The sequence below is a fragment of the Balaenoptera musculus genome, chromosome 8, assembly GCF_009873245.2.
Source record: "Balaenoptera musculus isolate JJ_BM4_2016_0621 chromosome 8, mBalMus1.pri.v3, whole genome shotgun sequence".
NCBI lineage: Eukaryota > Metazoa > Chordata > Mammalia > Artiodactyla > Balaenopteridae > Balaenoptera > Balaenoptera musculus.
The window spans coordinates 62,367,944-62,633,551 of NC_045792.1; the positions used below are offsets into that span (position 1 = coordinate 62,367,944).

Genomic DNA, 265,608 nt, shown 5'->3' on the forward strand with positions numbered 1-265,608 from the left:
TACTGAGCCTGCGCGTCTGGAGCCTGTGCGCAGCGACAGTGAGAGGCCCGCGCACTGCGATGAAGGGTGGCCCCCGCTCGCCACAACTAGAGAAGACCTCGCACAGAAACGAAGACCCAACACAGCCAAAAATAAATAAAATTAATTTAAAAAAAATAGTTATGGTGGCTTGTCAGTGCTGCAAAGTAATATTTTCTCTTATTCTAGAACTTCATGACCTTTTAAAATTACACCCACCCCCATAGGCAAGTAAATTCAAGATGTTTTGGAATGCCACATTGTGTGGCTCTAGAAACTAATTTTGTGTGTCGCCCCTAGGAAGAATATAGGTTAAATGTATGTTTCATTTCTGGCTCTGTTTTGCAGTCCAGTTTTTGTGTTACTTTCATTTCCACTTAAAGTTGGTTTAAAAAAAAAATACCCTACTTATGTATCCTTATAAATCAGACCTTTGGGGTACAAGGTGAGTTATAAGTCTATTTGCAAAATGAAGGGTATTATTTTTAACAAAATTTAAACTGATCTGTGATATAATTAGAATAATTTTCTTGGGGTCCTAATTCCACATACCATCCAATGTGAACCACAGTTGCTTTCCAAGAGCATTCCAAAATATTGCCTTTAAAAAGCCCATACTTCTCATTTCAACATTGTGTTTACCAGAGCATGGTAATTTACTGAAAAGAGCATTTAGAAAGATGTAATGGCGCAATCTGCCCTGCTGTAAAAGTTACCAGACTGATTACTGGAGAAAACCCCAGGGCCTTTCTTAACTCCAAAATGGAGGAGGGCTGACAGTTCATAGGCACTGGGACTTCTGGTAGAGGAGACAGCATTGCGCTGCCCCTGAGCAATTTCCCAGAAAGGCACTGTCTAAGCACCGTTATTTTCGGTAGTGGCGACACCATCCTCGGGGGGCTGGGGCGCATTTTGTAAAGGTACGGGAGCATTTTTGGTCACAATTATGGAAGGGAAGCAACCAGATATGCTTGATGTTCTGCAATGTATGGGTTGATTCTAAACCAGGGGTCCGCGGTCTGTTAGGAACTGGGCCGTACAGCAGGAGGGGTCTGTTAGGAACTGGGCCGTACAGCAGGAGGGGAGCAGTGGGCAAGTGAGTGAAGCTGCCTCTGCTGCTCCCCATCACTCACGTTACTGCCCGGACAACCCCCCAGCCCCACCCCTTGCCTGGAAAAACTGTCTTCCGTGACACCGGTCCCTGGTGCCAAAAAGGCTGGCGACCGCTGCTCTAAACAGCAAAGGAAAACCTAGCTTACAACCTACCTTCATTTTACACACAATCAAAATCAAAAAGATGTGTTATTGGTTTTTTGTGTTTGTTTTTGGTTTTTTTTGTAGTTTTCATAATACTTCTCAGTTTTCCAGGATTCCAACTATTGTTTAAATCAGGGGAAGCTCAAAATGTGTTTTGTTTAGAATATTGCCCAAAATTGTTCATTTCAGAAAACTCTCTTACCAAGTGGTTAACACCCACTTAGTAGAATCTGAGTTGCTAATTCAACACACCTTTTCTGCATGTGTAGCTGTTGCATTCACAGTAATTGTGTACAGGTGTAAGCATCTGACTTAATTATATCTTCTAATACAGTTGTGCCCAAGCATTCACATATTTAAGTACATGTTATTTTATGACAAAATACTTTTCCTTTTATTTCTCCCCTTTTATATCATGGTTAAGACTATATTACAGTTAAGATGTGTTTAGGTACGTTACATTATCTATGAATTTCATTTCAGGATAGTAAAAGGGGGAGTTAACAGTATTTGCTATAGAGGAAGAGTGTTGCATCTGCTAGGATTGAGAACCATCAGTTTAGGTGTCCAGAGATCACGTGAAAGCAGAACTTGGAAAGAAGCCCTAAATACTTTTTGTCAACCCCAAACCAGGCCCCCTGGACACACCCTCCTCTACCTTCCAGATGAGACTTCTGTGCCTCGCCCATAGCAGTCACTGTATGGGCCCTTGCAGCCCATTCCAAGCCATTGTGTGCCAGTATCAGTTTTCTAGATTGGGATGAGAGCTGTGGCCATGGGAGGAGGTGGGAACCCCTAGGGTTAAAATGCAGTGTATTTTAAAGCTACATAAAAGTTATAGATTTTTAAAAGTAATAATTTACACCTATATATCTTGTGATCTGATCACATGTCTGAGGATTCTGTGGAGCCACATTAAAAAAGAGAGGGAGGGCTTCCCTGGTGGCGCAGTGGTTGAGAATCTGCCTGCCAATGCAGGGGACACGGGTTCGAGCACTGGTCTGGGAAGATCCCACATGCCGCGGAGCAACTGGGCCCGTGAGCCACAACTACTGAGCCTGCGCGTCTGGAGCCTGTGCTCCGCAACGAGAGGCCGCGACAGTGAGAGGCCCGCACACCGCGATGAAGAGTGGCCCCCGCTCGCCGCAACTAGAGAAAGCCCTCGCACAGAAACGAAGACCCAACACAGCCAAAAATAAATAAATTAATTAATTAATTTAAAAAAAAAAAAGAGAGGGAGAGGAAAGGAGAAAGAAATAGCACCTTTTGTAAACTATTATTTTATTAAGGAATCCACTTCTATGACTCATGAAGCCCAGGCTGAGTTAACAGTGACAAGTTCTGGAGGTAACGATACCCTACTCTGGACTTTCCAGTTATAACCACTGTCTTCTCTCTCTACCTCAGCTGAAAACCCAGACTACTCATGAGGCCTCAATCCCTGCCCTCCTATTCCTGGAAGATGCCAAACCCAACTATGTAAGAGGCTTTCTCAGAGGAGAAGACGAATTTGTCTTCCCAGAAGACAAACCCTCTACTTTGCTTTATGAGACAGACAGCAACCCCAAACCACAGACAGGTTGGGACCTGTGCAGGGCTCAGTGGAGATGGGGAAAAGAAGGAAAGGGGATTCAGGAAGGGATCATCTCCTGTTTAACAAGCAGGCTAGGGTAGAAGGACAGGAAAACTTCACTCTATGATTCAAATCCACCAAACTCAAAGCCAATACCAATGAAGAGACTTCCAGCTTAATGCCTCATCCTGTGAATTTTCAAGGTCTCAGCTCTGTGAAGGCCTTGGGTGAGTGGAAAGCCTAAGCCACCCATATTCCCCACCTTGCTTCTCTCCTTGCTTTTCCAAGGAATATAGCAGAATTTTCTATATGCACACCTACACTTGCAATGGTAAAAAAACTTCACAGAGTGACATGGAAGAGCCATAGACAATGGGCCAGGGCTATAAGCAAGCCCTGGATTGGCTTTAGCTGGGCTTGACTCCACCAGTGTTAGGATACCCAATGATGTCTTAAGGGCTTCATACTGAATAGGAAAATGTCATGATTCACCTAATAGTGGAGCCAAGGGGCAATGAACATTCTCTCCATCACTGGAAACACATAGAATCTGAACAGTTAGCTGTTGGAGAGGGAAGCTGAGCTAGAGCAATGATTAGGTATCTTCTAAGAGCAGTCATACAGCTCAGGCCAGAGAACTCAATTTCAGGGGAGGTCAGTGACCCACACTAAAGCTAAACTCTTAATTAAATCAAGTACTCAGTTTCCTGCATGAAGGTGTTTCATCCCTGATTGGCCTGCCTCAGCCCATCCCCCTGGAGAGAGAACTCTAGATAATAAAGCCAAGAAACACATGGGGCTCTGGGCCCAAACAACTATACACTGTTTATTGAGAACACCCGTAGATGATGGGAAGGAGGGATGCCCTGTACCGCATCATGGCCACCACTGAGTGGGAGCCGGGCCCAGAGAACACTAGCAGAGCTGGGGGGTGGGCTTCCCATGACTCACTGACCATCACAAAGGTGGGAGGAATAGGAGAAGGCCAGGCCCAAGAGCCTGGTACCATGCTGCAAATGGGGGTTGATTGGCCTTTGCCTTTCAAAAACAGAGGATTAGGGGAGGGGGACTACTAGAAAAAAATAGAAACTCTAAGATTTAAAAAAAATAGTCCTGTACATAACAAGACAGCATCTGCTCTCCAGGGCCCGAGACTGGCAGCAGGGGCCTTAGGCAGGCAGGCCAGGAGCCTCCAGGGGAAGATCAGTGGTTCGGCTGAGACAGTCAGCTGCACATAATTGGCCAGTCACCAGCACCCAGCAAAACTTCATCCATGCTCGGGCAGGGCAGGAAAGCACCCGGCCTCTTGGGAATATACAAATATTTACCGGATTCTCTTTGCTTGTTACAAAAACAGATAAGAAAGCTTACAGCAGATTATTTACAAACAGTATCCTGGGATATTGTGAAGGCAGAGGTGGGCTGGCTTGGAGGGTGGGGGTCTGTGGGGGCAGAGCAGCCATAGCAGCCCAGAGGGTCCAAGGCTGGGCCCCTCCCCAGGCTCCAGGCTCTGCAAGGCACTGGACTCTGTTACTGGGAAAGGGGCTTAATTCTTCTTGTGGAGGAACTTCATTTTGTTGCCTGTGGGCCAGAGGAGGGCAAGAGTGAGAACATTTCAGTATCATCTCTTCCAACAGCCCTGACCCTCTCAGTGGGAGAGAAGGATTAGAAAGACTGGATTACAGCTAGATATGATCCAGGATGGTGAAAACACTCTAGAGCTCTAATTAGAGCACTGGTATTAATCATGTATGGCTTTGGGCAAGCCATTTAACTTCTTCAGTCTCAATTTTCCTTTTAAAGTGAGACATGCTATGATTCTGTGATTTAGTTGGCTGAGCTCTTTGAAGGGCACTCTGGCACTGCCACTTTTGTAGTAGACCCCTTATAGCCTCGAGGAGAGCTCACTGGTCCTAATGGCCCTTGTGCTCACTCAGGAAGAAATGCACCCAGAAAGACCTGACCTAGGTGAGGCTTTATGAGATCTCTTCCTGTTCTGTCTACAGCCCCGATATAAATACCCACTGGCATTGGTTTAGAGTAGTTTGGGGTACAGATTCCCCCAGTCCCTCCCTTCTTGCTGAATATGTCTCATTAGTGACAAAGCTACTTACCCAAACCGCGGAGAAACTTGTTCATTCCACTCTGCTCAGTGTCTGGCAGTTCCTCTAAATACTGCTCCACTCGCTGCTCAAAGAGGCCTGGGGAAGAGAAGAAACAGGAACAGGGAAGAGAACAGTCATAGGAGGGAGGGAAGGGGAGGCCTCCTGGAGGGGGACCAAAGGGCACAGATCCCAAAAAGGGGGAAACCAAAGATCTGCAATTATAACTTATAAAAGCATCCTACCAGAATTCAGACTGGCTCATCAAAACTATTATTAATGACATCTCACTGTGTTCACTGCTGATGGCAAGAGCCCCTTGCCTCCCAGTGCACGTTCCTGAGCCGCATTATGGCGAGGATGCCACTCCTCGTATCAGAGCTGCCCCCAAGTGGACACCTTCTCCAGCTCCTTTTAGACCACTCTACCATGTTGTTTCAAAAGGTCTGTTACACTAAATGGACAGTATTAGTGGGCAGAAGAAATAATAACCCTGAGGTTAGAAAGGTCTTGATGAGATGAAAAAGCCCTAGAGTGAGCAGAGCTAATGAAATAACAGAGATAAGATAACCTTTGTGCTCTGAGGGCAGACTGTCACCAACCTAAGACAGAGCTAGCTCAGTTCTCTTCAAGGGCTTTCTCAACCCTGGATTCTCAGGACTCCCTAAACTGCACAGTCTGGTCTTTTTCTCTGAGTAAGGAAGGACCTGTGAATGCGGGGATAGGTAGGGATAAGCCCCACTCTTGCCACGTGGCTCCAGCCTGTGCCCAGCCTTGTGAATGCACGTACTGGGGCAGGAGGAGAAAGTGCCCTTGGCAGTCTCTCTCAGAAGAAAAGGGATGTTAGGAGGCCTGCCCTGGCTAATAACTCAAGAGCTTCCTGATGGGAGCTCACCAGTGCCTGGCTACTCAGCCCTGCGGGTAGCAGAAACGTTGGAGGACGCCTGACATCCCCCCAGAACCCCCCACCCCAGGCTCTTCTGGCCTTACCCTTTGCCCGACACTTTCTTAGCTCCCTGTCTTGGATGAAGCCAGCAAACATCTGAGACTCCATAAAAACTTCAAGAAAACGGCGGATGCTTTTGGAGGCCACAGACTTGCGGAAGGCCTCTCGCTGAAAGGCCCTCTCCCCCTTCTCACTCTGGGTCAGGAAGAGGGAGTAGTGCCCAACAGTCTCCACAAAGAACCGGATAAACACCTCTGACACCAGCCCATTGAGGGTATTACATTCTGGAAGAGAAGAGAAAATCTTTGAGGTTCAGGTCAAGAGCCTGCATCCCCAGCCTCCAGCTGGTGGTGTCTCCCTCTCCTCGACGGAACTCCAGCCAGAACCACTTCTCTGTTCTTGAAACCTTAGCTCTTGTGCTCCCAGGCTTGTAACTAGCTCCTGAGCCAGGAGGTCGGAAACTGTGCTCTGAACACGGAAGCTGGGGAATACTTGCTGGATGAATGAGAATGGAGATTAGAGACCAGAGCGCCACTCCCCACACACCCTCACGCTCGGTGGTTTCCCTGGCTTCACAGGAAGAGGAAGTTCCCTCCATCTCCTGCAGCGGCTCAAGGCAGGGCCTGAGAGGGAGGAATAACTAGTGTCCTGTCAGCGAGAAGAGTCTTTGCGGTTGCCAACTGTCTTTAGGGTTTTTCTCCCCAAACTTCCTGAGGTAGAGAATTAGAGGCAAGAGGTAGCTCTGTAGCCTGGGCCACCCTAGAAGCAGCCCCGATGTTGTCTAAGTTTCTGAACTCCCTCTGATAAAATACTACACTACTTCTCTCCCCTCAGACCCAGTCAAGCCACAACTCCTAGAACCACACTAGTGGGGCTAGAGAATTCTAGGCTAAAGTGAGACCAAGGTCCTATACCTGAGCTTCACTAGCCAGAAGGGTCTGGTGCATAGAATCAGGGTCCAAGCCCCATGAGGCCCAGGCCCAGAGCAGAGGGAGTCTGGGACCAGAACTGATTCTGCCTGGGGCAAGCCTCACTCACCATCATCGGAGTCGCTGTCAGAGTCCTGGGAAATCAGTTCATTCTTCCTCTCTAGAGCCTGCTCCAGAGCCGCCTGTAACTTCCTAGGTAACAACGTGTCCTCGTCATCCATCTGCAGGAGAAGGAAACCGCACAGTGACACTGACTGAGCACTTAACTTTGTGCCAGCCCTGTTTGAAGAGCTTGAATATATCATCTCATTTCATTCTCCCAAGAACCCTGATACTATTATCAACCTCATTTTAAGATGAGAAGCTGAGGCTCAGAGAGAGGTTAAGAAACTTGTCCAAGGTCACAAAGATAAAAAGCGGTGGAGCGGGTGGCATTCACTGCCCAGGACCAACAGGGGCTCCTACCCCAGCACCACGATGAAGTCTCCCCAGTTCCTCCATCTTCGGCTCCAGGGGGGGGAAGCATGGTTGGCTGGGGGAGGGGAGACTGTGGCCCAGCCTGTGTCTCAGGCGTGAGGCGAGGCTGTTGTGCCTGTCTCTGTATTCTGGTTCAGTGTCTGCATCGTGACGCTTCGTACCCAGGAGTCGTAGCTCTGTCAGTGGTGTGTAACAGACTACATTCCCAAAGGCTACGGCATTGGGTTGTGTTCCTTTATAGAGAGCCAGGAGGATTTCCACCACTAACAGAGGCTTTTTGAAGTTGACAATGATTGCAAACCTTTACATTCCGCTGCATTCTGTGTGTCATGTATAATCCTCCAGCAACATTTCAAGGCAGGTGTTATCACCATGCGTGTTTTAGAGATGAGAATACTGGTTCAGAGAAGTTCAGAGGCCTGTTCAAGATCATGTGTCTCAAAGGGGGCAGAGGGCAGAGGTCAAGCCTTTGGATCCAGGCCATGTTCTTCACACACCCACACTGCCTTCCAGAAGCTGATGATGCCGACCAGAACAGCAGATCCTGCTGAGGTCAAGACTTCTCAGACCAGCTTCTTTCTACCCTTGTCTGTCCTGTGAATGTGGAACCCAGAGGGCTCAACAATCAGGCTGTGAAGGTGGAGTCGTGTGTGTGACAGTGCTGGGTGCTCTGCATCAAACAAGCACCCACCCTGGGTCAGGCCATGCTCTGCAGCGTCCCACTCTTACCTGTCGGATGAATCGGTCAGACCCCAGATTCACCATCAGTGCCTGAGAAAGAGTCACGAGGGACAGTGATTCAGGATATGAATCCCTGCAGTGCCCTTCCCAGGCCTCCAGCCCTCCTGGATTCCCAGGGTCAGATAACAGGAATAACTCCAGCCAGGGAAAGACCTCCCAAGGAGAAAGGATAAGAGCTGGGTACACAAAGGAGAAGATCCCAGCAGCCTCCGTGCCACCCCCATCCCTCCTGGGGGTTTCTGTTCCTTCTGTCCCTTCCTTCCTCCACACCAACCCCCCCACCTCCCCACCGCTGGCTCCCCAGGTGGCCCACCTCCTCCACAGGCAGCTCCTTCAGTTTGGGGAGGGAGCTGGAGAGCAGACCAACCAGGAAGGGGGTGGGACAGCAGACGATGTCAATCATGGAGGCCGGGAGGACAGGAATGAAGGTGTGCTGCCAGGAGAAGGGGTAGAGCAAGGCCACCACCGCATGGGAGCAGCTGGATAGGGTACTGGCAGACAGACAGACAGACAGACAAAGCACTGAGCCCAGGCCCAGCACCTTCGGGGAAGGGGCGTTACAGCCTGCTGGGCCAGGCTCAGGACATCCTTTCATGTTAAAACTCCCAGTGCCACAAAAATGCTAAGGAGCCTTGGGCCTGGGTCTGACCTTGCAGACTGGTAAAGTTCCCACATTCCCACTGCTCAGGACCTCAGGGACAATGGCGCTACCCTCTTTGGTGGCTCTACCTAGGAACAGTCATAAAGGTACATAGCAACACTTGAACACACATACACACCCCCAAGAGCCACCCAAATGCACAGGTGGGCCTGACCTAGTGTGGGAGTATCAGCTCAGGCCAGGGAGTACAAAGGTAACCTGAGCAAGGGTTGATCACAAATTCATAGTAAGAGCTGGAAGGTCATCTTATCAGGTCCACATGTTACAGCTGGGGCCATTGATACCCAGGGTCAGTCTGGTCATAAGTGGCACACCTGGGACACAACCAGTTTTCCTGTCTCCCAGCCCAGTGTTACTTCTACCATTCTTCCTCTCTATCCGTTCCTCCCTCTCCTAATTGGAAAAAGCGGTCTGACTGAGGACCACTGACTGAGGTGAGGCTGGCACCATTCTTAACCACTCCCATCTGTCCTCTCATGCTCCAAAAAATAGCCAGAGGTCTCAGTGGGGTCACCCTTCTCTTGGCCTAGAGGGGGGCTCCAGGCCTCCAGCACCACAGGGCTGGTTGGCCAAGCAGAACGACCAACGGGAGACTGGAAGGACAATCTCCCCGACGCTAAGCAGAAGGCACAGAAGTGAGTGCTGAGGGAGAGTGTGGGTCACCGGTCAACACAGGAGACACACCTGGCTTTAACCATCCACCCGTCAGGAGAGGGGTCAAAGGCACTCCCCTAAGGGCCACATTACATATGAGGAGACAGAGGCCCAGAGTCAAGTTCATTCTCAAGCCTGCCTTTCCCACCCTGTCTCTCCGCACCTGTTGGTCCCACATGTTAGCTATGAAAGCCCTGGGCTCCACTTGATCAGCTCCAGCAGGGACTCTCACCCTTTCATGACTAATGCCCACCAGTCAGAGAACATGGTTCCAACCCATGACAGAAACAACCCCTCTTTTCCAGAAGGACCTCGGTGGACATTCGCAAGCGTTTTGGCAGCCAGTGCCTTGCTTGGCTGTCCTACCACCCCATGGATGACTAAAATACCGCTGGGCCTTGAGGCAGAGACACAGGTATGCTGGCCCTGAGAGCCCTTCCCCTAGGGACAGCAGCTCCCCATACCCCAAGGAGAGCCATCTGAAAAAGATCTGGAAAGGGGCTGTCCAGGGTCAAAGGAAACACAGCTCCACAATGCCTTCCAGTGGGCCTGGGGCTCGGGAGGCAGAAGGCTTGTACAACCCTTAGGGCTGATCACTGCAGAGCCTGTGTATGTGTGCGTGGACGCGCGTGCACCTACACACACACACACACACCCTCCCACTTACACAGACATCAGAACTAGGCCAGAGGGACCAAGGACTTGTAGAAAACCTAAAATGTGAGCAACGGAACAAGAGGTGGCTGGGCTTACTGAGCCTTGACCCCAGTCCAGGCCTGTGTGCCCTCACTGGGCTGCCTATTCTGCCCCTCTTCAGTCAGAGGCAGACCCCACGCAGGGAAGACATCTTTTCTAAGACCCAAGATTGGCAGGACTTGAGTGCTGAGCCAGGCCAGATCAGGGCCCTGGGGTATTTTCCTCCCCAAATGGTCCAGGAGTGTGTTCAGAGGCAGCTGAAGCCACGGGAAACAATCACTGTATTCACAGCCCTGTTGGAGCCAGGCTGAGGGCCATGGGGGTGGCCAAGAGGAGGCTCTGTCCTGGGTAAGGGAGTGGAACCTTCAAGAAAAGAAACCTCGGGGTCCAGGCTCTGCTAGGGGCATCAAGGTCTGACCAGACCAGAGCCTCACAGCTGGGTAGCGGGGGCTTTGCTGGCAGACAGTGAACACGGATGGCAGAAAGGCACAGACGGGGCCCCAGGAAGCTGCCATACCTGGCTAGTTCCGGTTGCCGGCTCGGTCCCTTCACAAGGCCTGACAGGCCCATGACGTACATAGAACTGTGGTGTACAGAAGCACTGAGGCTGTGACGGGAAGTGGGAGACAATCTTCTTTTCTAAACCTGGCTCTCTCTGGAAAAGCCAGAAGCTCTGGGTTTTCCTCCTCTTTACTTCTCCTGGGCTGAGGGTGGCCCTGAGTTCCTGCGCCAATGCCCTATGAGGGCATTTGGGAGTCCATTTCCTCATGACCCTCTCACGCACACAAAAGAAAGACCCCAGGGATCCTGGGCTTATTGGGGGACAAACCAGGAAGAGGATTCTTCTTTTCTGCCTCTCATATCAGCGCCTAGCGTATGTTATGGCACATAGCAGATAGCTTAATAAACGTCTAAATGACTAAATTAATTCCACCACTCTAAAGAAACTACTGCCCCCCGTGATGGGTTCTTTGACGAAAAATCATACAATGTGTTGCCGAGATCTCATCCTCTCCCTGCCTGTCCCATCCCCTACATATACCCTTTGCTATGGTCTGAATGTTTGTGTCCCCTCAAATTCTTTGTTGAAATCCTAACCCCCAAATATGATGATATTAGGACATAGGGCCTTTGGGAGGTGCTTAGGTCATGAGAGTGGAGACCTCATGAATGGGATCAGTGTTCTTATAAAAAAAGAACCCCCCTTCCGCCATGTGAGGACACAGTGAGACGCCGACAGCTATGAACTAGGAAGAGGGCCCTGACCAGAACGTGACCATGCTGACACCGTGATCTTGGACTTCCAGCCTCCAGAACTGTGAGAGATAAATTTCTGTTGTTTATAAGCTACCCAGTCTGTGGTATTTTGTTATAGCAGCCTGAATGGACTAAGACGCTCTTTTAAAGAGGAAAAAAACCCTTGGCTGCCTAGAAGAGCTCGGCCTCTTCCAGAACACCTCATGTCCAGTGACATTTCTGCTGCCCCCTCCCATGGCCACAACCATCTGGAACTCCTCTGCCTCTAAAATCATAAATGCCAACATTTCAGACTAAGACTTGAGATCTAGTCAGCTCTTTTCTTATTCTTCTTAATCCAGCTCCCCTGCCTCAATGACACCTCCAGTCCCTGGGCTTCTTTCTCCCTTTCCTAGTTTGGCCAACCTTCCTACAACCACTCTCCTCCCCAGCACTCTCAAGACCCTCACCTGGTCCTTCTCTGCAAATCCCCACATGCCTGGCCCTGGGTCACTCCATTCAGTTGCCTTCTCCAGGTGACACCCTCACTGGCCCCCTCACTGGATGGCTCAGCACTCCTCATACTATCCCTAGTCAGTGCCCTTGCCCCTTCCTCACTGTGGCTCTTCCTAAAGTTCATCGCTCTCTTAAAATACAGCATCCCACAGAGGTGGCCTTGCCTCCGCCTCCAGAGGAAGTGTGGCCCTCAGCTAGAAATCTTACTTTCTTACCTTTCTCCATGTAGATAGATTTGTACCTCTACAATCTTGGCCGTTGCAAAAGCAGCAGCGTTTGTCTTTTTCCCTCCAGCCAAGTCCTCCATTGGGTTCTCAACCCTGCCATCTTGTGTGCTCGCAAGCCCTGCTCCCTCAGTCATCCTCTCTGCCCGGGTTTGCTAACCTTTCCTCTGCATTTGATCTTTCTCTCACCACACACAGACGCACACATACACATACACACACACTCCATGCACTAATACGACAGTGGCTGGCATATACTAGGGCTCGTAAATCACATTGGATCAATAGTGGATGTGCCTTCCCCCCTTCTTCACCTCACCTGCTGGGCCCTACCTGAGCTTATCTGCTACAAAAATGACGCGGCGCTCCAGCAGCAGTGAGGCGAAGATTCGGATAAGCTGGCGCACACTGAGGCAGGTAAAAAGGCACTCGAAGTCCACATGCTCCAGCCGGGAATCCATGGGCCGCCGCAGCTCTAACACCTGCAGGAGAGCAGTGGGGCAAGTGGGTCAAGGCAGATCAGGTGGGTGCCACTCCTGGGTCCTACACAAAGCGACCGGAAGCTGGCTCCCCTTCCCACCTGCTTTCCCAAGGCCTCTAATCCACCCCACTGTGTAGTAAGACCCAGTCTCCTCCTCCACTCAGACCACAGCTCTGCTCCCACAGTACTCAGACGCCCAGCCTGTGGGCAACAGGGCTAACTGAATATGGGGGAGGCTCCGGAAGGAAGGAGCTGGGGAGCCATATGCCAGGCTCTCAGCAAAGGGGGGAGGAGAGCTGACTGCTCTTACAGATGAGGGCGGGAGGGAGCCACACAACTTCATCTGCACTGCCCTCCCTGCCCTCCTGCCCGTCTCCCCAGGGAAAGGCCTTGGCTCCGCCCTGCCCAGCCCCACAGCTGATCGCTGCCCCTCCGCGCGACTCTGCTCACCCACCTCTGGACAGACAGTGCTAGTGTCCTTGTTGCCATGCCCCCTCCCTTTCCTGCTAGGAAGAGTTTCCTTCCAGAGGCTCTGTCCTGGCCTCTATCTCTACTGGCTTGTCTAATCCCTGTGCCAGGGACAAGGGAAACACAGGGCAACGGCTGGCTATTCCACAACCTTGCCAGGAAGCAGGCCTCTCTTTATCAGGGCCAGACCTAGCAATCTTCCCTCCGGAGAGGTTGCAAGGCCACTCCTAAGGTCGGTGCTGTGGCGCAGAGACCACTTCCCTGGGGGCAGTCATGAGGGTGGAGGGTGGCAACTGACCCTAGCAATGAGAGCAGGAGGAACTGCTGACGCTCAGGCCAGGCCAAAGCAGCTCTCACCAGGGCCTGCCTAGTCTTCCCCTTGGTTCCTCAGCATATGTGGGCAGCACAGATGTGTAGATCTCCTGAGAACCAGGAGGGAAAATGAACGCCCTCTTTTAGCCCTATGGTATCAGAGCTCTCCTCAAGGGGCTTTACCCTGCCTTATCTCATTTGTTCCTCAGAGTCTAAACAAGTGAAGTTCTACCTCCTAGCTCAGCAGTCATCCCTCTGGGCCCAAGGGAAGCAGCAAAATGGGCACAAGTTGCCCTAAGGATGTGTCTCTTTTATAGGGATCTGTTTACACTCTGTCTCTCCCACCAGATGGTGAAGCCCCAGAAGGCCCAGTGACTGGCAGGATGTGGGGTACACCCAAAGTGCTCAGTGAATGTGCGCTGAAGGGATCCCTTACCACAATCACGCCAGAGGCCTCTGCGCCCCTCCTGCCCTTGCCCCACGCGGAAGAAGTCACAGTGAAGCTCCCCCAAGCCTCCCTCCTGAGAGCCTGCATGCAGCCAGCGCCCCACTCCTACTACCCCGAGGGTCCGGGCTCCTCCAGGGAGTGAGAGTTCACACAGGAAGCTCACAGGACCTGGGCCTCTCTTCATCCACCTGCCCTCAAGGAGATCATAGCCCAGTAAGGCTGAATGAGCCTAAACGATCACAGCCCACCAGCTTGGTGTCAGGACAGGGGAAAGGTGTAATTAACATCTGCACAGGGCGCTGAGAGGGCTTAGAGGTCAGGGCAGCAGCTCAGAGCACAAGACGCTTAACTTGGTTGTCCAAGGAGAGAAGAAGGGAAGTGTCTACTAGGCAAAAGGAAGCAGGGTTCAGGGACAGTAAGCAAGTCAAGTCAGAGCGTTGAGATGAGGCTGCTGAGCGGGCTGGGCCCCATCCTGAAGGACTGACTCCCCGGCATGCTACTGGGCTCTCAGGGTAGGGTCGGTGGTCCTGCCCCCAGGTCATGCAAGAAGTAGAAAGTCCCTCCAAAAGAGCGTGGGAGAAAAGATGCTACAAGAAAGGCCTTAAATGGCATTCGCCACTCCCAGCAAACCCAATGTTTCTTTAGTCAGACCCTCTCCACTCCCTGCAGCAACTAAGTTATTTCTTCTTCCCTCTCCTCAAACCCAACATCCACCTCTCACTCTCAGAGGATGACCTTCTTTTCCATTTTGAGAAAACTGAAGCCATCAGATGAGAATCCAGAATCTACAAGCCATGGCCCTTCCTTGCCATTACACAAGGAAGTACCCTTCTCTCCTAAAAAGCCAGTCTCTCCCTGGATCCCACCGCCCTGCCTTCTCACTGACAGTCTGACTGTCCCCTCCCTCTGCTGCTGCTTTAACCTCTTCCTCTGATGGGCCACTGCCACCAGCACCCAGACAACCACCTTCAACTGACTCTCCCCTGGCTCCACATTACCGTTCAACCACTGCCCCTTCCCCATTTCTCCCCACAGCCAAGCCTCTTAAAAGCTGTCTCTACAGGCTATTCCCCCTTCTCAACCCCATTCACTTCTCAAGTCTCTCTACTCAAGCTTCTCAGCCCCCTGACCCCCCACGTTTCTGAAACTCAAGGAATCCCGCCACGCCTCATCCTGACCTCGCCTGATCACTCCTTCCTTTCTGAGAGGCCCCCTTCCTTGGCTTCCTGGCACTCCTCCTGTCTTGGTTTTCAGGGCTGCTGCTCCTCTGCTGCAGGCCCTCTAAATGCTGGAGGCCCTTGGGACTATCTTCTCTTCCCTGTCTACACTGTTTGCTACTAAACGTCTTCTCTGGGGTGTCTCACAGGCATCGTAGACGTAACGTGTACAAAATCAAACTCTTCCCCCTCACAAGCCTCCCCCTCCTTCAGGTGCTCCATCCGCTGACCTGCTGCTCAAGCCAGAAAACTGGGAATTCGCCTTCAAGTCTCCCTAACACTATCCCCTACTTCCAATCAAACACAATGTGTTATTGACCCTAATTCTAAAGCACATCTCAAATCCATCTATTCTCTCCATCTTTTCCTCCACACCTTAATCCAAACTCCGATCATCTCTTGCCTGTACTACCGCAACATATCCAAGCTGGTCTCCCTGTTTTCACTCCAGTCCATAATCTACATAGCAGCCAGAGGGAGCTTTGAACGTCATATCTCGGATCTTATAACCCTGCTTTAGAGACATTCCAAAACCCTGAACTTGGCCTACAGGTACATTGTGATTTGGCCCTGCTGTCTATCCCTCCTGCTCACTCCCCTTTTCAACCATCCTGGCCTTTTTTTCCGTTCCTTGGCAAGCATCCACGCTTTCCCAACTTTTGCCTTTGCATGCTGTCCCTCTACCTGGAATAATCCTCTCCCGCCCATACCCTTCTCTTTCAGTCTCCCTCCTCCCACTTCATCTGGTTGACTCTACTCACCTTGGGTCCCCAGTAAAATGTCACTTCCTCAGAGGAGGCCTTTCCTGGCCCCTAATCTAAAGCACATCCCCTGTTACACACTCTCACTCTGTGCTCTCACTTGGCACCTAACACTTTTAGGAGTTATCTGTTTCTACGTACAAGTATTTATTTAATGTCAGTCTCTCCCACTAGACTATGAACTCCACAAGGGCCGAGCTGTGCCCCTCTTTAACTATATGACTCTGCCTCAAGATCTGCAGGAACCCTGACTGTAAGAGAGCACATATTCTGTAAACATTTGATGAATGAATAAAAGGTGGCCTGCAGTTTAGTCCGAACAGGTCAGGGAAGGCCCCTAGAAGCTGCAGAGAGTTGAGCAACAATTACAGTTCTGTCATTCACTTCTTTTAGCCCCTGTTGGTGAGGTATACAAATGTGTTGAGCAAGGAAGGGGCCGTGCTCTGCACCCCCAGAGACTGAGCCTTGGCTCAGCAGGTCCCACTCCAGCCCCAGTCCATGGTCTGAGAGAAGAGGCAGCAGAAATCCCTACCTCATTGCCAGCCCCCGGCAGGAATGTCTTCACTTTGATGGTCTTCCCTGGGGCAGGGAAGGGTGATTCCATGAGACTTCTCATGAAGGGATAGACCAGAGCGGCGGAGATCCCACGCCGGCGCTCCACCTCATCTAGGACCTGTGCCCACCGCCAGCAGCCCAAAGAGGAAGGGTGTCAGGGCGCCACCCTCCCCTACCTCCTGGGCAGAGAAGAGGGCAGCCCGGCATCTGACCAGCCCGGGCCGAAAGCTGGGAGATGGCGGACTATCTCGCCAGGAGCTTCACACCCTACCCTTCCCGTCTCCCTGGCCACTCGGTGTCAGCTCTGCTCCCTAACTAGTCCTTGCCTCAGACTCCAAGATCTGAGTAGCTGGGCAAAGGAAATACCACTTGAGGTCGGGTTCCTGGGCACTTGGCTTCCCGCAGGGTCTCTGTCCCCAAGGACTCAGCTCCGCCCATGGGCCAGGGTGAGCTGTGACATTAGCAGACACTGCCGGTGCAGGAGCTGGTAGACGGGGAGGGAGTCAGAGAGCTCCCTTGCACTTGCCCTTGCATTCTCGCCTTCTCTCACCCTCTCACACACACAGGTGGTTTTCTCATCTAAGCCGCATGCAGATACTCCTATGGGAGCTGTCAGCTTGGGGAAGGGGGAGGGAAGTAAGCCAGAGCCCTCTTACCTTGGAAAACAAGCCGAAGCAGCCAAGGCGGCTGATGACACAGTATACCTCTGGCAACCGAGGCCCTTTCCCACTTGGCTGGGCCAGGACAAGGAGGAGAGAGACACAGACACAGAGAATGCATGATTACTATATCTGACTCCTTTTCCTCGGGAACTGAGGACTAAGCACCTCTCTTCTAGTGAAGACTCCGGGCCTCTTCTAAACCTCTACTCAACCAGGCCCCCAAGGAAAAGGCTGCCACTCTTTGGGGGCAGGCTTCAGCCTCTGCTGGGCCTTCCAGCCCAAGGTGCCAGACTCCTGCCAAGCTCTACACAGGCTCCACCCTTCTCCCCCAGGAGGACACTGATGGGGGCTGGCAAAGGACGAAGAGGTTTGGCAGAGGCTATAGGGTGATGTGTGGATTTATATCCCTAAATCCCCAGGCCCCCAGTGGTAAGGGAGGGACTTGTGTACATCCTTAGGAGCAAGCCAGGCGGTCTTCTGCCTCCCAGAGGGGATTCTGCAAAACATTCCTTTTCTCAGTTGCTCTTTTCTCCCTTCCTTGATCCATCCCCATTCTAGGAAAGCAAACTGACACCAGATAAGAGAAGCAAACTACTATTTATTGAATATTTGCCATATCTGAGTCCTGGGCTTGGAACTTTCCAAGAACTTGTTAGATAGGCATTGTTATCTCCCTTTTATTGATGAGGAAACTGAGTTCAAAATTATTAAGCCATTGTCCAAGGTCATGTATTTAGAAGTCATGGAACCAGGAGTCTGTTTCTGCCTCTGATTTGCTGTATTACCTCTAAAGTATGCTGCCTTCTGACAGAAAGGAAGGGAAAGAAACACAAAGAGACTGGACAGAGGCATGTACAGAGTAGAGGAGAACAAAGTAAAAGGGGGATTTAAAAGGTAGGCAGCTGAAGGAGATGTGCACTGAGAGCTCCCCAGGCCTGGAGCCCCCAAATGCAGGCTGGAGTGAGTCCACAGGAGTTGACTTCTCCAGCCAGGGGCTGGCAGGGCTCTGTGGCTGCCTCTGGCTCAGAGGCCTGGAGTGCCCAGCAAGGCCGAGCGGGGAGGGAGCAGAGCAGCAGGTGCTGGCCCCTCATGCAGGCTGCTAAGCAAATGCAGATGGGCTATTTCAGTCTCCAAACCTGCTGGCCACACGTCACAGATCTAAAGAGAAGGCAGAATCTGTTTTTGTCCATATTAGGCCTGAAACTCACTCCTCTCTTCTTCCCTCTCCCCCGCCTCCCCTAAAGCCCCAAGTGATTAAAACAAGTATGTGGGATTTGGGTTAGAATCATTGTGTCCAATCTGTAGGAATGCCGAGCCAGTGCCAGCCCCCTTGGCAGGGACCCAGCCCAGGCCCTCTCTGAGCAGCCAGGACAAACATGCTCTTCCCTGGGGGCAGCAGGCCCGCGGCAAAGGAGCAGCTCTGCTCCATCTCTGCTCCTGCAAAGGCAGCCTTTGGCACGCTACCCTCCCCAGGCCCAGGTGAACCTGCCCGGCTCCCCACCTGGCATCTGTACTGCTCTACCTTCCCTTAGCCCCACTCACCAGGCATTCTATCTCCAAGTACTCCTTCTCCCCAGACTACCCTTTGGGGTGATCCAGGACTACCAGATTTGGTGTTAAAGGACTTGGAGTCAACCTGGCTCTGGCCCTGATTGGCTGTATGACCCTGGGCAAGTCATTCCACCTCTGAGTCTCGGTTTCTTAATCTAAAGAACATATATAATAATACTGGGTTGGCCAAAAAGTTGGTTCGGGTTTTTCCATACGATGCTATGGAAAAACCCGAACCAACTTTTTGGCCAACCCAATACCTCATAGGCTATTATGAGTAATAAAGAAAATGACATACTTAAAGCATCTAGCCTGGAACATAAACAGATCCCAAATCACAGTTCATTCTCTTTGCCCTGCCTTCTACATTGAAAGTCCTACCTCCTCTACTGGACTATCTAAAGTTCCTTAAAGATAGGAGCCATGTCTAACTCATCTTTATGTGCCTTTAGCATATGCTGCCTAACCCTCAGCAGGTGTATGCTACATGTTTCTGAATGAATGAATGAACAGCCCAGAATCCTTCACCTGGAGTCCCTGCTATACATCACCTTTGCCAAAGATCCCCCTCATCTGCCCCTTCTCCCACTAAAGCCTGGGAACCCTGAGACTCTGTCAACAACCCAAGCCAACAATACCCCTGGTGAGCCCCAGGGGAGTGTGTGACAGGACTCTCTTTATCTTTACCTCAATCTATTTCCCAGGACTAATGAGAAGAGGGATGGTGTAGTGCTTCCCTCTCTACAACATGGCTTATATTTTCAAAACCCTCCCTTTCCCTTGAGTTCAAGGCATCTCTCCCAGAATCCCATAGAAGGTACTGCTCTGTCCCTGCTCAGCCTCCAGCCCTACCAGACCATGGACAGGATGCACATCAGGTTGGCCAGGTATGGGGGCGAGGAAGGTTTGTCCTCCACCCCAATCTGATGCACACACACATACTGCTGGGTTGATGTGATCCTGCAGTCAGGATCAGCAATCTGAGCCTGTAAGCCCGAAGTAAATGAACAAAAAGAAAAAGTATAGAAGAGCTAAAAACATATGACAGCCCAGTAGAAAGTGATCCAATCTCTTCCCTTATTGTAGATTATCTTAGATCCTGGGGCCCAATCAGAGGGGCCACTTTAAGTCCTGCCATCCCAGGGAGTGCTTCGTGGTGTGTGTGTGTGTGTGTGTGGCCTGCAGAACATAGAACAACTTAAGTTTCTACAAGCTCAAGTTAAAGAAGAGCATACACACATACAAACACTGTGGCCCAGTCCCTGAGGACCGAATGGCCCTACTTACTAGTAAGCGCCTGCAGTAGCCAAAGCGTCTGCTGCCATCTTCCCCAGTCAGCATGAAAGAGAACGTCTCACTGGAACACGGAGAAGTCTGGCATCAGGGAAATATCAGAGGACCCAGGAAACAGCCCCCAAGAAGAGGGACCGCCCAGGGAGGGGGTGAAGGACCAGGCTGCCGTAGGAGAGGAGGCTGGGACTAGGGTGGGCCAGACTCAGCTGCCCACTGTCATGGGGGTAAAGGAGGCTATGCCAGGCCAGGCCTCACCTGCTGTACTCTGACACAGGAAGCCAGTCTTTGGCATCAGGGAAGCAAAACTGGGGAATGGCCTTGAGCCTCTCCTCTGCCTCCCGCATCTGCTTGGTGGGTCGGTCCAGCTGCAAGGAAGAGGAATGTGGGGAGAGACAGATAAGAGAAGACGTGGAACTTGGGGCCGGTGGGGGGTAGCTGACAAATATCTCCTCCCCCGAGAGTCCTAGGTGGTGTTTGCCCAACTGGCATGCTTCTCAGCAACCGTACCCTGACCCCACTCCCATTTCTCACAGAGAGGTCCGGGTGTGGGCTGAGTCATCATTTATTCATTCAATATATGCCAAACTAGCACTTTCTACGTGGCACCTGGCATGTGCTGGGCTACCAATAGAAAACCAAGTGGACAAGGTCCCCGTCCCTGTGCATTCTGGTCAGCAGAGTGAGATAATCAACAACAAAATTTCAGAGGGTGCCACAAAGGAAATAAACAGGGCGATATGACAGAGATAAGTGGGTGGGTGGGGCTACTTTAGAGTATCTAGAAAGATCTCCTATTTGAGCGGAGAATGAAGAATGAGAAAGAGCCAACAGCCAAGTGAAGAGCTAGGGAAAGAAGGTTCCCCGCAGAGGCAATGGCAGAGAGAAAGGGCCCGAGTGTTACAGGAAGAGAAAGGAGGCCGGGTAGGCTGGCTGGGGCGAGCAGGGAAGGAGTGGCAGGAGCTCCGGTAGGTGGGGGAAATGGGGAGTGAGTGCTAATGGGTACAGAGTTTCTTTTGGGGGTGATGAAAATGTTCTAAAATTGATCACATAACTGTGACTATACTAAAAGTTATTGAATCGTACGTTTTAAACAGGTGAATTATATAGTATGTGAATTGTATCTCAATGAAGCGGTTAAAAAAGAGAAAGGAAAAGTAATAAGGTAGGAGAAGTAGCTGGGGGCCCTTCCTCAGGACCCTTGAAGTCCTGTAAACAACGTGGATCTCATTCTAGGCACGCTGGGGGGCGTTCTCTCCGCCCTCATCCTCCGAATACTCACTGGCCCAAACCCACCCCCTCTCCTCCCTCCTGGCTACAGGCAGCCATGCTCAGGACTAGCGCAGTGAGGTGAGTTGCTAAGGCAGGAACAGGATCTCTCTTCTTCCCCAGATGGGCCAGGCAGAAAGGAGGAGGCAGAGGAGGGGGCAGGGAAGGAGGGAGGGGGCCTCACCTTGGGAAACTGGTAGGAGACCTCAGGGAGGTAAGTGTTTCGGGATGGCTTCCTCTTGAGGGACACCACCACGAAGTACTCAAACAGCTCCCGCTCCTGCCACTCGAGCAGCTCCAGCTCCAGGGTCCGGTAGCTGGGTGCGCGCTTCAGCATGGACTGGATGTGGACCAGGCGCTGCGTGTGGGCTGGGGGCAGGTCACACGTCAGGGACAAGGCCCCCACGTTAGCCCCCTCCACCCCATGCTCAGGGCTCCATCCCCGTGGGTCACCTCTAAGTGCAGGAGCCTAGTCTGACGGCCTGGCCCAACGAGGTCCAGGGGAGAAGTGGCAGGAGCAAGGTGTGTAGCCTGTCTGCCCTGACACAGTCAGGGCCTCCTGGAGCCTCTGGAGGCTGAGCTGGGGCCAACAGACTGCCTGAGCCAGGCAAATCCAGGGATGCATCAACGGCACCCAGCCACCCCTGCCCCTGTGCCAGCAGGACTAGAAGATATGAACATCCACGAAGCCTTCATCCTAGGGCCCCTAACAGTCCTTGGGCTTGGACCCTTTTTCCCTGTCCCCAGGCCCAAAGTCCACTTGCCCACTTGCCTGGGGGACCAGCAGAGGAGGGAAGGAGCAAGCTAGCTCCCACATACTTTAATCATCCAGAAAGGTCTAGGCAGGGCTTCCCAGTAGAGAAAGAACAGAGATTTGCCCAAGGCCCTGTGGAACATGAAGGTCCCAGAACCTTTCCAGGGAGGTGGCAGTTCTCCTTTCTAGGGAGAGGGAAGATGAGTGGCCTCAGAGCCTCCAGAGTACCAGTTTCCTCAGACTTTGGCACATTTCTTCCAACCAGAAGAGGTACTTGTAACCTACTGAACCCACCTCTGACCCTCCAGATTCACATCACTTACCAGGCAAACCTAGCACCCAATTTTCATGGACAACGGCTTGGGAAAGTAAGGCAGGGTCACCAGCCTTAAATTTGGGAAAAGGGAGATGGTTGCATTTAACCTCTCAGGGCTGAGCTCCATGACTGTAGGAATGGACTCCCCTAGAGCTCCTTGCTCTGTTGGCCTCGTATCCTGCCTGCCATCGCCTCTCCAAATGGGGCCACTCTGGGATATTGGAACTGTATGTGCAGAGAAGGGAAGGCTGATTCCCCACAGCCAGGGCAGGAGAGGGTTCCATGCTCTTGGGGAGCCATGCCTCACCTTTGAACCTGTCGTCGGAGTCGCTCTCACTCTCACTATTCTCATCTGGAAAAGTTAAGAGCAGAGTGCATGCTTGCTGAGCCATTGCCCCACAGCAAATGTTTTCTGTGCCCCCCCCCACCCAACTCTTCTCATGAGGGATGTTCCTCGTCCGGGCTCCAAAGGGCCCCTGGCCAGGTGCTGCGTGGCCTGGGGCCAGGGTCCCTCAGAGCTCAAACTGCAGGTGCTAATCTATATACAAACCCCTATCCATCCAGTCCTGATTCGGGGCAAGCTGAGGGCCGAAGTTGGAGGCTGAGCCAGCAGAGAGGCCTATCAGCCTGGAACACAAGGGTCTTGCCTCCAGGAGGCCAAGATTTGAAATGGGAAACAGACCACAGTGCTCAGTAAGTCTGGCCTTTCCTTTTGCCAGATGCAGATTCCCACACCCACTTTCCTATTCAGGGCCTCACAGCCCAAAGTCTGCACTAACCCTTCCCAAGGCTTTCTTCCCTCTTTGGCCCTCCCCTCCTATATGGCCACTTTTTCGCAGGGCTCTACCCTCCTAGGAGACAGGAGGATCCCACGATTGCCCCATGGAAGGGTAAACTGAGGCTACTCCATGCCTCTCCCCACTTCTAATGCCCAAGGGCCCCAGAAACCTGAGCCAGCTCGGGCATCCAGGCCTACCTCTCAGTGATGATGTCTCAATGCTGGACATGGACAGCTTTTTTAACCTCTTCTTTCCCCGCTTGGCATTGTAGATGGAGTTAATTCTTTGGACAAGCTGGGTGAGAAAAGCAGGGAGGGTGAGGCAACCCTAACACCAACTGCCCCTGCTCCTCAGAAGGCTGATTTACAGAGGCCGTCCGTTCCCTTACTGGTACAAGCCTTCTGCCCTCCCTGCACTGGGCCCAGTACTGGTCTCCCTGCTGCACTGGGCCCAGTACTGGTCTCCCTGCTGCACTGGCCCCAAGGGCAGACTGGTGGCTCCCCATCTCCTTGTCCCCTTAGTGGTCTCCTGCCCCTAAGACAAGGACTTTACACTTAGCTCCCCAGAGGAAGGAACTGTGATCAAACTAGACAGGATGGGAGCTCCTGGGTCTCAAGAGTCCCTGAACCAAGTGAGACAAAGAGCTGCTCAGAGGCAATAACAGGAACAAGGACTGAGCCTTTCCCCTCTGGGCTACAACCTGGGGCCCTGGCAGGAAGGAGCTAAATTCCCAATATACCCAAGCATTGTTTGTAGGCTAAAAATACCACTTGGCTAAATCCTGCTGCTTTGGGCTGGGGATTTGGGCCTGGCTGCCTATGTGTGCAAATCATTGCTGAACACTCTCAATTCTGAGAGTTATAGAAAGGAAGACCCATGTTTGAATCCTAGGTCCTTCAAAGCCTGGAGATGTTTCTGTGTACACAGAGACTTCGCGCACCCCACACTCACTAATGGGGAGCTTCTTAAGGACTGTTTCCATCCTCCCAGTGGCGTGGAGCACTCCCTGGGGGCCAGGCTAGCCTGTTTTCCCCTAACATCTGCACAGCATTAATCACTTAGTGCATCTTCATTGATAAGAGAAGGAAATTAGCCAGATGAAAAAGAAAGGCCAGTGCCTGGACCTGAAATTGATTTCAGGAGAATTGAGGAAGCAGGCCCAGATTAGGGAGGGAGGGAGGGAGGGAGGGAGGGGGAGAGAGAGAAGAGCCACCGCCTGCCTGCCCACCTGCCCAGCCCCAGCCAGCTCCAGCTGGGGAGGCTACCTTGGGAATGCGGCGGGCCCGGCGGCTGGACAGCAGTTCACTCGTGGTGCTGAGGCTGTCCTCATTGAGGCTGGAGGGTGAAGATGGCAGGCTCAACTGAGCCAGCAGCAGCATGTCGTCATGGCTGTGCCTCTTGGGTAATCGTGGCAGCCGGTGGCTCTTCCTTTCTGACCAGTTCCCACTGCGTAGGGACTGGCTGCCGGGTTTCAGGGAGAGCTGGCATGGGAGAGGGGACATGGGAGAAGGACTCAGCACAGATGCCTTGGCCGGCACCTGTCTGCTGGGACCTGGACAGAGCAGCCACAGGCTGGCATCCCAGACTCCTCCAAATCCCACCTGGAGTTTCCATCTACCAGGGTTTCCTCTTTTAAGAGCTCAGCTGCTGAGCAGCAGGTCAGGGCTAGATTAGATACTTGCTTCCACAAAGGAAGCTTAACTACTTCTTCCAGAAAAAAGAAAGCAGAGACCAAGAAAACTGGGCTGTCATCTGAGTGGAAAAAGAAGGCCAAGCGAGAATTCTGCGGGCCCCTCCTGAGCTCTGGGACAAGGCTTAGACTCTGCTCATTACTGGGTGTGGTCGACGGAGCCAGTCTTCCCCACTCAGCCCCTGAGTTAGTCCTAAAAGGCTTCTCTAGCAGAGGCCAGAATCTACATGTCAAGTGAGCATGCCAGCCCTGCCCACTTCTTCCAGGGAGAATACAGGGCTCTGACCACCAAAGCCTGGCAAGGCAGGCCTCGGAGCCAGTGGCTCCCTCACCTACATGGTCCTGGGCTGCTCCCATCCCTGCCCGGATCTACTTTCTGCCTCCCTCTGGCTAGACTGACACCCTTCAGCACAGGGCACCTTACTCTCGGCGGATCCTGCTCACTACCAAAAAGGCAGCACCCCTGCAAACTTGGCATGCCTTCCACCTGCCGTCTGAATCTGGCATTGCCTCTCATCACTCTTCAGCAAGTCCTCCTCCCCCCCCCATCCCCCAATTTCCCCTTCCCACCCAATCAGTCTGGAAATACAAATTCAATGGAAGCTTATTTGAACAGAGCATATTAGAAAGGTAAATCTTTTATAAAAAGTCACATCATTCCAAAGCCAGAAGAAATAATTTTTATATTCTCTAGCCAGTGTTATAAAATATCTAGGAGAGCGGCTTCCCTGGTGGCACAGTGGTTAAGAATCCACCTGCCAATGTAGGGGACACGGGTTCGAGCCCTGGTCCGGGAAGATCCCACATGCCGCGGAGCAACTAAGCCCATGTGCCACAACTACTGAGCCTGCGTGCCACAACTACTGAGCCCACGTGCCACAACTACTGAAGCCCACGCGCCTAGAGCCCGTGCCCCGCAGCAAGAGAAGCCACCGCGATGAGAAGCCTGTGCACTGCAACGGAGAATAGCCCCCACTCGCCGCAACTAGAGAAAGTCCACGCGCAGCAACGAAGAACCAACGCAGCCAAAAATAAATAAATAAATAAATATATAAATAAAATTTATTTTAAAAAAAAAAGATCTAGGAGAGTTAGAGTTGCTTGGGTAGGTCCAAGATAGGATCTCCATCCTCCTGCCTCCTGCCCACCATGGACAAGGCCAGAATGAGCTACAGTCTAAGAGCTTCCTTCGACTCTTCACCTTTCTTCTCATTCTGCCTCTATCAGTCCATTCCTTGGAGATTCATCCATTCAACCATTTACTCAGTGGGAGTGGTTCCAGGTCCTGGAGACACCTGTCTAGTTCTCCAAATCAGGTTCTTAGGCCTACGCCTGTCCCCTAAGTGCCAGTGCTGAGGTCAGTTCTGCCAGAGCTGCAGAATACCAAGACTCCAACCTGGGCCCTGTCTTCCCGTTTCCAGGAAGGGGAGGAGAAATAATGATTAGACAGGAGACTACAGGGGCTCCTGCCTTAGTTTTGCAGCTCAGAGCTCAAGCAGTGAAGGGAAGAAGGTGGGACAGGGTGCCCCTAAGAGCACATCTCGATTGTCCACAAGCATATCGACACGGCAGAAGTCCCTGAGTGCAGAGCTCTTCCCTGACGTCATCTTCGCCTAGCACTAGTGAGGCAAAAAGCCTGAGCGGAAGCTGGCCCACGCCTCGTGCTGACCCTACAGACCCAAGTCAGGGCTGCTGTTACCTGAGTGGGTGGGTTGTTGTACTTCCTGTCCTGAGGACTCCACATCCTGTGCAAAGAGTCCAAGGAGTTCTCAGACAGTTGCTGGGATTTTCGTCCTGCTCTTCGGCTCTTTAAGTCCACATCCTCATATGGATTCTCCTTGGGCAGATCTCCTGCAGAGGAGGAAAAGTTAGAGAAGGAGGCGAAGGGAAGAAGGAAACACACACACACACACACACACACCCACACACACACACACACACACACACACACATAAACAAGCAGAATTCCTGTGAGCCAAAGAGAGTGGCTTCTGCCTGGCCCTTCAGCTCATGAGTCATGCAGCTGCCCGTCTGCAGTGGGGAGGCTACAAACAGATCCTGGCTCCGAGTCCAGAAGCTGAACCCCCCACCTCCAGTTCAGCTCAGCCTTGCCTGGCCTCTGCTTTGTAAATTCAGGGATTGCACAAGACTGGCTCAGCCACCCATGCCTGTGCCCAGCCAGAGGACAAAGCCAACACCAGGCGTCTCTCCTTGGCTCCAGTCCCTTTGCTGCGAAAGCCCCAGAGATATACAGTTCAAGGTAGGAAAGGCTTTCAGAGGTCACACGGCTGTCCCTTCACCCGCTGCTCCCTGAGGACCACTTCTGGAGATGGGCATGGAGGGAACTCTGCGAATGCTAGGGAGCCGGGCTTCACCAGGCCTCCCTCCTGCCTGTACACTGTGCCACAGCTCTTTCAGGACAGGGCTTTTGTCTGGTCCACTGAAGTAGTGAGCCCTCAGTATTATTTGTTCAATGAACCGCTCTGACTACAGCGTCACTCCGCTTCCTCCACCACAGACCTCAGCAAAAAGACAATGGTCATCAATCCCCTTTTGGAATAAACTCTCCTGCTATGACACATGGGAGATGTGAAAGGCCTGAAAGGAGTTTGGGCTGGAGGGGTGGGGTTGGTGGGGAGTTCTTGTTTCTCTTCTCAGGACTCAATTCTAAAATCCCTGGCAGTAGGCACTGTATTGGCACTATGAGAAAATCACAGAAAGTCCAAAGTATAGTCCCTGCCCTTGAAGAGCAACCCCTTCCCACAAGCCATGCCCTCCTGCCTCTTTCCTGCCAACACACACCTGGACTTTTCTAAAATACAATACTATCATGAGCAGGGTCAGTCCTGGAACCACAGTCGTGCAGCAGAATCACAGTGGTGACAAGGTCCACGGGGACAGTGAGTAAATACTGCCCTCTACTGCCCTTCGTCTTGTCTTTCCTTAGCCTCCCCTCGGTATCAAGGCCACTGTTTGGGACGCAGGTACCAGTGGCCAGAACGCGGCTTTGCTGGAGGTGGCACACAGGAAGCTGCTAGCAGGGCTCACTCCAGCTTCTCCGATCAGCAGCGGGATTGAGCTTGGGTGATCACTGAGCCCCAGGGATGCCTGCCCATGCCTCCCACCATAGAGGAGTTCAGATGTCACTTCTCAGGGAGCAGACAGAAGAAAGAGCCATAGACTAGCCACAAAGGCCACTGGGTGTGTAAGCTTTCCCAGGATAGGACACAGCAGAAAAACCAAATCCCTACATGCTTCTTCCAGATTTTTCCATTTCCAAAACCAAGATCTCCCCCAGTTGTGGTATCTACTTATTACTATCATGGAAAACCACCATGAACTTAGGAAATGCCTTTACAGAGGTGTAGGGGGGAGGGATGGGGGGGGCTGTGAAGGGGGGATTTCGGTCACAGCTAATTAGACTGCCATGGGAGCAATACAAATCTCTGTAAACTTATGAGTCAAAGATGGGTCAAGGAAGGATTTGGGACTGAATTAAGTGATTCCCAACACCAGCAGAGTCCCCAGCAATTGAACAGACGTTTTCCTGTAACACAGTCATGCTATGAAAATGACTTGTCTCCATTCCAGAGCCCTGACTAAGCAGAGCTGGCCCAGCAACCCTGCCTCCAGAAGCCAAATATGAAACCTGGCATCCCCTGCATGTTTTCTCCAGCCTACCCCACTGTGGGCACTTAGGGAGGAATCAGGATAGACTCTGTAAGTCTTGGTCCCTCTCCAACATATATCCTACAGCAGTGAGGTTGGGGGACCAAGGACTGGAGAAAGCCAGGACATAGTCTTCCTGATCCTGTGAAACAGGACAGAGCAGAAGGGGTCAGGAAGAACAGCTATTCCAGGCTCATCAAATCCAAACTGCTTTGGGCTGGATGACCAGCCAGAGTCCTTATCATCATCCCCCAACCTATAGGACGACTCTGTCTCAACTCCTTTAGAAGAGTTGCTCCAAACTACTGACACTTGGGGCTGGATAATTCTTGTGGTGGTGGACTATCCTGTGCATCTGTAGGACGTTTAGTAACAACCCTGGCCTCAACCCACTAGACAGGTGACAGTAGCATCCCCAGTTGTAACAACCAAAAAAAAGTCTCCAGACACTGTCAAATGTCCCCTGAGCAGATGGGTGGATAAATGGATGATGGGTGGATGGGTGGACAGATGGATGATGGAAGGAAGGAAGGAAGGAAGGAAAAGGGAAGGAAGGAAGGAAAAGGAAAGGAAGGGAGGAAGAAAGGAAAGGTGGATGAGTGGATGGGTGGATGAAACTGTACCCCCATCCCCACCCACGCCATTAAGAACCACTGCTTTAGATAGATGTTTCTAAACTTCCTAATAGCTTCTGAGTGCCATGACGTGAGTCCCAAGGCAAACCCTCTTTTCCTCCCTCCTTCACTCTTTCTCCTCTCTCCCTTCTTTCTTTCCCCAGAATCAAAGCTGTGAACATTAATATAAAATCCAAAGCTCCGGACTTCCCTGGTGGCGCAGTGGTTAGGAGTCTACCTGCCAATGCAGGGGACACGGGTTCGATCCCTGGTCCGGGAAGATTCCACACGCCACGGAGCAACTAAGCCCGTGCGCCACAACTACCGAGCCTGCGCTCTAGAGCCCGCGCGCCACAACTACTGAAGCCCTCACGCCTAGAACCTGTGCTCCGCAACAAGAGAAGCCACCACGATGAGAAGCCCGCGCACTGCAATGAAGAGTAGCCCCCGCTCGTCGCAACTAGAGAAAGCCCGTGCGCAGCAGCGAACACCCAACACAGCCAAAAAATAAATAAGAATTTTTTTAAAAAAGTTAAAAAAAAAAAAAAATCCAAAGCTCCAAGAAATAGATGCAGGAGACTGAGGCCCAGGGAAGTAACAGATGCACATCAGTGATAACCTGGGAACTGAAAACAGTTGGGAACACCAGGCTCTCAAGCCCAGTGTTGCCTCTGGAAACTAAATTTCAGGAAAGCCTTAAATGCCTGCTCCTCCCGACTGCCCAGCCCTAACGTCAGCCTCTTTCTTCTCCAGCAAGGTTAACATCCTCTCTGATATAACCAGGCCACTAATCATTTCTCCAGGAAATGACGGCTGGCCCTGGCCCAAGCCCTGCCTCCCAGCCTTAGCTTGGGCCCTTCACAGCCCCCGTTCACCTATTACTCTCAGCTTCCTGGACTGTTCTGACTACCCTTCTGGAGCTGCCTCACGGAGACACTCCCAGCCATCTGTCCAGGTGGTAAGGGTGCCCAGGGGATGGGGATGTGCAGAGACCAAGCAGTCCCCGAGGCCTAGAGCCACTAAATGGAATCTGCTGAGAGCAAATCGATCCCAAAACAATGGCTCAGAGCTGGGAGAGGAGGAGGGCTGGAGAGCCGGGCTCGGAACCTTCTCTGGAGGAGCAGAGACACAGTGAAGCAGAAGAAGCTGGAGCCGAGGGGAGAAACCTGGGGAAGCTTTGGCAGGGACATGGATGGGAGACCGGAAGCCTGGCAGACCTCAAGACTTTCACCTGCATTCTTGCCCACGCAGCTTCCTCGAGGGCGCTCCACGCTGCCCTTGGAGAGAGAGAAGAGGTAGGCCCTCCTCCCCCGAGGCCTGGCCTGAGCAGCTCCATCTCATCAAGCCCAGCTGTGGAAGCCAGAGGTCTCAACCTTTCCCAGCTTTGCTGATGAGACAAGGGACAGGGGCATCGCCAAGAATTTCTGCTTTGCACTCTTTTAAAGGCGCTGGTCAGAGCCCAGACTTATCATATGGATCCTCTTGAAGGGAGAACCCAGTCCCACCTAGCCCTGCCCCCACTCCTCCCCACGTCTCCTTTGGTCACTAACCACAGGTGCCAAGCACCCCACCCCCCAACAAATGCACAACTGGAAGAACCAGTTAGAGAAGGGGTGTGTGTCTGTGCACAAGCACTGAGAATTTCCCCGAACGGAATCTTTAGCTTCCCAGACCACACCCATGGCTAGGGCCATGGGTCTGCAGCTTCCCTCCCCAGCCCTCTCCTGCTTCCAACCAGCTGTTTCTCCTGGTTCTCAGCCTCTTCCCCTCCCTCGCACAGTGGAGACAGGGCCAGATTAGGGGCCCAACTCCCCCGACAATACATAGCACATCAGATGGGGAGCTCTAAGGGGCCAGTTGTTACCACCCTCCGAGGTTGGACAACATTTACCAACTGCCCGGGCACCGTTCCCTGGACTGCACCTCTGGGCGGCAGCCTCTATGCTGTTAGATGTCTCTGTCTCCCAGCCTTGGGACAAATGAGAGAAGAAGGCAGAAAGAGCAGAGGCTCAAAAAGCTTTGCAGTAAGGCTGACTGGCTCCGTCCCCAGCTCCCACCCCGCTCAAGTTCCTGGAAACTCTCCCTCAGCCCCAGCTAGCTGATGGGAGTGGGAATCTCTGCAGGAATGCAGCCCAGGCTCCTTGGTCAGGCGCCGAGGCCACTCCACATAACTCTCTAATAAGCTGCTTCCTTGGGTGCATTTTTAACTGTCAGGCTCAGAACGCAAACGATTATAAGGCTTTGTAGGATAGCAGCATCTTCCAGAGGCAGATGTCAAATTGGACAGGCGAGAATTAACCAGCCCCACAAAGCAACATGGCAGTAACTTTATTTCTGAACCACTCTATTGCAAATTAGCAAGATAACCTCAGCCTGCTTTGGAGTATCTCACCCCAGTTCCCAAGGTGTCGTGCCTGGCATGGGAAGGAGGCTAGCACACTCCCCAGGGCCCCTCGTTCAGGTCCAGGGCTCACGGAGAAGACGTGTTAGTGTCTGGGCCAACTGGCCCTCAGCCTCTTACAGACCAGGAACTCCAGACCAATGGGCTGGTCCCCGAGACAAAGACTCAGCACGGGAGCTCTGGCCCGCGCCCACCTCCTGCCACAGCCCGATTATCACACCCCCAGAACAAAGCTCCGTCTGGCCCTGGGCAAGGGAGGCAGCACAAGAAAGAGCTGGATAGTCCCAACCCGAGCACCTCAGCCTCGCAGAGCACAAGCTGGGCCAAGAAGACAGAGAAGGCTCCCAGGAAGTCAGGCACTGGTCAACCGGAGGCAAAAGTGAAAGTGACATTCAGAGTTCAGCAACAAGGGCCCCCCACCAGAGCCTCTACGGGGGTGGGTCCAAATTCTTGGGCCTGTCGCCAGGGAAGGAGAAAGGGTAAGTCAACCAGAATCTGAGAGAAAGAGAGATATTCTCCCTTGTATTTCCCTCTAGCCTCCCTGGTCAGGTCTAGAAGTTCAGACGGGGCTGCTAGGGGGACACTGAAGAAGAAAAACGTGCCCAGGGCACTGAACAACCGGAGACGCTGAAGCCCGCCCTACCCTCACACCACAAGGGCAACGCAAAACACCCAGGTGCCCTCCCTCCTCCCTCCTCCCCATCCCTCTCCCCCCACTCTCTACACAACGCTCCAAAGACCCAGAAGCTAGCTGAGCAGCTAAGGAACATGCCCCAGCCCCAACCCCAACCTCACCTCGTACCAGCCCTCACCCCTAGCTTCCGGCTCGTCCAGCTAAGAAGCAACCAGGCTGCTCCTCTATTTTCTTGCCTCCTCGAGCAACATCTCAAAGTGGCCGGAAGTCCCCTCCACTGAGTGAGGAGGCTGAGGCTCAGATACGCTAGCCTCCCCCCTTCCTCTTCTAACCTGACCTCAGGACGCCCAGAGAACGGTTCCGTTGCCCAGAACGGTGCCTCCAAAATTCTCACCACCCGCCGTGCCCCACACACACCACACACCGTCCCCAAACAACCCCGAACAGAGCCCTGCAGTTATGGAACTCTGGACAGGGAGAAAAGGTTGAAGCAGCCCTTTCTCTGTTCCAGCTCAGCTGATGCAAGAACATTCCCCCGCATGAGATCCCTGGGCAGCACAGAAAGGCTGCAAAGCCTCCTCCGAGAAGAGCGAGCAGTGAGGCCCCAGCGTCGGCAGCGCCTGGATCCTGAGCGGGGGCAGCTGAACACTGGAGTCTGCCCTGTCCCCTGCAGCAGCCACACCGGGTGCTCCCAAGGGCCCTGGGCAGCAACGACACGTGACAGTTCCTCTCAGACTGGAGGAAATAGACCTGTGCCCTGCTCAGGGTTGGGAGGCAGATGGGGCTGTGCCCCTGATCCCCACAGCTCTGGACCTCAGCTCTGGGCGACCGTGCATACAAAGCTTTTTCCCAGTAGTAAAGGAAGAGGCCTCCCTCCCCAAACCCGTTTGCTGTTCTGGGGAATCTCGTTCCCACAGTCCTTCTGATATGACCGAATTTCGGACGGCTACATACTGTACACTCCCATCCTGGGAAAACAGTGCCTGTGTGGACCTGAGCACTGATGCTGGCTTCCCAGAAATCCTGGCCCAGCAAGTCGTACGGAGAAAACTGGGAAACTGATGGCTCCAATCAAATCAGGGAATAGAGGACCCTCTCTTCCGAAGATTCCACAGTCTTATCTGGAGGGTTCTCCACTAGGGCCACTCCTCTCTGTATCATGCTCACTAAGACTATGTTCTTCAGCCCCCAACCCCGGCCTAAGGCAGAGATAAGAAAGAGACAGAGATGAGGGCAGGAGCGGTCAAGGGCAAGGGCACTTGACCTTCCTTTCTCTTCAGAGACCTATGCTGAGACACACGCTTTACTTGAACAAAACTGAAGCCCCCACTGAAGAGAACGAGGCCAGAATTAAAATAAAGGCCAAAAATAAACCCAACCCAGCCTAGACAACGGGCTTTTTGCTGTTGCTCAAACACAAGTTTGGCAACACAACATTCTCCCAGTTGTTGGAGGGCCATTCTCCACGGTGTCCTACATTTCTGACCTTCTGAGCAAGAGGAATTAACGGTTCCAGACTATCTTTTCAAAGATGTTTATAGAGCAAACAGCCTTGGAAGACAGTGTCTCCCTCCAGGGCAGAGGCAGATTTGTTTGCTGACCAGAATAAAAAGGATAAGGTCTCCTTATGGGGCAAAGGTTTGCTAGCAGCCCCTTGAAAAGCTTGGGGTTTCCTAAGCTTGAGGTTCCTCAGCTGGGATGCAGACCCACCACGTGAGCAGCCTCTACCTGGGCCTCCTCCCCACTGCTGCATGGGACTGGCGAGCAAGGGGAACCCATGTGAACATCAAGCTCACGTGGCCTGCTGTGCCATGAGTAACAAAGTCCTTTGTCTGTGATCCAAGTGTCTGTGTCTTCTGCCAGCATCTGTGAACTGGGGCAGGCTAGACTTGTTAGCTTGCAAGCAGAGTGAAATCTCAGATACTTTCACAGTTCTGACACCACTTACTTTAAGGGAAGAGTAGGTGAGATACATATTAAGGACCAGGCATTGTGCTAGGTGCTTTGATATATATTTTATCTCATTTAATCCTAACAATAATCCTGTGAAATGTTATTACTATTGTTATTGTTGTTGTTACCATCAAAATATCATCATCACCATTTCATAAGAGAAAAGGTTCCAAAAAAGTTAAGTGATTTGCCTAAGGATACACAGCTAAGAAAGGGCACCTGTTGGACTCCAAAGCCTTGCGAAAATAAAAGGAAGGGATGATGTGGTTTCCCCCTTCTTGTGGTCCCAGAAGCCCTTTGGGTTCCGATTCATTCAAGGCCAGGCTTTAATCTCTTAGCTGCTCAGTCTTTTAAGCTGCTTTCTCTGATGCCCGTTTCCTGGAGAAGTTCCAGAAGCTGGGCCAGGTCTGCCCACAGCGAATGAAGTGGAACCTGGAAGTGCCCCTCCTGCAGCCATTCTTCTGCAGCACCACAGACAAGCCAGCCCGCCACTCTACCCCTGCTTACCCACAATATCTTCATAGGCATTCTCTTCTAAAGTGCTTTTGGATCCAAACTTGGGTTGGCTCTCAGTACCATTCTCAGTGGGAGAAGAGGGGTACAGGGACTGGAGACTGGATGCATCCTCAAACTCAAAGGATTTTCTGCGGATAACAAAGAGTTTGAGTCATTCCGGCGGAACCCGACTCCTGCTGCCCTGGTGGGGAATGGCCAAGGGCAATAGCAAAGACCGGAGGTCCTCCTCACAAAACCAGCTACTGAGCAAAGCATCAAGATGGATCCAAACTTGCCATCCAAATGAAGAGACAGATGGTCTGAAAGGCCCCAGCCCCGGTGCCTGCAAATAATACCAATAACAACTACCACAGCTGAAAGGGATGTTACGTGTCAGATGCTGTGTCATATGCTCTACACATGTTAGCCCACTAATCTTCACAATGCTGCTACTAGGTATCGTGCCACTTTAACACTGATTAGCTGGAGGCTCAGGGAGATGAACAGATAGAGGTAAGACTCGCCCAGGATGTCTGACTCCACGGTCTGAGCTTTCGACTTGGGCCTCCAAGCCCCGGAGAACATCATTTTTGAGAAGTATCTACCGTTACCAGAGGAATTGAGTGCCTCACCTGCTCTTAGAGTCTCACATCATGCCTGTATCCGAGCAAGGTCTCCGGCACTGAGTAGGCAGTAAGGGCTCAACATTGGATGGGTGATGCTCAGGGCTGTTTGGGGGTTGGGGAAGCAGCTGGTGGTGGATGGTTTGTTGAAACAAGAAGGCGCTGAACCCTCAAAACAAATCACACCACTTCTGAGGTAGAACTAGGAGGGGGCAGTTGCAGCCAGCAGCTACTTCCATGACCCTGCTTCCCTTCAGCTCGTCACCTGCTCCTTTCCATCCCCCAAATAACCTTCCCTTCTACTGCAGAATTTCAAAACCACAGCTGGTTAGCTTCTCAGACACCCTGAGCCCACAGTACCCTCTACTCCTCCCCTTCATCAGGGAGGTTCTTCCCTTCAACATCTAAGGCTTGGTCCCAGCTGCACGCTCTCCCTCTCCAAGGCAGGTCCCTCCCAGGGAGGGAGAGAAGGAAGTGCACTGACTGAATCCATCCTCTCACCCATTAACACCTCCCTCATCTTTGGGAACCATTAGACCTTTCAGCTGATGCAGTCTTTTCTCTCTTGTTTAATGAACAACACCCCAAGGGCCCTGGGGTGCAAGTCAAGGACTAAAAGTGTCCTAAAGGCCACATCTTGTTCTCAGCTTGCCTGGCTACCGTGCAGCCCTCGACACAGACAAACACCTCACATTGGCCCTCTCCTCCCTCCCCTCTGTGACACGGTCCCTCCTAGTTTTCAACTGCGTCTCAAGCTCCTGTGAGGGATCCCCTTGTCTGCTTGCCTCTTCAATGCCACGGTCTCAGAGTCCTGTCTTCAGGACTCTCTTTCTCACTCTGCACTTTCTGGGGCCCCAATATTGACGACCATCACCATATCTACCATTTCTACCACGATGACTCCCAGATCTCTCTGTCACTGGCCCAGACTTCTCAACCAGCTAAATACCCAATGGCTGAGCACAGTGGTTCCTGAATGTTGGCCCGCAGACCACTGCTGGTCTGAGAGCAAGCTTTCACTGATGTATACAGTGGAGTCAACATCTTATGCAGGCGGTTCTCAAATCAGCAAAGGACACAAGTCACGTTCAGCCAAATTATCCTCGAAAATCCCTCAGGAAGGTTCCATGTCGAGGACCAACACACTGTCTTTTATTATAACTGATATAGTCAGTTAAAAACAGATTTCTTTTTCTTTGGTTGAATAGCAGAAATATATGGCTTGTATTTTTTTCTTAAATAAAGAAGTATATTAAATACAAGAATCGTACCTGGCACAACAGATACAAACTTACTATTTCATGCTCCTCAGGGGAATACGCTCACTGTGTGGAAAGGCAAATAAAACAGCCTGTGCTTTTTGAACTGTTTTTCTTTTTTCTTTTTTTTTCTTTCCAAGAGCACAGATTTAAATTTGCTGTTAATTCTTACTGGAAGTGACTCCACCATATATGGTATATGTGTGTGTATGTATTATAAATGTAATGTGTGTGTATGTGTAGAACCTTCAGGTTGATGTAACCTCCTCCCATCCCCTTTTTTCACCTAGCTAAATGCTTCTTGCTCTTCTAAATTTAGCTCAGCAACTCCCTCTCTGAAGAGGCTTCCCCCACTCCCCACTCAGATGCCTCTTCCTCTGGGTTTCTGCAGCATCCCAACCCAGAGGTGGATCAGGGCACGCAGCACAGCATCTATGATTTATTTATACATCTACCTCCTGCACCAGATCACCAACTCCTTGAATGGAAGAGCCACATCTTATGTGCCCCTGTGTCCCCTTGACCAGCACTAAGCCTTGGTGCACAGCAGGCTCTAGACAGATATTTCTAGAAACAGATGACTAAAGACAAAGCAAACACTCTTGGCAGGCTTGACGTAAAGAGTCCGTGAGCATGCTGAGGTGGGCCAAAACATGGGATTACCTTTAGCCAAGGGCTCTTCTGCCTCATGAGTCTGAACCTTTGTGATGTCTTCCTCTCTGCACATGGCAGGAAAGTTTCTATATGAGATGGGATATGCTGGATGGAAGCCTGAACTATGGGGTCAGATTGAAGAATCTCCAGAAGCCAAACAAACCTGAATGCCCACCTGACTCTGGGTTAGAAGAGAAAGGCAATGAGGGGTAGGAGGACAGGCCTTCCAAAGAAAGCTGGCTCCCAGCCTACTCCAATTCAGAGAACAAGATGCCTGTCATCTTGCACCAACTCCAGCTGCTCCAGCTCCCAAGTCACTAAAATTGTGGAGATGGCCCGGGTACTCCAGTGTCAGGAATACTGAGACTGACCAGGAAACCAATGTGACCAGGTCCTTCTTGGACATGGCCAAGAAGCAGATCAAATGTTCTTTCTCTCCTTTTTCCATCAGTCTCCCCTTTCAGGATCCAAAGATCCCCTCTTCATATAAGCCCAGGGTTCCTGTATGGCCACGCAGCCCTCAGGAAAGAGGAAATCATGTTAAATGTGTCAACACTTCTGTGTTAATGGTAACATGCAATATTTAGATAATGCTTCAGTCAAAGAAATAAATCTCTAGCTGGCATTTCAGGTAGTTATGAGGCTAAGATCTTACTAGTCCTCAAGGAACTGCCAATTCTATCTAAAAGTAAGGTGGCCCTACCCTTCCCACAGAGGAAGTTCCAACAGGGCTCTACCCCAAAGGCCAAACCCAGCCAGCATGTTCAGTACACAGCATTTGGAAGAAGCGCTTTCACCCTCCCACTCACGTTGAAGTATACTTACCCCGCAAGAGCAGAAGAACAGTCAATCTTTCTCACCTAGCTCATGCTTCACCTAACATTATTTGGTGCTCCAGAATTTATAAAGCACTACTGACTGTGACCCACAACTAGAGTCTGCTTCTGCATCCTCTACTGACAAGAAAGCCGCCGGGCCCAGCTCTATGTCACCGGAGGGGCATTCGTTACCTGCTCTGGGACTTGCGGTGACCGCGCATGTCCTTCTTGGGTCTCCGGGTGACTGGTGGGGCTGGGGTGGAGGGCAGGGGGGGCGGAGCAGCAGGTGTGGGTGAAGGAGGTAGACCATTGCTTGGCTTACTCTTGGGGTTCTTGTCAGCCTCATATTCAAAGGTGCGCTTGGGTTTGGGGACAGGGTTCACAGCGGGATCAGGGGAGCTCTTCGATGGCAGCAGCTGGGAGGCCAGGCTATTTCCAGGGGTCCCCGGCTTAGTGGAGCCACTACCTTCCCTCTCCGGGGGTGAGCCCGCCTCCCCCCCAACGCCAGCCACTCCTCCTGCCCGGCTGCCAGCGCTCACACTCGCGCTCCCTGTCGGTTCCTCCAAGGTGCCCAAGATCTCAGTCTTCCTTCTCCCTCGGTCTACACTGTAGCAGCTGCTGGGGAGCTGGGGAAGCCCCCCACCCGGCTGCTCCTTCAGGGCCTGTTCAATTTTCTGGATCCGACTCAGCACCGCTGAGCTCTCCTTCCTGCTGCCGTGCCCCCTGAGGAAGGCACTGGGCTCACTCCGGCCTGGCCGTTTCTCCAGACGATAGAAAGAGTCCCGGACAGGGAGTGCCTCTCCCTCCTCCTCGGTCTCAGGGTAGGAACACTCAGAGAAGGTCCTGCTCATCCTCCGGAGGCCCTTGAAGTCGAAGGTCTTTTCTGAGCTGCAGGGGGACGGCACTACACTGGGACAGCCCACACTGGGGCAGCCCTCACTGGCCACCCACTCGCCCCCAGAGCCCTCCCGCTTCTCTCCACAACCGCTCATCCTGGGCGAAGCCTCTCGGCGACCCTCCCATGCTGAAATCTTCTCCCGGATGCCCAGGCTGTGGGCACGGGGGCCAGTGCGGTTCAGAAAGATGCTCCGTGGGCCCGCTGCTGACCCCAGGGACGGAGTGCTCTGGGCGAGGGGGAGGCAAGCAGCTACTCCCTCTACATCCTGGGCTGCCCCCTGGACATTCTCCTTCTGGTCCTCTCTCTTGCACGCTGAAGGGCTTCTGTCCAAATAACCGAAGCTGGTGGCCTTGAGGGGACAGACGGGTGGTGAAGTGTCTGGGGAGGGGGCTTGAGGATTTTGGGGTGAAGGATCACGGGGATGCCAGTCCTTGAGGAGCAGCCGGGAACTGCAGCGGCTTGGGTACCTGCAGGCTGACGTTTCACTGTCACTGAGAGGGTAGATGGGACTCCTCGGTGGGGAGAGAACTGGAGGTGGAGAGACTGACTGAGACCTAAGAGGGGAAAAAAAAAATAAAAAAGAAGAAGAGAAAATGGCAGTGAGTGGCCTGACAACACTGTTTCATTCTTAAAGAGCTCAGCATCCCTTTCCTATAGGACTCGCAAGCTCAAAGTACTGTATGCAAGTAACGGACCTTCCAAGGCTGTCCTCAAGGAAAGAAACAGCTCCTTATCCACAGCAGGCTAAACTCAATGGTCCTCTCTGCCCAATTCATCCCTAGAGACCCTGAGTACTGTCTGCAACAGAAGCCAGTTCTATGACAGGCCAGGGCATCCCCAAAGTCCACATCTGTCAATCAGAGAACAGTAAGATCAGTGGTGTGCTGCTAAATGTTTAACAATCAGCTCCTTGGGCGAGAAAGCATAGATATGTAGCATCTGCCAACTTCCACAGTATAAATATTCCTACTATGGCTGATTTCAAACTACCAATGTGACCTCATTGGATGTGGACTTGGGAAGAAACACTAATGATCAACTCTCATGAACTGTTACAAAGCATCTCCAGCATGCCACTTCCCAAAGTGGCCCCAAATATGCACTCAAGCCCTTTGATCTATCTCCTTGACAAGCCCCATCTCCCCCGAGGCTTCTGCTACTAGACGCAAGATACCGCACCTCAGCTTGGGTCTTGATCAGAACTCAGATTCCTGAAGGTCTCAAAAGGATCAGGAGGGCCCTTCAAGAAAGAATCCTTTCCACGCTCTCAATGAGGCTAATGGGGAGGGGAGACCAACTCCTTCGCAGCTCTAGCCTCTAGCAGTGGCATCGTATCAAACAAGCATCAGCCATTCCCCAGCTCCAAATCAACACCTCGGTCTTAGCAACTATCGGGAACAGTTCTAAATAAATGTTTTTACCTATATTTACTCATTGAATCTTCACAAAAACTCTGTCTTATTATTATACTTTATTATTATCTTCATTTTGCAAATGAAAAACACTGAGGCATACAAAGATCAAATATCTCATTCAAGGTCTCTAGCTAGTACGTGGTGAAGCCAGGACTACACTATACTGCTGCTCTAAAGAGGAAGCAGTGGCCTCTGCCATCTTTGTGAACTGCCCGGCCCCCCAGACATAGGTCAGCAGAAATCCCTGCAGCACTGAGCACAGCCCTGTCTCCAATGTAGCGTTTGTAAGTATCAGGGAACCTCTTAGTCTTCCCTACTAGACCACGATTTCTTCCAGGTGGAGGGACACATACTCAGTGTCTAGAAGGTGCTCAGTAAATGATGAACAAATAAAGACAAGAAAAGGTAAAGGTGAGCTTACCGAAGAGACCCATGGGCATACTTCCTCTTCAGCACACTTTTCTAGTTGTCTACTAGGGTCCTCACTGTCAACTTTCAGAATTTTTCCCAAACCATTTTAGTTCAAAGACAGCAGGGCTTTGCCAACACTGCATGCTACCAAGGCCTACCTGACCCTAATGCTGTGGCCCTCAAAGCCAGGCGGTCCAGCCTCACAGGCTCCAGAGCGCCACGCCATCTGCGGAACGCAGCCAGCTGCCCCTGAGCCAGGCTGCAGTCACTGCTCCATCACACACAGAAAACTGCAGCTCGGGTGAGTCAGGGATTGGCCAGCAATTCCCTGTTGGGTCATAGCCTCTGGCTGCCCCCGATCAACAGGAAACCTCAACATGCTTAAGTTGTTTTTAAAAGGGCAAGTCAAACAAGAGCCCTCCTACGTGTACATGGGCACAGATGAGAGAAATTCGGTGCCCAGCCAAGCCGATGACCAAAGACACTCAGCTCAGCGAGGAGGTGTGAAAAGAGTAAGCCTCGGTACTCCCTAGGGTAGGCAGTGGTAGGGCAACGAGCCAAGCTTGAGCCTGGGGAGAGCCCAACCTACTCACGATAGAGAAAGGCCCAGGCCCCTCACTTTTTTCACAGAACCATGGATGCAAAAGGTCATCAGTCCAGCCCTGGAAGCCAACAAGTGTCCGGGCTACACAAAGGACTCTATGTTTCAGTTATTCTCCGTTGGAGGCGGGAGAAGATGCCTTTTATAGAGGATGACCTTATCATGTGTTTATTCATTTAATAAATACTTAGTGAGCACCTACTATGTGCCAGGCCCTGTTCTACATGCTAGATACAAGAATAAACAAGAGACAAAAATTCATGTCCTCATGAAGCTTGAATTCTAGTCGGTGATGGCCAGTACCTAATGAGACGCAGAATCTTTTAGGAAGCCTTTTCAAACTACATATGCCTCATTTCTCCAGACATTTTGATAAATGCTCCCCTAGCCACGTATCTCTTTAACCCTCAAGGTGAGAATTCACCGGTCCATGAAGCCACCTATGGGAGGGTGGAGGGGTGGGGGGTGGCTCCCATAGGGGGACAGAAAAATGGTGAGAACCTCTGGTCTGTTTGATTCCAGCATGCTTCTGATGATTTCAGAAAGGATGATTCTGTAACTTCCCTCAGTAGTTCAAACATGGAGAAATTCCCACAAGTTAAGAAATTCTCTCCATGCCTAGTCTGCTTTAACTGAGGTTTAGTTTTTCTCCTCTGGTGAAGGATAAAACAGAGAAGAGATGGGTCCTTTCCTTTAAAGGTCCTGGTCTTCGGATCTTTGCTGATCTGGGGCCCAGAGCTGCAAGTGCTTCTCGCCCAGCCACCCCACACAGGCCAGGCCCAATGTGCTCCAGCAACTCAGGGTGAAAAGGGGGCCTGCCTATGCTGACCTGGAGCCCGGGCATACCCCGGTTCATCACAGAGAAGGCAATGTTCACTCACTCTACGATCATAGATAAGGCCCTGCCCTCATGGGGCTCCGGACGCTCACCTGAGGGTAGAGGTCACTGCATCTCTCTACATGTTTCTGATTCTACCTGTTATCAGGAACATGATCATGGGCAAAGCCACACACTCTCTCTGAGCTGCCAGTTTCAATTCCTCAGAATTGTTCTAACTGTATCACAGGGTTGTCGTAACGGGCACATGTGACTATGGATATGAAATGATGTCATACATTGTAACTCATTATTACTGTTAATTATTAGTAATAAGTTTTTCACCAGGTTATCTAGGCCAGTTGTTCTCAGTAGAGGGTAAGAACATCACAGTTGCAGGGTTTAAGTTCCACCACAGCCACTAACAAGTTACATAACTTTGAGCAAATAACTTTCTCTAAGCCTCAGTTTCCTTATCTGTAAAATGGAGGTTAAAAGGACACATATCTCAGAGGATTGTTGTAAGGAATAGAGACAATACACATCAAGTGTTGAGCTCAGTGGCTCACATTAGTACTCAATCTTAGCTTAATAATTACTAATATTAACAAGGAGCTGCCTAATCAGAATAATCACTTGGCAAACTTTTTAAAACAGTTTACCTCTGTCCTTGGATTCTAAACATTTGGGGTGTGAGGGGAAAGGAGTAAATTAAATATGGCCATAAATTCTTTGCAGCTCATGCTATCAAAAGGTTGAGTCTATTCTTCTGCCCCTTGAATCTAGGCTGACCTTGTGATTTGCTTTGACGAATAGAATATGGTGGAAAATAAGTTGTCTCAGTTCCAAACTTGAGGCCTCAAGAAGCCTTGCAGTTTCCGCTTCACGCGCTTGGAACGCTGCCCTGAGACTGTCACGTAAGAAAGCCAGTCTAGTGTTTCAGAGGAGGAGAGGCCGTGCGCAGCATCACTGAGGTCCCTCAGCCGACAGCCAGCCGCCACATGGGCCTGACACATGGTGAGGTCATCTTGGACCCAACTGAACCAGCTACATGAGCGAGCCCAGGGGAAGCCAGTAGAGGAACTTCCCAGTGAACGCACAGAAACACGAGAAATCATAGGTTGTTCTAGCCCACTAAGTCTTAGGGTGGTTTGCTACAATGCAATAGTAAAATGATGTGGTGGGAAAGGCACTGTGTGTAATTGGCCCTCCCCACCCCAGTGCAGGACCAGGGCCCTGGGCCTTCCATCCCCGTGCCTCTCTCTTCCTCCACTTCCCTACAGACCAGCTGCCAAGGTCTGAATGTTTGGACTGCATCCCTCTCCCCCTCTCTCTCTTGCCCTCCTCGAGGCTCTGGCACTCTTTTGGGAGTCTCCCCTGAACACTCCCTAGAAATGAAGCTAGTCCTGCAATCCCAAGAGTCAGCTTCCATCAGTGCTTGCTCCCAGGTTGAGGGAGGGCTCAGGAGAATCTGTTACCTAGAGAACAGGGAGGCTTAAGGAGGAACACACTGGGGGCTAGCAGTCAGGATGCATGTGTCCTTGTGACAGTGAGTTTACACAACAGGTGGCACCTCCTTGGCATGGATGGGAGAGGGTGCTCACTCTTGGGCTTCAGTTTCACTCTCTAGTTGTTTCCCAGTTCCTCAAACTGAGGTCGGAAGTGAAAGCAATTCTCCCCCTGTTGGACAAGGAAAGACTATGGCCAAGAGAATGACAGTGCTGGGACCCAGGCTGCCTTAGGAAGCCAAGCGCCTGAGCAAAGCCTTCTTTTGGGTCTGGTCTCCCATTCTGCCACTGACCGTCTCCAGCTTCACTTCTTCAGGGCTCTTGAACAGCTCCTTGCCACCCTTCCCTGAACCCTGAACAAGGGAACAAAGGAAGCCACCTACTCCCCAGGCCACAGTGTGGTAACTGTACCAGGCTTGAGACACACACCTTGGTTCTTCATCCATTCAACCAGTATGTACTGAGCACCAACTATATACCAGGTACTATTTTAGGCATTAAGGATTGGCAGAGACTAAAAACAGACAGTCTCTCTCTACAGGTTACACTCTTTTTTTTTTTTTTTTTAATTTATTTATTTATTTATTTAATTTTGGGGGCTGTGTTGGGTCTTCGTTTCTATGCTAGGGCTTTCTCTAGTTGTGGCAAGCGGGGGCCACTCTTCATCGCGGTGCGCTGGCTTCTCACCGCCGCGGCCTCTCCTGCTGCGGGGCACAGGCTCCAGACACGCAGGCTCAGTAGTTGTGGCTCACGGGCCCAGCCGCTCCGCGGCATGTGGGATCCTCCTAGACCAGGGCTCGAACCCGTGTCCCCTGCATTGGCAGGCAGATTCTCAACCACTGCGCCACCAGGGAAGCCCTTTTTTTTTTTTAATTTATTATTATTTATTTATTTATTTATTTATTTATTTATTTATTTATTGGCTGCGTTGGGTCTTCGTTGCTGCACGCAGGCTTTCTCTAGTTGTGGAAAGCGGGGGCTACTCTTCGTTGCGGTGCGTGGGCTTCTCATTGCGGTGGCTTCTCTTGTTGCGGAGCACGGGCTCTAGGTGCGCGGGCTTCAGTAGTTGTGGCACGCGGGCTCAGTAGTTGCTGCGCGTGGGCTCTAGAGCGCAGGCTCAGTAGTTGTGGCGCATGGGCTTAGTTGCTCCATGGCATGTGGGATCTTCCCGGGCCAGGGATCGAACCCATGTCCCCTGCATTGGCAGGTGGATTCTTAACCGCTGTGCCACCAGGGGAAGTCCCTCTACAGGTTACGTTCTGGTAGAGGGAGACAGTATGGCTTTAGTTGTCTCGAGTGAACAGACAATAAACAAATCAACCCTGTGAGACGGTTGTGGGGCCAGTGAAGAAGAATAAAGCAGGGTAAAGGGGTAGAGCTTAACAGTGAAGCAGATCAGGGGAGACCCCTCTGCCAGGGAACATGTGAACAGAACCTTGAGGAAGTAAGCAATGTGTATATCCAGGGGGGTGGTGGTGGTGGGGAATGTTCCAGGCAAGAGGAGCAGTAGGGCAGAGGCTTGAGGCAACTGCAAACTTACTGTACTCTGGGGGCAACAAAGGGGCCAGTGTGGCCAGCGTGGAGTAAGAAGAGAAGGAGTGGGCTGGAGATCAGTCAGAGGCACCAGAGAATCCCATGGACCAACGATGAGGCTTGGGCTTTTACTCTGAGAGAGAAAGGAAGCTCTTGAAGGGATACGAGCAGAAGAATGACATGCTCTGACTCCATATGAGAGAATGAAGTGTAGGGATGCAGGGGTGGCCACAGGGAGATTACTTAAAGGCTACTGTAACAATCCAGGCAAGAGGTTACAACCGCTTGGATTAGAACGGCAGATCTATCAACATCTATCTTGAAGGCTGTGCCAATCAGAGTTGCTGACGGAGTGGATGAGAGGTATGAGAGACAAAGGGAAGTCAAGGATGAATCACAGTTTCTGGCCTGAGCACCTGGTAGAAAGGAGTCAGGGTTACACCTTTCCATTTCGGATTCATCAGTAGTATATAGATATTATGTAAAACTATATGGCTAGATGAACCATCAAGGGAGTCAGCATATCTAGAGAAGTCCAAGGGTTGAACCCTGGGGCACTCCTGCATTTCCAGCTCACGTAGAGGAGGAACAACTAGCAAAGGAAACTGACTGGGAAGAGCACATAGTGAGGAAGGAAGGAAACCACGAGGAGTGATATTCTGAGACCTTCGAGAAATAGGGAGTGATCAGCTGAGCCAAATCTGCTAACAACGGAGCAAGGGAAAGACTGCGGAGTGATCCCTAGATTTAGGTAGTCACTGTGACCTTGAGAAGAGAGGTTCTGGTGGCAAGGCAGGGAGGGAAGCCTGACTGGAAGGAATTCAAGAAATGGAAGAGAGAAAGTGGAGATAAAGAGCTCGGACAGCTCTTTCAAAGGGTTTCCCTAAAGGGGGAACAAGGCAACGAGGTGGTAGTTAGAGGGGAATGTGGGGTACAGAGCGTTTTATTGGTGGGTTTGAGATCAGTTATTACAGCATGCTTAAATGATGACTGGAATAATCCAGTAGAGAGGGGAAAAGCTGTTAATGCAGGACAAGAGTATAAGTGCAGGCAGTGAGCAAAGTGAGCAGGCAATGAAGGGCTGGGGACTCAATGCCCATCTACAAGGGGCGTCTTAGACTGAAGAACCCCATTTGCTCTCATTCCCATGTACCCAGGCTGAGTGTTTTCTCACACGATCTCATTCCTATGCTGCTTTATGCTTCCTTCACCGTGGCTTTGACTCCTGCATATATTTCCAATTCATTCCACAGAGGGAAGAAAAGATCCAGAAATGTTCTTTCTTCCTGTCCTTCAAGCATCTGGATCCAGCTTCCTCTCCAACCTCAATGATCTACTCAATGCCTAAGTCCTATCAATTCTACGTCCTTCACATCTCTCAGATCTGTCCCTCCTGTGCCATTCCCACTGCTACTGCTGCTGCCTTGATTCAGATCTTATCTACCGGGACCATTCAAACAAGCTCTCAACTTCTCTCTCTGCTTTCGGTCTTAACCCAGTTCCAAGTCCAGCCTCTCTTCTCCTGACATCTTTCAAAAATACAAAACTCATCATGCTTCAAACTCCCCACTATATACAGAATGAAATGCAAATTCATTGGCATGGATCACAAGGCCTCCATGATCTGGTCCCTATTTTTCCTTTATCATTTCATACTGTCTTTTCCTCCAAACAAATCTGCATCCCACTCTTAGTCACATCAAACTCCTTGCTTTTCACAACTTTAGGCCTCCACGCATTCAATATTTCCTTTGCCTGCAGTGCTGCCTTGTGTCCACTTACATGTCTCTGTAACTCCTCTATGGAATCTCTCTTCACCCTACCCCCCTCACCCAGGTGGAGATGTCTGATTTTTGATGCCTCCACTGTGCCTGGAAAAATGTCTATTATGGTACTTGTAACACTTTACTGGACTATATTTTTCCTCACCTGCCTCCCTTACTAGACTATGAGTGAAGCTACTTGAAGGTGGTGACAGGGTCTTGTTAATCTTGGTATCCCCTGCTCTTTGTACTGCATCTAGAATTTAGTAGGAATTAATGTATTTGTGCTGAGTGACTAAATGAATGAATACAAAAATAAATGATTAAAACCTAGGTCTCCTTATTACTCCTCAGGGCATTGCTTACAGACTTCGTTGCCTCTCTCTTTGTGCCATATGACCTGAAGAACAACACAGAAAGGTACGCAAAGCACTTAGTGCAGCCCAGCATGGCTGTCAGTCCCTAAAGCCCTCTCCCATAAGGCAAAAATCGTACCCTAGACCAAGAGTCTAGAGACCTGGGTTCTGCTCTGGTCCTGGTTCCATCACTTCCTGGATGGGTTCATGAGCAAAGTCACCTGAATTCTCTGAGTTCCCCCTGCCTTGGAAACATGGAGTCTTAACCACTGGACCGCCAGGGAAGTTCCCTCAGGTTCTTTATCTACAGAACAGGAGGAAAACACTTGCTCTGAGTATCCTCACATACTAGCTGTGTGACTAAAATGATGTAAATTTTAAAAGTGTTTGAACACCATTAAAAGTTCCATGAAGACAGAAGAAATATAAAAGAAAAGTAAATACACAGCAGCTAAGACACTTAATATGCTGCTCTTATCACCTCTTTATTGCCCTTTATTCTAAAATCTCAGAGCTTGCCCCTGGGGAGGCAGACACTGTGAAACTGGGCCCTCGTGCCACCACCTTGCCAGCAGGCAGCCAGCTCTGCTCCTCAGCAAAGGCGTGGATGCCAACGCTGCAGCACATGACTGGCCAAATCCAACATTTACAGGAGAGGGAGTAAGATAAACAGATAGAAGGAGAAAGAGAGAAAGGGGGCGGGGGAGAATGCAAAGGAAATTTAACAGAGGAGCATAAGCACGCACACACACGCACACATGCATACATGCACACATGCACACACACACACACACACACACAAACGTATAAGACAAGTGAGCAGGACAGAAAGGGCATGAACTAAGGTAGAATGAGAAACAAACTTAAAGAGAGGGCAACGTGTGTGTGCGCATGCACGTGCACATGTACAGACAGAAAGTGAGAGTTAAAGTGCAAAATACGTGCCCTTCCCTCCAGTACTGTTTCACAAGAATACAACCCAACCCTTGGGTTAGTGACCTGGGCCATCCTCCAGTAACACAGCAGGAAGCATTCATGCCAAGGGACACCCCATATATTGTCAAGGTCGCCTAGGGAGGGACTTTTTGGGAGGGAAGGCTGTCTTTAGTCCTTGATGACAAGACAGTTCTGAGCTCAGCATGCTCTGGCCACGGAGCTCCTGAAGTGTCAGTATCAGGAAGCAAACCAAATTGGGGCCAGTTGGAGAAGGCTCCTGGGAGTCCAGGAAAGAGCCCCAGAGGCACCAAGATGGGCTGTGGGCTCCATGAAGTGAGCCTGTCCACAGATTAAAGTTACACAGGGCCCAGCTTCCAACATGCCTAGTCCCTACTGAGTAGGCGTCTAACCTGCTTCCAAATGGAACTGCCTGGGAGTTGGCCATCCACCCTCCCAGGGCTGCTCAGCTAAAGCGGGTCCTGGTGGCTCAGCGGGCAGCAGCATCCCCCCATCACTATGTGACCGCCCCAACTCTGGAGATGGCATGCTCACTGCACTCCCCCAAGGCCATATTCTGAGGCACCCAGAAGGAGAAAAGGGAGCAAGTCTGCCTGAGTCCTATCAGCAAGTCCAGAAGTTTGTTCCCCAGGCCAGAGCAGGGGCTCAGTTCAGTAACAGACATCCCACTCTGGGACAAAAGTCAAAAAGTCAAAAAGAGGGTAACACTCACAACTTGATCGTCTTGCTCCCAAATGGCTGGAAGCCCTCAGTAGGGTCCAGGACAGCCTCATCCTCCAAGTGGGGCTACATCTGGACCACTACCTACAGAGACTCAAAGTCAATCACAGCTTGTCAGGGTAAGTAGAACAGTAGCTAGGGTCAGAGCAGAAACGGAGTCACCTTGTCACCTCCACAAAGCACATCTACCTGCCTGTCATCTAGCTGATTTCTAGGGAAGCACAAGGAGAACTGGTGAGCTCCTCTCTGGGAAGGAACCCCAAGTCCTCTAGGAAGTAATGGCAATGAACATAAAGAGAGCATTTATAAGACAGACGCCTTCTCTGAGACAGGTAAAAAAATGATGCCTTATGGGAACGTCCCCAATGCCCTAGTCTGGCAAAAATGGAACTGCTGTATAAAGCAGAACCAGGCACTATGCAAAGCCAAGAGGGAGAGAAAGGTAGTTGCAGGAAACCGTGCTAAAGACATTTGTGATGGTTTCAAAACATGGTCCCCAAATTCTTTGACATGCCTGCTGTCAACATGACCGCTTCTCTTGAACCTGGGCTCTGTGATTGCTTGACCAATAGAATATGGTAGAACTGAATCTGTGCTACTTTTCAGGCCCAGGCCTCAGGAAACCAACAGCTTCTACTTCCTGTCTCTCAGGCTGTGAGAGAGCCCAGGCCATGTGGAGAGGGCAGGTGTTCTGATGGACAGTCTCAGCTGGGGTCCCAGCAATAGCCAGCATCAACTCCCAGACATGTGAGGTAAGACGCCTCCAGGAAACACCAGCCCCTGGCCACTGAGTCACCCTAAGCCTTGAAGTCTTTCCAGCTGAGGTCCCAGATATCATGAGCAGGGAGCAGCCATCCCTGCAGTCTCTGTCTGAAATCCTAAACTACAGAGTCTGTGAGCATAATCAAATGGTTGTTTTACACTATAAAATTTGGGGTAGTTTTGTAGCAGGAGATACCTGACACAGATTTGGGTACCTAGAAGTGGAGTGCTATTGACACAGAATCCTAAAACATTGACCGTGGGACTGGGTGATGGCTGTTGGGCGTGCTTAAGGCAAAAATAAGGAAAACGTTAGAAGCTAGGGGAAAGGGGACCCTCACAATGTTGAAAAGTTTGGCAACTCTGTCACCTGTGGTAACATGGAAAATAGGAAGTATATCTAATATATTAGATGAACTAGCCAAAGACATTTCCAGGCAGAGTGCCGAAGGTGCCCTCTGACTCCTTCTCGCTGTCTCTAGTGAAAGGAAAAGGAGATGAGCCAAACAGGGAACTGTTTTCAAACAAAATTTAAAGGAAACATAAATGAGAAAGGGCTTTCTGAGTTAGAAAATAAAACTTGTTTCAGTCTCTGTCTCTCTAGACAAGAAAAAATTCTCAAATTAATAAATGGCTTCCAGATTGTGGTGACGGTTCCATTCAGTGGGTGTATGTATGTGTGTATGTGAACTCATCAAACTGAAAACTTTATTCTTTTGGTTTTTTGTTTTGTTTTAACATCTTTATTGGAGTATAACTGCTTTACAATGGTGTGTTAGTTTCAAACTGAAAACTTTAAATTGCGTTTATGGTACTTTAATTATCCCTCAATAAATCTTTTTAAAAAAATCTAGAGTGGGACTGAAAGATCCTTTGCCAAGACCTAAAAAAGACTTAAAGTGTTGCCTCACAGAATCTTACACACAGACAGACAAAAGGCCTTCTAAGGATCTTAAGGGTGAGCCCTGAAGAGCCTCTGTAAATAATAAGGCCTCTAAGACTCTTAACAACCATCGTCCCATAGCAATCTCACAGGGAAAAATCCACTTATCCACCTTCTGAAGTACCACAAGTGCCATTTGGAGGCTCTAAACCTAGGGTTCTAAGAGTGAATACAGAGAGGGGAGGGGAATCCTTCCTAGCTGAGTGGTCAAGAAAAGGACTGGGAGGAAAGTAACATCTGCATCCAGACTGGCAGAAATGTAAGGTTCGCATTAGAGAGCAGTGCAAGATTAAGGTAGAAAGAAAAACCAGGGCTTTTTATGAAAGCCTTAAAAAGCAGACCAAGTTTGACTGTATCATAGATGACAGTAGTTTTTGAGCAGGGAAATCCCAGTCATGTTTACAGGGAGGTGAATATAGAGGTACAATAAAATAACAGAAGGAACAGAAGAGCTAGGCTTGCGTTCTTCCCCCCGTTAGCTTTGTATCCTTGGGGAGTACCTCCTCTTCTCTGTGTCTGTTAGCCAAACTGTCAAACAAGTGGGTGAGACCGAATGAGCTCTAAGGTTCCTCTTCAGCTCTGCCTTTCTCAGAGTCTATGGACTGAATGGAAAGGGAATCCAAAGTTAACAAGACCTATCATGGAAGATACTGTAAGGACTCAAATAGTTCAAGTAGCCTGTGCTCTAAGAGGCTGATCTCCCAGCCATCTAGACAACTGGTCAACAAACAGTTAGTCTTCTAGGTACCAGGCACTGTTTCCAGGCTCAGAGGAGACAGAAAGCAGTCAAAGTCCTTCACCCCAAGAAGTTTACACTTTTACAGGCACCCAAGTTTCCCACATATACATCCAGAGGTAAAGTTTCCAAAACACAATACAGACAGCCTATATTTTCAAGTCACAATGATCCAGATGCTGGAGTTTCACAGTGAAGAAGCTGTTGAGGAAATAAGCAGGCATGACAAGTCTTCTGAGAACAGCCCCTGCTGCCTGCCAAGTCTCACAGTACAAGTGAAATCTCCTGAGAGCAACAAGTGGCAAAGTTTACCCCACCTAGATGGCCGAACTAGCTCTCAACATAACACTTTCTTAGCAACCATTAGCATGACCATTTCTTTTTTTTTTTGGCTGCATTGGGTTTTTCGTTGCTGCATGCGGGCTTTCTCTAGTTGCGGCGAGCAGGGGCTACTCTTGGTTGAGGTGCGCGGGCTTCTCATTGCGGTGGCTTCTCTTGTAGCGGAGCACGGGCTCTAGGTGCGCAGGCTTCAGTAGTTGTGGCATGCGGGTTTCAGTAGTTGTGGCACACGGGCTTAGGTGCTCTGCGGCATGTGGGATCTTCCCAGATCAGGGCTCGAACCTGTGTCCCCTGCGTTGGCAGGCGGATTCCTAACCACTGCGCCACCAGGGAAGCCCAGCATGACCATTTCTTAGCAAGCAAGTCACTAAACTGCTTCTAGTCCCACCCAGGTCATCAACACCAACATCATAAAGCCTGATCTCTGGAATTCAGAGGAGCTTTGAGAATCTCACCTCCCACCCCCAGAAATGGATGCAGCCAAATCTAACGAGCTGGAGTGGGAACAGCCTGTCGGGAGGTGAAGCAGCTAAGGGTGAAGCAACATGCCCCTTTGGCCTCACTAACAGAGAGAAAGGGAAGCCTGCTCCAGGAGACCAAAACATAGCAAAGAACAAAACTTTGGTGGTAAAACGAAAGGTTCAGATTTCCTCCTCCTGCATATCCTGCCAAGTCAAGAATGGTCTATAAAGGAAAAGGAAGAGAATAAAGTAGCAAAACACTCCTAAGAAGCTAATAATGGAATGGAATCTAGGATCTTTACCCCAAACTAGCTTAGTGGTGGCACCAGGTGAAGTCTTATTCAAATTAAGGATATGGCCTTGCAAATACGTATCTTGGCATTTCCACAGGGTCCCATTTGCCTGTCCCCACCAGTTTTCCATGCCCCAAAGTACCCCTGCCCCCAAAGCTAGATACAAATGCCTCTCAGTATCATCGGGTTCCTCTGCCTCCGTCTGGATGATGCGGACAGAGGTCCCCAAAGCAGTCAGGGTTCAAAGGCCCAGCTTTCCAAGGCCCTAGCACCCCTGCACTCCCCAACCAAAGTTCCGGTCACACCTGGGAGTCTTTTCTCACTGGAACTCCTGGGCTGGCAATGATTAAAGGTCCCCAGGTCACAGGCAAATGTCTACTGGAAGGTCAGACTAAGAAATCTGGGTGCCAAGGTCACCAATCCAAACTGTAAAAGCCTTGAAAAAAGAGAGTGGATCATCCCTCTTTTTTCCCCAGTGTCCACCAAAGAGCCCAGCACCTAGGAGGAGAGCCCTCAGAGTTCACTGACAACTTCCTAAGAACAGTCCCAGATTTGGCTGGGGGTGAAAGCAGCCAGAGAAACCACCAGATGATAATTTTGAAATAATAACAACTACAGTGCAGCAGTAGCCTCTGAGAGAAGGCTGTAGCTAGACACAGAGGCCTGTGACTCCATGCCAAAAGCCCAGGAAAGGAGGGAGGGAGGGAGGGAAGCAGAAAGGTGGCAGGAAGGAAGGGAAGTGAAGACTTAGAAGGGAAAAATGCCTTTTTTTAGGCACATCAGAGGCTCAGATATTTACAAATACCATCCGTCGTGTTATGATGGCAAGCAGGCTGGGAAGCTAAAGGAAGAGCAATTTCTAAAAATGTTTAAAACATGTAGGTATATACTCCAAATAGAAACTAGGGTGCCTGTCAGCAGTTCTGATTCTGCTTTGTGACTTTATGTAAACACTGCATCTCCCATCCCAGTCCCCACAAAGTGGAAATTAGAAAAAAAAAGAATACTTTAAGGAGTTGAGGGCTTCTGTGTACAGTAATTTCTAATTCAGGTTCTAAATATACTATTTCTTTTAATTTAAGAATAAAATGGTAAAATCACACACAATGCTTATTTCACCCATACAGTCTCATATAAAAAAGTTGGGAACCTTAATTCCCAGTCTCTATCTGCCAACTCAGAGTCAGACTGCAGAGTAAGAAATGCCACCAGACTGGGGGGGAACCCAGCAAAGTGGTTCCCGAGAAGTAGATAATGGGAGACAAAGACTCTGAGATCTAGACCTGTCTCTGCCTTGGCCACCGACATGCCCTGGGAGAGGTCAGTTTTTCTATCTGCTTTACCCAAGAGGTTGTTGGTTCCTGCCATCCTCAGCCTCACCCAGTTCAGGGAAGCAAGTATGCAAGCAACTCTAGTCTAGGTTAGACGGGGTGTGTGCACAGGGGGTGTTCTTACTGGTCTTGCTGCCACAGAGTAGATATTCAATTTGTTTGTGTAAGCCCCAAGCTCTTATGTACCTAACAAGTCAGAATCTATCAATTTCTGTTCGGTTGGCACAGTCAATCCAGACCATTTCCACTGGGACCAAACCCTGCACGTATGGTGTACAGAATTCCTCTTGCCTCATTCACGCCAGTCACTCCCCAGGGGCCACATCCTATGCCCCATTCTACCAACCATACCTGGATATTAGCTCTGAACGAACCAAACATCTACCACTACCTCTGGCCAGACCTGAGTGTGTGCCACACTCCACTGGACTCAGCCTGGTAATGCACAGCCCAGACCTCCAGGAAGGAACTAGCCCGACCCCAGTCTAAGATGAGCATCCATCTCATCTATCCATTCTAGTGGCTGAGGTTCCAAAGGCCAAATTTGCCCAACTAAAATTCAGCAGAAGGGGCTATGAAAGGTACGTGGCTTTAATAAAAGAGGTTCTTCTAGGACAGCAGCATCCAGCCTTGGCCAAGACCCGAGAAGCCCTGGTGAGAGTTGTACAGCTATCTGCCAGCTCTGGAAGCTTCTACCCCATCACCGGGAGGAAGCTAACATTTACCGAGTGGCTTTTTGCCAGGCACTATGCTAAGCACTGACATATATTATCTCATTTAATCCTCACAGAAACTCTGTGAGATAAGTACTATTATTATTTTACAGATGAGTAACCAAAATGTTAGAGGGCATAAGAAAATGCCCTGAGATCTCACTATTTGGTAAGTAGTTAAAGTTTGGCTCAGATTATGCACCTCTACGACGGTCCAAATCATGATGATAATCATTTACATTTGGCAGGAATCCTATCCAGGACACAGGTCATTAGGTGTCCTTTGATGCTACCCTCCAGGGAGCCCCATTCCCTCAGCAGTGCTCCCCGACTCACCTGCTCAGAGTCCCTCGAGGGGCCTTAGTGCCTCCAGCTCCGTGGGTGATACTGGAATTCTTGTTGGCAGTCATGGTCATTTCTGCTCTCTGCAAACACAGAGCCCTGCAAAGAAGACAAGACCCATAAGCCAAGTTTCCATGGGCAGCGAAAAGCACCTCAAACATTTCCAGATGACCTCCAAAACTGCCAACAGGGTTTCTGTGGTGGTTAGCAGGAACCACTTTCCCACATATATTTAATTTCATGTGTTACAGATTAAGAGCCTCAAGGGATCCCTGATCTGGGTTGGGGAAGAGTCTGTGAGCTAACAGATAACTTATCACTTCACAGAAAATGATTTTAAAAACTCCATTTCCATCCTGCTTCTTCTCATTTCTTAAGTTAGAGTCTCCCAAACTTCTGGCATGCCATACAGTCTTTATGAATTTTACCATATTTGCATACCTCCTGAACAATCATTTACTCAATGTTTTTCTTTAATCAACTTGAAACTGACTTACTTTTCTTAAAATATTTAACCTTGTTCTAAACAATTAATCATTGATAAATATTTACTGAGTGAGTACCCATGTCCTAGGCACTGCCATCCAGCAAAGAATGAAACAAAGTCTCTGCTCTCATGGAGCTTACATCCTAGCGGAGAGAAACAGACGATAAGCAGGCACAAGTCATGTGTGTGATACATAAGTGTACATTTGTGTATAATATGTATAGTGATAAGTGGTAGGAAGAAAGCATGAAGCAAGGTAGAGGGAGAGTGAAGAAGATTTGTTTTTAAAATAGGATGTTCAGGGAAGAACATCCTGATAAAGTGACAGAAACCACAGTTATGAGTTATCATATTTTTAACACCCATTAAAATAAAATTAATATACTTTAAGGTATTTAAGTATTTACAAAGTAAAAAATGTCTGTACATGTACCATATACAGTTAGCTAATATAGTAACATTATTTTATGCTAAAATAATAAAAGGAAGAAAAATATTAAAACTTAAGGGTACATCCAGACTGGAAATTGTCTCCTATTTGCAGATGGTATGATCCTCCATGTAGAAAATCATAACAATTCCACTAAAACACTCTTAAACTAACGTATAAAGTCAAGCAAGTTTGCAGGATACAAAGTAATATTTAAAAAATCAGTTTTCTTTCTATACACTAGCAATGAACAATCTGAAAATGAAATTTTTTAAAATTCCATTAATAATAGCAGCAAAAAGAATAAAATACTTAGGAATAAACTTAACAAAAGAAGTGCAAGACTTATGCACTGCAAGCTACAAAACATCACTGAAAGAAATTAAAGAAGACATAAATAAATAGAAAGGCATCCCATGTTCATGATCAGAAAACTCCAAGTTGTTAAGATGGCAATATTCCCCGAATTGATCTACAGACTGAACAGAATACTCATCAACTGCAGAAATTGACAAGCTGATCCTAAAATTTTGTGGTAGTGCAAGGGACCCAGAGCAGTCAAAACCATCTTGAAAAAGAAGAATAAAGTTGGAGGACTCGCACTCACCAATTTCAAAGCATACTACAAAGCCATGGTAATCAAGACAGTGTGCACAGACGTAAGAACAGAAATAGAAATCAACAGAATAGAATTGAGAGTTGAGAAATAAACCCATACATTTATGGTCAACTGATTTTCAACAAGGATGCTAAGACAATTCAAGAGGGAAAGAAGAGTCTTTTTAACAATATTCAGACAACTGGGCATTCATATACAAAAGAATAAAGTAGGACCCTTACCCTTATACTATACAAAAGAAAGTAAAAATGGATTATAGACCTAAATTTAAGAGTTAAAATGACAAAAGCGAAGCCTGGAATAATACAACATAGAGGTAAATCTTTGTAACACTGGATTAGGCAATAGTTTCTTAGATATGACACAAGTAACAAAAGAAAAAAGATATAAACTGTATTATACTAAATAAAAAACTTTTGTGCTGTAAAAAATACCACAAGAAAGTAAAAAGACTCCCATAGAATGGGAGAATTATTTGCAAATCATATATGTCTGCTAAGCAACTTGTATCTAGAATATATAAAGAACTCTTCCAACTCAATAATAAAAAGACACATAATCCAATTAAAAAGTAGACAAACAGAAACTAACACACCATTGTAAAGCAATTATACTCCAATAAAGATGTTAAAAAAAAAAAGTAGACAAAGAATTTAAACAGACATTTCTCCAAAGATATAAAATTGGCTAAGAATCACATGAAACAATGTTCAACATCACTAGTCATTAGGGAAATACAAGTCAAAACCACAGTGAGGTATTACTTCACACCACCAGGATGACTGTAATCAAAAAGATAAAAACAAGTGCTAGTGAGACTCTGGAGAAATGAAAACCTTCATTCACTGCTGGTGGAAATGTAAAATTGTGCAGCCACTTTGGAAAATAGTTTGGCAGTTCCTCATAAAGGGATACATAGAGTTACCATAAGACCCAGCATGATTCACCCCTGGGTATACAGCCAAGAGAAATGAAAACATGTCCACACAAATACTCATACCAATGTTCATAATAGCCAAAAAGTGGAAACAACCCAAATGCCCAAATGTCCATCAGTGGACGAATGCATTAACAAAGTGTGGTATATCCATAAAATGGAATATTATTCAGACATAAAAAGGACACATTCCACAACATGGATGAACTCTCATGCCATTTTTATGAAATGTACAGAATAGGCAAATCTGCAGAGACAGAAAATAAATTAATGGTTGCTTAGGGTTGAGTTGAGTGTAGGAGAATGGGGAGTGACTGCAATGAGTATGGGGTTTCTTCTGGGGGAGTGAAAAAAAAGTTCTGAAATTAGATAAACAGTGGTGATGGTTGCATAACTGTGAATACATTTAAAAGATGAACTGTACACATAACATAAGTGAGTTTTATGGTATGTGAATTATATCTCAATTTAGATGTTAAAAAAAACTTTAAAAAAATTTTAAGTGCCTTGGAGAATGGATGTGAGAGACAACAATAATTCACATTATTTCTAATGTGAATGTGCACTCTGTTCTGGGCCAACACAACCTTCACAACGCTGAACAGTTCAGGAACAATAGTTCTCTCACTCTGATCGGCATTCTCATCACATTGACCAAAATGAAGTATGTTTGGATGTGAAAGTTAAACATATTTATTTATGGCCACTAATGACCTTAATCCTGGAGGCCATCTTACTTATTATCTTGGTGCAAATAAGTGATTGGTTTCGATGATAAAAAATAAGCCAGACCCTAATTCTTGATATCATTTATAATTCTTTCCTAATTTCAACATGAAATGCACTCTCTCTAACTTCCTTACCTTTATGCGATCTCTCAAGGTTGTCGTTTTGGTGATGGTAGTGGTGAGTGAAGTGGGAGCTGGAAGGGAGGAAGCAGCCCGCAGGTACTAGCAATGGTGATAGCAATGAAACATCCCCCACGATGCTTTTAGAGAAAGAAAACAAACCCTGAGCCTCATTTTTATCCTTCATGAAAAGCCTTCCCGGGCTTCCCTGGTGGCGCAGTGGTTGAGAATCCGTCTGCCAATGCAGGGGACACGGGTTCGAGCCCTGGTCCAGGAAGATCCCACATGCCACGGAGCAACTAAGCCCGTGCACCACAACTACTGAGCCTGCGCTCTAGAGCCCGCGAGCCACAACTACTGAGCCAGCATGCTGCAACTACTGAAGCCCACGCGCCTACAGCCTGTGCTCCACAACAAGAGAAGTCACCGCAGTGAGAAGCCCACGCATCACAATGAGGAGTAGCCCCAACTCGCCACACGCAGAGAAAAGACCCAATGCAGCCAAAAATAAAATAAATTAAAAAAAAACAAAAACAAAAACAAAGAAAAGCCTTCCCTACGTATTGAGGAAAAAATCTTTACAAACTTAAGTATATAGCATAATGTTAGTATGAGGAGAAGGAAGAAGGGGAGTCAATCCCACCACCAGAGCAGCTGTGCACACCGGCTCTGGTGAGATATTCTTTACCTGCACCAGCCAAGGGCCAAGTTAAGTGCTTGGTGTATGGCTGTGTGTGTTAAACAGAAAGAAGGGAAAGGAGAGGCAGCCTCTGGAAGCTTTCCCAGGCCAGTTATCAGGGTCCTCAGGGAGCACAGTGCTACAAGGAATCAACTTGCTAAGCATCAGCTTTCAACTGTGCCCATGGTAACAACGGTCACAATAATCATCAGAACCCATCATAACAACACTGGACATGCTCTACCAGCTCCAGGGCAGGCCCTCAGGGAAAGGACAGAAGATTTGTGGAAAGACCAGAAACTGAAATATATTAAAAGAACATGATGAAAAATATATTCTTTCCTTCCCTGAATTTCTGATCTAAAATGCTCTGAAATGCAATCATATACTTGAATATGAGAACACAGAGCCAACTCAGTCAGAAGGAAAAATGTAGATAGCTGTGATATTTGCTTGGGCCAAGAAGAAAAATCCTGTGAAGATGCAACCAAGAGAGGAGTGGGTCAAAACTACCAGGGTCAAAACTACCAGGTCCACGGCATTGACCCTCGGTCACACTTCTGCAAGAACACAGCTGCTATTCTCAGCCGCGGCCCAGGAGTTGAGGCATCTTGGGCAGGCACTGCTGAGAACCCCAGGAGAGCCTACTAAGTCAGAGATGCTTACTCATCGTGCTCCCTCCCACCTGCTCTCTCTAGCCAGGTCTACCAGGTTCAGGGAATAATCCAGCGGCCTGAGGAACTAAGGACCAGGCTAACCCATAACACCTGAAGCACAGACTTGAGCACTCTGCGTGGCAGGCTTCCTGGGGGACACTGCTTCTCCCAAGGCCCTAAGAGCCACCTGCAGGCTCCCATCTGTGCTTTCAGCCTGATTCCTTGGCTACTCTGGCTGCAAAGAGAGAGACACTCCCAAGCAAAAGAAACACCCACTGGGAATAGAGCAGAGAAGCCAAGGGGATGAGAGGTGTTTTGCTAGCACCCAGGCCCATCAACGGCAAAAACTACGTGTTTGGAAAATGAAATTGTTCAATTAGCATCTACCACCGATCACGAATTGCTCAAAACCCCAGCTCTGACAAATTACAGACAACTATCTGAAGAGTTACAACCCAGAGAAACGAACATAATAAGGTACCACTAGAACTCCTCTACAAACCCTGCATCGAGACAGAGACCACAGTCCCAGGTTCTCGAGGTGCAGAGGGAAGAACACCCAACCTGGAGTCAGCCCAACCCTGCCTCTAGCAACTGCTGGCCAAGGGTCATGGTACACGTGAGTTTTGAGGACTCAACGTTCTCGCTATAAGAGCAATAATAATAACATGACCTACCTCACGTGATTGTTATTTTGGCACACTGAAGCTTAATAAATCATTTTTCTTCCAAATCATGCTTCTCTACGTATTTGGAAGGCACTCTCTCCATTCCCAAGCTAGATTCATTTTTCAGACTCCCCGGCACTGCCATCCAATCCATTTACTCTACGCTAGGCACTGTGCAAGGTACTAAGATATGAAAATGGACAGATACAGTCCCTGCCCTGGAAAAGCTAACTGTAAAGGGAGAAAAGTGAAGGAAAAAGTGGACTCCACGAAGGCCTTACAGAGAGGTGACATTTGAAAGTAAGCCTTCGCCTATTTGTTACCCATGGTAAGAGGACTTAAGAAGAAAAAAAAAAAAAGCAAAGGCACATTTATTATCAAAGGTGCTGCTAGATTCTTTATAAAATTATAATAGCTAAAGTTATAAGCATTTTAAAGGATTAAATCATTTAATCCTTGTGACAACCCTACGAAGTGGGTACTATCATTATTTACATGTTACCAAGGAAACCAAGGTACAGAGCAGTTAAATCGCTTGTCCCAAGTCACACAGCTAGAAAGTGGCAAGGCAGGAATTTGAGCCCAGGTGGCCTGCACCAGCACCGCCGTGGCTCTGAGTCAGCACTCTGCATGGCCTCCAATCATCTTCCATTTCAGCTCTCACCATCCCATGACGTAGTGATAATACAGGCCCAATTTTCCAATCAGGAAATTGAGATTCAGAGAGATTAAATGATTGGCCCAAGATCACTCACCTAGTGAAGGAATAGGGCAGAACTGTGGACTCAGCTCTGACTCCACTGTCCACTTACTTTTCTTAACATTGATAGGGGTGCTTGTTAAAAATGCAGAGTCCCAGGTCCCACCTCCCCCTCTTGAACGGAGCCTAGGAATTTGTATGTTCAGTAAGCACTTCAGGCTAGTCTTACACGCCTGTAAGTGTGAAAACTTGAGTCCCACAACGTGCTGAGGACTTGTAAAGGTATGAAGGGTCACTACTGACCATCCTCCCAAGAGTCTGCCCAGCTGTGGGCAAATACAAGATGGACACTCGGTCCCCTTCCTCTTCCCACGCCCCCAGCTTCTTCCACCTGCACAGAACCACCGACCCTCAACAAAGGAGCAGGCACGTCACAGGATCCAGTGGAAGCATTATCAATGTCTGCTCTAAACAGTTCCCTCAGTCTTTGCTGTACTCTGAGTTCTTGTATCTCAAAACAGCTTTTCCCGCCACCCACCCCTGGTAGCTAACGACCGCTTTCCTCACTTTCCCCTCACTTCCAAACTCCTGGGAAAAAAGAGTTTACACCCGAAGACATTAACTGGTGGTTTGCAAGAGCAAAAATATGTTCCATTGGGTTTTCCCTTTATTTTTTTAAAAAAGTTGAATTAGTTATCAAACGTTTTAAAAATTGGGTGAGTATAAATGAAATGCAAATAAAAATTCAGTTTCTGGCTTCTCTTGAAAAATTAGAAAACCTGCCATCACCGTCTGCATTTCTATATGGCAGCAGTTGGCAGTCCAGTTAGATGTAGCAAGCGCTCCCCAATTTACCACTGTCCCTCCCCACCCAACGCCTACAGGTGGCCAGCTTTGCTCAGCTCTGTGACCTGACTCTCCCAGTCAGCAGGAGAGTGCTGCATCCCACGTCCCAGCAGGGAAGGGGTAGGGGGCACTGCACTGGGAGCAGCTGCACAAAGCCTCCTGGAGGGCTGGGCTTGAGCAGTGCAGGGAGGAGCCTACTCTGGCCGCTTGAAACCCTCCATCTATTCCCCTCACTGCCACTGGAGGAAAGACCCTCTGGAAGGCTCCCTGCTGTCACTCAGGCCAGCCTGCATCTTGCAGTTATCTCTCTAGCTCCCTTAGTGCTCCCTTTCCCTACAATCCAGTCTCATCACCCAATCCACAGATGCTCTGCCCAAGGTCTGAGAAGGGATCCCTCAGAGGTCAGTCTCTGAAGGGAGCTCCTTCTGAGGGGTGCCCAGCCTCTAAGAATGAACCTTCCTATCCCAGAGCAAAAAACTGTTTCCCCTCGTTAAGTGACATTTCTAAATGTCTGTGTGGTACTTTTCCGCAGGCCTAATTTCGGACATGACAGTATGCCTCGCCCCTGAGAAGGAGACATTTGAGCCCTGAGAGCGCTGAAGAACAGATGCAAGTGTTTGGAGGGAAGCCTCCCGTTCTGCTGGGGTTAAGGTCGCCACTGAGAGGAAACACAAACACTGCCCAGCACCCTGCTTGCCTAGTCTAGGTAAGAAGTCAGGACGCCCCCACAAAGGAAACCTCTAAAGCACATGAGAATTTCTGCCGACTCCGACATTCCACTAATCTCTTAAGCAATCTCTGGTGTGGAAGTAATAGCTTAGGAAGCAGCCCAGAGGGAAGGAGAAGGTGAGAAAGGGAACGGAGCTCTGTGTGTGCCCCGAGAACCTGGCTTCAGCCCAGTCCGGCTCTGCACAGCTGTGGTCTGACTGCCCTGGAGTCAACCTGCTACTCACCCTGCCCAGGGAACACCTACCTGACCGCCCTCACCCCCTCACTGACTCCCTCCTACTGCCCTTGGTCATCTAGGCCCTGCGGCAGGCCGAGCAGAAAAGGATCAGACTGGCAGCTCCCCCAGAGGAGGGCCTACATCTCTCATTTCTTCCTCCAAGAGTCTCGGCAACCAGCACTGGCACCGCAAGTTTCAGGGAGGGTCATCATTAGAGAGAGTTCCTTTTAAGTACCCAAACCAGAGTTCTCGAAAGCGGGAGCATTTGATTCTCCCTTTCTCTCCTGCAGGTGTCCTTGGACTGGGCCGAGGCGGGAGGCGCCTCATTTACCTTTCATAGCTCTGCCTGGACTGACAGCTCAGGCTCTGCTGTAGCGGCTCACCTGCACAGCCTTCCTAGGAAATTCAGCCATCCCACAGGTCCCCTGACATCCTGGCCCCCTCTGTCCCCATGCAGCTGAGAAAGCTGTAGGGCAGTGCTAGCTAGTTCTTCTCCATGTTTTGAACAATCCTCAGTACTTGGCAGAGAGCTCTGCACATAAAAGACAGGCAAATAAATGTTAACTGATTTGCTAACTGATGGCAAAAGAGGGCCCCCAAGGAGTCAAAGGCCAGGAAGAGAAAGGGCCCTAGAAATTCTAGCACTGGCCATATCTTTTAAGGTGCACTCCTTCGCTCCCCAAAGTCATGGCTGCAGTAAAACCAATGAAACGGAGGTTTCCAGCTGTAGCTGCCACCCAGTTGGACTGTCACCAGCAGGCCTTTTCCTCCCAGCCCTCAGCCAACCCTGTCTACCTCAGGAGTTTCAGTCTCCTCACAAGTGCCCCTCTTATCTTCCAGGGCCCTCCTGCAGTAACAGTTCTCATCCAACACACCCATGAGCAAAGGCTGCTCCTGGGAAACCTGCCTTCACCTCGGTCACGCTGGCTTTCTCCTCCCCCACCCCTCTTTTCCCCCCTTCCTTTCCTGACTCATTTCTCACTGGTTATCTGCCCACAACCTTGTCTTTGGCTCTGTTGTGCCTAAAATCAAGGGGTTACAAGGGAAAGGGGAGAAAATGGGCTCAGAGGCTGGGTGGGTGGGTATCAAAAACTGTAGAAAGGGAGCCAGGAAGGTTTTTCTCAAGTCTGTCCCCTAATTCCCTCCAAAGTGCCAGACCCCTTTTCTCCGTCGGCACTTCTACATACCTGGTACCTTGGATCTTTTCCATTCCAGCCCCAAGCTCTGGGGCTCTAGGTCCAGAAAGCCCTTTGAGCAAAAATGTTGAGGGGATTATGAGCCTGGTCAAGTGGAGAGGAACCAAGATTTGTTTTGCTGGGAGATCAGAAGAATTGCTGGGTGTTTTTACAGGTCCCTATGAGGCTGAAATCTGCCTCAACCAGTCACAAAAAAGATGATTTTTGTTGTTGTTGTTGTTAACAACCAGAAAAAAATTAAGCTCTCTTTCCATCTCCTGACTGTCCACTTATCACTCCCACATCCTCTTTCCCAACTCTCCTCCCCAAAGAGGCCTTTAAGTTTGGGTTTTCAACCTCAACCATTTTCAATCCCTTTTCCTGCCAGATGGTCCTTCTCCAGTTCAGTACAGATTCTGTGGAGGTTTGAAGTTGGGTTTAAATGTTTCCTGAAAGCCCAAAATGGGGTGAGGGCTTGTTAGGCAATTCCAGGCCAAAGGAAATCTGGTTGCTTCCAAGACAGTTTTAAAAACCTAGACATGGCTCTTTCTGCCAGTCTGGAAACTCAGCCTCTCAGCAAGCGGCTTAACCCAGCTCTGCCAGGACGATGGGGCCCACTCTGTCCATAGAACGGAGGCCTGCCCCACAAAAAGCCCTGCCCGCTTTCACCCTTGGCAAGAAGAACCCGGTGGGTCCTGTAAACATGATGATGATTCCAAGGCCACAGACCTATCTCACACCAGTGCCTTCCGTCTGCCAGTCACAGCAGACTAATTGCCATTTCCTGCACATGCCAGGAATGTTCATGCCTCCAAGCTTTTATTCAACCAATTCCTTCCATCATGAAGTCCTCCACCACCATTCTTTCTTAAATATCCAGTTCAAATGTTGACTTCTTTCTGAAGCCTTTCCTGACCCTAAATCTTGACCTCATTCTCACCCTTCCCATGCTCCCCAGCCTAGCTGAACTCAACCTGACTGATGGCAAGATGCCTGCCCTGATCCAGAAAAACACACCACCCACAAGCCAACTTTCTCAGAAGAGGACTAGGAAATAGTAAGGGCTAAAGGGACTGGGCAAGTCTCAATACCTCCGTTTCCCTATCTGTAGTATAGGAAGAATATTCTACCTCTATAATGAGAACTTGAAGACCAATGAGAAGCCATGTATAAAAAACAGAGGATACTCAGAACCAAGAGGGAACATACTTGAAGTCTCTGGCTTTCCCCCAACTCTCAGCCTCAGGACCTCTTCTCTTGTCCTCACTCTCTTAGCTCTTACTCTGTTTCCTATTTCACTGAGAAAATAGAAACAATCAGAACAGACCCTCAATAAGCTACCACCATCACATTTACCCACCACCAGCAACAGGGCAGATCTTGTCACTACTCTGCTCAAAACCCTAACATGGATCCCAATCACTAAAAGTAAGAGCCAAAATCTTCACAATGACCTACAAGGTCTTCATCATTTAGGTCTCTATGATATCTCTGACCTCATTTCAACTACTCTTTCCCTTTACGTTTTCCCCACCAGCCACACTATCTCCTTATTATTTCCTCAAATACACCAGGCACATTCCAACTCTGGGCCTCCACACCTGCTGTCCCCTGTCACTAGAACATACCCCCCCAAGAGAGCCTGCTCCCTCATCTCCCAGGTCTTTGGTCAGACATCATCTTCTTAGTGAGGCCTTCCCTGGATCACACTAAAATTTAGTGTTAAGAAATTACTATTAGGGACTTCCCTGGTGGCGCAGTGGTTAAGAATCCGCCTTCCAACGCGGGGGATGCAGGTTCGATCCCTGGTCAGGGAACTAAGATCCCACATGCCGCGGGGCAGCTAAGCCCATGCGCCACAACTACTGAGCTTGCGCTCCTCAACTAGAGAGACCACGTACTGCAAAACTACAGAGCCCACGCACTCTGGAACCCGCGTGCCACAACTAGAGGGAGAAAACCCACGTGCCACAACTAGAGAGAAGCCTGCACACCACAACAAAAGAGCCCGCATGCCTCAACGAAGACCCCGCGTGCCACAACTGAGACCCAACGCAGTCAAAAATAAATTAAATAAATAAATGAATAATAAATAAATCTTTAAAAAAAGAAAAAAGAAATTTTTTTTTAATGAAAAAACATTTGCCACCATCTCAGAGTGGCTCTACCTGGACAGAGTGAGCAGGCTGGGGCTCCACTGTCCAGGCCCATCTTCCAAGCCCACCAGCCTTCCCAGTTCAGAGTCTGACCTACCCTCAGCAAGCAGACCCACTCAGAAAATTGAAAAGTGGGCCACGTCCTATGAACACCCAAAAGATTCAGGGCAGGGGTGGCTTCAGCCCCAGAACAACTGAAGTCGCTCTCTGCAAAGATTACAATGATTTTCCTATTATAAAATGCAAAGATCCTTTCTCCGGGGCTTAATGAATTAGAGGACCTTCCTTTCCTCCTGTCTACTGTTTGGGACACTACTGATCAGCCCTCTCTGAAGCACTGTAATGTAGTTAACTCTCAATCTGGAGTACACTCTCTGGGGGTAGCATTTTACCATCTGCCTGGAGGATCCTTGTGCTCATCAAAAGAGGGCACAGGTTAAGAAAGGTTGGGGGAATACTGTCAGAGAAGGAGAGAGAGACAGGTGTGGCACTAAGACTTTTATTTGTTTACTTACTTGAAGCCTCTGAGGGCATCTTCCCAGCCAGGCCCCCATGCTACTGTGCTATACTCTCTGGTCCTTGCCCTTGAGCAGCTCCCCATCCTGCCTGAGACAGACAAATAAAGAAAAGATTCTGGCACACTGTAACAAGAGCTGTGAAAGATGTATGAACACAGAGCTCTGAGAGCAAGGAGAAAAGACACCTAATCAGGTGGACAGGATGGATGTAGGGGAGGGCTTCTGGAGGAGACAAGAAGTGACACTGGGCTGAGTCTTGCAGGACTTGTGGAAGATACAGAAGGCATTAGAAGAACACTGCTGCAAGCAGAAGAAAAACCATGAACAAAAGCCAAGGAGATCTTAGAGCAAGAACAGGACACAAAAAGCAATAACCATAATGGAAAACATTGATAAAGCAGACTACACTAAGTAAGAACTCTGTTCATTAAAAAATGCCACTTAGGCAGTGAAAAAAGACAGTGAAAAACAGGTTACAGAACTCAGCAGATTAGGAACATTAGATACACAGAGGAAACTTATCAAGAAGTAGAGCAACTGCAGATCTTGGCCAGATCATTAGGGCTGAATTTCCCTTTGGATAAAAGTCTCAGTTTTGGAAGGGAGTAGAAGAAAGTGCACATATACAGCCAGGCTCTGCTGGTTCTAAGTATGCATTTATCTCATTTAATCTAGCTGCCATTATCTCTATTTTATGGATGAAGAAACTGAGGCTTGGACTTCCCTGGTGGCACAATGGTTAAGAATCCACCTGCCAATGCAGGGGACACAGGTTTGAGCCCTGGTCCGGGAAGATCCCACATGCCGCGGAGCAACTAAGCCCGTGCACGACAACTACTGAGCCTGCGCTCTGGAGCCCACTAGCCATAACTACTGAGCCCGCGTGCCACAACTACTGAAGCCCACGCACCTAAAGCCCGTACTCCGCAACAAGAGAAGCCACCGCAGTGAGAAGCCTGATCACCGCAACAAAGAGTAGCCCCCGCTCGCCGCAACTAGAGAAAAGCCCGCGCGCAACAACGAAGACCCAGTGCGGCCAAAAATTAATTAATTGATTTTAAAAAAAAGAAGGAAACTGAGGCTCAGGCTAAGTAATTTGCTCAGGGTTTCATAGCAAGTGGCAGACCCCAGAGTCTAGAGAGGTTGGCACTGAGCTCTCTAATTGACACCAGAGCACATAAGTCCTCTGGTCTCTGTCATATCTTGTGACAGGAAGCCATCCTCCAACCCAAGTGCACCCCTGCAGCCCAGCTCTGTCTGTAAAGAGTTAGAAACGGATATTGGCAGTAGTCTCATGCCTGGCCCCCAAATGCTTGGTGTTAAAATCCCATTTTTCTTTAAGCCATCTAGTTCAGAGGGCCCTGAATCAATTAAAAATAAACGTAAGAGATGTTCCTCTCTTGCTGTTCTTCAAGCCTTTTCTCCTTATCATTCTTCCCCACCTAGGGGACCCTGGTCAAAGAAAGGCCTTCCCCTAACAATGCAGTCCAGCTGGAGCTGAGACTGAAGATAAGGGGCATCTGTCTGTCCATCTATCCAACTTCTTTAAGGGTTATGATGGGGACAGAATTTGCCTTTTTCCTCCTTTAAATAAAGCAAGTGTTACTTGGCTTCTGTGGTTCTCAAACTGTGTGCTGAGGTGCCCTAGAGCACCGCAGTGAACTCACAGGCATGCCGCAAGATATATATTTCTTTAATTAATTTATTTTTTTATTGGGGTATAGTTGTTTTACAAGTTGTGTTAGAAGATATTTTAAATTTTTGAGGGAAACAAGAGCAATATCCAACATTTGTTTGGACACCCCGTGAGTCCACAGTTTTAACATTAGATTGCACTACATTCTTTTCGATGATGTCATTTCTTTGTGAAGCTGGGTTTTCAGCAGCTGCTGTGATTAAAAAGCAATAACCGTGTGAAAAGCAATGTGGAACAGGAAATGGGGATGGCAGTATTCAATCTGATTCCAAGATGTGAGATGTTGTGCAGTGCCCAGTACATCCCATAAGTTAGTAACTGCGGTTATTTAAGAATGAAATAAATAATGTTTGTAATTGAAATTGATGTACAATATTATGTTAGTTTCAGGTGTACTACATAGTGATTTGATATTTGCATACATTATGAAATGATCACCATGATAAGTCTAGCAACCACCCGTCCCTATACAAAGTTATTACAATATTATTGACCATATTCCTTATGCTGAATATTACATCCTCGTGACTTATTTAGTATATGACTAGAGGTTTATACCTCTTAATCCCCTTCACCTATTTCAACCATTCCCCCAACCTTCCTCTAAAAATATTTTTCCTTTCAATTTATATACATATATTTTTCAAATGGCTACTCAGTTATCAGGATATAAGCACTTACTAAATTGTTTACACCTAAACACTTAATAAATAAAAATAAGGTATTTCTTTTGGCCTCTGGGCACTGTGAAAAATTACTAAAACATGAAAGGCCCACGAACTGAGAAAGTTTGGGAACCTCTGGTAGCAGGTGTTTTTTTAAGTCTCTGTGTCAAGGAGTCAAGGAGGAGCTCCCAGGGCGGGCCCAACCCTGCCCCAGAAGCAGGCAGGCAGCTAGCACTCAGGCCTATGGACGGCACACTCAGGTTTTCACTGCAGCTGACAGAAGAGCTGCCCCTCTGCCTGAAGAGAAGAGGCTGCACACTAGCTCCCTGTCAGCCCAGAGGCTGTGCACATCTGCCTCAGCTGTACCCCAGGCTCCCGGGCTCCCCTCTGAACTCCCTCCCTGAAAAGCTCTATTCAGCATGGACCTCATGAATAAAACCCAAGCCAGCCCAGAAGCCAGCAGGGGACTTCCACACACACTCAGACTTGGGCAAAGTCCACAAACCAAACCATTAATCCACTGAGGGAGGGAGGGATGGGAATCTGGGAGAGGGCTTCCACTGACAGCCCATCCACTAAAAGGCCAACTGGGTTTTTTGGGTGAAGATTTACATGAAAATAACGCCATTGTTCCCCAGGGGTTTCTGGCCTGATATACTCCCTCCCTCCATTCTTCCCTGAAGTCATAATCCTCTGTTGGTGACATCACAGCTGTTGATACAATAGCCAACTGTTGTGATGTCACAAGACTCAACTTTTGTCATTTTCAGTGGGGAGTGGAGTTAGAGAATGTGACAAAGGGCTGGAATTGAATAAGGTTATAGAACTGGAATTTGCTTTTTCATGCTAATTTCCCTGGTAACGAAGGGCAGTGACTCAGAGAATGAAAGGCAAGCAAGCCACTGGCAGCAAGGCTGTGTGTAGATTCATCTACACCAAGGGGAGAGGGATGGGGTAACGGGGGCTAGGGCAGAAAGGAGACAAAAGTTTTCAATTCCAGGATTAGCCAAATATGAAGATGTTCTCAGTCTGGCCAAGTTCAGGACTTTCTCTTTCCATTATCCATCATCTGAGCCCAGGGTAAGCAGAGAAAAGCTGAACTGCAGGAAAGGCTCCAGGCTGGAACGTTCCCTGGAAATTAATGTTTGGGATACTGCATTGGGTTCTGGACTCTACACTGTCCAAGGGATAGGCTGTGTTTGGACTGCATCCTGAGGACAGTGACCAGCATGGAGAGGGCACTCAGAGGCATGTCACATGAGAAATGACTAAAGGAACTGAGAGTGTTTACCCTGGAGAAGAGAAGGCTGTGGATGGGGGAGGCTGATAATTGCCTTGAGAATTCTGAAAGGCTCTCATGTGAAGAAGAGACTACATATGCTATTTACGGTCCCCCAAAGAGACCTCAGACAATGAGAAGATCCAGAATGGCCAATATGAGAGAGAACTTTTTATTCTTAAATTCCAGTTAGAGACTATAAGTTTTTTTTAATTCCTAACTTCTTACTTACAGACAAGGCTCTTTGAGGACAAGGACTGTCTTGGTCACTTTAGTGTATACCCCAGAATTTAGAATAAGTGGCACATAGTAAGAGCTTATTAATATTTGTGAAATAAATGAACAAATGAAGCAAGGACAATGGTCTGCTGAAGTTGGTGCTTACTCATTCAATAAGTAGTTTTGAATCCCTACCACATGCCACTCACTCAGTTAAGATGCTGGGGATACGAGGGTGAAAGAAGCAGATAAGGTTAGTCTTCCCCCTCCCCCTGCTTTGTAGATTAGCACAGATGGCATGTAAGGTCCCTTCCAATACTGAGACTCCTTGATTTTTAGAGATGACTAAAATATTTTAAACTGAGAGGAAAGAGGACCCCAAAGGCCATAGATAAACCCTACCTACCACCGCTGCTATTATTCACAAGCCTGGAAATCTAGACCAAGCTAAGGTTGCCTTCTCGGCTGGGGAGGGGCCTGATGCTGAGACAGCCCTGTGCTGGGCCAGACCAGACCAACCAGGCTGGGTATTTTATGAAAGCCTCCCAAGCACCCTAGACAAGGCAGAGTAGGCTCTCATGTGAACCTGGGCTCCCTCAGCCCAGCAATAAGTAAGTATGGTCCAGTTAGGTAATATGAGGTATTTCAGATACCCTCACTTCTCTAGGGAACTTAAAATTTCCCCATCAGCCTCAGGGCAATTATCCTGCTAGGGGCCATCTGAATGACAACATAGTCGCTACAGAACAATTTTCAAGGAGATAATTCCAAGATTTTCTAGGCTGTGCTAGGCATACAGGCTTGGTTCCAACTTCTGAGGGCATGAGAGTACAACTAAAGGTAATGAAACAGATGATTTAACAATAACGATAGACAATATACCAGAGACACAATACACACAGACATTATCCTCTTCAGGGTAGTCCTTAGAGGCCTGAATGTTTATTCCAATACATTCTCAAAACATTCTTGAAATTCCTGTTTGGAAATTGCCCTCAGAGACTTTGGAACATTATCTGAATTTTCTCTGAAGGAAAATCTGCATCCTTCAAGGGTGCTAACTCATTCAGAGCCATGTGGCAAAAAGGGTGCAAACAAGAGAAAAGCATCTTGGGTCAGAATAAGCAGTATCTGTCAAGTATACTGTGGAGCATACTGTATACTGATATCAAAGGGGATGCATACTGACACTGTCCCAAATCTCTACTTTAAAGAGTACAGCTGTATGAGTTCACAGAGCTCTCTGAGTATCTAATAAACCCCAAGAACAACCACAGAAAATTTCTAAGAACATAAACTTCTGTCTACCCTTTAAGGATGTTCACAAGCTCCCAAAGTTCCTCCACAGATTCATTGTAAGAATCCTTGTCCTAACCCATTTTACCTGCCCCATAAGTGCACAGGTAATTCTGAATGGAGGCCTACAGAGCTCAGCAGGTATGCCAACGTTGGGCACTGAGAGAGTGGCAACAAGGCACCCTGCTTCCGTGAGTCCTTGCACCATTGTTTCAAACCTGGATGTCAGCAATTTACAAACTACTACACATCACAGGCCTTCAGGAGTGTTAGGAATAGTTAAATCCAAAAATATCAGACTTACAAATGCCAAAGATCCTGAGACTCAAATGTGACATTTTCTAACGTGGTTTGTAAACTGGCGCTGAAGACAATTCCCAAAGAGGAATCAAATCTACCTATGGTAACCACAGGTGTTTAGCCGTGTAAGTGCACATATGAAGAGCAAGCTATGGTCACAGCACGTATTTTCTCCCCCTTCTCTAAGTCCCCAGTCTCCCTGTGTGAAGCACAGGGAAGATGTCTCCTGCCTTCTTCTGAGCCAGCCAGCATGCCCAACCAAGCAGCTCCCGACATACTAAAAGCCACCCAAGTCACATCTGGCTCATGCCATTGCTCTCTGTAATGAGGTATGACATGTATCTAAAGCTCTTGTATATTTTCACATTTGTAGCCTACAATTAGGCATTTTTGAGGGATGTAGCTAACTACAGTTCTGTTCAGTGACCTATAATTATTCACACAGGCATCATGGCCAACCCAGGCAACTATCAGGCTGAAGGAAGGCACTCTGAGCTCAGACCTCATGGAAGAGGCTGCTCAGCTCTAAGGAGCCCCAGAGAACACTGGTTAGTGACGGGCCTCAGGGGGGCACATTGCTCTTCCTTGGCTATACACAGAGACACTGCCCTCTCTGTCCCCTGCACCAGTCTTCCTCATCCACCACCTGGCTCAGCACAGCTCAACCCCAAGCCCAAGGGATGGCACCTTGGTGGGCCCAGTGCCCACAGAAATGGACCGCTTTGCCGGACACAGTCTCCGTTACCAAGGCAATAGCAATTTAAAGCAATTTCTCAAACTCCCTACAAATCTCTCACCTGAGGAAAAACGGGTCACACCCACCAGGCCACAGAATCCTGCAGTCCACTGCTGTGCAGCTGGGCTGTGGCAGCTGACATGGGCCACCTCTCTGAGCCAAACTCCCTGCCACCAGTTGCAGTGGCCTCACTGCTCCCAAGAGCCCAAAAGAATAATTCTCCCCCTTGCAAATGCCCACCACCATTCTTCCCCACTGCTTCCCTGGCTAGAGGGAAGGCCTGGTTAGCCCTCAAGATCTGTCTCTAGTGATATTTCATATATATATTTAGCTCCATTAAGAACTGGTTTCTTGATTCTTTAATGGAAGCTCAAATCCCGATTCTAAATATAACCAAAGATACTGCCACTAGCCAGCCCAGTGCGCTGTGAAGTACGACTATGGCCCACACTCAGAGCGGCATGCACATTAAGTATGAGCCCAATAGCTCAACCACAATTCCTATGCAAGTTACCCTCTTCCCCAACGCTGGCTCCAAGTCCTTTAGCGTGCTTTATACTTTTCAAAAATACTTTCACATGCCACCTCATTTGAGTCTGCCAAACAAACCCCAGAGGTTAAATGCAATAGGTATTTTCTCTCCTTTTTACAAAGAAGACAGGCTCAGGGAGGCTGTCTTGCCCCAAGGTCACTCAGCTAGTAAGTGCAGAACCAGGTCTAGAACTACTTTATAGCTGTGCGACCTCAGTTCTTCATATGTCAACAATTAATAGCGGCAAACTCATAGGGCTTACTGTAAGAATGAAAGGGCTGAAATACGAAAGGTGCTTGGAATGGTGTCTGGTCCACCGTGAGGACTACGTTATTACTGTTGCTGTAGTTGTTATTATTAAGAGTACTATTACCACCACCACCCAGAACCCCCAGTTCAAAATCTAAAGCTCTTTCCTCTCCCTCCTTCTGAAACTTTGCAAGGATTACTCAGGAGGCAGTTTCATCTAACCTTGAGTGAGTCCAGACCCAGTCCCTGCAATATGCCTATGGAATCTGGAACTCACTGGGCCCTCTATCTTACCACTCCACAAACTTCTCCACGCTTTTGGGTGCATACGCATACACACATATACCACCTTTCTGCAAATCTGACTCTCTAGTCTCCTGGCCTCTGATGTCACTTATGCTATGTTAGCCACCATTCTGTGGCTCACCCTGCCTGCAGTACCCAACTCTTCATTCATTTGGTTCCTCCCTTCAATAATCAATAACGAGCACCCGACTCTCTCCCAAGCACTGAGGGGAATATACCTTGCCCTCCAAATACACCAAATGAAAAGTACAGGAAGAGTGGGGTGCACAAGGGGAGTGACAGCACAGAGGTGCCAGAAAATAACTCTGTCTGAGGGCAGCACAATAGATTTCAGAACAGCAATGCTTGAAATGAGTTTTAGAGAGTGACTAGAGTTTTCCGGGCAAAGGGAGAGAAGGACATTCAGAGCTAAGAGAACAGCATTTACACAGAGTTACAAGGCGGAATCATACAGAATTGATCATCTCACACTGCCACCATGGAGGGGCTGTATGTGTGTGCACTCGTGTGTGTGTGTGTGTGTGTGTGTGTTTGAGAGGGAGACAGAGAGAGAGAGGGAAACAGAAAAAGACACAGAAACAGAGACAGAGAGAGACAGAAAAAGCGAAGAGAGAAAAATTAGATGTAGGTGGGTGAGCCCATACTGCCTGGAGGTGGCAGGCAGCCGGGACAACAAACGTCACGTCTGCTTTCCATAGTCTCAGTGGCAATCTCGACTCCCTGGTACGCTTACAGTGCACCAATTTTAAATGCAAAATCCTTTAACAACTGTTTTCTCTCTCCTTCTGTCTTCCCCTCCTTCTAAAGATCTGTTTATCCCAATTCTCATTTCTGCCCCGCTCTGAGCCCTGAGTTTTAGTGCCAGTGCTTTTACACAAATCCAGCTTCACGTCCTGAGTGAAATATAATTTCATAGGAATGTAATTCTGGAATGATCTCATTGAAAAAGCACACCCAGCAAAGGCCATGAGCAAACTTCAGGCCAGCCCATTCACACCCAGAGCCAAGGAGATTGCAGACCCCTTTCCCTTAAATGGACAATGTGCCTGGGGCCCAAGCAAAGCACACCAGCTGCCCACGGATATTATTCTGCCCACAGCCAGCCTGCCTGCTGGCAGACCAAGGCCTGGGCCCACAGCAGTGACCACCACAAACCATTCTGCACCGTACAAGGACAGACTCAGGAGAGCATCCAAGCAAACGGGCCTTACCGCACAGACGTTCCCCGTGCCCCTTGGGAGGGCTCTGGCTCCAGGCCAGGAGACACCAGCTAAAACTATTAAGACCCCCACCCCCCATCACATCCATGCCAGGCAGAAGAAGGTCCAGAAGCCAAGCTGGTAAGGATCCTCACCACAGCTACCTGTCTTCCCTACCTCTCTGAAACTCAGCCTCTATACAACTCTATGGAGAGAGTCAAGAAAGTAGGGTATTTGACTCTGGAACCAGATGGCAAAGCCAGGTCTAGCCCAGTCCAGCGGGCTGAGACAGGGTAGAACTGGGGAAGAAATAATATACTCTGATGGACTTTCAAAAACTCTAGCTGAAAAATCACTAAGTTGGAATCTTCGGAAAAAATGTCCTTACTCCAAATCTGTACCTCACCCCCAATGAATCCTCATAAAATGGACCAGAAGAAGAGGAAAAAAATGAATGGCTTGCAGGGTCTACAGGAACTCTATGTACTATTTTTACAACTTTTCTGTAAATCTATAACTCTTCTAATATAGAAAGTTGACTAAAATTAATGGTTTGTCATGGTTTCCTCTGTAAGGAACAATGGGAAAAGAGTAGTGTCGGGTATAAATTCCAACTCTACCTCTACTAGCTATGAAGCTGTGGATGAGCTTCCTAGGCTTCAGTTTCCTTAACGATGAGGTGGAGACGACAGTGTCCTTGTGCAGATTAAATAAGATCTTGCCCACAAAGGCCTTACCGCTGCCAAAAATGCTTTCTTCCTGGGCAGTAGCAGCTCCGCAGTTCAGTCAGCCTTCACCTTGGGTTCTCGGCGACTGCAGTAGGAGGCCTACCTCCACTCCGCGGCCCTGTGGTCTTTATGATTTACAGCCTCTTCCACACATGGCATCACACTTTAAGCCCACAGTAATCACCCAAAGGGCTGAAAGCCGCCTTACAGCGAGTTCCAACTAGTGAAAGCTCCCCTTTGTTGACAGAAACATGTTCTCCTTCCCGCTTTCCCTTCCTCCAGTAGGATCCAATGTCACTGCCAGGAGCTGAACTACTTTCCTGTGGTTCACAGGGGTCAACCAGAAGGAAAGGCAGACGGTGACAGAGCTGGGCTCCCAGTTCAATCAGCCATCCATGGCAGAGGGTGGGCAGGGGAAGAAGTATGCTCTCCAAGTTGCCGCAAAAGACTGCACCCCTCAGCAGCACCACCACCCCCAACACCTCCCACACCCTCCCTGCCCCGTGCTCCCCACCAGGCCCCACATGAAGCTGGGTTGATAAACTACAAATCCGCCAAGTTAATGGGCACAGCAAGTTCCCCAAAGCCAAGAGATAAGCCCCCAGGTCAGGCGTGAAGTTGCGCCCAAGCCCCGGAGCCAGGCTCTCAAGCCTCAGCCACCCTGACTCTTGGCTCCATGATGTGCTGTCCATTTTCCCCCAGCAAGACTGAGGTGAGTGGACAGGGGCCCCATCCTGGTCTCATAAGTGGATGGGCTGGAGGCCAAGGAAAGAATCAGGTGAAGAAAGGTATGGCTCTGATGTCACATTATCTCTTTGAAAATCACTCACAAGGATATCAGGTCCTTAAAAACTCTCCTAAAACAAAGGAGAAGGCTAATCTCACCCTGAAATTTTAGTGTCCAAATAAGGGAGCAGTCAGTGCTAGAACTGTTAGCTTGTTCCAACTTCGAAAAGCCCTGTGAGAGAAGCAGTTCCCAAGCTTGAGATTCCACTGACAGGTTGTAACCCCTCGAAGCACTAATGGGTACATTCTAGTGGCTAATTTCTCTGACCTTCCAGATGGCTGTACTGGGGACACACCCCAGCTGAGGCCCAAGGACATTAGTTCCTGGCAAGGAGTATGCAAAAGCTCAGCAGCCCAGCCGAGCCAGATAACAGCCCCAGCTCCAGCGGCTTCAAGGACACGTTTTGGGAAGCAGAGCTCAGGAAGAAGATGTCCTTGGAGCTATTTCTTATTTAACCAAATAAGAGCCAAATATAGCCAAATATGAAGAAGCTAACTATGTCATCTTCCATGCAATTTTTCTCCAGCTAATCACCTCATATCAAGCTTACTACAATGGTCTCTGATTACATGAAGAACACTTTATCGAGTGCCAGCCCATCGAGGCAGTAAATAAATGTGAAGTGTTACTATTATCATTACTAGTTCTCCTTTCTTCTTCCATCTCTAGTCCTCCTGCTCATAAATGACAGACTAAGTATCCTAGAATCTCAATATCATCATGTCATTCCTCTGGGCTCCTTAACTGCCAAGTCCAGATTCTTCCGGTTCCTCCAGAACCTTGTCAAATGCTACCAACCAATCTGGCTTCCCTCTTCTTCCTTCCTCCTCCTTCCACCATCCCTCATCTTACCACCACCATTCCCCTACCATCCTCCATTCCCCTTCACACAAAGCCACACAGACTTGCATAGACACACACACACACACACATACACACACACACACACACACACACACACACAAATGCACTGAACTTCTCTGTCCAGGCAGGATGCCTCCTTGCTCCATACATATCCATTTCTGCACCCATCTTTTTATGTGCAAACCATTTCCAGCCTGGAGTACCCCCTTTCCTCCCTGCTATCCAAATCCTATTCATGCTCCATGGCCCAGTCTAAGGTCCCTCTTAAACTTAAGTTGGGAAACCATTAGATCCACAAACAATGACCAAGCACTTCCTCTGTGCCAGGCACTAGGCCACTCACTAAGGACACAGTAAGGAAAACAACACAGTCCTCCATGCTCCTAACTGGTGGGAAGGGCTTCAACAAGAACCTCCCTGGGGGCTTCCCTGGTGGCGCAGCGGTTGAGAATCTGCCTGCCAATGCAGGGAACATGGGTTCGTGCCCTGGTCTGGGAAGATCCCACATGCCGCGGAGCAACTAAGCCCGGGTGCCACAACTACTGAGCCTGCGCTCTAGAGCCCACAAGCCACAACTACTGAGCCCTCGTGCCACAACTACTGAAGCCTGTGCCCCTAGAGCCCGTGCTCTGCAACAAGAGAAGCCACCGCAATGAGAAGCCCGCGCACCGCAATGAAGAGTAGCCCCCACTCGCGCAACTAGAGAAAGCCCGCGCGCAGCAACAAAGACCCAACGCAGCCAAAAATAAATAAATAAATAAATTAAAAAAAAAAAAAAAAAGAACCTCCCTGCTCATCTGAACTGTGCAAGTAGGAGAGTCAACAACCAGACCTCAGAGGCAGCTTGTTGTGACACTTGTGGGGGCAAAGGTGGAGGCGGGAGATGAAGCCCCAGTTGGGTGAGGTCATCTTGCCTCTCCTTCAGCCTTTCTACGAAGCTACCTAGGCTTGGTGGTTTAGAATGTATTCTATTACAAGAATCATCGTTCTCTCTGACCACCTTGTCTCCTGCCCTGCTTTGGAGTTTATCAGCTTCAGAGGTTGGCTGGGTCCAATTCCATTCAATAATAACCCTAGTCAACTACCCCTCCTAAGGACCAGATACACAGCTTCACATTCCCACCCTAAGCCCGGGAAAAGAAAGAAAACAACCAACCCTTTCCTCAGGAGTTCCCAGACTTTGTGTCACCGTGACTGCATAGCTACTGGAGGCCACATGGGAGGCAACTCCCTTAGGCCTCTCCAGGGTGGTAGACAATTCTCAGACCCTAATAATAACTTCACTTCTCTCTCTCCTATTCAAGGAGGGTTACCGGGTTAGGAGTCAGATTGCTATTATTACAGGAATAATCCTGCATACCTTCTAAATTGTAAAAATAGATAACCTATTCACATGTACCTCGGTCCTTTAACTCCTGTAGTAACAGATGTAATAACTCTACATGTCATAACTCTACCATATCAACGCAGTTGCTCTTTCTCCCTGAATCAGAAACAGAAGAGGCCCTCCAGAAGTAATCTTAGATACCTTTTAGACTCAGGGAGGAAGGAGGAGAGAACACCTAACCCATCCCAATTTACATTTCCAGCAATGGAGACTCACAGCCTTCCTCATCACAGCCTATCTAAACCTCAAGTCTCTGAATAAGCTCATGTCACGTGAGACTCAACTGTTACTTCTTATTACAGTTAACGATTCAGCCTCCTGCTAGTAAAGATCACCCTTCCTAGCAAGGCTGAATTGGTCTCAGGAACCATTCTAAGGAATGGAAGCTCACAGCGTTCAGGAGCTCACCCAAAACGCCAGTCATGTGTTTAGGTGTGCAGACCTCAAGGGCCTCCGATAGGTCAGGGCTGCCAGAAAGGCCACAGCTGCTGCTGATCAATGTACACCACATGTGAGCAATACAAGAGATCAGTGAGGAAAGCTTTACAGAAAAGGCAGGACAGAAGGAAGAAGCTGCCGTCAGCCCTCAGATCACTAGCACCTAGCTCAGAGGAGTGTATGCCTGAGCAAAGCTATGCACCCAACCGTAACAAGCACCTAGTCTTTGAAACCCGTGGCGTCCAGACAGTATCATCTCGTACTTGACCCTGCAGCCTGCCCCCACTCAGCTACCCTGAGGGCGGTCCATTGCCAAAGGCTGAAGGGAGGGCCCAGGGCACACTAAGCATCTTCAGAGACTTAGTTACACATTTTCAGTCCCCTTCCATCTCAGCCCCTCCCCCTGCCCCTGCCAACTCAAATTTTCAGTCTCCACACATGTGTGTCTATGTGTCTGCGTTTTATTTACACTACCCATGTCTGTTGTTAGCAACAGAAACAAAGTACTTTAAGGCAGAAAAGGCAAGCTGGCCAACTGGCCTGCTGCTCCCTGTCCTGCTTCCAGCTCAGGGAAGAGGCTGTAAGGGATCCTTCGAGCTCCAAGTGACCATGGGGGCCGACAGCTCCCATGTACTAGGGGAGCGGGCATGGAGCCAGGTCACCCCAAGTCAAACACAGCTGTTTGGGGCCCCAACCACTGGCCCTCCCCCTTCTTCCCTGGAGGCCACACTCTGAACACCTCGTTCTCTCACCTGCCTAGATGCTGACTACTGGTGGAAGGCAGAGCTTCAAAAGCCAGAACTCAGGAAACCCACTCTCCTCCCTTATACACTAGGAGACTGTAAAGATGAACAGGCATTGCCTCCCCAGACCCAGACTCTATAGAGAAGCAGCCCAAGGCTAAGTTTTACCTTCATGTCCTTTCCCATCTTCAGTTTTTCTGCTACTGATAATCTTCCAAGTTCTAGTATCAGGCTCCTCAATAAAATCAACAGTAACTACTGATCACTGCTTTGTTTTTAGCACTGCACTCAAGGAGCTCACGGGCTAACTCAGGGAAACAAGACACAATAGGAAATAATTCAAATGTGAGATACAGACTAAAAGTGCTCTAAAGTACAGTGGGTGGGAGTGGAGGGGCTCAGGACAGGATTTCTGTGGGAGAGGAAACATGAGACAAGTTTTAAAGGACAAACAGTAGTCAGACAGAATGACACAAAAGGCTGTTGTAAGATTTAGAGTTAGACTCAAGGTCCCAAGGCAGGAAGAATGGCAGCCCTGGGAGGTAAGAAGGAAAGAGAGTGGCCTGATGACAAAAATAAAACCCTTCCCTCAGGGTCACCATGCTCTGCAGTCCCTCTGCTCCTGCCTCTGCCAAGAGCACGCTCAGTGCTTCCTTTTGCTGCACTACTGTGAAACCCTCTCCCCTAGAGTACACAGAGCGCAGCCAGCCCAGCTCCCTAACCCTGAGAACACCCCGAGGGAACTCCTGGTACCCAAGGCTCCTGCTCCCACAGCAGGACAAGCTGCATGCTCCCACAGCTGCAAAGCGGGTCAGGAGTTGGGTCTATTTTTCTGCTGGGTCAGGTCAAGCTAAGTCCGATTTTTCACTCACCACAGCAGGAGAAGGCGTATGAAATTTAAATACAGTCTCTAGTTAGCCAGGGCAACAGTCTCTCCTCCTTCCATTCACACTTACCATCATATGTATATTCAACTAATACATATTGAACACCAACCACGTGTAAACTTATGTGCTTAGTGCTGGTTGGGACACCGAAATACAAAAGGCATGGGTCCATCCTCAAAGAGCTTACATTCCAGTAAGGTGGATACAAAAGACACATAAATATAACAAATGCCAGGAAGACTATTTTAAGTGCCATTAGGGAGATAAAAGGCTGTGGATTTGGTTAGAGGGGGATTATTTCCAACTGAAGAAGCAGGAAGGGTTCATAGAGAGGACTGCCCTTGCACTGGTCCTGGAAGATCAAATGGCAAAAGAATAGGGGGGAAATCCTGGGCAGATGGAACTATATAAGCAAAGTCTTAGAGGCAGGAAAGTAGAAAACACACGAAGGACAGTAAGACGTTCAGTCTGATGGGAGTTTAACTGGAAGTAGACCAGAGGGAAGGAGAGCTGGAAAGACAGAGAAATGTCGGATCTTAGAGGCCTTTGAGAAACAAATTAAGGATCTATCTTTTCTCTGGGAAATCAAGGAAATTTTCTGAGAAAGGAATAATGGGTCAGGAGATGTGCTTCTGAAAGATGAAGCCATACTCAGAAATCTAGGGGCTACAGCAGAAAAGTCTGTTTTTGTAGTCTACCAGGACTGAAGATTATAGTTAGGATAAGAGAGGGAGGGAACTCAGGTAATCAAGTATATGCCTGGAATTCTTGTCTTTGAGGTTCAGGTGGATAGGACAATAACTGGGCAGTCCTGAGGGCAGGGCAAGGCTGGAGAACCAGCGGTCCAGAGGGAGCCATGAAAGAGTCAGGGAGTGTAATCATTCAGGGGCTTCGGGAGGGAACAGAATTTCAGAGTTTAGCATCCTGAAAGTGGAATAGCTCCAAGTGATGAGGGCAAAGCTATGAGTACCTTAAGTGGAATGAGGGTAAAGTCTTTAGAGTTGAAAAGATTGAGGGACCTTGAGGCCAGAGCACTGAAGGATTCTCGGCATGAAGTCCCAAGTCCTATTGGGCCAGACAGGAGACCTGTGAAGAAGGCTGTAAGCAACTAACATGGAAGGCAAGGGGGAGTCAGCATCAAGAATGAGGAAAGGAGATATATGTGAAGGGAGAGACTGACTTCAAATAGGAAAGGTTGCCAGGCAGGGCGGGAAGCAAGGTCAGGGAGTAGAGAGTGAAAGTCAGGGGAGGAGAGGAAGCTGCATCATTAGAGAGGGTCCCAAGGGAAGTGAGATCTTCAGGGAAAAGCCAGGTTTCAGGTAGGAATGCTCAAGGAGAAGGTAGAAAACAAGAGGCAATACCACTTTTTGTCTATCAGATTAGGCAATCAAATGATAAAACTAATCCCAGAGTGAGGCAGGGTGTGGTGAATGGAGCACTCTCCGACACTGGTGGAGGTACTGGAAACCAGCACAACTTTTCTAGAGGACAATTTAGGAATACATAAGCTCTGAAAAATACACGCTCACAATGATACCCTACACAAAGTTAAAAGACAAGCCACAGCCAGGAAGAAAATACTGCAAAGCACACAACTGACAAATGATTAAATATAAGAACATGTTAAGAACTTAGAAAATCAATAGGAAAAAGACAAATAACCCAACTGAAAAATAGGTAGAAGATATGAACAGACAATTCAAAGAAAAGGAAACCCAAATAATCAATAAAATATGAAACAATGCTCAATCTCTCTGAAATCAGGAAAACACAAATTAAAGCAATGAGATGCTATTTCATATTCATCAGATGGGGAAATACTGAGAGGTGTAGAATCTTCAAGTGTTAGCAAAAATTTAGGGAAGTGAAAACTTGTATACATTGCTCAAAATACTTACAATCACTATCAACAGCAATCTGGTATGACCTAACAAAGCTGAAGAATCACATACCCACTCCAGGTGGCTGGTGTACATAAACTCTTGTGCATTCCTTGTATAAGGATGCTCACCCCAGCATTGTTTGTAACACACAAAAAGTGGAAACACTTTAATCATCTCTCACTATCATACAATGGTACATCATATACCAATTAAACTGAATGATTTTATACATGCATACTTTTCAAAAATGACACTGAGTGAAACAAACCAAGCTGCAAAAGGCTGCATGCAGGAATGGTGTCATGTGTATAAAATTTTAAAACACACAACAATACATTACTTATGGACACATATATATAAAGGATAAGATATGCATGGGGATGATATGCATATCAATTTCTGAAAGGAAAGGACAGGGGAAAGCTTAGTCATATCCGTCATATTAAAATTTTTTTAAAATAAGAGATCTGAAGCAAATATGGTAAATGTTAATATTTATTAAATCTGGGTGATGGGTACACAGGTTTTTATTATATCGATTTTTTTCTTTTGCTTAAAATTTAAAAGATATTATTAAATAATTTATGTATATTATATACCATTTGATACAGCAATTCCATTTCTAGAAATTTATCCTGAAGTTATACTCATAAAATTAGGGGGACATATTTAGATATTTACTACCACATAGCTTTTAATAGCAAAATAATAGAAATAACCCAAAGTCCACTGTCAGGAGATTAATTAAATAAGTATTGATTCATCCATACAATGGAATTCTCTATGCAGCATTAAACATTACAAAGTAGCTCTATATATGTCCCTGGAAGATACCCATGTAAGAATATTAGTCAGAGAAGGAAGTTACAAAACAATGCTATGTTTGTATTTTAAAAAAGCATATCTAGGGGACTTCCCTGGTGGTCCAGTGGTAAAGAATCCGCCTTCCAATGAAGGGGACGCGGGTTCGATCCCTGGTCGGGGACTAAGCTCCCACATGCCATGCAGGGCAACTAAGTCTGCACACCACAACTACTGAGCCACAAACTACAGAGCCCACGTGCCACAACTAGAGAGAAAATCCACACACCACAACTAGAGAGAAAACCTGCATGCCACAACTAGAGAGAAGCCCGCACGCCACAAGGAAGAGCCCGCGCCACAGTAAAAGATCCTGCATGCCGCAACTAAGACCCAACACAGCCAAAAAAAAAATAAAGAAAAAAAAAAAGAGCATATCTAGAACATGTAAGAAAAAAAGATCCAAAAGGATATATACCAAAAAATTAACAGTAATTATGCTAGCTCTGGTAAAAGGATGACACGTGATTTTTACTGTCTTCTTAATATTTTTTGTTATGGACAAATATTCTGCAATGAGCATGCACTTCTTTTATTATTTTAAAAAATCAATAAAGTTAGTTAATTTTGCACAAAGGAATAGAAAAAGGAAAAGGAAATAGGAGGAGCTGGTCTGCCAGTAGGAGGGGGGGTTTACCTGGAATAATGCAAGAGGTTAGCAGAAAAAGAGGGAGACATTGCAGACAGAAGTGTAACAAAAGCTCTACAAAAATGAAAGGGTTGGGAGAGCAGGGCTCAGACATTTTCACCCAGGGTAAGAATCTTCAGTAACAAGAGGAAGAAAGCAAGAGGTAGGAGGTCAGCTGGGGATAACTCTTTGTAACTGAAGGGCAGAGAATGTGGGTCAGAGAGAACTACACAGTTCCCAAATTTCACACAAAATGTTAATAATAATTCATTCTCCATTTCACAGATTCTGAATCTGCCGTGGAGACCAGCTTCTTTTGGTGTAGCTTGAGTGATGGAAAGAAGACTCTTGGCTAAGCTTCCTGGGTATAACGTCTGTCATAAGAACAGATTCCAGAAGAGTGGACTTTTCAGCCCAAACTATCTTTCCTTTATTCAACTCACCCCACACCCACACCCCTCATGCACCCTTGGAAGCTTTAAGGAAATGCCAGTCATGATTGAATTATCTGTGATGAGGAGGGTGACTGAGGCAACAGAAGCAATGGCCTCACAGTGACCTTGGTCTAGTCTGCACAACCAGCAATTCTGTTTCTCTAGAATTAGTGAGAAAGGCAAAGGAGACTCAAGGAACGGAATGAGAAAAATGGGCTAGTGAGCAAGGTGGTAATCACAAGCCAGTCTTGCATTTAGGCAAATGTGAAACATCTAAAACCTAAAACCAATCAAGAAAGTATTGGCTGTACAGCATCTATGAACCGACATAGATGTTCTCTTGGCAAGTATATCTTCTTTCTGGGTACAGTACCCCCTATCACATAAGCCCCCAGAGGGTCAAGTAGTTGTTAAGAAAGCACAGGAAGGTACAACATCTGAGACTCCAAGAGTATCCACTGAAATGAAGCCACTCTGTGCTTTCACTAACTGTGGGTTTCATCCAAGGAGCCAGCTGCCTGCATTTCCACAGCAGCCAAGCTTTACTCTCAGGCCCCAAATCCTTAATTTGCGCTATGCCAGTGAAAAAACATCATCAGCTTTTCTTTACATTAAAAACTGACTGTGTAAAACTACAATGAGCTACCACCTCACACCGGTCAGAATGGCCATCACTTAAAAGTCTACAAATTACAAATGCTGGAAAGGGTGCAGAGAAAAGGGAATCCTCCTACACTGTTGGTGGGAATGTAAGTTAGTGCAGCCACTATGGAGAACACTATGGAGGTTCCTTAAAAAACTAAAAATAGAGTTGCCATATGATCCAGCAATCCTACTCCTGGGCATATGGCCAGAGAAAACTATAATTCAAAAAGATACATGCACCCCAATGTTCACAACAGCAGTATTTACAATAGACAAGACACAGAAGCAACCTAAATGTCCATCGACAGATGAATGGATAAAGAAGATGTGGTATATATACAACGGAATATTATTCAGCCATAAAAAAAGAATGAAATAATGCCATCTGCAGCAACATGGATGGATCTAGAAATTATCATGCTAAGTGAAGTCAGTCAGAGAAAGACATACCGTGTGATATCACTTATATGTAGAATCTAAAATATGACACAAATCAATATATTTACAAAACAGAAACAGACTCACAGATATAGAGAACAGGCTTGTGGTTGCCAAGGGGGACGGGAGGTTGGGGAGGGAAGGATTAGGAGTTTGGGATTAGCAGAGACAAACTATTATACATAGGATGGATAAACAACAAGGTTCTACTGTATAGTACAGAGAACTGTATTCAATATCCTATAATAAATCATAATGGAAAAGAATATGAAAAAGACTATATAATATACATATAACTGAATCACTCTGCTGTACACCAGAAACTAACACAACGCTGTAAATCAACTATACTTCAATAAAAAAATTAATAAAATAAAAAATTGACTGTAATCATAGCAGTTTTTCCTGTTTTCCAGGATCACTGCTGCAAAGAGGAAAAGGTACAAGAGTATAAAAGAACACACAGGCGTAGGACTTCCCTGGTGGCACAGTGGTTAAGAACCCGCCTGCCAATGCAGGGGACTCGGGTTCGAACCCTGGTCCAGGAAGATCCCACATGTCATGGAACAACTAAGCCCATGCGCCACAACTACTGAGCCCACATGCCACAACTATTGAAGCCCGGGCACCCTAGAGCCTTAGAGCCTGTGCTCTGTAGCAAGAGAAGCCACCGCAATGAGAAGCCCGTGCACCACAACTAGAGAAAGCCCACGCGCAGCAACGAACATCGGTGCAGCCAAAAATAAATTAATTAATTAATTAAAAAAGAAAAAAAAAAGAACACACAGGCAAATTCTTCTGTGGCTCAATTTCTCCTCTTTCTACCTCTGACCAACAAGGATGACACAGAGCTAGGGTTACTTCCTGCATGTTGAAGGCAGTCACCTGTCTGCCCTGTTGTTTTTCATCTTCTGGAAAAGTCACCCACTCCCACCTAGAATCTCTCCTTTGTCACTATAATCCCATGATTTGTTGTGATGTGAGCTTCATTCAGCAATTGCCCAGGACTGGTGTTATCTAGAAGTGATGACAGTTGTTTCCAGATCAGAAACAGTCACAGAGATAAAGCAAAGGACAATCCCTGCCTAGCATTTATGACCCAAGAGATGGAGAAGAGAAGGGAGGAAGGTAATGGGCTTGTTCACCTGATCTCTCAACACTGAGTCAGCCTCCCATTTGTAATGGGAGGAAAAGCCCGATACCTGGTATTTCAGAGGGAATTAAACGTTTGGTCAGTTCCCTTCTACTCCAAGGCTATTGCAAAGATTAAACAAAATAATGTTTTAATACAGGCAAGATTACAAGTTGCGTGGCTCTGTCATGTAGGAAGTCAACCCTTCCATCTGTTTTCCAAAGTAAATGGATCTGCTTTCATTTGGAAATAAGTAAAGAATATAGAACTCAGGGCCTTGAATTGATTGCTGTCCAACTCTTGAAAATCCCAACTTTAAAAAGTGATATTTAAAGACCATCTACTGGGGTGTGATGAATATCCATGCCCCTGGGTATGTTAAGCTCCATTTTTCTATCAGATCACTGGAAAGCTACATAGATACACCATTAGCTCAGCTCCTTATAGGGTGGTTTTCACCGAGTTGCAATTTCATGTAACACATTTGTGTTTTACCAGCAGTCACTATATGAGAACTATTGGAAATTGAAATCACATAAGCATTTGTTGTAAAAATGGTAAAGAAATATCCTGTGGTTGTAAAAATAAGAAAAAAACAAAAACATAACTCTCAATTTAAAAAATGGTAAGGATTACCATCTCCAACAACGATATCCATATAAAAAATTTCACTAACATATAAGACTTTGTCCACCTTGAGAAAATAGTTCGTTTCCTCTTTCTTAATGGTAAGGTGTCAGAAGGTCAGTTTCTCAGACTGCCAAAGGACTCAAAGTCGAAGGCCATTCATAGCAACAATCTTAATTAACAAGATTAGGACACTTGTATGCTCTTCTTTTCTTTGATGTTGATGATCTGTTTCCATGTTATAGAAATCTCCCTTTATCAGTCACCCACTGTGTGCCAAGCACTGTCCCCATGTGTTAACTGTGTTAATTAATTTAACGCTCCAAAACAATCCTAGGAGGTAAATGTTATCAATTCTATTTTACCAAATAAGAAAACTAATGCCCAAGGTCATACAGCTGGTAAAAGGAAAAGCCAGAATTCAAACTAGGTCTGACTAAAGTTCCTGTTCCTTCCACTATCCCATGGAAAGTACAGTCAGGTGCTGTTTTTATTATGCCCTCTGTAGCCAGCCACCTCAATTCCTCTTGTGAAAGAATATAAAACCAATGAAAGAGAGTATGTGAAAATATTTTATATACTGTAAGTTACTATTCAAATGTAAATAACTATCATTATCCTCCAGGAGAAGATGCAGAAAGCAGGGCTGACGTCTCTGCTTACACGCACACACACGTGCACACCAGCAGTCGGCAGGAAATGAGCTCCAAGTACAGCCCAACAGGAAAACATTTCTCTCAACATTAAAACTCATTAAACCATAAATGCGTGTGGTCCAGACACTCCCTTAAACATAGGTGTTTGGCAAGATAGTGAGAAATCATCCCACTTCTAGCCTCCCCTGGGCACAGACTCCACTTGCTTTGGAATCAAGAAGATGCTGGTATTAAGTCAGCTAGGCTTTCTTTTCTCCCAATTCCCCTTAATCTCCTCTTCTTCCGTGATGACCTTCCTAAAAGCACTATTTCAAGAGGTACTATCTTTGGGAGGAGGAATCATTGTTTCGAGTTTTCATTTCTGACTCACCCACAAGTCCACGACTTTAGCTCAAAGTTCTTCAAAACTCTGAAACCCAGGATACGCTTCTTTCCTATAATTGATGGCCACACCCCAGGGGAGATATATATATGCCTTCCCTGGTATTTCAGAGACAAGGTTCAGAATAGCCAAAGTCAGAAAAGGGGACACTCCACCTCTAGTCCTCAGGCATGAATGGCTTTTTAGAAGTTTAAGAGGCTAGTGGTCACCAGCAGCAAGAAAATGCCAGGAGTTCTCTGGACCAATGCTTCATCCAGGGACAGGCACCCACTCTACCTGCCCCCACCCAAAGTCTATAAACAAAATGTAAAGAATGCAACACAAATCTTCACAGAGACTGGCTAACAAAATAACACTCAATCAAATGGCACCAGGGGCTACTACACAAAGGGATCCCTTAGGGATAAAACAGTGAGCAGGGACTCACTAGGCCATCTCCCTAATACCAGCGCTACTTAGATGATCAAGTATGTCTCCTCTGGAGGCGTCCTGCTTCAACCCCCCCCCCCCCACATATCACAACTCTTTCCCTGTTCATTTTTAATCCCCTACCCCATTAGTTTTCTCCCACCCCAACCAGTGGACAGTAATGTCTACTAGAGTACATAGGCTTAAAAGCTGCTTAAAATGAAGTTTTGCAATATCATATAATATCGCTTATATGTGGAATCTAGGAAAATGGTACAGATGAACTTATTTGCAAAGCAGAAATAGAGTCACAGATGTAGAGAACAAACTTATGGTTACCGAGGGGGGGAAGTGGGGGGTGGGATGAATTGGGAGATTGGGATCGACATATATACAGTACTATGTATAAAATAGGTAACTAATGAGAACCTGCTGTATAGCACAGGGAACTCTACTCAGTGATCTGTGGTGACCTAAATGGGAAGGCAATCTAAGAAAGAGTGGATATATGTATACATATAACTGATTCACTTTGCTGTACAGTAGAAACTAACACAACATTGTAAAGCAACTATACTCCAATAAAAATTAATAAAATAAAATTTACCACAATTGGAAAAAAAAAATGTTTTGCTTCTTCTTCCACCTTGCCTTCTGCCACCAGTGACTGTGCTTCCAATCTATTCCATAGTGCTGCTCCTCTGCCGTAAAGCAACTACCCCCCATCTTCCAACTCTTCACAGATGTATGCACCATCTCCTACCCTAACATATACCAGCTCTCCCTGACGGCCCTTTCTTCACCCTGGCAACTTCAATACCTATGTGAATGGACCCACTCAAAACCCCTGTCTCACAACTGACTCCCTGACTTCAATTTTACTTTTGTCACCCATGCCTATGGACAAATCTTGGACCTTGTCATTGCCTGAGACAACACATCCCAATCTTGTCCTCCAAAATCCTACTCCCTGACCACAGTTTCCCTTCCTGCCTATCTCCTGATCTTTTTACTATCCAACAGCTGCTCTTTGACCTTGGTCAGGTCATTCATCCCTTGAGCCCTCCTTCTCTTTCCTAGCTTATATCAGCCCACCTTTCTGTCCTTCCAGGCAAGAATCCATGATCCATCACACCCTCAAATCCCTGGCCCCGGTCTCCTTTCACTGTACAGTCATCCCTTGGGACGAGAGGGACCCATCATAGATACCAAAATCCACGGATGCTCAAGTCTCTTACATGCCGTAGTACTTGCATATAACCTATGCATACCCTCTCATGTACTTTAAATCATCTCTAGATTACTTATACCTAGTACTATGTAAGTGATATGTAAATAGTTGTAAATACAATGTGAATGTTATGTAAACAGTTGTCTGTTTACATAGCAAATGTGTGGGGCAAATTCAAGTTTTTCTTTTTGAAACTTTCTGGAAGTTTTTTCCCTAATATTTTCCATCTGTGGTTGGTTGAATCCGTGGAGGCAGAACCCATGGATACAAAGGACCAAATGAAAGCCTAACTCTGGATCAATTCAATCATCAGTAATCTCTGTTCTTTCTTGAGGGCCACTAAAAATTGCTGGTCAGAAATCAGTATGTAGGGACTTCCCTGGTGGCGCAGTGGTTAAGAATCCGCCTGCCAATGCAGGGGACACGGGTTCGAGCCCTGGTCTGGGAAGATCTCACATGCCGTGGAGCAACTAAGCCCGTGCACCACAACTACTGAGCCTGCACTCTAGAGCCCACGAGCCACAACTACTGAGCCCGTGTGCCACAACTACTGAAGCCTGCGCACTTAGAGCCCGTGCCCCGCAACAAGAGAAGCCACCACAATGAGAAGCCCATGCACCGCAACAAAGAGTAGCCCTCGCTCGCCGCAGCTAGAGAGAGCCTGCGTGCAGCAACAAAGACCCAACACAGCCAAAAATAAATAATAAAAAAAAAATTTTTTTAAAAAATCAATATGTCTAAACATGTCTGAAAGGTCTTTTACAGGTACATTCTGAAGTGTTTATGGATGAAATGGTATGATGCCTGGAATTCACTTGCAAAAATCCACAGGAGAAAAAGGAGGGGTAGTGGACAAGGACAGAGAAAAAAGAAGCTAGTCCAAGTGTTGATGACAGTTGAAGCTGGATGATGGATATATGGGGATTCATCTTCTGTTTTCTCTACTTTTGTGTATGTTTGACATTTTCCATAATAAAAAGTTCAAAAAATAAATAACCGCTAAAGTTGAAGATTGATGGGGAGTAGTACCAAAGGTCACCCACAGATTATCTGCTAGTTATAAAATAAAAGCTATAATTTCACAATGAAGAAATTTGGCTTCCCCTACCTTAAGTAGTGACCAAATTTAGCATCAATAATAGTGAGGAAACCAGACGTTACGTGCCTCTGATCTGCTGCACCATTTATGGTTTTTTCCCCAAAAATGCTTAACCTAAATCTAATCAAGCCTCTATATCTAATTTGCAGTTTACAGAAAATACAGGGGAAAGAGGAAGAACTTAAATAACACCCCAAAGAAACAATCAGACAAATCCATAAAGTGGCAAGAAAATTTGTTAAAAAACTTAAGGAAAAGGAATGCCTAAAACTGAACTCATCATTTCCCACTCCACCTCTAATAAAACTCATTCTCTCCTGTACTTTTTCCACAATGTTACCCACGTTTCTCCAAGTCATCCCTGACTTTTCATTCTCCTTCTTACTCTAGTCCAATCTGTCACCAAGCTGCAAATGCTACCTTCTTAATGTCTTATATTCACCTCCTCCATTCCCCTGTCACTCTCTGACCCAGACTTTATTACTGATTGCTGGACTTACTGCAATAATCTCCTAAAAACCATCTCCTTGTTCCCAGTTTTACTTTCTTCAAATCTACTCTCTGCAATTCAGCCAAAGTGATCTTACTAGCAGATTTAACCATATTGCTCCAGGGCTCAAATTCTTTTAGCGGCTCCACTGCCCACAATAGTGCTTCCCAAAATGTGGTAAGGAATTGAATGGCAGGAACTCAACATCATATTACACAGAATTAAATGGCATGAAAGCACAAGGTGCTGGAGTCATTCACTTTGTAAATCTTTCAAACCTTCTCACTAGATTAAGAAGAAAGTCTCCACTTGCTGAGGGAGAGGGAGGGGAAAGGGGAGGGGGAGGGGGAAGGGAGAGGGAGAAGGGGAGGGAGGGAGAGGAGACATTCATAGGCAGCAGTATCTGGCAAAATTTTTTCAACATTTTTTGCTTTCCTTGTATTTACTTTAAAACTTATCTTCTGTGTATAGCAAGTTATATTGATTTTCTACTTTAAGAAAGTGAGATAATGTTTCCTTTTAAAATAAATTTAAGTTTGAAAGTTAGCTGACTTAAATGTGTAAATAATAGTTCAGAGAGGCCATGATAATATTGTGAAGATGGTAGGCAATGAATTAAGTCTGGGGAAAACTGCCCTACAGTTTTAAAATTTAAATTAATCTGTGTGATTGTGGTGATTTCAAAACAAGCTTACAAATTGTTTCATATTTCTCTCCTTGAACTGGAAGGGCCTCTGTAAGTGCCTCAAGGAACAGAATGTGGCCTATGTGAAGGTGCTTGCCTTCCCAGGCTAGGTTAGATGGGGCCAGCAACCTCTGCCAGTCTCTAGGGGCGCCGGCTTCCCACTCCTGAGCCACCATGCTGGAGGGGCCACAGGGAGCAATAATGGGAAGGGGGGTAGTAGGAGCCAGAGAGCTGAGGGGCCCCAGCTGCTTGAGTTTCCCCTGCTCAGGCACCACACATGGGAGTGACTGAGTCTTCTGATGAGTCCAGCCCAGCCACCTTCTGAAAAAAAGTACGTGAGAAGAGCCCAAGCAAGACCCGCAAAACCATGAGAGATGCTAATAAAATTATTGCTTAAACATGCACAATGTTTTGGGGTGACTTGGTACGCAGAACAATGGTAGATCCTGCCTTACAAGAGCTATTCCCTGACACCTGTCTCTACAGTCTCATCTTAATGCTGCTCTCTCTGTCCTACTATGCACAGAAAAAATGACCAATTAGTAGTTATGTGCACGTAACTTTGCACACACTGCTTCACTCTTCTCTGTCTCTGCATATGCTAATCCCTCTACCTGGAATGCCCCTCCTTGCCTTGTCCATTTAAAAAACAACTATTCATAGTGGCCAAAAGGTACAAACTAAAAAAAAAAAAAAAAATCCATTCATACTTCAAAATCTGAACCGGCACTATTCCCTCTGTGCAACTTTGCCCTTATCTTTCTCACTGTCTTCCCACCAGTGACTGAATTAATCCTTTCCTCCCCATGCCACTTGGATAGTGGCATAATTCTCACAGTAGTGTACTGACCTTGTATATGTCTCGTCCAGTAAACAACTATTTAGTTCCTTAGGGGTAGGGATTGTATGTCTGTATACAGCTGGTCCTCCAGGGCCTAATGAGTGTTTTGCTGATCTGAAGTAGTTTCTCCTTCTGCTTCCGTATTTGTCTACTTCCACTAAAAACACTTCCATCTAAGCTTCTGGCTGACAAGAGCAGAGATGACGCCAGGTCAATGCTGTTCTCTCCTTGGTCTCTCACACCCTAACTTCCGGTTCCAGGATTTTACTTACTCTGACCTTGAATAAGGCTTTCTTTTCTGGGTTCACGGCCCTTAGAAGCAGCAAGCCTAGGCTGCTAAAAGCTGACTTTTAAAACACAATTAGGGGGGACCTATTAGTTGAGTACCTGGGACATAAGTGGGTCCTCAATAAACATTATTCCTCTTCCTTCTCTCATTTCAAAAATCTTTCTTAATCTGTCTTCTAGCAGCCAAGTTTCTTTATACTTTTTCCAGCAGCTCCCCTCCCATAGTCACACCCTCCCTGGGTCTTAAAATCCCTTCAGACTTCGGCCCCTGAATCTCCTCAGCACCAAACTGCACTTATTTAACAGGCAATTGCCACCCTGCTCCCACCTCAGCTAGGCTGAGCTCATCACACCAGGTATAATTTAAGAGAGAGGCTTTTATGTCACACCATCTAGGTCTAGTGTGTCAAATTCAATCGCATATAGGATTCACTGTCAAATTTTCAGAAGGGGAGTGATGCAATTATTCCAAAACATTATGAAAAGGAATCTGGTTGTGTTGCGTAAGAATAATAGAAGACAAACAAACAAAAAAACAGGACTGGGAATCAGAAGACCTGGGTACAATTTCTTGATCTGAATCTCTCATTAAAGGCTTTTTGTTTTTTTTTTGTAAACTGAATCAGAAATGTTCCTCTATAAATGTTGCAGAAAATGTTTTCAATGGTTATGGTACATAATAAATAAGAAATACAAGAATTTGAATATAGGTAGCCTCACTCAAAACACTAAAGTGAACAGAAATTTACAAATATAATAGGAAAAAAGGTTATTTTAGGTTTTTTATCAATAAAAGTTAATTCCTACTTCACCCACCCTACTACAAACTTAATTACAGTCTAAATGTAAAAACTGGAACCATAAAAACACTAGAAAAAAATTAATGAATGATTTTTATAATTCTAATGAGTGAAGAAAATTTTTCAAAGCATGACACAAAATTCAACTCAAAAGTCATGAAGGGGGGAAAAAAAGCCATGAAGGAAAATATCATACATTGACCTACATAAAAATTTAAAACATGTGAAAGGCAAATAATTAGCACAAAGTCAAAAATTAAAATAAAACAAACTGAGAGGGAAAATACCAGCAATACATATGGCAAAGAGTTCTAATGTAATATGTATGTAAAAGCTCTTACAAATCCACAAGAAAAAATAATGACCAAATACAAAACTGAACAAAGTATTTGAACAGAAAATTCACATAAGAATAAGCACAATTGCCAGTGAGCATAAAAGGTATTCAATTTCACTAATAATTAAAGAAATCCTAAATAAAGCAACAATAAGAAAGCCTTTTTCACCTATCAGATTGGCAAAGATTGAAACACTCTGTAACACTCATGTTGGCAAAGGTGTGGTGGAAACAGGCATCATAATATACTTTTTTTTTTCGTTTTAATTTATTTTTGGCTGCACTGGGTCTTTGTTGCTGTGTGCGGGCTTGCGGTGGCTTCTCTTGTGTGGAGCACAGGCTCTAGGCCCGCGGGCTTCAGTAGTTGTAGCACACGGGCTCAACAGTTGTGGCTCGCAGGCTCTAGAGCGCAGGCTCAGTAGTCGTGGCGCACGGGCTTAGTTGCCCCGCGGCATCTGGGATCTTCCCAGACCAGGGCTCAAACCTGTGTCCCCTGCATTGGCAGCCGGATTCTTAACCACTGCACCACCAGGGAAGCCCCATAACATACTTTTGATGAGAACTAAATTGATGCTACTTCTTTGGAAAGAAGTTTGACAATATTTACTAACATTTTAAACGAGCATAAGCTTTAATCAGCAAATCTTCCCTTCTAGGAATTTTGCCTAAAGTAATACAAGTACTAGAACGCTTGGGCAAAGACAGCTATATACCACTGTTTATTGCAGCACTGTTTATAATAGGAAAAACTGGAAATAACTCAAATGTCCATCAATAGAGGTTTGGTTAAATAAATTATGATACATCCACCTGAAGAAACAGAGTGCTGCTGTTAAAACTAATGTACTGACATGGAAAAATAGCCTAGGTAAATTATCAAGAGAAGAAATTTCAACCATTTTTTTACTGTGTTAAAATATATATAATATAAAATTTGACATTTTAAGCATTTTTAAGTTTAAAATTCAGTGGCATTAATTACATTCACAATGTTGTGCGACCATCACCACTATTTCCAAAACTCTTTCACTCTCCCAAACAGAAACACTGTAACCACTAAGCAAGAGCTCCCAATTCTCCCCTATCCCCAGGCTCCTGGTAACTTCTAATCTACTTTCTGTCTCTATCAATTTGCCTATTATAGACATTTCATGTAAGCAGAATCATACAATATTTGTCCTATTATGTCTGATTTATTTCACTTAGCACAATGTTTTAAAGGTTCATCCCTGTTGTAGCATGTATCAGAATTTCATCCCTTTTATGGCTGACTAATATTCCACGGTACGTATACACCACATTTTTGTTCATTCATTTGTGGATGAACACTTGGGTTGTTTCCACCTGTGGGACAGTGAATAATGCTGCTGTGAACACTGGCATAAAGTACCTGAGTTCCTGTTTTCACTTCTGTTGGGTTTACACCTGGGAGTGGAATTGCTGAGTCATACGGCAAGTTTTAGCTTTTTGAGGAACCAAAAGAATTCAGTCCCTCGACAACTGCACCATTTACATTCCCACCAGCAATGTATAAGGGCTCTAAATTCCTCCACACTGTCGCCAATGCTTTTTTTTCCGTTTCTTTTCTTTTATTAGAGTATAATCATTTTTTGTAAAAATAAAGTCAATGTATATAGAAATGTAAGAAAAAAATCCATTGTTACACAACTGTTAACAATGATTATATTTCTGGGGCATGGGTTTACAGGATAGGCTCCTATTCAGACTTACATATTTTTCTATTTTGTAAAAGTTTTTAGGACAAATGTATTGCTTTTGTTACCAAAAAAAAAGGAAAACAATCTTAAACAAAAATTAGCCTGAGACAGTTTCATGCGTGCTTGCTAACCTGAAACTGTAGCACCTCACAGTTCTTGTGTTGTGCATACAGCAATGCCCTGAATCAGTAGCAGTGAAAAGGTGTGAGTCCAGTCCTAGCTCTGCCACCCTGGGCGCTCAGTTTTCTCACCGCTATGCTCTAATGCACCTAGGACCGGATCAGAGTTCCCAATCAGTTTGCCAAGGATGGGTTACAGCTGTGCAGACTCCATCAACGCCTGGGGTAGCACCAGAGCTCAGGGTTACCAGCAGCCTCCTCCTTCTATCCCAGTGCGCCTTACAAAAATCATCATTTTCTGTGGGTGCAGGGATATGAAAAAGGTTGGGCAGAGGTAAATCAGGTAACCTTTAATATCCCTTCCCACACTGAAACAGAATTCTGGACTAACGACGGGAGCTAAGAAAAGAAGAGCCCTGGGACAAATCTAAGAGTCACTGACCACGAAGGAGAGATGAAGATCCTCCTTCAAGGGGAGAAGCAAGCACAGGGAATCAAGAAATGAGAACTCCACGGAAGAGAAGGCAGCTTGTATTTACTAAGTCTAATGTCTCACCTGAAGTCACAGGTCCTTGAGGAGATAGCCAGGGGCAGTGCCTGGAGCCATGCTGCTCTGGGGGAAGCATCCCGAAGTTACCTGCTTGGGCAGCAGACAAGCAAAAAACCTGACCTCTGTGGGAAGAGGCACTGAGGCCTGGCTAAGTGAAAGCCAAGTGAAATCCTCCTGTCCAGGTGTTCTCAGCCTATCAGTTGCCAACTGTGGACTTTGCCCTTGAAATTCAACTCCTGGGCTAAAGAGATAATCTCCCAGGCATGTCCTGTGTAAACTTGGCTAATCAACAGAACAAACTCAACGCTGAGCCTCCCTGCAGTACCCGAAACAGTCCTGCCAACCAGGTGGCTGTGCTGAAGGGCAGGGGAGAGCTTATCCTGCCATTAAGGTCACTTATCCGAAAAGAATCATGTGCCCAGGACAGGCATTTTCCAAAAATCAGTCAACAGCTGTTTAGAGACAAGCACACAGCTGAAAACCTCACGCAGAGGTGACAGGGATATTGTGAGAAGAGTCCTAGGGACAGAGGGCACGAACCTTGACCAGGCTTTGTTGATGTTATGGGGTTAGTGACCCAAGAGGTTCTAAAGTGTAGACATGAAATTCTAAGTGAATGAAGAAGGCACACCAGTTAACATCTGGCCCTCTCACCCTCACTTGAATCTCAGCTGCTAAGCCTGTTAAGCAGTGGTTCCTAACCTCCAGCAGCAGCAGCAGCAACTTAGAAACCTGTTGAAAATGCAAATTCTCAGGCCCCACTTCAGACCTACTGAACTAGAAACAAGATCTCCAGGTGAGTTGGGGGCAGCTCACGTCTGAACACCACTGCTCTAAGGCCCTAGAGGGCTCTGTCATCTGGAGCACAGACCCTCCCTCCCCACCATCCAGACTTCCCTTACAGTCTGCTTTAAATGAATTTTGGGGAACTGGAATATTACCTCTCTAGTTACACCCAGTAAGACAGACAAGTTTCTTCCCACTCCAGTTCTGTCTTCCACATGGTCTCATAGGTTTCTTTTCTACCAACTAAATCCAGTTGTGTTCCTTTCCTCCTTTCAGAAGAACAACGATTCCCCAATTCCTGGAGGGTTCGAACACTTCAAGTTCTGACCTCCACCAATCTTTTCGGCCTCCCGCTAGCTCATCTGTGTGTCGCTGCTCACGGTAGGTGCGGGCTCAGTGAAGAGGTGCTGGAGATAAAAGCATTCTCTCAAGGAGTCTTTCCTAACCACAGAGCTCTTCCTTCAGAAGCAAAGTAGTTACTAACACAGACAGGGATAGGGGAAAGAGGAAAGCAGAATCCCATTACTTAAAAAAGAAATTCCTCTGTGTGTCAGGAATCCATGTTAAATCTGAAATTCAATCTCACCCTGCTCTGCCCTTCACAAACTATTCCATCTAGCCGGTAAACCAGGCTGAACACAGATCTCATGAACACCAAGGACTGAAAGTTTATAAACACCCTATACATTTTCATTTCAGAATCCTCACCCTTGATTTATAGAGTCCAAACAGGATCAGTCCCTTGAAAAAGAAGTATCTACCAATAGAAACTAGTCAATGTTCAATTCCCAGCAAGTGAAAGTTATGGCCTAACAAATTTCTTTCCTCAAACACTGCCAACAAACTTGAAGACTCTAAAAGAGACCTGTGAACTAGAAAATCAGAGTTTACTTACAAATGCTATTTTACTGACAAATTACTTAAATTTTCCAAAACCAAATTCCATCTTCTTACTACAAAATAGGGGGGGATCATAATAGGACATCTAATGAGCTACTTGTGGAGTATTGATCAGAAAGATCACTCTTCCTACCCAGGTAAAGAGAGGTGATTCAGGCTGTTTCCAAGTCTTGTCACACACCCCACCCTCCCCAGGTTTTGATATGCACTGGTAGTCTCAATATTTAACCTGGTACTCCTTTCAGAAAAAGATGGAAAAAAACCCAAAAAAAAACCTCACTCAACCCCACAAACATCCAAAATCTATCTTAGCTTCCAATGGACAGAAAGGAGAACATGACAGTAAGCAACACTTAACAATTCAGGAAAAAAATGCTCATTAACTATTTTGGATAACTAAGAGGAGGTGGCATCAATCAGAGTGGGGATATAGAAAGAGCACATCCTTTGGAAACATACAGACTTAGATTTGGATTTTAAGCAAGTTAGCCAGTCTGAGTTCCTCAGCTGTAGACAGCAGAATATCAACAAATTCGTTCATGGATTGTTGTAAGGATTTGCTAAAATGATGCAAGTGAAAACACCTAGTAAAACACAATGTCTAGAATAGAGTAAGCATTCATTCTACTAATGATATACCACAAATCTAAAATCTACAGAAATTTTTAAAACACATATTGCTTGATCCCAAGAATTATGCAGAATTGAATTATATTTATTCAGCTTCCTTTAGCTAATCATTTATGTGTCTATCCCCACTCCAGATCCCTTCTATTTCCCCATATTTTGACACCTTATCCCTAGTTGTGCCACACCTAGAATATAGACCCCTCATACTGGTTTTCCAAACTCCTTACCATGGCCAAAAGGCTCTACCTGAACTAGCCTCTACCATCTTATACCCCCCTACATCTACCTGCTCCCTATATTCTAACAATGACGACTTTCTGTTCTCTCAACATGCCAAGCTCTTTCCTACCTCAGGGGCTTTGCCTTGCTGTTCCCTCTTCCAGGAATGTACTTTCCCCAAATCTTCATATTCACAGCTTCTTCTCATCCTTGAACTTGCAGCTCAAATGTCATCTTCTCAGAGAGGTCTCCTCTAACTTCTCTTTTGAAAATAGCTATCAAGTTCCTGTTTCTCGGGCTTCCCTGGTGCCACAGTGGTTAAGAATCCACCTACCAACGCAGGGGACATGGGTTCGAACCCTGGTCCGGGAAGATTCCACATGCCGCGGAGCAACTAAGCCCGTGCACCACAACTACTGAGCCTGCGCTCTAGAGCCTGTGAGTCACAACTACTGAACCCGCATGCCACAACTACTGGAGCCCGTGCTCCGCAACAAGAGAAGCCACTGCAAGGAGAAGCCCGCACACCGCAACGAAGAGCAGCCCCTGCTCGCCGCAACTAGAGAAAGCCTGCGTGCAGCAACAAAGACCCAATGCAGCCAAAAATAAATACACAAAATAAATAAATAAATAAATAATTTTTTTTAAAGTTCCTGTTTCTCTCTCTTTTACATCACCATTATTTCCTTCATAGCTCATATCACTATCTTTATCTCATTTATTGATTTGTTTGCTTTTTTACTTACCGCCCCCCCATGACACAAGGACTTTGCTGTGTTAGTTACCTCTACATCCCCAGCATAGAGAACTGTGCCTAGAACAGGATGGATACTCAATAAAGATGTGCTGAATGAATGAATAAATAAAAAGTTTCTAAACAAGAGAGGCAGAGTTGGACACCCTCCCTGCCCCCCAGTGGGATCTCAAGGAAAGAATGTAAATTAAGAGAAAGGGCTGGGGAGAAATAAACCCTTAGGGAACACAAATGGATAAAGTCATCCCAACTCCCCCACTGACAGTAACTGCTATCAGGGGCCAGGACAATGTCATAAGTGTTGCAATCTCCACAGCTTTCTTTTTCTCCCCAATAACTGTTCTTATTGTGGTAAAACACACGTAACTCCATGGTTTTCTCCTTTAGTTTCTACAGCTTCCCAGGGCTCAACTTCTTCCAGCAAAGCTATGGAGACATGTGACCTTGGGTATTTTTCAGATGAAAAGGAGTCTGGATACTATTGCTTTTGAAACCCACCTGGGTTTACCAAACAGATGTGGGTTTTGAGATTTAAAAAAAAAAAAAAAAAAGCTTTTCTACTTCCATTTAATGAGATTTAAATACAACAAAATTTTCCAGTTGTTCCTCATTGTTTTCTTTTTAATTTGACCCCTGCCACTTCCCTTTGGGCACTTACTCAGCGTTAAGAAAACCCACCGCCCTTCTTACCACCAGCATCCTCACAGCTGGCCCTCCCAGCACAGTTGAGCAGTAACCCAATCCTGAGCAGCAGTGATGACTCACAACCCAGAGAGACCGGGTCCCACAGAGGACAGCGCTGCCCACTCCATTTCAAAAACAGCAATTTGTCTGGCATTTCCATTTATGTTGGAACCCAAAGGGGTGAGTAAATCTGGGGGTTAGAGGGGGGCAAAGAAAATAAACTTCGGTGCTCTCTTTCCTTTCTAGATTCCTAAGCCTCAGTTCCCTGAGTTAGTGAAGTCACAGACTGCAAACCAAGGTCACTGACATTGCCAGGTTCAACTCAGCTATCCCAGGTATTTTCCTTTCACATTCAAATACCACACTTCTTTATAGGTGCCAGGGTCAGTCAGGTTCTTTAATTTCCTTTCCCTATTTGCATCCATTTGCCAAGTGACAAAGTATAGGTACACATGGGTCTGACCTTCTTATTCTTAGATCCCTACAAATGAGTACAAGGCCCCACGTGTGGTTTCTACACACTGTGGTCTTCACTTCTTTTAATCACTCCTTCAGAACACACGATAGGTCAAAAATTGCTAATAAACTAAATGAGGGAGGGGAGTCTGGCATAACTCTGTGCCAAGAAAACTTACCTCCAGTAAGGAGTGTGAGGCATAGTGTTGGTAGCTGAAAGTACCATCAAGGCTGAGCGTCTCCTGATTGTACAGGGAGCTACTGTAGAGACTGAGCTCCCGCCTCTGGGAGCCTACAGAAGCAAAACTGTGGAAGAAATAAAATGTTTGACCCTAATCCACAGAGTTTGGTCTTCTAAAGCAAAAGGAACCTTAAATCATAAACAGGCTCACTCAAAGGGAAAATCTGTGAAGCACCTACTCCCAGGAACTCCCCATTCTGCCCTAGGCCAGCCTGGGTTCAGCAGGCCCATAAATTGGCACTGTTGATATGACCTTCCCAGACTCTAGCTCAACAAGAGATAACAACAAAGCTGAGAGCTTTGGTAGCACTCAAAGGAGATTTGAGGGACTTAAAACATGCTGCTAAATATGGCAGCAGAAGTTCCTGTTTCTTGCAGTTGAACAAGGAAATCTCTTTATAATTACACTTGTAGATAAGATGCACCAAGCTACTCGGTACTACTCTTTCTTGTGAGGAACAGGTTAGCACCTCCTCGTCCCAATCCACCGCTCCTCCTCGGAGACTGGTCTCAGTGTTCACTGTCGGGGGCAGGTCTCACCTGGGGCTGGGGAAGCAACATGTCTCCTGGAAGATAAAGTGCCAGGAGCTTCTTACACAGCTCACTGTCTTAGCCACAACCATTTGCCTGGGGATAGTCACCACTCTTCATTCCCTAGCTCTCTCTGCCCCTGAATTTACACTCTCCCTCAGCCCACTTCCCTTCTTGCTCTTTTGCCCAGGGCTCTGCCACAGAACATGCATTACTCATCAGAGAGGGTCCTTTCAACCTAGATGCTCCTTTGTTCAGCCAGATTCCCCCTCTGGTTTACATAATTCTTTACAAAAGCAAGGTACAAGAGCTATGACCTCTGTACTGACAGGGGACACTTACTACTGCCCTGCCGATACTAGATATCTGTCCAAGACATGGAGGAAGGGGGTAGCGCCTCACATTTCTCAGCAGAACAAACTGGACAGACAGACTAGCCCCTCAGAAACAAACTCTACTTGGCTTACAAGGGAATAATAAATATAACTATAATGGCTCACATTGCATGAAGTGCTAGATATGAGGTGCTATTCTCAGCACTTGACATTTAGGCCTCACCACGACCCTATGAAATAGTACTATTACCACCTCCATTCTATAGAAGAGGGACTGGGGCATGGAAGGCTAAGTACCTTACCCAAGGCGACAGAGCTGGGACGTGGCAGAGCCAGAATGTGAACCCCGACAGCCCGACCAGGCTCTAGACATCACTCTTTCATTGGACGGCTCTTCCCTTAACACACAGGTTTGTCTCTGAGCACAACAGGCTCACTCCAGACTCTAAGGAGAGAGGGTCTGTCAAAAAACACTGCCAGTTTTCTCCACTGAGAGAAGGAAACAGTGTTGGCCGTATTTATTCACAGAGCTGGTCTAAGTCTTTACAGCAGAACAAATGAGTACTCCAAACATGTGTTGACCAAAATTTTTCCAGAGGCACTAAGTGAAACCACCACCTCCTTTCTTACTGACCTGGGAGACCTTCTAGCTTACTAAGGGCTAGAGCCTCTTTGCAAGTTGTTGCAACCAAGCCCTATGCAGCTGAGAACAAGTTCCCAGTCTCCAAGTTATACGAACCAAGGCAAAATGCTTCCTAGAATCCAGCTGATGGGGTTAAAAAAAAAAGTTACCCAAATACGTTTTTAAGCATAAACTATAAGTATGTTGGTCAGTTTGAGGAAATAAAATGTATCAAATATTTTACTTAGCTTCATAGGACTTTAGGGAAATCTAGTTGGAAAGATAAGATAATGCATATCAAGAGTCAAGTCAGAATGTCAACGAAAACACTCAATCCGAACCTTCCACTTCCTGGAAGAGGAAACTGAAGCCTAGAGAAGCCAAGTTACTTCCCCAAGGTCACCCAGCAAGTCATAGCTAGAGCCAGGACTAAAGCTCAGATCTGCTTACTACCTGGCCAGGGCTCTTTCTACTCCTGTATGCGGGCAAAGAAGTTCATAGGAGGGAGAGATCTCTAACAGCAGCAGCAGCTAGCATTTATTGAGAGCATATGTGTGCCAGAAACTAAGCTAAGTGCTTTATGTAAATTATCTCATCTAACCCCTGCAACAGATCTTTAAGATGGGTAATATTACTCCCAATTTACAGATAAAGACACTAAGGTTTACAAAGGTTAACTCCAGAGGTCCACAGATAGTAAGAGGAAGCTCCAGACTATGAACCTCCAGAGCTGGTTGCAAAACCTATGTTCTAAGCTGGGTCTTGAAGGATACAGGATAGAATTCATGGAAGCAGAGGTGAGGAGTGCTAGGGTAGCCAGTGTCCAGAGCACTGAGAGCAGCTTGGGAAGGGCCTCCAATGCTGCGTTAAGGAGGACCTCAAGGTCCTACCTGGGCCAGCCTGTAGGAAAGGGGCAAGCAAGAAGCAGTTCTAGACTCCCATGACTGTGAAGGGTAAGCATCCTACAAGAGGGTAAAGCTGAGCCTATGAAGCTGGGTTGAGAAGGACCACGTCAGAAACTCTCCTGGGTTCTTGAAAGATGAATAAAGTACAAAGTATACACTCCTTCTAAAAGAAGAATATGATTTGACTTTCCTAGCATAGTAACCCCAACCTGATTAAGAGATGCCAGCCTTACTCTCTTCCAAGAGCTGCTCTAAGTTGATAATAATAATGGAAAGCACTGAACATTTACTGTGTGCCAGGCACTGGGCTGAGAGCTTTATGTGTATCATTTCATTCAATCCTCACCACAACTGTAACAAGCTAAGAGTTATTATTATATCCATTTTACAGATGCCTCACAGAAAACTGGGGCTCAGAGAGATTAGATAAATTACCCAAGGTCACACAGCTAGTAAACAGTAATGTCAGATTCTAAACCTATGTTTATATGACCCCTGAGTTCCAGCCCTTAATCACTTCACTACACTGCATGTAAGATACTCTCATTATGTGCAAATAGTTCCATCAGAGCTGCTCTAAGGCAGCACCATACACTCACTGAATATCTAATAGTCACTGAGAGTTGAACAAACACATTACAGGTTGACTCACTTAAAAGCAATCTATAAAACTCAGTTGTCAGAACTCCGTAAGGGAGCCTGTGTTCCAAGACATGAATGAACATACCAAAATCAGTTCCTCAAACAAAGCTAAAGAGTTCTAGAAACTAGCTGACTTTATAGTTTTCCTTCCAATTTTCCCATTTCCCTTTTTCCATTCCCCACCCCTGCACACACACCCCATGGTCTGACGCTCTCAGAGAAGCCTAGGACGCCGTCCTCCTATTTCCAGTCCTTTAGTCGGCTCTCTCCCATTACTCAAACAGTGCTTCAAATCAGAGTCTAAGAGTTGGACCCTCTTCCTTTTTCCCAGTCTAAAGCATGAGATGGCCATTAACCCTACCATCAAAACCTAAAACTTCAGTAGGTCTGTGTTTCTTCTCAGTCACACGGACAGAGGCTCACACTGGGGAGGAAATAACTATACTACAACAAGTAATACTATATATATATATATATATATGGGATAAATCCCACACTTGATACTTTTTTAGATCTTCCCCAGCTCTTGGCCCAGACCCTCTGTATTCACTGACTAAATGGGTAAACAGACCAAGAGAACATATGGGCACCAGAGATGTCTCTGAGCCCAAAGAGCAAATGAACAGGGGTGCTGACCCCAGTGCCAGCCGCCCCCACCCACTCCTGCCCTCCCAGTGCTTGTTAGGACCTACACGACACTGTCTCCTTGAGCCCCTGGGGGTGGGCCGGCATTCTGCTATATCACGAAGGCCTCCTAGGTCAGCCCAGGTACACCCTCTATCACCCTTCCTGTCCCTGAGAACTACCCTCTCCTCAATCTCCTTCCCAGGGCCTCTCTCCTGTTCCTTCTAGTAATCTTTCTACTGCTTCAGATCTTGTCTCCCATAACCCTATGTTTATCTCATTTTTCCCAGGTTCAAATAGTCCTTCATCCACTGTGACGCTTCCTATTAGCCAATCTCCAGCTCACATACAAATCCCTTCAGTGACAAGTCACACAGAAAAAGAGTCTGGATCTTTGAGAAACAGGTGGTTTCATGACAAACTCTTAGGAACAGGTCAGCTTTGGTTAAGAAGGCTTCATATCCTGATTGCATATAATTCACCCTTTATAGAGACAGTGCAATCGAAGATTCAGGCAGTTTTCAGAGAAGAGTACCGTGATCATTTCAACAGCCCCTCAACAGCAGTATACCTGAGCCAAAAAAAAATGAGAAGGGATCTTTGGAGAAATCCTTCAATAAGGTAGTCTAGACTCATTCAGCATCCTCCTCTCCCCTCAACACACACATACACACACGCAGGCCAGTTTTCTAGGGCCCATGGCTAGAAACAGAGACCCTGGATTTTTCCTATCAGACAGTATCACGTGGCATGTTCCCCTCAGATGGATGCACCCAGCATTTCACCTCACCCACCTCCTGGGACAGGTGCACAGAGCACCTCCTCCCCAGCATAAAAGAGATGCACAGTCTCCCTCCCCACCCCCAGAAGAAGCCACTCACTCATGCAAGTTTTCCCACAGAAAGAGAAATCTCTGCAGACCATGCCAGGTGGTCTTTTTTTTTTTTCTTTCATGCCCTCCTGGCCCCTTCTCCACTTTCGCATGGTTCCTGCGAGGCCCCCTCCCCGCAGCCTGCTCTCCCTGCTTTCTGGAGGGACAGAAGGAAGACAAGCCAAAGCCCTGCAGGGCTGCTGCCCGGCCTCCCCCCGGCTCCACACACGTTCCCTTTGCTTGGCTGCCTCAGCAAACTCTCTTGGGCCCAACATGAGAAATCAGGAGTCTCCAGGGCAGTGACAGATAATAGCTAAGAGAAGCAACAGGATGACATGCTCTCAGCCTCTCAGTCCTGCCAGCCTGCAGGGAGGTGCTTTGGACGGCCCAGGACTCGGACCCTCTACCTCCCTCAGGTTCCTATCTCCCTGAAGTAGTCCTTAGAATCGGGTTAGGTGGGGACAGGGCGCAGCCTCTCTTAGTCCCGGGCCAGCAGTGTGGCCGTGATATCTGGAGTTGGGGTGCCCGTCCAAATGGTACGCCCAAGCCCTGCATTCCAGGGACAGGGGCAGAGCCAGCAGAACTGAGGACGGCCTTGGCCTGTCCTCCAAAGTATTTCAGAATTTCAACTTCCCTGGGTGACTGATTATTCTAATTTTACAGAGAGAAGGAGCCCAGGGGGAGAAAGTGCAGTAAGAGGAGTAAAGGAAGGGGGAGAGAGGGAGTAAGAACAGGAATGTTACTTTTTCACCCTTAAGGAACATGGAGGGATCCGATTTGTGACTCAGCTCTGGGAAACTGGGCTGACAAGGAGTGGGGAACAGCTGCAGCCCCAAGCTAAGCTGTGGACAGCTTCCCCTCAGGCTGGAGAGGATGCTGTGACAAGATTCACCTGGAAAAAAGGCTCCGTTATTAAAAAAAAAAAAAAAAAATCTGTCTGTTCAGGGGCTTCTTCCAAGGCACTACTCCAGGGCCTGGCTGGCAGGTGTGCCCTTGCCCTACAACAAAAGCTGCGGCTGCAGATGGGGTGCCAGCCCCTCCCTGTGTTCCCACGTAGTATGCCAGGAGCCTCCCGGGGTCTCTGAGGACAGAGCTGGGCCGCCCTTGCCCAGAGGCTCCACTCCCCTGCTATTCTGTTCTTTGCACAGTCCCAGGGCATATCGAGTATCTCTGCCCTTGGAATTCCCACTTCCTTGTTTCTTTCTTATTTCCCTCTAAGCTGTAGCCACAGGTTCCTAAAAGAGCTGCCCAGCCCCCAAGGACCTTTCAGAGCAATAACGCTTCCTGCCAGTTAGAACCCTGCCTTTCAAACCCAAAATGTAGGAGAAAGGCCTCCCCGCTCACTCGAAACAGTTTCCCCAGCAGAACCTAACAGGATGAGGGAACCAGCCCTGGCAACCAGTAGCCTCTCTTCCAGCTTCTAAAATCTATGACTCCGTAAGCGCCAGGCAGCTGTGGGGAAAAGCAAAGGGTCTCTTGGAATCCCTCTCCTCTATACTAAAACATGTGAGTCAGGTGACCCAAGGAAAGCTTCATCTCTGAAGGATCATTTATGGCTCAAAGTCTACAGTGAACATCACTAAACTTCCCAACCCAAAGAAAGCACTATTTGTTTCTTTTCACATCTTGAAGAAGTTTTAAAAGGATTTTCTCATTTTTATTTATAAATGCAAAAGAGAAGAAGGGACTTTATAAATGGGAAAACCAGAACAGAGAGCAAAGTGACTTTCCAGAAGAGAAAGGGACCATCCTTCAAGTGTCAATTCATAACATCTTACATTATATAGGACTTGACTTGTTTAAAACTACTTTCATGGAAATTATTTCATTTGCTCCCCCCAACAGTCCTATGAAGGAGCTATTATCATTATCTGCATCTCACAGCCAATAAATCTGAAGGTCGTAGAGGTTGAGGGCCTTGCCCGTGGCTACCTTTATGGTAAGTAGCAGAACCTGGCCATGGTTCAAGTCTCCTAAACCCAAATCCATTATTCATTCTGCTGCACCAAAAGAAAGATCACCTGCTAGCCCTCTTCACACGTGCAGGGGCCATAAAATTGGAGGAGCTGCCCAAACACAACCACACGAGTAGAGGAGAACTGAGATCCTGGATGTGAGCTGCCCACCGAAGGGCCCACTGACTCAGAGAGGCCTCCTCCTCACATCCCCCAACCTGAGTCCCAGCCAACAGCGCCATGCCACATCCCCCTAGTTAACCGAGGTGTCAACCAAGCAGAGGAGCCCTGGAGTGCAGTGAAAGGAGGCATCACTTTAGAAGCGGCCCGCCTGAGGTCCAGGGCCATGGAGTTCACCCTTATGGAGCCTCGGGCCACAACAGTGATGCACACATGTCCACATTCAGGGAGCCCGCTTGGGGACATGGCCAGTGCTTTCATTGGCAAGCTGACCCGAAGTTAATCAGAAGGCCCCCCTCATTGTTTGCCAGAGTACAAAAGACATTCTGTTCAGAAAGTTCAAGAAGAAAAACCAAAGAGCCAGGACGGCAGCTGTTCCCTCATCCCACAGAGAAACCAAAGGCATCCACCAAGTTTCCTGAGGCCCAGTAGTAAGTTTAAGATATAACATGGCTGAAGCGGAAGCACATCCTGACGGTTCTCCACGGCAGGGAGTGTCCACTGCGTTAACCCTCCTGATAAGATCACTGACAGCCTTAGCTACCTCATCACCTATGAAAGTGCCTTTCTGGAACAGTCTCTTCTCCTAGGCCACAATGAGTTCACCACACACTAGTCCTCTAGGTCAGAACAAGTTTCACCAAAACATAGGACAAACAGTGTAGAAGGGGCGTGCGGCATGGACACTGCATGCCCTGAGATTTGGTTAAAATATTAACCAAGGAATCCATTCAGCACAACCACAGCACTTCATGTCTCCTCAGGTAACCTAGGTCTTAGCAGCAGCTCACTCTGAGATATCTGGATAAGAAACCTCTTTGCAGGTCCCTCAGCCCCCAGACACCACCTGCCTCCACCCCATGTATTTTCTTAGGAAAGCCTGTGATGGACTTTATTAATGAAGGAGGACAGCTTGCTTCTTACCAAGCTACCTGGGGGCCAGAGAGAGAGACCGACCCCGGTTCAGATATCCCTAGGACAGTCCCTCTGTCCTAATAACTACTCCAGAGAGACTTGGAGCTCACCACAGGCTCCCAGTTGAGTTAATTAGCTTTTTTTTTTTTTTTTTCATTAGGTCAGACATAGCAGCACCAAGAGACAAAACAGACAGTGTTCACTAGAACAAACCAAGCCACTCAAAAGACACCGGAGTTTCCATGTAAGAACTACAAACACAATGCTGGAGTGACGATAACTCATTTTTTCTACATAAAAGACTCTTCCTGTAAAATATCCTGAGCCTTTGTGCTAAATAAAAGTAAGATGATGATTCCTATAGTGAAGTCTAAACACCTCAGGTTCAGTAAGAGTGAGATCAGCTAGATCTGCAAAGTCAAGAAAATTGGCTGTTTCCCTCCTCCTTAAGCTAATAGAATCCAACTGTTGGAGCATGACATCATTCCTGAGCCCCAAACCCCGAGCACAGAGTACAGACACTTGCCTGCCTCCCAGAAAACAGCCCAAGACTGGCCAGGAAAGAAGGAAAAACAATCCAAGCCCGGAGCTGACCTTACCTGAAAGTCCCGGTGCTTTCCTGCCCACTCCATTCTCAGCGGTTTGGCTCACACCACAGTCTGTTAGGGAGCCCAGGGCCCCCAAATCCACTCGCTCCGGCTCGGATACCTGCTGCGAGCTTCCCACGGCTCCTTCCTCTGACCTTTCGTGGCGCTCCTTCCAGCCAAATGAGCGGAGCACGGCTGGCCGGCCAGGCCAGTCGTCATGGAGACCCTGTTCTCGCCAGCGCTCGCTCCCGATCTCTCCCTCCCTCCCTCCCTTTCTCTCTCTCCCTCCCTTTCTCTCCCCCAACCCCTCCCTTGCTGTCTCCCTCTCTCTCCCTCAGTTCTGGGAGGCTTTCACGAAACAGCACTGTCTTTTGATCAGCTTGGTCTCTGCACGCATTCCACTCCTCCTACCTCCCTTCCAGTCAGACAAGGGCTCTGGGCTGCTCCTGGGAACTCGCTTCAACAGCTCAGAGGGGAGAAGGGAGAAGACAGTGAGTGGACTTGTTCTGCTCACCACCAGTGTCTCATTTTTTTACAACTTGGAAGAGTCCTGGCCAGGGGGGGAGGGAGCTAGCTGGAACACTTGGAGGGGAAGCAAGCCCTTCCTCTGGGTCCTGGAGTGAGGGTAGGAGGACCCAGATGCACTGCCTTGACTTGTTTGTGCGCTTGGGATTTTCCCCAGCAGCAGCTGAGGCGGAAATGCATTCACCTCCCTGGAGCTCGCCTGGACTGGCCTCTCTGCTTACCTTGCTGCCTGCCCAGGTCGTGGCGATGGCTTTAACCAGTGCAGGGACTCATGGTACTAGTGCTGGTGCCAAAGCAGTCTCTCATCTTCCTGCAGTGGAGAGGAAAGACACTAGGTCAGATCCAGTAAGTGTCCTGGGCAAGTCAGAGTCACAGCCCAAGCAACAAATGTGATACAAATACAGCCTAAAGCCCAGGCTTTCTGTGAGCTGTCGTCACGGCCAGAAATAATATCAGTGCTGTTAAAGAGCTAGCACAGTGCCTGGGACACAGCAGGCCCTCTAAGTGTAATCCCCCGGTGCAGATTTCTGCTTTGTAATATATTTTTTAAAATATTTATTTATTTGGCTGTGCCGGCTATTAGCTGTGGCATGTGGGATCTAGTTCCCTGACCAGGGATCAAACCCGGGCCCCCTAAATTGGAAGCACGGAGTCATCCACTGGACCACCAGGGAAGTCCCCTGCTTTGTAATATTCTTTTACATGCACTATTTTGTTCGATCCCCAAAACCTTTTGAAGTATACTGGATAGATATCATTATCACCATTTTATAGATGGGAAAACTAAGGCTCAGAGGGATCAAATATTTAGTCCACAGTTACAAAGCCAGTTTGGCAGTCGAAGAACTAACAGTAGAGACTAGTCCGCTGCCCCTAGTCTGGTACTTTCCTCTAAAGTACACTGCCATCTGATCTTACAAACTAACAGCTTTTTTGACAGCCAGTTATGAGATACAAGGCTGGGTTCCCTGGGGAAGATAGAGACTCCTTCTGAGTCGTGATCAGATAGGCCCTACTATCGTCTTTTAGCCTGAAGGCTCTACAATAGCCTCTATGAGATGTGAAACATACTGGTGCACAGATTAGAGAAAAAAAGTCCTGCCCTATAGCTATAAATTCCCTTACACTTCTCCAAAGTACTCTTACAAATCTTGGCTCATCTGTTCAACCCAAGAGACCCAGAGTTAGGATTGGTATTATCATACTAATTTAACAGATTTTTAAAAAAATCTAAAAGAGAGGTCAAATAACTTGGCCCAGGTCACAGAACCAGAAGATAACAGATCTAGAAATAGTACCCAAGCCTTTCAACTCTCTTCCGTATATTAAGCAGAGTAGTTCCAAGAGCACCAGACAGAGCAGGGGTCAGAATATCAGGCAGTGCCAGGCTCCACAACAGCCATGTGCCCTTGGGCAAATCACCTAGCCTCCCAGTTTCCACCTATAAAACCTACCCCCTGGGCAAGTGACAGGGCTGGTACAAGCATGAGAAGATGTGTGTGAAAGCATTCTCCTTCAATCGGGCACTGAGCTAAGAGCTTCATCTCAGCTGTTCTTCACCACCGACAAACAAAAACCTGGGGCAGTCAGTATGCCCCCAAGAGGACACTGAGGCTCAAGGAAGACATTTTTCAGTGTTGCTTCCTAAAACAGTGCTAGAGAGATCCTGATGGAATCTTTAATACTGAGATCCCTTGCAGAATTTCTGTGTTTTTGACTAATCTCCAATATATCACAAATTTCTTAAAACAAGATTTTAATTCAGTCGAGTTTAAAAGGTAAATATATGTCAGGAGGTAAGGTAGGAGGCGTGTCACAAAATACAACAGGAAATAACAGAATGGCACAAACCCTAAGTGGGGGACACTGTTGCTTCAGTGAAGCAATCAGAGCTTCAAAGAGGGCATACTCAACCACCTACTGGAAATACCCAACCCAATACCCTGACCCAAGTACCAACTCAGGAATTCCTCGTAGGCCCTAGTGTCCCCTACCCCCATCTGCAAAGGAAGACAAGATGAAACGGCAAGGGCAACACCATCAAATCACTAAACTTCTCCCCCATCCCATTCCCAACAGGCAGCCCTCTGCTCTTCTCCTGATGCCCAAAATGCACATTCCACTTGCCCAGTCTCCATGATGAGAAAGCAGAGGTGATGCCCATTCATTTCTACAATAAGACAATAGTCACAGTTATAATATTAATACCAGCTAATGTTTATTGAGCACCTACCATACATCAGGAATTCTTCTAAGCAGCATGAATGGACAAGGTTGAGTACTAAAGCTGATACAAGTCAGTCTCTAATGCAAACTTCAAAAAGCCCTCCAGACCAGACACAGAATGCAGGCCATGCTCCCCCTAGTGGCACACGGGGTTACAGCGGTTCCTTAGGGCCCTCCCCTGGGGGGACCAGGTAGGGACATAGTAAGGGACGCGTTAGTGGGAGAACTGAAATCGCTGCTTGGGTGCTGCTATTGTGTATAAGCTCCTTGAACTGGGCAGAGCAAAAGGACAGCTGAATCCTTCTGCTGCCTCTGCAAGGCTGGATTCAGATCAATCCTACCTGACCTTTCTGGAAGGATAGGGCTTTTACAGCCGTATGTGGTCTAGCATCTGCTGGGAGGCCACATGCAGACTTGAGCCAGAAACCCAGGAGATACCCTTGTACATCCCTACCTCACACTCCCCGCAGCCAATCCACTTACCGACTCCAAATAATTCTACTTCCAAGATTTATCTTTTATCTGTCCGTTTTTCTGCACCTCCATTGCCACCCCCGTCTTTCCCCTTAACCACTGCGCAAACCTCCTAATCGCCCCAGCTTTCACTCTTGCCCTCACACCTCCATTCTCCACAGAGCTGTCTGAATCACCCTTTTACACCAAATCATGTCATTTCCTGCTTAGCACACTTCAATGGCTTCCCACTGCATTTAGGATAAAATCTAAATTCTTACCAGGACCTATAAGGCCCAGCATGATCCTTCTCCAGCCTCCTCTCCTCTCAGCACATTTCCTGCCCTCCCGCTCTGGGTGCCAGCTACACAGGCCTCCTTTTAGTTCCCCAAAGTGTCAGATTTTCTCCAGGCTGTTGCGACATTCCTCCACACCCTAGTCTTCACCTGGCTGAAGGTTACTCATCTGGCCTCAACTTGCCTCTCACCTCCTCAGAGGAGTCTCCCACGATCCTCCAGTCTAAGTGAGGACTCATCCTCCACGGCACTTACCATAACCTGCAATTGCTCATTTGTGTGATTCCTTGTTTCCCCCCTGAGCTCCTTAGGAGCAGGAAGCTTGAAAGTTTTGCTAACCGCCATATTCTCTGCATTTAGTATAGGGTCCAGCTCACGGCTGGCACACAATAAAAATCTGCTGAATGAATGCATAAAACCCCCTTTCTTCCTGTCCAACAGGAAGAAGAAACTTAGAACAGCCATTTCACGTCACTCATTGTATCTTTTCATAGACTTACAAACTATAATTACATGTCTTTTCCTCATGTGCCTTGCCTGTGGGCTCGACCAAAAATTCCTGTAAAGTCTCCCTGTGGTTTGTTTCCCAGAACTTTCCTCGTAAGGTCACTCTTCCGGGGACGCGCTCCAGGGTTTTACAGCCTTTCCCAGTCCCAGAGTGCCCACTCACAGGCACTCCACCACCAGCGTCACTGCCAAACCAAGCGGGATGCAGGAATGGCTCAACGCCCACAGATGAGAAGGTCTCCCAGGTCAGCTCCATTCAAGTACAAAAATGCTTTCTCTCACTTCCACTGTGCAGGTCACTGTGCTTACAGAAAATACACTTTTACTTTAAAAAGTCATCTTATGTTTTATAATTTGGAGATGGGTGTAAATAGTTTGAAAAAATGTTTTTCCATTACTAAAAAGAAACTGAAAACTACTGTCTGGGGGGAAAATAATGAAGGCCTAAATAATAGCAATAGCGGTGTGCCTAAGCCCAAACCCCTCCCGTGACAGACATCGCCACCAAAATCTGAAATCCCTTCTGGCTTCCTCTCCTGCCACACTCCCCCACGACCACCACTCCATTACAGGCACAACCATCACACACCAGCTGGTGCTCTGAAAACTGCATTTCTCCTCTCCCTCCCCAGCTGCTCACACTGTTATCTTTTTCTGAGTGCCTCTCCTCCCCTAACTAGCAAAACCAAATCGCCTTCAAGGCCCAACTCAGTTATCACCTCCTCTGTGAAATATTTCTTGATCTCCTGGCAGGATCTGTTTGTCTACTCTGCAAGCCCAAGCAGTTTAGGATGCCTTTATCATGGTATTTATATCATTTTATCACTGCTACTTGCACTCCCTCTCCCCCACAGTTGTGAGCCCCTTGAAGTCTATCTACTTTCATATTTCATTCAGAGTGGGCGACCAATTAATGTGTTCGATAAATGAATCATTTAAAAAGACGCTTTAAAAAAAAACCCCACAGAAACAGCTGTCCCCTCCATTAGATGAGGGAATTTGAGTGGATAGACTTAGTCTAGCCACTCAAATTCAAGAGAAGAAAAAAAAATTTTATATATATATATATATATATTTTTTTTTAATATATATGTGTGTATATGATCATTAGATTCTAGATTTGGTCACTAGAAGAGATTATAGTCTTTTCTTGCCCCTTTAAAAACTGAAATGCCAAATCTGAAAACACAGGAGCAGAATAAATCTTTTAAAGTCACTCCTTACTTTGGGATCACTGGAATTCAAGAAAAGAAAGCTGTTATCTCAATATTACTGGCTGGATCCTAGAATGCCTAAGAGATGCAGTATAACTTCAGATGCCTCTAGGGAGCCTAGCTCCCAGTGCCCACCTGACTGGGGTCCAGCAGCACGTCCGCTGAAGACACCCAGTGCTACCCATGCGTCCTGCGCATTTTCCTACACAGGGCTCTGGTTGCCATGTGAGTAGGCAGGTTTACACAAGAGCTCTTTAGAACTTAACAATTTTCCTTTTCTACCGCTGAGTGGCAATGTGGTTAAGAAGGGAAAAACTAAAAATTCAGGAGTAGAGAAAAGAGTCATCAGACTGGAGTCCAGGTCCTGGTTACAGGGCAGTGAGATCTTGAGCAAGTCCCTGTCCCCCATAGAGCCTCCGCTTTTTCCTGCATGTGATGAGAGGACTATTGGGCTGTTGGAACTAGCTGTTCTCCAATGGTCCCTTCTAGCTTCAATGTTCTACTGCACTGTTCTTTGGCAGTCACCCAGACCCATGGTTCTATCCTAGTCACCTAGTCCCCTTGCTTTCTGAATGAGTCCAAAGCAGCAGAAAGGCTTCTTGTTTCAGGTGCTACAGAGCCTCCATCTAATCCTTTCAGCAGAACCCCATGGGGCTCTGGAGTCATCTGCTTGGGATCAGATAGAAGAAGATCATCACCAACATAAGGCAACCTTTCCTAGAGGAAAAGATGGAGATTCAGACTCCCTGCCTAAGAACAGCTGGCCTAAGAGAAGAAAGGCACCAAACACAGGATGGGGAAATTAGGAAATGGCCTGGGAAGTGCCTGGAAGAAGACTGCAGCTCTGCCTGGGACTCACTCCTAGCCGTCAGTCTGAGACAAAGCAGCCTTTACAAAGCAGAAGCACTGGCAATATCTAAGGAAGTTCTCTTGGAAGACAATCTGCTCACTGCCAATCAAGCAGTCTCTTCATGGGCTCTACCAGGGCCTTTGCACCAACAAAACAAGCGCATTCCTCCAGATAGCAATTCCAGCCCTCCTCTGCCTGGGAGCCACAGCTGGCAGGGCCTTCAGCGTGCTGGCCGCTGCTACACATACTTTGCTTCACAGCCTTCCTGGGAAAACAGAGAAAAACCCGTTCTTTGCTCAAGTCCTGGCATTTTATGGTAGGAAATTCTTCCAGGTCCTTATTCTTGACCTAATCCCACCTGCCTCCGACCCTTTTCCCACCTACTCCCCTCCGACCCTGAGGCTCTGAACTCAGAGAGCGTGGGCTCAGCCTATAATTATCCTAGATCCCACTGCCCTGTGGTGAAGCGGCTACTGGACCTCTTCATGCTGGGTTGAGCACACTCCCCTGTGCGCCAGCCTTCTAGCCCCAGTCCACCTCCACTCAGCTCACAACCCTCAATATGAGGCTCAAAGTTCAGATCCCCAGGACACAAGGTACTCAGTGCCTCGATCCAGTCCCTCGGAGTATCTGTCACAGAGTGCATATATGGGCTAATTTCTGGACTCTCTCAAATCCACAGGCCCCTGACCACTGCCCCTTGTTAAGTCCAAGCATTTTAACACTGGGCCACATAAACACAGTCTTGGGGCCAGAAACAACTGGACCAAGGAGGCAGTATCCCAGACCCCCTCTAGAAGCCCCATTTACCCTTCAAGAATGGGCTTCTCATGTTTACTTGGCTCAGAACTCCAAGCTCAACCAAGATCTTACCCGTCATGACTAAAGCTTCAGGATGAGGGAGGGAGGTAGGGTGCAAAGTGAAGGAAAAGGAGATGGAGGAATAAGAGGAATGTGCACTCAAACAGCTTTTCTATGATATAACCAAGAAAATACCTTGAGCCTCAGAAAGGAGTACCCCTTAGAATAAGATCTGGGCAAAGCTGCGGGAAATGTGGGTCCAGCAATATCACCTCCTCCATACTGTCTCCCCTTATTTTCCCAGGTTGGACTGGATTCTCTACCTCCACCCCCTGTACTCCCTGGAACAGTTTACTACTCCTGCATCTGCCGTGTTCATATTTTAGTGATATTTAGGTCATATTTTCATATTTTAGTGCACCAAGGCTTATCCAGCTCATTTCTCCTACTAGCCTATGTCGTAACTCTGAAGCCTAGTTTAGGGTTCTGTACCGAGTACAATTAATAAATTTTTAACATATGAACTAAAGAAACCAACCAACTAATCGATCTAACAAATAAGGGATCAACAATATCACCACAGAACCTAAACCATTTGGCGCTTAGCACCTCAGGCTGGTCCAAGGTTTTCAAGGTGTGGTACATATATACAAGATGATTACAAGTGGTATAAGAACATTTAAAAATTTTTTAATGCTCTTATATTTATCTTAATGTGTATTTTTTAAAAAAAGATAACCAGCTATTAACTCCATTTTCACTGAAGTCATTGAGTAGACCAATGCTAAAGAAGGTATATATGTTTTTTGTTTGCTTTTAGTTTTGTTTTGCTAAAATTAGTGGGTAAACGTTTAAAGAGAAATGGGATACTTACACAACCTCAAAGTATCTCTCTCAGAATATGTATTAATTACAAAGGCAGAAACAGGGAACTTGTCAGTGGAGAAACCTGGCAGACATTACCTTCACCAAGTGATCAAAGTTAACATTACTAGTAATAAGATACACTGACATCATGTACCCCTGACATGAAGCAATGAGAAGGGCACTGCACTTCTGTGGTGTTCTTCCCAAAAATCCATAACCTTAATCTAATTATGAGAAAACATCAAACAAACCAACTTGAGGGACATTGTATAAAAGGACATTGTATAAAATACCTTCCCAGTACTCCTCAAAAGTCTCAAGGTCATAAAAGGCAAGGACAGACGGAAGAACTACCATAGACTGGAGGAGACTAAGACACAACACCTAAATGTAATGTGGGATCCTGGATTCCACCCTGGAACAGAAAAAGGACCTTAATGGGAAAGACTAATGAAATACAATTAAGGCTATAGTTCACATTATACCAACGTTAATTTCTTAGTTGATAAGTATACCATAGTTATGTTAGATTAGGGGAACTTGTACTGTCTTTGCAGACTTTCTGCAAGTCTAAAATTATTTAAAAATAAAAAGTCTTGTAAAAGCTAATTTAAAGATAAATAAATAAAAGTATATATGGTACATATCATAAACATGGGTAAGAATGACTCAAGTTTGAGAAGCAAGAGTGGCCACCCTTCAAACCCTACCTCCAAGGAAAGCTGCCCCAGAATAAGAAGAACAGCTGTAGAAGAATATTTACTAAAATGGGCAGTGTTTAGTCTATATTACTTGGAGAAAAAGTAATTATCCCATTTTGTTAAATATATATATATGTCACATATATAATGCATAGAAAAAATGTCTGTACTGAAATAAAGATAACCTATCCTGAACCAAGTACAGATGGCATTTATTAAATAGTAAATGGGATATAGCTTTTGGAAAGCATCTTGGCTAGATCAATTAAAATGCTCATATCCTTTGACTCAGTGGCTTCATTTCTGGGAAGCTGTCCTAAGAATAAAATGCCCAAGTATGAGGGAAAAAAATGCATGTTCCCAGCATTATTTATAATAATGAAAATTAGAAACAAACTCCATGTGAGTCATTACTAAATTGGTAAATGTCAAGTGTTTTTTGACCACTACCCATACTAAAAAATAAATTTTATATAGTAATACAGAATGTGCATGTACGAGAGAGCGTGTGTGCACGTGTGTACGTATACAAAACTGAACCAAAAAGTTTCTGCAAACAATACTTACCTTTACTATGTGTGATGCTCTCTGCCATTTTCTATCCTAATCTATTTCATTAAGAAAACAAACAAAGCTTGTAGATCCCCACTAGACTGATTCCCCATCCCACTAATGATGACCTGCAGTCTGAGAAACACTGCACTAGATGGACAATTGTGCAGCCATTAAACGAAATGACTATAATCCACAAACTGGTAACAGTGATCGGCTCTAGGGAAAGAAAAGAGAAAGAACGTAGGAGGAAGATTTGCTTTTCACTGTACATCTTTTTGTACCTTTTGAATTTGCAATACATACACGTATTATTTATTTAAAAAGTGACTGTGAAGACTTTAACAGTATCAGACAATGCTAATTTTGCATGACAAAGTTATAACTACATAAAAATGTAGAAAACACATACAAGCGAAAAAGGAAATTATACCAAAACAATAACCACATTAGCAATTTTTTCCTTCTTACTAAGTTCTAAATATGCCACACGGTTACTGTTTTACTTCTACAATTTAATATATATTTATTTTCTAAAATTAATGCAATTATTGGCAAGGGTACATAGGAGATTTCAAAGCTAATGGTAATGTTTTCTATATTAAGCTGGGTGGTAGATACATGAATACTCACATTTAAACTGTACATATAAAAAACATATACTCTATATTTTAATAATATTTTTAAAATGAAAGATTGCAAAAGTGGACCATTTTTTCTGGTCTGCCTCTCCTCACCCTCAAACTCAAGCAGACACTCCAACAAAGTGTGGGATAGGATTTAAAACCATCAGTCAAATGGATACCTTCCATTTTTGTAAACAGGTTGTAACATGTTAGAACCTGGCTTCTAAAGACTTCCATTTAGAACTTTGTAGGTGGGCTAGTTTCAGCGTTCCATTCACACTCAGGACTCTCTAAGTGTTTTTTCTTGATTTCCCTTTCCCCCCCTACTAAGCCATTGTTTATGCCTTCATATTTTAAATCACATATAAGCTCTTCTGAGCAAAGGGACCATTTCTTATCCATCTTTGAATTTCCAATAGGCTATAATGCAGTGTTTTCTTTACACACAGCAAATGCTCAATAAGTATTTATTAAATAGGCAATATCATAGGCAAAACTCCAGAACAGAGTATATGAAACACGAAAAGTAGCAAGGACATAAAGAAGGAAGCACTGATCACTGGAGATTAAATAAAGTCATGCTAAAGTCATTACTTTTATTTAATAAAGTTAACATGGAATTATAGTAGAGAATAAAGGAGATAATATATGTAAAACACTCAGCAATAGATAGTAAGTGGTCTATAAATAATAGTCTGGGGGTTTAAAAAAGAATATGCACACATATTTACATAATATATATTTACATATGATATATATTATGTATCACATAAATAAACACATACATATGCACACACATATATCAAAGAATGCCAGGACACAATTTATCTGGACTTCAGAAAAATCTCTCTTGATCTTATGGATAAAACAGGAAGGCACTGGCAGTAGCACAATCTGGTAACTCAGGACAGCTGGGTCCAAATGGAAGAGCAAAATGGATCAGTATCAACTACGAAGGAGTACTCTGGAACTCCTAGAAGTCTGGACACTCCCATCTGTTCTAATCCCATCCTGGTCACCCTTTTTTATCAATGACTCGGGTAAGGCACGCTTATCAAAAATGCATATAACAAATTAATTGGGAGGGAAAATTAACATATTAGAGATAATTCCCCAAAAAGGGCCTCCACAAACTTAGAACCATAGGTTAAGTATAACAAGATTAAATGTTAAAAGGACAAAAGATATCATTTTACACTTAAGTTTATTTAAAAAAACTGCATGACAACAGGATGAAAATGGTATAAGTAAATTATTGTGACTTTCTGTTTGAATTTAAAAAAAAAAATGGTATAAGTGAAAGACACTTGAGGAATGGTTCAATATGAGTCAACTGATGAGTCCATGTGATTTTGAGTTTACTGACCGACATACAGAGTCCAGGTCAAATGAGGTCCATGTCTTACTTTGCTCCATTCTGGTTAGAACAATAGTGTAACCAGGGGACACACACTATATTTGCAGACCCAGGGGTAACTGGGGTCCTAATAATATCCCAGGCAAGTATGCTGAAGAGAAAAAGAAAATCAAGTCTGTGGAGTCCCTTAAATTGAGAAATAAGATAACATCTCTGGTTCATGAAGTTCTTAAGTCCCCCTACAGAACAGGAAGATAAAAAACTACCCCATCACTTACTCCCCATGGAGTCATCTCTGGGAACTAGTGGCTAGACGAGATAAAGAAAGCTCACAGAAAGAAGAGACAGCTGAGCCCTGCCTGATCTGCCCTTTGTGCCTTCCACTACTCACATCAGAGCCTCTCATTTGGGGCTCTGACCATACAAGTTCTAGTGAGGACGCAGAGAAGCTCAGGAATCCAAACAATTCTTACCCATCATCTCCCCAAACCATGGTTCATCATGATCAGAATTACAAAGTGATGTTTTTAACCATCAGAGTGAATTCTTGTGGATCTTTAACCTTCTATACTAAGCTGTCATCTGATAGCTGTTGTGAGCAAGGACTCGGCTTTGACTGTTGTAACTGAAACATTAGACAGTAGGAATGCAGCAGTTCAGCTCCGTCAGGCATTGCTGGGACGTATACATACCAGCATATCTCCCGTAATGAGAAACTACAGTGCTTCTAAGGACTTAAGAAGAATCAGGAGGAGAGAAGAGCAGTGGCCCCTCAAAATTCAGTTCTTATCCTAGGGACATGGATGGTGGCCCTGGTCTACAGATGAGTGTCCTACTAAATAAACTTCAATGTCCTATGGTAGAAGATGCCATTTTTTAAACCCTTCTCTCTCTTTTCCCCCAAGGACAGGAACCTAGACGTTTCTAATTTATGCAATGATTAGCTCCTTCCTTAACAATACATACACTAGGTGTATCCCATTTTTATGTAAAATAGAGCTAGTTTGCCTTTTGTATAAAAAGAGGTGCTTATAAACGTTCATTCACTTAGAGGTCAACACAGAGAATGGGTGAGATGATGAGAGGAAAAACAGGAATGTGGAGGGAGAGAAGAGTGCAATTTAAGATCCTGAAGGACAGAAACAGGAGGAAGCTTGTTTGGAAGTCTGAGAATAGCATATCTGGGGGAATTCCTGAGCATTACTCCCTGGGATGTCAAAGAACATATCTGAGTACCACTTAGCCTTTGAAGGACAGAAAAAAATTCAGAAAGTCTATATTCCTTACCTGGGTGAACATGATTGTCTATACCCCCTGTAACAGGTTAGCTAACGTTGCTAATGACAGCATTATTAGGAAGAGGGCAGAGTAAAACAAACAAACAAAAAAACACACAAAAGGTTAAGGACTACCGTCCCCAGCACAGCAGTTGCCAGCAGAAGACTTCTTTCTCACAAGCTGTGGGACTCCAGAAGCTATAACTGGGAGACACTGGCTCTCCTCAAACCCAAGCAAGCAAAGGAAGTCAACCATGTTAAGAGTCCTCAAGGTGATGAAAGACTGCAGCCACTCATCATCGATGCAGATAACATCTGCAATCAGTAATGCAGGGACACACCTCTTCCAAGGAAAAGGCCCACAGGAGCTGAGGAGGGGAAGTTTACTCAGGAAAAATCCACTAAGAAAATGAGGCATGACTGTGTCTATGTGCTTCCAAGAGAGTAACCACTGCTTATTAAATTAGTGTTCCTCTTCAGACTCAGGATTTCTCCAAACACAGCCCGCAGAAACATAGCCACTAGCCAATCACGAAGGGTCAGAGACCCAGAGACAGCTGTGAGAGCTGTGAGAGGCAAAGAGGAGACTAAAATGGGCTGCGGAGGTTTGCAAAATGTTTTTAAGGACAGTGAAGGTGACCCCAACTCTATTTTTCTTTCTTCAAACATGATCTCTCTCTCTGTGCTCTGTCTCCTGCTGTATGGGGCGGTGAGAATGAACACAAGGAGGGAGATCAAGAGCTCTTTGAATAGAAAGGAAGAACTTGAAGGGTAATTAACTGTGGAGGTGAGGGAGGGTCCAGAATGACTCCCAGATTCCGGCTCAATCACTGAGCACCAGCCATCACAGCAGGGAATAGAGACAAAACAGAATATTCCAAGGTGCTATGCTGTAGTCATGTCTGAGTTTAACCAAGAGAGGAAGTTGCTCCAACACAGGAAGTTATCTAGACAAGACAGACAAGAGTGGAGAGAACAGAGATGGAGGAAGGGGAATTAGACTAGAAAAATAGTTAAGGAGAAAAAATAAAAAAGGAAAGAGGAAAAGGGAAATGGAGAGAAGTGCATGCATGCGTGTGTGCGTGTGTGTGTGTGTGTGTGTGTGTGTGTGTGTGTGTGTATTTTAAGAGGAGGTGGGGAGAGGATGTGGATAACACAAACAGCCATAACTCTGGAAATACTGAGTTCAAATATTGGCCACAGCCTACTAACAGCAGAGTGTGTCCTCTTCGGTAGTTAGGTTCTGGGGTCAGCATATAACATGAAAATCATGTGGAAACAAATTACTCTTGAAATTCCCTTAGAAAGGCACCACCCTGGAAACCAGCCACAGTCTCTGAGGAAACCCAATTCAATACTTTTCATATACGTTATTTTCATGCACTCTTAAGAATCTCAGAACTAGAAGGACCCAAGGAGTCCGTCTTATCTACTGGTTCTCAAAAAGAGTTCCTAGTAGTAGAACCACTGATCTAGTCTGAAGCTTCTTGAATAAGCTTCATTTTGCTCAGAGAGACTGGTAATCACCTAATGTCACCTAACTAGACAGGACTTTTCTCTGACCCTAGACTCCTTCCTCCATGCTTCTCTTGTCTTAAATTTCCCCTAGGAGATAGAAGGCCAAGATTGGAGGTCCCATTATACCACTAAATAGTTGTGTGAGTTGCAAATAGTACCCTCTCCTTTCTTGGCTCTAATCTCCCCATCTGGAAAATGAAGCCAGATTAGATGAACTCTAAGAGCCCAGACAACTCTGAGATACTTACTGAATGAAAAAGTGCTTTGAAAAGCACTTCCTAAACATAAGATAAGATATCGTAATGGTCAACTCTCACAGGGCAGAAATGTTGGCATCCTCTGTTTTTCCCCTCAGTTTTACCCTTAATATCCCATGTCCAGGTCCTACTTATTCTACTTTTGAATATTCTCTAGGATTCACCCCCTTCCTCTCTATTCCGGTTGCGGACAACCCATACTCTTTGGTGGGTCTCCTTACTGCCAATCTCTGTCCTCTCCAAAATTAGCCTACTCTCTTCCACAAGAGTGCTTCCCAAAAAATTCCACTTTCGCTGCCTCTCTTCCCATCCCCTGAGCACCAAGGCCGATCGTCGTCGCAGGGACCCTGGAAAGCCACACCCTCTCTATGTCCCTGCTGTTCTCCACAACCAGAACACTTCTCCTTTGCTTATATAAAGTCGATCCAACCTTCAAAGATCAGAAAAGATCCTGCCTCCGCCAAGAAAGTTTTCCTATAGTTTTAAGAACCTTCTTATTTCTGAACTATAAACACATTCACAGTTAGTAACCAAACACAGTTAAGATCTCTATGTTCTCTATTTGTTTAACAAATTTTGTCTCTCCCAATAGATGATAAACTCCCTCGGTGAGAAAAAAAGCTTTATATAATATTTGAATCACAATGTTGGTTAAGCTGAAAAATTCAGCTAGTATTATTGACTGTTTGATGGCTGAAAAGCAAGATCTTTTGCCCTTGACCTTTCGCAGGAAATGTTGGGGTTGCGGGGAGTGGGGAAGGGAAGGGGTGGAATCAATACTCCCCCAACTCCTGAAGTACCTTCCCACCTTTTCCTCCCAACTTTCACCTATTCTGTTTGAACCCTCTATCATGGGTTCAAATCAACTTCTTCCCTAAGGATGAGTCTCAGCACATCAGAGCAGGATGCTCTGTAATACTTAGTTATATTTAGACAGTTATATTTAGCTCCATTCTTAACCCTGATCAGTCTTGATCAGTCAGCATGATAGCAGCAGCTGCTTACAATCCCTGACAGTGATGGGAAGGTAAAGGCAAGAGAGAAATGCAGAAGGAGGAAGAGCCAAAACTAGCAGGGATTTTGTAATATACATTTCAGATTTAGGCCCTTGAGGGAGGTCTGCTTCAAATTAAGCCCCATCTGTTCTCAAGCGCCAAAGAGGCAGGACATCCACGGGAAGGCTCTGTAACCTGTCAGCACATAGACACCTCTATAGGCCATGCCACTGAGGACTGCAAAAATGCTTCTCATCCTCAGGGAGCCAACAAACTGGAGGTGGGCACTCTGACTGGCCATCCCTGCCAAGGGATGCTAACGTGTGCTGTCACCACCCAGAGTGTCAACGTAACCAGACTGGAAAGACACCCAGAAGACAGACGCTCTTACCTGCCTCTAAGCTCCTTCCTCACAAAAGGCATCTGCTGCACCCATCTCCAGAGCCAAAAGATCACAGGAAACCGAGCACTAATCTTCCTCCTCACCCCCTTCCTTCCAGAGTGGCAAGGAGACAGGGAAGCAAGTCAGAGAAAGTTTTAAGGAGAATCAATACCACACCGCACCCCATGAAAAGCTAGCTCCTGGTCCCAGAACTGCAAGAAAGGGCAACTCCACATTCAAACTCCTGGTTATCTCCAGGGGCTGGTCTCCATGGAACTGCCCTAGCATTCTGCATCACAGAGGCACGAAGCAACCGCACCCCACAGAGCCCCAGAGGCAGAGAGTTAGGCAGAAAGGAATGCAGACAGCTTCCCAGAAGTGCCCAGCAGAGAAGGAAACCAAGAGCTTACCACAGCTTCCTGGGCCCAGAAGGGGAGGAACTAGGCTCTCAGAAGAAAGACTTCAGCAGCTCAGAGACCCTGAAGGTCCTCATATCTGAAAGCCCAAAAGACGAGAAAAGTACCGTGGTGGGAAGACGTCTGGACAGAACAAGCCTGGGCTGGCCCCAGATGGCTTCCAGTAAGCAGTGGCTACGCTGAACGTGAGCAAGAGTCTTAGAGAAACCCGAAGCTATTGATGGCCCCAAAGGAACCCAAGGCAGGCCTGGCACGGGGATGTCTGAACCACCTAGTATAAGCTTCTGCTGGTGGCTTTACCACCTGCCTTCCATGCAGGGGCTTCATTCTTTTCCACATCTTGGGGGAGGAGGGTGGAACGAGAGCAGGTACCCAACATCTGACAGGAAAACAAAGCTAGTCAGCAGATGGGCTTCACAGGCTCCAGTGCCTCCCAGCTCTGTTCTCTTTGTCATGCTCCAGAGGACACAAAGCTTCTTCCATTCCTACTGTGAGTTGTAGGCTTCCCAAGGAGCCCCACCACAGTTCCCAGAAACCCATACAGAGGCAAGGCTGAGCAAAGAGGAGGATCTTCCCTGCAGACGCGCTTTCTCCAATTTGTCACATAGTATGGCTTTGTGAGGCTCTGTTCTAGGATAAGCATAGGGGAAGGAGCAGAACATAGAAAGGAGGTGATTCGGAACACCTTCCTGTTGTATATTAATCTGCCACATTAAACATATCAAACGAAAATAATCAAATAATTTTAACTGAAAAATGAGTTAAATCATAAACTGCTTTCCCTTCCAAGAAAAGGGCAACTCCTAATACAGATTCCCAAAAACCCAGACAACGTTTCTCCTTCTCCTCTCATATCTAACCCCAGGTTGGAAACCCTCATCAGTTGTCAGCATTAACACAAAATACACACAGACACATACAGACATACACGTCTGTTCATTCCTCAAAGCTTTGTTCCCACAGCCAAGGTTACAAGACCCTTTCCAACTTCAGGTCCCTGTGGGGACAGCAGGAGGCAAGAATTAGATGAAGGCTTTTCCCAAGCAAAGGCCTTGTCTGCCAATAGGATTGGGGGTGGCTTTAGACACCCCCAAGTGCAGGAAGGAGGCTGAGCACCTGGAATCCCCCCTTCCTCCACAGCACCAGTAAACCAGCTGACGTCACCTCTCTGGTAGCCACATGTCTGCCTCCCAGCCTCTGGGATTTTGCCCATCCTCACCTCAAAATTGCAAAATAAGTGTCTGGAGCTAGTTAGTTCAGTTACTTACAGCCTGGTACCAGTGAGACAAAGGTGAAAGGTTTGCTCCTTATACAAATCATTAGTTTCACCCTGCCCTGCGGCCATAGGTTTTACTCCCGTACCTTGATCAAAATGCATGCTGCTTTTTGCAGAGACAAGACCAAAGATGAGCTCAAACCATCTCTGGGCACCACAGAAAGAAAGACAAAGGAAGAGGTAATCAGCTACGGACCTACTTCTTTAGAACTACATGGCATATACTATCCCCAGGCAAAAACATATGGATAAACTTTCCCACTCTAACAGGAAATTCTCAGTCACTTGGAACCTAGTAGAGCTTGGAATTTTATTCAAAAAATTGTTCCATTTTCCTGAATTGTTCATTCCACAAAGAGATGCTACAGTTTACACACAGAGCACAGGGACAGCATCAGTTTTCATAAATTGGCAGCAGATTTATCCCACTGGAAATAGACACAGCTTCAAACTAGAAGCTTTCCATTTAAGACCTGACACAGCAACACAACAAGAATGTATTATTTCCTACTCAAGAATAGGGGCAGATAATTCAATTAACTCCACTAAACAACATGTTTCAAGAATGTGGTCCTGTCATAATTGGATCATGATATTCAAAGTAGGGGGACGTCTTCAGGCTTTAAGCTAAAGTATTTCCTGAAGTTACACATAGCAAAAAAAAAAAAAAAGAGAGAGGGAGAGGGAGAGAGAAGAGCTTAGTCAGGCATGGCACACTCCAGTACCTCCAGCTGCCACGCAGAGACTCAGACCAAAGGAAGGACCCAGCTTTCCTGATGGAGCACCAGGCCTCCTTTGGAAGCACTTTTCTTCTTCTCCATATGACAGGAATGGAGTCGGCCCCTTCCACAGCAATATCACCCTTAGGGGCCAGAGGATGAAGACTGTTTTTGCACTGAACACTCCTTTGTCAGTCAGTCACCTTTACAAGTTGAAGAAATTTTCCCAAAGAAACAATATTAGATATGGTAGCTGCATGCCCAAATAGGCTCATTACTGAACATGGTTAAAATACTGTTTATATAAAGATACAAGAAAAATTACCTGTGTAAATAAATACTTGCAATAAAACAAAACATAAGAGAAATAAAATTAAATAATTTTTACATATCCCAAAATTGTGGTACTGGAAGAAGGACAGATTAATTGAAAGATAGGTATTTTTAAGGATTCCAAAAGGTATTCACAAGGACAAGACTGATAGCACTGTTTCTTCACATCATCTCATTTCACTCCCAAATGTGTGACTTTCCTTTCTGAAGTATTCTTTGTGTCATGCTTATCAGCTATGACTGGGGCTAGCTTTCACTCCACAATCAAAGAGGGAAGGGGACAAGGAGAGTATTTCTTGAGGTAACTACGCAAAATAGGTAGAAGAGAAAGAGAGTGGAGGAAGAAGGTTAAAGAGGATGTGAGTAGGATTTGAAAAACACCTACCTGAAGGGGAAATATGAGCTATGACTCGTGAGAAACACGGAAGGCAGAGGGTTTGTGAGTATCCAGGGCTGGAGTGGCAGGGAGGATACATCGGGCATTACGTGACAGCTATCAGTTGGGCCATCTTCCTAGGACAAGTTGGTTTAAGAACAAGTGAGATGGGGTAAAGTACCAAATAGCCAGACATGGGCTCACAACTCTTATCAAGCCCCAAATCAAACCATTATTTCGCCCAGATGATGCTGGCATTCACAACAAACACATCTATAGAGCCTATAGGAAATGTTTATGCCTGTTCTCTTGGAGCTGGATGAGTTGGAGTACCTAGCTATCTAAAGGAAAGGAACTATCCCAGAGCTCCACGTCATCTAGTTCTAACAGTCCCAGTAAAGTAGAAGGCATCCTCACTGGTGATGTAGGGTCAGGATGGAGTCAGAGCATATAGAGTACATTAAAAAAAAAAAAAAAAGAGAGAGAGAGAAAGGAGCACTGTGGTGTATGTCACAGGGACTTAAGATAAATTAAAGGATTGCAGAATAGCAAAGAAGTCCCAGTTGAACGCATACAGAGTCAATTATGTAACTCTTCTCCCCAGAACTAGTCTACTCAGTTCCATGACTTTCTCTAGCAAGGTGCAGCAGCCTGAGAGCCTCCCGAGGTTGGGTGTAGCAACAGTGAGTGCAGGTCCTTATCACTAACCCTGCAGGGACAAGTATTCCTCTGAACTCATTTACCAAAGTTTCTGCTGATTATGCCTGACAAAGGATCACAGGGCAGCAAAAGACTTTGGAGATTGTCTTCCAAATCTGCACTGGAGGAAACCAACACAAATCTTTAACTGGCAAGAAAAAGTATAAACTAGGCAAGACCTGATTAAATCCCAGAATCATTTCAGAAGGGGACAGGGAGAGATCAGGAAGAAATGTAGCTCTGCCTATCTGAGTATGTGTGTGAGGGCTATGGTTTACATAGGCAGACATTAAACTACTTTGTTCTTCTTCGAAGACTTGCCTCTCACGAACACCAAGGAGGCATCTCTCAGTTCTTTTGTCTACTTTTATTTCCTAGTTCCTGGTGATAGGATCCCCCAAATATCCCCCCGTTCCTTGCTGGAACCAAACCATACCACCTTCAGGGCACAAGAACTGGAACGCAGCCATGCACAGAAGGAGTGATCAACAAATGCAGAAGTTGGACATGTTAGCAAACATTTAAGGTTTCTGGAAACTACAACTTCCAAGGACCATTCTCCACATGATGAGGAAATCAAAGCCAGGTGAAGATCTGGGCTGAGTTTCAAATATTTCTGGGTTTATGAAGGAGGTGGAAGGTGGGAGGCAGAATTCTGGAACTGAACCCGCAAAAGGCCAAGCCTCCCACACCTCAAGGGTGACAGCAAACAGGTGTGGACCTAGAGCAGCCCCAGTGGTGGACAAGGCAGTTATCTCTTGAAGTCATCCTTGCCAGAGAATTTCCACCACTTTGTTATCACAGTTTATACTTTTTCAATGTGACTAGATATACTCATTTTATCTATATTTGGATGTGAGTTTCCTTCTGGCTCCACTAATGACAGTCATGGTCACGGTTCTCTGCCTCTAGCCCATCTACTCTCCTTGATCCCCCAGGCTTACTCTCTGGGTTCCTATCTCCATAGATTCCTGTCTTCTTTATCATAAGGTCCCTTTTGACAAAAGGAAATTGAGACATAGAAATGTGACTTGCGCAAGATCACACCGCAAATTAGTAGCACAGCAGGGATTAGAATCCAATTCTCTGAACTCTAGTCCAGCACTCTTTCCAACTGACCACAATACCTCCGTTATAGGAGAAACATCTGCCCTGGAGCACCAAGACCAAGAATCAAAACAGTTTATCTGCATGTCTTCTTAAGCAAAACAACACAGCCAGAATGTTTGGCAGAGACTAACTAAATATTTCCTCTGTGATCTACGCCGGAGGGGAAGACTGTGGGAGTGAGGTAGGCACAGAACACAAGGAAACTGAAGAGAAAACCACTGCAAAGGCCAGCAGATGGGTGACAAAAGAGGGAAAATGCAATCTTAAACTGAGGACAAGCTAGGGGCAAAGGAATCAGATTTTTTCTTTAATGTTGAGATTTAAAAATAGGATTCTAGATCTAAATGTGAATGTAAATAGACTGTCATCTAAGAACCGACCAAACAGAAGCCAGAAGAAAACGTATCACAATATCAAGTCATAAAGACAGGAATCTATGGGAGTGAGATGGGGGCGCCTAGGAACTCAAGGCTAGAGGCCGAGAAGCACTACCGCGGAGCATCACTAGTAGAACTGGAAGGGAGCTCAAGGGACCAAGACAAGGTTCTTCCAAAAGGAGGAAAAGCACCCAGATCATTCAGCTGAAAGAAGGCTGGGGGAGCAGAAGAAGTCACTATACAAAACTAGGTCCACTGGCTTTAAAAAAAAAAAAAGAAAAAGAAATCTACCTGATGATGCAAGAGAGAAACTCTCCAAAGAGTGTGAAAGCTGTGGAATGGGAAATTTCTTACCCCCAAGGAAAGGCCACTTGAGCTTTCCAGGAACCTTTAAGAAAGAAAAGGCTTCAAAGGGCATAGGACTCCTCAATTGTGTTAAATGAACAAAAAGAAAAGGGAGGCTTCCACAACAGAACAAAGACGTCTGAGGCAGGCCTTCTACCACTGCCCCTGGGGGCAAAAGGGTTTTCTCTAGCACTGCTGTGACCAGTTATCTCAGAGAGCACACAGTGAGGTCAGCCTCAGAGAGGCTGTTGGCTGTGCCTGCATTCTCGGTAGGCAGGCTGACCTTGGGAGCAAGGACAAGGTAACCTCACCAGCAAACGTGGCCACCGGTGGTCACACTCCGGCTGGAGGAAAGGGAAAGAAAGAACCTGGAGCTCTTACCCTCAACAGGTTTACGTTCTATTTGAGCAGCCAAGACACACATCCCAAAGAACTAAGAAATCCTGCATCAACACTTTAGCTCAATAAGCTCCAATAAGCCATCCAGCCTCTGGGCTTGGAAGACTATTCCCTTTCTTGAAGGAGAGTACTGACAACTAAGGCAGTGATGGGCAAATGAGAAAAGGTCTAATAGTCACAGAACACAGCAAAAGGGAATTTTAGGAGACAGAGGAATTGCTTCCTGATTGTGAACTGATTCACTCACTAAGCAAAGTCTATGAGACAAGGAGCTAAGCCAAGTAAAGTTTTTTTTTTTTTTTAAAGATTGATTGATTGATTGATTGATTGCTATGTTGGGTCTTCGTTTCTGTGCTAGGGCTTTCTCTAGTTGCGGCAAGTGGGGGCCACTCTTCATTGCGGTGCGCGGGCCTCTCACTATCGTGGCCTCTCTTGTTGCGGAGCACAGGCTCCAGACGCGCAGGCTCAGTAGTTGTGGCTCACGGGCCTAGTTGCTCTGCGGCATGTGGGATCTTCCCAGACCAGGGCTCGAACCCATGTCCCCTGCATTAGCAGGCAGATTCTCAACCACTGCGCCACCAGGGAAGCCCCAAGTAAAGTATTTTAAAAGGACGGGGGAAGTGGAGAGGGCAGCTCTTCCCCAGGTGGAAAAATTGAGAAGGCAGACAAAAGGAAGGAGTGAACTCCATGGAAACAGGGAAATCCCCCACCCCAAGGCTTCATGTGTAATCAAAGGCAGAAAGGACCAAACTAATGTAAACAGGCCAAGGGAAGCTAATGTGCCCTTCTCCAGAGAGGCCAAAACACACACTTCCCCAGCATGGCCGTGGAAATGCAGAAGGTAGGTGTTCCCTTGGATGAGAGAGGCAGCCTGGGGGAGTTGGGGAATTCCCAGGCTGCTCTAGGTCATTTTTTTCCTCCGAGTGCCCAGGCAGAGAGTTCACAAAAACTCCCGGGCACAGAGACCAAGTAGAAGGTAAAGCTAAGACTTTACTGCTTGGAGGAAAATGCAGTTTGCCCAAAGTTCCCACAAGACAGAATCAGAAGAAAATAACCAGGGGGAACAGCAGGACCACCTCCAAATCTGAGCACCTAGGCCACAGGCCTGCGGGCTTCCCACACTCCTCCCTAGCTCCGATGCAATAAACAGCTGCCCTGGAGAAAACAATGGGCCTTTGTCTGTGCCTCTGCCTTTAGATTATCTTGGAGAACCAAACAGGATAATTCCTTTAGAGGAGTGGTTCTCTTAAATACTGGCCCAGGCCATGATGAAAGTTTTTATCATGTACAGCATCCCTCTCAAATTCCTACCTGATCCACAGTGGGCAGTAAGGGTCCTGTGCAGCCCTGGCCTGGTACATGAACCAGTCGCAGACAGGTTCTGGCAGCACTCTTCCTGGAGCCCTCACCAGTCAGACACCAGAGCTATGACTTCTGCTTTCTCCTTGGCCTGGCCACAGAATTAAAAGCCGAACAACTTACCCCCTTCTCTCCATTCACCAGAATATTCCATGTTGTGTGAATTACTCTGACGGTTGATGCTGTTTTCATCAACATACCTGTTGAAATGCACTATCAACAGTAACTGTGATCAAATAAAGTGTGAAACAAGCTGGACAGTCAAGCTTCTCCTGATGTTGTACTAACAAATAAAAATTCCCCAAACTGACAAACACATCAATAAATTTTATGTTGTAATTTATCTTGATTCAAAATAGTTTAAATCTAACCTAATTTTGTAAAAGAGGAGAATTAGGTGCTTTCTTGCAAAGAGCTGCCCTATTATCCTATTTTATTTATTGTTTTTAATTTATTATCTGGTTTTCAAATGTCCTTTCTTATATGATGTGATGATGATAGGTTTGGGGTTTTTGTTTATTTTTGGCCTCTTTTCCTGGGAAAAATATCTTAAAATCTAGGAATTCTATATTGGCCTCAAAAAATAAATAAACAACTGTGTTTTATGAAATTAATATCCTATAGTATGCTAGTCTTTTCCCATTTTCCCCCACAGAGACAACTGGTGGCAAATGAATTGAGGAGCCATTTCTTTCAAACCACCAAGGACTAGATGCCACAGCACAAAATCCCTTCACATGAAACAGAGACAGTCTGAAGAATTCCTAGTATCTTCCCCCTCAAGACCTCTCTCCTCACCAGCATTACTCCTCTCCCCAAAAGCCTCCAAATAAAGCATACTCAGAGTTTTTCAGAACAGTTAGCTGGATACCATGAGTTCCCTAATTCAATCCAGAAGATCGCTCATTTTCCATGATTTCAGCACAAAGCATCATCACAATGTAGTGGAAAGGGCTTTGGAATCAAATGAGCCTGGGTTCAAATGTGGGATCTTGGGAAAGTTACTTGATTTCTCTGAGTCATGATTTCCTCCTCTTCAAGACAATCAGTGGAATTTATGAGAGTATCAAGCAGTGACTGGCACAGAGTAGGTCTCCTGCACTGACTCAGTTCTTGCTTGACAGCATTCCCTCCTACTGTCCCCCAAGAGCTAGGCTTTTCAGAGAGTTCTTTGAAAACAGAGATCTGGAAATAACGAAGCCAAGTACAACCTTTTCCCACAAGAACTCAAAGTCATGCGGCTTTCCTTACCTTGCCTTGCTAGTTACATTCCATAGCTGTCCACAGTTCCTTTCCAGGCTCTTTTGGAAAGGCCGGGGTACCTATTTTATGGTATAAATCTCCCTCTTCTCCTTCTTAAGAGCCTAGAAGAATAAATAATTAGGTGGCTCAGGGTTCTCTAAGGGCAGGGCTTTCAGTGTCATCCTGGAAAATATTAAAGTGTGGAAAAACCACTCATCTCACCACCTCATGTTTCTGTGTATTATCGAATCAACCCTTTTGGAGTTCATTCAATCTGCTCTGAGCAAATACTGAATCAGGTCTCTAGTACTTTGCTGAAAAAATGTTCCAAACAGGCAACAAAAAAACCATAATCAATTTTTTCAAGACTACATACAGCCTCATTTTATAGTACTCCTATTTTGATCCCTATTAATGGAAGCCTCTCCATCAGGAAAGCAAAAGAATTCCCAGTACCAGATGGGCCAGAAGAGTGACCTCACATACTACCTTTTCCAGGACCATAGAATTTTACACAGTTGAATTCTTTATAACAAGGGTTATTTAGTAAATGGAAATGTTAAGCTTGATTTAATTTGCAGAAATTTGTAAAAGTGTTTCATGTAAACAAATTCATAAATCGGAAAAAAATTTATTTATTGGTCCAAAGATCTCAAATTTCAATTCCAAAATTAGAGTCACCCTTTTAAATGACAAGCAGATGACCTCAACCAAGCAGGTGGCCAAAGGGGGTAAGAACCCTTGGACTCTAGCACTAGTCTCAGTCTGCCCATTGCTACTAAGGTAACAAAACCTGTAAGAGGAATAAACCCTGGGTGGGCCTTATTTTACTCCCCTAGCAAAATGTAAACAAGGATCTCTACATTTGTAAGAAGGAACAGAAGATTACCAACAAGGAAAACAGTCACTGGGAAGGAAGCACCATTACTGGATCGCTCTTGCCCTCACTACCTCATGCCTGGCCAAGAGCTCCCTCCCCATACCTCCAACCCCACTGCATCTCCCTTTCGGGCCATCAAAGTGTACTTTCGGGCTGGCTTTAAGTCGCCATCTGGTTCATGCCACTCCTGCCATCTCCCCCAAAGTTTTCACGTTCTTTTATACCTCTGGGCCTTTTGCATAAACTGTTCCCTTTTCCTGGAATGCCTTCCCACCTCTATTATGCTAGCCAGCTCCAAGAGTCCCTCAAGATTCAGTCCCCACAGCACCGCTTCTAGCTGCTTTCTCTGACCCTGGGGCTTCCTTTGCATCTTTTCCTTATTTTCTTCCCTTTCCTCGCTATCATACTCTATTGTAAATGTTCATTTTTCAAAGATGCCCTAAGTGAATTTTGCAAAACAAGTACTCCTTCCATATATTTAAATCAACATTTACATTTTTGCATCACAGATAGTAGTAGAGATATACCTTCTGGCACATCATAAACACTGACATTTTAAAATAAAATTACTATGTTACTCTCTTAAATGAATCCAAATGAATCCAATGAAATCTAAATACCACAGTGATTTGAAATCTACCATCATTCATTTAAAAAAAACATGAAATTTTATACCATTCTTTTTTCTCCATATACACTTATCATTTTTACTTCCTCCTCAGAATTTTACCCTAATATTTACGCTTGAAAATATTTTACTGGTAAGCCTATGATACTTCTCTGCATTGTAAGTATTATATAGAAATTGATATATATAAATTTTTAAATTCTATAACAGTAAGCTCTAAATGTTAAAAAAATTTTTTTTCTTCTGGATTGGGCTTTCATTACCTTTGTTATTAATATACAATTGTATAACATACAATTGTATAATATATCAATTGTATAATATACAATTGATCAAAACATATTACAAATTTGTATTATTAAATATAAAAAGTAAAATTGTATTGCAAATACATTAATTTTCCATTTTTATAGTTGCAAGTGCCAAGAAACTCTGTTTACATAAATAACTAGACAGGAATGAAGGAAGTTTTGTTACAGTAATATCAGTCAACCTTTGCACTCCTGAGCTAAATGCCAAAATTAGACAGTGGTCTATCATGAAAAATTATTTTTAATGATCTACCAACTGACAATTCTTTCAATTTTGTTGAAAGCAAAAACTAAAAACCATCTGATTTGGAAAAGGATTTGTTACTCAGAGTCACTCACTTTCTCTAAAAGCATTTTTAATTGCTCCTTTGCTAGCCAACTGGGAAGTTTTCACACAGCCGGCACACAAACAGCAATATGCAGGATGAGAAATGCTATGTCTTCTTTTTGTAAAGTGAGAGAAGAGTGACTGAGAAAGGGGACATCTTGAGTACAACTGTATTCACAGACCTGGAGGCTGTAGAACCAAGCAGCCAGCGTTCCAGAAACAGGACCAAACGGTGTGTCTCTCAGGTACAAACCACGTCTATCAAAAGCTTTCTCTTATCACTGGAGGGCTCTTCCTTCAACTTAATCCTAACAAAGATGAAATGGGAATTCAGAATTCCATTTCTCTTATACAAAGTCATTTTCCAAAATGAGGGGTTTGTAATTAAGTGACCATTAATTAAATTCACCATCACAAAATTTAAAATGGCCCAATTCATTAACTTTTATAATGAGCTTGAAATGAAATCTCAATATATTGAAAAGGACTTCTCACAAATCTCAGTAAATACAGTACAAACAAAATAGTCCGAAACTATGAAAGGAGGATCAACAAGTAAACTTACAAAAATGAATAAATAGGAAAAAGATATGAGTCAAAGGAAAAAAAAAAAAAAGGCTTACGGTAGAAAAGAAGAACAAAGCCAATCCCTTTAACTGAATGCCTTCCTCACAGTAAACACTCAATCAATCAAATTTACAGAATGGCTGATATTGATTCTCGAGGTATAAAACAGACTATCATACTGACTATATAAATAGTACAGGCTGCAAAAGAAATAGTAAAACATAAGGTCCATACTAAATCAATGAATAGATGAATGTAATAAAAATAGAAATGATGCTACAGAAAAAGCTAATCAGAAAAAGACATAATATACAGAAAAAAAATTTAATGAAAAAAAAAGATTCAAAGAATGCAAAAAATGACAATCATGAGAAGGCATGCAGCTCAGAAAACCACCTGCAAATAACAGAAATCTTTGAACAAATGACCTCAAATCTATAATCAGAATTTTAACAGAAGCAAACTGTCCAGAAGTGATTAAAGAGTTTGGTCCAAAAACAAGATTACAGAATCCTAAACAAAATCAACAATGAGGAACTAACACTATGTATGACATTCTCATACCTTTTAAGTATGAAGAGAAGAAAAAAACTCTGCGTATAGAGAAGACCCAAATTTGAATTTCTTCCAGTTTTGCAGAGGACATAATTAAGGCCCAGATATGTATAAAAAGCTCTGAGAAAGTATTTCACCTCAAATTTTTTAACAAGATGAGACGATGCCTTGAGAAAATGAAAACAAATTAAGAAATATACCCATCACATACCTCAAATCCAACATATAGATCAAAGAACAACTTTGTGAGACTTAAATGTTTTAAGTTTAAAAAATAAGATCAAATAGCCACAATCAACAATTTCTTATTAAAAAGATAAATAAAATGCTAAATAGGGAAATAACAATTGTCAAGAATAAGTCATTAGTAAAAATATACAAAAAGTAAGAAGCAACAGACAAGAGGAGGAGCAGTATCAGAACATGAAGATAAACTAACAAGTAATTTATACAATGTCAGTGACATTTATAGAAGAGGCATACCAACCAAATGCAAAGTGTGGGCATTGTGTAGATCCCCATGCAAACATCCAATTCAAGTAAAAGACATCTTTGAGACAACTGAGGACATCTGAATGTGGCCTGGGTAATAGATGATATTAAGGAATTGTTGCTAATTTTGTTAAATGTGATGAGAGTGGTTTTATATATATATATATATATATTTTTTTTTTTTTTTTTTTTTAACTTGCACAAGATTTTTTTTTTTCTTTTTCAAATCCTTTTCCCAATTAGGTTGCTACAGAATATTGAGCAGAGTTCCCTGTGCTGTACAGCAGGTCCTTGCTGGTTATCCATTTTAAATATAGCAGTGTGTCCATGTCAATCCCAACCTCCCTAACTATCCCTCCCCCTCAACCCTTCCCCGCCTGGTAACCATAAATTCATTAGCTCTAAGTCTGTGAGTCTGTTTCCATTTTGTAAATAAGTTCATTTGTATCATTTTTTTTTTTTTTAGATTCCACATATAAGCGATATCAAATGATATTTCTGGTGGTTATATATTTTTAAAGTCTTTATCAGTTAGATATGCTTTCTGAAATATTATTGGGTAAAATAACTAAAATTCCAGAAATGATGAGAGAGTTAAATAGATAAAACAAAGTTGGCAAAATGTTGATAATATTTGACGCTGGATAAGAATATATGGGAAAATTTTGGGCTTCCCTGGTGGCGCAGTGGTTGAGAGTCTGCCTGCCGGTGCAGGGGACGCGGGTTCGAGCCCTGGTCTGGGAGAATCCCACATGCCGTGGAGCGGCTGGGCCCGTGAGCCACAATTGCTGAGCCTGCGCGCCTGGAGCCTGTGCTCCGCAACAAGAGAGGCCGTGGTAGTGAGAGGCCCGCGCACCGCGATGAAGAGTGGCCCCCGCTCGCCGCAGCTAGAGAGGGCCCTCGCACAGAAACGAGGACCCAACACAGCCAAAAATAAATAAATAAATAAATAAATAATAAAATTAAAAAAAAAAAAAGAAAAAAAAAAAAAAGAATATATGGGAAAATTTAAAGTTTTTTTAATTAACATATTTATTGGGCATCTACTAAGTATCAAGCTCTGCCTTGGTATTAGACACAGTGATAAAACAGCCTCAAGAAAGAAACACAGTAAAGTAAGTATTCTTAACCTAGGGTTCACCTAGGCAAATATCTATGATTTCTATCAGTGACAAAGTCACAGGTAGTACTATTACTACTGTGCTCTATTGCCTATACTCATAATTAAAAGAAATACTAAATTTCAGTAAGGGGTCAGTGAAAATGATGATGTAATTTTTTCTACCCAAGTTGCAGACCCTCTGAATTCTATCCATGAACCTCCAAGGATTACAACATTCTGCAAATATTCATTAAATATCTACAAGGTGACAGTCACTACTAGGCATTGGGGATGCAAAGGTGAGGAGAATATAGTCTTTAAGCTACACAAATTAAAACAGTTTGGCATTATCATCATAACAGACAGACAGCCCAATGGAACAAAAGTCTAGAAACACACCTAAGTGTGTGTGTGTGTATATATATATATATATATATATATATATATATATATATATGAATTTACCATATGATTAAAATTGGCATTTTCAAAACAGTGGGGAAAGAATGGATTCTTTAACAAATAACATTAGGACAATTCCTTGGCAAAAATAAAGTTAGCAGAGTAGTTAAAGCATGGGCTCTGGGGTTCAAATACTCGAACCTGAATTCTGTCTTTGCCATTTACTAGCCAGGCAAACAGTCAACAAGTCAATTTCACAGTGATACTAACAGAGAAAATAACAGTGCCGACATCACAGGTTTGTTGAACGTATTAAATGAGTCATTACATGTAAAGCATGTGCCTGGCATTAGTGCCTGGTGTATAATATGCACTCAAAAATATTAGCTATTACTATTATTTTATAAGAGAATAAATTCCAGATTGAGTAAATATTTAAGTTTAAAAAATGATATCATAAAAGAGGTAGAAGAATATATAATGGATATTTACTTAATCTTGCTGAGGGAAGATCTTTCTAAGAATGACACTACAGGTAAAAAATTTTTGTTGAAAGATTAATATATTTCACTACATTAAGTTATTTTAAATGTTTATATGTGGAAAGCAATAAAGTCAAAAGTTAAACTGGGGGAAATATATATATATACATATGTATATAGATATATATGTGTTGAGTCAATATCCCTAATATTAAAAGAGTTGGTAAAATCAGTAAAAGTAAAATATAAAAATCATGAACATGTAAATCACGAAAGAAATATAATTAAATGGCATTAAACATATAAGAAAATATTCAACCTCAGTAGCAATCAAAGAAATGCAAATTAAACAACAATGCAATACCATTTTTATCTTATCAGATTTGCAAATATTACTTTCATTCTTTTCATACTTTCATTCTTTCATTCTTGGCAAGGATGGCTATAAACGGACACTCACTCACCCTAGCAGAAGTGTACACACCTTAAAGATTTTCTGGAGGGTGATTTGGCTAAACGCATCAAAAGCCCTTGAAAATGTTCATCTCTGTCATCTATCCATTTTACCTCTGAATGAATCCTCCAAAAAAAATCACGGAACCGCACTAAAATATAGGCATCAGGATGTTCATCACAGTGTTTTTATAATAGAAAAAATAGGGAAAAAACTAAATTTAAATAATAGGTTAAAGTGGATAAGTAGTATTTTATGAGTGCATGTTTATTTATTTATTTGTTTTAAAGTGTTGGTACAGATTTTGGTATATATGTAAGCAATGGTCATCTCTGTATAGTAGAATTGTAGGTGATTTTTTTGTCTCTGTTTTCTAATTTTTCAAGAAAGAATATGAATTACTTGTATAAAACTAATTACAGGGGAAATGCCCCATCCATGGGCTCTTAAAATTGATGAATAGAGAGAAAGACGTGTAAATAAGTAACTACCTATAATAATCATGCCTCCAGAGTGCTCTCTGCACTGGATTCTGTCTGGAGCTGAGTTTTAAAGGATGAATTTGCCAGGGAATGAAGTCAGAAGGCCAAGAGAATATCAAGCACAAAAAATGAAAGGGAATAAGAGCCTGTGTTGGCAAACCACAGGCCATTTCAGCATGGCAGGAAGGGGAGGCCATGTGTGAAGGACTTGAAGTAAAAGCCAGAGGACAAAGATTTTTTAATGTCATGTTAAATGAGTTTGGAATTATCCGCCAAAGAAGATTCAATAAAGAGCTTTTGTGATTCACTTACATGAAGATCAAGAAAAGGCAAAACAAATGGTAACAGAAGAGTGGTTAGGGCTAAGGATGCATATACTCGCTGGGAAGAGACAGAAAGCAACCTTCTGGGGCACTGAAAATGTCCTTGATCTGAGTGGTAGTTATATGGGCAAACACAAATGTTAAAGTCCATTAAGCTATATGCTTAATATTTGTGCACTTTACTGTATGTTATTTCTCATAAAAAGGAAAGAGTTTTTAGCAAGGAAGTATGGTAATTGACTTGTATTTTAGAAAGCTCACTCTGGGAGCAGCCTGGGAGATTGACTTAAGAAAATCCAGGGGCAGGCATTCTGAGACATTAAAGCTGCATTCCAGGAAGAAGATGGTCAAGACTTTAAATGGGTTAGAGGCAGCAAGAGAGCAAGGAGGACTTTTGAGAAATGGCGTGACAAGACTTTATGAGTGTGATTACTGAGAGAGAAGGAAAAATCAGAGATGAGTCTGTAAAGGAGCTGGTGAATACAGGAGAAAAAAAGAGCAGCTTTCCACAGATAAGTATTGAATCGGACAGTCTGAGGTGCTTGTGGATCATCCAGCTGTCCAATAGCAATAATTATATACACTAACTATATGCCAGGTAGTTCTGAGTACTTTACCTATATTATATTAATTCATTTAACCTCACAAAAACCTTATGAGGTACCCACTATTATTACCCCATTTTACGGATGAGGAAACTGAGGCACAGAGAGGTTAAATGACTTGTCCAGGACCAGATATAATAAGTGGTGGAAAAAGGATTTGAACCTAGGCCGTCTGGCTCAAGACTTCAGGCTCTCAAGGTGACCACTGAGATATAGGTGATACAGTCTCTCACATAAAGGAAATAGTTGAATCCCTGGGGATAGCTGAGATCTCACAGGAAGAGAGTATGCAAAAATACAGAATAACATGCTTCTTAGTGTTGTCACAAGGGTTAAATGAGATGACATTTGTAAACCTCTTAGTGATACACAGGTCACTGAGTCAGCACTCAGTCAAAGGAGTCTATTAAGGATAATTCTTCAACAAGATAATATCATACAAAAGGGACTGACTGGGTTAGAATAAAAGAAGTTTAAGGGACATAACAACCAGATATAGCATGTGGTTATAGGTTCGATGTTGGTATGGAAAAAATGACAGGATACTTGAGGATCAATGGGGAAATCTGAAACATGGCCTGGGTATTAGTTAAAATATAAATTCACTGAACAGGAAAAGTGGAGATAATTAAAAAATAAGATAGAATGAAATACAGTATGTATAGTGTGATCTTGCTTTGGTAAAAAAACAAAGAATACAAATATGTACATAGATATGCTTAGAGAAAGATCTAGAAGAGGGTGCACAAAGATGTTAACAGTGGTCATCTCTGGGTGTTGGGAAAGTGAAGGTTTTAATTTTTTTTATAATTTACTACAATGCACATATTTATATATATATATACTTTTTTTAATATTTATTTATTCATTTATTTATTTGGCTGCTCCGGGTTTTAGTTGTGGCATGCAGGATCTTCAGTGCGGCATGCAGGATCTTTAGTTGCGGCATGCGTAATCTTTCACTTGCAGCATGCAGGCTCTTAGTTGTGGCACGCGGGATCTAGTTCCCTTACCAGAGATCAAACCCGGGCCCCCTGCGTTGGGAGCACAGTCTTATCCACTGGACCACCAGGGAAGTTCCACATACTATATTTTTAAAAGAACCAATTTAAAGTTGAAGATAAAGATAATTTTATATTTTGTAGTTCTCTATTAAAGAAGCCCACAGACACAAAGAAAGCAGAGCAAACCTCAAACAGTATACAAGCTAGTACCAGATGCCAAGCAAAGGAGGGGAAAACAACCTCACTCCAGATGGCAATCTAAAGATTCAATAAAACACTCCTCTTTTGCAACTGTCTTCTTTTGTTCTGAGCAGCTGCTTTTTCCAAAGGATGGGAAAATTAGCATGATTGCCTCCCTCTCATTTGTGTCATTCATTCTAAGAAAACAAGACACCATGCCCCTCTCAGCAACCCCAAAGAGCCAATGAAGCAGGCAGAAGTGAAGGGCCTGAGAGATACCAAACTCTGCGTGCCCAGTGTCTACAACGCAGGCAAAGCAACTTTCAGAGGAAGGAAAAAAGTTCCCATGGAAAAGGCTCTTCTTAGGGATCACACGGGCAAAAGAAATTCTTCTGGAAAGACTGCAAACTTACTGGTTTCATCAGGAAGTGCTACCCTTAATGGAATTTCCCAAACTTAATGCAAAGAAGCTAATTTTCATTTCTCTTAAATGTAAACACAGGGCCAGGGACAGAGGTAAGGGAGAGAGGGGAGTGCCCAGTGTGGGTAGAACAAATGAAGGAGGTACACTACTGCTGACAACACTCCCCTCTTGGCCAGGAATCCCAGCAAACTGGAAGCTACCAGATCTACCTGGCAAATTCCAGTCAACCAGTTGAGGACCCTCACCAGTTCTTTCTTTTCTTCAAAACTGCCTCAGCATTCAGCATATTGGCTGTTACACAGTACACATTCAACAGGTGAATGCAAGCATAAGTGAACAGTCTGAACTGAGAGCTTATGGACCGAGCCATATAACCTTGGGGGCTTAAAGACCTTAATGCAAAATAGAACCAAATGTTAATATTCTGTATTAATAACATTTGATGCAATATGATCAAAAGATTAAAGCTCCAATGCTCAGCACAGTATCTGGTGTTTAATAGGCCCTGCTCAATAAGTATCTGTTGAATGCTGAATACCCTAGGATTTTTTCTGCAACCCAAACTCTCAGATCCAGTATGAGATATTATTTGAAGGTCTGTGTTCTCACTTCTTGCTGACTTTTAAAGTTTTTCCTTAGAGATGGAAAAAGATTCCTGAGGATGGAAAAAACTTTTAAAGTATCACACCCTGAAGGATTTTTGCTAGGCAAAAAAGGAAAGGAAAGGCATTCTCAAAGAAAGAATACCTGAGCCAAAACTTGTAGCTATGATTGGGAAACAGTGTGCAGTGACTGTGGTGTGGTTCAGGTGTAGACATTATCAGAAGTGGCAGGAGATACGGCTAGAAAGATTGGCTCTGAAATATAAAGGGATTGTAATCTCCTTCATCTCTGAATTCCCCAAAGCACTTAACACGGTGCCTAATATGAAATCAGTGCTCAGACGCTCGGTAGGATGGATAGATGCATGCAAAACCTGAGCAAGCTTTTCAGCCTGGCTCAACACTGTTACAATCAGTAATAACCTCGTATCTTCATCTAATGTTAATGAATTGCTTTTTATAATGCTCAGAAAATAATTTATCCACTGACACTTTGAAATACAAACATCTGTGATTCATATGTGAATAAACCTGACTTGCTGGAAGAGTCTGTCACTCCTCAACTAATAATAAATGCTCACTGAAACTACAGTTAATTTTATAAAAATCTTTTCTTTGAAAATGTCTAAAAAGGAATGTTCCTTTCTGGTTCAAAATCTTGTTACAACATAAAAAAAAAAAAACCCTCAGATTTTTTGATGCCAAAAATAAATAAATAAATAAAATATCATACCCTGTGCCAATTCACTGGCCTGGTAAGGACTGTATCAATCTGTTCTCATCAGCTCTGGTTGAAAATTTATGTGGACTACATGTATGGGCCTGGGCTTTATTGCAACCCATCCACCCAAAGCATTTGTGGGCCCAGGAGGCAGGTCTTACTTCCATCGGCCTCCTGAGTCCTAAAAGAACAGTGCAAAGTTGGGGTCCCCGGAGGCCTGACTCCCCAGCCACAGCACAGCTCCTCTGACAGAGAGGTCCAGGCCCTCTCTTAGAAGCTGCTCCCATTCATTGCCCATCTGTTCCTCCTGCCCTTCCCCATCCCCTCCATCACTGTTTTCACACTGGTATAGTGTTATCTTCTATCCCCACTTTCCTAACCTGGGTTGGTTTCTTTAAGAGGAATTATCATTTAGATACTAAAATGTCATTTACAACCATGTACAGAATTAAGGTAAAATACCAGTTCTCCAGGCTTTTTACTCCCAAACTCTCTTAAAAACCTAGGTACACACATCTTACCAAAGAATTACATGTCATCTTCAAAAACCACCACGAATTTCCAAAAACAAAAAACAAACTGAAATGCTACTAGGCCCCTAACTACACTAATACCTGGATCGTTACAAGGGCCTCCTAACTCCTCAAGGCTCCACTTTTCTTCCTCAATTCCAATCCATTTTCTATACTACCAATTATGTCACCTTCATTGGAGAAAAAAGACAGGGCAAGACTTAAAGCATTTTCACATGCCTCCCTGTCATTCTGAATTTAAAGTCTTCACGATAACATTCAAGATCCTCCAGGATCTGGCTTTTACTTTATTCAGCTTCCCATATCTCCTATGTATCTCTTGTATAAACCTGCTGATTCAATAGGATGGCCTAATTTCCATGCCAATTTCTATCCCACACAAGCCAACATCACTTGTATAGAGGAAAGAGAGTTGACCTAGGAACCTAAATACCTGGATTCCAGACACATTTCTGACATACACTAGTTGTGTACCTTTGGATAAGTCCTTTGCCTCTCTGGGCTCAGTTTCCCTGTCTATAAATAGAAAGATTGAACCAGATCATCTTAATAATCCTCCCAGCTTAAAAAAATTACACTATGGTACTTCCCTGGTGGCGCAGTGGTTAAGAATCTGCCTGCCAACGCAGGGGACATGGGTTCAAGCCCTGGTCCAGGAAGATCCCACATGCCCCGGAGCAACTAAGCCCGTGCGCCACAACTACTGAGCCTGTGCTCTAGAGCCCACGAGCTACAACTACTGAAGCCCACATGCCACAACTACTGAAGCCCGCGCATCTAGAGCCCGTGCTCCGCAACAAAGAGAAGCCACCGCAATGAGAGGCCCGCACACTGCAACGAAGAGTAGCCCCCGCTCGCCGCAACTAGAGAAAGACCGCACGCAGCAGTGAAGACCCAACACAGCCAGAAATTAATTAATTAATTAATTTATTTATTTATTTATTTTAAAAAACTACTCTATGATTCCTATATGACCAACCAAATCCATCTCTCCTTCAAAGTCTGCAAGTCCTCTGTGAATTTTCTCTAAGCACTCCAGTCCACAATACTCTCTCTTCTCTGAACTCCTATGTCTGGAATTCAAAATAAATCAAACAATGCATTCATTCAACTAAGATTTTCTGAGCATTTTCTTGGCCAGATACTATGGCAAAGCCTTGGTAATAAACATAAAGCCTAGTAAGACCCAGACCTGTTTCACCTGTATATCCCTTTCCTCTCCACTATTTTTTATCCAAGTAAAGTAATGTTAAACATGAACATCAAATGCATATGACACCATTTATTCATTTAACAAATATTTAAGGAAAACTTTCCATGTCCTGTTCTAAAAAGTAAAGATACCAGGAAACAGATGGACCAACTCCCTAACCTCATGGCGTTTGTTTATTTTTGTAAAAGCAGACAGGAAAAACACACAAATATGTAATGTAATTTTAGGAAGAAAAACAAAGCAAGCATTAAAGATTGACTAAGAGTAGTTTACATCGGATGGTCAGGCAAAGCCTCCCCGAGGAGGTGCATTTGAGCCGACACTTGAATGAAGTGAGGGTGCAAATGAGCAATATTCAAGAAGAGCATCCCAGGTGCAGGGCCAAGGCTCTGAGACAGAAGAGATGGGGTGGAAGGCGAAGAGCCCTGGTGGGAGGGCTAGGAGTTAGAGCACATAAGGACTTGGTAGTAAATGTGAATTCTATTTCTGAGTGTGATGGGCAGGATTCCTCATAAGGGCTAAAGAACGGGACGAACATAATACTTAGGTTGCTATGTGAAGAAGGGACAGGGGTAGAGGAGTTCAGGACCAGTTAGAAGGCTAAACAGAACCAGTTAAGGGCTTGGCATCCAGTCTCCAACTAAGTTCACATCTTGACTCTCCAGTTTATGAACTGTGTGATCTCAAAAAAGTTCATTTCTCTGACCTCAGTTTCCACATCTTTAAGTGAGGATAATAGTACCTACATCACCAAGTTGTCTGAAGATTAAACTAATGCATGTAAAGCCCCTAGAACAGAGTCTGGCACAAAGTAAACATTCCATGAACGCTAGTACTTTAAAGCCATGGGATCACCTAAGAAAAGTGCAGATAGAGAAGAAAAGGGGGCTGGAGCCTGAGCCCTGGGGCACTCCAACATCTCCAAAGGCCTCCATTCAACCCAAGGCTTTTCCATAAACCTGCAATGTCCTAAGCCTTGTCTGGGGCCCCAAAACCCCTGTACGCAACTCACAATTTAAAGCTTGATAACTTAATACTTTATAGAGTTCTTTAGGCAACAATTATACGTTCTAAGTTCAGGGTTGGTTTTTTTTGTTTTTTTCACATACTTGTATACCCACTACCATGCTTGGCACAGAGTCAGACACATACTAGGGTGTTTGAAACTCACTTGTGGACACATCGCGTAAGTTAAAAACTTTAAAGTCAATGTACTATACTTTCTCTTAAGGAAAAAAACTTCTTCGTCTTCTTCAAGGAATGATGTGGATTATAAGATACCTTTAGTACCACACCATCATCCAACCATCAGGCCCACCTTGCTAGAGATAGTCACAATGGCCAAAGCACCTGCCACGCCATTTTCCCTTCTGACTTCCAATCCTTATGCTTTGTGTATAAACTTTTCTGTCTCTTCTTTCCTGGAGGTTTGTCTAGGTGTAAAAGTCTCTCCTATCTGGCAACATGTCACACTCAGGCCCCTGGCCCCCAGTCCCTATAGCCCTAAAGGATTCTGGACACTGAAGCCAAATTATTCCTTAAAAAAAAAACAGGGCTTCCCTGGTGGCACAGTGGTTGAGAATCTGCCTGCCAATGCAGGGGACATGGGTTTGAGCCCTGGTCCGGGAAGATCCCACATGCCGCGGAGCAAATGGGCCCATGAGCCACAATTACTGAGCCTGCGCGTCTGGAGCCTGTGCTCCGCAACAAGAGAGGCCGCGATAGTGAGAGGCCCGCGCACCGCGATGAAGAGTGGCCCCCGCTTGCCACAACTAGAGGAAGCCCTCGCACAGAAACGAAGATCCAACACAGCCATAACTAACTAACTAACTAACTAAATAAATAAAATAAAATAAAAAAAGCAATGTTTAAAAAAAAAAAACAAAAAAAAAAACAGCATCAAAACTTAGGTGAAAAGAGGGAAAGAAAATGGGCATAAGCCAAATACACATCCAGAGTATCATCTAGGAGGGCTCCTTCCACCAATGCACAGGTGTCACAATGCCTTTGGCTAGTGACTCTGAGTGTTTACAAAATGACCTCAAGTGGTACGAGTTTCCAACAGAACAAAGGTAAAAGTCAATGAGGGGGAAAAAGAAGTTCTAAGAGTTTATTTCTTTACTCAATTTCCACAGAACTATATGCCCTTCTGTTTTTCTTCACTGTCCCACCCACCTTCCTCCCCACGCCCCCAGCGCTGGTGATAACCACAGAAAATAATGCTGACCCACCAGGACCAACTCTTGATGTGGCTTCAACCACATCTGCGCCTCAGATCCTGAGATCTGCCCCTGGGCCCCCAGGGACCAGTAACAGTGACAAGGATATGGGAACTATGTCGGCGATTTGAATGTGGGCAGAGCTGAGCACATGAAACTGCTCCCAAATTGGCTTTCTCACTCATATCTAAACCTGGAACAGACAAAAGGCTGCTAAATGTTATTTTACCAATACCTTTCAGCAAAGCTATTTCTATCTAATTTGGACCACTGAGCTACTTATGGGGGTTTTAAAAATGGTCCATCTGAAATAAGATACAAAGTATCCTCTGCCCATCTCCCATGACTCTGCTATCACTTTCCATATAAATACTTTGGTCCTAAATTCTATTCTAATTCAAGGCAGTGACCTGTCAAAACACAGATGTGGAGAAAAAAAAACAGCAAAACAAAACCCTCACTGCTGTTATCTCTGATTAATTGTACATTAAGGACTCAAATGAACACTCTGACCTTAAATCCCATTTTTCCATGCTCTTCTTAACCCTACACAGCACTAAATATTCATTTGTAAGCTGGTTTTTCTTCATCCCTAGGTCTCTGTGTATAGATTCTAATGTCCACTGAGAAGCACAAGCTTTTATTCCCCTCCCATAGCAGTACAAAATTTCAGGAGAACTTCCATTCCCTTTGGATCCCAGTGTTAGGATCACTCTGGTTTGTGGAGAAACCCTTCGGGTCTAAGCACCTAGAATCCATCCCTGGCTCAAGTGGGAAGGCCAGACTTTCAGGAAAAACTTCTCCAGGCAATCCTTACTACTAACCCATTGGGCACTTTCTAATGCAGGAGATATTACACTAAGTGGAGTTCCCAGCAACAGTATATGTAACCTAACATGACTAATAGCAAAAATAACTGATGGCGCCCCATTCACTCACTAGAAAATATATGCCCACATGCTGAGCCTCTTTATCAGGGGTCATCTCAGCATCTAGAGCAGAAGCCAGAGTGATGCACAAACAGCCACTTCCCCATAGCAGTAATCCAATCAGGGGTATCCAAAAATTACTTCCCATCTAACTTCTTAACTCTACCCACTAATCAATTCATCAAACACCTAATATTAAGCATGTTCACTGAAGAAAAGCAATAAGAGAACAGATGCTTGAAAGCACTAGCCAGTGCTTTGTCCATAGCAGATATTCAATAACATTAGTTGAACACCAGAGTGTACAAATGGTAGCAATACAGAGTGCTTCCTTGAAGACCAGTGTCTGACAAAATGTCCCAAGGCACTGACTCCTTCACTACAGGCTATATCTACTCCACTCTAGCCTTCGAGAAAGGGAAGAGTAGGGAGAAGGGGGGAAAAAAATCTACAAATATCTATATTCAAACTTGTCCTTAGCTAAATTAACACCAAGATCCCAACTTCATGTCAAAGAAAGACAAAAAGCCACTAACATTGACAACTGTCCACTCAAAGTAGTTTCCAGAACACTGACAATCAGGGCTCTCAGCATGTTCTAATCACTATGGCCCTTTATCACAAGAGGTCCATTAAAAAGGATTTTCTTTCTTATGCTATTAATAAAGGGTTAAGCAGATTATTTCTATCATATTTTCTTGGGGGTCCTAAATTCCGGTTTGAACAAATGATTCCCACACTTCTAGAAAGGCCTTAATTGGGTTAGTCTGTTACTTTTAGTGCAATCTTGCAAAGGCTGGATTCTTTTTAAGTCCTTAAAGGACTTGGGCAAAATTCTTTTGGTGATAATTTCTTTTTTAAAAGATCATCTCCAGAGTTTACATATGTTCCACAATTACTCATGCTGATAGGGGAGAAAAAAAGCACATTTTATTTCCAAAAGGCTCCCTTCAATCTGAAAGCTCTAATTGCCAACATATCTGATATTGACTTCCTGCATAAAACAACACACAAAACAACAAGTATAATCATAGGTCTAAAAAGCAAGACTTAAACAGAGAAAGCTCAGCTTGTTTAGCCAGAGAAAGGGAAGGGAAGGATGGGTACAGAAGGAACAATCTGCACTTTTGGTAGCTGACGTTAGGGTCCAGGAAAGACAATTTGTCCACTTGTGAACAACTATGCATTGAAGAGGGATGGGAAAACAGTAAAAGTAAGAAACACTAAAAGAAAACTCAGTCTAATGACAAGGAGATAATCTGTGATCATCAGTCTGGAAAGCTCAGAAAACATTTCCTGGAGAGGTTGTGAAGTCTCTTGAGAGAGAGCAAATCTCTTGAGAAAAATTTAAGGATATTTGGAGGTAGAGATTTAAGGATATCTGGAGGTGGAGTGGGTTAAAATAGTCAAGTGGTTCTACTATACTAGGAGATTACATCTGAGTATCAAAAGGATATTCTAGTCCTATTTTTCTAAGCTTTTAGCTATCTTAGAAAATCTAAATCACTCCTTTAATAAATTATAAAAATGGCAGATGCTTACGAAATATAAAAACATTAACAACTGTGTAAGCCATGAGCCAAAAATGCAACCAAACATCTCTGACATTTAAACAAGAGCACTGCCAAAGTCTCTTTCTGAGACCCCAACTCTCAAAACTAACCTCAAGAGCATTCTCACAGAAATCCATACCAAAAGATCACCAGTAAACTAACAATGAGATCTGCCATTCTCTGGAGAGAATCCTAGATGGTTTTCCTTTCTCATCTATAACCACAGGCTACAGATAAAGCAAAATGGCTTTCAGGTGATACAAGATACAAAATGCGAGAAGGAACCAAGGGACTTATCAGGACATGAACTATAGTTCATCCTGGGAGACTAACCTGATCTAGAAGAACTAGATAAACTGAGCTAAGAAATCCCTCCAACAACGAATTCCAGACACTTCTAAATAAATGGCAAAGCTGGAAATTTAACCCATATCTTTGGACTCTAAATCCCCTACACCAAGAGGTCACATTCCTCAGAGGTCCAAAACCCAAACTGAGTCATGTCCTGACATGTTTAGAGGTGCTGGTGAGAATTTCACACACCAAAGCCTCATTCAATAGGGCAAGCTCTCCAGTTAGAGGCTCCTAAAGGTAAAAATGGATTTGGAGAACTGAGATCAAATTTTGGTTTTGCATTTTTTTATTTTACAAAAAAACATGGTTGACTCTAACATTAGTTAAAACTTCTTTAGTTGACAAACTTGATTTTTCTGTCAGCTGCCCTTTTTTGTGCAGCTTCCTGTTACCTGATATTCCTTGGCCTAAGAACCAAGTCTTCAGAGCACTGACACATTCAGAGGAGGAAAAGGCCTAGAGGTTGCACAAGGAAGAGCAAGAAATCTAGATTGTATTCATTCAAAGTGGGAGATAATTCCAACAAAATGGCTCCACCCACTGCTGCCCTTCCTGAGCCCATTATCTGCAGAGAATCAAAGGGCCTGCCTATAAACTTGGATAGCCAATGGCCCTGTAAGCTCCCTAGCTGTACACATGAACAACACAATTAACTGGTAAGAAATGTGGCCAGGTAGAAAGAGCTTTGCACATCTCTAAATCCTCGCTTCCCTATCCCTTCTAAATTCCCACACAGTATCCTATTGCTCCTCCATAACAAAAAGTGAAATAAATGTACATTTTCTCTTAATTGGTCTTATTAATAAGAAAGGTAATCTCAATTCATTTTTACCTTGCTAGTGCCAAGTTTTAAAATTCAGCATTTATAAGAAGCAACGGAATGTTGGGGGAAAAGGGCATCTCAACTTAAACAACATCTTTAGGGCAGAGGCCCTAGTTTGGGAGCTCAACTTTGCCACTTAGGAAAGGCTCTTAAACAAATTACAACATTGATCTACATCCCAGGGTAGTCAGGAAAGAAAAAACTTTTTAACCAAAGCATTGAGAAACACATGGGGAACGTAAATGACAAACCGGCAGTCGTGCTGCTCCGCATACCCATTCCATGTCAACGCTCACCTGCTCGGACCCAGCTCTTCTCTGATCCCTGGCAGCCCTGTGGTCTGTGCAACCCGTTCTTACCTAGTGAACAAAGCCATCGAAGGATATGGCAAACACGGCAGGAATTTACACACCCAGATATCCTGACTACACTCACTTTCTTTAACCTGCTAATTAAGAACTACATCTTGCACTTTACCTAAGATGAGCGTGTCACATTCCTGTACACAGATGTCACATTAATCTAAAAACATTGCCCATCACGTCTTTTCTCAAAAATCTTTAAAAGCTACACAACGTTACAGGATAAAGTCCCAGCTCCTGAGCCAGAATTCAAGCTGACCAGTCTGCTTCAACTGAACCTGCCACTGCCATTGTGGAAGGCAGCTGGGGAAGCACAAGCTTTAGAATCAGAACTCAGGGAGCTGGAATTCCAGCTCTACCTCTTACTATTTGTGTGATCTTGAACAGGTTACTTATCTTTTTGATCGTCTCTCTTTAAAACAAGAACAGCAATACCTACTTCATAGCACTAGAAGATGGAAGAGAGAACATGCATATGGCACAGAGTAGATGCTCAGTAAGCATCACTTCTCTCCCTACCTCCAATCCAAAAGGTCTACTCTCTCTTCTCTTGAAAATACTCCCCATCAACTTTCCACTAATTTCAGAACCATGCTTTGATTCAACGCCTAATTGAAATCTTTTCTCTTCTATGAAACTACCCTGGCTCATAATCATTTTCTCCTCTGAGCTTCTATAATTCTTATAGTCTAAGCCAATGGATCTAAAATTTTTATTGTTCTCTTATGTGTCACTCCTCTTTCCCCGATGAGTCCACCAACCCAAGAGCAAAGTTTTTATCAACTGTCAAGCCAATAACAATTTAAGTGTTCAATAAAAAATACTTTGAAGATTCAGTTGCCTTGGGGTTGTCTACCAATAATGGTTGCCCTTCTGGCCCAATTAGGGGATAATACCACTTCCCACATACACTTGAGCAAATCTCGCCCATATCTTGGGGAGTTTTTCCAAGGGTAATATTTATTGGGTAAATGCAAATGAAGCCTTCATCTATGTAGTCACAGGGGGACTCTCAGCCAAGCCGGCAGAGACCAAGCAGCTTTAATTCACTCCATGCATTCAACAGGTTCTTTTTGAGCCCTTGCTTTGTGCTGCCCTTAATTCAGCATGGGAGACAGATTAAGAGCAATCTGGTCTCTACCTTTGATTAGCTTTCTGGAAACTAGACTATTTCTGATCCGTTAGAAACCCCTATTTCTGAAAAATCTCATCAGTGAAGGGATTCACTTTCTGAAAATATTACTTGGAGAAAAAAAAAAAAAACAGTAATACAGTCACTTGGGTTTTAACCTTGTGGCCTGTCCTAAGATGGCCAACTGACGTATGTGCACATAAAGGATAGCTCAAAACAGTCCTGGAGATGGGATAATGACCACTTCACCATTCCCAAGACCCTGTGGTCCAAACAGCAGAAACACCTGCATGGGGATAAAAGCAAGAGCTGGACTAAGGCAGCATTAAGGCCAATTCTCTCACTTAGTTAAGTTGTTTTACTCAGGTTCAAGTAATTATAAACCACATTCTCATGAAGACCACAGGAAAATGCAATAATCTCTCTTTAGAAACACTTGAAAACGTTCAGTCTCTTGAACTCTACAAACTACTGAATTCTTTAATAAGGTGACATAAACGTTGACTGAAGTGTGCTCCTTTAGTCTTGGGTCACTTAAAAATACACTTTTAATACTTAGTGCACTTCAGAACAAGTGCAAGAAAGGAAAGGTAATCAAAGTAATAGAGTGCGAAGTTCATTTTCCTTTGTTTGAGTTGTGTGTGTGTGTGTGTGTGTGTGTGTGTGTGTTCTTGAAGGAGCCTGCACACAAACTACCACAGCTCCAGGTAAGAGCTGCAGAGCAGCCCGGGCGCGTCCAGGGGCTCGCACAGAGCCCACTCCCAGGACCGCTCGGACTTGGGGCTCCTCGTCGCACACCGCAGCTCTGCACTTCCCCAGACCCTCGGCTCCATGTTCCCCACCCCTAACTGCGCGCCCCAGCGGAGCCGGGAAGTAGGGCTAGCCACGAGCGTCCGGAGGGCAGCCCCCAACAGCCCAGCTCGTCGGCGCCTTCAGAGGCCCCCGAACGCAAACACTCCCAGAGCTGGAACACCTCCGGGGCGAGGAGTGGTGAATAGCGGGAAAAGGGCTAGGACTGCAGCGGCAGGGCAGGGCGCGGCAGAGGCAGAACCGGAACCGGCGGCCCTCCTGCCCGCCACCCGGCCTGGAGCAAGGGCACTGGGGCAAGCAAGCAACCTCCCGGCGAGAAGACGGGCAGGGAAAGCCGGGACGGCGGCCCAGACGCACTTACCTCTGCGCTCCCCAGCCAGGCTGGGCGCTCGCACGGATGGGGGCTTGACTGCAGCCGCGCAGCCCGGAGGTGGAGCCGCTCCGGGAGAGAGGGCGGTCGTCGGGCGGGCATCCGCGCCCAGGGCTGCGGCCGGGCTGGAGGGAGAGAGAAGGGAGGGAGCACAGATTTGAGTGGAGGGGGGCGTGGAGGAGGTGTGCCTCCACCCGAGACAGAAAGGGTGGGCTGCTGGAGCCTGGCGGAGGGGGTGTGCTCGGAGGCTCTGGAGGGAACAAGAAAACCGCGCTGAGAGTGCGCAAAGGGGGAAGGGAGGGCGCTGGGGATGGGAAGACGGGGCTCGGGGGCAGGGTGAGGAGTTGGTCCTCAAACTGGACCGGCCCTCACCTCGGACCATCCGACCAAGAATTGTCTGGGTCTGGAGCAAACCACAAGGGGGTATGAAACTTTATGTCATTTTCTCATACACACGTGACCCCCCTGCAGTCCAGATGGTTTCAATCACTGGAGGAAAAAAGCGGCTCTGCTGGTATGCATGAAAAGCCGGAGCTGGGAGCGTCTGGGAAAAGCTGCCTGTACAGCCCGCCTGCCTTCAAACTAACCGATGAGCTCTTTCCGCTCTCCCAGCCCTAGGCTGGGGGAGCCCTGCAAAACCCAAAAAGACACTAAAAGAAGCTACATTTGGTATTGCAGGAGTAGCGGAAGAACTCTGAAAGCACTAGGGTTCCAAGGCGTCTGGTCTGAAACGAAAGTTCTAAGGGCATTCTGAGAATTTGTTTTAAATACTCCATTAGCTTGCAAAACCAAAAACTAGAAAAGGGTGTCATTAAAGAAAAAGCAATGGAATACTAGCAGTGAGAATCTGTGATTTATTAGTGGAATTCTGAAAGAAATTGTTAACTCAGTATGACTATCCACTTGGAAAAGAATAATGCAAATCACTTAAAATCGAAACCCATACATATTTGGTGGGATGTTAGGAAGCCATGTAGCCCAATTTCTCATCCCATAAATCACTATAAATAGAACTTAATGTTGAAATGCACAAAATTGACTTTCACAAACCTAGTTACATTTTGAAGGAGCAAACGTATATGAATGACCATGCCTGGTTCGGGAAGATCCCACATGCCGCAGAGCAACTAAGCCCGTGCACCACAACTACTGAGCCTACGCTCTAGAGCCCGCGAGCCACAACTACAGAGCCCGTGTGCTACAACTACTGAAGCCTGCGCGCCCTAGACCCCGTGCTCCTCAACAAGAGAAGCCACCACAATGAGAAGTCTGCACACCACAACGAAGAGTAACCCCCACTTGCCACAGCTAGAGAAAGCCCGCACTGCCAAAAATAAATAAATTAATTAATCAATTAAATAAATAAAATTTGTTTAAAAAAAAAAAGAATGACCATAAACAGGCTCTAAGGCCAAGACATGTTTCCAAAGCCCAAGCCAATTCAACTGTCACATACCCTAAAGAAGTACTTACTCAGCTGCAGGGCAAGCATCAAAAATAATGGGGGAAAAAAATAATGGGGAGTTTAAGATATTGATACATCTTGAAGATAATTTAACTTGTTCTTGAGCCAACAGAAAAAGTGGCAAGAACCAAACTGATAGTCTATTGTTCCTTTGCCAAAAAAGGATATTAACATGAATTACTAGTATTAATGCTTTATCTCAATAAAATTGGTGCCAGAGCATATGTTTGGCCTTTCTAGCAGAAGGCCTTACATAGTTGTCTATGTGTGAAAAATATGTCAGTCTTTGGTAAAGTGAATTGGTTCTACATAAGGAAAACCCAAGATTTTCATTTCTCTACTGGAAAACACAGGAGAAAACTTGAAACTAGGCAAATCAAAACAAGCTTTACTCCAAACTCAAAATCTAACAGTGAGTTTCTACTCTAGTTCACTGACATGCTTGAACCCTTCAGGAGACTTGGGCTATCTGGATGGACTGAACCTTCTCCAGTCTTCTCCAATCTCAAATTAGGGTGGTTCTACCCTCCACAAGCAACAAGAGAAGTCATGTAGAAGAATCCTTAGGGAACACAAGCCACAAAATTTAACAATGCTCCAGGCAAATTCCACCTGCAGCTCCCAAGCTCTGTACAGAGGTTCTTAAGTTTCCCACTTCCAAAACTATTAGAACTTATATTAAAGTCTTGTTTTTCTTGTGTGTGACACCTGTAAAGAAAGCCAACTCACTGGAAAGCATCAAGATGTTCTCTCTTCAGACCCAGGATAGTAACTGTTTTCATCTCTGGCAGCTACTGCTGCTGCTGCCTCTTACACGTGCTAAAGAAAAGTAAGAGAGCAATAATGACATACGAATAGTTGTTCTTTTTGTTTGCCAATGCTTTGCAAATTATGCATCAAACTTTTTTAATTCCTAAGAAAAACCTTAATTAGATATTCTCTTTCAGAAAGAAAAGTAACATCCCTTAACTTTTCTAAATATAGTCTTGAGTCTAAACTCCACTGATGTCAGTATTATTTCATCTTAATACTAGCCAAAGATTTATTAGAGACACTGACATCTGAAATGTTTTTAATGCTATTTTAAATGGTATTAACTTAGTGATTTGCATTAACCTAATGTCCACATCACTTGACAAAAAAAGCCAACTATGTATAAGGTGCTAAGGGAGGTATAAGCTCTATGAGGACAAGGACTAGGTCTACCTTGCTAAAAACTGTAGCCTATGTGCCTAACACAGTGCCCAGCATGAAAGAGGTGCACAATAAGTATATGCTATTTGAATAAATGAAAGATAAATAAAAACACTCCTCATAAGGTTACAATCCGGTAGAGGCATGTGACTTGTAAACAACAGAATGAAATAACAGCTTTAGAAAGGACATCAGCAACAAAAAGAGAGGAAGGAATAATTAGCATTAGCTGGGTTTGGATTTTAATCACAATATATATTCAGAAATGTGCAGAGACTGCTGCAAATAAGAAGAGTTTATAAGAAGAATTTGGTGTATTTCATGCCTAATTTAGGGATCTCAGAGATACACTTTCCCATGTCCCCATTATTCAGTCCCCTCAATACAGAGCCAAGACAAGATTTGAGCATAAACATCCTGGCTCTAATTTGGATAGTATGAATGCTGTTCCTTTCATCCTCTCTCATACATCTCCTCCACCCCCAAGCCATTTCCTCTGTACTGTCTTCTGTCAGTCTAATGAAAGTTTCCTAATCTTTAGAAGCAGTAGCTTTGGTTCTCTTTGTGTGGAGAAGCACAATACACTCTGATTACATGGTTATATTCCATACAGATGCCTGGCAACACATCTTATAGCTAAGGGTCTGTTTAATATTTTAACTTTGAGGGACTTATAATTCAACTATTTTGCCGTATACCAAAATAGCACTTGACGTCACAGAGATGGGCTTTACTTCCTTTTGCTATTTTAAATCCTGCACTTGAGCGTGGTGAGTAGTTTGGGTTTTCTGGTTCATGGATTTTGCTTTGGCATTTCTTTTTTCTTTGAGGAACAAAGGGCTTAAGACTTTCAAGGAAGTCTTTCAGGTGTACAGGTCTAGTACTCATGAAGCAGTTATTTCCTCCTAGGTACTCTGCCTATAATATTATATGTGGTCATTAAAAGGGCAATGGTGGCTTATTTATGCCACATGATCCAAATAACCAGGTTTCTCTAAGGCAGGCAACTGGAAAAGATGGTCGGCCCAGATGACCTTTAAGTTTTCCAGGTCATGCTTTTCCACATATCACTTCCTTTTTTCAAAAATTTTTGTTTTTAATAAAAATAGTATGTTTTGTTGAAACAGCTAAACTTAAATGCTAAAGACTGAAATCATCCTAAAACATTTTTTAAAGAAAATAATTACTAATCACTAATCCATAACCTCAACAAGTACTATTTAATCCAATCCTGCTTTCCATTCTCCCTAAATTTAAGTAGAGCCTCATTTCTAAAGCACCCCATATTTACCCTTGGAGTTTTTCCATAAGCTTTAAGACTTTGGGCCAGTTTTGACATAAAACAACCTCTGATCTGTAATCTCCAGGGGCCCAGCACACCTCAGAAATAGCTATCAAGAGTGCAAAGGGATGACCTTGTCACTCCCTTTGACTTTTTACTTTCCTCTTTTCCAAGCCCCTCAAAAGGCGAATGGGGCTTACTTATATTCACACAGATGTTAACTAAGTCAGTAGTATGAATCCTCGCAACTAGTTTTTGCAGTCAGTAAAGCGTAATAGTGTGTACTAGATTACTAATTCCTACATCTCCTAACCCTTCAGAATCACATAAGAAGCTTGTCAGAAATACAGATTCTGGCTCCAGTCCCAGATCTACAGAATTAGAATCTCCAAATTTAAGAAACACTAGACTAAACTAATTCTAAGATCTTTGTCAGTTCTATGTATGGCAGTTTTCCCTTAGAAGAAAGCCCCTCTATCACCACACATTCATACAGGCTTTCCGAAAGGAATCAAGCAAGATATTGTATGAATTGAAATAGAATATAGTTCTTTCCTTCACAGTAAGCAACATACTGGAGCAGTTACCTTTACAGCCTAACTTTAAAAAAAAAAAATCCTTAAACTGAATGCTTTAAAAAATTATTCCTACTATACATTGTTTACAAAAGTTTAAGAAGATTTTAAAATTGAGGAATTGATTGTAGGGGGAAAGAATCACAGAACCCAAAATTGTGTACAAAAATTTTTAACATTGTGACTTAAGAAAACACATTTATATATATATATATATATATACATACACACATATATAGGTAAGATATATACCTGGTTTAAAAACTTCAAAAACAGTATAAAAGAATATATAAAAAAGTCTTCCTTCCCACTCTTGTCCTCCAGTTCCTCTCTCTTCAGGCAATCACTGGAGTTTCTTGTATATTTTTTCAGAAATGTTCAAAGGGAATGCACAATTATTTATGTGTGCATAACACATTTTTGAGAGGAGAGGTCCATATACTGTAACAGATTTTCAAAGAGGTTCATAATCTCAAAAAAGGTAAAAATCACCATTCTACAGCAAGGCTAAGGGTTCAAGTTCTACCCCAGTCTATTGGTAGGATTAGCAGAATTCAACTTTCAGTTTGCTTGTGAATATTACTATGCACAATTCCAGACTACAAAATAGCTTCAGCAAGCAATGTTGGTTAACGTACAGATATGGTTTAAAAATACCACATCTGTTTGTAAATAACCTCCTGATTTTATGTTTTTCTCAAACAATCCCTCCAATAAATAGTTCCTCCTGTTGACTGACTGACAATGAAAATCTGTAAGAAATTTCTGGCATATACATACACAAAGACAGTAGATATTTTTCTCTCACAACCTGAAAATTTTCTATTGGGATAAAATAAAGATTTTATTTATATCTACACAGAATTTAAGGGGGAAAATTAATAGTATTCCTGGTAGATATAATTAACATATGTTTTGGGTTATTAATAAAGATCTTAAGAACCTATCCTTTAAGATACAAATTAATTTTGTCAAGATAATAAATCTCCTTTGGATTTCAGTGATTATTACTTTCTTAAGTGTTTTAACTGGGATTTTAACATAAAATTACAAATAAGTTATTAATTTGTTAAAGTATTTAAGGGATAATGGAACTGAACTACTTCACTTATCTCCTTTTTCATAGTAGAATCTATTTTCCTTGCCTGAATAGTGCCTTTCACTCTCCCCTTCCAAAGTACATGAAAGATATAGCACCTAAGAGCAAGGTTCTTTTTCTATAATCAGCTTACAAAAAGGTTCAGTCAGACCTAAGTTCATTTCTTTCCTTGTTCTATAATGTTGTTTGGGGTGTTATTCCAAATACCAGGCTATTTAGTATTTATTTAAAGAAAGTATTAGGATAGCTTGACTGATGATGCTGGGCGGGCTGGACCTGACAGAGAATAAGATGAGATGCCAGGTGCTCATTAGATGGATTAGAGACAAGAACAGGCTCAGAAAGGCCGGCTTAGTCAGCCTTATATCTAAGAAATATCTCTACATTAAAGAATGACTTGGGCTTCCCTGGTGGTGCAGTGGTTGAGAATCTGCCTGCCAATGCAGGGGACACGGGTTCGAGCCCTAGTCTGGGAAGATCCCACATGCCGCGGAGCAACTGGGCTCGTGAGCCACAATTACTGAGCCTGCGCGTCTGGAGCCTGTGCTCTGTAACAAGAGAGGCCGCGACAGTGAGAGGCCCGTGCACCGCGATGAAGAGTGGCCCCCGCTTGCCACAACTAGGGAAAGCCCTCACACAGAAACGAAGACCAAACACAGCCATAAATAAATAAATTAAAAAAAAAAAAAAGAATGACTTGCCCTTGTCACTAAGTTCACTGAATTTTGCCCAACAAGAATCCCCGAAATAAGAATTATGAGAATGTAATATCTTCTAGTCCATATTACTTGCAAAAAAGGAACCTATAATAAATAAGAAAAAATGATTATATAAATATAGCTATTTATTCATTATTTATTCACTCAACAAGTGTTTATTAAACATCTGCAATAAACTGATTTTGATCACGGGGAATAAAAGAGAAATAAACTGTACAAGCAAGTTTATAATCTAGTGAGGAAGGTAAATATAAACAACTAGTCAGAATAAAATAAGTGGTATAAAAGAGACAATGAGGAGGAAATATAGAAATTTGCAGAAGTAGTAGAGATTCTTACTGAGAAATGAGGGAGAGAGGGCTGGAACTGAAACTTAAATGATTGTTAGAATTTCCATTTCAATAAATAGAAAAGAAGGGGAGATAATTCAAAACCAAAGGAATTGCCTGAGCTGTGAAATAGTAGCTTTAGGAACAATGACCGGTCCTCCTTTGACTACAGTAACACAGACTAAAAATGTAGATTCAGTGGAAAACAGTTTGGCAGTTCCTCAGAAAGTTAAACACAGAATTACCATAGGACCCAGCAATTCCACTCCTAGGTATATACCCCAAAGATTAAAAACAGATGTTCAAATTAATACTTGTACACGAATGTTCACAGCAGCACTATTCACAATAACCAAAAGGTAGAAATAACCCAACTGTCCATCAACAGATGAATGGACAAACAAAATGCAGTATATTCATATAATGGAATATTATTTAGCCACAGAAAGGAATGAGGTATTATTAATACATGCTACAATGTGGATGAACATTCAAAACACCATATAAGTGAAAGAAGCCAGACACAAAGGTCACTATATTGTATGATTTCTCTGAACTATCCAAAACAGGTAAATGTATAGAGACAGAAAGAAAACTAGTGGTTGCCAGGGGCCAGGGTGAGGGAGAAATGGGTATAAGGACTCCTTTGTGGGTGATTAAAATGTTCTGGAACTAGATAGAAGCGATGGTTGCACAACACTGTGAATGTAATTAATGCCACTGAATTGCACATTTTAAAATGATTAACTTTTATGTTGTATGAATTCCACCTCAATTTTTTTTTTAAATGGTAGATTAAAGGTCGATGGTACATACTACTAGTGCTTACTAATATTCTTCCCAGTCCCCAGAAGTTTATATCACCCAGTCACCCTACAGTTAGGCAGGGCCATGGAGCTGTTTTAGCAAACAGGCTGTGAGCAGAAGCAACATGTCACTTCCTGGCCAAAGTACTGAAGAATGGGTAAGAGATGCCATGCCTCTCTTCCCTGCAAAGCCCTGTGAGACAATGGAGAAGACTGTGTCCCTGAATAAATGAGGGTCTCCCTATTGGCCCACGCTGGACATGTCGTATGAGTAAGAAATATGCTTTTGCTATCTTAAGTCACTGAAATTTTAGGGGTTGTTACTGCAGTGTAAACTAATCCTACTCTGACTAATATAAGGTCAGATCCAGGAAGACCATGAGAACATATTAAGAAATTTTAATCTTATTCTGAAGGGCGTAGAGAGACAATATTTTTGAGGAGAAAAGTGACATGATGTGCACTTGAGGAAAATAATTCGGGATGCAACGTGCTGAGTAAAGTAGGAACAAAAGCAGTCCTCAACCTCTGGTGCACATCAGAAATCACCTGAGGAGAACTATAGTCATCTTCTAATTTCTTTATATTTCTATAAAGAATAAAACATTTGTCCTCTGGGGAAAAAAATCATCTGAGGAGCTTTTCAAAATGCAATGCTCTGGTCCAGGGTGTCTCTAGATATTCTGAACCAGAATCTCTAGCGGTAGGGTCTAGGCACCTATAATTGAAAAAAACACTATGGGAAATTCTAGACTACAGGTTAGAGTCAAGGAGGAGATGTCTAGTCCTAAAATGACCAAGTTTACATGTTTAGTGATTTCAAATAAACAGTATAATAAAATAACTATTTTCTTGACAAATGGAATGATAAACGTTTAGGGAGTTTCTGTTAAAATACTAAGTTATTGAAAGGTTACTCACATTAACATTTGTATATTGCTACTAAGAGCTGGATAAAGAACGTTCATTCGGTATGCAGGGATTTAAGCATTCAGGGCTTTTTGTTTAGTTTAGTTTTGGTTTGATTTTTCTTTTTAAAACCATGCCACAATGCCAAATCTTACATTTTTTTTCTTTTTCCTGTTGAACTGATGCTACATTAAGATATAGGCACAAACATCTCCTAAGTGTTTTAAATCCATCCAATTGTTTGAGAAGGCATACGTGCTGGGCCAAAGAAGCCAAAACATTAGAGCTAGGAATTTTGATGAAGATAATAATTGCTTACAGACCAGCTTGTTTTAACTTGCTGAACAAAGAACACAATTTTATACCACATTTTCATCACAGGCTTTTTCTCTGCATAATCACTACTATACATAATGAGCACTTTGAAAGGGGAGATTATTTACAGGTTAAAGAGTAAGGAAGTAATCAATTAGATTCCATCATCTTCAAAATTTCACTTACTCAAACTTTACATTAATTAAAAAACCTCTTTTTGCTGGCCTAAGCACTGTTTTGAATCTTTACAACCCATTTGTTTAGTGTGCACAGCAAAAATCTAGGAACAAAGACACTGTTAATTTCTACTTAATTTCCCTGAATGGTTCTATAGCCTTGGATAGGTCAATAATTTCTTTGTGTCTTAGTTCATTTCTAGGACATTCCTATATAGCAATACAGTTCCATCTTTCTCACATCTGAAAGCTGTATTCAGGCTCTGTGCCTATGTCAGGAGTTATGCCCTCACTCCTTCTCCCATTCAGTTACTTCCATCACTTGCAGACCCCATAATTCAATATCCAACCAATGTTTATTAAGGGCTTAATCCAGGACAGGCAATGCAGTGAGGGTGGGGATAAGTTCAGTCCACAAAGAACAGTGATGCTAGTTTCCTGACTAATAGAATGGATGTCTCAGTCATTTTGCTTGTTTCATCCTAATTCTGGATTTCCTATTCTTTACTTCCTCTGGAATATATAGCTGGAAGTTCTGAAAATCAAGGTAGTATAAATTCTCAGTATTGGGTTAAGGCAGTCACTCGGTGATCAGACGGTTATAGGGCCACACAGTCCAGAAGTCAATATGGTTTCAAGACACAGATTAAGAAGTCATGGAAGGAACCAAAGCCACCAATTCACAAGACCAAGATAACTCTTTGTTTGTGGTACCAGTGGTGACCCTAGGCTTGCTCAATCTTTTTGCCCTTACAACTCCAGCCTCTAAGGTAGAACTCTGTGGACCTCAGCAAGCTATGTTGATTTCTGATTCCCTTAAAGCAGGGAGCCATTCATCTCAGCACCTAAGCCTTCAGTATCAGTGTGTGAAAGTAGGGTCATGACTTCCAACTAAGTCTGAAATCTTGTAAATGACAGAGAGAAAGGAGGGTGGGAAGTGAGAGACCTATGTTGTCCAGATGTATACGAGGTCAGATTCTAATGGTAGACCTTAAGTTTGAGACTCCAGACCCTGGACATGTGCTCATTATTCCCCATCTACCCATGCCACTGGTGTTTGTATGTCAATCTCTTATACTCTTTGTCTTTGATCTGTTGCTTGCCCTGAGCCTTGCCATTCAGAGGCTATCTGATTCTGATCCATGGCCTTGTTCTGATCTTGGATCATGGATATGCCCAATCTCAAACACTTATCTGGCTCTGGATCCCTAGCCCAGGCCTGATCACAAACTTTATTCTCTTGCCACCTATGCTCATGCCACTTATTTCAGTCTCACCACAGCTTCTTGTCCTCCTTCCCCATCCATTGTTGCCTATAGTTTGGGGCTGGCTAGAATTTTAGAATCCTTTCTAGCTCATTCTGGCAGGACAAAGGAGGTAGGTAATATTAGTTTATTTAACAACGGTGTACAGAGAAGACCTAAATTTGCTCACATTTAACTGTAGTATGTACGTCACGTAATTATACCTTTCTGTATCTCAAATTTCTCTCTTTAAATTAATACATTTGCCATCACATTCCCTCAAAGATATATTTATACTTAATTAAAATAACATGTATTCTGAGGTTATAATAAAGCTATATATAATATGCTCCTGCATTCCTAACTGTAAAATGAGTATTAAGAACACTTAGAAACAAATTGGCTCCCTAAAAGGAATAAAAATTTTGAGTAATTTATTTGAATATAGTATAGCCCACTTTACGAAATATTTCTGAAATGTTACATAAAAAGAAAAATATTATAAATGAATTAAGTAGAACATATTCTTCAGAAGAAACTCAATGGTGGGTTCTTTTTCTTAGTGAGGAGAGATTTTGGAAATGTTATCAGTTGTCCCATAATTTAATAAGTTTTACATATTCAGATATAATTGCATTGAGTTTTCTGAAAGAGATTTATCTTAACAATCTTAGGGGAAAGGAATATTCTAAGTACATTTTATTGGGTTAACTCTGTTAAAGGCTTTGATTTTCCTAGCAGGGAATTACTAAAACAGATGCATTTTTCTTTTAAAGGCACAAGAATTCTCATTGTGCTAGTATAAAGAGTAGATTCTAAAGTGTTATATAAAGTATGCTTCTAAAATTTAAAAGAGTTAAAGGAGATTCCTCATCTCAATTCCTAGGAGATGCTGTATCTGGAAAGGGTAAACAGAAGCAAATAGTTTCCTGAAATTGTGCCAAGGCTACATGTCAACTGCCTGGCAGGAAATGCTTTTGGAGGGCCTAGATAAACAGACTATCATCTTTTTTTGGAAAAATCTTCTTCTTTGACTTCTTACAAAGCAAATGTACTGAGTCTAACTAGCATTATGAACACAATAAGCAGAAAAGGGCACAGAGGATTTTTAAATGATGGTATCTTTAGAATCTCTGACAAGTGATCTGTCCTTCACTTTTAACACACATGGACCTCACTGCTCAACAAGCGTATACTCAGTACATGGTTGTTGAAATTTGGTGGTAAATTAAATCTTATCTTTCTATTAATTTTCATCATGATTTTGGTGAAGCTTTATCTTACGAGAAATTTTCATTTAGCAGCAGCTCTAAATATTCTAGCACTATACAATGATAAGATTTTCTTGCATTTATATAGCAATTAATTTTTCAAAATATTTTACATCCATTATCTTAATTTTTGTTTTAACATTTTATTTTACAAGTGCTAGCATTGACGCTAAGCTAGCATCTAACTAACATCTCGTGAGATGTCAGTACAAAAATTAAATCAAAGATTAAGTTAGAGGACCAGACCTAACCTATTTGTCTGAAATATTTTCTAGTATATTTCCTTCTGTCCCCACTATGTACCAGATAATGGATCCAAAAATCCTACTGTCTTATCTACTAAAATAAACCTTTGACCTCACCTCACTTTCTTAAACTGCAAAAAGCATGATGAGGATCTAGGTGTTGACTCAGAACATCTACTATCAGCTAGAGAAATCTCCTGCCTTGCATACAGCCTAGTCAGCTTTTTTGTACCTCCTCTCTCCACCAGCCTACCTGTTCTATTCTGCTACAATCCCATCACCCATCTTCTCTTCCCCCTTTCTCACACTGAAAGCATCCTATGTCCCACTCATCTTATGCCGAATCTTACCCAGTCCACAACCCAGAGCAAAATTTCCCTGGCCCAAGTAACAAAGTAATATGAAATGTGGCATACCTCTCTACCTGCCTGCCTTATCCTGTAGTCAGGGCACCTCAGATAACAATTTGAGCCACTGCAACTATGAGGTCCTTCTCCATATTCCACAGCCACCAGCCATTACTTCCAATATCCACCCAATCTGCTCCTTCCCTCCCAAACAGAACATCTTTGCCTTAGTTACTATTGGGCCTCATGGGAAAAAACAAAACAAAACAAAACTTTATGTGTAGACTATTTTATGCACTCTCCACAAAATGCAAAGGGGATGGTATGTGACTGGAAAAAAGAGTCACAAAACTGAAAGATACAAATATTTGAGTGTAAATAGTACATTTTAAATGATATAGTCACCCTATTATTTCTTTAAAATCTTAATTTATTTCTATTATTTCTTAAAATAGGGTATACCTATAATTATAATTAGGTAAACTTAGTACAGACCAGGAAATATAAGTAAAGTTTTCTCTAGGACTGGTATAAAACTAACCCTAGAAATTTGGTTTCCTGCTCCACTTGTTAGAGCTTCCGGGAATGGAAATACATCCAAACATCAATACAGAACAGAGGCTTAATAAATGACCACTGAACAAATAAAGAAATATTGACGGAAAGAATAAACATAAATTTCATCCTAAAGAATATGTAAAAGTAAATCTTAAGAGAGTTAAGAGTTATTAGGAGTTTGGGATTAACATGAACACACTACTACGTATAAAATAGATAACTGGGACTTCCCTCGTGGCTCACTGGATAAGACTCCACGCTTCCAATGCAGGGGGCCCGGGTTCAATCCCTGGTCAGGGAACCAGATCCCACATGCATGCCGCAACTCAGAGTTCTCATGCCACAACTAAGGAGCCCCCGTGACACGACTAAGGAGCCTACCTGCCACAACTAGGAGCTGGTGCAACCAAATAAATAAATAACTATATTTTTAAAAAATAGATAACCAACAAGGACCTACTATATAGCACAAGGAACTATACTTAATATTTTGTAATAACCTATAAGGGAAAAGAATCTCAAAAAAAATAGATATATATGTATGTATAACTGAATCACTTTGTTGTATATCTGAAACTACCACAACATTGTAAATCAACTTCAATTAAAATAATTGAAATACAATTCAAATAAAATAATACTTCAATTAAAAAAAGAGAGAGAGTTAAAAGAGTTATATTTTAAAAGGTTAGGAGGGGCTTCCCTGGTGGCGCCGTGGTTGAGAATCTGCCTGCTAATGCAAAGGACACGGGTTCGAGCCCTGGTCTCGGAAGATCCCACATGCCGCGGAGCAACTAGGCCCATGAGCCACAGCTACTGAGCCTGCGCGTCTGGAGCCTGTGCTCCGCAACAAGAGAGGCCGCGATAGTGAGAGGCCCGTGCACCGCGATGAAGAGTGGCCCCCACTTGCCGCAACTAGAGAAAGCCCTCGCACAGAAACGAAGACCCAACACAGCCAAAAATAAATAAATAAATAAATTTTTTAAAAAAAGATTAGGAGGGTTACAAAATTGGAAGGGAACAGGAAGATCAATATATTAATTTTTAAAAAGCAGCTGGGTCTGTGAAGATATACTGTGTCAGTTTTTAGGACATTAAAACTCCACATTGGCATGTATTTTTCATTTGCCCCAAATGCAAAGAACATTTCCCTTTCATGGGATTTTTTCCATGATGCATTTTTTTTCTGGAATCATACCTAGATTTCCAGCATGGTGCAGGCACCTCTCAAGGTCCCCAAACTGGAAGTAACCTCTGCCACTCTCAACTCCCCAGACATTGTTCTATGCTACTTATCAAGTTCCACTGTACATCACGGTTACTCAGTCCTCTTGTTCACATAGTACGTACCTCCACTCTTAGATTATAAACTTCTCAAAAACAATGACTTTCTTACTCATTTCTTCTTCTCACAGCAAACTGTAAATGTCTATTCAATGTATTTAGAAAGGGCTTACAATTCTTTAAATTACTGTTATCAACATTCATCCAATAAAAGACTAGAACATAAAAAAAAAAAAAAAAAAATAACCCCTCCACATTGGGAACACTTCCAGAATTCTGGACTGAGGAGATTGACAAATCATCTATCCAAAAAGCTACATTAAAATTATACAAAATTATCAAAACAATCATTTCAAGATTTTGGGGGGGGGGGGAAATTAACCAGAGGTACACAACAAATTGAAAAGCATTATTTAAAAGAACAACAACAACCGAACCTCTGTTAAGAAAAGTAGGGATCTGGGGCATCAGAGGCTGTTCTCATTCCCTAGTCCCTACCCCCAACTCCAACATCATGATTCTATGAGGACAGGACAAGCCATGAAAACCAGCAGCTCTGCTGCTTGGAGGGTGATGGCTTAATTTGGTGTCCAGAGTATTGTCGGAAACAAACGATCTTAGAAAATAAGTGGTAAACGATCACGGAAAATTAATATTACAGCTGGCTGAGACTGCAGTACTGGTTGGGGCAAGCAATAGAGCAGCCAGAAATTTAAGTGAGATCCAGAGAAACTTATCAAGGTCTACTACTACTAAATTTAAGTAGTGGACCTTGATAAGCTCTCACATATCCTTGGTGGTCTGGAAGGTGTGCCCATGTCCAAGGTTATGCACCGGCTGAATGTGAGGCCTTGCATATACAGAAAATAAAAGTCACAGCAGACTTGACTGAACTTTAAATGTGTTGCTCAAGTCATACACAGATACTCAGCAAAGGGTAAAGCCAAACTAGGCTCAAGATATTTAAGTACAACCTGTTACCAATCATTAGCTGACCACTAAACTATTCTGACAATCCCTAGGAAGTCAGGCTTAAAAATAAAAACAAGAATTAAAAGAAAAAAAAAACTGAGGAGACACATCAGTGGCCACACATTGCAGGGGAGACAGACTCTACAGACTTAGTCCAGGCAAGTTACCAAACAACAAACAAACAACAGTAGCAGCAACAACTCCTGGGGAGGGGGCAGAGCAGAATCGAGAGCTGCTATATTATCTAAAACAGAGGTCAGCAACCTATAGCCCATGGCCCAATTATGGCCCATTGCCTGTTTTTTTTTACATAAAGGTTTTTTTGGAAGACATCTATGCTCATTCATTTACATATTGCCTATGTCTGCTTTCCCACTACAATAGCAGAGTTAGTTAGTTACAACAGAAACCACATAGCTTGCAAAGCCTAAAATATTTACTGTATGGTCCTTTATAGAAAACATTTGTTGGTCCCTGATCTAAAATGTTCAGTTTTCAACAAAAAATTATGAGACATACAAATAAATAGGAAAGGGAGGCCTATATACAGAAAGAGGACACACTTAATAGAAACTGGCTCTGAGGGGGCCTAAATGTTAGACTTAACAAAGATTTCAAGGCAGCTGTTATAAATATGTTCAAAGAACTGAAAAAATAAACAAGTTTTTAAATTAAAGTATGACAATAACTCAATAGAGAATATCAATCAAAAGATAGAGATTATAAAACAAAACAAATGCCAGAGTTGAAAAGCACAGTAACTGAAATGAAAATTCACCAAGGGATTCAACAGCAGATTTGAGATTGCAGAAAAAAAGAATTAGTGACCTTGAAGATATATCAATAGAGATTATCCAATCTAAAGAAAAGAAAGGAAAAACAATGAAGAAAAATAAACACATACTAACATATGTGTAAGGGGAGCCCCAGAAGGAGGAGAGAGAGAGAGAGAAGGGCAGGAGAAAAAGGCCCAAAACTTCCCAAATTTGAGGAAAAACAATCTACACATTCAAGAAGTGCAATGAACTCCAAGTGCAACGAGAATCCACAAAAAACCTACTAGTACTAGCAAACGAATTCAGCAAGGTCACAGGACACAATATCAATATGTAAAAATCAACTATATTTCTATATACTAGTACATAATCTGCAAATAAAATCAGGAAAACAATTCTATTCCCAATGACATAAAAAATTAAGTATTTAATACATTTGTTAAAAGAAGTGCAAGAGTACAGTAATAGCTATACAACATTGCTGAGAAAAACTAAAAAAAAAAACTGAAATACACAGATGTTCCATTTTCAAGAATTCAAAAACCTAATGTTGTTAAGATTACAATTCTTCCTAAATTGATCTATAGATTCAGTACAATCTCTATCAAAATCCTAATAATCATTATGCATAAGCTGATAAGCTGAATTTAAATTTTATGGAAATACAAATGACCTAGAATACCAAAACAATTTTGAAAATTAAGAACATAGTCAATGGATTCATAGCTGCCAATTTCCAAACTTACTAGAAAGCTATAATAATCAAGACAGTGTGATACTGACATAAGGACAAACACAGGTCAATGGAACAGAATTAAAAGATCCAAAACCTGAGCCTTATATTTAATTTGTTAAATAATTGATATTTAACAAAAGTGCCAAAGCAATTTAATGAGAAAAGGATAGTCTTTTCAACAAATGGTACTAAGATAATTGGACATCTGCATGTAAAGAGAAGAATAAAGACCCTTACCTCATAACACATACAAATGAATACAAAATGGCATAAACCTAAATGTAAAAACTAAAATATAAAGCTTTTAGAAGAAAACATAGGGAAAAAATTTTCATGACCTTGGGTTAGGCAAAGATATATTTAGATATGACATCAAAAATATTGTACAATCCATAAAAGAAAAAAATTAATAAGTTGGACTTCCTCAAAATTTAAGATGTTTGTGCTTCAAAAGACACTATTATGAAAATGAAAGCCATGACACAGACTGGGAGAAAATACTTATAAATCACACAACTGATAAAGAATTCTTACTAAAAATAAGAACTCTTACAACTCAATTTTTTAAAAAAGACAATTTAAAAATGGAGCAGAAGATTTGAATAGACATTTCATGAAAGAAGAAATAGGAATGGCTAATAACCGCAAGAAAACATGTTCAACATCATTAGCCATTAAGGAAATGCAAATTAAAATCACAATGAGATACTACTTCACACCCATTAGAATGACTATAATCAAAAAGACAATAACAGGGACTACCCTGGTGGTCCAGTGGTTAAGAATCTGCCTTCCAAAGCAAGGAACACGGGTTCAATCCCTGGTTGGGGAACAAAGATCCCACATGCCATGGGGCAACTAAGCCCACGCGCCGCAACTACTGAGCCCGTGCGTTCTGGAGCCCACGCATCACAACGAGAGAGCCCACACGCCGCAACTACTGAGGCTGCACGCCGCAAGTTGAGAGCCTGCGAGCCGCAACTACTGAACCACGTACTGCAACGAGAGATTCCACGTGCCGCAACTAAGACCTGACGCACACAAATTAACAAAAAAAAAAAAAGACAATAACAAGCACTGAGGAGGATGTAGAAAAATTGGAACCTTCATACATTGCTTGTGGAAATGTAAAATGGCACAGCCACTCCGGAAAACAGTTTGGCAGTCTCTTAAAATGTTAAACATAAATTTACTGTATCACCCAGCAATTTAACTCCTAAGTATCTCCCCAAGAGAAATGAAAACCTGTATCCACACAAAGTCTTATACCCAATCTTTCATAGCAGCCTTATTCATAACAGCCCCAAGCTGGAAACAACTGGTAAATGGATAAACAAAATGTAGTATATTAATATAGCAATGCAATATTATTCAGCCATAAAAGGGAATGAAGTACTGATACATGCTACAATATGGATGAACCTCAAAAACATCATGCTAAGTGAAAGAAGCCAGACAAAAAGGTCACATATTGTATGATTCATTTATAGGAACTGGACAGAAAAGGCAAATTTATAGAAATGGCAAGCAGAATAGTGTTCGCCTGGGTCTAGGGGTGGGAGCTAAGACTGACTGCATATGGTGGGCACTAGGGTTCTTTTTTAGGTCATGAAAATGTTCCAAGACTGGATTGTGATGATGATTGCATAATTCCATAAATTAACTAAAATGTACTGAATTGTATACTTCGATCAGGTGAATTTTATATGTAAATTATGCCTCAAAGTAGTTTTTAAAAAACTCTACATGGATTCCAACTATTTATATCTTCCAAAATTACTATTCCTTTAATCTCTGATAGTTTTTTTTTTTTTTTAAGAAATTCACGTTCTTTTTATTTATTTATTTATGACTGTATTGGGTCTTCGTTTCTGTGCGAGGGCTTTCTCTAGTTGTGGCAAGTGGGGACCACTCTTCATCGCGGTGCGCGGGCTTCTCACCATCACGGCCTCTCTTGTTGTGGAGCACAGGCTCCAGACGCGCAGGCTCAGTAATTGTGGCTCACGGGCCCAGTTGCTCCGTGGCATGTGGGATCTTCCCAGACCAGGGCTCGAACCCGTGTCCCCTGCATTGGCAGGCAGATTCTCAACCACTGCGCCACCAGGAAAGCCCCTCTGATAGTTTTTAAAATGACAAAACTTTTCACTAATCATTCCTGCTCTGCAACCAATTTTTTAACTTCCAGTCAATTTTTAACATTTTGTGAAAGCTAATTCTCAGAAGTTGGATTCATTTTCTTCAATCTATATAATTGAGATGACAATTTTGATGAGTTTCTTTCATTCCCCAATAACCCAATGAGTTGATGTAACCAGGCAAAATGAATGATCTAATGACCCACTCAGTCATGATCTAATGACTGTAATACTACTTTACAAAGCTATAATGATTCTAAAGCTCTCTAAGTCTGCTGAAGAAATAAAAATACCACCTGTCAGAGAAAATGATTTATACATTCTTTGGTATGTGCAGCATAAATCATTGTCTAACTGGCATGACACCCACTTTTGCATCCTACGTTTTTAACCCTTTTTTGCCCCCTCCACATAGAGAAAAAGAATTTACACTGCTCTTCACTAGATTTGTTTTTTGTCCTCAAAAAGTCCCAAATACGGCATCAATCTCTTTCCTCAGATCTCAGGAATAGAGGCTTCCTCCAGTCATCTATTCCCCCAAACATAACCTAGGCAAATAACTTCTATGTGTTCTCTGTAATGAATTTACCCTTACGAAGAGAGAAATCATGGAAGACTTATACCAATGGTTTCTTTCTCCGTCAATGATCAGGTACATTCCTGATTATATGCCCTCCCTCTATTTGTTGGTCCATTTCTAAGTCTCTACCAGTGGCTTTCAGGAGTACCTGGCTTGGGCTGTGTTTGATTCACAAGGGTCCTGATGGCAGGTCATGTTCCATCAGTTTTTTCCATCCAATCTTAAAAAAGAGAAAAAGGATTCTCTCAATCTGTGGCATACAGTACAAACGTTGAAATTATTTTTAAATATATATATATATGTATACATATTTATAAACATAAAGACAAACACAAAGATTTAATTTCACGTCAGTTTTCAGGCTTCAGTTTCATTCCAAGCAACTTCTTTCCCATATATTTCTAAATGTTAAATTCTGGGAAAATTAGTTACAACTGAATATTCATTGAATTCATTAAAGTGTATGTAGGTGGTTTTTTTTTTAAGAAGCCAATTCTTATCTGGCCTAAAAGGAATCTATTTAAATTAAAAATTCAATCAGTAAATTCAACAAATATCTATTGAACACCTACTGCTCAACAGTCCCTGGATACTTAGGGACAAATAAGGAACAGTTTCCACATTCAAGAAGTTTATAAGCTGATAGGAGAGAACGAACCAGAACTACATATAATTTAAATCAGATTGGGATAACTACCACAATATTAAAAAAAAAAAAAAGCCACAAAAACATAGGTTGTACCTGGGAATCATGGAAGATTTCAAAAAGTTCCCTTGACAAAAAGATAATGCTTCAACTGGAATGGAATTGGGAGTGGAGAGTAGTAATAGAATCCTGGGGAAGAGAGTCAAGTGGGGTGCAGTATAGATGTAGTCTCAGATGAGTGAGGGCATATTGGGAGACAAGGCTGAAGTCTGATGAAGATAATAATACTAGCTAATATTTATTGAGCATTTACTATGTGCCAAGTACTATTTAAAGCACTTTACATATATTAACTTATTTGATCCTCACAACTACCCTATGAGGAATGTACTGTTATTATTCCCATTTTATAGATGGCAAAACTGAGGTATAGAACAGTTAAGTAGTCTGCTCATGGTTACACAGACAGATAACAGTTATGGAGCCAGGATCTTGAAATCCATAAATAATAAAAGAAGAACAAATTCTATCTCACCCCTAACTACATTCATTATAAGAGCAATTAACAGGTATCTTAACTACCCCTTCCCCCATTAACTCCTAGGCCATCCTTCAAGGCCCAGCTCAAATGTTTCCTTCCTACAAAACCTTTCTTGATCCCCCAGCTGAACAACATATATTTCTCCTCTAAGCTTCGTAGCACTTATCTGGATCAATCTTACAGCAAACAGCTTATGAACAAAATCTTAATATTTCATTCCTAGCATTACAGATTTTATGTGCATCATTCCCTCTTTTAAGTTCTCCTTTATACTTTGTATTCTCCACCACTCCTAGGACAGTACCTGGCACGTAAAGGTAGCTATATCTATGGAGCACTTATTTTTGGCAAGGCATTGTGCTGAGTATTTTACAGGAATTCTCTCACAAAATCCTTACAGCAACCCTATTCATGCATTCAGTCGCTATTTTCAGTCCCTTCTGTGGCAGATAAAATACTAGATGCTGGGCTTCCCTGGTGGCGCAGTGGTTAAGAATCTGCCTGCCAATGCAGGGGACACGGGTTCGAGCCCTGGTCTGGGAAGATCCCACATGCCACGGAGCAACTGGGCCCGTGAGCCACAACTACTGAGCCTGCGCGTCTGGAGCCTGTGCTCCGCAACGGGAGAGGCCGCGACAGAGAGAGGCCCGCGCACCGCGATGAAGAGTGGCCCCCGCTCGCCGCAACTGGAGAAAGCCCTCGCGCAGAAACGAAGACACAACACAGCCAAAAAAATAAATATAAATTAATTAATTAAAGAAACGTTTAAAAAAAAAATACTAGATGCCTCTTAAACTCAGTAAACAAGGCAGATATGGTCCATGTCCTCAAGAAGCTCACAGTCTATGGAGATTGGTACTATTGGTATCCTCTAGAATAGAGATGAGGAAAAGTGAGGCTCAAAGAAGTTAATTTGTTTGCCCAGAATCACACAGCAAAAAAGTGGCAGAGTCTGAATTCAAACTCAGCTCTCCAGACTGGATATTTGGGACCCTGTGCATATAACCACTATGTTCTAGAGGAGGCACCTGATAAACACTTACTGAAGGAAAAGTTTTAGAAAACTCCTACAATGAAAACTATCCCGAGGATAATGAAGACTTCCATTCAATTTCGCTGAGAGGAAAGCAGGAAATGAGCAACAGTGCAGATGGAGGTTGTAGTAGTATCCTCATACACACCTGATAGCTCAGAACTGCTAATCAAGCCATCTGCTGAGGAGACCTGCTCAGCACTGAGGATTTCCTCGTGTCCCTTAAAGTGGTCTCTCCTGAGCAACAAGGCTTCGCTGCGCACCAGGATGGTGTAGCGAAGTCACTAATTCACAATGAGACCCTGTATCTCCTACCAGACAACCGGTGGCGTGGAATGGAAGGTAAAGACGCACGACTCCTTATTTAAACGTGGGGCAACTATTCTTGAAAGGTGAACCCCCGCCCCCGAGAGAAGCGGCCTCCAAAAAAAGGTGTGAGTCTATACTTCTCACCGGAGGAGTGAGGAAGCAACCACGAGGGGATTACGAGAGACCCTACACACAACGCAGGCACCCCTGGCCCTGTGGGCCGGACATCCCACAGCCCACAGCCTGCTGGCCAGACAGACTCCCTTCTCCAAACGCCACTGTGGCAGCCGCACTGTTTGGCCTATCCTAGTCATCTCCCCAAACAAAAGAGGTTTTACAGTAGCGATATCCTAAAATATAGACCAGGCATTAATAGGCGCCTGGAGGCACGCGTCTTACTCCCCACAATTTCTTAGCCCAACAGACCACCTGACTTTACAACAGGTTCTCCGCGTTAAGCGGCGGAGACGACCTCTAAGGGCCAGCTCCTGGCCCAGGGGCTCCTGCGACAGCGTGAACAGACAGCCTCAGCCACTGGGTCGACTCCGTCTCCCGCGACCCGCCAGCCGGCAGGCCCCGCCCCGCCCCCTACGCTCCGGCAGTTAGCCCGACAACCCGCTCACAGGAGCGGCGGCCGGGACACAGTAGGCTTGTTCTGTGCGGGCCGCGCGCTTCACCGCCCCCGCCACGCCCCTCGACCCCTCATCGCCAATGGCCTGCTGCGCCGGCGCAGGATGCTCCAGGCCCAGCCCCCCCTCGACGACCGGGCGCTGAGCGCATGCGCCTTGAGAGGCCGGCTGGGTGAGGGCTTCCTAGTGAGGGAGGGGGAGACGGAAATGGAGGGGCTCCGCGCATGCCTTCGCCCCTGACACCGAGCCCGCTGGAGAGCGCGTTGGGCGGAGCCGGGGGCGGCGGTCGCCGGGGAGATCGAGGCCCTGGGTTCGACCCCGAGCTGGAGCGGGGTCCCGGAGGCCCGCTAACCCGCCGGTGTTTGTGTGTATGTGCCCTCGCAGGGAGACATGGAGAACTGTTTGGCGGCCGCGGCGCTGAACGGGGTGGACCGACGTTCCCTGCAACGCTCGGCTAGGCTGGGTCAAGAAGTGCTGGAGCGGGCCAAAAGGAGGGCGGTGGACTGGCATTCGGTGGAGCTTCCCACAGGCAGCGTGGGGGTCATTTCCCGGGAGCGGCCCTACAGAGAAAGAGGGCCGGCAGCCGGCCCCCATCGCCTTCTCCCAGGAGAGGTGAGGGCGCCAGTGCTGCGGGACCAGCCCATTTATTCGCTCAGCAGCGGCTTGCTGAGAACCAGGGCACGCCACACAGCAGCACCCGAGAGATCCTGTCCTTGGCGGAAGCTGTTAAGTATCAGGACAGTGAACCGGAAAGCCTTTTGAAAACGCTTGACATTTGACAGATTCCTATTGGCTAGCTTTAGGATACCGCTAGAGACCGCTAGTGCTCGGCCCTGGTTGGTTACTTTCTACAACAATTCTTACAGGCTATCATTTGATATTAGAGGAAAGCCAACAAACCTGTCTTTGTCCTGGAAAAATTGCATGTCTGTGTATTCCTTTTAGAGTTGGAATTCTTTCTCAGTAAGAGCCTTTTACTGACAAACTTGCAGAGGCCTTTCAAAAAGTAAAAGGGAAGGTATTCCCCAAATGACTTCCTTCTCCAGTAGGGAATACAGATCTCACCTGTGACTTGCCGTTTATTCAAATAGAGAGAAGAAAGACACCCAACCCTCAATGCTTCCTTCAGAACAATGGCTGAATTCATGGACTATACTTCAAGTCAGTGTGGGGTAAGTTGGTGTAAGCCAAAGTCATGCCCCTGATCTGCCTGCTGATGGATCATAAAGTGGATTTTTGTGGAATTTAGGGAGAATCTGGAGACTGCCTGTTCACCCTGCCCTGCCTTCGTGGGCAGGTTGTAATCAGCCAAGGATTTAAACCAGGTGATAAATCCAGGTTAGCATTCATTCAACAAATATTGAATGCCTAACTTTAACTGTTACGAGGATACAGCAATGCACAAGCCAGAAAAGATCTGCCCTCATTATTGTTTCGGAGGGCAGGGCTTATTTGCTGAATTCCAAAACAAGTCCGAATATTAGGGGTTTTTAAAACTTTGAACTGAAATTTTTTTTTTAAATCAGTAAGATCATTCTAAACTGGAACCGAGCCTCTCTGTTTTCAAAGCAAAAACTGAAACAAAATCCCTCCATTAGATCTTAATCTCTGTTCCAAGTCCCTGGTAAGGTAGTGTGCTTTTGTGTGTGTGTGTGTGTGTGTGGCCACACAGCATGTGGGATCCTAGTTCCCCAACCAACTTGCACCCCCTGCATTGGAAGCACGGAGTCTTAACCATTGGCCACCAGGGAAGTCCCCCTGGTAATGTAGTTTTTAAGTATGCCCCTTTGGGTCCATATCACTTGTTGGCCACAGAGGTGGTTATGTGGCACAGATGCAGTGCCCTCATCAGAGGTAGTGTGGCTTAATGGCAGGAGCAGCCTCCCAGGAATCAGACCTGTGTTCTGCCACTTCCTGGCTATAATGCCTTAGGCTAGTTAGTCTCTCTCAGCCTTACCTTCCCACATGGTAAAATGACGATGTTTCAAGTCCTTTCCAGCCCTTATAGTCTGCTTCTTTGGTTTCCACTGAGAGATGAACACCAGAAAATTGTCATAAACTGTAGCACAGGGGACTTATGTGAGATTTTTGGTCCCATTCTTTGTAGTGAGTGAACAAAGGTTTTAAAGGCGCTCTTCTCAAAACCATACACTAAGGTCGTCTTTAAGTATTTTGAGGGAATGTTGAAGGCAGGCAGCCAACATTCAAGAAAATCACCTGCATGGAAGGTACTCTCTGTCTTCCAGGAATTAAAACAGACTCTGTGGTCTCTTCCAGCCTTAACATTTTATGATTCTTACGTGGTTGTAAGGGTGCTTGGTCTGCATGGCAGAAGGAAGAGAATACCTTGTTTCTGTCCTGCTTTTCAATTTCATAATGAATATTAAGATTCAAAAAATCTCTAATATTTCTACATCTTTTTTAAAATCCTTGTGACTCCAAGAATAGGATTCCAACCAGTGAGATATGGTTCAGAGAGTATTTTTATGTTCTTATTTTGTTAAATGGTTTTAGAAAAATCCATAACTTTGGCTCTACTGTAAAGTGATCAAGTTAAACACTTTGGTTCATGGTTCAGTAAAAGGAATAATATTTGTCTTTGGTTTGAGGTTTAGTAAATTGGTGTTCTTCATTTTGGTTTTCAGTTCATGCTTTAGTTCAAATCTCCATTAAGGAATGGAGGCTCAGAACCCCTCAGCTTTCTAGAAATAGAATTAAGAACAGTGTTCTGAGTTTGCTTTCAAAATTTTGAAGCATCCCCTAAATTACATCATTAGAGTCATGTCCTGACGTGCTTTCCGCAGCTTCTCATTCTTTTGGTCTCTTGCCTTAAACATTGTCCCCACCCTTTGTTCAAAACAAGCAGGCTTATGTTGTCCTCATCATTAGTCACAATCAGGGGCAAGTCTAAGGTTAACTCTGAGGGGGAGGAAGGAAGTAGACAAGAAAAAAACTGCATTCTGATCCTTTGGATTACTTTTGCTTAAATCGGAGGCTTCTCCCTCCCCTCCTTTGCATAGGGAGAATGGCTGCATAGCTGTTGGGTTTATGTTACATTTCCTGTTGTATTTCTAAATCTCAAGGAGATGCACCTCTCTCTTCTCTTCTCCTTGTCTGAGACTTAGTAAACACAGACCTGTTTGTCAGAACTTGTCATGAGAGGAGATGAAAGGGCTTGTGTATTTGACCTCGGGGTGAGGATGTTGTGAAAATTATTTAACCTGGCAGAGAGCATGGTCCTACCCAGCTTGAGTTGCCGGAGTTCTTGCCCTACAGAGGCAGCAGATGGCAGCAAAGTAAGGCCAAGTGCAGTTTCCTTCTCTGCAGCCACTTTACACGGGCTAAGATTTGTTATATGACTTCAGAGGCCTCTCAAGAGGGCAGGTAATTTACCTTTGCTCTCTTGCCTCCCTCCTTAACCATACTTTGCCCGAGTAACAAGGAGTTTTTTGAAAATTTGACCAATCTGTTTGGTTACCCAACATCTTTCACATTACTTCTCTAGAAATATTATTCATCTGTGCCAGAGGAAGGAGGGGCAACCCACGTCTATCGTTATCACAGAGGGAAGTCGAAGCTGCACTTGTGCTCGGACACTGGGAATGGTCAGGTATGTATCCTCAGCTGTGCTGTGCTGTGCCCTCAGCTTCCCAAGATAGGAGGCCCTACATCTTGGAGCTCCTGCTGGATTGTATTATTGGATGCCTGGGTGACTCAGCATTACAGCGCTCAACGGAAATGTATCACCTCCCAGCCTTAGAGAACTTACAGCAATGAACATGAAATAGGAGTTTTTGTCCAAAATATGAGATTGATGCCATTGTCGGATCTTCAGTTGAACCTGCAGTCCTGGGCCAAGGGATTCGTGGACAGGCTTAACGAAAAGCGCTTCAAATATCCTCTTCTACATCTAGGGATATGAAAGAGATTTTTAATCACATATTTCACTCTAAGGTAGTGATAAGTATCATGTCTTTGGTAATTTAAAAAAAAGAAATGCAAGGAGGGGGTTTCTTTTAACAAAATGCTTTTCCTAAAGATAACAATTACAGGGCTCTCACTGCAAATTACCTGTATTTTACCACATGTCACTCTGGGAAGCCAAAGACTCTACTTGTTGAACTGATTCAACAGGAGTCCTTTGTTATTGTTTCTGGGGAGAGTAGGGGTTTTTTTGCTTTTGTTTTTCTTTTTAAGCTCCCCTGGTTGTACTCAAAGATAGCAAACTTAAGTTCAGAGTCTAATCCACAGGTTGGATTCCTGACTTCTCTGGCCTGTGGGTTTAGGGAAGGGATGGGAGAGTGGCTGCAGGGATGTGAGCCATTCTGTTTCCCTGGCCTGGGATACAAGGGGTAGCACCAGAGCCTGGATCCTGGGCTTCCTCTAATGGCCTGGCCTAGGCCCTCTTAAGAGTGCTTGACCCTAAGGGAGTTACATGTGGGCAAGAGTCATTCGTATCCCTCCCATCCCTTCCTATAAAACGTAAATTGGTGCATCTAAGGGAAATTGACTTTCTCAGTTCAGCCCCTTCCCCTCTAGTACTCCCACTGCTGGGAGAACCTTGGAAGAGAATTCTATTTTCTGAAAGCCTGTTAAATGTCAATCACTTTTGCACTTTAGATCTTCCTTACAGTGTAGTATCCCGAAGCTATGGACTAGGAAACCAAGGCTTAGAGAAATTAATCTGTCCCTCTCAGTAAATGACAGAGATAGGATTCAAACTCAGGTCTATCTGAGTCCAAAGCCCATGTAAGGATAAAAGGTAATCATGGTAAACATCTGACTAAAAATACTTCACAGAATTCACTAAAAGCCTTAAGAACTTAGGTGACAACTTGGAAAACACTGACAGAACAATTGTTAGTTCCTAATTAAGTAGGAAAAATTTTCTCTCTACCATCCAGAAGTCAAAGTTTGGGCCCTAATCAATGTTTCTACCTACTCTTCAGAGACAAGACAGCCCCCTTGGTGTCGGAGGCATCCGTCAGGCATCAGAGTGTGCACTAGAGGCATCCCAGCCTATGAGTACAGAGCTTCTAGGGTACTGGGCTCCACCACCACTGCAATTCCATGAACTGATCTGGTTACTATCTGGTTCTTTGTACTGGATCTATAGTATTTTTAAGTTGGGATATTTTTACCCTTGGGGACAGTGTACAACATTTTAGTTCAGTGTAAAATTATGTTTTCTTGGTATCCTTCCTTCACTTGAAATTTCAGGGATACTCTTTGTGCCTGAACTCATAGTTGCGGTTGGAAAGAATGCAAAGTATTCATATCTCCATTCCTACAGCTCAGCTGGGCTGGCACTGGGTCCTGTTGGAATTCCACCATCTGTTCAAGCAGCAGGAGGGGCCTGACCCTCCTGCTTACAAAGTGAAAACCATTGCTGAAATTCTGCAACGTATACATTTGGTTAGATCAGGTTCCAAAACATTTGAAGAGATTTGTTCCTATTTTCCACAAATGTTTCTCTGTGAAAACATACAGTGATGTTTTTAGGATAAAATACTCATTAGTTCATGAACCCAGGGAATCTTTTGGAACTTGGAAGGGCTGGAATTCTGAGGAATGGAACTCTGGTGTGTTGCTGCAATAGTTTGCTTAATTTTTGTTTGTATACAGTGTGCTACTAGCCAGGATTCAGAATATACTAGAGTTAGTAGCAACTAAGACTATTCTGCTTTTAGTACAAGTTGTTAGGCTTAGATGCCTCCAATACTTACTGTATTTTGGTAATGCTAATCTTCCTGATGTTCACAGTGTTGGAATCACAGATGCCAGTCTTGCCCCTTTTATGCAGACAATTGAAGCATCCTTGGCTTTCTGCAATTCTGATAAAGCTGTATTTTCTGAAACCTCCTTTTGTTTATTTTCATAGTTGATGACCAATAAATAGTTGTGGCATTGTCATACACATTCACGTCAGTTAAATGATGATAAGCCTCCAATTTTGCAGTAACTGGGCATGAAAGGATATAGCATAAAGCAGCTTCGGAAAACCTTGGCTTCAAATCTATTTGCAAGATGGAAAGAGAGGAAGTTTCATAAAAGTATAAATATTATCATTTATTCCTCCTAGCAGAATTTACTGGCCAGTAGTTTGGTCCACCTGCCCCCCGCCCCCAGGGGTGGTGTAGAAATGACAGCTTCTGCCTGTGGCTCCTTCTGAGCATTGAGTAAGCATTGTAGTGGTCTCCCAGTTGTGGGATAGGCGCTCTGGCTCTTAATTACAGGCTCTTTTCTGGTTTGTGACTTTGCTCTTTGGCCATTTGAGCTGAGACCCTTCCTCTGCCTGCACATCTGCCATGACCACTTCCCAGCCAGGCATGAAGTCTGTCCTTGGAGGATGGCTTGTGCTCAGCTCAGCTCTAAACATAAATCTTTCCATTAACTCCAGCTTCCAGTGTGTTGCAGTATCAATCTTCTTTGACTTACGTCCCGATAAACCCATTGTAAGTTGAAAATATCATAAATTGAAAGTGCATTTATTTTTTTATTTTTAAATTTTTATTTATTTATTTTTGGCTGTGTTGGGTCTTCGTTGCTGCGCGCGGGCTTTCTCTAGTTGCAGCGAGTGGGGGCTACTCTTTGTTGCGGTGTGTGGGCTTCTTATTGTGGTGGCTTCTCTTGTTGCAGAGCACGGGCTCTAGGCACACGGGCTCAGTAGTTGTGGCTCACGGGCTCTAGAGCGCAGGCTCAGTAGTTGTGGTGCACGGGCTTAGTTGCTCCGAGGCATGTGGGATCTTCCTGGACCAGGGATCGAACCCGTGTCCCCGACACTGGCAGGCGGATTCTTAACCACTGCGCCACCAGGGAAGTCTAAAAGTGCATTTAATACACCTAACCTACTGAACGTCATAGCTTAGCCTAGCCTACCTTAAACGTGCTCAGAACACTTACATACCCTGCAGTTGGGCAAAATCATCTGACACAAAACCTACTTTATAATAAAGTTTTGAATAGTTCATGTATTGATAATGTATTGAATGCTGTACTGAAAGTGAAAAACAGACTGGTTGTATGGGTGCAGGATGGTTATAAGTGTATCAGTTGTTTACCCTCGTGATCCTCGTGGCTGACTGGGAGATCGCTCACTGCCGCTGCCCAGCATCACGAGAGAGTATTGTGGTGCACATCGCCAGCCCAGGAAAAGATCAGAATTCAAAATTTGAAGTACAGTTTCTACTGAATGCATATCACTTTCACGCTATCATAAAATCGAAAAACCATAAGTCTGACCATTGTAAGTCGGGGACCATCTGTATAGGAGAACCGGTCTCCAAGGGAGGGCTTTAGCCAGCCAGCTGACTTTCTGCATGACAAAGTGGAATCTACTCATAGTGTTCTCAGCTTTAGGTGAAAAGAAATGTTTCATCCTCCTAACAATGAATTTAGCAAAGCACAGTTAAAAAGAATACTTCTCATTATCCCACAGCGCCTTGCCATTACTGCTGATCTGTGATAACAAGTGCCACTGCCTACTTTTGAGCCCCAAAGCAATCGTCATTAGCCTTTCCCTCTACCTGATTCTTAACCTTTCTACTCCAACCAGAGTGTTCCTTTTATGATCCTTCATGTTCCTATAACAATTTAGTGTTTTCACATACATGCTTATTTGTGAGCTAATTTTAGAAATAAGGAAACAAGCATAAGGAGAGGCTGAGACTGGCCTAAATGGCAGTCCTATTACGTTGCCAAGCCAAGCCTTGAAAGCAGAACCTCCATCTACCACGTTAGTACCTCACTCCATCACACACAGAGGGAGCCGGGTGGAGGTGCCCTGCCGGCACTGGGACATAAAATCTCTAAACTGCTAATATCCACTTTTCCTTCCAGGCTGAGGACATCTCCAAGGACCTCTACATAGAAGTATATCCAGGGACCTATTCCGTCACTGTGGGTGTAAATGACTTGACCAAGAAGACTCACGTGGTAGCAGTTGATTCAGGACAAAGTGTGGACTTGGTCTTCCTCGTATGATGTTGACCATCACAGACATCACCTTTTTTTTGCTTGTTTTTTAAGTATCAAGAATAAAGTTACCATATGTCCTCTTAAAATTTACACATTAATCCTGCTTTTAATGCTGACTGACTGTAGAGGGTGAGCCTTCCTAGGAACTGGAGTTTGTCTCTTTCAGTGCCTATTTTAACTTGAAAGTCCCCTCACCCTCTTCTGCCTGAAGTAATAATGTAATGATGCTGTCTGAATAGTTTTTACTGCTTGCTTTCCAAGTAAAGGTTAATTATGATAATAAAGTAAGAAATTTGGAAATGAAGAGAATTCCTTTTTATTGGCATTAAGAAGTCAAACAAAATGTTGCTCATGTACAACTGAGGCTTTATGAAAAGATGGCAGAGAGGCTGTGGACACATTTGCCCAAAGCAGGCCAACCATGTTCTGTAGCTTCTGTGGAAGAGGCATCCTCAAGCAGATCGCACCAGGCCCCTGGCAGGGAGCCCTCGCCAGGGCCGCCACACTCCTGTGCCCTTAGGACAGGTGCCTTCCTGCCACTCATCTGCAGGGATGTCTTCCTGGGGTGAAGATGCTGCTGCTTATCAGACTATCACCTGTGGCCTGCACTGTACCATTTCCGTAGAAGAAGGCCTTGTGTCAGCCACTTTGTAACTAACTCCTCCTCAGGTATCTACTCTTCAGCTTCCTACAAGAGAAAAAAAAATCCTGAGAGTCTTATGGTGACTTTAAAATCAGTGACTTTCGATCCTTAAAATTACAAAGTCATTGATGTGTCCTAAACATCTTTAAGCTACCACACCAATAGTATTGTTGCATCTCTCAGTTTAGCTGCCTAGGGAGTCACCTCATTTTGAACATGTCTTTCCTCAGAAAAAAGGCCAGTATTTTATATGATGAAGACAAAGGCTTGGGGACTTCCCTGGCGGTCCAGTGGTTAAGACTTCACCTTCCAATGCAGGGGGTGCGGGTTCTATCCCTGGTCGGGGAGCTAAGATCCCACATGCCTCACAGCCAAAACACCAAAAAAACATAAAACAGAAGCAGTATTGCAACAAATTCAATAAAAGACTTTAAAAATGGTCCACATCAAAAAAAAAAAAAAAAAGAATACAAAGGTTTAAGTAGAGCTGTATTCGCATTCCTAGCAAAGACGAGACTCTCACGGACCGAGGGCCTAGTAAAGCAGGCCCATGCCCACCACCATAGGGTAGAGGGGTCACTTAACTGGGGATCCTTGCACCCCTAGTGATGAAATTCGTGGGTTCTGTAAGCCTTCTGAAATCATATGCAAAATTGTGGGTGTGTGCATTTTTCTGGGAAGAGCGGCCATAGGTTTTATCATTCTCAAAAGTGGTGTGACCCCAAAAGGTCAAAGAACCATGGAAGGAGTCCTTCAGAAGCCCCTTCCCAGCCATCTGCTTTACCTAGATCCTTGGAGCTTTTAGTTTAGGGGTAATTCTAGTCCCCCTGATGTGCCGCAGTACCCCGACTCAGTTTTTTGTGTTCAGCTTCTTCTGGCAGGATCTGTAGTGGCTTCATGCCAGTGGCTTCCAGGACCAGCTCCCTGGGACTCCCCACTGCTGCAGTTTTCACTGTCTGTTGTTTGTTGCCCTTCTCTTCTTTCCCGATGTTGCAAAGTCTTGTTCCTAAACCCAAAATTCAGTTAGTTGAATATGCCACCATTTTGATGGGATTAGACTTGACTTGTGTAGAACTGTATTAAGGATCACAGAATCCCTTAACTGTCTGAACCCTGTTTCAGTCATAAGCGAGGGTGGAGAGCAGCATGACTGCTGGCATGAATCCTGGCCCTCTAGGATTGTTAGGTTAGTCTCAGACAGTAACCTCACTGCCTGTAACTAAAAGGAGCAAAAAGTTTGGAGGGCGGACGACCCATACAAGGGGATTCTTAAGAGGTAGAGCCTCAGACCAGACTGTGAAGCATCAGTACTTGATGGCAATCAAGCACAGTTAGGAGAAGCAAAGCGGCACATTTTCTTAAAAGGATACAAGATCTGGAGGGGAGAGAAGAAAAGCTCTGGTATTTGCCATTGTTTCTAGCCCAGGCACACACGTCGTTTTACACGCTTCACCTCACCAGTTCACCTCGCTAGTTAGTGTGGCGTGCAGCACTCCATCTGGGATGGGGGCTGGAGATGCCCCTTTCTCCACGCCCCATGCAGGCATACTCTCCATAGCTTTGGGTGCAGAGGTAGGACCTGGCAGAGGGCAGGCTCACTGATTCTCATGGTTCAGCTCCAAGAATTAACCTTTGCCCAGAGCATAACAAATGATCCAGTACCTAGAGGAAAGCCAGGCCAAGTACCTGAAGATACTATATTTCTCGTTATAGCCAATTATTATAATGTATTTGGGTGCGGGGGGAACTTTAGAGTGGATCTGTTTAAATATGGTGATGCGGGGAGAGAGGCTGAATGTAGGTGTGGGTGCCTGGGTAGTGGCGATAAGAGCGGTGTATGCTTGGGGCCAGGGGAGATTTGTTTGGCCTCAGTCAGGTTTAGAACCAGTCTGGATAGAACGCCATGGAGCAGGCACAGGCATGGGAATGCAGGCCTGGAGCCTGGGGCAGGTCTGACCGCCACGGCCTTCTGGTTACCCCACTGGCATTCCTCTCCCTGAGACTGGGTCTCGTGCCACCTCAGTTGCTGCCCCAGAGACTCCTCCCTGTTGGAGAGATACAGCTTTTCTTTCTCCAGTCTGTGCTGAAGCAGGAGGGCAGTGGAAGCTATGGAGAATTTAGCTTGAAAACTCTAGACTTTGGCACCATTTTCTTTATATTATCACTTGTTGGAGGGCATACCGTGTAGAAACAGCTGCTTCCAAGCAGCTTCTGCCAAGGCCTTTCACTGCAAGGAAAGAGGCCCAGGAACACCTATCCCTGCTCCCACCTTTATATTTTCAATACAAGGTGTCCTCTCAGGGAGGGGAGGAAGAGCCCAGCTGGTCATAGCTATAGATTCTCGTCCCTCTACTTATTTCCCTCTCAGAGGTGGGGGAAAGATTGCACACCTCGAAAGCCAAGGAAGGAACCCTCATCTAAAATACAACAGCAGCCAACACATCCATCCCTGCCCACTCCAAAGCCCAGGGGTCCAGAGGAGTCCCCCAAGAAAGTTTCTCAGTGTAGAAACAATTTCTCAGCCTCCTGGAACTGAAGACTAATAAAGGCCTTACTCCTGGCGTAAGATTAAAATCCTCGTGGGCTGAGAGGTCCTTCTGGTTGAGCAGCTGTCCTGAAAATAGGGCAATGGCTTCCAATGGGGACCCACAAAGAGTCCCAGTGTGGGCAGTGCCTACAGATCCTTATGCCCTTGGCGGTGGTATTCTGAGGAGTCTCCCTGCTCCAGAGTGAATGTTCATTTAGTTCACTGAAGGTTGAATTGTCAGCGCAGGGCCCCAAGAATCTAGTCTAGGGCTGGCTTATCCAAGTCACCTCCTTCACAAAGCTCTGCCAGCTGCCTTAGGCATCTGCTCTTTCTGGGCCCCACTGGGAATTTAGATAGCACGGCATGAGGCATATCAATGATACACTGCTCTAAACCTACAAGGGCATGTTGCTTGGGTAGAGAAGTTTGGGGATGGCTGCAAGTTGCCAATGACAATGACACTGCCTCCCCTCTCAGTGGTAGAGTGAGACGCATAAGGCTGTGCCTGGTTCCTCCCGCTCTGACTTCCTAAGGGGCCCATCTGGAGAGTAGGGTCCAATGGCCAGTGTTTAAAGACCTGTTTCTGAGCTTCTCAGGGCACTGAAAGACTCCAATCAACACCTGGAGGCATTCTGACTGTACATCTAGAGAAAAATCAACGCCTCCAAGGAAAACGAGGGAGGGGAGGGTAGAAATGGACAGTGGCAGAGTCTTGCCAGTAGAGACTAGTGAAGAAAGAAAAGACAGTTGTCAAACAGGGATGCAAACCTTAGCACAAAGATCAGCCCATCCTTTCTTGTTAGGTTTCCATTTAATCAATAAAGCCCGTGTTTCCCTCTTATCACAGCCCCTCCTTCGACATGACCAAGTGTTACTTCCAATCCCAGCACAGCGGACATGTGCATCAGATTCCTGAGAGACACCTGGGAGGGAAGGGAGCAGGGGGCCTCAGCCCTGCCTTAGGAAAAGGTCTACCTGGCTTCCTGGGATGCGGCTCAGACCCGTTTCTCCTCCAGTACCTCCATTCCGGCTGGCAGAGGCCACCCTGCCTCCTTGGAGACTCCTCAAGAAGGATGGGGGCCGTGTTGCCTGTGCTGTCCACCAGCAGCCTCTGGGGAAGGCCCATCTCCAGCTTGTTCTCCAGATCCTCTTCTTCAGAAGAAGAGGAGGTAGAGGAGGAAGAAACAGCCATGGGAGCCTGCACTGCTGCTTCTTCCTCCTCAGGATCCTCAAGGGGCAAAAGCTGTGCTGTGGGCTTCAGCTCCGCCTGTAGATGCTCTCTGGCTGTGACCCCTGAGGTTATGGTTAGAGGCCACCAGGTGGGTCCGGCCAAGGGGCAGCAGCAGAGGCAGCCCTGGCCCAGCAGCTGGCAGCAGGCATGCGGGTGGCAGGGAGGGCACAGGAACGGAGTGCTCAGAGGAAGCCCGCCGGTGACACATCCAGCTACCGGCCCCACCAGAGAGCAGCAAGGGGCCCAGAGGAGGGGCCTGGGGTGCTCCGTGGTGAAAGGCTTGTGCAGCCTGTCCACAGCCTTCTTCCAGACGGCTGGGGGCACCCACCTGACCCCTCCAAGCGGCACAGGGGCTGTCCTGCCATTCCAGAAGTGAACAGTAATTTCTTCTTCTTTGGATGCTACATAACAGAAAAGGTCACCATTTTGTTACAGCCGCCTCTTCTATATCATGGGATAAGGGTTCTCCTCTCCCCAGAAGCAAAGCCTCATCACAGCCCCTCTGCTTTGCTTCTGCCCGTGCGCACCTCTCCCTGGAGAGCCTGCCAGGGACATTCCTTGCCTGCCCCATGTTTACCACCCCTTCCTGTGCTGCCATGTCTTGGTTTTCACGTCAAAACCAAGCTGCATCCTCAGGTGGGGGAAGGGAAGGAGAAACCTCCTTCTGTCGCTTCTCTGAACACAACGATGCTGACTGGCTAGCCTCGCACAAGGGGACTGTCCTAGTCCCTGGACAACTTGGTGGGGGACCAGTCATGAGTACTGGTGTGACCCCAGGATAACCTCACCACACCATAGGTTAAGTAACCAACATAGACATAGTAGCCTTGGGCTATTTTTCCCTGATAAAGAGTATTTTATAATCTGAAAAATATGATTTGTCTATGTGTGGCCACCCTCAGGACGAAGCTGCAAGTGAAAGGGTAAGGATTTTTTAAGCCTCTAAGACCCCTAAGCTGAAGAGACACCCTTTGCTCTCTCCTCAGCCTGATCACCAGCCTGGCTCCTGGGGACTGGGAAGCCAGAGCAGCTCCCTTACCTCTCTGGGGGTCTCTTGCCTCCAAGCCCAAAACAACAGTGCCGGGGCCATAGCGCTGTTGGTCTGGTCCCCAGAGTGCCAGCACCTTGTCCCCAAGTCGCAGTGAGTATTCCACGGATGGCGAGAACTGAATGACATCTTCCTCCAAGACCACGCTCTGCCGCTGGGCTGGCAGCCCTGGGCATGTGACAAGGGGAGCCTCAAATTCCACCAGCAGGACTCCCTGCCTCTCCAGCTGTGCGAAAGAAAACACTCAGAATAAGAGCTGGCATTAGTAAGTACTACAGGGAGCACCAGGTTCCCTACAACGCCTGGGGCCAGGCCCCGGGTCTCCCTCCCGTGCGGCAAGGCCCCATTAGGGAAGGGGCCGGGCCAGGTGCTGCCCTGGAGCCCATTAGGGCAGAGACAGGCCGGCTGTGCGGCGGATGCTCTTCCCTCTGCTTCTTGCCGTGGCAACTCTTGTTTATCACTTCTTGCCTTTCCTGTCCCGTGCTCTTCCTTTTCCTGTTTTGTTTTTCTCCTATCTTTATATTTGGCCTGCAATTCACAGGAGTAAGCTGGGTCCTCTGGATCTTTCCCCAAGCACACCCCCTCCTCCCAGCACTCCCAGGAAGTGTTGTCCCTGTGTCCGCGGCCAGCCAGGGGTGGGGTATCATCCACAGGCCCTCTCGGGCGAGGACAGGCTGGGGCTGTTGGAGCAGCCCTCTGCACTGCCATTACGTCCATGAGGGGAGGCTGGGCAAAGGAAGCAAATGAGCAGCCTGGCAGAGAGGGCAGGAGAAGTACTAAGCTAATTAAAAGAACAAGCTTACAAATTGACTTTTATCAAACAACTAGACAGGATCTATATTTGAGCAAAACCCTGTTAATATTTCATACGAAATTACATATTAGTTACTTGAATATGACAAAATGACTTTTGATTGGAAATTCTATAACTTATATATATTTTTAGATATCACACTTGTTTCCCTCTATGGATCCACATTCACAAAGTCTGACTCTTTGTGGGCAGAGAAAATCCCAAAGAAGTAGCCACCAAAGTAAAGCACAGGCCTGGCCCCAGCATGCGGGTACCGTGCTCCTGTGTGGAGGGACACAGGCTTACATGAGGTACACACGTTTTGCTCCTCTTTCCCTTAGGCTGGCGCCCATAATTTGACACACTGAATTTTCCTGAACAAAGTGCTTTTACTGTATATTTTCTTCACTGTTATGGATTGAATAGTTTCCCCACCAAATTCATATGTTGATGTCCTAGCCCCTAGTACCTCAGAACGTGAACTTATTTGGGAATAGGGTCATTGCAGATGTAACAACTTAAGACAAAGTCACACTGAGTACGGCTGAGTAGGGTGGGCCCCTAATCCAATGACTGGTGTCCTTACAAAAAGGGGAAATTTGAACACGGACATGCACCCAGGGAGAACAGCATGTGAATATGAAAGCCAAGATCAGGGGGATGCTTCTACATGCCAAGGAACACCAAAGATTGCCAGCAAACCACCAGAAGTTAGGAAAGGTGCATGGAACAGATTCTCCCTCGCAGCCCTCAGAATCACCAACCCTGCCAACACCTGGACTGCCAGTCCCCAGAACCGAGAGACAATTTCTATTGTTTAAACCACTCAGCTTGTGCCACTTTATTACCCAGCCCTAGCAAATTAATGCACTCACTGACATTACGTTTTCACTTCTGCATCCTGCCCACGGAAGATCTGTGCTTATCCAAGAAACTGAACTGCTGGGCACACACAGCTGAGGCATATCAGGTATGGCAGGGCCACCCAGAGGAGCATATGGGGAGATGTTGGGACTTACGGACTTGCCTCGGGAGCAGCCTTTATCTGAGCCCTGTAATAAAAGCCACCTGCTTCCCTTCTTGCCAGGACCCATGCGTCCGCAGCATCTCCACCTCTTCCCAGCCAGCCAGGCCCCTGCCATGCTGGGTCAGCAATGTGGAAACACGGGTCATAAGATGCATATCTGGGAAAAAGCAAATGGAATTAGGGAGTAGAGAAAACCAAGCCCTAAAACCATCAAGAAACACGTTTCAGAGTTAGATCTGAGCAGCGCCATGGTGTGTGCATGACATATAAGGCAATATGGAACAGAAATCCATGTAAAGAGTGGCAATCTGTGACTTCCAGTAAGATAAGGTAAACTACTGGAAGGGGCAGAAGGAGAGGAGAGTGAAGGGAACCGTCGTTTGAGGATTGGGAATTGTTTCAAGGTAATCAGGGTGGGATTAGCCTTTATATATTCTGGTTATGAGTGCTGGTCTGAGACTAGACAGCAGGCCAGGAAAGACTTCCAGGAAGGGAAATCCTGAGGCGGTGTGTGGGATTCCACGAGGAGGCGTGGAGGCTTGGATGGTGATGCCAAAGGAGCAAAACTGCAAGAAGGCTGAGCACTGTGGGGTAATGAGAGAGGAGGGGGTGTTTGAGCACGGGAAGCACGGAGGAGCTAAGAGGCTGTGAGACAGAAAAAAGGAGCAACTAGTTCTGGGAAATTTTGTGGACAGGACCAAGCTGTAGGGAATTGTTGAGTCAGGGTTTGGGTTTCTGAAAAAAAACTGTTTACTTTGTGGGCAAGCCCGGATACAGGGATGCTTAACTCAGGCTTTGAATGAGATGGTCCACACAGGCGAATCAAGAAAGGGGCTAAAGGGTTCAGGCTGGCATGTCTCTAACCTGGGCAGACTGACTTGAATAGCATGGACGTGAATCCCTGGGACTTGCACAACTTGTATGTGCTTATAGGCTGAGGTTCCTTTCCCCTCTTGTACTCACACTGTAGACAGCCAACTAAGGATTCCATTCACAAAAAGCCAGGATAACTGAGGGATACTGAGGGAACTTGAGGAGGGACCTGGAGACCTCACCTTAGCAGTTGGTAGCAGAAACCCTAATTTCTCATGTAGTCCCACGGCAAGTCTCAGAGCTGATGGTAAAATGAGCTAGAAGTTTTATAACTGATGATGCCTGACTGCCTTCCCTCACACATGCCAACTCTGACATCTGCCACTCCGCTAAAAGGTGGGATGAAAGCCAGGTCAACCCTTGATGTCACTGGGAGTGCAGTTTAGACTAGGGGAATATTAAACCCCAAGCAACTCAGAGCCCACACGGTAAAGAACCCTTTCGGCCTTCCCAGGAAGCAAGCTCTCTCCCTCCTGGGCCGTCTCTCCCACCATCTAGAACCAGGAACAGAGAGGAAAAAGGAAGCCGAGATCGATACCTGGTGAGGGGGTTCTGCCAGGTGAGCCAGGGTGCTTGGGAGGCGAGAGGGCAGGCGAAGGAGAAGTCCCAGGGAGGAGCAGTGCCGGCCCAGGCAGGGGCCTTCAGGGTTGTGGCCACGCTGCAGTATTTGGGCAAAGGCATCCGAGGCCCTGCGGAGGAGTCCATGGCCCTGGGAGAAAACACCTGAGAACAAGCGGCACTATTATCGGAGTTGCAGCCCACAGCCCAGGGGAGGGCGGCTGGCCGGGGCTGGGCTCAGCTCTGCGGTTTGCGGCCTCTCTGCGGCCGCACCCGGTCCCACCGACGCGCAGGGTGTCCCCAGAATCACCTGTCCGGGGAGGCTCAGCTCAGGAAATAGGGGAGGGGTTGAAAGAGCAAGAGCTGGGATTTCAGAGAAGGATTTATCTGTAGTAAATCCTTCACAGCCTGCTGGCTGCGTGCTCACTTCACCTCGGTGCTTCAGTTACCGCCCAGGAGATGAGATGTGGAAAGCACCTGGCATATTGAAGTAGCTCCACATACGTTAGCTTTTTTCCCCCCATCTCCACCCCAGTTGTAGCGACTTCGGGGGTAAGACCACACGTCCCTTCGCAAATCCTAGTCCTGGTGACAAACTGACCCCTAACCCAAGCCACAGACTTCCCTCCTAACCCAGTCACCTGCGGGACTAGACCGAGCTGAGAGCCCAGGGCTGTGGCCTCCGTAGACGTGCTCAGAGGCGACAGCTGCCACCCAGGGCCCGAGAGCCCACTCCGCTGGCCCAGCCCACCACGGCCCTGTTGAGTCTGCTCCTGCCCAAGTCCGCAGTTCTGACCCCAAGGGGAGTTATCACAGCCTCAAACTCCACCTCAGCCGCAGCCCCTTCCAACGGTTGGAGTTCACGACCTCAGACCAACTGACTCCTGGTTGCCTAGCAGGTTGCCATGGATGCGAGCCAGCTGGGCCGAGGGAGTGTACTGAGCATGTGCAGAGAGGGGGCTGGGGCTTTGGGCCGCATGCGCGGGGCGAAAGGGTAGCGGGTAGTTCTCCGCCTTTCTGGGGAGGGGGTGCTGGCGGGAAAGGCCAGTGCGACCTCAATTCCCCAAAAGCTCGGGCTTCCCCTCTGCCGGAAGAGTCCGTCACGGTACGCAGACCTCACGGATCCCAGGAGAGTCTCGTGCGGGAGGGAGCTGGTCCCACAGGGACTCAAGGCTATTGACCTGCCTTCACCCGGTTCGGGCAGGAGGCTGGAGTGGAGGGAACCACTGGTTGGCCTAAGGACTCTAAGATAGAATTTGTCTTTAGTTTAAAAAAAAAATAACCAAAAGTGTGGGCATGTTTGTCTGTAACAGACAGGACTGCTGAGGAGCAGAGGTGTAATGATCACTTGGGGTGGTGGGAGTGGACAATGGGGACCAAAGGAACAGAAGTCTAGATTCTGCTCTCATTTGAACATCCAGAGGAGGAGGCTGCTATCTGAGGCATCTGACGGTCATTGTGCACCGGCTGTGTGCCCAGCACTGTGTTCAGTGGAGAAGACCAAAAAAGTATGCAGGGACATTTGTGGGTGTCTCTACCACATCCATCCCCCCCTTCCACCGGTTCCTGTTTCTGTTGTGGCTCTGTGTGGTTAGGAGAGGCTGACTGTACCCCCCGATTCATGTGTGTCCATCAGCACATTACATCCCCTGGCCAGTAGGGCATGGGCATGTTCCCGTGCCTCTGGAATCAGAATAAATCTCAAGACTTTTGTTGGAAATCCTGGGTTATAGACATTCTTTTTCCTCCTATACATAAATAAGAAAGCTTGAGGTTCTGGGAGCTTCTGAGTCTTTCTGGGACACTGAAGCTATTCCCAGAGAGGATAGACCTAAAGAAAACAGGTTCTTGGTGACAGTGTTGAGCCCTGCCTGAAGGCGGCCCTACTGCTAGAAGCTAAGGTGTGTGAGCCAATAAATTCCCTTTATTGGTTACACCAATTTTTATCAGAGTTTTGTATCGGTTGCAACCAAAAGCATCCTAACTGATGTCTACCCTCACAAAGCTTAACTTTGCAGCCAGGAGAACGACTGTTACCCTAAAGGCTGAGTGATTTGGTGCACAAAGTTAGAGTCTAAGAAACACTAATTAAGTCTCTGGCTATGAGAGAAGGATTCCTGAATGAGACAGGTGGGATTTCAATGGTGAAAGGAAGAAGGAGAATATTCCATTCCGTCTTGGTAGGAAGCAAGAGCTCAGAGAGAAGGATGCATTTGCAAGACTGTGATTTTCTTTTTGGGGTGGAGGGAATGGGGTGTCATGGGAAAATCAAGTGTGGATATTTGGGAAGGGGCCAAATTGATGGGAGCTTTGAAAACCAAGCAGATAAATGTCAACAATGTCATAGTCAAAAGGAAGTTGTCATGGGGCTTGAGCAATGAAGTGACATGAAATACTTTAAGAAAGAATATCAGAGTGATGATAGAACCAGTTGAGAACAGAGCCCAGGAGGCCACGGAGTTATCCAGACACAATGTGACAGGATGGGAATAGGAAAATAACACCACCAAATATTTCCTGATGCCTACCTGACTTGAATCACTTTGCTGGGTGCTAGGAATATAGGATGAATAAGACTGGTCCCTATCTTCAAGGAGCTTAACATTCTACTGAAGACACAGATAGGTGTGCAAAGATAGCAGGAGTAAAGATAGCAGGATAGGAACGGCAAGGAAATATGTGTTCAAAATAAAGGAACAAGTAATGGCTGTGGTGGAAAGACTTCACAGAGAGGTGACAGTGGAGATGAATGTGATAGTGTGTTGGAAGTCCTGTCTGGGCTTGGTGACAGAGGGGACCTGGGAGTTAAGGAAGAAGGAAGAGCTGAAGCTCATCATAGGAACAGAAATAGAAACATTTTGAAGGCAGACTCCAAGATAGGGGACGTCACTGTCCTTCCCACATTTTCTGGCCTGGAGAACCTGAAGAATGTTGATGTCATGGGCAAAAAAGAAAACAAAGAGGATAATAAGTTTTAAAAATAATGGCTATGAAAACATTATGTGTTTTCATAATGTTTCACATAATGTTTTCACATAATGTTTTCATTATGTTTCACAAGCACTGTTAATACTGATAATAAACATAAGGGGTAGCTGCTTTTCCTATAATTCTCATTCTGTGGATGAAGAACTGAGAAAACACAGTGGGGATGCAGCAGAGTCAGAATGTAAATGGAGGCAGTTTGACTGCGGAGCCTGCCCTCTTAAGCGCAAACTAAGCTACCTGAGGGTGTCTGCTGCATGCAGGAAAAAGATGACTCTGAAGTAATTTCAAATGACAACAAGGTTTTGTTAACTACTTTTGCTTTAGCCCCAAGATACTTCCGCATCATGTTATGAGTGAGGTATAGATTTCTCGCCAACCCCAAATAATAAAACCCACCAAACTTTGACAAATCCAGGGAGGTTCATTGTGATTGCTTAGCATGAAGCGTCTGCAAAGTGCAGTACAGGCATTGAATAGTCATTAGTCTTACTTTACAATACTTTTGTGAGTTTCTCACAGCTGAGACTCTGGCCAAGTGTGCGAGAAGGGCAAGGTGAGAGATATAGAGAATTCTGGGGACTCCTGCTTCCCTAAAGTTCTTGAAAGAAACTACCAAAGCTTAAGAAGCATTTTCTCAATCTACATAAGATAACGTTTAGTACATCTGAAACCCTGGTAAGAAATATCCAACACAGCTTAGCATTTGAACTATTATCTGCTCACCCAGAAACTCCATTAGGAAAACTATCAAATGATGTAAGGAACCACATTTTGTGAAATTATTTGTTTCTATTTAGAAACACGGAATCAAATGATTCTAAAAATGGGGTCAGTGTGGCGGCTGGTGGTTGCCATTATGGAGGAAACTTTCCTGGGGTTATTCTTGGCCTCAGCCTCATCAGGGTACAGAAGGGACTGCAGGTAATTAATGTACTTGATCGCGGCTCTGAGGGTTTCCACTTTGCTGAGTCGTTTCTCCAAGTACTGCTCTGGCAGATGATGTCGGAGCTGGGCATAGCCTTCATTGACACATTTCACCCGCTGCCTTTCCCGCTCATTCCTTTTCTGGATAAAGGCTGGCCTGTAGGAGTATTCACACCTTCTGTAATTTGGATAAGGCATTGGGAAGGAGAAGGCACAGGGTTCCCCATAATCTTCCATGATCAGAGAGTCACTGGAAAAAGGCAGCAATGACAGGTCTTCAGAGTAAGGAGATGGCACCGGGCCCTCAGGGTACAGGTGGAACATGATCATGGGGTCCAGATAGATGGACCTGGTCAGTGGCAAGTGGGTGGAATCAGTGAAGACAGGCAGTTTGTGTGGCAGATTGGAGTAGCTTCTGTTGTCCATCATTTCCTCTTTAGCCTGGAAACAGAACCAAGTTTATTAATTTGGCCAGATCAAAAGAGAACAGATATAGACAGAGATCAGAGACTTTTCTGCTTTGATGAATAGTTTCTGAGCTCATTCTGAAAACTTGATGGGGTTACAACATTCTGTGGGTAGTAAGGGAGAGGATTTTTGATGGTACACAGAAACAGCATGAAATAACATTGACTTGCCTTGTGAGAAAGTTATTCCCTTTCAGTTCTCTTTCAGTCCTTATGATTACAAGGATATATCTTTAGTCTGATGAGAGTGTGTTTTCCATACTACTAGAATGCTTTCTAATCCTCCTCAGATGGAAGCCTTCAACAGGAATAGTATCTAGCTAGAATCTAATAATATTTTACTATTAATTTCTATTTATTGTGAATTATACTGATTTCACATTTACAGTAGTGATACAAAGTCTCTTTTAAAAATAAAGCTACTTGAGTAAAAAATGTAAATTGATTTACAGAAAAATAGTAAGTAAATAGCAGTACAGGTGGAACACTAATATAATGAATATTGTGAAGGTGTATGCAAATACTGACGTTTGGGAAACACTGAAACACCACAATATTCAAATACGTGTTGGAGAAATTACAAACTAGTTAATGATCATGCAACCTCACAGGCATAGCCTTCTTAAATGATACCTGATATGCCTTGGGCAAAACTGAAAATAAAAATAAGAAAGGAATCATTTGCTCTTAAAAATTCACTGTAAGATTCCCTTAATGAGAAACTCCCCTAACACATTTAAAACATGGTCAATTTACATATTTTTACTTAGAACTTTAAATATATTGAGTAAAGTACATCTGTATTTAGGTTTTTTTTTTCATGGAACTTAAAGTATTATACTCCAAGACGTCTCTTATCAACACATTCCCTTCTTCTGAATAGGCCTGCATCCAGCTTATTTATTACACTACCATTACTCTTTGCCTTTGACCGTAATAATGTGGTCACAACGGATTTCACAGGAACATTACAGTGTAACTAGTTAACTGGAAGTCAAGGAAGTGCTGTAGGAAAAGAGCGTTTTTCTTTCAGTCATTAACATTTTCAAGTTTCAGTCTTGGCTTTGCCTCTTCTTAGCTGTGTGTCCTTAGGCAAATTTCTTAACCTTTCCGAGCTCTGGCTTATTCCTATGTCCAACTGAGATATCAACTATTCTGCAGGGTGGTTGTGAGGATTAAATGAAAAAAAAAAAATACATAATACACTAAGTATTAGTTCTTTTCCTGTTTCGTTTCTTACCAGATGAATCCTTGTGCAGCATCCCTTTCTCACCTGCACTTTATAGAAAACCTGGCTTATATTTTCCCTAACACTGGAAAATCAAACATTGATCTATCCAAAGCACATTTGTTGAGAGATGAAGAACATACCCAAAATGGAAAAGGAAAGCCACATGAAATCTAATTTTGGGCTTTCAGAAAAGAAGGAAAGGTGGCTTTCTTTTTCCACAAAAAACCCAGCCCTAATGTTTAAGGGCAAGATTAGGTAAACACTGGCACTTGTTTCTCTACCTGAGTAAAACAAAATTCTGCAGGCTGCACTATGTAATGACAGGAGCAGTCTCTAAGCACCAGAATTCAAGTGCAATAAAGTGTATTACAATCCTTGTGAAAAAACCTATCCTATCAAGTATGGCTACCGAAAAGACAAATGACTCTGGAACCAGAAAGGGCAGTAAGGGATGGGGGATAGCGGATGAGAGGTGGGAAATGTGAGTGGTGGGGAGGGTTATAATGTCATGGTGAAAAAGGCTAAAAAAGGAATAAATGCCAGGAAAAGCTCTTCCTAATAGAGGTGTGGTGGTGAGGGAATGAGATAAGTGCCATAGGTCCAATTAAAAATCAAAACAGAGGAAATGAAAGATTCCAAATTACTGATCCAATAGCCTAAAATAACTAACATAAAATGAAAATCTCTGGATTACAAACTAGCCAAGATTCTGTCAAAAAGGAAAAGTTGCTGAGAGAAAAAGAGTTGGGAAATTCTCGAGCCAAGAATTCTAGAGGGTAAGAGATAAAGGATGTGTATGGCAGAAATTGGGAAATGATGGCACAATCAGTATGGAGCCCCTATTACTACATTTCTGAGAACATCAGCACCTTATTTCTGCCTATAGCTAACGAGCCAGAACTGATACAACAGGGTACCAAAAAGTAAAGCAGATGTCATCAAAGCTAATTACACACAAGAATTCTTTCGGTATAGTTCATCCTGACTGATAATTTTAACAATATCTTAAGCCTTGACCCAGATGATATATGAGTAATTTGTATACGCAACAGGTAGTTAATAGTTTCTAGGTTTTAACAAGACGTTGCATAATTCTTGGAAAAAGAGCCTGGTGTCTTTGGAGACACACTGATGAGAAAGCCTTTTCTATTGAGCATTTCCAAAAAGTTCACCAATCAATGTAGCAGCATTTAAATGATCCTTTATTCAAAGAAGAAAATTTAACAACAACAGTGATAGAATGAAAAAGGCAGTAGCGAAGAGGATCGAGATAGGAAGCCTAGTGGCAGCTGGACATGTTTGTAGAAATTGAGTAAAGGTTTTAAAAGAGAGCCACACAGGCTGTAAGTGCTGTGGCTCCAAAGCCAGATACACGCATAGCTAACAAATGCACCTGCCTTTTAGGGAAAATCTCAGGTGTCTGTCTTAGAACTCTTCTGGGAAATAAATGATGAGGTCTTAGTGATAAAATCCTAAGAGATTCTGGATGCTCTGCTGAGCATAAAAGCTTCAACTTTCTGAGACATTACAAATATCTAGCATGGAAAAAACAAAAAGCTACAACTGCACATATAATTGAATTACTGAATGTTAGGCCTAGAGAAACCTTAGAAATCCTCTTATCCAATCCCTCATAAATTGTTGCAGAGCTAGTAGCAGAGCAGAGGTCAGAACCTAAATCTCCTGACTTCCAAACCCAAAAACACTTTCCACTCCTCCAGATGATTGAATCATCAGCAAAACTGACTCTTTCAACATATAAGCATATTTGATAGTTTAAGATAATGGAATAATCAGATAGCTGAAAAAATTCATCATTTATCAACTGTGCCTAGGGATTTTCTTAAAAACCATGTTTTTATTCTCCCCCATGGGCCACTCTGGAGAAAAGTCTCTTACCTGAATTTTGTTGCCGAGAGGCTGTACTTTGGGCTGAGTCAGACATAAACTGATTTATAGGTGATCATTTAGTAACAACATGCAAAATAGCTTACAGTTAAACAGAACTGCTCAGTCTGGTTTAGCTGTTTTCTCTACCTAATATGTAGATATGACAACATACAACAATACTAAATAGAAAGATTTGCTTGCAAAATTGGACTCTTGTAACAAATTCTTTTATAAAAAGAATGCCCCCCCATTTATCTGAGTTATATAATCTTATATCAAAATTATTTATGGAAAATATCTTTAAGTAATAATCTCATAATGTGCAAATATTCGCCAATATTTGTAAAATAGAGATTAAGGCCATAACCAGGAAGCTCAATATGAACCTACATTTTATTATATATCTATTAAAATTTTTTTCCTTCTAAATAAACTATTTTTCAGAGCAATTTTAGATGCACAGCAAACTGAGCAGAAAGTACATAGTTCCCATTTACCCCCTGCTCTTACCTATATGCACATTCTCCTCTACTACCAATATGCCAGCCCCAGAATGATATATTTGTTACAATTGATAAACCAATATTGACACATCATTATCACTCAAAGCCCATAGTTTACATTACGGTTCACTCTTGGTGTTGTACAGTTCTATGGAATTTGACAAATGTATAATGACACATTATATACTGATTTTTTTTTTACTCCATAGTTCTGCCTTTTTCAGGATGTCATATAGTTGGAATCGTATAGTAAATAGCCTTTTCAGATTGGCTTCTTTCACTTAGTAATATTTATTTAAGGTTCCTCTACATATTTTTGTGGCTCGATAGCTCATTTCTTTTTAGCACTGAATAATACTCCATTGTCTGAATACTATATGATATCACTTACATGTGGAATCTAAAATATGACACAAAGGAACTTATCTATGAAACAAACAGACAAACAGACATAGAGAACAAATTTGTTGTTCCCAAGGGGGAGGGGAGTGAGGGAGGGATGGATTGGGAGTTTGGGATTAGCAGATGCAAACTATTATATATAGAATGGATAAACAACAAGGTCCTACTGTATAGCACAAGGAACTATATTCAATATCCTGTGATAAACCATAATAGAAAAGAATATGAAAAAGAATACATACCTGAATCATTTTGCTGTTCAGTAGAAATTAACACAACATTGTAAATCAACTATACTTCAATAAAATAAATTTTAAAAAATATTCCATTGTCGGGATGTACCACAGTTTACTTATCTATTCACCTAGTAAAGGACTTCTTGATTGCTTCCAAGTTTTGGCAGTTATGAATAAAGCTGCTATAAACAGCCATGGGCAAGGTTTTCGTGTGGACATAAGATTTCAACTAACTCAGATATTAAATACCAAGGTGTGCAATTGCTGGATCACACAGTAAGTGTATGTTTAGTTTTGTAAGAAACTACCAAACTCTTTTCTAAAGTGGCCATACCATTTTTGCATTCTCACCAGCAATGAATGAGAGTTCCTGTTACTACACATCCACACCAGCATTTGGTGTTGTCAGTGTTCTGGATTTTGGGCATTCTAATAGGTGTGTAGTGGTATCTCATTGTTTTAATTTGCATTTCCCTGTGGACATATGATGTGGAGCATCTTTTCAAATACTTATCTGCCATCTGTGTATCTTCTTTGGTGAGGTGTTTGTTCAGGTCTTTGCCCTATTTTAAAATCAAGTTGTTTGTCTTATTGTTGAGTTTTAAGACTTCTTTGTATATTTTGGAAAATAGTACTTTATCAAATATTTTCCCCCAGTCTGTGGCTTGTCTTCTTGTTCTCTTGACAGAGTCTTTCACCAGAAGTTTTTAATTTTAATGAAGTCCAGCTTATCAATGATTTCTTTCTTGATTCGTGCTTTTGATATTGAATCTGTCATCAGCAACCAAAGGTAATCTAGATTTTCTCCTATGTTGTCTTCTAGGAGTTTTGTAGTTTTTTGTTTTGCATTTAGGTCTATGATCCATTTCGAATTAATTTTTTGAAGGGTGTGAGGCCTGTGTCTAGCTTAATTTTTTTGCACTTGACTGTCCAGTTGTTCCAGCACCATTCACTGAAAAGACTTTTCTCCGTGTTCCCATTGTTCCTTTGTCAAAGATCAGTTAACTATATTTGTGTGCACCTATTTCTGGGCTTTCTATTCTGTTCTATTGATCTGTTTGTATTCTTTTGCCAGTGCCAGTGCCACACTGTCTTGAAAACAGGTAGTGTCAGTCTTCCCATTTTGTTCTTCTTCATTAACATTGTGTTGACTTTCTGAGTCTTTTGCTTCCTTAGAATCAGTTTGTTGATATCCACAAAAGAACTTGATGGGATTTTGATTGGGATTGTATTTTTTTTTTTTTTTTTTTTCTGCATTGGGTCTTTGTTGCTGCACGCAGACTTTCTCTAGTTGCAGCGAGCAGGGGTTACTCTTTGTTGCACAGCACAGGCTTCTCATTGCAGTGGCTTCTCTTGTTGCAGCGCACGGGCTCTAGGGCGCGCAGGCTTCAGTAGTTGTGGCGCACGGGCTCAGTAGTTGTGGCTCCTGGGCTCTAGGGTGTGGGCTGAGTAGTCATGGCGCACAGGCTTAGTTGCTCTGCGGTATGTGGGATCTTCCCAGACCAGGGATCGAACCGTGTCCCCTGCATTGGCAGGCAGATTCTTACCAACTGCGCCACCAGGGAAGTCCGGGACTGAATTGAATCTATAGAGATCAAGTTGAGAAGAATTGACATCTTGATAATATTGTCTTCCTATCCATGGACATGGAATCTCTTATTTAGTTCTTTGATTTCTTTCATCAGTTTTGTAGTTTTCCTCATATACATTTTGTACGTATTTTGTTAGACTTATACATATTTCATCTGGGGGGATACTTATGTAAATGGTAATTGTGTTTTTAATTTCACTTGTTCATTGTTATTATGTAGGGTAGCAATTGACTTTTGTATCTTAACCTTCTATCCTGCAACCTTGCTATAATCAAATCACTTATTAGTAACAGGTTTTTTTTTTAATTCTTTTGGATTTTCTTCATAGACAATCATGTCATCTGTAAACAATGACAGTCTTAACTTTTCTTTCCCAATCTGTATACCTTTTGTCTTATTGCATTAGCTAGGATTTACAGTATGATGTTGAAAAGGAGTGGTGAGGAAGAACATCCTTGTCTTGTTCTCCTCTATTCCTAGTTTACTGAGAGTTTTTGTCGTGAATGGGTGTTGGATTTTGTCAAATGCTCCTTTCTGCATCTATTGATAAGAGCATGTCATTTTTCTTCTTGAGTGTGTTGATGTGATAGATTTCATTAATTTTCAAATGTTCAAACTGCCTTGCATACCTGGAATAAATTTCACTTCGTTGTAGCTGAACTTATATCTTTTAATACTAACAATAAAATCAATAAGTTTAGGTTAGATTTTGGGGTTTAAAAAAAGTGCTTTTCACTAACCAAAAAATGCATTAACGGCTCCTAAAATCTCATCCTTATGAAATTAATGTAGTTAAAAAATTTCTTAGAACACTCCTTCATGCATTTTAAATCCGTTTATCAAAATGATATCTGTATACTTTCAGAGGCCCATCTAAGTACCCATACATTCTCCCTCCCTCTCTCTCTACACACCCACACCCACACACAGATAATTTACTACCAGTGTTTTATGATTAGACTGGTATAAAACAATAGTCTTACAACAGGGTACAAATTGTCTTTGCATCTTCAAGGTCATCATACAGCAAAAGAGGGAGGAGAGAAAAGTTAGGAGACATAGATACACTGGTAGGTGTTTCAAAAATTATTTTTATTGTTACATTTCAAAGAGGACATAGGAAGAAAAAAGCCAGTTATCCAATAACTGCTATACCTTTCAGAGGGAGGCAACTGGAACTCCAGTACTAGTTCAAAGCTGTACACACTACAGCTCAAACAGCTGCCTCTCAACCTGACTGGGGATGCTGACAAATATGTGTATGTCATCAATCCAGGGAGGCTTGGGTTTAAAAGAAAATTTCTTTATTGCAAGTGTCCAAGTCCTTAGGATTCATCCTTAAAGAAGAAGAAGATGAGAAAGACCACACACGAAGACTATGTTTATTCATTAGAGTAAACTAGCGAACGGCCAGCTTGTTCTAGGATGCATTGCATCAGACATCACAGTACAGGAAGAAAATCTGCATCTTGTGAAGAGCCACCAGGCATTTCAGATCCAATTTACCATGAAGTGCAGCCACAGGCCAACCAGATGTCCAGATAATATAGTCAGTGCAAAATTCAAATAGGTAAGTCAGGGCTTTGATGAGGCTGGCAGACTGCAAAATATAAATGAAACTTGAAAATAAAAGGCAAAGTCTATTTACAACAGATTGTTTAGTAAAGTGACTTGAGAAAAGTTATGTTAAGCACTTCCCACATATCTCTCCCCTTCTCTGCCAAAAACAAAAACAAAAAACACCACACAAAAACCACCCCTGAAAATTATCTTGAAAACCAAACTAAAACTGTGTGGTAAAAAAGAGAGTGCTTTTTCCAGGTAAAGGACTTCAAGATAATTTACAGGCAGACATATTTTTATTAGTAAAAGTCACAAACAGGAAAAGGCTAATGTTGTTTGAGGCGTGTGCTTTAAAAAATGCCTCCATTAATACATTAACAAGAAAAGAAAATACCAAGCATGTTTTTGTTTCCAGTTTTGAATTTTCCAGCAAGAGTTAGTGAAATCAACAGGGCATTAAAACAAAACCCAGGAAAACTCAGTCAATATTTTCCCATTGTCTGCCTCATTTCTTTCTAGTCACCTTGAATTCGATTCCCAATTAGCTGAGGACAACATGACGGTCAAAGACGGATTTTCGCTGCTCTTGAACTTGAAGCTTCCAACGCTGCTGGGCATACTCTACCTTATTCAGCACATTGGCTCGACTGCGGGAGCGGGCCAGCACATCGTGGGCGTTTGCAAAAGGCTGGTGATCCTGAAAGTCCAGGAATGGAGAACATCAGACGGCATGGTCCGTGTAAAACACACACACACGATAGCAGTTATCCAGCCACGGAGATAGGAGCAGCTGGCCTTTTCAAACAGACCATCTAATTTGGCCAAGCACTCTTAGGCACTCAACTGCCAGAAGCAGGATGAACTCAACTACAGAAATAGTTGGTTCAAGTAAAATAAGCGATGAGGAGGTATTTGTGCAAAGTTCCCGTGAGTCACCATTTCCAAAGACATTCCCTTAAGAAGTAGGGATCAAGACAAAGACAGTGGTCATTTATGTTAGAGAGAAGCCCTTCTTGATGAGTGGTGGAAAGAAAATCTATTTTGCATGTTAATATCTACATGTTACAGATACAGAAAGTAGGGCTTTTCCTTGTTTTATTCGATACTATATAGCTAATCTGTGGCTGAGGAAACTCCTATCTTTTAATTTCCTGACTATCTTTTAATTTCCTGACTCATTATATTAGAATTGTTACTTGCCAGCTTGGGGCCACATTCTTCCTGGGAGATGAGTTGGCTGCATCTTATCTTGGTTGGTTTCCATCTCTTCTTATGCCCTCAACACCTACATTTCCCCCCTTCCCCAATCTGTAATGAACAGAGACATAGCTCAAGTGCTACAATTACCCTCTAGTGCTAAGGACAGTAAGGAATTATTACTTCAGCGTTTCTATTTGGTAAAGACTTGAATCTTTCATTGCTGAGCACACAGTAGCTTCCATGTTAGCTGCTGCATTAGGAAAGAGGCCATTGAAGGGTCACCCAGGTATCTGTGTAGAAAACGAACCTATCCTGGTCAAAGTAAACCAACGCCACTGATGTTTGTAGTCATTACACAGGAAACCACCATGCTAATCTATCTATGAATGAGATATAAACACAGCTGCCTAAATGACAAAAGGCATTCAGTACTTATTTATTGCTTTTGTTTGCCTTTTCCTTGATCTCTTTTTCCTGAACCTGGGTTAGCAAAGCTCCTAAATGTTCCAACATAGGATACAAGTCACAAGTCAGACCTCTTAAACTTTGCCTCTGGGAAAGAAACAATATTGTTTTGCATGTTTGCAAAAGCTCTATTATATACCCAGGGCAGAAGTCAGCGTGTCTATGGAAAGCTATACATAACTGCATAACTATATATATAAAACTATAACTAAACAGTGTTATAACACCTGGTCTTCTTTTTAGAGCAAGATATTTATATAATGTCGACATTTCAAAGACATCAAAGAGTTTTCTGTAAAGAATCTATCCCTGCCTTCTTTACCAAAATTGCTTCAACTTTTCACTTAATTTAGGTAATATCTTGTGCAAACCCCATTATTTTTTTTAACCTTACAAATGAAAATAATAAAAACAATTCCACAAAGTTCAAAAGTTTCAAAGATGTAAGAAAGAACGTTAGGAAAAAGGAAGGTGGCTAATGTTGTTGGATTACTTTATTTCCCATGAGGAAATAAACCGATCCAAGGTCATCTAACAAATGAGCACAAGCACAAGTCTTAGCTCCCCTAAACTTGACTTGATGTCACATTTTCTTAACACACTGATTTTGTTCAGGTAGATTAAAATGACACTATCCGAATATGGTGCTTCAGTGAACTTGTATATAAAACATTATTACCATTGGTTTGTTTTGACATAAACAAGACTGGGAAGAAGGATGTACTTTACCAGCAGAGTGTTTCTCAATTTCATAGTCTTGTTATCTACTCTTCAAGGTAGGGGGAGAAACACCTTCTTAAGGAACAAATTTAAAGGACTAAACAAACCAGTTAATCCTTTTGGTCTATTCTCCATCTATCAGAACAAGATTGAACTAGCTGCTCATAGTCATGGATGCCGGGAGAATGCAAATAGAGATTTACCCTTTATATATGTTTGTTCTTTTTACACCTGATAAAATTACAATAAATACAAAATATGTTTTAATGTAATGCTTTGATAATAGCAATGATGTGTCATGGATATATAATACAGTAAATATTGTGACTACTTGCAGTGAGCTTCTTAACTATTTGTGCTAACTCTCACTTGATTCAAAGTGCTCTACACTCAACAAAAATGGAAAAAATTAAAACAGAATTGAACTGAGAATTTAACAAAAGCATGTTTAAAGGCACATACAGAGTGAAGAACTCTCATCTTGGATTAGCAACAATTGTAGGAATTTAAATTGAACTTCTTTTTGAACAGAGTTGGTACCATAAATTCATACCTGTGTTTAGAAAACCTCTCTCTGCCCAGAATCAATTTAACAGATATCCAAAAGTCAGCCAGGCCTCTCAAGACAATGTTCTCATATGATCGACATGCTCACAGAATCAATCACTGGTGAACAAAATGGTTACTAAGCACATGGTCCCATCAAATGCCTTTCCTACATGTTTTTATCTACACATTTGTGCATCCATTTCTTTTATGTTCTGTGTATTACATTAATATTGTCTATCCCTAAAATCAGGAACCAGATATTTAATGCTATAAGGGATGTAGTTTAAGTCAGAGTTTCTGTCTCTGTGCCTATAATGAAACGGTTCAGGTGGCCTTTGATACATAACGTTTTCATATGTTACTAGTTCTCAACTGGGGGTGATTTTGACCCCCAGGAACATTTGACAACGTCTGTGGACATTTTTGATTGTCATGATTGGGATGAGGCTTCTAGTGGGCAGAGGTCAGGGATGCTATTAGATATCATGCAGTGAACAGGACAGCCCCCTACAACAAACAATCATCTGACCCAAAATGTCAATGGGAAATGTTGTATGTGAATGAAAATTAACATGGGAATAGTATTTGAGACTCTAATCCTTCCTGATATGGAAAAGTTACTTGTTATGTGTTGGTTGAATTACTAAAGGAAGCAAGGGGAAAAGAGGCAAACAGAGGTATTTCTATGAAAGTTCTTCACAAAACAAAAATGAAATCTTGCTCAAATTAAGTTGAGTATTCAATATCGATATTCATGAGACAAGCAGGCTCTGTAATTATAACTTAAGCCATTCATTCAGGATCCCCTTTCTCATCTTTTACCAATGGGTCCACAAGCCATTCCAGAGTAAAAGGACTTTTGACTGTGATTGGCAAGGCTTTACCCTGGCTTTGGCTTTTGGAATTGATTCTTGAAACTCTACTAAATTTTATTCACTTTAAGAAACATAGTTCAATAAAGTAATCCAAAATAAAAAGTAATTTCTAAAGAATATTATATATGTAATAATGAAATAGTGGAAAATTTGGAAACAAACCCAAACAGGATAATGACAAAACAAACAATATAATTCTCTAAGCCATACTGAATAACAAATTTGTGGACTATGTCAATTTCTCAAAAGTTTTGAGTGAAGTAATATTAATTATATATACAAATATGAATGTGTTTTAAAGATAGGAAGAGAATCAGGAGTGATGGTTTTATTTTTCTCTAAAGAGCACAGATTTTTTTAAAGAAGGAGGAAAATAGGAAATATAAAACATCAGCGGGTTATCAAGCTGTACTTCATTAAGTAAAGAACATTATGGTTTTCATGCTTCCCTTCACTAAAGCCTCTTTGCCTTTTAAAATATTTGGTGATGTTGACAGGGAAGGTGTTCAGGCAGGAGCCTAGGAAGAAGACTATCTCCGATGCTTTTCTCAATGTAAGCAGGAAAAGGCGATGAAAATTATGCCCTTGGTAGTGAAAGGCAAAGCCTTGTACAGCACACTCACCAAGGATCATCGGTCTAACCACCAAATTTATGGCTTTACAGAGCAATTTCCTCATAAAGAGACATACACTAATATTAGAACTGTCTTTAGATTCTCTAGTGGAGGATCTGCTCCAGATATGGACATCTATTATGTTAACTACTCTTCACATGCACTCTATATCAGATGATGACAGAGACTGGCTTTGAACAGCTAGGGCATGCTAAGAACTTACCCCAACATCATCATCGCTCTGTATCAATTGTGAGTGTCCAAACAGGCGTCTCTTCAGTATGGGCTCAACCAGAGTAAGATATACCATGTACAGAAGCAGAAGGCCCAAAATGGAGAGATAAATTATAATGGTAACCTAAAAGAATTGAAAATAAGTTATATCTCTGTTCAAACCAAGAAATCTGAATTTTGTATAATAATGCTAAAGCCATAGTGAAGACTGATCTATCTGTTAAGCATATAGGATTTCTATACAAACCAGATTCCAACATAAGAAATAAACTCAACTCTTCACCAAAGTATTATTTATAGAAAAAAAGGAAAGAAAGCATTTTGCCTTTGGGATCTTCTCACGAGTCTTCAAATTCCACCTTCACCTACTGCTAATCATTTGCACCACTGCTAGCATAGTAGTTCTCTTTTTTCACCCTCAATACAGTGTCCTAGATTCAACAGCACTGCAGTCAAGACCACTTTCTGTTAGGATCCCTAACAGAAAATGTAATTCAGATGAATTTCAACAGCATACTGCTTTAGATCAATTTAGATACACAAAAATACATTTTAGGCACATGATTTTCTTGAGATCTTAATTCGTGCGGTGTCAAGCAGTACAGTGTGACACCTCCCACTAGAATGGCTACAGTTAAAGACAGTCAACACCAAATGTTAGCGAGGATGTACAGAAACTGAACCCTCATATGTTACTGGTGAGAATGTAAAATGGTACAACTACTTTAGAATACAACCTGGCAGTCTCTTAAAAAATTAAATATAAACTTACCTCTCTTAGGAATCTACCAGAGAGAAAGGAAAACATACATCCACACAAAGACATGCACGCAGATATTGATGACAGCATTATTCATAAGAGTAAAAGTAAAAATCTGGAAATAAATGTCCATCAACTGATGAATGGATAAACAAAATGTGGTATGTTCATGTAATAGAATGCTATTCAGTAATAAGAAGGAATTAAGTACTGATACATGCTACAACATGAAGAGGCCTCAAAAACATTATGCTGTGTGAAAGAAACCAGTCACAGAAGACCGCATATTTTATGATTCCATTTATATGAAATGTCCAGATCCGGAGACACACAAAGCAGAATAGTGATTGTCTAGGGCTGGGGGTAGGAATGGGATTAACTATAAATGGTTATGAGGGATCTTTTCGGGGTGATGGGAATGTTCTAAGACTGGATTTTATTTTTTAAATTTTTTTTTAGAAAGTCATCAGGGCCAATACCCAAAGTATTTATTTATTTTTATCTTTTGGCCACGGGGCATGTGGGATCTTAGTTCCCCAACCAGGGATTGAACCCGTGCCCCCTGCATTGGAAGTGCGGAGTCTTAACCACTGGACCACCAGGGAAGTCCCTAAAACTGGATTGTAAAAATTGGTTTTAAATTTGCTAAAATTTATAAAATTGTACACTTATAATGAGTGACATTTGGGGTATGGAAATTATACATAAAAATTTTGTTAAAAAATAAAAAAGTACAGTGATGATTTCTCTATGGGACAGTACCCTGCTGGAGCAGGAGCTCTCCTGCAGGGTCAATCACAACAGGAATCTTTGTAACTGGTATAGCTGACCACCCCAGATTCCCCTAAGGTATTTTTTTTTGGAGGGGGGAACAGGAATGGGGACCTCCATATAAAAAAATTGGGGAGAAGAACTATGAGCCACCATAATAAAGTAATTGAACTCATTAGAGGTCCAAATTGTGATGAGAGTGATCTACATTCCATTTCCTATAAAAGATAAAGAAAGGAAATCTTAAAATCCAGAAGTGATGTTTTCTAGGATAGAGTAGTCACTCTATATATAACTTTTTCTAAGGGTTGAGAGGGCAGGAAGAAGAAGGTCTAATCATCCTGCTTTCTCACTAATCTTTGGCATACGTGGCCCGCAGAGAAGCTGGAATGTCTTTCTGGGAAATGCAAATTACACTCAGGGCTTTTTTTGTGCCATTTCACATATCACATCTATCTAAGGTATCCTAATTAAGGCACAAGGCATCTATCTCTACGAGGCAGGCGGAGAGCAGGTCCATTGATCCTTTTAGGGTGCGGGCTGGGGATGAGAAAGGAGGAGGTAAGAGGGTGCTGGGAAGAGGATGGAAGAGCAATAGTTTAGGTAACTAAATAGAATTCAAATGTCCAAAATTTTCTTTCTTGTCTAGATACCATCAAAAACTGTTCCAGAAGCAGAAAAGATGGATTATTGTTTTTTTACCTTGATCGTAACAGAACTTCTCTCCTCATATTTGCATTCACAGCGTAGACAGTATGCTTCTACATCAGGCCCCCGCACAGGCATGGGGTCCACAACATGAAGGCAATCACTGAAAAAACAAAGATAAAATACTGCCTAAACCTAGCTGGATTTTCTACTTGCACTAATCAAACCTTTCCTGAAATCCAGAATAATCACTGAACTTTCCCAATGAAAGAATGAATATAAGGAACAAATAATCAGTAAGGGAAGGGAAATCATTTCCTCTCTCAATATTAGCAATTTGGTAAGCTTTAACAGTCTAAGAGACCATAAAGACACATATGTAGCAGCTATTTTCAAAAGTGCTATTTATAGTTAAAAATGCACTTGAAAAATCCCAAATGGGACTGAAAACTACTTAGCAGATCAAGTCATATTAGACTTGTTCATTTAGCAAGTAAAACTGCTTTAAATGATTTAAAGTGACCTGGAGCATTATTCAAATATGAGATTACCTCTTTCATGAATTAACTAATATCATCTAAACTGCTACAGTGTGGTATATGAATGGCTAATCCTAACAGTTGGTAAATTATGAAACTCTGAAAGCTGAACACCAGAGTAAGAAACAATTACTTTTCTTAATGAGCAAAAGTCTATTTAAAAAGCATGGAGAAGTAGGATTAGGACGACAAAAATATTTTAAAATGAAAACACTACCTGGCAACAGTACCTAAAAATAGTAAAAGGCTGAATGTTTTTGTGGTTGGATGTTTATTTTCTCCCCATTTTCCAGGTCACTTATTTATGGCTTATGAAAAAGCAAGCCTATCCAAAAAATCTTTTTCCCAGAAATCTGTCAAGTCTAGGAAATAATTAAATTCTTACTCTCCCCAGCTATTACGAGCCCACTACCCTGATCACCTTCAGCAAAGGCAGGCAAAGCTTTGCTGTCCTCCTGCTGGCTGCTGGGCAGTTTCCCTCCCTCTTGTCCTCTCTCCCTTAGGCATGGCTGGCTGCCTCAAGAACTCTACCACAGCATCCTGTCTCACTCCACCCACCTTCTTGAGGGCATCCAATGCTCCAGGCTGATTCTTTCCCTTTGCCCTATCAGAACGTACTTTTTTGTGTTCTGTTCCCTCTGAGCTGTGGCATAAGAAAGAAAACCCAAAATGGCATAAATGATCAAAGTTCAGTCAGTTTTCCTTAACAGGTAATTTAATTTTAACAAAGGTAGTAATGAAAAAATAAGTCTCAACTGGCAGAATTTCAAATAAGAGTAAGGTCCCACAACTCACACCATACAAGTGCGTGATATTTGTTCCAAATGTACAAAAGACCAGTAATGTATCCAGCTGGATACAGGCATAAAATAGGCAGAGGAAACTAAATCTCACTGCAGGGGTATCTAGCTCATAATCATAGAGGTCATCCAGCCCAGCACTCTCGGAGAGGTCACCTCTACAGGTCACAGAGTAAATTAATAGCTAAAAGGACCAGAATCCAGGGCTCCTGCCTCCTAGGACAGCCCCCCTGTATCTCTCTGAACCTCAGGAAAATGAGACTTATCTCCTACTTAGTTTTCTATTTCAGCTTCAGAAGCCTTAGTAACAATACTTAAGAATTACTTGGGAATCTAAGTGTTGAGTATTTCTTTGGAAGTACAAATACAGTTTAATAACAAGGAGATTTTGAGTGCTGTGCAGGATGGGAGAGGAACCAGGAAGGTTGGTTCTGGCTGGCCACTCAGTGTAAACGCAGAACCCAGACACAGAACACAACCACTTCAGGAACTAGGCGACACCTCCCCCTAGTGCCAAAAGGAGGACATTATCAGCTTCAAATCACACCTCAAACACAAACCAGAGAACTCAAATTTTTCTTAAGTTAGACAGTATAGGTCAATGAAGAATTAAAGCTAACAACTGGACAAAATGGAGAGGCCAGGAGGTAAAAATATATATAGGGTCAGATAAGATATTGGAAGCCTCGGAAAGCCATAACATCTTGATTAGTCATAACATGCCTACCCTTCTAAAGCCAGTTAAAAAACTTTCAGTGACATCTGTGAACCTATCCGTAGTAAAAGGCCAAGCTGCAGGAAGGAAGCAAGGGAGAGAGGGAAGAAAAATTCCAAAGCAAGGCTTGTTTTCAACTGTTTATTTTCAAAGCTCCCTATTTTCACCAATAACCAGGGATAAATGATATACGGTTCTCTGTGAACCTGGAGAAACAAAAAGTCAGTGAAAAGATTAGTGCTAAACACTTGAATAGTGAGTTCATTTGCCACTCAAGTAACAGGCATCATATTCTATTACTGATAATAGAATAAACTGATTGTAAGTGCTCAATATATTTGGGAAATTTATAGGAATAACTTATTTGAGTTTTCTTTTCATATAAAGTAACTTCCTGATATGAAACCTAGAAGAATAGCTAAATCACTTTGTAGTATGAGACAATTTAAAGTAGAACACAAAAGCTCACAAGAAGTTCTCAAGAATACACTTACCACATGTCGGATTGAACCTAAATGCACATCATGGGAAGAACAGACAACGACATCAGAAAAGCTAAACATGCTCAAAGCCTGCCTTTTCTTACTCAAAGTCAGCTTGGAATATTGTAACAGAATGAATTTAATTCTGCTTTCAAACTTTCAGGGCTATTTAGCTGTGAAATAGGGTACATGTGAAAGTACGGAACATTTGGAGCTATTTTTATTCTAGGCCTATCCTGGCAATCTTCCATTATAAACCATAAAACGTCCCAGTCCAGGGTAAGGAGCCCACCTATCCTGCTACAAAACCACTGCTTCCCAATCATTTTATGGCACATGTAGAAAAAGCTATTATTTGTAAGGTCCACTGGGATAAACAGAGAAGGCTGCTGGTGGCTAGCTAGTCAGGATCCCAGTCATCACAGGCCTGCCTGATTATATGCCAAGGGCTGAAGGGATCAATGACTTGGCACACCTATAACCTATTAATGGCACACCAATTGGTAAACTCTGATATCCATGGCTCATTCCCATTCCTTCCTGAGCCTTTTGACACTTTTAAACATAGTCTCCTATATCTGACAATATATCATCAAAACCTACAAATTGTAAAAACTCTGACCCAGATAAATGAGGCTTGCTTACCTTCCATTGAGAAGCAAGAGGGAGGACCAAAATTTAAGGGGACACAGAAGGGTAGCTATGGGTAGTTTGGGTGCCACAAACTCAGCCCCATCCCAATGTAAAAGCCTCCCTGCCTGGGGATTCTGGCTACATTCCTTTAGGCCTACATCATGCACTCAGGGCCTTACTCTCACTTTTTCAAATAGAAATGGAATTCAACACTTTTGCTTAAAGAGAAAACAATACATTGGATGAATATCCAGGGCTAACAGTGACAACCAAAGAAAGAAATTTGACAGGTAATTCAGTAATCCAGAATACTTACCAGTCTTTTTGGGATATGTTCTTATTATAAATACGCCCAGAATTATCTTTATAGGGAGGACAGATACATTTACATCGGACATCCTCAGAATTCTATAACCAAAATAGAAACTTGTTGACAGTTTATCATCAATATTTTTAAAAACTGCAACTTACACATTTTGCTAAGCATCCCCTGCCAAGTATTCTAAAACCATTCATTTAAAATTTTAAATAACTTTGAGAGATACAAGTTTTTAAAAGCCATTGGTAATGTTAATGAATGATTATATACTACATAAAATTATTTTGAAATAACATCTAGTATCTGTGACTTGTTAATCACATTTTTGTGTCACATGACAATCAAACTGTGCTAATGTTATCACCATCTACCTGCCAGTAGAAAGACGAGGTAGACAGACAGCTGTGCCTGCAGATAAGAACGCTGATTACAGAAGGATGGGGAAATATCAAACTAAAAATTACTCACAAATCACAATTCTTCTTACTCACCATCCTTCCACCCTTTGGTAGAAAGATATTGATATGGATAAAATGGGTTGGGCCAGAGTCCTATAGAAGGGATGAAGTTTTGGAGGCACTCAGCTACAATTAGAAAGGAAGTACTGGGTTGGCCCAAAAGTTCGTTCGGTTTAAAGTAAAAATAAAAGACACATTCTTTTTTTTTTTTTTTTTTTAAAGGAGGGAGGTTCTTTTTTTTTTTTAATTTTATTTTTATTTATTTATTTTTGGCTGTGTTGGGTCTTCGTTTCTGTGCAAGGGCTTTCTCTAGTTGTGGAGAGCGGGGGCCACTCTTCATCGCGGTGCGCGGGCCTCTCACTATCCCGGCCTCTCTTGTTGCGGAGCACAGGCTCCAGACGCGCAGGCTCAGTAATTGTGGCTCACGGGCCTAGTTGCTCCGCGGCATGTGGGATCTTCCCAGACCAGGGCTCGAACCCGTGTCCCCTGCATTGGCAGGCAGATTCTCAACCGCTGTGCCACCAGGGAAGCCCAAAAGACACATTCTTCATTTTCACAGAGAACTTTATTGAACGTGTTCACTAACCGAACGAACATTTTGGCCAACCCAATACATAAGGGAAGTAGTGTGAGTGTAGCTGAGATCAGTTTGGTCTACCCTTCCCAGGAAACTTTGCTTCTAATCCCTGGGAGACAGAGAGGACAACTACTGATAAAGCAAGTTTCAAGAAGTGGAGGAAGGGGTGACTAAATTTATGAATAGAGGGAGTAGGAGATCCTTCCCCAGCAAAGGGGAATCTAATCTGAGAAGAATCTAATCATTAGTCTCCAGAGGACCAGGTCCAAAGCTCCTATATATGGTGGTATATCTGGCAGAGTTGGTAATTCATTTACTTATTGAGCAACTACTTAGTGAGCATTTGTCCTGTGCCAGAACTTGTGTGCAATGAGGTGGATTCAGATAAGCGTGAGACATGGTTCCTGCCCATAATTAGGACATGCCCAAGTAAAGGAGACTGACAAGTACATGGTTACAATATACCACTTAGAGTGATCACAGAAGATATGCAGAGGGTGCCAGCAGTGTTTTGAAAGTCAGGAGACTTGCTGCTGTCCCTGTTTCTGGAGGGAAGTAGGGAAGATTTCAAAAAGAACCCTTGACCTAAACAACAAGGATCTATTGTATAGCACAGGGAACTATACTCAATATCTTGTAATAACCTATAATGGAAAAGAATCTGAATTACTTTGCTGTACACTTGAAACTAACACAGCATTGTAAATTAACTACATACTTCAATAAAAAAAGAACCCCTGACCAAAACCCCCCTGATATGTATACTTGTCACCCATCTTTCCCAGCCCCTATATTTAAAGGTATTATAGAGTAAAGCTCCAATTTAAAAAAGAAAAATGTCATTCTGTTTTCCCATCACATTAATGTGCAGGCCATCTGTTTTCCCTAGTAATGAGGTAGTTCATCAAGGACAGGTCTGGAGGATATGGGCACGAAGGGGACTAGATAGCAGCATGAGGGGGACCAGAAGGGTCAAGAAATGGGGCAGGGGAGAAGGTCACAACCTCACCTCTCCTGTAGTTTGGATCCTGCCTTACCCACTAAATTATCAAGAAGAGAGAAGGCAAGAAAGGGGCCAGGAGGTCCTGGAGGGAGCCAGGTGAGGATATGAGGCTGGTGAGAGAGACTCCTGTAGGTCGTATTGAGAAGGAAGGCTGCCAGGAGAAGCAAGTTCCCACAGTGGGAAGGGAATCTGTTCAGGGGTGAGTTGAGAGGAGTTAGTTCCTAAGAGGTTAGACAGCTGTGAGATGCGGGCTTCCTATCATTTTGGCCTGGGGAATTGGGGCAGTGGTCTGTGAAGCCGGTGGAGGGCGGCGGTGACTGTCAGAGCTCAAGCGTATAAAGTTAGTTAAAGGCTCTTAGAGTTGGAAAAGCTGTCAAGTTTGGGGGCGGTGCTGTCGGGGCTGGGAAGGGAAATTCAAGGAGGCGGAGATGCTGTCCCGACTCTGGGCGCCGTCAGGGCCGGGTGGAGCTGGGGCGGGGTGTCAGCTCCGGGGGTGGGAGGGGTGCGGGCGGGGACCGTCAGACAGCTGGAGCGGGAGGGCTGGACTGCTCCCTGGCCGTCGGGAGGGTTCCGGGTGGTAGTCGGCCAGGGCTGAGAAGCTAGGGGTCGGGCTGTCAGGGCTGGGAGAGGACTTGGGTGGGACGCAGGTGAACAAGGCCGGAGGCAGGGGAGGAGCTCCGGTCTGGGGCGAGCGCTGGGCGGGACTCACCTTGGCGGCGTCCGACAGCTGCACTAGCAGCAGCACCGAGAGCGCCAGGCAGGACAGGCTGAGCATGGAGCCGAGACGAAGGAGGGCGGCCCACAGGGTCGCCATCGCTGCCAGGGCCAGCAGTCCCCACAGCCGGAGCCCCCGAGACCTGCTCTCGGTCGGGCTCCGGCTCGGGCTCCGGCTCCTCAGCCCGCACTTCCGTCTGGGCGCTCGCGTCACGGGCCGCGCCGGGTCAGCTACGAAAAGCATTCGCCCCGGAAACGGTTCCCGGTGCGAAGGCCGGGAGGCTGCGCGGTGCCCCAGGAGCAAAGGCGGCCTCTCGGGGGCGCAGCGTGGGTCCGGCGGAGCTTCGAGGTGATAGGCCATCTTTCCCCGGCACCGAGGCTGCGGGGCTGTGGGCCGCCAGTGCACTAGCAGGTCCTCCCGCCCAGGGAGACCTCCACCCACCCACCCTGCAGCAAGCCCGGGCTGTCAGCGTGAGGGGGGGTGGGGTGGCAGGGCCCGAGCGACCCCTGCGAGGCCGGAGCAGTTCGTTGCCGGACCCAGAGTGAGCCTAATAAGCCCCGGAATTGCTGAGAGGCGGCCCGTCCCGGCCGGCGCCGGCGGGGCGGGTGCGAGGCGTGGGGACAGGTATGGGACTGGCCGAGCCATCGCTTTCCGGGAAGCCCACCCCCAGTCAGAGGGTCGAGAGGTCCTCTCTGGCATTTTGGGTACTGACCTGCGGCCCACTCGCATCCCGGACCCCACTCCCCGCGAAGTTGCTAACAGTCTGTGAGCTGCCTCCTTGGGTGTGGCCTCCGTGTGGGGCTCCCCGCTTGCCTCTCACTGGGGGGCTGACCGCCTAAGCCCAGCCTGCCGACAGGAACTGGAAAACAGCGGAGGGGCTGGGCCGGGCCAGGCCAGGCTCCGGAAGGTGTGGAGTTGGCGAGAGAACCGCCCTAGTAGCCTCCTCCGTCCAGGATTCCATAACGTGGGGGATCGCGGCGCTACAATCCTATTCAGGGTGGCTGGTCCCCTAAGTCAGAAGTCGGGGAGGGCTGACCCATCCTTCCCAGAGCGGGTCATCCTGAAGGGTAATTTAGGAGAACCTTGGAGATGGCACAGTGTCTCCAATTAAAATATTTTTCAGTTAGTAGGGACAGTGGGGTTGTAGTGGAAAGGATGCAGGGGCTCATCACAACCTCTGCGGATTTTTTGAATGACCTTGGTCCAAACACTTCCCTTTTCTGGTGTCAGTATGAGGTGACTGAACTCTTACCTATGGATTTCAAATTCTGCTTTCATGGAACACCTCGTGTTTCCTTTCTCGAAGCGAAACTTAAAAGGTGGTCTTTTCCTAGTTTGTGGAAATGTTTTAATTAACGGACAGAATTTTCTCAATATTTTTCTCCCATGTGATTCTTGTTGATGCTAGATTCTAACACAAGGTGTCTGATGCTACGCCAAATATTTTTAGCCCCTTTCAGTCCCAAATGGCAAGTGGTTCCCAGTCCCAACCAGAACCAGAATGGCAGGACTAGATGACTTTTCGACAAGGCCCCTCCAGACTGCCTTCTGAAGATGCTGTTAACATTAGTTAATTATCACGTTTTCTTAGCGGGTGTCCTGCTGGCCAGAGGACAATCTGGAGACACCAGGGATCAAATGTGTCTGACCGTGAGGCACTTGTGGATTTGTGATTGCTAAAAGCTGTCTTATCAGCAAGTTTGAGATCAGTTTTGGGTTAGTTGTCTAAGTCTAGCATCTGAAGGGAGTGATTACTCTTTGGCTGAAACCTCACAGGCCTTCCCTTTCTTCTTCAAAATTGTTCTCAGGGCCTTGACTCGGGGTACAGAGACCTAGAGGAAATATATAATAGTGCCTCACCAAGTACACTCAGTCTGGGCAGAATTTTAGAGTTACACTGTCGGAGATTGTAGTCACTAACCACATGTGGCAATTGAGCACTTGAAGTGTGACTGACTTGAGATATGCTGTAAGTGTAAAATATACTGAATCTTGGGCTTCCCTGGTGGCGCAGCGGTTAAGAATCCGCCTGCCAATGCAGGGGACACGGGTTCGAGCCCTGGTCCGGGAGGATGCCACATGCCACGGAGCAACTAAGCCCGTGCGCCACAACTACTGAGCCTGTGCTCTAGAGCCCGCGAGCCACAACTACTGAGCCCGTGTGCTACAACTACTGAAGCCCGTGCAGCTAGAGCCCGTGCTCCACAACAAGAGAAGCTACCACAATGAGAAGCCCGCGCACCGAAGAGTAGCCCCTGCTCGCTGCAGCTAGAAAAAAGCCTACGCGCAGCAATGAAAACCCAGTGCAGCCAAAAATTAAAAAAAAAAAAAAAAAAATATATATATATATATGCTGAATTTCAAAGACAATATGAAAAACATAAAATATCTCAATAATGTTTTTATATTAAGGTTGAAATATTTTGGATGCATTAGGTTAAATAAAATGTTATTAAAATAATTTCACTTGTTTCTTTTTACTTCTTAAATGTAGCTACTAGAAAATTTAATATTTATATTAGACATAGCTGTTCTAGAATATAGGATGTGGCTGCCATGAGTAGAATGTGACTGTAATAAGATGGTTGGTTGCCTGGCTAGAGTCTGAATGAAAACTCAGGCCTGGGTAAGGAGAGGGGTGGCAGAGTTGAACTGGCACAGCTAGCGCCAAAGGTTTGAGGTTGGGGGGATATATGTCACTAGACAAGGAATGTAATTCCAGGTGACACAATGGAAGTGGAGGAGTCAGTTCTTGTTCTGCCCTGCTCATGCCTAGATAACTCTTCTTTCCCCTTAGGTCAGGGGTCTCTTCAACTAGAAAGCCTTCCCTGCCTTAGGTGCACTTCCATCTGTATTTGTGCAGATCTCTTTCCTAACTTAACCCGTTAGGATAAAATTATGTTTTCATATCTGCCTCTATACTCCCAACCTCCATCAAAATTTTGCAAACTCTTTGAGGGCAGGGGCCTTGTTCATTATCTTTGTACCTGGAGACTGGGCTAGAGTAAAAACCAATAAATGTTTGTGGGGACCTGGAAAAGAGAAAAGGAATGGGAGAGGCTCCTCTGGTCAGTCTCCAAGAATCAGGTACCTAGTTGAATTCCTACTTTATTCCTTTCTGACCATGTGAGGGCAATGCTGAGATGCCCAAAGAAGTGCAGATGGGATCTGGGCACCATAGTAGGCAGGAGAGGGGAGATTTTCTGTCCTAGGGTCTTCCTAGACCTTCAGGTCACATCAGAGTTGTTCTGTTTACAGACAAGACTGGCCTTAGTGAGTACCCACTCTTTTCCCTGCTTCCCTGTGACTACATTTCCTTACTCTATTCCACTTAAGGAGTGACAAGTCCAGGTGCACCTTCCTACCAGGTATGAGCCCTCTCACTTCTTTGTAAGGCCTAAAAAATTCCATGGTGGGGGATGGTCAGAAGAGTAAGAAGACTCTTCTCTAAATTTAAGTGTGGAAGTCAGAAGGTTAGGAAGCAGAAGTGACAATTTATGTATCTGGGACCGAGGTTTTGCTAGCTCTGTCTGCAGTCCCCTCACCCCTTTTCCCTCCAGTGCTCAAATAGTTCTCTGGATGCCCCAGTCTTCTTTCTCCACCTCATCCTTTCTGATCTACTCAGCACTTTCCCAGGCCACAGCAGTCCAGGAGAACAAATGGAGTCATGCACAGCATCAATATGATGGTTTCCTTGGATCATGTCTCCAGTTACAGCAGGACATAGAGAAGTTCTTCTGAGCATACCCTGGGAATGTCTCATGTGAGCCCTCTCCTTTACCATGTGCATTGCCAGGGTGCTCCCTCCTACTTAAGCCCCCTGTAGTAAGATTTTCTGCCCCCTGCTACTTGTAAAGCCACATAAGTATACTTGCTGGCTCCCACCATGGTAACAACAATGTATGAGGCCAGAATTACATCTCTCTGTTCCTAGAGATGCTGGTTATCAGCAATAGCTGACAAGTTACTGGAGACTGTAAAATAACAAAGCAACACCAGGTTTAGTACCAAAGCAGGGAGAATTTTTAAAGTTTATTTCAGAAGGGTGCTAAATCAGTATTCTTGGTTTCCCAGTGTCTTATATCTTACAATACCTAAGGGAAACAGTTCCTCCATTCTGACTGCTAAGATTTTCAAATAAATGAAAAACTATACTACTTGTATTCATCTTTATTTTTATCAATATAGTACATTTTTTTTTGGCCGCATCACACGGAACTTCCCCAACCAGGGATCAAACCTGTGCGCCCTGCAGTGGAAGCATGGAGCCTTAACCACTGAACCACCAGGGAAGTCCCCAGTATAGTGCATTTAAAGATATCAAATGGTACTTCACAGTTGACCCTACCCCAGCCCTCTACATTCTGAATTTCTGCTCCCCAGAGACAACTTCTTTCTTATCTTTTAAGATAAATCTCTTCTGGGATTTATCTCCCTATTTCTTAATAGCATGCTTATACTACTAGTTCTTGATTTTTCAGTCTGGGCTATTATTTTACTTCTTGCTATAGGAAATAAGCTATTATTTATAATAGCTATTATTTATAATACTTACAAATAAGTACTTACACTCCAATGTCCTCTCATAAACACATGTATTATTTCTCCATCCTTCATCCCTCAATATATCTATATCATCTTACTTAGGTAAATCACTATTCCTTACATTATTATAACTGTGTACATATTTATTCATGGTTGAATAAATCAGCATAATATGATTTCATTTCCTTTTTTTGACTGAAGTTAGCCATTGCCTCTTTTTCCATGTTTCTTAAGTATTTAGCATTCAAGTATCTATAATTAACTTATCCCAAACTCTCCTCTCAATACTTTCAAACACATCAGGTAGCCTGTCAGTTTAGTTATTTTTTTTTTTAATTGAAGACAACCCTCCAGGGCTTCATCATCCTCCTTCATTCTGGACTAGTTATTCTTTAAGCCTACTGCACAGGTTTTGCCCTAGAATAATTGAATAATTTTATCATTTCTTCCCCATTTCTACCTCTTTTTGTTTTTCTGAAAGACTTCTATCTTCCAACTCTTCTTTTGAATTTTCACATTTCTGTTATCCTGTTTTAAATTTACTACTTTCTTGACTGCCCCGCCCCCCTTTAAATAGCAATCTGTTCCATCTGGGAATACAGCATCTTATTTCTCTGACGATATTTCTAATGTTTTGAGTTTTTCAGTCTTTGTTTTGTGGCTGTGTTTTGTTTTTTTTTTTTCTGTTAGAAGCTTTTTTTATGGCCATGCCATGCAGCTTGCAGGATCTTAGTTCCCCGACCAGGGATTGAACCCAGGCCACGGCAGTGAAAACACAGAGTCCTAACCACTGGACAGCCAGGGAATTCTCAGAAGCTTTCCTTAAATGTCTGGAGATCCTTGGCTATCTATTCACATGTAAGAGTTAGGCATTAGAAAACTGACTGGAAGCTCTGTGTACGTAGACAGGGCTTGTGATTAGTAGAACACACTGTGGTATTTTTCAAACTTCTGGTTGCAAACCCATTAGTGGTTTGTGAAATCAATTTAATCACTTGCTACAAACTTTTTTTCCCCAAAAGACAGAATAGAAAATACTATGTCAGAATACATCACACATAAAAAGGAAATTGTTTTGTGAAACTTTGGTTTCACATACACACACATACATCATATGTACATATTATGTACTGGGTCAATTCCATAAAATGGGGATTTCTTATTGTGGGTGTTTTCTCGAAGAAGTTTGAAAAAAATACCACTTAGGGCACTCAAGATCAACTGCCAAGATACATAGTTTCTTTCTCTTGGAAGGAGAGGTACGTTTCCCTAGAGAAAAATTCTCTACACTCCTGCCTGCTGGTCTTGTAGCCAATGTTCAATCAAGCATTTGTTGAGCACTTACTACATGTTAAACACTCTTCTAGGTACTTGGTGTACAACAGTGTGTAAAACAGATAAAACTTTCTGCCCTCCTGAAACTAACATTCTAGTTGGGGAGACAATAAACACAGTAAGTTATACAATATTTTGGTTTTGTGCTATGGTAACACAGTAACAGAAGGGAAAGCTGAATTCATGCACAGAGATGCTGGTAAGAGGGTAGATGTGGTAGGAGTGGTGAATGTTCTGATTATTTCATGAATGAAGTAGAAAGCAAGGCCATCATCTGGCAGTATTAGAAGTCAGTATTAGAGACTTGAGAAGAAAAGAGAAGGTGTGAAATAACTTAGGAACACAGCCCAGCAAACTAGAGCCCGTGGCCAAATCCTGTTTTTGTACAGTCTTCTAGGTAAGGATAATTATTATACTTTTAAATGGTTGGGGAAAAAAACCTAAAGATGAATACTAAATTGCGACATGTAAAAATTACATAAAATTCAAATTTTATGAGTTGTATGGCAATATGTAAGGCAATACTTATATACTGCCTTTGGCTGCTTTCTTGTTACAATGGCAGAGTAGAGTAGTCGTGAAAGGGACTGTATGACCTGAAAAGCCTAAAATACTTACTATCTGGCCCTTTGCAGAAAAAGGTTGCAGACCCGTGATCTAGAATAAAAAAGGTGAATGACTAGGGAAATATGATTGTTGGGTGGTGTTAAGGGCCTGGGAGTTATGGACATGAGTTTAAAATGAGGCCAGTCAGCATGGTTGCTGCATAGGGGTAGGCAAAGAGCTGGCTCTGACTGGAATTGTGGTTTTGCAAGGTGAGTGTGACAAAAAGAGAAGGTAAACTGAGTTAAAAGTATATGCAAGTGAATCATTATATCCATTGACCCAGGGATTTAATAAGTTGCTTATGAAGAGAGGAGAGAAACTCAGGTTAGGGACAATGAAAGGTGATAATCAAGGGAGTGTTGCAATCAAGTTGCTAGGAGATGTCTGGAAGACAGAGCTGGTGGTCAGACAGTCAGATACATGAGCTTGAGATCATGAAAGGGTTATAGTTTCTGGTAATAACAAGATCTAAGGTATGACCATCGGAGTAAATGGCAGGGAAAGGTAGAGGATAAAATCAGTGGAAGACTGTTTATTCAAGGAACCAATATGTCAGGGTGTTGAAAGAATCATCCATTCATGTAATTAAATCACGAAGAATTAAATCTGGAGTAGTGTTGGAGGGAGTGAAATGAGCCAAGAGCTAAACTTATTGAAAACTGAGGGGGAATGACCCAGGGGCTTGTAGATTTTGTAGATGATAGCAACAATGAAGGGACAGAATTGATATAATTTGATGGCATGAGGCTCAAAGCTGGGGGGGTTTAAGGGAAAGCAGAGGGCGAAATGTCTGCAAGAAGTAATAAGAAGCAAGAAGACCATCTACCCCATCTCTAGGACCAGTAATAGAACTGTGGGAGAAAAAACCACCTTGAGAGAGCTGCAGTGAAAGCACTGTCCTAAGAGAACAGCCACATTTCAGGGTTCTGGGATCCAAGTCAGTGTAAGAGATATCTGATGCTTCAGAATGCTGAACCTTAGGTCCCCATTTTCAGTAGGATGCCTCCTCTCAGCTGCCAGTTGTTCCTGGTGGCTCCAACTAGTTCAGTTTCTCCAGGGGATAAACAAATTGACAAATGAATGACTAAGGGGTGAGGATCTCAGGTCTAATTTACTTTATAGTCTTTCGAGTAATCACCTTGTTTTTAGTGGCTAATGGAGTCTTTGGTGATATGTATTTTACCACCATGAAACAGAGCAAATTAAAATTATTATGAGATGTATAAATCAAATATGAGTTATATAGTATGGTTTGTTAATTCAGGTATACTTCAGTATTGGTGCCCCTTATCTGATTATCAACTTAGGCTGATGCTGAGCTTCCCACCCATTTGCCCTTCCCTTTAATTGTCACTCTTTTCAAGTCCTGGCCTTCCTCCTAGCCTTTACCTGCTGATACTGAGCCTTTATATCTGAAATTGTACTCTCCATGGGGCATATCCAGTTGGATTCTCCTCTCTGGCTACCCTTCCTCAGACCTTAGAATAGGTCCCCTTCATACAGCCCTCTGACTGAATTGATCTTTATGAAACCTATTCACTTTAATGTACTTTCTATTCTCCAACTGGTTCTTATCTACCACAGAGAAACTGTTATGAACTCAGACACGTGGGGGATAGTTTCTGTAGAACCTTCAAAACAGAGTAGTTGACTCTTCATATGGGCAACCCAGAAACAATGAAATTCTCATGTTCTTACCCATTTTCAAATAAGTAAGATGAGAACCACCATAGCAGCCCCCCAAGTACAAGGGCATCCAGTGTGTCCAAGGAGTTCAGCATTTCACAACAGAATCCCAAGATATTCCATGTTAGTTTGCCAAATGATGAAAGCAAAGTTAAATTCCCGTTATCCAGGCTCACAGCACAGAAGATTATATGTCTCCACTCCCTTTGTCCTCGAAGTCTCTCCTCTGGCAAACACAAGTATCTCTACTAGATCAGCCACACCCCCTCTTCCAGGCTTATTTCTCCTGTTCAAGGGTTTGAGTATGTCAGCATTGGAGTATGTGGGTTCCCTGAAGAGTTAGGTTTTCTGTATTAAATACACATTGGGAGGCTACTCTGCCTCCAGTAAAAACAATGCCAGGATTGAATTCCCCTCTCTGATTTTGGTGGCTGGGATTTGCTGGTTAGGGGCATAGGTCCAGAAAAGAGTGTGATAAAGGTGCTGGAAAGAAAGAACAGGGCTTGTAATCATCAGGCTGCTAGAACCTTGGGACAAGTCACTACCTAAAAGCAGGTAAAGACCCAGCTTTTTCTCCATTCTGGTCAGGCATCTGGCAGCCCCAGTCTTCTGAAACATACCACAACCCTTGAATAAAAAGGTCTCTGAGAAAATAGATGTCACAATGCCCACATGCTTGACACCATGTGAGAAACAGCTGCCAGTAGGTCACTGACCAGACAAGTAAGCATAAAATAAGATAGGAGTATAGCTTAGGATGCACTGATAATGGAAGGAAGAAGTAGCGGCTAACAGAGGAGACCAAGCTATAACACACAGACTAGTACGTCTCTGCTTTCTGATTTCTTGAGAACAGTAGCCTGCAACTCTTCAAAGCTGCATAAAAAGCTGATAATTTCAGTCCAAATTAATGAGTCTATGTTTGTAGTGATGGCAATGAGTCAAAAAGAAACTACATTTGATTCACAATGCCATTTAATAAAGATGTCCTAGAATCAAAGAATTTTGGCATTAGAAATGACTTTGGAAGTCTCCTTATCTAACCTTCCAACCAATGCAGAAATCTCTCTCCAATATTGCTAGGAAATGATCATCCCACCTTTCACTCCTAGTGAAAGAGAATTTAGAGACAGTCCATTTAATTGTGCTAAGCAATTGTGTCTTGATACTACTCTGAGCCTTAGCTTTTCCTTCTGCAAAACTGTGAACACTACTACCTTCTTTGTATAAATTAGTATAGTACCTGATTAAAGTAGATGCTTCCCTCCAACTGAGTCAGGATATGCCTCTCTGCAACCTCCACCTATTGGAAATGCTTGCTTTCTGGTGCCAGAAAGAACACTTTCCACATGACAACTCTGAAGACCATAATGAGGTTACCACTGCCCTTTTCTGGATGCTCCACAGATTATATATACATCCCTGTCTTACAAATGACATCTCCTACACACAGAGTCCTTGATACTTCTACATTTAGAATGTGCAATCAACTAAACACCAATATCATCTTCACAGGAATTTCTGTTAATCCAAGTTCTCCCCCACTGTGCAAGTGCAATAGATTTTTTTAAAATGGAAGTCAGGATGTATTTTTTAAACTCTGTTAAAACAATTTTGTTGGTTTCATTCTATTAAGGTGATTATGAATCTTGATTCTGTTGCTCATTGTTTAAGAGTCAGATTGGTTAAGTCTTTTTACATTTATTATATTTAGAATAAATGGACAGAAAACCTTTTGAGGTGGAATGGTAATATCATCTGAGTAGTAGGAGAAACATAATTCTAGATTGTGATAACCACTGTCATAGGTATAGAATGTTTCTTGTTGACTATTTAATAACTACACTGTTTAAATACTAAAAGTATTAACACTTAAAAGGTAAGTTTCTATCATCTGTAAAATGCAGTTATTTGCAATGTCATTTAGACCTTAACTTTAACTATATATTAAGGTTCATTCAACCCTTCCCCTTCCCAAACCTCTTATTTGTTTGAACCAAATAAATATTTCCTTTCTAAATAAATAAATCTATTTATAAAAAGTAAATTCGTAAATAAAATTTCTAGAAGTAAATGTTCTCTCACACACTGGGGATCCACCATAAAAGACTGTTCTCACAAACAGTTAAATCTTTGAGGGACTACCATAAGCCAACCACTTTACACAGGTTATCTCAGTTGATACTGTAAAGTAAGTACTATTATCACTTCTGTTTTATAGATTACAAAGCCAAGTTCACAGAGGTTCACTAATTTGCCCAAGGACATACAGCCAGTAAGAGGGAGCAAAAGGGCTAGTAGCAATGGAGGAAATGAGGACGACAAAGCCTTGATTTCAGAAGATCCTTTAAGAGAAACACAGATGCAGCTGGGCTATGCCTGGGCTCCCCCATCTTCCAGGGGACCTGACACAAAGACTTTGTCAGACAAGCACACAGAGGGGAAGATTTCACTTTATTGTTACATTAATCTCACAAATAAACTCAACACAGCCAGAAACACTGAGCAGATAAAGTGCCAATGCAGAGGCCTGGCAACAGAAGGAGGGAGGAATCCAGTTCGTCTCCTCCATGTGCCCAGCCTAGAAAGATATTTCTATTATACAAGAGTAAGGGCAGCTGACATACCAAGCAACCCATCTATAGACACTTTGAGCTAAGGAATAGAAAATCTTACCAGGTGGGGTCTGTGCAGGGCAAGGAAATAGAAAAGTCAGAAAACATTTTTTCCTCAAATATGTCAGGCATAGAAATACCAAACGACAAAGACTATTTTTCAAACTCCCTGTGTTTTATTTGGACATCTAATAAGGAATGAGAGGGTTACAGTTCTACAGGGTTACTTCTTGCTACCGCCTGTTTTCAGAACTGTGACCTGAGTAGACACTCGCTTCCCACACCCTCAATCAGAGGTACCAGAGAGAATTTTCTAGGATTCTGGGAAGAACTGACCTTCCCTGCTTAGCTAGCCAGCCTCAGAAAAGTGGACCCAGTGCTTCCTCATGAATATCAAGGAGATATGGGCTATCAGAGTAATCAACCTGGAAGCATTTAAAGAAAATTAATGAGGCTCAAGACTTCCTATAATTACCTTTAGACATCTTTATGTACCTCTATCAAGCCTGAGGTTTAAAGCACAATTATTCAGTTAGTGAATTCAAATGATCTGACTGCATGGAGTGAGATTATGATACCATAAGCTCAGATCACCCCAACTGTCTCTATTCCAAAACTGGAAATTCACTGACTGATTTTCAGAGGCCAGAAAGATCACTAAAGGCCATCTGATCAACCCCCTGATGCCATATAATCCTGAACTCGAAGGGTCAAAATCAGTGGCATCTTTCTAACACCTGAGAATTCCTGGCCTCACTTGGTCCACAGGGAATCCAAATAAGGATAAACCAGGCCAAAGAACTTCTAACATGCCTCACTTGTGGCCAAGAGTCAAGGCTCAGAGTGGAACTTTCTACTAGGGAAGAGGTGAAGTATTTCAACTCAGTCCTAGGATGAGAAGCAGGCCAAAGTGGTTCCATGATAGGTAAGGGAGGAGAGTGGAGAGGCCTCAGTGGAAAGGTGCAGGTGCCCCCATGTAAGAAAATGGGGGTAGTTTGAGGGGGTACTGAAGGCTGGTAACATGGGATCACCCCTGCTGAGCTTCAGATGTGGCCTCCCCTACTGTGGCTGTGCTTAGTTTTCCATCTTGCCTTCCCTGTAGAGGCTGATAAGAAGGGGGCCTGGGGTGATGCAGTGACAACTGGCTACAGTATGGCTGCCTAGTTGTTCAAATGGGGGTCACGTCACCAAGTTCCTAGTCTTTAGGGAGCTTCTGAAAAGCTGAAAACATTCAGAGTTCCAAAGAGTTGTTTGATAGAGACAGTTGCTTAACGCTAGACAAGATTGTTGGTGGGATCTGGCAAAGTTTGAAGTAGGATCATTAAATATTCGAGGAGCTGCTGCTATGAACCAAGGGTAGACTTGGGAATCTCTTAAAGGGACACCCACAGCTGGCTATTTTTCTGACTTCTCTGAGCACATCTCTGACCAAACTGAAGGGGAGATTCCATTACAGGTATCTATGTGCCCAACTGACACCCCAACAGAAAGGCTTCAAGAAACCCCATGACCTCTTTGAGAGGGGTCAGGAAACACTGAGGAGTCAGAAAAAGTTGTTGTGAACTCTTGGGCAGGCTCCTGCCCTGCCTCTTTCCTTATACCAGGACAGAACTGAAGAGCTTCCCAACCATCAATTCCCTGCCAGGAAGTTTCATTCCTGGCCCCCATCCCAGAAATGCTTCCCTAGGTAGGCTTTCCCACCAACTGATTCTATCCTTCTATTTTGGACCTGCTCTGGGTTTTTTCATCTCCTTTCCCCACTCCTGTTCCCAGCTACTTGAGTCTGATGCAGACAAATAACAGGCTAGGCAGAAATACTGACTGGATCTTGGGGTTATCAACATCTGACAATGATGCCCAGATTATTTACTGAAGCCTTCAATTCCATCTCAGAGAGTGGTTAATGTTCTTCTGTCTGTGAGTCCTTCCTCCTCCTCCCCTCCAAGACGTTCAAGGTGAGAAGCCACCTCATTCATCTTTATACCCATGGCTTTTAGGCACCAAGATAAGCACCTAAATGTGACAGTTTGGGTCAGGGGACTTCTAGTGGGCTTAGCACACAGGAGAGAGGGCTACCCAGATCCTCTGGCATCCATCCCCAAAGCATAGCCTTCTCCTACCCTGCCTTTTTACAAACCGCCCCCCCCTTCATCCTCCTCTCAAGGCTTGACGCAACAAATGAGCATGAACATGGCCTTGGCCTTAGTTTGTCAGGTCTGAATTCTAGGTCCCCTCTGCCACCGACTCAGTATATGAGCTTAGACAATTCAATTGCCTCTCCAGACCTTTAAATGAAAGGGTTGGACTAGATGATTTCTCTGGGCTCTTTCAGATTAATTCATACTTGAGAAATCAATGAATGAATTAGAAGAAATTCTAATTCTGAGCCATAGGTACCCCGCATCTCTTTGAAATAGCTGAAAGGAGGTAAAGGTCAGACACTTTAACTACAGGAAAAGAAGCAAGTGTATCTATGGAGAAATAGAACCTGGCAGTCCCTATACTTGACTAATAAAAGCAATTTCCTTGAAGAAGCAGAGAAATAGGCCACAAGTGAGACCTGGCAGTGTCAAAAAGGTCTATATTAGTGATCAAAGGAGTAAAAAACAATGGCTATAACCAGACAAGATCTCTAAGCACAGACTAAAATCTAGAGAGGTCTGGGTGGGAAGGACCCCCTGGAGCTTCTATTAGAGGGGAGGACTTGGTCCAAAGCAAGTTGCTACTGCATTTGGTTCAAACCCAGTTTTCTTAATCTGTCAACCTGGTATGTGTGCACACATGCAGACATGCTGCAGGCTGTAGTTATGCTTCTGAAGTGCTGAAATGAGAAAGAAATAAAAGAAATGATACCAAATTCAAAGAAGTTAGACTGAAGGCAAGTACAATTTTAGTTTAAAAGCTACTCATCTTCCCCACCACTCTATGCAGTATCATCACTGCTCATTCTGAAATGTGGGCTATAGAGTTTTGTGGGATTGTGAACTCTGGGGGTGAGGAGGGGTATACTTGTGGTATGACTGAAGGTCAAAAGCAGGATACAACCCAATATCCTGTGTGAGAACCCCTCCAGTTAATGACCAATGGATTTTACTTGACCTGACCCATTTGGGCACTCACTTGTCTTCATTCAAGGAAACTGTTTCCTCAAAAGGGATTTCTTGCTTGTCTGTCTTCCCCATGATCAGCCGGTGCTTATCCAAGTTTATGATACACTGAAAACAAAGGAGAATCACTGGTTACCGTCAATGATCCCACTATGGGGTCTCCATGTAAGAGGACCCTTGCCTCAGAGAAGAAGTACCAATGGGAATGTAGAATCAATCCTACCTTCAGGGATCGGAGAGTCTGGAGACCAAGGGACAAGTTTTTCTCATTGTCCTCTAATAAAAAAAATTAAGATTTAACCATTTTCATGTTGGTTTAGAAGTCAGCCTTATCACCATTAGGTTCTATGCAACCTACCTTCCTTCCTTCCTTCCATCCATCCATCCAATAAACATCTGTTGAGCATTTATTATATTAAATAATTTTCCCAAATCATTATAGTTAAAAGGTGGGGTTTCCCTGGTGGCGCAGTGGTTGAGAATCTGCCTGCCAATGCAGGGAACACGGGTTCGAGCCCTGGTCTGGGAGGATCCCACATGCCGCGGAGCAACTGGGCCCGTGAGCCACAACTATTGAGCCTGAGCGTCTGGAGCCTCTGCTCCGAAACAAGAGAGGCCGCGATGGTGAGAGGCCCGCGCACTGCGATGAAGAGTGGCCCCCACTCGCCGCAACTGGAGAAAGCCCTCACACAGAAACGAAGACCCAACACAGCCAAAAATAAATATAATAAATAAATAATAAATAAAAAATTAAAAAAAAAAAAAGGTGATAGAGTCAAGATTCAAACTGAAGTCTTTTTAACTCTAAAGGACAAAGGCCTTTGGACAAAAACCAGGAACTTAGAGTACTCTAGAATAGAGTACATGAGGGAAAGTATAGGAGTTGGTGGGAAATTATGAAGGGATTTATGGCAAAGGAGTAAAAGAATCTTGCCCTCTACCTCCAACTAGCCCACAGAAAGCTCTCAGGGGCCATTTTTACTGGCACACAGAAATGTTTGTTTTCTTACCCCTTGAATTTTTTTATTCTCTCAGTGATTCTCAACATGTCTTGAATGTAGCTCAAGGCCCATCTGGTACTTCAGAAGGCAAAAACTGGGACAAGATTTATAGTACAAAAAAGTGGAAACCTGGGATTTTGAAGAAGTCAATATTTACAGGCATAAAATCCCATGAGGGTTTGGTGGAAGGAGGGAAAGGGTTTAACTTAGGGGTCCATAGGTCCAGTCCCCCATTCTACTCACCAACCACGGCTGCTGGGCAGTCCAGGTGGAGGGAGCCCAGTGTGATCACTAGGTGCTCAATCTGGCCCACTACTTTCAGATGTCGGGGTAGAGAAAGCTTCTCTCCTTCATGCTTGTGAGATCTGACATGCTCCTTGAGTCTGCACAAGAGAGGAAATACCAGAATCCCCTTGGCAGAAGTTTCTGGTGGAATCTGGCAATGCCTACCTTCTGACACACAGCTGGAATTTTCCAGAGATTTCCTGGGTTAATTTACCAAAATAAAATGCTAGTCTACACTTCTTGTTTCAGCACTTTATCCTAAACATGCCAGGAGATATAAAAAACTAAAGATTCAGCTCCTGTTCTCAAAAAGCTATGTCACTATCTGCACTGGTGGAATATGAGAGTTGACACACTCAGAGAACCCTTTTCTGCATCTCAACATCCCTACCTATGTGCAAGGCAATTTAGTTAACATATCCTTTTATCCATATGTGGGTAACAGATCTCAGAGAAGGCAGGTAAATCCTAATTTTAGAAGATGCTTTGTTCAGTGTCTAATTTTCTCTTTGTCTATTTCAGTCTATCCTCATCATTTAGTCTTAGGCTATAAGGATGGTGGAGGCAGGTTCTTATTTGTTAAGTGCATTGATATTGGCATCAGCAAGGCATATTGTGGAGAAAGTCCTAATTAATTTAACTTGTCTATCTAGGGGAGGAAGGCAAGAACAGCACCAAGGTTTCACACAGTTATGTAAGCTGATTGGAACAGCTAGCACCAAGCTATTATGAGTTGGTGGATAAATACTTAATTATGGACTTTCTGTGCCAATACTTCTGCTTTACTCCATTTCCTCTCTTCTGGTGTTATACCCCATCCAAAAGAAAAATAATTGCAATTTTACAGACAGTTATTAATTCCTCCGGAATCATGGCAGTCTTCTGCCTAATTATGCACCAGGACATTATTAGTCTTTCTGGAAACATCATGTTGCACTATAGCTCATCTCTTCACCACATAAAAAGCTCAGGATTCTTCTCATAGGAGCACTTGTGTCCTTGCACTCCGCCCCCCCCACCCCACCCCATCCACCGCCCTAAACAACAATGCACAAAACCCATAGAGCCAGCTTCAAAGAGTCACAGTGGTGGTGAGGGGCGAGGAGAAGTTAGAAATGAGAAGGAACAGAACATGTGGCAGAGGTCACTGATTATACAAATCAAGACTTGTGCAAGCCCTGCCTAAGAATAGGGATATTTTGAAAGTAGCTTAAAATGGGCCATTATATCTACCCTAGTGATTGTTTCAATACAGAGATTTAGGCTGGGGAATGCTTTGTTGTACTTAGGGCTAGAGAAGTGGAAAAGGATATTGGGTTGATCCTCCCATTTCTGGGCTAGACCTCAGGGCCCATCTAGTACTTTGGAGGAAAGAGAAGGAAGAAGAAAGGAAATAAAAGTACAGATTGAGTGAAAAGGAGGAAAGATACAAAATGGCTTTCACTGACTAAAAAAGAGGGAGAACCCAATTCCAGCTGTTAAAGAACTGAAGATATTCAATATATGAGGTGTCTGCCTCACACCCAGTCCCCAGCAGGGGCAGCAGTAAGATCTGATTTTACCTGTTATTTGCAGAGAGGAAAGGTACTAATCACCCCTGTGATGGTTCAGGCCCAACAGCAATAGCAGCTCTATTCCACGGTCTCACTGATGCTTCTTGGGACAGGCAGTGTGGCCTCCAGAAGGACCCCAAGTAAGCTAAGGCCAACCACATCCCTGATTTTACTTCTCTGGGGTACACCAGCAGGGCAGATCCTTCTAACTTGTTGTCTGGGCAGGGCACAAATCAGGATCAGGGCATGGCATGCAATGAGCCAAGGATCTCATACTTTCTCATTCCAGAGCCCAAAGGTCTTTGCTCAAAACTTAATTGGTGGGAGTTAATGGAAAGCCTGGACTTCAAAATAAATTTAAGCAAAGAGTGTATTAGCATCTGACTTCTAGCACAAGTGGCTACTTACCCCAGTCTGTCCACACAGGCTGAAGAGATGAGATTATACTGACAGCCTGTGTCAACCAAGGCTTTCACATCCTTTCCAGCACACTGTGGAGAGGAAACATACTGTTCAATAGGAGCCAGAGAAGCAAAAGGGAAGGGAGATCCAAACAGCAAGCAGCAGATGTCATATGAAAGGCAGGGTTGGAGAGCATCCTCACAATTATGGGTTGGCAGTGTCCCATCTTTATCCATTGTTGAGTCTCCTTTGAGGGGTTCTTTTTCCTGCTGAATCTAGAGCTTACAGAGGATCCCAAAGGACTTTGGGTATTTCATTCTATACACCAAGTGGCTCTTAATTTTGTGTGTGTGTGTGTGTGTATCACATACTCCTTTGCAAATCTGATGAAACATTTAGTCCTTTTCCCCACAAAGATGCACATGCATACAAATTACTGCATATATTTCCAGTGTTGCATGGAGTGCCCCCCTTAAAACTCATTTATGAATTCCATGATAAGACCTACATTCTATACAATTTGGAGAAGAGGGCCCCATTATTGGGATAATGGGCCCAAATCCTATTCTCCAGAAAACCTGGAAAAGCTATTCTCAGAACATTACCTGGCAAGAAACCAAAATCATGTCATCATCCTCAGACTTCTTTAGCCCCTCAGACTTGGCATGATTGAGTTTGTTGGTCTTGGAGGCCCAAGGGACACGACTGCTTCGGAGCTTTGACAGGTTGGTTTCCATGAGGCGCCTCTGCAGAATGTTATGAGGTTGCTTGAGGAACAGAAAGCAGAGGCTTCTTAATGACAGGTCATTTCCCCCTTCTCTCATTGTCCCCCAGGTGTTGCAGAAATAATGAAGGAGCTGCCCATAACTGAGCTCCATCTTTGCTTCTTATTTATTCTTCCTTCAAGTAGGGACTTTGTGGGTATTATCAGAGCAGGAACTATAAACCAATTTGCAGTAGGCAACCCTGAGTGAATGAAAGAGCAATGTGGGACCCTGGGAAATGCGGACAGGGCTGATAGTCCATGGCTAAAGAGAACTAAGGGACCCTTGTGATTTGTACTACCTGGGCTTTCTGCTTTCCCTTCCCTTACAAGGGCATTTCAGGAGGAAAGTGGCCATAGTCTATGTGGAATAAATGTATTTTTCCAGGGGACTTATAGAAAGGGAAGCTAATTCTCACAGGCCAAAGAAACCTTCTTAGCACTGGTTTTCAGGAGTTCTGCATACTTCTATTTCAAGTCTCACTCCCTCACAGTATTACCCTTTGGACCCAAATACATGTGCCTTGGTGACTTGGCTCTCCTGTGGGCTGAGTTATCCATGGGTGGATGAGATAGGAAGACAGGGATTCATACCTGCTGCATAACCCTCTTAGGAGACACACTTTAGAACCTGGCAGATCCCAGAGGAATCATCCTTACTGTTATCCTCTGGACCTCAAGGAGCATAAGGCTCCTCCTGCCATGTGCTTGTCATCCATTCCCGCTCTCTTCAATGGGCCAAAAGTGGAGTATAAAAGGGACAGAAACTGACCAAGAAGCAGGGGACTTAATTAGACCTTATATCTGTGCCAGGATACCTAAGGTTAGGGAGAAGAATGAGGAATATGAAATCAAGTCTGCTCTTTGATAGAGCTTAGGAGAGTTACTAGGGCAGATATATCTATGCTCTATTGTTTCTACTCAAAGTGGCCTCCAGGAAGTGTAAGCCACCTCTTAAAGTCATTTGACCTGAGAAATTTCTATACAAAAGCATATTATTCCTAGTTTACAATAATATTGAAAATTCCTCAAAGGATGGAGTCTAACCCCAAGTTTCTATGTGACACATACTAGATGGCATTCCAATTCTAGGGGGGAAGAGAGTTACTCCTAGAAGCCCAGAGCCTAGAACCTTCCCCAGGAAGGGGGTAGAAGTGCAGGAGGTCTTCATTTCCACCATATTACAGATTTCTGAGGAAGAATGGAGTCAGAGCCATGACTCGCTGTAGCCCTGGTGAGGCGAAGAAATGGTTTCCCAAAATACACTGATTCTTGGCAAGGCAGATTTTAAATTAGTATCCTTGGGAGAAGGAGAGAGAGGGGCATTTAAAAGAAAATGAGAGCTTCTTAACTTGACAAGGAGCTGGAGGAAGTGCTAACTCTGATTTCCTGATTGGACCCTGGGAGAATGCTTTGCTCCTCAAAAGAAACAGAAATTCTTCATTCTTACCTCTCTCACTAATAAGCCTAGATTCATACTAAAGCAGGTGTTTGTTTCTGTCAGGTCCATGCTTAGCATGACCAACTCAGATAAGCTGGATTTGTAGAACTGAAGACTGGAAGGGACTTCAAAGGCCATCTGAACAAAGCCCTCCTAACCTAAAGTTCGAGGCTTTCCTTCTACAGTGGTCTCGCCCAACACCACTTTACCTGGTTATTCTGAATCTTGAGAGGAGTCTAATCATCACTGGACAGATCAGGCAAACAAGGAAGGTTCTGAAATCGTTTTCCTTGAAGTCATCTCTCTTTGAATTTTCCTACTCTACCCTTTCTCCACAGGCTATACACATACTCAAAGTTCTCCCACACTGGGAAGAAAACTCCTCCACAAACCCTCAGACCCTGCCTCCTCAGTGCCACGTCCTAATCACAACCCTGCCTTAAACGGTCTTAAAAAACGGTCGAAATCACTAGTCTATTTCCTGACATCCTATATTTTCTTCACTAAAATCACTTCTGATCCCACAACACCAATAACGATCTCCTAATTTCCAAATCCGACAGACATATTTCAGCCTTCATTTTACTTGACTTCTCTAGGGCGTTCGGCCCTGCTGACTATTCCTTTATTTAGTAACCCAAAAAAGGTTCAAACATAATACATCTTCAATATAAAATATTCAAATGTCACTTTAGTATATACAATTAAAAGGGAAAGTCTCTGCAACCCTTCAAACCTTCTCAGTTCTACTCCCTACAAAGAACAACCATTAAATTTAGAAGTATATCCTTCCAAAAATTTTAATACATCTACAAACATAAATAAAAACAGGATCATACTGTAACACTCTTCTAAATTTTTAAATTTTTGTTTCATATATGAAAGGCATTTTTCTATGTCAGTACATATAATTCTTTTCATTCATTTTTATAACTAGGAGTCTTCATAGTATAGTTCGGGAGTTGAAAATTCACAGCCAATAAACTCATATGAACCTCAGAGATGCTTTTCTGTAGCCATTTAATTATGCCCTTATGTTTGTTTGTTTGTTTTTTTGGCCACACCACATGGCGTATGGGCTCTTAGTTCCCTGACCAAGGATCAAACCTGCACCCTCCGCACTGGAAGTGTGGAGTCTTAACCACTGGACCACCAGGGAAGTCCCTGCCCTCATGTTTTAAATGACAACGTAACTGCACATTTACCTCTGCTCCCAACGAAAATTTCACTAAAATGGTAGTCAAGGAACAAGAAAGGCCTAAACCTACAAGAACAAAGAGAATAGTAAAGTAAGCAACAACAATAACAAAAAAAGAGATTTTGACAAAATTTTGGAATCAAAAAAGCAGACGAAAAACTGGTAACTGACCTAGACTAGAGAAAGCTAAGTGCCTCACACCATTTTACTTCATGGAACACTGGAGTGAGAGAGACTGCCAGTTGCTAATTAAAATCCATGATCTCCTCTTCTTTCTGGACAGATACCTAGATTATGTTTCCCAGCCTTCCTTGTAGTTAGGCAAGGCCATATGACTGAGTTTGGCAAACAGAATGTGAGTAGAAGTGACACACTAGGCCTGACCTGTAAACCTCTCCTGTGTACACTCCTCCATATTCTTTTCCACTTGTGACGGGCTGGAATGGAGATGACCCTTAGGGTAACCTTCCTGGAGGTAACATGTTGAAGACAGAAGAGCCACTCACTGTCAGCCTGGGTCCCTAAATGACTACATGGAAGAGGGCTGTCTTGTTGACCTTTCCACTAGAACTGTTACCTAAGAAAAAATAAACTATTATATTTGAACTATTTTATACTTGGGGGTCTAGCTGTAAAAGCAGTTTTCCTACTTAAACTAAAACCCTGGAAAAGCTGAGGAATTAGAGGTATTAGAACCTCTACAAATGGAGGGTATGATTAGGGTTGGAAAGAGATTAGTATAAAGCCTGCATAAGACCCCTACTTGATCCAGACAACTGGGAAGAATGCCAAAACTTTATTCTTTTTGTAAGAGTAAATCAAAAGACTCTGGTTGGTTGACAGTTTGGCTAGGCTTACAACAGATTCCTACAGCAGCTAAGAATGAGGGTGGAGTGCCATACTATACCAGAACTGAAGAATATGAGTTGAAGGGCTCACATGGAGCCTTGCATAATGAAAGATAAAAGACCCAAACCAAGATTTCACATCATCAAGAATTTTTGGAATATCATGGATGACAAAGATTCCAAAAGTTTCCAAAGAGAAAAAGATGATTTCAAATACAAAGGATTAGGAACCAGAATTACATAGGACTATTCAGTGGTAATAATGGAAGCTAAAAGACAATGGAATGATACTTTTAACAAATCTGACAGCACAAAATTTCTAAACCTAGCCAAGCTATCAATTAAGACTCAGGAAAGTTATTTCCCAAGAATCCTTAAAGTAGCTTCTGAAGGATATACTCCACCAAAGCGAGGGAAACCAACAAACAAAGAAAAAGCATAGGATCCAAGAAATAGAATATACAATAGAGAAGAGAAACAAGGGAAATTCTGAAAATGGTGTTGAAGGAAAAGTCCAGGATATTGGCTGTGTAGTGGGCTTTGAGAGCAACCAGTCCAAAATGAAATGGGAGGATACAGCACTCCAGGAAGGATGTCTCCAAGAAAAAAAAAAAAAGAACCTGCTAGATCATCTGCAGTTTTAAGGTACTTGGAGGAGATTTAAATTTTATATAGAAAATTAAACAAAGGGAAAAAACTAGGCAATTATTAATTTTGATAAAAATAAATATTTGTATGAGAAAGGAAACATAATTATGGTATAGTATTTGACTCAGCTGTGAATAATAGGAATATAGTCATAATAATGTAAGCAGTAAATGCTGATTTGACCCCAAATAGCTATTTAATTGTTATTAACATATTACAATATTAATATAGTAGGAGAGGGGACATGATGGGAAGGTATAAGATAATTAAGGAACAGTTTAAGTTTTTTTAAGTTTTAAATTATATACATGTGTTTTTTGATAAAAAGTAAATTTTAAAAATATACCCTATACATTAAGAAAGCATACAGCCATAAGAAAAGCCAACTTACGATGGCTTAAATGGAGGTGTATTTTTTTCTCACATAACAAGAAGATTGGAGGTAGGCAGCTGCTGGCATTAATTCAGCAGCTTAATAACTTCAGGGCTACTGTTTCCGTAATTCTCTTGGATACTCCCTCATGGTCATATGATGGGTGCCCCAGCTCCAGGCATTACATCCACATCTAAGGAAGGAGGAAGGAGGAAGGGACTCTGTGCCATCTATCCTTTTTATCAGGAAAGCAAAAGCTTTCCCAGAAGTTCCCTCAGCAGTCTTCTGCCTATATCTTCTTGGTCAGAATTCCCACAGCCACTTCTAACTGCAAGGGGGTTTGGATGAATTTAGCTTCTGTGTAGAAGAGTCAGGTAGATAGAAAAGGGCTGAAAATGGGTGATGATTTAGCCAACTAACAGTGTCTGCCAAATCATGCAAAAACTGAAGTGTGTGTACATGTGTGCACATGCACATACATGTGTGCACACACACATACATGCACACATCAACAATGTAACTTAGGCAGATGTAATGTCAGGTTACCCCATAACCAACCACCTTAGAACCTATTTTTTTTACATCTGCCCTACTTTATGCATTTTAAAATAGCACATCATCTATAGACCTATGAGTCTGTGGTACAAACATACCTCAATTTATTTAACTACTAATGGACATGTAGATTATTTCTACATGTTTGCCATTAGAAACAATGCTTCAATAAACTCAACATTCCATTTTTTTGAAACTCTCCTCCACTGGCTTCTAAAACCACTTTTCTGTCTATTCTGCATCTGTCTCATTTATTGGCTCCTTTGCCTCTGCTCATTTCCAAAATGTTAGTGTTCCTTGTTGCTCAATCTTAGGTCCCTTTCTCACTCTACAAAACCTTTTAGGGCAATCTTATCTGCTTTCATTGTATAAATTACTACCCTTATGATGATGACTCCATCTCATGCCCAGCCCTCACTTCTGAGTTTCAGACCCATAGAACCAACTGCCTCTTTGAACTTCTCCACTTAGACAGCCCACAGGCACTTTCAAACTTAACTTGTCCCACTGACTTTCCCACAAAACTTGTACTTTCTCCAGTATTCTCCATCTTGGTGAGTGAAATTCTGCCTCTTTAACACCTTGTAGTTTCCTCTCCATTTCTGCTGTTATTGCTAAGTTCAAATAATCTCCTAAAACATTATGTTCATGGTCTCCTTCCCCTACAGTGGCTCCCTTTCCAGCTGTATCAAACACAAAATACTCAATTTAGCATTTAAGATCTTCCACTAATTCATCCTCCTTCCCAGTCTTATCTTTAATCCTCCATGAAGGCGTTCTACTTTAGCAAAAGGAGCACTTATCACATACTACCTTGGGCAAATCACTAATCTCTCTAAGCATTACTTTTCTCTCAGTCTCACCTTCTTCATCAGTAATAAAAGAGGTTTGAGCTCCAAAGTCCTGTTCTATTTTAACATTCTGGATTATTCCCTTTACACCAACCTGGTAAAATGGCATCACTACACGCCCATCCATTCTTGATTCTTTTCTTTTCCTAAACTTCCATCCCAAGTATAGATAGTCCCCAACGTACAATGGTTCAACTTATGATTTTTCGACTTTGTGATGGTGCAAAAGTAATACACGTTCAGTAAAAACTGTACTTTGAATTCTGATCCTTTCCCAGGCTGGTGATACGCAGCACAACACTCTCTCATGATGCTGGCAGAGGCAGCAAGCTGCAGCTCCCAGTTAGCCTCATGATCACGAGGGCAAACAACTGATACACTTACAACTATTCTGTACCCATACAACCATTCTGTTTTTTCACTTTCTATACGGTATTCAATAAATTAGATGAGATATTCAACACTTTATTATAAAATAGGCTTTGTGTCAGATGATTTTGCCCAACTGCAGGGTAATGTAAGTGTTCTGAGCACTTTTTAGATAGGCTAGGCTAAAATACGATGTTCAGTAGGTTAGGTATATTAAATGCATTTTCAACTTAACAATATTTTCACCTTACAATGTGTTTATCAGGATGTAACCCCGTCGTAGGTTGAGGAAGATCTGTACTGTTGCTACTTCCTCCAAAACTTATCTGGTATCGATCTACTTCTCCTCATCTTTACTGCTTCCAATCTAATACAAGCCACCATCATCTCTTATCTGTGCTACAACAGCCTCCTAACTTGTCTTCCACCTCTTCCTTCACCCTTCTCCAAATCATTCTCTACACAGCAACCAGAGTAAGCTTTTAAAAATATAAGTGAGATAATACACTCCCTTACTCAAAAGATCTTCAATGGCTTCTCATTGTTCTTCAGACAAAATTCAAACTTCCTACCACGGTCTATAGGGCTCTGTGCCATCTGGTCCCTGTCTATCTTTCGAACCTCCACATACCTACCATATACACACCACTCTACCCTTTATTCATCCACACCTCCTTGCTCAAAAACTCTTTCCCATTCTAATGCCCTTGCACCTGCCATTCCCTCTGCCTGAAATGTTTTCCCCTAATATTTCAAATAGGTAGCTTGATCTCATCTTTCAAGTCTCAGCTCAAATATCACTTCCTCAAAAACATCTTCCCTGACCATACTATTTAAAGTAGGCACTCCACTTCTTTAGTTACTAACATATCCCACTATTCCTTTCAGAGTAATTATAAGTCCAGAATTATTTTGCTTATCTAGTTGTTTATTATTTCACTCCCCCACTAGAGTGTTAATTTCACAAGGGCAAGGACCTTCATTGTCTTGATCACAGCTATATCCCCAGCTCTTAGCATAATACCAAATGAATAAATCTCTACACTTTACTTCTTCAAAAAGCCTTTCTTGATTAATATCATCCAGTTCTTTCCTTCAGAATCCCTTCAGTACTCGTACATTACATAGTTTGTACTACTTGCATTCCCATTCCTTGACTGTTGCTTTGTAAATATGCTTAAGTGGTTTATTTTTCTGTTTATTGAAATATTGCCTTTCCAAGGGCTATCTTCTACTTTCCAGGTGTACTTCAAGATACACAGTATTAGTTAGATAGGTGCTGCAGGTACTCTGGTGGCCTTTTGGACATAGCTATGTCATCTTCCTGACATGGATCCTGCTTTATGCTTTAGCTCAACAAGGCAACACTAAGCAGTCACAGGTTCTCTACTGTTCCTGCAGTGTGGCTGCTAAACCCTAACCAGCATTTAGGCATCTAAATCCTAAGCGGGCAAACTCAAATGTGCTGCTTTTATCACCATCGGGAGCTTCTGAAAGAAATGGGCACAGTGGGCAATGCTGTATTCCAGGTAGACATAGCTGAGGTTCCTCAATCTAGAACCCAGTCTGATTAAATATCTCTTCTAACCAGGCTGTAAAGTGGGAAGAAAAGTGAGGTGAGAGGAAACAGGCTATACTGCAGGATACCACAGAATCATGATTTGAGCAAGAACTTCTAAGGCCACCTTCTCAATCCCTTTACCTACGCTGCATTGAATCCAGACAGAATCAAACTAATAGATTTCTGTGGTCCACAGAATGGATCAGACTGGAAAATAGGAGAAATTATAGAAGTCTGCTTTCTTTGTAGCATTTACTCTCAGAGGAGAAACCCAAGGTTTCTAGCTTCCAATAGAACTACAACTAGAACCACTTAGAAATAGGGGTCAGCAAATATGGCCCACAAGCCAAACCCAGCCTGCTGCCCATTTCTGTAAATAAAGTTTTATAAGAACACAATCAGCCCCATTTGTTTATTGCCTATGGCTGTTTTGCATTACAACAGCACAGCTGAGTAGTTGAGACAGAGACTGGCCTGCAAAGCCAAAAACAATTACTATCTGCTCCGTTACAGAAAAAGTTTGCCAACCCTTGACTTAGAGTATTGTTTAAACTATATATGCTTTGGAGTCAGACAGAGCTGAGTTCAAGTTAGTAACCACCTTGCAGAGCTTTTGGGAGGATGAAATAAGATGGTTTTTACAAAGCATTTAATACCGTGTCGGGTATGAAGTAAGCACTCAAATTTTAATAATTATATGTATGTGTACATATGTATTTTAAATTCTCATGCTCGGCTTAAAATTGAAGCTGACTACCATTCACTTCCTTTTTCTTAAAAGGGCATGAAATCATCTTACTCCACTTTCGTCCTCATGTACAGTTTGTAGACAGACATGGGCTCCTGATTGACTCTCACTTCAAGCCCAATATACACATCTCTGTCTGGTCTTGGAAGTCTAAAAGGGCACTAATATCTGTGCCTTCTCTTCTTTATTTGCTAGCTGAATATACAACACGTGACCCTTTCTACACCACAGGAACATAGACAGATTGTCCTTAGGTTTACTGCTGCTCAAAATCACATGGAATCTACCTAAGGCAGTCTGTCACATTGCCCCAGGACTTCTGTGTTCTGTCTCTTTGCCTTTGCCTTATGACCCAACAGACATGTTATTTCAAAGAGAACAGCCTTATTCCTGATTGTTACCTGCTGGTGTGAGATGGTGGTTTCTCAACCGCCCATGGCAGACTGCATTTTTGTTACAAAGGATTCACACAAGAGCAGGGAATTCAACCAGATAACCTGTAAAGTTCTTCTTACGCTGAGGTTCTATAGGGCACACTCAAAGCAGCCTCCTCTCCATATAATCTCTTAGTCAGTTGACTCACCAGGGAATGATGAAACTCTACTCGGATGTTGGTCACCATCACTATTGTCACACCAGACCAGAGTAATCACTGCTTCCACTGAACTCCTCCAGCGCTTATTGACTATAATATCTTGACAACTACCATAGGCTCCCTGGTGGTATTATTTACATTTTCATGGAACTATCTATTCAACATCTACAACTGAATAGCCAATAGACATCCTAAACTTAACTTCTTCAAGAATCAAATTCCTGATTCTCATTCCCTATCCCTAACCCACTCCTCTTGTATTCTTAGCCATCTCAGTAAATGAGAAACTTTATTCTTCCCATTGCTAGATCAAAAACCTTGAGGTCATTCTTGACTACTCTTTCTTTCAGATCCTTAATCCAATCTCTCAACTAAACTTGTCAGCTCTGTCTTCAAAATAACCTGAGGGTCTGATCTTTTCTTGTCCCCTTCACTGCTAGCACACTGCTCTGTGCCACCATCAACTTTCACCTGGATTACTATCTAACAGCTTCCTAACCAGTCTCCCTGCTTCTACTTTTGCCCTCTATAGTGAAATCCACACAGTAGTCTACTTTGTGAAATAAGTCATGTCGTGTCACCCCCTGCATAAAATTTTCCACCAGTCCCATATCAGATTAAAAGTCAAATATCTGTACAATGATCTATAAGGCCCTAAGTAGTTTGGCCTCCCACTATCTCTCTGATGTTATCTCCTATCGCCCTCAATTTGCTCTGGCCACAATGGCCTCCTTACAGTTTTTTAATCACATCAAGCACACTGACAATTCAGGCCTTTGCACTTGCTGTTCCTTCTGCCTAGAACATTCTTCTCCAAGATATTTTGCTCTCTCATTTCCTTCAGTATCTTGTATAATGTAATCTTATCAGACAGGCCTTCCCTGACCACCCTAGATAAAATAACAAGGCTCTACTCCATCCTACCCTGGCCATTACACTCCCTATTCCCTTATCCTGGTTTATTTTCTCCATAGCACTGATTACATCCTGATATATTATATATTTACGTGATTTATTTTCTGCCTTCTCCCCCCCACAAGAATGTAAGTTCTATGAGGGCAGGAACTCCGTTTTGGTTCACTACTATATCTTCAATACCTAGATTATGCCTGACATGTAATAAGTGTTCAATAAATACTTGGGGAATAAATTAATTAATTGGTCCTATCCTTCCCCCTAATCTATAAACTCATTGTACAGGTAAACTTTGCTGTCTTCTTCTTTGTGGTCCTAGCACCTAGCATTGTGTCCTGAACATAGCAAGTGTTCAAATAATGTTTGCTGTAATTAGGATTCGATCACGGCTCTGGAAATCTTCAGTTTGCACTAGATCCTGATGTTATACTGGTATTTCATGCTCCTCTTCTAAGACTCCCAAGTTCTCTGGTCCAAAATCTATAGCACTATGGATGTCTTGTGGCATTATGAATAACTTATCTACAGGATACCACCCAGGGCTGCCCTCATTGACAGAAATTCTGATCAGGTAGATCAGATACTAAGAGTACAGGGCTAGTTATTTCATGGTCAGTTGGCTTTGCTGTGTTCCACCATCCTTCCCCCCAGCCTTCTCCTAATTCTAGTGAGTTTTGCTAAAGCACTTGGCTAGAAGCAGAATCAATCATATATAGGAAAGCAAAACTGTCTTTCTATTGCTGAATAAGTAAGGATATAGCCTGATGGTCAGTAATATTATCATATAGGAAAGACAGCATATTATCCCATGACATGACTGTTTTTAAAAATTAAAAAGTCCTTACCTCAATGAGAAAAACAGTTACGAACCTGGTAGCTAAAAGAAAAGAAATTAGAATACGCAAAACTCCAAGAGTGATTTTTTTCTCTACCCTCATCAACTAGAAAAATAATAATAAATGAAATAAAATATTACTCACTCATATCTCTGATTTTGGTTCTTAATCTAATACACAAAAAAGAGCACAAGATAAAAGGACAAACAAAATTAAGACAGCCAGACATAAGAAATAAAATTAATTTAGACTTTGTAGCAGCCAACTACACACAAACAGGAAAAGGGCAAAGGCACCTCCCTAGGGCCAAGAGAACAAGAACACACTTGACTGCCTATGGATGCTCTTTGCCAATCCAAAAAAAGTTGGCAGGCTGGATTCAAATAGTGAACGTTACAGAAACAGCATGGTAAAAGGTAGATAATTCAGAAAACTCAGCAGTATAATTCTAATATAGGTCACTAGTAGAAGGGAAACAACCCACAATCTTCTCACTGGCACAAACCCCAGAATCAATTAAAACTAATTTGTCCTTTCCCCCCTATCTCCCTCTGGTGCCATCCCTTCCCTTTTCTTGTCCCTCTTTTATTGAGTTTGTACTATAGATTTATACAGTTAATTTTTGTATCCTCAAAAATTTCACTTTGGTGAGAGAACACTGAGTCAGCACTGGTCTACACTACCAGATATATCCATAAAGTGAAGTGATACAGTATCTCTAAGGTTATTTCTAAGATTATCCTGATCCAGGAGCATAAGTTCCAAGAAAGCTTAAGCATGCCACCTCACCCCAGTACTCAGAGCTCTCCTAGCCCTATCTCAGTCTGCCTTGGCATCTGTGACCTGTTCTAGCTCTTCCGTGCAATCACTTGCACATTACAGGTGTGAGAACAGTGAGAGAGGGACATCAACTCATGGCAGTGGGGGGAGGCAGGGGAGAGAAGCTGTGAACCATGGTTCAGGGTCTCACAATAGACTGCTGTGTGTCACATCCACGGCAATAACCTGCTTCTTGAGGAAGCGTCTTCCTTCCAGCCTACTGCCTATGTTCTATGCTATCAGTTCCTGTGTGGCTCAGCTAAGACAGACTGGAGTCAGAAAAGCAGATGGAGTTCTTCCTACACAGGATGAAGCAGTATAAAGAATGCTAGGCAGAAGAATGGAGAGGCAGTTCCTCAGGGCTAGGAAATTCCTTGACATCCCAGGGCAACCAAATGTCAATCATATCTTAAATCCAGCATGAAGGGAAACAAAATTCCACATTGTACTTATTTTCCTATTACTGTTTATTGGCTGAGGCTTCCAGGAACTAGGATTATTGTGGCAGGAACTAGGATTATTGTGGCCTGAAGGTAAGAAGACTTGAACCTGATTTGCTAAATGAATCTAGACTGTAGTAAAGTGAAAGGAGGGAAGAAAGACAGTTATCGCTTTTCTAGGAATACATTTCAGTCACTCACCACTCTGAGTTAGCATGAATCAGATTAACTATCCTGTGGCTTGTGCAGGTAAAATACCTTTTAAAAAACAGAGCAGGATAATTGAGTAGACATCCCCTGTACAATAAATAACTAAAAATGATTCTCTATCACAATGGGGGAGGGCAAATCTGATCTTGGTATCTATGTGTCATTAGAGTTGATTTAAAAAAACGAAGAAGAAGAAGAAGTAGATTCAGCAGCTCTGCCCTCCATACTCATCTTGTGGCGGGAAATGGCAATTTCAGTGGCCCAGGCTGACACCCCCCTTCCCTAACAAATTAAACATTCCAAAAGCTCAAAAAATACTGGAAAAATTAAACAGAGCATCTACTTCATTTAAAAGACATTTAAGTAATGCTTCATAAATTATTGCCTAGATGAATGAAGTGATCGTGAAATTCAAGAAAACAAGTTAAACTACAAGAAAATTCCAGATAAAACTACAAAGCTAAACATCAATTTGGTCCAGTGACTTAAATACAAGAGTCAGATACAGTTCTTTACACTAGTAACCTTTAGGCCCCCATAGGATCCCTCCTATAGATAGAGGACAGTACGGTCTTTGAACTCAGACCTCCAGTCCTGGAGTTTCTCCTTCTTAATGCCAAGAACAACCCTGCTAGAAAAAAAGACTGCGCCAGCCCCAGCTCCAGCTCCACACGTGAGCCGGCTGATGAGCTGGAGCAGCCTGGCCTCCTTCCCCTATCCACTCTTTGGGGGTGGAGTAGCAGGAGAGGAAGATGATGCAGAGAGGTTTGGGGCTCAGGAAACCTTCAAGGTCCACCCTTTTTCTCTCCCCAACCCCCGCCCTCCTGTTGGAAGGTCAAAGGTAGATGAGATCAAAATCAAACGGAGAAGTAGATTTTGCATGGGGGGGGGGGGGAAACGGATTCAACAAAACTCAAGTGGATCTGGATGTGGTGACTGCCCAGAAAGCCCCCTTCCCACTTCGTTCTCTCCTTCTCACACCACTTAGGAGTCACCTCTGTCTGGGTCGCGGGCCCGGCCAAGCAGCCTGGGAGGCAGCGGGAGCTACCCTGGCTGCGAGGCTCAAGCCCCAAGCAATCAAACTCGGTATTGCGAAAAATGGGAAGGAAAGGGGACCTGAGGGCAAGAAGGCAGGGCTGGGTCTCTTCTACTCCAGAGGAGAGACACGGAGGGAGGAAGCTGCGCTGAAGGGAGAGCGAGCTGGAAAAGCTACGACGGAATCCCGAGAGAAACTAAAGCAGGGGGATGCTGGATGGAGAGGAATCCGAAACAGAGCAACAGCTAGACAGCCGACAGTGGCCGGCGGCCGGCGGGGGCCCGGCCGCTGACTCAGTGAAAGCTGCAAAGGGCGGGCCCCGGGAGACCTCACAGCGCGATGGTGACGGGCCGCCGCGCGCGGGGACCCCGAGGCGGGCGCGGCCGCGGGGGCTCACCGTGTCCTTGGACGAGCCCAGCTTCTTGAGGCCGTCCAAGGGCAGCAGGTCGGCCGAGTCCTTGTGGATGAACTGCACGGCCTGCTTCATCCGGCGCTGCTGCCGCAGCGACGCCGCCTCCCGCCTGTCCGTCTCCTTGCGGCCGCCCTCGGTGAGGAGTCCTGAGTAAAACATCGCTGAGGCGCCCGCGGCCCAGCGTCCCGGTCGCTGCCTGCTCCTCAGCAGCCCTCAGCCTCGAGCTTCTCCAAAGCCGCGAGAGCCGCGCGCCGCCTTTTTTATAGCCGAGCGTGACGTCACTGGGAGCAGCCAGTGTACACGCGGGGGGCGGGGCCCGCACAGCGCCCCCAGCCTGCGCGCTGCTTCCCAGCGTCCCGGGCCGCTGCCCACCCCCGCACCACCCTGCTGGGGCACAGGGCGGGAGAGGAGGAGTGGCGCTGGCGAGACTGACTCCGAGCACCAAGGTCTACCGCGGCAGCTTTACCCAACCGGTCCCTCGCGTTGTGGGTGCCCCGCATCCCCTGGACCGAGATGAGGTGTGGGGAGGCCAACGCAGGAGCGGCCTCTCCCACGGCAGCCGCCGCCACCTCCTGGTCCCCGCTCACCTGTCCACGCCGTGGCCGACCCCGGGATCACCGACAGCCGGGCCATGCCCCGAGTCCTGCCGCCTGCGCCGCTGCTGCTCGGCTTCACCAGTTCCCACTTTCGCGCCCCTCCTGGAGTCCTAGCGCCCAAAGCCCCGGCTCCAGAGGACCGGCGGCGCGCTCCGAAGTTGGATTGCTAGGGATTTCTCCAACTTCAGATCGGTCCCCACCCACCAGGCCCACGTGATTGGGGAGGGGGCAGCCCCTGCGGGCCGGCCGGAGTCGGCCTTCCGGGGACCCTCCCTCCTCCCTGCTCCCTCTGCCCGCGGACCCAGGACCCGCGCATCCGAGCCAGGGAAGCAGGGCTTGGTGGATGCCTGCGGGTCACCCTGGGGCTGAGGAGTGGCGAGGGTCCCCGCCTCCGCGCGACTGCACACGAGTGCGAGCCCTACATCTGCTCTTCGGAACACCCGGCAGAAAAGCATGTTTTTCTCAGCCAACACTCGGGCTCTCTCCAGCATGACTCCGGGAGCAACTGGAACCCGGTTTTCTTTGTGAATCTGTCATACTCTCCAGCCATTCCAATCGGGCCTTCAGGCATCCTGGGTCCTGGCCTCGACGTTGTGACTTAGTACAAACCACGTTTTCCACCCTAGAAACTACCACCACTGCACTCTCCCACCACATCTCACAGGAGCAGGCATGAAATAGAAAGATCTGCTCCCTGAAGAGGACCAACAAAAGTAAGAATAACGACATTTACTGAGCCTTTACCATGCACCAGGCACCAGAATAAATACTTAAAATGCAGTCTCTCATTGAATCGTGGCAACAACTTATGAGATAGTATGATTATTCCCATTTTACAGGCAAATGTCTGAGACCTCCTAACTGGTCTCCTGAATGTGCCTTGGTTCCCTTCCAATCCATTGTTCCCTGCTGCCAGAGTAATCTTTTCAAACTACAAATGTGATCATCTCACCTCCCTGCTTAGAGCACCACAAAAGGCTTCCTATTGCTCTCAAAAGACCCATATTCTTGCATGGTCCGCCCCACACCTGCATCTCCACTCTGTACTTCAGCCTCATGAGCCTTCTTTCCTCCAGTTCCTTGAAGGAGCCATTGTCCCTCTTGCCAAATGGCTGACCTTTGAATATCCTGTTCCCTCTGTGTGGAATGTCCCCTCCAAACCTGTGTAGTAAACAGACCTCAATTCCACTGTCATGTCTTTAGGAAAGCCTTCTCTAACCTCCCAGAGGGAGTGAGTTCTTCCTAATTATAAACTACGCATTTCTCCTGGACGTTCCACTTTTTTTGGTGGTAGTGGTGGGGGCGTTATTGGTTGTTTGGTTAATATTTATTTCCTTAATTAACTGTAAGCTCCAAGAAGGCAACTAAGTCCATTTTTTGCTTACCATTGAATCCCTAGCTCACAGAAGGCGCTCAGTAAATACTAGTATAAGTACAGCAAGAAGTTAAGGTCTTATCTGAGGAAAGCAAGAGGTAGAGCTGGGATTTTAACCTCAGACTGTCTGCCCCCAGAACCTGTGCTGGACTTCCCAGACCTGGAAGGGCTGGGTTTGACCTTGCTTCTTTCCCTCAGTTCCTGCCTTCAGCACTTGCCCTAGATTCAGAGCTCACATATTCCTGTAGGGAAATAAATCCAGAAGGTCAGAAGGCTGCTCACCTGGCTTCAAGGAAGCCCCAGGGATTCCCTGTCCCCCAACACACATTGAGCGCACAGCCTCCTGCAGGGGGGCAAAGGGGGGATGGGATTGCAGTTCACCTTCCAGTTCCCTGGCACACTTCCAGCAGTGAACAACAGTGGCTGCCCTGGGCCTTTCTGTCCTGTCGCCTGGATCCCTGCCTAGTCACTCCTCCAGGCCTGAGTCACCCAGGGAATGGTGAAAGACAGCCTTGCCTTGTCTCTCTAGGATAGGTGCCTCTGAGCTCAGCAAAGCATCAGGACAGGTCCAAAAGTGAGGGCCCCTGGGGCTCCGGCCAGGACAGCTACTTTCCTCTGAGAGGAAGCCAGGCAGGCAGATTCCAACTCCCCATCCGCAGGCAACTCAGCTCAGTCTTGCAGCCTTTTTGTTGGGGATGGCCCGACAGAAGAAAGGGACTCCTTTCATAGTGAGATTCCCCCCACACCCCTACCCAGAAAACCAGGAGCTGAATGTCTCTGACTGAACCGGAATTTGTCCATATCAAGTGTTACGGGAAAATAAATAGAGACTTGGCTGGAGCTGAGAGTCTTTTTGTGAATGCAGAGCTCTTTGCTAATAGTGGGATTTGTGTTCTGCAATTGGATCTATGGCCACAACACCTACTGGTCCCCTCATCTCTCAGAGATCTTCCTCAGCCAGACAGATAGCATCACTGCTCTTAAGCATGGGGCAAGGTGTGAGGCCAACCCCACTCCCTGTAAACACCTTATGAGTTTCTGCAGACTGCAGACCTCTGGGCAGTTTATCCCGTTTGACCAAATGACTTTGAGCAAGTCACTTCCTACCTCTAAGCCTCAGTTTCCACATCTGTAAAATGGATGCAGCAAGATTGCTTATAAAATTGGGCTTTGTAAATTCTGGAAGGCTGTACCAAGGAAAGATCATTATTAATTCTCCATATAGCCAACCTCCCCTGCCCCACTGACCCATCTAGAAAAAACTATAATATAGTTGTTAAAAGCACAGGTTTTGGAGTTTGATACCCTAGGTTTGAATCCCTGCTCTTCTACTTACTAGCTATGCAACTAGTAAGTTACTAAGTTACTTCACCACTCTGAGTTTTAGCTCCTCATCTAGAAAATGATGCTAGTAATGTATCTTCCTCTCAGGGCTGCTGTGAAGATTAAATGAAATAATAATACACATAGCACATTGTGGCATGTAGTAAGGGCTCAGCAGAAGGTAGCTACCATAATTACCAGGGACAGTCTCAGGATTGCTGAGCCTCAGAATGGGCCCTGGTCTATGCTTCCTCCAAGCCTTCCTACAGACCTGAGCATCTCGCCCCCTCCCTGGAATCAAGGTCTCCTGGGGTAGCAGCTGGCCTCCTCTCTTCCTCTCTCTGGTGTCTCTGGATTCTGAATTTACCATGTGAAGTAAATTCTGTTTTAAATTCTGTTCTAAAATCCTCAACATCCTGCCTTGGCTGTTATAGAGGGTACGTCCTGGAAAATTATGCTAGATAAGCTGATGCTGTTTCAGTTAGGATTTTATTCATGTTGTTCTTATTATAAGTGACAGGAAACTCAGCTGAAAATTTCCTAAGCAAAAATGAAAACTTTTTGCTCCTGAAACTAACACGATATTGTAAATCAACTATATATACCTCAATTTTTTTAAAAAAAGGAAAACTGTCCCCTTAATTTAAAAGTGCAGGGGTTTCAGGCATGGCTGAATCCAGGGGCTCAAACAACATTAACAATGTGTTTCAACTCTAAGCTGATGCCACTGTAGGCCAGTTCTTCTAGTGTGATGGCGGTCAGCAGCTCCAGGCTTATAATCTGTTCACCTAGAAACTCTCTTTTGGGTCTTCAGGTAACAGGGAGACCTTTGAGAATGGTCTACAGGATGAGTGCTGGGGGTGAGAGTCCAGAAAAGTAGATGAGAAGATTAGAGGAGAAAGAGGAGATAGTCAAGGAACTTTCATCCCCCTTCCCTTCCCACCCATGCATATTTTGCTCTGACTTTGCCCTTGGGCACACCCTGGAAGTAATGGCCACTGCCCGTCTCCCCCTTCACTCACCATCTCCATCCTTGTAGCTGCAGAGTCCCCTTTTTCCTCTGGTGCCCTCAGTACCACTCCAAATCCCTCTGGCAGGAAGATTCTTCAAACAGCTGTCCCCTGCAGGTGTTGTATGTCTACCAGGATCTCTGGCTACACGTTGCCCCCAAGTTGACACCCAGCCCTGAAGACTGTCGACTTTGGCAGGTTAACGCAAAGACAAGCGTTACCTCTGTCTTCTTCCTTCAGGGTAATTGCCAGTGTCACCATAGCCTCATAAAACAAGACTGATGGCAGCCCCGCTGGTGTTTTCCAAAGTTGGCTGGGTCTTTTGGATCCATTCCTGTCAGCAGTGATTTTGTTTCATTTCCTGGCATGAGAACAGGATGTAATCTCAAATAAGATAGTGAAAGAGGACAGAAAAGTGGGGGGGAATCTCAGTATCTCAAGCGAGAATGTCTGGTGGAAAGAGGCTTGGCATTGAATTGCAGCTCTGCTCCTTGCTTGCTGTGGGACCATGGCCAAGTTTTTGCAGCTCTCTGAGCCTCAGTTTATCCATCTGGCCCGGCTCTGTGTGGTTTAAATAAGATAACATGTAAAGCAAAGGGCCTGGCACAAAGTGAGCCCTCAATAAATATGAGTCCTTTTCCTCTTTCCTTCCTCTGTCCAACATAGGTAGAGAAACTATGGAGAAAGGGCGGGAACCAGAGGCCAGGGGAGAGCTCTACCGTCTGGAAACAGACCTGTAAAGATGGCAAGCTTCTGAGAATGCGGCACAGCCTTGGCTTGACAGGCCGGCTCCAAATCTCTTTCTGTCACATCCAGCCAGAGGTAAGAGGGCCTGCAGGGCAGCTCAGCGCACCTGGTTACCTCTGTCTACCTCAGGAGCATGGAGGCCTCCACTGCCTTCCCCCAAAGGAACTAAGCATGTGGCTTGGGTGTGACAGTGACAGGTCAGTGGCCCTCACTGGGCAAGCTCCGGCTTGTGGGCAGTGGCAGCAGAGAGGCCAAGGGCTCTGTGCTTGGGCGTGCAGACATCTACACACCACACACACTCACACAGCATTCACTGACCTATTTTCACACAGCTCTGCACTGCCTGGGGAGATAAGTCCTTGTGATTATTTTTAAAGGTTTTATTTGGAAACAATTTCAAACTTACCAAAGTTTGCAAAAATAAAAGCAATACAAAGAACACCTGTATATTCTTTAACCAGATCATTAACATTTTACTCCGTTGGCTATGTCATTTGCTTTCCCTCAACACACACACACACAAACACACCCAAGCAAAACATTTTTTCTAAACTATTTGAGGATAAGCTACATACATTATGACCCTTTACCACTAAGATTTCATTATATATTTCCTGGGAATAGGGATTTTTCTCATATATAACACAATGCAGATATAAACCTCATAAATTTTCATTGATACAATACTTTTATTTATTATTGTTCGTGTTTCAGTTTTGTCAATTGACCTAATAATGTTCTTTATGACATATTCCTCTAGTACAGGATCCAGGCTAGTGCCAGGGGTTGTATTTGTCATGTCTCTTTCTTTTTCTTTTTTTTTATAGATTATTTTAATTATTTACTCTTGGCTGTGTTGGGTCTTTGTTGCTGCGCGCAGGCTTTCTCTAATTGCGGCGAGTGGGGGCTACTCTTCATTGCGGTGAGTCGGCTTCTCATTGTGGTGGCTTCTCTTGTTGCGGAGCACAGGCTCTAGGCGCACGGGCTTCAGTAGTTGCGTGCGCGGGCTCAGTGGCTGAGGTTCGCAGGCTCTAGAGCGCAGGCTCAGTAGCTGTGGTGCACAGGCTTAGTTGCTCCAAGGCATGTGGGATCTTCCCGGACCAGGGATCGAACCCGTGTCCCCTGCATTGACGGGTGGATTCTTAACCACTGCGCCACCAGGGAAGTCCCCTGTCATGTCTCTTTAGCCTCATTTAATCTGGAACATGCCCACAGTTTACTTTGTCTTTTATGACACTGACATTTTTGAAGAATACAGCACTCCATCTTTTTATTAAATAACTTTTTTTAAAATAAATATGAGCAATTTTATTCTAGAATTCCATCTTTTAGGATATGGGGGGATGACATTCTGGGTACCAATAATTCTATTAGTTAGGGTTGCTTCAAAAAAGAGATGCTATACTTTATTTATTTATTTATTTTTATAGTCAGCCATCTTCTTGTTTTATTGAATCTTTTTTTTTGAATTTTTGAATTTTATTTTATTTATTTTTTTATACAGCAGGTTATTAGTTATCCATTTTATACATATTAGTGTATATATGTCAGTCCCAATCTCCCAATTCATCACACACACACCCCCGCCCCACCACTTTCCCCCCTTGGTGTCCATATGTTTGTTCTCTACATCTGTGTCTCTATTTCTGCCCTGCAAACTGGTTCATCTGTACCATTTTTCTAGGTTCCACATCTATGCGTTAATATACGATATTTGTTTTTCTCTTACTTCACACTGTATGACAGTCTCTAGATCCATCCACGTCTCTACAAATGACCCAATTTCGCTCCTTTTTATGTCTGAGTAATATTCCATTGTATATATGTACCACATCTTCTTTATCCATTCACCTGTCGATGGGCATTTAGGTCACTTCCATGACCTGGCTATTGTAAATAGTGCTGCAATGAACATCGGGGTGTATGTGTCTTTTTGAATTCTGTATTTTTCTGGGTATATGCCCAGTAGTGGGATTGCTGGGTCATATGGTAATTCTATCTTTAGTTTTTTAAGGAACCTCCATACAGTTTTCCATAATGGCTGTATCAATTTACATTCCCACCAACAGTGCAAGAGGGTTCCCTTTTCTCCACACCCTCTCCAGCATTTGTTGTTTGTAGATTTTCTGATGATGCCCATTCTGACTGGTGTGAGGTGATACCTCATTGTAGTTTTGATTTGCATTTCTCTAATAATTAGTGATGTTAAGCAGCTTTTCATGTGCTTCTTGGCCATCTGTATGTCCTCTTTGGAGAAATGTCTATTTAGGTCTTCTGCCCATTTTTTGATTGTGTTGTTTGTTTTTTTAATACTGAGCTGCATGAGCTGTTTATATATTTTGGAGATTAATTGTGTGTTGATTCGTTTGCAAATATTTTCTCCCATTCTGAGGGTTGTCTTTTCATCTTGTTTGTAGTTTCCTTTGCTTTGCAAAAGCTTTTAAGTTTCATTAGGTCCCATTTGTTTATTTTTGTTTTTATTTCCATTACTCTAGGAGGTGGATCAAAAAAGATCTTGCGGGCTTCCCTGGTGGCGCAGTGGTTGAGAATCTGCCTGCCAATGCAGGGGACACGGGTTCAAGCCCTGGTCTGGGAAGATCCCACATGCCATGGAGCAACTGGGCCCGTGAGCCACAACTACTGAGCCTGCGCATCTGGAGCCTGTGCTCCACAACAAGAGAGGCCGCGATAGTGAGAGGCCCGCGCACCACGATGAAGAGTGGCCCCCACTTGCCGCAACTAGAGAAAGCCCTCGCACAGAAACAAAGATCCAACACAGCCATAAATAAATAAATAAATAAATAAAATTTTAAAAAAAAATTCACCCACTCCATCTTCCCAGAAAAAGCCTATTTAAAAAATAAATAAATAAAAAATAAAAATAAAAAAAGATCTTGCTTTATTTCCCACTGACCTAAACTTTAAGTGTTTCATGGAATAAATAAATAAATATTCTACACCAAGAAAAAAAAAAAAGATCTTGCTATGATTTATGTCAAAGAGTGTTCTTCCTATGTTTTCCTCTAAGAGTTTTATAGTGTCCAGTCTTACATTTAGGTCTCTAATCCATTTTGAGTTTATTTTTGTGTATGGTGTTAGGTTCTAATTTCATTCTTTTACATGCAGCTGTTCAGTTTTCCCAGCACCACTTATTGAAGAGACTGTCTTTTCTCCATTGTATATCCTTGCCTCCTTTGTCATAGATTAGTTGACCATAGGTGCGTGGGTTTATCTCTGGGCTTTCTATCCTGTTCCATTGATCTATATTTCTGGTTTTGTGCCCATACCATATTGTCTTGATTACTGTAGCTTTGTAGTATAGTCTGAAGTCAGGGAGTCTGATTCCTCCAGCTCCGTTTTTCTTTCTCAAGACTGCTTTGGCTATTCAGGGTCTTTTGTGTCTCCATACAAATTTTAAGATTTTTTGTTCTAGTTCTGTAAAAAATGCCATTGGTAATTTGATAGGGATTGCATTGAATCTGTAGATTGCTTTGGGTAGTATACTCATTTTCACAATATTGATTCTTCCAATCCAAGAACGTGGTATATCTCTCCATCTGTTTGTATCATCTCTAATTTCTTTCATCAGTGTCTTATAGTTTTCTACATACAGGTCTTTTGTCTCCCTAGGTAGGTTTATTCCTAGGTATTTTATTCTTTTTGTTGCAGTGGTAAATGGGAGTGTTTCCTGAATTTCTCTCTCAGATTTTTCATCATTAGTGTATAGGAATGCAAGAGAATTCTGTGCATTAATTTTGTATCCTGCAACTTTACCAGATTCATTGATTAGCTCTAGTAGTTTTCTGGTGGCATCTTTAGGATTCTCTATGTATAGTATCATGTCAGCTGCAAACAGTGACAGTTTTACTTCTTCTTTTCCAATTTGTATTCCTTTTATTTCTTTTTCTTCTATGATTGCCGTAGCTAGGACGTCCAAAACTATATTGAATAATAGTGGTGAGAGTGGACATCCTTGTCTCGTTCCTGATCTTAGAGGAAATGCTTTCAGTTTTTCACCATTGAGAATGATGTTTGCTGTGGGTTTGTCATATATGGCCTTTATTATATTGAGGTAGGTTCCCTCTATGCCTACATTCTGGAGAGTTTTTATCATAAATGGGTGTTGAATTTTGTCAAAAGCTTTTTCTGCATCTATTGAGATGATCATATGGTTTTTATTCTTCAATTTGTTAATATGGTGTATCACATTGATTGATTTGCGTATATTGAAGAATCCTTGCATCCCTGCGATAAATCCCACTTGATCATGGTGTATGATCCTTTTAATGTGTTGTTGGATTCTGTTTGCTAGTATTCTGTTGAGGATTTTTGCGTCTATATTCATCAGTGATATTGGTCTGTAATTTTATTTTTTTATAGTACCTTTGTCTGGTTTTGGTATCAGGGTGATGGTGGCCTCATAGAATGAGTTTGGGAGTGTTCCTTCCTCTGCAATTTTTCGGAAGAGTTTGAGAAGGATGGGTGTTAGCTCTTCTCTAAATGTTTGATAGAATTCACCTGTGAAGCCATCTGGTCCTGGGCTTTTGTTTGTTGGAAGATTTTTTTTTTTTTTGGAAGATTTTTAATCACAGTTTCAACTTCATTACTTGTGATTGGTCTGTTCATATTTTCTATTTCTTCCTGGTTCAGTCTTGGAAGGTTATACCTTTCTAAGAATTTGTCCATTTCTTCCAGGTTGCTCATTTTATTGGCATAGAGTTGCTTGTAGTAGTCTCTTAGGATGCTTTGTATTTCTGCGGTGTCTGTTGTAACTCTTCTTTTCCATTTCTAATTTTTAAATAACTGTTTCATTGAGACATAATTCATATACCATACAATTTACCACTTAAAGAGTAGAATTCAATGTTTTTTAATATATTCACAGAGCTGGGCAACCATCACTACAATCAATTTTAGAACATATTGATCATCCCAAAAGAAACTATGTACCCATTTCTTTTGGGCAGTCATTCCCCATTTCCTCCTAAACTCTCCAGCCCTAGGCAACCTGTCATCTACAGGTTCTGTCTCTATGGATTTGTTACATTTCATATAACTAGAATTGTACAATATATGGTCTTTTGTGACTGGCTTCTTTCACTTAGCATGTTTTCAAGGTTCATCTATGTTATAGCATGCATCAGTACTTCATTTCTTTTTATGTCAAATACTACTCCATTTTATGGATTTCTCACATTTCATTTATCCATTCAACAAATGATGGGCATTTAAGTTGTTTCCACCTTTTGGCTATCATGACTAATGCTGCTGTGAACTTTTGTGTACATGTTTTTGTATGGACATACGTTTTCATTTCTCTTGGAGTGGAATTGCTAGGTTACATGGTAATTCTATGTTTAAACTGTTGAAGAACTAACAAACTGTTTTCCAGAGTGGCTGCTCCATTTACATCCCTACCAGCAATATATGAGGCTTCCAGCGTCTCCGCATCCTCACCTATGCTTGTCTCTTTGATTATAGCCATCCTAGTGGGTGTAAAATGATGTCTCATTGTGGTTTTGATTTGCATTTCCCTGATGACTAAAGATGTTGAGCATCTTTTTCATGTGCTTATTGGCCATTTGTTTATCTTCTTTAGAAAAGTATCTATTCAGATCATTTTCTCACTTCTGAACTGCGTTATCTATTATTGAGTTGTAAGAGTTTTAATATATTCTAACTCTAAGTCTCTCGTCGGATATATGATTTGCAAATTTTTTCCCCATTCTATGGGCTGCCTTTTCACTTTCTTGATGGTGTCCTTTGAAACACAAAAGTTTTTAATTTCTTTGGTGTGAAAGTTATTTCCCTTCCCTTTTAAAAAATGGAGTATTTCTCATTTTGTGTTTATCCAGTTTTCTTGTATTGATATTGAGGTTATGCATTCTTGGTCTGAGTACTGTGTAGGTGATGTTATGTTCCTCTCAGGGTATCACATCTGGAGCCACATGTTGTCCATCTGTCTTTTATAGAAGATGTTAATTTTGATCATCTCATCAAGGTATTGCTTGATTTCTTTACTGTACAATTACTGGCTTTTTTTTTCCCTCTCCCATTCATGTTCTTTAAAAAAGCAGTGGGAGTTCTTTTCCCAATGGTGTAACAAAATTCTTTAATAAAACTTATAAAAATGAATATTTAAGAATAGTTTTTTCAGCTTGAATTGTTTTCCTTTTCCACTCCCAAAGAAAATACAAAATTATCAGCACCCACACACATATACACTCAAAACTATAGTGATATTCTCTACACAGAACTACTTTAGAGTTTAAATGCATGTAATACTTTTGCAAGTATTGTGAGTTAGGTATGTTTTGAAAAGAGTAATTTAATTTTTGGGTGTCAGGAAATGGGTTTTCTCAAAGTCCATTGCCGGCAATGAGCAGGCCTAATAATACTGGCACAGAGCATTAACTGTACATCTTATTAACAGTGAGGTGAATAACTTTGAATAAATTTTAGAGAAATAAAAAGATAACTGGGATTGGAAGTTTGGGATTGGCATGTACACATTACTATATTTAAAATAAATAACCAATAAGGACCTACAGTATAGCACAGGGAACTCTGCTCAATACTCTGTAATAACCTAAATGGGAAAAGAATCTGAAAAGAATAGATACATGTATAAGTATAACTGAAAAAAAAAGAATTTTCAAGTTTATCAGTTACGCTGCAGTGACGCAATGAAGACTTGCTTTTTGGTTCTGCCGCATGTTGTTTGAAGGTGGGCAGGAGGCACCACTCTACTCCATCCTCAATATGGAAAAGAGAGTGTGGTGAAGCACATGCTGTTTTCTCAAAATGTCAATCTAGAAGGGACCCAAGCCTCTCTTGGGTGACCAACAGTGACACACATTTCATTGCCCAAAATGAGTCCCATGGACACATTCAAATTTTTTTTTTTTTTTTTTTTTGGTTGTGCGGCATGCTGAATCTTAGTTCCCCGACCAGGGATCAAACCCACGCCCCCTGCAGTGGAAGCACGGAGTCTTAACCACTGGACCGCCAGGGAAGTCCCTGAATGCATTCAGTTTCAAACTCAATGAAAGTGCAATAGCATGGCAGGATCGATGTGGAATACTTGTGAAAAAACATACATCTTCTATTGAATATATAAAAATGTTGAAATATACGAAAAAATAAATGTCAGTGATATAAGGGATCCATAAGGAATGTCAAAAAAAAAAGTAAACACAGGATAGACTCTCAAGCAGGTATTTCACATACCATAAAGATCGCTTCAAACTAAGGAAAACCATAACGGAATAAAATTCTGTCTTAAGTCAAAAAAAAAAGATGAAATTCTCTCTTTTCAGACTGTCTACACTCCACTAGCACATTTCGCTTTGAGTTCTGTGCTCTTTGAGGCACATGATGGTCAGACCCACCTTGGCCAGGCCTATGTCCTCCTGTCTCATCAGGGACTTGTCCCACTGACCACAAGCCTCATGCAAATTACTCATTTTTGGAACCTGAATTCACACCCTGACAAAGTGAGTGTGTTCATTGGCCTTACCTGCCTATGGCCCTGAGCACTGCCTCTCTGGGGTCAAAGGTTGGATTTCATCATGCTGGAAACATCAAACCTGAGATGAGCAGCTCTGAAGAATGTGTGACTCTGAGCTCAGCAAGGAGATGTATTGCCATCTTCACACATCAGAGGCTGAGGACTGGAAATAAGGAAAGATGATGGATTGACAGGTCTCTGTATATGGGTGCTGTTTCTGATCTGAGAGAGATAGTCTTAGGAGATTGGAAGAACACACTTCTCCTTTCCAGCTCAGGAGGATAGGGGTTTTCAGAAGGTCCTGTGGAAGAACCCAAGTCAGGCATTATGGCCTTTCATTCCTACTTCAAGCTCCAATTCTTCTGGTCCTAGAACACATCCTACTAGAAAGCCTGAAACTAAAGGATTCTCTATTTCAGTGAAATGGGAGAAACTAGCAGAGTACAAACCCATTTTTAAAATGTATCTTGGATTTAACTTCTCTAGTCTGAAGTGGTGGAAGATGATAATGATGATGATAGTTAACATTTATTGAGCCCATACTACATTCCAGGTAGTTTTCTAAGAGTTTTCCATGTGTGAACTCATTTATTCTCACAACAACCCTATCCAGTAAGTACTATCTTTTTCTTTATTTTACTATATGAGGAAACTGAGGCACAGAGAGGTCAAGTAACTTGTGCAAGGTCACACAGCTATTAAGTGGCAGAGCTGGGATACAAATCCAGGTACTGCAAAGGACATAATGGGAGTCTTGGAGAAAATGAACATTATGAAACATAAATCTTTGAGAAATCTTTCACTAAGATAAACAGAAAGAATGCATTCTCAGAAAAGTACATTAGGAATACTGAGAGGGGGAATATTGGGTGAGTCATGCTGCTTGAGTCCCCTTAGTTCCTCGTTGGAAACCCCGAGTGAGGGTTTACCAAGCCTCTTATAGTTGCACCCACATCACTCAAAACTTCAGCTTTGGTGCCTGATGTGGCTGCTAAAAGCTGCCTTCCTCAAGCCAAGTCACCTGGACCTAACATTGGGATTCTGAGCACATATTTTTCCTTTGCCACCATTACCATCTGGCTGTACTGTCCACAGTTTTATGCAATGGACAGGCATCATTTACTGCAGCTGCACTGGCACTGTGTAACGATGACCAGTTTGTGGTCACGCACAGTGAGTTACACACAAGGCTGCAGAGGGCTGAGCCCAGCAGGCCCGGCCAGGGTTCACCACAAGCTCACACTCTTTACCACCACACTCTTCTGCTGGCCATGAGTGTGTCAGTAACACATTGCTGGGTCTATCCTCCCTGGGGCATTGGTTCCATTTTCTGCTCAGAAACTATTAATTTTTTTTCATCCACAAAGTGTGTATAATAAGGCAAACATAGCACCAAAGCTCAGATTTGAGGTAGGTTTGTATTTCTGCTTTTTGCGCTGCACAAGGAAAAGACAGAAAACTCCAAACTATGCCTCAAAGTTATCCTTCAGTCCTAGGATAAAATATAGGATCAGAAGACACTCCAAGTCAGTGGGGTGTGTTAGCTCTTGAAACAACACGTGGTGAAAATTACACAAGATTATAATTTGCGACTGAGTGTTCCCCCTCATTTTTTTTTTTTTAATTTATTTTTGGCTGTGTTGGGTCTTCGTTGCTGTGTGTGGGCTTTCTATAGTTGCCGCGAGCGGGGTCTACTCTTCGTTGCAGTGCATGGGCTTCTCATTGCAGTGGCTTCTCTTGTTGTGGAGCACGGGCTCTAGGTGTGCAGGCTTCAGTAGTTGTGGCTCGCGGGCTCTAGAGGACAGGCTCAGTAGTTGTGGTGCACAGGCTTAGTTGCTCCGCGGCATGTGGGATCTTCCTGGACCAGGGCTCGAACCTGTGTCCCATGCATTGGCAGGTGGATTCTTAACCACTGCACCACCAGGGAAGCCCCCCCCCCCCATTCTTTCAAGTCCGTTTTCCTCCTGTCTCAGGAATATGTATCCAGACTAGCATGGTGCCGAGACCATAACAATCAATGAATGAATGAATGTGGGGTGTGTGTATGTGTGTGTGTGTGTGTGTGTGTCTTTGGACATGGATGTGATTCAGAGAATTGTTGATAGTTTGAAAGGACCTGAAGATCAATGACTTCTCACCTGGTCATTAGTCATTAGGCCAGGCAGAGGGAAGGAAAAGATCTAAACAGATACATTCCGAGGGCTGTTTGAAAAAACATGCAATCAGTTGTCAAACCACAGCCCTAGTCCCCAACATCCCATTGGTAACATTTTGTCTTGAATTATGAGCATTTAAGCTCCAAGGTCACTTAAGCTCCAAGGCAGTGGGATGACTGAAACACAGGTGGATTCCATTTACAACCACTAGGTGGCATCTGTTCTAGGAATTGCAAAATGGCTTGTTCACAAGCTGGAGCTTTGGTCAGCCTGGCCTGAGCCAAACTGTCAAGTTCCTGCTGGGTGGGTAGAGGAACTTGCCAGGGCCAGTGCTGCCAGGCTTGGTTTAAGGAGCCAGTGCCCTGGGAGGGGGCTGGATTCATGATTCCAATGATGAGCTCACCCTATCTAGAGTAGCAGCTCCCTCCCACCACCTCCTCATACTCTTTTATCTTTTCACCCTTTTTAATTTTCTTTATAGCAGTTATCACACTTGACTTTACTATATGTTTGTTTATTTTCTGTCTCCCCCCAACTAGAATCTAAACTCCACAACAGCATTTTGCTCATTACAGGATCACCAGTTCCTGAATACCTAGCACTTTGTAAGCCCTCAGTAAATATGTTGTATAAATGAATGAATGAGCAAACACATAACAAAGAATTATTAGTAACTAAGGTCTAGTTACTAATGAGAGATACTAATGAGATACTCTGAAAACCAAGCAATGCTGAGTTAAGATCATTGTTTATAGTAGGTGGGTTTAATTTGTATCCCTTTTATTCAGCTAGAGCAACCTGCCTGTGAATGAGTGGTTTCACTTTCTAAATCTATTTCAATCCTACTGTGTTCT

At 44.3% G+C, this 265,608-nt stretch overlaps 6 protein-coding genes across 23 annotated transcripts; 1 reads left to right on the forward strand and 5 right to left on the reverse strand.

Moving 5' to 3' along the window:
- Positions 1–3,642: 3,642 nt before the first annotated feature.
- Positions 3,643–154,718, reverse strand: DENND2B (DENN domain containing 2B). Of its 8 annotated transcripts, none has more exons than XM_036860061.1 (21): positions 154,551–154,718; positions 110,411–110,499; positions 54,594–54,698; positions 37,896–39,155; positions 34,362–34,498; positions 26,283–26,434; positions 24,159–24,374; positions 23,091–23,187; positions 22,422–22,466; positions 21,229–21,413; positions 20,034–20,143; positions 19,773–19,842; positions 16,929–17,006; positions 16,250–16,390; positions 12,364–12,512; positions 8,357–8,534; positions 8,032–8,073; positions 6,935–7,046; positions 5,941–6,180; positions 4,963–5,049; positions 3,643–4,429 (listed from the first exon to the last, which is right to left on the reverse strand). In XM_036860061.1, exons 3-21 carry the CDS (start codon positions 54,671–54,673, stop codon positions 4,395–4,397), a joined length of 3,414 nt encoding a protein of 1,137 aa, XP_036715956.1. In that variant the 5' UTR covers positions 54,674–54,698; positions 110,411–110,499; positions 154,551–154,718; the 3' UTR covers positions 3,643–4,394. The 8 variants fall into 8 exon arrangements, with proteins under 8 accessions (XP_036715956.1, XP_036715957.1, XP_036715954.1 ...); XM_036860062.1 differs by lacking the exon at positions 154,551–154,718 and adding an exon at positions 152,182–152,217; XM_036860059.1 differs by lacking the exons at positions 110,411–110,499; positions 154,551–154,718 and adding exons at positions 66,262–66,352; positions 109,677–109,910.
- A 22,069-nt stretch (positions 154,719–176,787) lies between these two features.
- AKIP1 (A-kinase interacting protein 1) lies at positions 176,788–185,015 on the forward strand. Of its 7 annotated transcripts, XM_036862302.1 has the most exons (6): positions 176,788–176,906; positions 177,119–177,459; positions 177,826–177,906; positions 180,240–180,344; positions 183,135–183,189; positions 184,574–185,011. In XM_036862302.1, the coding sequence occupies exons 2-6, from the start codon at positions 177,125–177,127 to the stop codon at positions 184,715–184,717; spliced, it is 720 nt and encodes a 239-aa protein (XP_036718197.1). In that variant the 5' UTR covers positions 176,788–176,906; positions 177,119–177,124; the 3' UTR covers positions 184,718–185,011. The 7 variants fall into 7 exon arrangements, with proteins under 7 accessions (XP_036718197.1, XP_036718202.1, XP_036718201.1 ...); XM_036862307.1 differs by lacking the exon at positions 183,135–183,189 and having other exon boundaries at positions 176,799–176,906; positions 177,119–177,346; positions 184,574–185,015; XM_036862303.1 differs by lacking the exons at positions 176,788–176,906; positions 183,135–183,189 and adding an exon at positions 181,684–181,755 and having other exon boundaries at positions 176,913–177,346.
- Positions 185,016–185,039: 24 nt separating this feature from the next.
- C8H11orf16 (chromosome 8 C11orf16 homolog) lies at positions 185,040–194,241 on the reverse strand. Its single transcript, XM_036862301.1, has 7 exons — positions 194,053–194,241; positions 193,392–193,576; positions 191,981–192,137; positions 190,152–190,386; positions 188,857–189,513; positions 186,139–186,360; positions 185,040–185,399 (listed from the first exon to the last, which is right to left on the reverse strand). The coding sequence occupies exons 2-6, from the start codon at positions 193,556–193,558 to the stop codon at positions 186,173–186,175; spliced, it is 1,404 nt and encodes a 467-aa protein (XP_036718196.1). The 5' UTR covers positions 193,559–193,576; positions 194,053–194,241; the 3' UTR covers positions 185,040–185,399; positions 186,139–186,172.
- Positions 194,242–197,089: 2,848 nt separating this feature from the next.
- Positions 197,090–197,807, reverse strand: ASCL3 (achaete-scute family bHLH transcription factor 3). Its single transcript, XM_036862011.1, has one exon. It carries the CDS (start codon positions 197,750–197,752, stop codon positions 197,207–197,209), a length of 546 nt encoding a protein of 181 aa, XP_036717906.1. The 5' UTR covers positions 197,753–197,807; the 3' UTR covers positions 197,090–197,206.
- A 6,910-nt stretch (positions 197,808–204,717) lies between these two features.
- TMEM9B (TMEM9 domain family member B) lies at positions 204,718–219,238 on the reverse strand. 4 transcript variants are annotated; one of them, XM_036861022.1, is made up of 7 exons: positions 218,279–218,435; positions 215,529–215,620; positions 213,141–213,225; positions 212,098–212,206; positions 209,854–209,988; positions 205,731–205,904; positions 204,718–205,244 (listed from the first exon to the last, which is right to left on the reverse strand). In XM_036861022.1, exons 2-6 carry the CDS (start codon positions 215,608–215,610, stop codon positions 205,749–205,751), a joined length of 567 nt encoding a protein of 188 aa, XP_036716917.1. In that variant the 5' UTR covers positions 215,611–215,620; positions 218,279–218,435; the 3' UTR covers positions 204,718–205,244; positions 205,731–205,748. The 4 variants fall into 4 exon arrangements, with proteins under 4 accessions (XP_036716917.1, XP_036716915.1, XP_036716919.1 ...); XM_036861020.1 differs by lacking the exon at positions 213,141–213,225 and having other exon boundaries at positions 218,279–218,514; XM_036861024.1 differs by lacking the exons at positions 213,141–213,225; positions 215,529–215,620 and having other exon boundaries at positions 218,279–218,415.
- A 9,459-nt stretch (positions 219,239–228,697) lies between these two features.
- NRIP3 (nuclear receptor interacting protein 3) lies at positions 228,698–254,377 on the reverse strand. 2 transcript variants are annotated; one of them, XM_036862186.1, is made up of 9 exons: positions 254,354–254,377; positions 250,625–250,799; positions 250,023–250,183; positions 236,025–236,186; positions 235,426–235,508; positions 233,423–233,562; positions 232,402–232,454; positions 232,192–232,286; positions 228,698–231,892 (listed from the first exon to the last, which is right to left on the reverse strand). In XM_036862186.1, exons 1-9 carry the CDS (start codon positions 254,360–254,362, stop codon positions 231,877–231,879), a joined length of 894 nt encoding a protein of 297 aa, XP_036718081.1. In that variant the 5' UTR covers positions 254,363–254,377; the 3' UTR covers positions 228,698–231,876. The 2 variants fall into 2 exon arrangements, with proteins under 2 accessions (XP_036718081.1, XP_036718082.1); XM_036862187.1 differs by lacking the exons at positions 250,625–250,799; positions 254,354–254,377 and having other exon boundaries at positions 228,894–231,892; positions 250,023–250,299.
- Positions 254,378–265,608: the final 11,231 nt, after the last annotated feature.

What these genes read in the sequence shown, in the direction of transcription:
- ASCL3 (XM_036862011.1), bottom strand. Translation starts at nt 197,752, where the DNA reads ATGATGGACAACAGAAGCTACTCCAATCTGCCACACAAACTGCCTGTC.
- NRIP3 (XM_036862186.1), bottom strand. An exon ending in GTCGGCCACGGCGTGGACAG is followed by an intron (nt 250,184 to 250,624) that starts GTGAGCGGGGAC and finishes TGTTTTACTCAG; the next exon opens with GACTCCTCACCGAGGGCGGC. An exon ending in TGATTTTGGTTTCTTGCCAG is followed by an intron (nt 235,509 to 236,024) that starts GTAATGTTCTGA and finishes TCCTCTCCACAG; the next exon opens with TGTGCTGGAAAGGATGTGAA.
- TMEM9B (XM_036861020.1), bottom strand. Translation starts at nt 218,383, where the DNA reads ATGGCGACCCTGTGGGCCGCCCTCCTTCGTCTCGGCTCCATGCTCAGC. An exon ending in AACATATCCCAAAAAGACTG is followed by an intron (nt 212,207 to 215,528) that starts GTAAGTATTCTG and finishes TTGTTTTTTCAG; the next exon opens with TGATTGCCTTCATGTTGTGG. An exon ending in AGAGCGATGATGATGTTGGG is followed by an intron (nt 205,905 to 209,853) that starts GTAAGTTCTTAG and finishes CTGGACTTTCAG; the next exon opens with GATCACCAGCCTTTTGCAAA.
- DENND2B (XM_036860059.1), bottom strand. Translation starts at nt 66,347, where the DNA reads ATGGGGAGCTGCTCAAGGGCAAGGACCAGAGAGTATAGCACAGTAGCA. An exon ending in GGGCCCGCCGCATTCCCAAG is followed by an intron (nt 23,188 to 24,158) that starts GTAGCCTCCCCA and finishes TTTCTCACCCAG; the next exon opens with CTTGTCCAAAGAATTAACTC. An exon ending in AGGAGCTGCCTGTGGAGGAG is followed by an intron (nt 8,074 to 8,356) that starts GTGGGCCACCTG and finishes ACTCTTTCTCAG; the next exon opens with GCACTGATGGTGAATCTGGG.
- AKIP1 (XM_036862302.1), top strand. Translation starts at nt 177,125, where the DNA reads ATGGAGAACTGTTTGGCGGCCGCGGCGCTGAACGGGGTGGACCGACGT. An exon ending in TCCTGTCCTTGGCGGAAGCT is followed by an intron (nt 177,460 to 177,825) that starts GTTAAGTATCAG and finishes TTATTCAAATAG; the next exon opens with AGAGAAGAAAGACACCCAAC. An exon ending in TACGTCCCGATAAACCCATT is followed by an intron (nt 183,190 to 184,573) that starts GTAAGTTGAAAA and finishes TTTTCCTTCCAG; the next exon opens with GCTGAGGACATCTCCAAGGA.
- C8H11orf16 (XM_036862301.1), bottom strand. Translation starts at nt 193,558, where the DNA reads ATGGACTCCTCCGCAGGGCCTCGGATGCCTTTGCCCAAATACTGCAGC. An exon ending in GGCAAGAGACCCCCAGAGAG is followed by an intron (nt 189,514 to 190,151) that starts GTAAGGGAGCTG and finishes TCTGTTATGTAG; the next exon opens with CATCCAAAGAAGAAGAAATT. An exon ending in GCCGCATCCCAGGAAGCCAG is followed by an intron (nt 186,361 to 188,856) that starts GTAGACCTTTTC and finishes TTTTGGGTTTAG; the next exon opens with GAACAAGACTTTGCAACATC.